This window comes from Suncus etruscus, chromosome 14, assembly GCF_024139225.1.
Source record: "Suncus etruscus isolate mSunEtr1 chromosome 14, mSunEtr1.pri.cur, whole genome shotgun sequence".
Taxonomy (NCBI): Eukaryota; Metazoa; Chordata; class Mammalia; order Eulipotyphla; family Soricidae; genus Suncus; species Suncus etruscus.
The window spans coordinates 27,686,411-27,974,768 of record NC_064861.1 but is presented as its reverse complement, the minus strand read 5'-3'; the positions used below and the strand labels follow the sequence as shown (position 1 = coordinate 27,974,768).

The window sequence follows — 288,358 nt, the reverse complement described above, 5'->3', positions numbered from 1 at the left end:
TCCACCTCCCACTGGAGCTGGTTTGGTGTGTCAGGAACCTGTTGTGCTTGGGAGAAGCAGCCATTGCTCAAGGAGCCATGACTAAGGATGCTCAGGGCTTTTGCCAATTCTGGAGAAGCTCCTCCCAGAGTGAGAGAAAGAGAGGGTCTTCTCAAATCAGCCCTGACAGAGCCTGCCTTCCATTCTAGGGCTGCACCCCTCTTCTCTCTAGACCCTAGAGATACCTACTAGCTCATCTGCCTTCCCAGGAGCTTGTTGAGGAAACTTCTCCCAAATCCTCCAAATGCAGCATGGGACTTTCTCCATCTGGCAGCCCCTACCCAAGACATGCTTATGAGAACGGGGACCCCTGCAGCCCGCCGCACCCCTCCACCTCTTGGATCTGGTGAAACATTCAGTAAACATCTTTGATAGATGGAACTCTAGGTGTGGGTGCTGCTGTCTGAGTTTACATGCCAATAACGAGAGGTTCAGGCAGGTCCGTGCATTCAGGGAGGCTCTTTCTTTTTTTTTGTTTTTGTTTTTGTTTTTGGGTCACACCCGGCTTCGCTCAGGGGTTACTCCTGGCTCTAGGCTCAGAAATTGCTCCCGGCAAGCTTGGGGAACCATATGGGATGCCGGGATTCGAACCATCGTTCTTCTGCATGCAAGGCAAACCCATTACCCAGGGAGGCTCTTTCTGCCTTATGTGTGAAGGGGGAAGTATTTTCTTTTTGTTCACATTAAAGAAGGCAGATTTGGGGCCAGAATGATAGTACAATGGGTAGAACACTTGCCTTGTACAATGCCACCTTGTTTAATTTCAAGCATCCCTCTATGATTCCCTGAGTACAGCCAGGAGTAATTCCTAAATACAGATCCAGGTGTAAACCCTGAGCATTGTTGGGTGTGGCTCCAAAACTAAACAAGGTAAATTTCAGGGGTACACAGAGTGATCACTTTTCTGGAAAGGGGGCAGTAGGCCATGTAATTTTGAGAACCTCTATCCTACTTCTGTGAGGTGCTGAAACCCAGGCCCATCTCTGGCCCTATTCTTAGGTTGTCATCATGACAGGCTGAGGGACACCCTGTAGGCACTTGGGGGCAAATAGTGGGAGTCAGGCCCCTGCATCTAAACCAGAACTCTGTCCCTATCCAGGGGTTCTCAAACTTTTTAAACAGGGGGCCAGTTCACTGTCCCTCAGGGTCTGACTATAGTAAAAACAAAACTTATGAACGAATTCTTTTTTTTTTTTTTTTGGTTTTTGGGCCACACCCGGTAACGCTCAGGGGTTACTCCTGGCTATGTGCTCAGAAGTTGCTCCTGGCTTGGGGGACCATATGGGACACCGGGGGATCGAACCACGGTCCGTCCAAGGCTAGCGCAGGCAAGGCAGGCACCTTACCTTTAGCGCCACCGCCCGACCCCCATGAACGAATTCTTATGCACTCTGCATATATCTTATTTTGCAATGAAGAAACAAAACAAATACAATATGTGGCCCTCGGGCCATAGTTTGAGGACCACTGCAAGACTGTCCCTTCAAGTTTGTGATCCCTCCCAAATAAGAGACATGTGAACATTTTTGTACCTTTTATCCTGACTATGGATGTCATCCTTCTTGCCTAACTACGTGTGATTTTCCATGTTGAAATGAAGGGACCAAGGTCCATGAGTGGGAGTGAGGTGAGTGGCTCAAAGGCCCCCAGACAGAAGATGTCTGGATGAACAAGGATAATACAGCGCCTGAAAGGCTGAACCCCTCCTCCCTGCCAGTCAAGGGGCCCCATTAAAACCCTCCCATCAAGAAGAGGCCAGCTGGACCATAGCAATAGCACAGCAGATAGGGTGTATGCCTGGCAAGTTGTGGACCCAGGTTTGATCCCAGGTATCCTATATGGTCCCCAGAGCCTGCCAGGAGTAACAGGATCCAGGAGTAATCCCTGAGCACTGCTGAGTGTGGCCCAAAAACAAAACAGCAAAGAACAAAACAAAAAGAAAAGGCTAGCTGCTGAGCTACACAAGGCAGGAGGCTAGAGGAAGACCTCTTCAATTGAGGTCACCCCAGCATTTGCTCGGCTCAGAGAACCTCACACAGTGGACAGGGAGCTTCTGACTCCATGGATTCCAGTGGCTCTACCACAGGCTGCATTTGGGGAGACTACCAAAGGCAAACCAAGCAACTGCACTTACACATCTAGATTTTATTTTCCTGGATCACCTGGGCCCACATACCTGAAGACCCAGAGGGTAACCATCACTGTCCCTTCAACCAGACTCCAGTTCACCACAGGTATCCCCATCCCACTTCACTCAATGACTTACTGGCTGTGTCCTTATGGCTAGTGTTCATTTTGACCCTGCCCTGGGGGTGCTGGAGTGCTTGTTTTTGAGACCTCCAGATTGAGGGGGGAGGGAACAAGGTGGAGGGAGAGACTTGCTGAGGAAAGGAAAAAGCCCAAGAAGAGTGTCTTTGGGAGCCTGAGTGACACATGCCAACAAAAATAAAAGCAAGTTTCTGCTACGAAGTGCAAACACAAAATCCCTTTAACCAGCAGCCAAAATGTTTTCTTATTCATGCCTAGGCTTTCACGGGCCATTTTAAAACACATTAGTGCTTTTTCAACAGTAAAACATAAGGATTACAGAGGTGTCAAATATAGAAAATACTCCAAAATACCATCATTTTAATGGATTTGACTCTGAAAACGTTATGCCCAGCAATGCTGTTGCCATAAGAGGTTTGCTGTGAGTTCCTGCGCTGCATAGAAGCCACCGAAAGCCATGAAAGCAGCTGCTGTTGCTGTGGGCACCATGGTCATCAACTCTGAGGAACATTGCTGGGGGCACGAGCTAAAAAAGCTGCTCAGACCCATGACAAGTGTGAGCTCTATATCATTCATCTCATAGCTCTACACCTCTCTAAAGGCTAGTCCAGTCAGCAGCAGCACTATTCACACACTTACTCCACCCCAGCTCACCAGCCAACCCCTTCAGCCCCCACCCAGCCAGACACCACCAAGAGCAAACTCCTTCCAAAGTCAAAGGTTCAAGCTGGAGAGGCCCAAGTAATAGTTCAGTGGGTAGGTTGTTTGCCCTGAAAGCGGTCAATCCGGGTTCAATCCCCATCATCCCACATGATCCCCTGAGACCACCAGGAGGCCTGGTGTGATTCCTGAGTGCAGAGCCAAGAGTAACTCCTAAGGTGACCCAAAAACAAAAGAGAGGTCCAAACTGATTATCCCAGCAAACTCCACTCTGGGCTATAACATGGTCAGCTAGGCCTCTGTAAGACGCTGTCTCCCAGAGTTAAATCACAAATCCAGCAGCTTCACGACCCCCCAACATCTCCCACTCTGGCAGCCACCCCCACCTTTCTATATCTCCCTACTCTCACTTTCCTCCCCATGCAGATTCCTGTATTATTTGAACGTTTGGTCCATGGGTATAAGTTATTACTTCTCCTTTTCCCCTTACAGGTGGACCCAAGGACCAGGCTGGCCTTGGCAGTGGGGTGAATGGGGTTCTCTAGGGTTTTCTATTTCTCTGTAAACTCACACATGGTGGGTGTGGGTGTGTGGGAAGGTCACCAAGTGCAGAGGCCTCTGGACATGAGGCAACAGGGGCTACAGTGAGCAGAGATGCCTGTTCCTGGAGGACAGGCAGCTCTGTACTTGGATAAGATCTGGAGGAGAGGCAGGACCAGGAGTGTTTCAGCCAGCCTAATAAAGTGGCATGCTAAACTCACAGAAAGTGAGATAGGTTGTACCCACACCCCCACATTTGTGCCTGGAAAGCTCTATGGTCCTTAGCTCTTACATGAATGGCAGCAGGAGCATGAAAGGACCTGGAGGTTCATGGTATCCATGCAGACAAGGGAGAAATCGGAAGTATGTGGAAGGAGGCTGAGAGCCAAACTCTGATCATGTTGGGAAGCAGTGCCCCAGCTCAGGAGTCAAGGGAACATGCTTCAAACTTGATTTGAAGGTCATTTCCCTAGTGGTCTCCTTAAACAGCTGGACTTCCCATTCTCAGGCCCCCTACGACAAACCACTGAAGACCACTGGGAAGCCTGCAAGGAAGCAAGGTGTGCCACACCTTGCCATATTGCTCTATGAGTGACCACCATCCCAACAAGTTCCCCATTTTCTATCACCCAGTTTCCCCAGCAAAGCCCCAAAACTGTTCCACAGAACAGGAAGACCAAGCAATGAGCCAGTCCTCAGTGCCCTAAAGAGGCTTGCTACAATCACCTGGTGTGGGGAGAGACAGACATAGCCTCCACACTCACAAAACCCTACTGAGGGAGAAAACTCCCCCTAGTGTGGGGAGACTTCCACCCGGTCCCCAAACTGGTGTAGTGACCCCTTCAGGGAAGATGCAGCATCGCTGAGAGAAGTAAAATAAGCAGAGAGCACTGAACAGGGCAAAAGGCAGCACTGGCCCTGGCCAGCAGCAGCAGGAGACACTGGGGCCAGCAGAGGTGAAGGTGTAGGAGAAGGGGGTACAGCCCTAAGGTGGAAGGAAGTGTGCCCTTGAACTCAAGTCAGAGGCCATTGTGTGGAGTGAGAGACAGGGAGAGCAGAGCCCTTGGCAGGCAGCAAGCTTACTCAAGGCTCAATTTTCACCCCAGTGTCACCCAGAAGGAAATGTGAGAGGAAATTTCAATGGCCGCCATCTCAAACCTGAGCATCTGACATCACTGAGAAGGACACTGTCCCTGAGAAAGCTTGTGGGGTGTTTTCCAATCCCCTGCAGGCCCAACATTTACGTTTGATGCCAGCTCAAAGAAAATTTTCTCTCAAAGCCTCTTACATCTGTTCTGCTATTTTTGCATCTAAGAGCACAAGAAGCACAAACAGTGCCTCAGTATAAAGGCAGCTTGGGAGGCCCCCAAGCTCCCCTAGTTTAGTCGCTGAGGCAGAGTTGAGCTTCCCAGATGACAACATCATTGGGGTGGAGAGATGAGAGAAAACTGCTTCAGGTCCCGCACCAAGGTCCCGGGGCCAGTCCTGAGGGGACAGTTTGAATCTTGGCTAGAGATGTAAGGACCAGCTCACAAAAGCCAGATAAACAAAAGGCAGCCAAAGGCCAAGCAGCACAGGAGGTCCCTTCTTTCTTCCCAGGCTGTGGGTTGCAGATAGTAAGTCAACAGCATGGCACAGTCTCACTGTAGCACCTGCCCAGCTGCCCCCTCTGTCCCCACTGTCCTTCTCTGTCCCTGCTGGCCCCACAACACCCTATCCCCCACAAAGAGCAAAGAAACAAGAACTGCTCCCCCACTCCCAGAGGGGCTGTGAAACAGGTTTTGGAATCAGCTCTTAGAACCAGTTATGACACACTGAATTTGTTTCATGACCAGCTCATGAATCAAGAGTTTCGTTGTGTGGCACCTCATATTGCCAGCCCCTCTGGCCTGTATCTGTGACTCCTGCCTGTTGTCTGGGTCATTTACTTTCTCTTCCTTGCTCTTGCTAATTCAATTCTTCTCCCCATAGTGGCAGCACAGGAGAACCACACAGAATGTCACATGCCAGTGCGTAAGCTCCACCTTCTCCTAGATCCCACAATCTATTTAATCCATGGTGGGAGTCCACTACTTCACTCATGCCTGCTGTGTCTTCAAGGACATCTGTAAAATCCTGTTCAGGAGAAGATATCACTGTCCTCCCAATGGGAATGCATGCACACATGCCATCACACACACATACACACACACACACACACAAACATACACATACACACAGAACGTAAGGAGCTCTCTCATGATATCCTGAGCTTTTGAGGGTCAGTCTATGCAGTACATATCATTCAATCCTAGTTTGTCCTGTCTATCTTTTTTGCAAACTGTGCTCAGGAAACACTCCTACCAAGTCTGGGGAATCATATGCAGTGTTGGGGATTAACCTGACTGGCCAGTGCTTTATATCTTGTACTATCTCCCACACTGAGAAAGTCCTTTTCTTTGTATAGGTGAGGTAAGGCCTTACCCAATCATGGGGATTTCATCCTTCCTTAAAGACAAGGATGTCTGGGACTACAGTTAGCAAGTATTATACAATGAGAAGGAAAAGATTTCAGGTTAGTGAACACATCTGCCCAGCTCTAGGGGACTTGGGGAAGGGACTCCTAGACTGGGCTTTAATATCCTCTCATAATCCGATGAACAAAAGCCACAATGAGTCCAGATCTCATTCACAGTGGCTGCTGGTTCTTCAGGATGAAGTTCCAGAAAAGTTGTATGGGAAAGTTCCAGAAATCCAAATATCCAGAAAAAGTTCTAGGTCCACTGGATCATTAGTCTGGCTTTGGATTTACAGGGTATCCTGGACCTCATGTTGAACCCTCCGCTATTTCCACTCCACTCCTCACCAAGAATGTCCCAAATCAGTTCTCACACACCTCAGGCCAGCAGGCATTTCCAAACTGACACTCTCTCAAACATGACCTCTCAAACTCTTTCTCTCCCTCTCCATGACTAGCCTTCTCCCATCCCTAAATGTTTCTAATGACCTAAATTCAAATTATCCCAGACCTGAAATGTGGCTCAAGGGCAGAGCCCAGGGCTTACAAGGTGTGAGGCTCCATGCTCAATCTTCACCACCACCTTCCAAGCACTGCCAAGTGTGACCGTGTTTAAGAGACATCCTATCCCCACCCTGTACACTGCGGGCTCCATCCCAGTGGTCTGCTTCATCTTATTTCCTCTCAGGCATGCCCAACCTGCTCCAGGCCATTTGCCCTGGGACCACTGGAGAGTTCCCAGGTGTTCTGTTTTTCCATCAGGGTTTTCCCTACCCACCAAGCCCCACAATCAGGAAGCCTGATAACTCTTCTAAAGCCCAACCCAGCCTAGTGTCTGCCTCACCCAGATTGCCCATGAACACATGCCAGCCCCAGAGATCCCATGTCCTAGTCCCTTGCTGGAAACAGACAAACTGGGAGCCTTCCAGTTCCATGTTACAGGACTGTCCAACAGCTGCCTGTACCCGCAACTAACAGATCTGTCACACTCTCCCCTCCTCCTGTCTCAGACTAGGTGCCACCAGCAACCAATCACAGAAAGGGGTGATGATCGAGACCTCTGCTCTCCTCTTGGGCATACCAGGATCACAGCGCAGATGGGGTCCATGTATGAGCTAACAGTCAGCCAGAGCTAAGGAATCCCTGTTCTGAGCACCGTGAAAAGAGATGTTAGGAAGCTCCGTGTTTCCAAAGGAAAGTGAAGATATGGCAGTTTAGAAATAATGTCAGGTTCCGGGTTTCTGGGGCTCCTAGAGTGCCCCTAGAGTGCTCTGACAAGCACTTTCTCCATGAGTAGAAGGATTTTCCTGGAGGGTGTGTCTGCAGGTCAGATTCTAGATAGAGGCTTTGTGGTGACATTCTTCAGAAGTATCTTTCCCTGAACTGAGTTTTCTTTGTTCCCAGGGTTTAGGAAGGTAGAACAGAAATGATCCTGTTCCACATGAGGAACTGTTCCTGAGGTGCTCCCAAGAACTTCTCCACTCAGGGTCCCCAAGCCTGGCCCTCCCTCCTGGACCATGTCTCTGCCACAGGGCCAAGTTTACCTTTCTGGGTTCGTTGATTGAGGCTCCTACGTTAGCATTCCAAACACCTAATTGGAATAATTGCAACTCTTAATTATACTTCCAGCATTACATATCAATATCACAGCTGCTTTTAAGTTTTAGTTTTCATTAAAGCAGTGTTTTCAGAAGTCTGCTCATAAAGGAGGGGTAAAAAAAAAACCCTGCTGAATACTCATTTATAATTTAAGAGTAAATAAGAACAAATTATGATCATGTTTGTGAAACAAAATGCTCTGCTCAATCCAGTTAGTTATTAACTTTAAAATCTCTTCGGGTCCCCTGGAGCTTCAGCTTCGTGCACCCAGCTCAGTGACACTGACTCCAAGATTCCGGGGTTGGTTGCCAGGAAACACAGACCTCCCCTCATTTGAAGAACCCCCAAGAGCCAAAAGCAAAGCACTTGCCCACAGGATAGCAGTAGAAAGTGTGGCCCTGCCTAAATATTTCAGAGCAGGTGGCCCTAAGGGTGAAAAGACTCATTTATTGTGTCAATCTAATACTTTCCATCTCAGAATGTTTGTTCACACATGTTTGTGTAGAGATATGAGCCTCTTTGTTGATTCTTAACCTTCTAAAGATAAGTCTATAAAGTCTGGGGAGACAACTCAAGTGACAGCTTCACATGGCACCCTGAATATCGTGGAATAGAGCCTGGTGACACCATCACCACTCCACTTAGCCAGGCCTGTATCACTGGAAGTGACCCTGATGGAAAAATGAAAAATAATACTTAGGTATAGTTATGGGACTCCCACTGTCCAGAAAAATTTCCCCACACACCAAGTACTCAAAGACAAGATTTTGAATTCACTTTCACTGAGATCATCATCCATGAATTATCTTCAATTTATGATTTGCAAATGTCTCGATATTCATTAGTTTGTTCCTAGCACAAGACTAAAGAGTGGAGGCTCTTATAAATGATATACCCTATGAAATTTCCAGGCATGATTATTTACCACTCCAAAAATACTGATTAAACATCTATTATGTTTCAGGCATTGAGCCAGTTGCCAGGAAAAAATAAGGATGTTAAGATTAATCAGTGTCCCTCGAGAATGCACAGCATGGTGGGAGGGTTTGAGGTTGGCCCGTACAAAGCTGTAATACTTTAACTTTTTTTTAATTTTTTATTTAAATAACTTTATTACATACATGATTGTGTATTGGGTAACTTTTAACCTATGGAAGCTCAGCTAGGGTAAGACCTCAAAGCCACAGAACTCTGGGATTGTGAAGCCCTAAGTTCCACACTCAAACATTGACTCCGTGAAAGTCAACACTCAAGCCTAACCCTGCAGCCAGTAGTAGCAGATGATCCATTAATCCCCAAGGATATAGTTTCTCCTGAGGACATGCAGCCTGGCATAGAAAGTTTTAACAATCATTTCTGCAACAAAGACAAAAGCTGAGGAGAAGAGACATATCTCAGTCCACTGAGGGCTGATTTAGAGGCCTTAGGGACTCCTAGATGATACATTCAGAGCTCAGTGATGGGTATCTCCACCCTATCATTTACCACATAAACCTCTGATACAGTTCATGATCATTTTATAAAAGAAAGAATATTTCGGGCCAGAGAGATAGCACAGCAGTAGGGCATTTACCTTGCAAGCGGCTGACCCAGGACTGATGTTGGTTCGAATCCCAGCATTCCATATGGTCCCTGTGCTTGCCAGGGGCGATTTCTGAGCACAGAGCCAGGAGTAACCCCTGAGCTCTGCCACCGGGTGTGACAGCCCCCCCCAAAAAAAAAGAAAGGATATTTCACAACTATTTGAGCATGAGCATAAGAGGTAGCTTCAGATTGGAGGACATTTCTTGCTGACTATGAATAACTGGAAATGCACACCATCTGTATGCCTGGTAACACACACACACACACACACATACACACTCATACACAAAGTTTACATTGTTTTGATTTTTCAAATTTCCTAAAGATGATAGCTCACTGCCAGTTCAAGGAAGAGCATTTGGAAACCTCCACCAAAGGTGCTGACAAAGAAAGCCTCAGTGAAGTATGTAGTGATCCATTAGCCCCATTCAGGACAGAGGAGGCTTTCCCACAAAGGTTGGTGCTGAAGAGGGAAAGTGGTGGCTAGTGGGATTGTTAGAATCATGCAGTCGTGCTGGAGGGGAAGGCAGTGATAGAACAACAATATCACTTTCACTCAGATCTGCTCACAGTTCTCAATTTTAACAGCTGTGATTCCCACACTGTGTGCTTTGTCACTTCTAGCCTGACTTTTGAACTATGAAGTTGGAACACCTTAATCAACAAATGCTTCGAGCCAATGCTCAGTAGCTTTCAAGTTGGTTAGCTGTACTACCTTTGTATGCTGTTCCTTATTTTCACAAATACTTGAATATTATGTATATCACTATAAAATCCTATTACTTGAGAAAAAAGCCTATAAACTTTGAACAGATCAGGGGGGTGGAAAGAGAGAGAAATAGAGAGAGAGAAGAGGGAGAGAGACACACAGAGATAGAGACAGAGTAGTTGTTAAGTTAGCCCAAAGGACAGCTTTAGTACCAATATTACTCACTGGACTTAAGTCAACCAGTATGCAAATTTAATAAAAAGACACACAAAGCTGGGGAGAGCATCATGAGCTGGGAAACACTCAGGAGCCTGGGTTCCTTCCCTGCACTGCTTGTTTTTTTGTGTTGCTGGGAGAAACCCAACAGTACAGAATAGCCCCCATGGTTGCATGACAGAGCAGATTGCATTTTTTTGGTTAATGTGAAATTATTTTATTGGAAGAGAATACTAATTCTAAGATGAATGTGTGTTTGTGTGTGCATAAGAAAGATTGAGTGAACAAAGGTCAGAAAGGAAGAGAAATTACATGCACCCCAAAGAGGTGACTCCAAGACCGAATGTTCCAGAATAAATCTTATGGGGAAATAATTAGTGATATTGGGGCTAGAGATCTTATAAAAGAAGCTATTACAGCAGAGAAAAACAAAACTTCTTAAAACTCTGAAGACTATCTGCATTTCAAAAGAAAATATAAAGAGTCCCAGTTGTGAACGAAAGAGGAAGGTGGCAGAAAGGTTGTCAGTATCACACTAGCACCTACCCCTCTTCTCATACACACACCAGGGCAGACCAAGGAAGGTGACAAAACAGGTTTGCATGCACAGGTGCAGGAGGCCAAGGATTGGGACCACAGCTGAGAGAAAACTACAATCAAAAAGTTGGGGATGGGGCCGGGTAGGTGGCGCTGGAGGTAAGGTGTCTGCCTTGCAAGCGCTAGCCAAGGAAGGACCGTGGTTCGATCCCCCGGCGTCCCATATGGTCCCCCCAAGCCAGGGGCGATTTCTGAGCACATAGCCAGGAGTAACCCCTGAGCGTCAAACGGGTGTGGCCCAAAAACCAAAAAAAAAAAAAAAGTTGGGGATGAGAAGAGACACTAGGGGAAATACTAGGAAAACTTCTCCCACAGAAAACACAAAACTGCCACTGGCTTATCCCCAATGCCCCAATGTAACCCCCAATGCCATGATCCTAATAACATTTCTACTGATTTCTGTCAACCAAGAGAATTGATGTATTTATAAAACAGGGTGCATGTGAAATTCTGAGCCTCTCCTGCCCACAAAATAATTCAGTGATATCCAAAATGAATTTATCTATAAATAACAGAATTAGACTATTACTTATAAGTATAGAGATAAATTTCCAAAGAAATAATAAAAAATGTTGAAAGCAATATCACTCCAGGAAAAAAGAATTAAATAGGATAAGGGTGGAGATAATTGTCTGCTGCCTTCCTGAAGAATCTTTTCGATGAGTGATCAGACATGATTTCATTAACAGTAAATACATTTTAAATTCTACACAGGGAAATTTAATATATTATTCATGCTGAAGCAGTAAGAGGCTTTAAGGATCCAGTTGGGTTTTCAACTACAAACAGAGACATGTGTGAAATGCCTTAGTTCAGCATGAACTTTGAGGACATGATCTTAGATTTTCTCCTGCACTTGCAGGCAAGTGTTTGGTATAAAAGTCAGAATTTCTCTGCTCACGTTTTCTACCACTTAGTAGCCACTGGCTTCCAGACCTCTGCCATCTTTAGTCCAGACTTACACTAACAATTCAGAGTTGAATCTCTTTATCGCATGCTAATGACCCCCATCATTCCTTCCTAAGGTAGTGAAGGGTTGGCCATACTTCCCCATTGGAGCCCTGCCAGCCCATGGGCCCTGATCCATGTTATGCTTATCCATTACCTAACCTTGGCAAGAGTTGGGAAACCACCAATGCCAATTTCCTCTCCAGGCTCAGAACCAAGTCCTAAGTCCTTACCCAGTTTGTCCTCACTGGGAAGGTAATTAAAGTGGTCTTTTTCACAGTCATCATTCCAGGATCAAGATGACTTATGATCTCCCTATAATAAAAGTCTGATCTGCCAGAGGCCACTGCAGTCTGGGAGGCTGCCAGAAGAGGTTAAATATTCATGGCCCGGGTCCCTCCTGGGGAATCTTCTGTTCCCTCTGAGGATGCCACCAGCCTGAATGATTCAAGGCTACTATTGAACCATGGGTCAGCCTCAACTGGGACAATCGCAGCTCAAATCCAATCATGTCTAATCAGGTCTAGTTGAGATTAATAACCTTGCATGTGGCTCTAGGCATTGCATCACCCTACATCCCATTGAAGATCAGCTCTGCAAACCTCCAGTCTGGACCAATGATCTGCTGTCCCTCCTCCTCATGCTGTCTCCAGCCCATCAGCTCACAGACTGCTGCAGAGACAGAAGCAAACACCAAGGGCACTTTCAGGATGCAAAGAGAATGAGAAAGACCAAAGCCAAAAACTCCACTCATGTCAGAATCTTCTAAGTCCTGGCATGAGCCTCTTTGTCTCACTCTCTTAGCTCTTTCAGGGTAGAGGCAAGAAAGCCCCAGAAGCATTGTGAGGAGCAACATTCCAGGGAAGGTCCTAGAACTGTGGTGAGCACATTCTGCCTCTTCTGCCCTGACTGACACATGGATCTGTCCACATCAGTCACCCATTTCCTCAAAGAAAATACTCATTAAGCAGTGACCATGCACCAGAACCCAGGCAAAGCACTAGAATTTAGAAAAAAAATGACAGGCAGTTCTGACAGAGTGGCTGTCCTTGAGCTTTAGACCCAGAGGCCAACCAAGGCAGCCATATTGTAGGTTGACATGGCCTGGGACATTTAAACAAGGGCTATGACATTAGACCCTTTACAATGATAGTTGGAACTGATCACTCTGGACAAGAAATGGATGCTAAGAGGAGATAAAGTGATAGGCATGGTGACCCTTCATTAGCAATAGTGCAAACCACAGTGTCAAAAAAGGAGAGAGTGTGTGAGAGAGAGAGAGGGAGAGAGAAAGAGAGAGAGAGAGAGAGAAGAGAGAGAGAGAAGGAACCCAAAGGCAGGCAGGAGAGGGTGGGTGGAAAGGAAACTAGGACATTGGTGGAGGGAAATGAGCACTGGGTGAAGGGTGGTAACATTCTATAACTTAGTATGAGGTTAGCCTGTAGAGTCTAGAACACCAAGGATGCAACAAAGCCTTCCTAGGCCAACTACAGGAGTTAAGATTTGCTGGGAGTAACAGAAAAGAACTTCCCAATGAGAGGACCAGCCTGATATGAGGCCTTCAGAGGTATGATCAATGCTTAGTAAAGGTGACAAAAGAAAAGAAAAAAAGAAAGGAAAAAAGAAAGGAAATAAAAGAAAAAGAAAAAGGAAAAGAAAGAAGAAAAAAAAGGCTGTTAGGCCAGGCCAGCTATAACAATGGAATGGAGTTTATCTTAAAGACAATGGGAAGTTACTTACCTAAAGAAACTTTAAAAAGGTCTTTTGGGCCAGAGAGATAGTAGAAAAGGTTGGGCATTTGCCTTGCAAACAGCCAGTCCAGGTTTGAGCACCACATAAAGTCCCTTGAACTCACCAGGAATTACACTGGATTAAAAGTCTGGAGTTAACCCTGAGCACTCTGTGAGTGCCCTCCCCAAAAACAAAACAAAACAAAACAAAACAAAATAAAAGGGCATATTTTAGAAATAAAATGATAGATAACACAGCAAGTCAAGTGATTTCCTCCAAGTGATCAAGCTAGGTTCAATCCCCAGCACCCTGAGTCCACCAGGAGTAAGATCTGAGCATTGCCAAGTATGGCCCAAAACAAAGGACATTTCTTTCTAGAGTTTGACATGTTTAAGAATAAACTTTATAGCAAAGTATCAACTTTGCCCTTTGGAAAACACTTTCTTAGGGTAAATTAAGATCATTCATTCATGAAAGACAGACCTCATTAAGCTAGCATGTATGAGGGTACAGTCTGATGTGATCTGTGACCAAGCTTGGGCTAAAGTTGATGTGGTCCATAACCAATCTGGGCTTTCTTCCACCCAGGGACATGAAGGCCACAAACTTTTCTCTCAAGAGGTGAGAGAAAAAAAAAAGTCAACTTTGGGTTCTCCAAACAGGAAAATGTCCTTTCAGATTCCTGTTCTCATGAAGTTCTTTGAACTCTGGATTGCAGAGGGAAACAAAATAAGTCATAAAAAATTGAATGCTGATTTGCAATGAGAAATTGTGAAAAAAAAAATGACTTCTTCTCACATACCTTTTCCATTGAAGATATCCTGCACAGGAATAGCCCAGGAAATCAGTGTTCTAAGAGAATGGAACTGGAGAAATAGTATACAATGCAGACAAAGCACTTACTGGTCCCCACAACAATTGCATTACAGGGGTCTGACCCCAGTTCTATCCCAGAACTATATATGGTTTCCTGAGCTCTGCTAGTTGCCAGGGCAAAGGGCCTGGAGGAGCCCTATGTGCCATTAAATGGCCCATCCTGATTCTAGGGCTGGAACGCCAAGGAACTGCTCCATAACGTGAAAACCGGCTATAAGAAGTACTTTGTAGAAGCCAGGTCCCCTGTTTGTGACGTCAGGCTGGGAAAATCTACAAAACTATGCCTGCCCAGTGGGGCCCCACTGAAAAATTGTGAGTGCTGCCTGTGTGTGTCTGTCTACTGTCCTGCCTTGTGAACCTCTTGGGAGTGGGCCAAAAAGAGGCTCCAGAAGAGCATGGCAGCTGTGGTTCACTACACGGCCATGCACTCTTTCTAAGGAAAGAACACCATCGCAACAAGAAGAAAAAAAATCACACTAAGAACTGTGCTGGATCACTGAAGCCCAGCATTTCTCTCCGGACTGTCTTCTCTGCTGCGTGCTCGGGCCTAAGATTTGATCCTGTGTGAGGCTTCATTCACAGAGGACTCCCCTCCCTTGGAGGCAAGTTGACCCATCCAGAAAGGGTGGAGCCAGAGGAGTGTGGCTGCCTACATCATTTAGCCAATAAATACCACCACAACACGTAGAAAAACACACAATACAAGTGTGACAATAGGGAAACAATGCAGGCCAGCATCAGGCATAGAGGATGAAGATGACAATTCTGATGACCAGATAATGACCAACCAACTATTCAACCTCTCAGATAAGGACTTAGACTAGCAATATGGAAGATGCTCAACGAATTCAAAGAAACCATGGATCGAGTTCAACAGAACACTAATAAGAACCAAGAAAATATGAAGGCAGAAATCACAAAACTCCAAACTGAAATAACATGTCAACTAACAGGCCTGAAAAACTCAGTAAATGAAGTGAATGACAAAATGAATAAGCTCTGGGACAGGGTATCAGAAGTGGAGAATAGACTTGGTGCTGTGGAAGATGAGATAAATAACAATTCCATACAGCGGGAGAGATTGGAAAAAAAACTTAAAGCAAATGAACAGACAGTGGAAAAATTAGTCAAAGAATGGGAACAGATGAAAATAGGTCTATGATAAGATGAACAGAAACAACTGGAGAATCATTGGAGTCCCAGAGACCCAGGAAGAAAATTTCCAGGAAGAATCAACGGTCAAGAACATCATTAAAGAGAAACTTCCAGAGCTAAATAATATATGTGATCAAATCCTGCATGTGCGAAGAGTACCAATCAAAAGAGACACCAGAAGAAATACCCCAAGACACATCCTAGTCACAATGACGAATCCCACAGATAGAGACAGAATTCTGAAAACAGCAAGATCAAAAAGGAAGCATCCTTGAGATTTACAGCAGACCTGTCACCAGAAACACTCAAGGCCAGAAAGCAGTGGTGGGATATTGTGACAAGACTGAATGAGGGCCCAGAAAGATAGAACAGCGGTGTTTGCCTTGCAAGCAGCCGATCCAGGACCAAAGGTGATTGGTTCGAATCCCGGTGTCCCACATGGTCCCTCGTGCCTGCCAGGAGCTATTTCTGAGCAGACAGCCAGGAGTAACCCTGAGCACCGCCAGGTGTGACTCAAAAACAACAACAACAAAAAAAGACTAAATGACATGAATGCTTCACCTAGAATACTGTACCCAGCAAAACTCACTTTCTGGTTTGACGGAAGAATACATGGTTTCACAGCAAAAAAAAAACAGCTCAAAAACTTTACAGACTCAAAACCAGTCTTAAGAGAAAAACTGAAAGACTTCATTTAAGACAAAACTAACCAAAAGACACACCAAATTTTGATATAAAGATGGCATTAAATCCCAGGACAATTCTTTCTCTCAACGTCAATGGAGTAAATGCACTAGTTAAGAGACACAGAGTGGCTAAATGGATCAAAAAAACTCAATCCAACCTTCTGCTGCCTACAAGAAACGCACCTGAATAGTCAGAACAAATATAGACTCAAAATAAAAGGCTGGAGGAAAATTATCCAAGCAAACAACACCCATAAAAAAAGCTGAAGCAGCCATACTAATATCAGATAATGCAAACTTTATACTCAGGAAAGTTGTAAGGGACAAAGATGGACATTTTATATTAATCAAGGGGTATATAGAACAGAAAGAAATAACTCTCCTAAATATATATGCACCAAATGAGGGGCCAGCAAAATATTTAATACAATTGTTGACAAATATGAAAAATAATACCAATAACAACACAATAATTGTGGGGGACCTCAACATGGCTTTGTCAACACTGGATAGGTCAACCAGACTGAAACCCAACCAGAATATACTAGACCTGAGGAGAGAAATGGAAGAAGGAGGCCTAGTGGATATATATAGGACACTCCATCCCCAGAAACCTGGATACACATTCTTCTCAAATGTACATGGGACATTCTCCAGGATTTTATGCTGGCACATAAAACATACCTCCATTATATCAAGAGGATAGAAATTTTGCAGGCTACCTTCACTGATCACAAGGCTCTGAAATTATTTGTGAATTCCAAAGGGACACAGAAGAAAACCTTTAACACCTGGAAGTTAAACAGCCTCATACTCAATAACCAGTGGGTCTGAGATGAAATCAAGGAGGAAATCAAAAGGTTCCTGGAAACAAATGACAATAAAGACACAAACTATCAGAACTTATGGGACACAGCAAAAGCAGTACTAAGAGGAAATTTTATAGCTTTGCAAGCACACATCAGGAAGGAAGAAGGGGCTTACCTGAGTAGCTTAATGACACAGCTAATAGAACTAGAAAGTGCTCAACAGAAGGACCCAAAAATAAGGAGACAGAAGGAAATAACAAAGCTGAGAGCAGAAATCAACAAAGTGGAAACCAAAAAAACAATCTAAAAGATCAATGAAAGCAGAAGTTGGTTCCTTGAAAAAATAAACAAGATTGATAGACCACTGGCAAACTTAACAAAGAGAGAGAGAGAGAGAGAGAGAGAGAGAGAGAGAGAGAGAGAGAGAGAAACTTGATAACTCTTATTAGGAATGAAAAAGGAGAGATCATTACTGATATGACAGAGATTCACAGGGTAATCAGAAACTACGCCACTAAAAATGAGAACCTGGAAGAAATGGATAAATTCTTGGACTCTTATAATCTTCCACGATAGAAGGAAGAGGATGTAGCATATCTAAACACCCCCATCAGCATTGATGAAATTAAAACGGTAATCAAAAGTCTGCCGAAAAACAAAAGCCCAGGCCCAGATGGATTCACTAATGAATTCTTTCAAACTTTCCAAGAGGAACTACTACCAATCCTGGCAAGACTCTTTCAGGAAATTGAACAAACGGAAACACTTCCAAATAGCTTTTATGAAGCCAACATCACCCTGATATCTAAACCAGAGATTCTATGAAAAAAGAAAATTACAGACCAATATCGCTGATGAATGCAGATGCAAAGATCCTCAACAAAATCCGGGAAAAGAGGATTCAATGCCTCATTAAGAAGATCATCCACTATGATCAAGTAGGTTTCATCCCAGGAATGCAAGAATGGTTTAACATCCATAAATCTATCAACATAATACACAACATCAACAACAAGAAAAATAAAAATCACATGATCATATCAATAGATGCAGAGAAAGCATTTGAAGGTCCGACACCCATTCTTGATCAAAACTCTCAGCAAGATAGGAATAAAAGGAACCTTTCTCAATATAGTTAAGGCCATCTACCACAAGCCAGTGGCAAATATTATTCTCAATGGAGAAAAATTAAAAGCCTTCCCTTTAAATTCTGGCACAACACAAGGCTGTCCTCTCTCATCACTCCTATTTAACATAGCACTGGAAGTACTTGCTTTGGCAATTAGGCAAGAAAAAGATATCAAAGAAATCCAGATAGGAAAGGAAGAAGTCAAGCTCTCACTGTTTGCAGATGACATGATACTCTACTTAGAAAATCCTAAAGACTCTACCAAAAAGCTTCTAGAAACAATAGACTCATATAGCAAGGTGGCAGGTTACAATATTAACACACAAAAATCAACAGCTTTTCTATACACCAATAGTAATAAGGATGAAATGGACATTAAGAAAACAACCCCATTCACAATAGTGCCACACAAACTCAAATATTTTGGAATCAACTTGACTAAAAATGTGAAGGACCTATACAAAAAAAACTATAAAACTCTGCTCCAAGAAATAAAAGAGGACATGCAGAAATGGAAACACATACCCTGCTCATGGATTGGCAAGATTAAAATCATCAAAATGGCAATACTCCCGAAGGCATTATACAGATTTAATGCTATCCCTCTAAAGATACCCATGACATTCTTCAAAGAAGTGGATCAGGCACTTTTGAAATTCATTTGGAACAATAAACACCCTCGAATAGCTAAAACAATCATTGGGAAAAAGAATATGGGAGGAATTACTTTCCCCAACTTTAAACTGTACTACAAAGCAATAGTTATTAAAACAGCATGGTATTGGAATAAGGACAGGCCCTCAGATAAGTGGAATAGGCTTGAATACTCAGAAAATGTTCCCCAGACATACAATCACCTAATTTTTGATAAAGGAGCAGGAAATCTTAAATGGAGCAGGGAAAGCCTCTTCAACAAGTGGTGTTGGCACAACTGGATAGCCACTTGCAAAAAATTGAACTTAGACCCCCAGCTAACCTCATGTACGAAGGTAAAATCCAAATGGATTAAAGACCTCAATATCAGCCCCAAAACCATAAGATATATAGAACAGCACATAGGCAAAACACTCCAGGACATTACAGGCATCTTCAAGGAGGAAACTGCACTCTCCAAGCAAGTGAAAGCAGAGATTAACAGATGGGAATATATTAAGCTGAGAAGCTTCTGCACCTCAAAGGAAATAGTGCCCAGGATACAAGAGCCACCCACTGAGTGGGAGAAACTATTCACCCAATACCCATCAGATAAGGGGCTAATCTCCAAAATATACAAGGCACTGACAGAAATTTACAAGAAAAAAAAATCTAATTACATCAAAAAATGGGGAGAAGAAATGAACAGACACTTTGACAAAGAAGAAATACAAATGGCCAAAAGACACATGAAAAAGTGCTCCACATCACTAATCATCAGGGAGATGCAAATCAAAACAACGATGAGATACCACCTCACACCACAGAGAATGGCACACATCACAAAGAATGAGAATAAACAGTGTTGGCGAGGATGTGGAGAGAAAGGAACTCTTATCCACTGCTGGTGGGAATGCCGTCTAGTTCAACCTTTGTGGAAAGCGATATGGAGATTCCTCCAAAAACTGGAAATCGAGCTCCCATACGATCCAGCTATACCACTCCTAGGAATATACCCTAGGAACACAAAAATACAATACAAAAACCCCTTCCTTACACCTATATTCATTGCAGCACTATTTACCATAGCAAGACTCTGGAAACAACCAAGATGCCCTTCAACAGACGAATGGCTAAAGAAACTGTGGTACATATACACAATGGAATATTATGCAGCTGTCAGGAGAGATGAAGTCATGAAATTTTCCTATACATGGATGTACACGGAATCTATTATTCTGAGTGAAATAAGTCAGAGAGAGAGAGAGAAAAACACAGAATGGTCTCACTCATCTATGGGTTTTAAGAAAAATGAGGGCCCGGAGAGATAGCACAGCAGTGTTTGCCTTGCAAGCAGCTGATCCAGGACCAAAGGTGGTTGGTTCAAATCCCGGTGTCCCATATGGTCCCCCGTGCCTGCCAGGAGCTATTTCTGAGCAGACAGCCAGGAGTAACCCCTGAGCATCGCCGGGTGTGGCCCAAAAACCAAAAAAAGAAAAAAAAAAGAAAAATGAAAGACATTCTTGCAATAATAATTTTCAGACACAAAAGAGAAAAGAGCTGGAAGTTCCAGCTCACCTCAGGAAGCTCACCACAAATAGGGATGAGTATAGTTAGAGAAATAACTACATTTTAAACTGTCCTATTAATGAGAATGTATGAGGGAAATGGAGAGCCTGTTTAAAGTATAGGCGGGGGTCGGGTGGGGAGGAGGGAGACTTGGGACATTGGTGATGGGAATGTTGCACTGGTGATGGGTGGTGTTCTTTACATGACTGAAACCCAAACACAATCATGTATGTAATCAAGGTGTTTAAATAAAATATATAAAATGATAAACCAAAAACAAAAATAAATAAATAAAAATGGCCCATCCCCATACCCTACCCCTAAAAATAAAAGTTAAAGCAGGAACGATAGATCTGAACTTTTTCAAAGGAAAAACAAGCTAATTCCCTATCAAGCCTAGCCCCTTCCCATATCCTATGCCTTGCACTATTCCTAGTCACAGAAGCACTTGCCAGAAACCCAGCTCAATGCTTAAAAAACAAACAAACAAAAACCCAACTTTGGCCCTAAAACTGCTTTTAGATGAGGCAGAGGACCTAGCAGTTTTAGTCTCTAGAGTCCACAGTGACTCAGCAGCTGGGACCAAGTTTATAGGATGCCCTGACCTTGGGCAATAGCTTTTCAAAAAAAAAAAAATCAGAAATAGGCTTTGAGCTTATCCATGAATTCTGCACCTATTACCCAAACTACCAGGCTTGAATAGAGAATATCTGAGATGATGGTCTCAGTGAAAGCCGCAATTATCCACAGCTCCAGCTCACCTCTGTGTCCCTGGCTTTTCAATCAGGTGTGTTCTTCAAAGCTCATTGAAACTCAAGCTCTGAGCTGCATTTCTGCCTACTGCCAGAGCACCTGGGGAACAGAGGGCCCCATTCTTAACTTTCTTGATCCTCTTTCTTGCCTGAGGAATTGAGTGGGGAGTCGACCCAGACAGTTTCCTTTGGAAAACCAGGTTACAGGGAGTATCTCTGCTGAGCAAGGGGTGTCCAGGTATGAACACAGAGACAGGAATTCAGCTCACATGGTACATCACAGGCCTTGTATATGGGAGGCCCTAGATTCATCCCTTGTACTATAGGCCCCTCCTCTAGTATTACAGGGTGTGATCCCCACCATAATTTTTTTTAAATACAACAAAAAGTGTGCACAAGTGCTCTTAACTGAAAAGAGAACCAGTGTATATGATGAGTCCCCGGAATTCCCAGAGCCCTCAGATGCTTAACAAACAACATCAGCAAATAAAGCAATCCTGATATAAACTCACCACTTTCCACTACTTTTACCTGGATTTGGGGACTCATCACTTGTCTTTGGACCTACCAGAGCTGTCTCTCTGTCTGCAGATTTCCCCTGAAATCCCATTTCAGATTGAGACCACACTTCTGTCAAAATGACATTCGTAAACACAGTGACTCTCCCACACCAAACACCTTTGGACACCATCCCAGTCTCTTGCAGAAAGCCAAAGCAAATTCCCAGGACTAACAAGCATACCTTTGTGACCTGTCTTTCTGTGACAGCCATTTATTGCCCCTTGTCTCCAGCAGGCCCTCCCTCCTTTTCCTCTCTAAATTCAACCTTCCCAGCCTCCAGAGGGAGCTCCAAACTATGTTTTCTCTCAGAGCACTTCAGCATTTCCTTTATCAGAGATTAGCTGCGTCTAATCTCTGATAAAGGCCCTAGATCTTGGGGCCCAGTAACTCCTGTGATGACAGAAGCAAGTGTTGATTTACAGGTTTGTCTGTTCTAGTACCTTAGACTATATATTTAAAATGTGTCTTTCTTCAGTTCTTCAGCACTAGTGAAAAAGAGGGTCTTCATATCATTTGTATTCACTAAGATCATTCCCATTTTGCAGTTGAGAAACCAGAAGCTTAAAAGAGGTGAGGGTCTTAATTCCTGTTGACAGTAGACTTGGATCTAAAAATCCTTTTATCCAATTCCTGACCCAGAGTAAAGCCCAGCTTGATCCCTTTCCTGCTCATCTTTGCAAAGATGATAATACTCAACCTTAGGTCTCATTCAGTCAGTGCCACTGAACATAAAACCTCTGGACTCCAGTGATCAAGAACAAAATAAGGTACCTCCTGATCATGACCATGGAATCTCTTTGCTTTTTTAAAAAAAAATGTTTAAAGAAAATATATCACATAGTTGACATAGTTAATCATAATATATTTGTTTCCATAAAAGTGAAAGCAAAGATACTGGAAAATATGAAAATAAAAAAATAAAATAACCTAACAATGAGAATGTATGAGGGAAATAGAAAGCCTGTCTAGAGTACAGGTGGGGGCAGGGAGGGGAGGAGGGATATTTGGGACATTGGTGATGGGAATGTTGCACTGGTGATGGGGGAGGGTGTCATCTTATCTGACTGAAACCTAACCACTATCATGTTTGTAACCAAGGTGTTTAAATAAAAAATATTTAAAAAAATAAAAATATAAAGCATGAAAATATAAAAATAAAAATAAGATAAAATGGAAAAGGAAAAAAGAAGAAAGAAAGAAAGAAAGAAAGAAAGAAAGAAAGAAAGAAAGAAAGAAAGAAAGAAAGAAAGAAAGAAAGAAAGAAAGAAAGAAAGAAAGAAAGAAAGAAAGAAGAAAGAAAGAGAAAGAAAGAAAGAGAGAAAGAAAGAAAGAGAGAGAAAGAAGGAAAGAGAAAAAGAAAAGAAAAAAGAGAAAGAAAAAGAAAGAAAGAAGGAAGGAAGAAAAGAGAAAAGAAGGAAAGAAGAAAGAAAGAAAGAAGAAAGAAAGAAAGAAAGAAAGAAAGAAAGAAAAGAAAGAAAGAAAGAAAGAAAGAAAGAAAGAAAGAAAGAAAGAAAGAAAGAAAGAAAGAAAGAAAGGAAAGAAAGAAAGAAAGAAAGAAAGAAGAAAGAAAGAGAAAGAAAGAAAGAGAGAAAGAAAGAAAGAGAGAGAAAGAAGGAAAGAGAAAAAGAAAAGAAAAAAGAGAAAGAAAGAGAAAGAAAGAAGGAAGGAAGAAAAGAGAAAAAAGGAAAGAAAGAAAGAAAAGAAAGAAAGAAAGAAAGAAAGAAAGAAAGAAAGAAAGAAAGAAAGAAAGAAAGAAAGAAAGAAAGAAAGAAAAGAAAGAAAGAAAGGAAAGAAAGAAAGAAAGAAAGAAAGAAAGAAAGAAAGAAAGAAAAGAAAGAAAGAAAGAAGAAAGAAAGAAAGAAAGAAAGAAAGAAAGAAAGAAAGAGAGAAAGAAAGAGAAAGAGAGAAAGAAGGAAAGAGAAAAAGAAAAGAAAGAAAGAAGAGAAAGAAAAAGAAAGAAGGAAGGAAGGAAAAAAGAAAGATGAGAGAGAAAGAAGAAAGAAAAAAGAAAGAGAACGAGAGCAAGAAAGAAGAATGAAAGAAAGAAAGATAGAAAGAAAAGAAAGAAAGAAAGAAAGAAAGAGAGAGAGAGAGAGAGAGAGAGAGAGAAAGAGAAGAAGAAAGAAAGAAAGAAAGAAAGAAAGAAAGAAAGAAAGAAAAAAGAAAGAAAGAAAGAAAGAAAGAAAGAAAGAAAGAAAGAAAGAAAGAAAGAAAGAAAGAAAGAAAGAAAGAAAGAAAGAAAGAAAGAAAGAAAGAAGAAAGAAAGAAAGAAAGAAAGAAAGAAAGAAGAAGAAAGAAAGAGAAAGAAGAAAGAAGAAAGAAAGAAAAAGAAAGAAAGAAAGAAAGAAAGAAAGAAAGAAAGAAAGAAAAGAAAGAAAGAAAGAAAGAAAGAAAAAAGAAAGAAAGAAAGAAAGAAAGAAAGAAAGAAAGAAAGAAAGAAAGAAAGAAAGAAAGAAAGAGAAAGAAAAGGAGAAAAAGAAAGATACAGTAGTAAGCCATTTGTGATAATTATTATATCACCAATGAAGTCATTAACACAATGGCAGAAGGTTTAGTAAGTTCTTGTTATATGTCCTGTTTGTTAAATTGGATGTTCCTTTAGAGATGAGTGTATTAAACAAATGAAATTGTCCAGAAATTCAAAGTTATACCAAGAACTTTAGAGGCATATTCTCAGCTGAAATGAATTCTGGAAGAAGGCCCAGTTCAAACATGGTGACTGCATTTGTGAGCATGGTTACAGCTGCCAGGCTTTCCCAGAAGAAGGGAGATACAGGGGGAGAATGATCACACTCACTCCAAAATAGCCCTGATAATAGAAGCCCAACAACCGGTGTACCTGAAGTGCAGTCAGATTGGTGTCCCTGCAGGGAATTGTAGAGGTTCAGTGATGAAGTAGGCCATCAGAAAAAGATAATTCTGGGTGATGGAGGCAGCATGTGGGGCCTAAGCAGAGCAGAGGCTTAATCCACCCTCTCCTCCTGAGATAGCCAGATCTATGCTGTGTGTTCTAGCGTAGCCATAATCTCTCATGGCTCAGTTTACATCTCATTTAAGAAAAGTGAGTTTATAGAACTGGCCTAGTTTGAACATGGTGGCTCTGTTTGTGGGTATGGTTACCGCTGCCCCTCTTGCTTTTTTCTCCCCTTTCCAAGTAATTCCCTAAACTCTGCCAAAAGTTTAATTTCAGGGACCCATAGAAGCCCCCACTTGAAGCATATTCCCAAGTGGTAGACCAGACCAGTTGGGTGGCCATGGTCAGGGATTCAAGAAGAATATGAAGTCATGGACCTAAGCATATCTCCATCTCCCACACTATTGTACCCTCCAAATCAGAAGCACCAAGAAGGCCATTGGGAGGAGCCTTTAATTACCTGCAGGTGTCCCAATTAAGCAGCATTGCCTCCCCAATTAGCAGTCCCTTCCATTGGAAATCATTAGACTTAATTCCATTTCCCAGGAAACATCTTAATCAAGCCAGCTTTGTTCCAATTCCTGAGGCAGCCAGACTAATGCTGACGTCAGCCTGGCCCTCTCCAGTCTAGATGATGCTAAATTGGGCTCTGGGTCAATTTCTCAATTAAATACACCGCTTTAATTACACTGTTTCCTAACAGCTAGCAAGACCCAGGGTCTGCATTTTGTTTTATTTTGGTTTAGGGTTTTTTGGGGGGAGTTTTTTTTTTTTTTTTTTTTGGTTTTTAGGCCACACCTGGCAGCACTCAGGTGCTACTCAGGCTCTGTACTCAGAAATAGCTCTTGGCAGGCTCAGTGGACCAACACCAGGGATTGAACCCTGGTCAACCAGGTGCAAAGAAAATGCCCTACCCGCTGTGCTATTGTTCAGACCCTGGGTCCGCATTTCTTAAATTACTCAACGAAGCGGCCGAAGAGGTGGTGCAAGCGGTAGGGCTTTTGCCTTTCATGTGCTAACCTAGGACAAACTGTGGTTCAATCCCCCAGCGTTCCATATGATGCCCCAAGTCAGGAGCAATTTCTGAGTGCATAGCCAGGAATAACCCCTGAGTGTCACCAGGTGTGGCCCAAAAACAAACAAACAAAAAATTACTCAATAAAGGTAGAGAAAATTCAAAGAAGGCCTTTCTTGAAAGGAAAAACTTGTGAAATTACACACTGAAAGCATCGCTGTTGTGAGAAATAAATTTGACTCACTATAGGCAAGAGCCATAGGAGCCTTCACTGCCAATGACAGAGGCGCCCAATTACTCTCTCCTCTTACCCTTTTAACTATTGCCCAAAACTGTGACACTGGGAAGAGCAGTTGAGGCAAGAAGAGGCCTTTCCAGGTGATGGTTTTTCAAGCCAAATGGCTTTGAATCCAAAATATCTGACTGAACAGGTAAGAAAGAGGGACTGGGAGGAAGAGGGAGTTCAGCAGTGACCCCACCATCACCACCCAGGGTCATCACCTTTTTCCATTATTGTTATTGTTTAATATTGCCTTTCAGGGAGCTTGATGACAGCAGTGTTAGCTTTTATGACATTCATGTACAAGGTTATCGCACCTACCACCTCCAAGATTCCCAAAACCTTCCACCATTGTTCCTGTGTCACCCAGTTTTATCAGTTCTTTAGAGAGACTCCTTTCTTCTGTTTCTGTCCAATGCCCCTATTCCAAATTCAGAGAACCCAGTCTTTTTATGGGGGGGAGCCATACCTGAGTTATTCCTGGCTTTGCATTCAGAAATCTCTGATAGAAGGCTCGGGGGACCATATGGGATGCTGGAGACTGAGGCCAGGTTGGCTGTGTGCTATCTCTCTAGTCCAAGCCCCTGTCTTGTGCTGACAAAGAGTTGGTGCCAACTGTAGGGCTCATTCCACCCTTCCCCAGCTTCTTCACAGGGTACTGCTGCCAAAGCAGCTTCCCCTACCTTGCCCAGTCCCTCCAATGCAGCCCTGCACAGTATTCTCTGGACACACTGGCTTGGCATGTCTCTCTACTCTCTTTCTCTTCTCTTTCCTACCTTTCCTCTCTCTTCTCTCTGCCCTCTCCTTTCTTTCTCTCTCTCCTCTTCTCTCTCATTTCTTTCTCTTTCTCTCTTTCTCTTCATACTAAAATCTCCAGGAAAGGGAGGGGGGAACAATGTGAGGAAAATAATGCACAAGATGGAACTGGCTTATGCATAAGTAAGGGTCCTTGGAAATTAACCTACAAACCCTATAAATATAGTTTCATTTCACTCTGAAATAGACTTTGTGGTTCTAATAAAATTGTTTACTTTTGTTTCATATCAGTGTTAATCACATTCCTATGAAATTGAACAGAGAAAAATATGCCCCTCTGTAATGCTAACTTTACTATAGAGCTAATTAGAATTTTTGTCACCATTGCTGAGAGAGCTCCATGCATTAGACTTCCAAACTGAGATCAATACCTAACTACTCTTGCCTCTCCCCCATGTCTTCACTCTAATACTAGCCATTTTAATAATCACCCTCCATTAATTTTTCCCAATTAACTTTTTTAGTTTGGGGGCCATAACCAGCAGCAATCAGAGGTTACACCTAGCTCTGCATTCAGCAATCACTCTTAGCAGGCTAAGGAGACAATATGGGATACTGGGGATCAAACCCAGGTCAGCCACATGCAAGGCAAACACCCTACCTGCTGTTCAATTACTCTGCCCCCCCCATTTATTTTTTAAACTTCATAGTCAGCTTACCTTCATTAATTACTATTCAACTCTTAGAGACAAACTCAAATTCTAGATGATTTTGATTCTATCTCCCAATAGACTGTGTGTATGTGTGTAATTTGTCAGAATTCAATTGTTTTCTATTGACTGTTACCATTTCTTCTTTCTCTTCTCCAAACACAGAACTATTTATATCTGATAAGGCATCTGGGCCTGTTAGATGAGCAGGCCTTTATCCCTTCAGAAATCCTGATTGAAAATGTCGCTACTCTGATAGTGGTTTAGAGACATTTCCTAGGAGCAAATCACAATTTGTCACTGGGTTGTGTTTCAAAGCCTCTGGCAGGGGAAAACGAACCCTTCAATTTTTCCTTAACAAAGTCTCAAGTCACTCCTGGGAGTTAGATTACCTGTACCCCTAGCTTTCATTCAGCCCATACTCAGGGCTCTTGTGCTAGTTCTGGGGAAGAAGCCACATAAAAGCTACGTGATAACAGAAGAGACGAAAATCACTACTAACAGCTATCACATTTGAGTCCTACTGCTGTAGAAATGACTGATAAGTTGGCTTTTTGTATTATCTCACTTCTGTGAAACTACCATTGCTACCCACATTTCACAGAAGGAGAAACTAAAGTTTAGAAAAGTCAAGTAATTTCCTCAAGAGCACATTGCTATCAAATGGCCATGCCTACTACCTAACAAGCCTTGCCACTGATGAGTTGCTGACATCCCAGGAAGGAACAAAGGAGGAAATTAAATGAACTGGTGTGAGCATTTCCACTCTTGTATGGTCAGCCTTGAATTCCACACTGCTTAGATGAGTGCAGATTAATGCATTGTATTAGCACTGACCCTGGCCAAAGGTTATGACTTTAAGTGAATCACTCTCCCTCTGAGTCATAATTTTTCTCATTTATGCAATAAGAATATTGAACTGAGTGATCCCATGGGAAACTTTTGAGCTCTTACTGTGTAAAATTCTACACTGATATAGAATACTATGGATACACATTTAAAGCCAGAGAAGCCCTGGAGGTGATTTAATCTGGTTATGTTACATGCAGAGCATGCAAACTGCCTTTTAACTACCCTTGCCTAAGCAGGCATCACTAATGGATCACAAGCCTCTTTCTTGCTAATCCCAGTATCTCTTCAGAATATTTTTCAGTGTTGTGCTAAAGAAGCCACTGAGTTAGATAACAGTATGTTAACTAAGCCCACATTAACCAATATTCTCAATTTATAAATTGAGAATAAGCCCAGAGTAAAGGATTCTACAGACATCTGTTGAACAAAGTAATGTGTACAAATCTTGTTTTATATCCCAAAGACAAAAAAAGACGAACAAGAGGGCATCCAGACAGGAAAGGAAGAAGTCAAGCTCTCACTGTTTGCAGATGACATGATACTCTATGTAGGAAACCCTAAAGACTCTACCAAAAAGCTTCTAGAAACAATAAATGCATATAGCAAGGTGGCAGGCTACAAAATTAACACACAGAAATCAATGGCCTTGTTATACACCAATAATGATAAAAAAGAGATGGACATTCAGAAGGCAATCACATTCACATTAGTGTCACACAAACTCAAATATCTTGGAGTCAACTTGACCAAAGACATGAAGGACCTATACAAAGAAAACTATAAAACCTGCTCCAAGAAATAAGAGACGACACATGAAAATGGAAACACATACCCTGCTCATGGATTAGCATGATTAACATCATTAAAATGCCAATACTCCCCAAATCATTATACAGATTTAATGCAATTCCTCTAAAGACACCCATGACATTCTTCAAAGAAGTGGATCAAACACGAAGTTCATCTGGAACAATAAACACCCTCAAATAGCTAAAGCACTCCTAGGGAAAGGAGTATGGGAGCCATTACTTTCCCCAACTTTAAACTGTACTACAAAGCAATAGTTATCAAAACAGCATGGTATTGGAATAAAGACAGACCCTCAGATCAGTGGAATAAGCTTGAGTTCTCAGAGAACATTCACCTAACATACAAACACCTAATTTTTGACATAGGAGCAAGAAATCCTAAGTGGAGCAGGCAAAACCTCTTCAACAAGTAGTATTGGCACAACTGGCTAGCCACTTGCAAAAAAAGTGAACATAGACCCCCAGTTAACACCATGTACAAAGGTAAAATCCAAATGGATTAAAGACCTTGATATCAGACCTGATACCATAAGGTATATAGAACAACACGTAGGTAAAACACTCCATGACATTGAGACTAAAGGCATCTTCAAGATGGAAACTGCACTTTCCAAACAAGTGTAAGCAGAGATAAACAGATGGGAATACATTAAGCTGAGAAGCTTCTGCACCTCAAAAGAAATAGTGCCCAGGATACAAGAACCACCCACTGAGTGGGAGAAACTATTCACCCAATACCCATCAGATAACGGGCTAATATTCAAAATATACAGGGCAGTGACAGAATTTTACAAGAAAAAAAAAACATCTAATCCCATCAAAAAAAATGGGGAGAAGAAATGAACAGACACTTTGATAAAAAAAAATACAAATGGCCAAAAGGCACATGAAAAAATGCTCCTCATCACTAATCATCAGGGAGATGCAAATCAAAACAACTATGAGGTACCACATATCACACCACAGAGATTGGCACACATCACAAAGAATGAGAAAAAGCAGTGTTGGTGGGGATGCGGTGAGAAAGGAACTCTTATCCACTGCTGGTGGGAATGCTGTCTAGTCTAACCTCTATGGAAAGTGATATGGAGATTCCTCCAAAAACTGGAAATTGAGCTCCCGTTCGACCCAGCTATTCCACTCCTGGGAACACAAGAATACAATACAAAAACCACTTCATCACACCTATATTTATTGCAGCACTATTCACAATAGCCAGGCTCTGGAAACAACAGATGAATGGCTAAAGAAACTGTGGTACATATACACAATGGAATATTATGCAGCCGTCAGGAGAGATGAAGTCATGAAATTTTCCTATACATGAATGTACATGGAATCTATCATGCTGAGTGAAATAAGTCAGAGGGAGAGAGAGACGCAGAATAGTCTCACTCATCTATGGGTTTTAAGAAAAATAAAAGTCATTTTTGCAACAATCCTGAGACAATGAGAGGAGGGCTGGAACTTCCAGCTCCCTTCATGAAGCTCACCACAAAGAGTGGTGAGTGTAGTTATAGAAATAACTACACTGAGAACTACCATAACTATGTGAATGAATGAGGGAACTGGAAAGCCTGTCTAGAGTACAGGTAGGGGTGGGGTGGGATGGAGGGAGATTGGTGGTGGAAATGTTGCACTGGTGAAGGGGGGGGGTGTTCTTTACATGACTGAAACATAATCACAATCATGTTTGTAATCAAGATGATTAAAGATATTATAAATAAAAAATAATGAAGTGCAAAAATTTGGCCTTCAAAAAAAAGATGAACAAGACATAGGTTTGTGCTTCAGTGACTTTTCAAGTAGTGAGATGTGTGATATTTTTAATTTTCTTTATATATTTTTTTGAATTACAAGTCTTTCAGAGTTATATTTAAGGTACATAGTGACAATGAATTAGGACAATTCCCACCACCAGCGTTGACCTCCTTCCACCACTGTTTCTACTATGTAGCCCATACTTCTACCCTTAGCCCCTAGACTGCTAGTATAACAGGTCTCTTTTGTGTATAGTTTGTTGTAATTGGGTCTCTTGATTCTATTGTCATTGACTTTGGGTTGGGTATTTAGGTCTGATCATTTTTTATTTCCACTCAATGCTTATGAGACTGCTTTGCCCCTGGTACCACCCACTTTTTCCCCCCTCCATTTATAGGCACTCATAGAAATATGATGCAGAACAAGATGATTAATTTTCTATGATTCTTTTTTTTTGGGGGGGTCACATCCGGCAGTGCTCAGGGGTTACTCCTGGATATATGCTCATAAATCACTCCTGGCAGGCTCGGGGGACCATATGGGATGTCAGGATTCCAACTACTGTCCTTCTACATGGAAGGCAAACACCCTACTTCCATGCTATCTCTCCAGCCCCTCCAATGATTCTTATGTTGTTTCTGTTGAATTTATTGAACATTTCTATTTTTATCTGTTCAAAATCTTTGAGTATTTGTTCTATTGTCTGATCATTTACTTTGAGGTTCTTTTCCAATCTCTTCTGCTGTATGTAGTTATTATGCATCTCATCTTCCAGCTCACTAACTCTGTCTTCAGTTGCTGTTACTCTATTGGAGAAGTTTTCCATAGAGTTTTTCATTTCCTCTACTGCATTTTCCAGCCCTGTTATTTCGGTTTGGAGTTTTCTAATTTCTATATTTGTGGTCTGTTCAAATCGATCTATGCTTTCTTTGAGTTCTACGAACATCCTCCATATTTCTATTCTAAACTCCTTATCTGAGAGGTTAATTAAGTGGTTGGCCTTTTTTGGGTCATCAGAGCTGCCATCTTCATTCTCTATGCATGCTGTTGCCCTACGTTGTTTCCACACTTGAATTGTGATTCTTACTCCATGTTACAATGGGGTTCATGGCCATGATCTTTTTTTTTTTTACTGTGTTCTCATTGGTTCTTTTCCCTAGAAGATAAGAACTTGTTTTTATACATAAGATTTCTCCATTTTATTTATTTTATTTTATATTTTTATTTTTACCCACCCCAAGATTTCTCCATTTTAGTGTACTATGCAAAAAGGAACGACACCATATTTTATTGTTGGTGCATTTGGGGGTAAAAATGACAAGCTATACAATCCTGTGCCCTGGTTTTGACCTGAGCTTTTATCCTAAGCAAGACTTTTCTACTAGAATTTCATACTAATCAGAACCAAAACAAGCAAAAATAAAAATTAAAACAATGGGGAGAGGGAGGTGCTACCTTTACATTTGGAAATAAACATACTAAGATGTATAACTATTAAGGAATTAAACATAGAAAGAAAATATAGGTATCCCCATTAAGTCTTTTGAGATAATCTTGAGGGAGGATGAGATTGGGGCACATCTTTGTCCCACACCATGGTGTTACTGGGTCTGAGAAATGGTTTGAAGCAATAAGAGATCAGGTAGTATCTTCGAGCTGGAGGATCTCTCTGAAGTTGAGTCCAGTAGCATGCAACAGTCCGCATTGAGGGAAATAAAGGGCATAGAGTGAGTCAGCAGGTGTGGTGGTTGTAGCTTCTTGCCAGGGTGAGAGATTTGGGGCTGAGAGGGTATCCTTTCACTTTGGGAGCCAAGTGGCAAGTAACCTTGGTTTTGTTTGTTTGTTCTTGGTTTTTGTTTTTTAAAAAGACAATTGCAGGATGCTTGTCATGCATGTAGCAACTGACCAAGTTTCCAAATGCCCTCTGAGCACTGACAGAAGTAATTTCTGAGCATAAAGCCAGATATAAGCCCTAAATACTGCTGGTAACTTTCCCTGCCATAACTCCCCCTCAGAAAAAAATCAACAACAAAGATTAGGTAGGGTATGTTGTAAGTGACACAGCACACAGCACATGACTAGGATTTTTGAGGTCCTGAGTTTAATCTCCAGAACAGCTTGCTCTTTGCACTTCCACATGTGATCTTTGTGCCTCCCCAAGCAACACCAAGGATAGCTCTAGGCCCCCAAGAACTAGTAGACCCAGGCTTTAATTTTAGAAAGCAAGAGCAATGTTATGTAATGAGTATTATTTGGACTCCATTGGAAGCAACTAGTCTAGTCCAAGAAATCTTCCTGCAAGAAGTAGAATTTAAACTGTGACTTACAGGCTAACAAGGGCTATTAAATAAGGAGAATATAGGAAGAGGGAGGAATTTAAGAGCAAGAGAGCTCAAATTGTTCAAAGGACTCTAAGTTTCTAAGGATGGTTAGTTAGTCAAAGCTTTGGGTCACAAAATGTAATGAATTAGTCAGCAGGGGCTAGCTGAGGAAGAGGCCCCAGGCCATGATACAGAGGGTTTCCTTACTCTGGCAGCAGATATGCACTTCTCCATTGGAACTGAGGTCTGGTATGGGAATACTGGTGATAAGAGTTGCCACTGATGGCAGTATTGCTGTTGAAATATTATCTTACATCTCAACTATCAATAACATTGTAAAATGTGTTTTGTTTGTTTGTTTTGTTTTATTTTTTGGGCCACACCCAGCGGTGCTCAGGGGTTACTCCTGGCTGTCTGCTCAGAAATAGCTCCTGGCAGGCACAGGGGACCATATGGGACACCGGGATTCGAACCAATCACCTTTGGTCCTGGATCGGCTGCTTGCAAGGCAAACGCCACTGTGCTATCTCTCCGGGCCCAATGTGTTTTTTTTTAATTAAATAAAAAGTATGAAAGAAAACAGGTCTTTGGCTCCTATCCTGGAAATGTGGCAGAGTTACAACAGCTTTAACCAATAAAATGCTACTGTAGAAATAATACCATCTAAATTCTGTAGCTCAGTTATGCACTATTTACAATAGCTAAAATCTGGAAACAACTCAGATGCCCAACAATTGATAAGAGGATAAAGAAATTGTTGGTACATTTACACAATGGAATATTATGCAGCTGTTAGGAAAAATGAATTCATAAAATTTGTCTATACATGATGGACATGGTGACTATTATGTTGACTGAAATGAGCCATAGGGAGAGGGATAGATATAAAATAGTATCACTCATCTGTGGGCTATAAGAAAAATAAAACACAGTATGGCAATAATATCTACAGAGATAACTTCTCACCTTTTGGCTAAGATCAAGTGTAGTATCTGTTCTTATCAGTTTAATAATATCTACAGATAATAGAGCTGAATGCCAGAAGGACCAGCTCATGCTGGTCTTGAAGCTTGTCTCAAAAAGCGGTGACTGCAGTTTAGAGCACTAACCACAATGACAACTAACATGATAATATTAGTGAGGGAGAGAGGCAGAATGCCTATCTGAGAAACAGGCAGGGAACTGGGGTGGAGGAGAGTTATGGAGACACACTGGTAGCAGGAGATCACACTGGTGAAGGATGCTGTCTGTACATTCTATGACTGAAATACAAATACGAAATTTTTTTAAAGTAGGGTGAATAGATAAAGAAATTAAAGAAAAAACCTTCTACTCTCTTCATGACAACTCTTACCCTTGGAACCTAGAGTCACTATGGAAGACGACCAACTGCCATAAAACCTGCTATTGGAGGCAGTACATGTCTCCAATGGACAGTTTCAGCTAAGCATGCCTTCTTCTCCAACTGTCACACTAGAGTGCCCTGTACAGGAAGGATGCCATCTGAATTTTAGGCCAAAGCATTACCATTTAAATATTCCCAATTCACCTCTGTTGATACTTCCATGGAACAAATGAACTGTCTCCTGCCTGAATTCCTGTCCTACAATTTGTGATATAATGAAATGATTATTTTAAGCTACTACATTTTGAAGTAGAACTTTTCTGTACACGACCAGAAGAACAAAGAAGAACTGAAGGATTTTAGGAAGGAGAGAAGTGACATGATTAGATTTGTTCTAGAAGGATCACCTAGGCTGCAGTGTCCAGACTAGAATTGGAGAATGGCACAGAATAACTCTTGGACTAACTGTAATTGTCCAGGAAAGTGATGTTGTTGGAGATAGTGACCATGCCACGAAGTGAAGAAAAATGCTGAGCTTAGCTGAGATCCATGTAGAAGTCAGATTCCACAGGTGCAGTGAAAGGCTGATGGGTACATGAGGGGGAAAGGAGCAAAGGGAAGATCCCAATTTTCCTTGTCACTTACCAAGCAGCTCAACCACTCTGCTGGGATGAAGTGCATCAGAGTCCCTTTGGTAGGCTAAAAAAACAGTATTTTCAACTTAAGGAGGGAAAAAGAATTTCCATATGTCTGCCTTAGGAGTTAATGTGGAGGACAGCTGAATGGGGACAGTCCAAGAAATGCAGACACAGGGCAGAGAAGCCCACTTAGATGGGTTGGGTTCTGGGTGAGTCTGTGTGAGATGGATCGGGGAAGCTCAGGTAGGCAGTGAGACAGAACGTGGAAATCCCTCTGGGCCGGAGATGCAGGCAAGAAATTCAACCTAAACAGCTGACATGGAAGTGCTGAAGAGTTAAGGATTCTTACTGTGAGCGCTCAAGAGAGGCCCAGGGACAGCCTAGAAGGATCACAGAGCTCAGCCTGAGCAGGACTAAGCACAGATTAACCACTTGAAGTAGCTCCTGAATGACACCCCTCCACAAAAGCTGTTTCCCACCTCCCTTTCCTGTTGCCCTCTCCTGGGGAACTTGGGGATTTGGAGGTCACACATGTGGAAATCCAGAAAACCAGTATGAGGCCTCTCCTTTGGTTCATCTGACTTCCATCTGACAGCCATTCCATGCTGACCTTTTTCATTTTTTGTTTTGTTTTGTTCCTTTTTTTGTTTTGGGGCAACACCAGCAGTGCTCAGAGGGTACTTCTGGCTCTGCATTCAGGAATCACTCCTGGCAGGCTTGGGGAGACTATATGGGATACTAGGGATCAAATCTGGTTCAGCCCCATGCAAGTCAAACACCTTGCTTACTGTATTCCCTCTCTGGCTCCAGGTTTGTTTTTGTTTCTTTTTTTTTTTTTAAGCTCTGCTTTATCCTCCTCTCTTCATTCCCTCCAGCCTGATTGTTTTCTTTTAAATGCTCCTCATTTCTTTCCCATTTCATTTTCTTTCATCTGCAACCTGCTATTAAGGTTGTTTTCCCCACAGCTATTTTGACACCAAAGCAGCTTAATCTGCTCTCCTAATGAGCTTGTGATCCACACACGGAATCCAACCCCTCCTGCACAATAACAGGCTCTCCAGCCGACCCCACAGTGGCCCGACATAACAGAGCGGGCCTCCTCCCAAGCCCTTTAGCCCCCTGCTGTACCCAGTTAGGAGAGTCTAGGCCTGCACACTGGCCTGTTGGCCACAGCTCTGCCGCTCTAGCTTTATTCCACGAAACAGGCCCCTCTCCATAAAGCCCCTGCTAATGTGCAATGAGCTGAAAGCAGCCTTGAAGCAGGATTAATGGTGTGTCAGATAAGCTTTCTTTGAGAGTTAAATTCAGACAGAACAAGGAACCTCACTCACAGGGGGAACTCAATTAAGACATTAAATAGAGAAACCAAACTCAAGTCCAAATAAAGGGGAAGATAAAGATGAATCTGGAGAGTAGGCAGCTGGGCCTGGAATGGAAGAAAGGGGCTCAGAATGAAGCCAGAGCCCCCAGGTTTGGGGGTAACTATGCCATGTTGAGGCAGTGTGGTGACTTTACAACCCCATAGACTCCTTGCCTCTGACTCTCTCTCTCTCTCTTTCTCTCTCTCTCTGTCTCTGTCTCTGTCTCTCTGTGTCTCTGTGTCTCTGTGTCTCTGTCTCTCTCTCTGTCTCTCTGTCTCTCTCTCTGTCTCTCTCTCTCTCTCTCTCTCTGTCTCTCTCTCTCTGTATATCTCCCCAAATAAAAGATTGCCTTATAGACCTAAAGCCATGCTCCCCCTGGAATCAGCATTGAGTAAAGAGGCAAGGCCCCAGCAGCAGAGAAGAGAATAAGAATTCAAAACAAATTCAAGTGTCAGACTTTGCTGGCCTTGCTGATGCTGACTTTACAGGCAACAGAGACTCAGTTTTGCCTCATGAACATCCTGAGAAGCTTAGAAGCAACTTCGTGAGTGCTGGGCAAGTTCTTAGCTTTCCAGATATTCTGGGGTTCCTCTCAATTCCATCTGAAGCCCTGAGGATAACTCCATGAAGTGGAGGCTATGGCAGAATAATAAATTTAGTAGCCTGTGCACCAGACCCATCCCTCAGGCCGGGTTTCTCTAACTTTCAATGACAGCTGGGTCAGGAACCACCAGGTCTCCTAGCACCTCCTTCAGGTTATCTGTGCCCCTGATATCATCTTTAGATGCCAGGATATAACCCAGAGGCTACACTAATGCTTCTTGGGAAAGCACCTGGTTCCATCACCTCAAAAATATTCTTCATGGGCTGAGTCTCAATTCCAGCTGATTGTTTAAGGAGCCGACAGCCATCAAGAAAAAGACTAGCATTATTGTTTCAAGAGCTGACAACGTTGGTAAACCAGCTGAAAACCTTGCCACCACTGGAATGTCTTTTTTCAAAGCTCATGGGCTCCTATTCAGCCCCTTTGATTCTCTACAAGTAAACTTGGGCAATTCCAAACTCACTCATTAACATATATCAGACTCCTTTCATTAAAGTTGAGGGAAACTGGATTTTTCCAATGTGTTATAGAAAATGCATATCTTTGCCAGAAATGTATTTATTATAAGTTAAGAGTTCTTAAAATGCTCCATCCTTGGGATTCCTAACTTCTGATACTTCCTAAATTGAGTTTTGACAGTTTAGTAAGAGCAGTTCAAGCCTACAAAATTATTATGCCCTTGTCTTCTCAAAGTTGTGGGTGAGCACACCTGCAGCATCAAGAACATTCCAAGTCTCATTTCCAAAACAAAAATGTAGAGAAATTGGGGGGAAGCATTCTTGCTCTCAGAGATAAAATATTTGATATAGGTGGTTCATCTGGGGATACACAATGTGGGAAGAAACTAGTGGTTTGGAATTGAAATATACTGCCTTCTCTACGTATGAGCCATACTGCTCTTGAAAAATTATGAGCTTTGTGAGTACCTTTTCTTTAATCTATAAAATGGAAATCATGACAGTCCATACCTTAATGCTTTTAACAAAGACATCCTAAAGCTCCCAGCACTGACAGTTCATTGTGCTGAGAATGCACTTTACTAACTATGAATTTGAAATTTGGTGCAGGAACTAGTTTAAGCAAGAGAAACCCAGGTTCCTGAAAACAGGAAAAGGAGGTCAGAGAGCTATAGCAGAAGATCAGATCAAGGTGGAGCTTGTGGACCAAGGTGATGATGTGGGTTTTATCACTAGAAAAATTTGCATTCAGTGTGGCTGCGAGTGAATAGTCTGATGTGGATGAACCACAGGGGTAGCATGTAGAAGAAAATAATTAGGGGTCCCCTATGTAATTCTTAGAGAGAGAGGTAATAGCAATTTGGACTAGGACAGGGCAGTAGAGGTGGAGGAAAGGTTATATCTCACCTGCTACAGGAAGCTTCATTTTACCAGGGAACACATCATTGATCAGTATTTTGACTGTACCTCTACTGACTCTGTTCTTTCTAATGTAAGGACCATGTAAAATGCACTTTTATTTTTTATATTTTGAAGGCTTGTGTTTTATTACTCAGACCACTGGGGCAGAGCTGAGCTGGAAAGGGGCAGGACAGAGGGGCTAGGGCTAGGATGAGGTGGAGTGCATCTGGCCTTTATAGACATACTCCAGTGCGGTGGCGATGGTGCACATGTCCAGCTCAATGCTCTGAGCCCAGTTCTCTACATCCTCGATTTCCTTGAGTGCCTGGTTGAAGTTTTCCACCATCCTAATCCACTAGCCTGTCTGCTTGGCAAATTGAGCCGCCTGGACTTGCAGGGTCTTCACTTCATGGTCCAACTTCCTCTGGTTCATGTAGGCCTGGCAACACCCACATTGAGATGATGCACCAAAGCTTCTGTCAGGCAGGTCGCTGCATTGATGCCCTCTCGACATCCTTCTCCTGCAGCTCCTTGTGCTCGTTCTGCTTGGCCTGGTGTTCCTTCAGCAGGCGGGACAGCATGGTCACACGCGTGGGGCTGGGGGATGGTTGCTCCCGGGGGCCCCCCCACAGACTCCGCGCAGACTGGAATGCTTGGAGCGCTCGCTTCCCATAAAATGCACTTTTATAGCCTCAGCATTTAATCCAATCTACCACAAAATATGTCATTCTCAGAATAAACAACTACATATCAGATACTATGTGGACTAATCCCCACAGTCTTATAGACTAGCGTTTTCACTGCATTGATGTTATCCAAGAATAATCCTGATGTCTGTGGTTTGTTGTGTTGCTGAGGCTCATATTCTAACTACTTGCTTGAAAGCTGGTATACAAGAAAATGATATTGCCCTGGTGGTTGTCTCTTAATGACAATGCGGAAACCACACCTCAACATTTGATTTTTCGAGCTGGAGACATAGCACAGCATTAGGGCGTTTGCCTTGAATACAGCCAACTCTGGACAGATTCCAGTTCGATTCCCAGCAACCTATATGGTCCCCTGAGCCTACCAGGAGCTATTTCTGAGTGTAGAACCAGGAGTAACCCCTGAGCATCTATTTTTCTATCCTTTTTTCTCAGTGCAACTTTTGCAGAAAGGGATTAATATACTTCAGGATCCACAGAGATCCTCACTCTGAAAATCAAGTATCTATTGTCAGACACAACCTTTATCTATAACAGATTCATATTCTAGTGTGAGAGACACAGGCTACAATAAAACATTAAATGCTATTATAAGATGCAAAAATGTGTAAGAGAGATAATAAGAATATTTATTTTTTCCAATTTTTCAGTTGCTTTATTAGATGTGAGCATGCATAAGTATATCACATATTTTATACATATAGATATACACAAATCCATACAAGTGGGGAGAATATTAGAACATTAACACAAGATTATGTAGGATCAAACATAGGCATTAACGCCTATCTGTCATCTGCTCTACAAATTGAACCACATCTCTAGCCTCCTCCTACTCCTCTTTTATTTTTTTCTTCTTTTTTCTTCTCTTCTTCCTCGTTCTCCTCTTCTTTTCTTCTTCCTCTTCTTCCTCCTCATCTTCTTCCTCTTCTTCCCCTTCTTTTTTCTCTTCTTTTTCTTCTTCCCCTTCTTCTTACTCTTCTTCTTTACCTTCTTTTTTTCCTCTTCTTCTTTACCTTCTTTTTCTTCCCTTCTTCCTCCTTTTCCTCTTCTCACTCTCCAATTCCTCTTATTATTCTCTTCCTGAGTCTCTGGAATTCCAATGATTCCTATGTTGTTTCTGCTGAGTTTATCAAAGACTTCTATTTTCATTTGTTCACATTCTTTGAATAGTTTGTTCATTGTCTGATCATTTGCTTTATGGTTCTTTTCCAATCTTCTGCTGTATGGAATTGTTCTGCATTTCATATTCCAACTCACTGATTCTGTCCTCAGCTGCTGTTACTCTGTTGGAGAGGCTTTCCATTGAGGTTTTTATTTTATCTGCTGAGTTTTTTAGATCTGTTATTTCAGATTGAAGTTTTCTGATTTTTATCTTCATATCCTCTTGACTCTTATTTGTGGTCCATTCAATTCAATCTATGCTTTCTTGAGCTCTATGAACATCCTCCATATTACTTCTCTAAATACCTTATCTGAGAGGATACCTAGCTGGTTGGTTCTTTTTGGGTCATCAGAGCTGCCATCTTCATTCTCTATACATGAGAATACATGTCCTGCATTGTTTCCCCATTGCCACACTTGTAGTGTGGTTTTTACTATGTGCTGTGGTGAGATTCATGGGTTAGAAGATGCATGCAGCTGCAGAGCAAAGCAAAGTGATTGTGCTCCTCTGCTCCACCCTTATTGGGCAGGGACAGTTTACCAGGTGTTCGGCCCTGAAGAGATTATGTTTGCTGTCATCTTCTTGGCTGCCTCATGCAGAAGAACAGGCAAAGAGCAAGGAGCAGTTCTTTATAATGGCTCTTTTGTGCCCATAAATGAGAATATTTAATATTTGAAAATCAATTAGTATAATGTACCAATGAACTTTTAAAAACTCATAAGATTATATATAAAAAGTATTTTATAAAGGCCAACAGACTTTCATGAGGAAAACCCCAGCAAAGTAGAAATAGTTTACAATTTTCTCAATCTGATAAAGGTTACCTACCAAAAACTCACAATTAACATTTAAAAAACACTGGATCTGGGCCCGGAGAGATAGCACAGTGGCGTTTGCCTTGCAAGCAGCTGATCCAGGACCAAAGGTGGTTGGTTCGAATCCCAGTGTCCTATATGGTCCCCCATGCCTGCCAGGAGCTATTTCTGAGCAGACAGCCAGGAGTAACCCCTGAGCACCACCGGGTGTGGCCCAAAAACCAAAAACAAAACAAAACAAAACAAAACAAACAAAAAAATACTGGATCTATTTCCTCAAAGATTAAGAACAACCAAAGTACATCTACTCTTTGATCATTGTTATTAAAAATTATACCAGATATTCTAGAATCAGAAATTTTAGGTAAAACAATGAAATAGGTAAAAGTAATCCAGGTTGAAAAGATAACAGTGGGACTATATCTAATACTGACATGCTCTTGTCTGTAAAAAATATTTTTAATCCTCTTTTAGGAAACATTAAAACTAATAAATGAAGTCAGCAAAATTATAGACTACAAAATTAATATCCAGAAAGCCTTATTATAGCCTTATATTAGCAGCAAATTATCTGAAACTGAAATAAATAACACAATTCCATTTATAACAACATCAAAAAGAAGAAATACTTAAGAATACATCTAACTTACTACAAAGCAACCATTAACCAGCATGTATAATACTGGCATAAAATGGATATATTGAAAAACTAAAACTGAGAGTTTGAAATAAATCCATACATTTATGGTCCAGTGATTTTCAACAAGAATCTAAGATCCTTTGAGAGAAAAGAATAATCTTTTTAAGCAGTTTTGCTAGAACAGTTGGATATCCAATGCAGAAGAAGGTTAGACTCATCTCACAGTAAATATAAAAATCAACTCAAAATAATTTTTAAAAGACTAATTGTGGGGGCCCGGAGAGATAGCACAGAGGTGTTTGCCTTGCAAGCAGCCGATCCAGGACCAAAGGTGGTTGGTTTGAATCCCGTTGTCCCATATGGTCCCCCGAGCCTGCCAGGAGCTATTTCTGAGCAGACAGCCAGGAGTAACCCCTGAGCAACGCCAGGTGTGGCCAAAAAAAAAAAAAAAAGACTAATTGTGGGGCCAGAGTGGTGGCGCAAGTGGAAAGGCGTCTGCCTTGTCTGCACTAGCCTAAGACAGAGAGCAGTTCAATTTCCCAGCATCCCATATGGTTCCCCCAAGCAAGGAGCAATTTCTGAGCACATAGCCAGGAGTAACCCGAGTGTCACCAGGTGTGCCCCCCCAAAAAAAGACTAATTGTAAGAACTAAGACCATAAGAATCTTAGAAAAATACAGGCTTGGATTCTTTATAACCATTATGCAGACCAAAAATTTTTAGATATGATACTAAAAGCACCAGAAGCAAAAATAAATAAGTAAATACAAATAAAAATAAATTGAACTTCATCAAAATTAAAAGCATTTTACTTCAAAGGATACTTTTAGGAAAGTAAAGAAAACTCAGCAAGTGTTAGAAAAGGTTTCCAACCCACATTTAATAAAGGTCTTATATCTAAAATACAAAAATGCACTTGATAACAAAAACAAGATAATTCAGTTTTAGAATGAATGTATTCAAGAATGAATATTCATTCAATCAATATTCAATTCAATTCATTCAATTCAAGAATGAATTGTATTCAAAGAATACAAATAGACATTTCTTCAAGATAAATATAAAAACACCAAGTAAGTAAATTTAAAGAAGTTCGGTAACAGGAGCAGTATTTTTAGCCGGCACGGGCGGACCCCTGGCAGACCTCCGCATGTGCCAGGGGCCTCTTGGCCCGGCCTAGGGTAGGGGGGCCCGGACCTGGGTCACCCGACCCCCCTCTCCCTCTTTCCTCCGGATCTCCAGGTGGGTTCCTGGGAGGAGCTGATGGGCACCCTGGGTTTTCCCCACTCCCAGGCCGGCTCCAGAGGTTGGCTTAGGGGGTGTGGAGTTTGATCTGGGGGGTGGCAGATAGCTGCTCAGCTATACTCAGGCTGTCACTGGCAATTTCATACCAGTCTACATTTTGTGAACATATACTCCTCCCAACCATCAGTACCCCAGATTTACCCTTCTTAACTTCAATAACACACAGTTCTATTCTCTGACCAAAGACATACAGTGGATCTAACAATTTCAGAACTATTTAGGACATAAATTGAACACATATTGAACACATATATCTTTTGAATATTTTATGGGTATTTTCTTTAACTGCTGTAACTCTCTCTATATATTCTTCTACCATGATGTTTCTATCCACTTTTCATCTTGTCTTTTCTTTGTAAGCTGTTCAGTAAGGATTGTTAGTGGAACTGTCCCTCAGTTTGATTCCTATGATTGAACTATGTCATGGAAATTGCTGGTCTTGTTCCTATTGCCTCCAGATGCGCCAATAACGCTTCATGGCATTGATCCTTGTTTGCAAAGACACATTACTATGGGAAAACACTATACATACAGATAAGTTCTTATCTAATAAATCTCAGTACAAGGTACCTTACACCCTGAACATTGATATAATGACCTGGCACAGGCCTCAGAAGAATGGGCATCCTCCATTCACGCCGGAACCAGGCAAGCTATCTACGAAACATCCAAGGTCTTTTATAGCAACAGCTGGAAGCAGTCCTCTACCAGGAAAGACACTACCAAGGGTCTGACATCGACCTCCTAAAAAGAGTCTTCCGTGTACACTGAGAAGATTTGACAACAACAATGACCTGCTCTACAGGACATGGTTCTCTCTATTGCCCCTTAAGTGTGAGGTGAAACGAGAGGATGCTCTGCACCATCCTAACTGCAATATGGGATATGCAGACTCCAGGATCTTTAATACAGAAGCATGATACCAACAACAGAGACTATGTGAGGAATGGAGGTGTATTGCCACTACAGACGATGACTTGGATTGGACAAACTAGTTTGCCTGGAGCCTAGAGTCAGTCCTGTGCCAGGAAACTTCAGGGGTAGGGTCTCCTTGTATTTAGACCATAATTTTTCTTTCCATGTCCCTTATATTTTGGTGGGCCTATGCAAACAAATGCCACTCTAACACCGTTTTTTACTATGTTCCCTTGACTCCAATCCTTAAGAAAAACAACCCACTAAAACTTTTGAGGTTAATTTAAACTAGTAATCATGTGCATGGAACTAGATAAATACTTTGCCCTCAATGTTTAAGGAGTTACATAAGTCTAATGTCTTTATATTATATTGTGTGCTGCTAAGAAATAGTATGTACTACAACTGGGGATTTGAGGGACAAAGTAATTGTATTGTACATGGGTTCAGTTTTGTTTTTCTTAATGTTCTTTGGCTGAAAGTTCAAGGCTGGGATATCATCGATGGGACTACCAAGAATTCTGTTTATGGGTGATTGTGCTTCCACTGTAACTTTATCCTGTCCTCTTTCTTTGCATCTTTGTTGTCATAATTAAAATAATAAAAAAAAAAACGGAGCCGGGCGGTGGCGCTGGAGGTAAGGTGCCTGCCTTGCCTGCGCTAGCCTAGGACGGACCGAGGTTCGATCCCCCGGCGTCCCATATGGTCCCCCAAGAAGCCAGGAGCAACTTCTGAGCGCATAGCCAGGAGTAACCCCTGAGCGTCACAGGGTGTGGCCCAAAAAACCAATATATATATATATATATATAAAGAAAAAAGAAGTTCGGTAACATTAATGCCAAGGAAATGAAAATTTAAGCCATAATAAAATACTGCTTTATACCAGTGAAAGGACTAGCATAAAATATTACATAATAGTAAGTGGTAGTGAAGAAGCAGAGAAATTGGAATTCTTGTACATTACTGATAGGAATATAAAATGATGCAATCACTTAAATTTAGAATTTCCAAAAAAAGTTAGACATATATGTGAAGAAATTAAACTGGAGCTTTTCCTTACACCATTACAGAAGTTAACTCAAAGTGGACTTAAGACCTAAAGATTAGAACAGAACCCATAAAATAAATTGGAGAAGACAGACAGCACTCTCCAAGATATAGACTTTTGAGGTACTGTCAGTGATTAGACTCCACTGGCAAATAATAAAAAAACAAAAATAAACAAATATGACTGCATACCTCAAACTAAAAAGGTTTGTCAAGACAAAACAAAGCTTTATCTAAAAATAATAGGACACCTGTGGGAGAAACAATATATCAGATATAAAGGCTAGCATCTGATATACATAAAAGCACTCACAAGATTCAACAGCAGAAAAAATTAATAATCTCATGTAAAATGGAAATAGTAAATGAATGAATAGACATTTTCCTGACATGTCTATTCATAGAAGGCTCTAGGGAGTACAGTTCAGAGGACACATGACTTGTATGCAGCTGATCTGGCTTAGATGCCCTGGCCTACCAAGTATATTATAAACAACTGTAAACCATAGTGTTTAAATAAAATTAGAAAAAATATACATTTGAATTCTCAAAGTAAAATAACAAAATATAGTCAATCAGTTTGATAGACAGCTAGCTTAGTAACAGCAACCAAGATTTCTGAATTTATGTATAATGCACTAAAAATGATTACCAGTCTGGATCATGATAAAATAAAGACAAAAACTGAAAGAATTCAACTCAAACAAAATAAGATGTCAGAGAGCTTTCTGGGGAATGCTAGTATAATTTGAGTATATAATGGAAGATTTTTAGTGCAACAACAGTACCTGAATTTAAATTCTTATCCTGTTACTCTTAAGGAAAATACATGTTGAACACGTCACAGAACTTCTTGACAAAATTCAGTTTTCTGGTGTATATCACAGAAATGCCTGTCTACTTATCTGGGAGAGCTGATACAAAGGTTATGTCATATATTCTAAATATCTATTTCTATAATCTGTCAAGATGAGGCATTGATGTGCTAATAAAACTATTTCCAGGGCATTTCATTCATTTTAGAAAGAGAAAAATATCACCAATTATATATATATTCTATATTATATATGCAGAGAGTATCTCTAGGAAGACTCACAAGAAACTGCTCAAAATTGTTGTCTTTCTGTTGCAGCAGAACTGAGAGACCTACTTGAAAATGTTCATAATAATATTGGTTAAATCCAGACCATGAAAGCAAGTTACAATATGACAAGAATATTGACAAATATCACTGGTAATATATTTTTGCTGAAATGTTAAAATGTTCAAATGTGGCATAAAACTCAGATTGATAACTTAGAATATCCAATAGTAAACAATTTTGTACAGTGTCAATAGAAGCAGAATATATCCTGCGTAAACTACCAACTAAATGTTTTAATTAAGTTTTATTTATTTATTTTGGTGAACTAAGATAATTATTTTGGGGGTTTTGGGCCATACCCGTTGACACTCAGGGGTTACTCCTGGCTATGCACTCAGAAATTGCTCCTGGCTTGGGGAACCATATGGGATGCCGGGGGATTGAAGAAGAGTCCGTCCTAGCCTAGCACGGGCAAGGCAGATGCCTTACCACTTGTGCCACCGCTCTGACCCCAGGCAAGATCATTTTTATTAAAACTTATTTAGAACGAGAGAATTAGAGAAGGGTGTGTTCAAGAGAAAGCATGAGCTTGTCCCAAGTGCAAATAGACAAGCAAAGAAAAAGAGACAAACAAGTGAGATAAGTGTTCAAGGAAGAACATGGGATTGAAGAGTGAGTCCAAAATTAACTTTATTTATTTGCCTTTTGCTCAAGTCAAAGTTAGACACATTGGCCTATCTTCTTTTTTAAAATAAAGTCTTTATTTAAGCACCTTGATGACAGACATGATTGTAGTTTAGGTTTCAGTCATATAAAGAACACCCCCTTCACCATTGCAACATTCCCATCACTAAAGCCCCAATCTTTGAACCTCTGATGTTTCATGATGCTTATAGCATCCCTGTCCCTGACTCTGCCTTACCATTTATTCTATGAACAGTTCCCCTGGACATCGACCTCTCTAATTTTGGTGATCTATAAAAAGGTTTCTACCCCCATTATATTTGTCTTACTTTTGTGGGATGTTTTTAACACTTACATTATTACTCTTGTAGCTTTATTATGTAAATTATGAGAACTAGCAGCAAATAGTGGCAGTCAATTGGTCTATCATTTGCATATTATTTGATTATCCACTCCTCTGGGAGCAAAGTTGGTGTGCCAGTTTTCTATTTACAACACCCCTAATTTCCCATGTATCCTCCTCTCAGGCAGGAAAATATGGCCTCAATTAGTGCTACTCTCTCTGGTAAGGTTAACTAACGCTGGCATTTTCTTCTGTCTCCTCAGAGTCACAATTTTCTGTTCTGAACCAAACTTTATGTGGGTCTTTCATTCTTCTAGGAATAAAAGAAAGAAGAACAGGAACTATAGTAATCCACTTTCAGCTCCATAACTTCTAACATATTTTATAATTTCCGCCTTCATGTTGCACTCTTGTCTTTAAGTGACATTTAACTGCATTACTGCATTTCAATCGGTATGCACTGTGGCTATGGCATGGAGAAACAAGTGTTGGTGGTGCTGTCCTTGGTTCTGATTCTGCTGGCTGGCCAAGGCACTGTCATCCTAAATTTGGGACAATGATAATCATTGGGCAACATCTTGCAGGAGTTCTTCAAAAATTGAGGGGAAAAGTAAGTGATGATAGAGTAGAGAGGGGAGTGTATGGAGAAAAGGAGGTAAAAAAAAAACAAGAGCAAGAACAGAGACCTTCTGAGAAGGAAAAATGAACCAAATGGAAAACAAAACTATTTTTGTTTTATACTTCAAACAATTGCTGTTATCCAGAAGCCACTACCAACCACCACCATGAAATATGAGCAACAAGGTTATTGAAGGAAAATGGGAAATGTATCAAGGGCACTGAGTGATGCTGATATTTACTGGTGTGAATGAAAGTACATCATTTCTTAAGGCTGGATAAAACAGCAGATAGGTAGGGATGGTATGATTGAGTTGTGCTATTCTAAAGTTTTCATGGCCTTCTTTGTTTTTATTTTACATCTTGATGTGAACGAGGACCTATGTGTCATAATTTACATAGCTTCTTCCAGGTTCTTGTGAAAATCCAATCACGTTCCCAACAGCAAAATTACTTTTTTCTCAGAAAGGCTCAGAGACATTAACCCCTTTCTCCCCACCCCAGCTCACTCCTTCCTGAGACCAGCACTGACAGCATAACCCCCAGAGAATACACCCTGCAACATATCTGCAGAAAGTTTAAAAATTGCCTGTTCCTTCAGTAGATAACAATTCTTCATAGTTTATTTTCAAAACACTTGAACTCTATAATGTATGCTCACTCCGCTACAAGGAATTACAGAAAATTGATACACTCTTCAATACCAAGAAGCAGAATTATTGTTCTTGGTCTAGTTGTTTACATGTTGCCTGGGCTTCGGGGCACACAAAGAGAAAATGAAAAATTGAGGGCAATGTTCAAGGGGTTTGGAGTGTGAGCTGGCTGAGAACCATTTGGAGCCTGGAAGGACTCCTCAGCAAAGTAATCACGGGCACAGGCACTAAGGGGTCACGGCGTGAAATCAGGGCCAGCCTGAGTGATCCGCCTGGGAGATCATTTCACTCAGCACACTTTGGTGGCCATTTTTATTCTCAATATCATTTCTTGGTACTCCAGAAAGTCAAAGACAGAAAAAGCTTAGCTAAAGTTCATGTTTCTCAATGTTCTCATTTACATGCAAACAATAAAACTCTGAAAGAGCTTGTGTGACTTCCAAGGTCACAGGATTAGTGAGCTAATCAAGGCTGGAATCCAAGGCTCTAATCCCAGTTCAGTGTCAATTTCATGACACTCTAGGATGAATCCCAGTCCAGCACTCACTGTCTACATGTCTATCAGCTAGTTAATTGCCTTCTCTGGGCCCCAATTTTCTCATCTGATGAATGGAGGCGGAATAGGACTGCTCTCTAGGCTCACAAGAAAACTAAGTGAGAAATTCATGTGAAGTGCTTTGCACAGCATCAGGCACATAAAAACAGTCAGTTTATAACCTCTTTGATTTTTGTTATTAACCTTTCCATCTAAAATATGAAGAAACTATCACTTTGATAAGAGAACATGATTGTGAAATGCTTGCTTTTGCACTCTCAACTCTGATGGTTGTTTATGGACCCTAAAATTATGACTCTTAGGATTGTGCTTTTGAGGCCAAACATGTTTTGAAACCAGTAAGATTGTGCCTTGTAAAACTTCAGGGATCCAGGGGGTGGGCTGAGAATACTAAACTCAAACTGTCCTCCACTTTGTGCTTCCTCATCTTCAAAATCCAGGCTGGCAACAAAACCATCAGCAAATTAAAATTTGGTATTTTATGATTCTGACCTGCCAATTTGAATTACTCAAAAGCCCAATTCCTGTTAAGCCTCTAACCTGATTAATGAAGCAAAATAAGTGTTTGACGATTAATGAACATGTTAATAGAAAGAAGAGATGAATTTATGAAGGATGCCTGGGAGATAAAAGAATGAAAGTCATTAAAGGAAAAATATTATAAGACGTGATTAACTCTACACGAGAAGGATGCAATTACTATTGCTGTTTTCAGAAAGAACGTTGTCACATGCATCTGATTAAATTGCCCCTTTTTTGTGCAAATAAACCAGAGACTTGTCTCCTGTGAAATGGAATTCAACCCTTGATTCATCTGAATCAGGATCATATTGTTATGCTTTCAGCCAGCACATAGAGAATTTTTCTCAGTCAATTCAGAAATGGTTCATTCTTGGTTACATAGACCATTACCACAGTTAAAGTATAGGCAAGAAGGTTTGACTTTCACACAAAGCAGGGGAATGGGAATAAAAAGAGGAAGAAAACCTACAAGTGGGAATTAATTAGCCCAGTTCAAGCCCTTCACTATGCTAACACTCACTCAAAGAACAAGATTGAACCCCAAATCATACTCCCATAAATCACTCCTTCCTTAAGATTACATTCCTTAGCAGAAAAATCAACATAGACAGGAGGGAAAGCTGGAACCCCATTCTTGTCAAGTTTTCTGTACATTTTGAAGCCTGTGGGTATACATTATTTTACTTAAGCTTTGTGACAGCCCCTTAGGAGGTCAGAGGTCAGGTGTGCTCAAGTTATGGATGAGTAAGTTGTGTGACTCGTACAAAATTCTGTGACTCGTACAAGTGTGGGGTTGTGATTGTCATGTTCTAGTAGTTTCCAATAGGCAGGGATTCAAATTGAAGGTTTGTAGTTCCTGCATTAAAGCTCTGCATTTCACACAGACACTGACTGCTCTTCATTACACACAGAGATTCCATCCTGAAATGGCACCCATAAAAAGTTCCTCTCCCCTCAACCCTATAAGAGAAATATAGTATGCCCTGGGTGAAGAATTGATCTTGGTAAGCACCTATAAGCTGAGCAGCTTTGTGCCTGTTGTTATCAGAGGGGGGTTACCAACCCTGTGTTACAGAGGAAGACACATCACAAAGTGAAACAACTTATCTGGGCTTTAGCTTCCTTGTCTATGAAATGGTCAGGTTGAATATGATGGTCTCCAAGGTCTCTTCCATCTCTAGTAGTCTATGATCCCAAGAAAAAGACCTAACCACCCCACCCCTCCACACACCTTGAAATAGTAGGGCAGCCTTGGACCTGTCTCCCCTGCTCCCTTCTCCAATCCACCATCAGCCTTTTTCTTGATATGCAGGGGCCAAACCCCATCATCCAAAGCCCCCAGAGCTTAGAGAGGAATGGTACCCACTAAACAGTGAAAATGCAAGCCAAAGTTCTTGGAACTTCTTATGCAAAATGGCCCCATGTTCATCTCCAGAGTCTAGAGTCCCAAGGTTCTGCTCTGGGTTCCCAAGGCAGTGTAGAGGCTCCCAGCCAGGAACCTGCACAGGACTGAGAGAGAAATTTCCCATGTATACACCAGAACATACTTCCTAAGAGTCCCCCAGAGCTTCCACATAACCAACCACTGGAACCCTCCACTTCTCACAGCAAGTTCCTGCAGCACCGGAGACCACACCGCACTATGGAGGGCCTCTAAAGAACTTATGTCTATTCTGATAGGAGACCTTTCCCAGTGCCTAAACAAATTCTGCTCCTTAGGCCTTCCCAGCTATCCTGGAGGCACTGCTATCAGCCCTGCCTTTTAGATGCATAAACCAGGCTCTGAGGCTTCAATAAGAGAACATGAAATTCTATAACATTTTTTTGACCTAACAGCTTGCACTCTTAGCAGTAGCTCCTGGACCTGGCATGGGGCCTGGTGCTCATCCAGCATATGATGAAAAGTAAGTGCGCCCATATGGAAAAAGGGCAGGGAGTCCTTCCAGGAAAGAGTGCTGAGCCCCAGAGGAGAAGCATACTTCCTCCTGCCCCCTGAATAGCAGGAGGCCTGCACACACCTTCGCAGACACAGGGAAGGAGAGAAGAACTGAAGTCTGAGTGGGACAGAGCTTGTGATTTCACACTGCTCCTGTTTCTTTTTGCCTGAGTATCAGTTCACTGGTCCATCAATTTTCATGAGCTTCAAAAGATTCACCACATATCTGCTCAGCAGCGCTATTCCAGTGACACAAATGCCCAATCTGAGAAGAGCAAGGGGAAAATGCCTGTAAGTGAGAGCTATGAAGCACACACCAGCCTTTTGGGCCTCAGTGCTGCTCAGCCATCTTGCTTGGCCATCCTGGGAGGTGCTTTTGCATTAGTTAGCCAGGGCCCTGGGGCCTGAAGGAAGGGCTGCCGGCAACCTTTTCTGTGCGGAGAACAGTAATGACAGTCCTTCCTTTCCCTTACCTGACAGAAAGTCCCCTGCTGCCTGCTGGGTTGAAGGAAACCAAATGCTATAGGTCTGGTAATAGGCCTGTGGAGGGTTGAGACCAGCAGCTCTTCTTGTTCCTTCTCTACCTACCTTGAGCAGAAAGAATATAACCTGCTTGGCCCACACCCTCGGGCTCCTCTAAGCAGAAAGAAACAGTGAAGCATGGTAGCTGGGAACAGGCACTGAAACCCAGCCCTGGAAAGTCTAACTTTGGAAATCATTTTTCCCTTCTGAGCCAGAGTTTCACCCAACTGCAAACCACAGTGCAGTTGGAGTGGAAAGGGGGAACTGCCAGAGCTGGGTAAAGAAAGGCAGGTTGGGGCCGGGCGGTGGCGCTAGAGGTAAGGTGCCTGCCTTGCCTGCGCTAGCCTAGGACGGACCGCGGTTCGATCCCCCGGTGTCCCATATGGTCCCCCAAGCCAGGAGCGACTTCTGAGCGCATAGCCAGGAGTAACCCCTGAGCGTCACAGGGTGTGGCCCAAAAAACAAAAAAAAAAAAAGAAAAGAAAAAAAAAAGAAAGGCAGGTTGTCACCCTGGGTTTCAGCTCACCGATAAGGGGAGAAGGGCCCTCCCCACACCTTCCTGCCAAGAATGAACAAATCCTGCCCAGATGGGCATATTGTGGCCCCATGCAGGAGAATAAGATGAGTGCCATCACTCCACCTGACTCACAGTACATGAGTTTTTTGGGGGTGTTGCAGAGCCTGCGGTGACCACATCTTTCCAGCCAATGTGGTCGTGGAGACATGGAGGCTGAGTGGCTTTCCCCATTTCCTGGTCACTGTGGAGCCTGCTCCAGGCAAGATAGAACCTAGAGCCAGTGAGTGCCCACTGCTCTACACCCTCCCTCTACGGCCTCCTGGACATGCCTTTGCTGGCCAGTCACCAAGACTACAGGTAGAACAGAACCTGGAAGGGTGACCCTAAATGCTGAGCACACCAAGCTACAGAGACAAGAGAGCACCTGAGGGACTGCCATCAACTTTGGGGGGGGGGCAGAAACTGTTAGAATAGGAGGAGCCAGGGAGTCCTGAGCCAGGCACTATAGAGCCCTCTACAGGACTATAAGTCCTCTCATCCTTTGTTGCTGTGTCATATCTATGAGAGACTTTGACCCTGACTTCTTGGATTCATCTAACAAGTCTCCAGAGTGGCCCCAGTTCTTTCCTGGGCCCCTGGTGAATGGAGATTCCACATACTTCTCCCTTCACCCACCAATGGCCCGGATGCTGGGGTGCTCCTGTCATTCCCCCTCAGACAGCCTGTAACCAGGTCCTTTGCCTTGTCCTTTCTTCCATAGTGGCTCTAGGCCAAACTCCAGAGGTTTTGGGGTTTCCCATTTTGAAAAGTCCAGCTGTGACTCCACTTAGCCCCAGGAGACTCTGTTCCCAGTTGCAGAGGGTTTCCTCAGAACCACACTGAACCAGCCCATCCTGAATCTTCATATCAACAACTTCTGTATCTCCTTCCAACTGTCCGCAGACCATATCTTTAATGATAGTAAATATGCCTCCTGGAGGCTGCATGCAGCATGGACACATGTGAAGCCCAGAAGAGCTGTGTGGGTGCCCAGAGCACCATCAGCTACTTTCATCAGGAGGGGGTGGGTGACCCGCAGGCCCCAGCAAGCACAAGAGTGTTACAGACACTCTGTGGCAGCAGGAGTGTGGCTACACCCCCACAAATGGGCCTGGGCTCATGACAGAAATGCAAGACGGGTCTGCTGCTTCCAAGCAATCTGTAAAGACTGTAGCAATATCCCCTCGAGGATTCCCAGAGATAAAGGAGTAAGATTAAATAATTTGAAGATAATTTCCACCATGAAAAGAATAATGTTGCCATCAAAATGAAAACCCTTGTAATAAAACCAAATTACGCTGAGACCTCAGGAGCACTCTGCCTCTTTCCTGCCATCTCAAGATAGCACTTCTGTAAAAAAAAACAGCACTGGGACTGGCAGCATGAGTGAAACTTTGGGGTTGGGGGTGCAGATGCGCCTGTCACCCCATCCTGCAGTCAACTGTCAACACAGGCTAACATGAGGATCCGGTGGCAAATGAGATCACAGAAAACAGAGCATCTGACCCACAATAAAGAAGCTAGAAGCAAGTTGTGTCAGCATAGGAGACTTGGAACAGCTAGGGTGACAAGGAGACCCCACCACGAGCTGAAAATCCCACTCAGGCCGGTATATGGAGCTCAATTTCTCTTCTCTGGTTGAAGATCTCTAGGGTGGTAACCTTTGCATTACTGGATCCTAAAAAATTGAGGGCAGAGGAAGGCCAGATATGGAAGCCTAGGATGAAGGCTAGTCTTAGGATGAGGAAGTCCACTGGGGGCCCCCCAGAATTGAAATCCTGCCGACTAACATGTGAGCAAAGAAATTCCAGACTTCTCCAAGGGTAAAGGGAAAAATTACAGCTGATGAGCGTCCTTAAGTCATGAAGAAAATTTTGTTCCAGTCTTAGCACCCCTCCTGAAACTAGTTTACCCCATAAGTCAAAGCTGGACACTCGCTAGCTCCTTTGCCAGAAGAAACAATACTTGTTCCTTCAAAGCAGCAGGCATCAGCAAGGTATTTCCAGACATGTTCACACCCACCGGACAGAGAAAACAAGGAGGAGTGTCCACACAAATGCAGCTCCTTGGCTGCCCAGTGAAGGAGCAGCTTCTCGACAGGCCATGAACAGCAAGCACTAGGCCAGGGCTGACTTTGTGATGTTTGATGAATTCTCTGCAACTCTAAAGGAAGGTAACTCCACCTGCTGGCTTTGTCTCAGCACCATTCAGGCAAAGAGCAGATAATGGAGATGCTATGAGCAATGGTATGGCCTGGGTCTGACCCCAAAGCGAGGCTCTTTCCTCTGTGTCCTCTGCCTGTCCTCTCCCTACCCGAAGCATCTGTCAGCAGCATGAGCTCTGGGCTTTATTCTGACTTCGGATGAGACATCTTAGGGCAGGGCTTAGTTATTTGGGCATGTCCAGGGCCCAATGCTAAGGAAAGATATGAAAACTGAGTACACAATTCATCCATCTCTTGGTCTAAGGCAGTGCTTCTCAAATAGTGGGGTGTGCCCCTGGGGAGGGGGGGTCTCGAGGCTCCATAAAGGGGGCGCGTTTGACCTTGGCAAACACTGTCATAACAACCTAAACCCCGTGTTTATGTCTCTGTATGTCTCTAGAGCTGAGAGTTGCTGTGTCCTGCTTCAAACTTTGCTTTGAAAAGCTATGCGTTGCAAAACGTGCTCATTGTAGCCATGAATTCAGACATCACCTCTGATTAAAAAATCAGCTCAAGTTATTTTATTTATTTTTGTTTTTCAGATTAAAGTTTGGTTTTTTTTATTGGTCACACCCATTTGATGCTCAGGAGTTACTCCTGGCTAAGCACTCAGAAATTGCCCCTGGCTTGGGGGGACCATATGGGACACCGGGGGATAGAACCTTGGTCCTTCCTTGGCTAGCACTTGCAACGCAGATACCTTATCTCTAGTGCCACCTCACCGGCCCCAAGTTTTTGGGTTTTTTTAATATATATAAAAATACTATTTACAGTCACATGGGGGAGGGGCGCAAAAAATGTTTTCTTTTCCTAGGGGGCATGACAGAAAATAATTGGGAGTGAGTGAGTGAGAAATGGCTGCATGTGGGGGTTTCCAGGCAGAGTGCTGATTGCTCTACCTGCAGAGTCTCCACCCGGCTGTGCTTCTTCTGAGGAACTGAGCACCGGAAGGGAGCCCTGTCCTACCCTTCTCTGTCTTTCCTGAACTCTGGAAGCTCTCCTCAGAGCCCTGGGAAGCGAACCCCAAAGAAACTACATTCGGGAGCTACCCAGCGAGCCAGTGAGTGAGTGAGAAATGGCTGCATGTGGGGGTTTCCAGGCAGAGTGCTGATTGCTCTACCTGCAAAGTCTCCACCGGGCTGTGCTTCTTCTGAGGAACTGAGCACCGGAAGGGAGCCCTGTCCTACCCTTCTCTGTCTTTCCTGAACTCTGGAAGCTCTCCTCAGAGCCCTGGGAAGCGAACCCCAAAGAAACTACATTTGGAAGCTACCCAGCAAACCAGAAACTGAGCACCTGAAGGGAGCCCTGTCCTACTCTTCTCTGTCTTTCCTGAACTCTGGAAGCTCTCCTCAGAGCCCTGGGAAGCGAACCCCAAAGAAACTACATTCGGGAGCTACCCAGCGAGCCAGTGAGTGAGTAAGAAATGGCTGGATGTGGGGGTTTCCAGGCAGAGTGCTGATTGCTCTACCTGCAGAGTCTCCACCCGGCTGTGCTTCTTCTGAGGAAACTGAGCACCGGAAGGGAGCCCTGTCCTACCCTTCTCTGTCTTTCCTGAACTCTGGAAGCTCTCCTCAGAGCCCTGGGAAGCGAACCCCAAAGAAACTACATTCGGAAGCTACCCAGCGAGCCAGTGACTCTCCTCAGAGTCCTGGGAAGTGAACCCCAAAAATACAGCATTCTGAAGCTGCCCAGCAAGCGAGTGAAAACTACGCCTGACCAGTGGGGCCCGACTGTGAAAAACTGTGAGTGCTACCTGTGTGTGTCTCTCTGCTATCCTGTTGCGTGAACCTCCTGAGAATGGGCTGAAAAGAGGCTCCAGAAGGCACTTAGCTCCACTTCGCTACACAGCCGTGCGCTCTTTCTAAAAAAAGAACACCATCACAAGAAGAAAAAAAACCACACTAAGAACTGTGCTGGATCACAGAAGCAAGAATTTCTCTCCAGACTGTCTTCTCTGCTGTGTGCTTGGGCCTAAGATTTGATCCTGTGTGAGGCTTCATCCATGGAGGACTCCCCTACCTTGGAGGCAAGTCGGCCCACCCAGAAAGGGCTGAGCCAGAGAAGTGCGTTGCCTGCATCATATAACCAATGAATACCACCACAACACGTAGAAAAACCCACAATACAAGTGTGACAATGGGGAAACAATGCAGGCCAGCATCAGACATAGAGAATGAAGATGACAATTCTGATGACCAGTTAACGACCAACCAACTAATCAATCTCTCAGATAAGGACTTTAGAGTAGCAATATGGAATATACTCAAAGAATTCAAAGAAACCATAAATAGAATAGAACAGAACACTAATAAGAATCAAGAAAATATGAAGACAGAAATCACAAAACTCCAAACTGAAATAACATGTCAAATAACAGGCCTGAAAAAATCAGTAAACGAAGTGAATGACAAAATGGATAAGCTCTGGGACAGGGTATCAGAAGCTGAGAATAGACCTGGTGCTGTGGAAGATGAGATACATAACAATTCCATACAACAGGAGAGATTGGGAAAAAAACTTAAAACAAATGAACAGACAATGGAAAAATTAGTCAAAGAATGGGAACAGATGAAAATAGAGGTCTATGATAAGATCAACAGAAACAACTTAAGAATCATTGGAGTCCCAGAGACCCAGGAAGAAAATTTCCAGGAAGAATCAACGGTCAAGAACATCATTAAAGAGAAACTCCCAGAGCTAAAGAATATATGTGATCAAATCCTGCATGCTCGAAGAGTACCAACCAAAAGAGACCCAAGAAAAACCACCCCAAGACACATCCTAGTCACAATGACAAATCCCACAGATAGAGACAGAATTCTGAAAACAGCAAGATCAAAAGGGGAAATTACATTCAAGCAAGCATCCTTGAGATTTACAGCAGACCTGTCACCAGAAACACTAAATGCCAGAAAGCAGTGGTGGGACATTGTAACAAGACTGAATGAAATGAATGCTTCACCTAGAATACTGTACCCAGCAAAACTCACTTTCCGGTTTGACGGAAGAATACATGGTTTCACAGACAAAAAACAGCTCAGAAACTTTACAGACTCAAAACCAGTCTTAAGAGAAAAACTGAAAGACCTAATCTAAGACAAGACTGACCAAAAGACACACCAAATTTCGATATAAAGATGGCATTAAATCCCAGGACAATTCTTTCTCTCAACGTCAATGGACTAAATGCACCAGTTAAGAGACACAGAGTGGCTAAATGGATCAAAAAACTCAATCCAACCTTCTGCTGCCTACAAGAAACGCACCTGAATAGTCAGAACAAACATAGACTCAAAATAAAAGGCTGGAGAAAAGTTATCCAAGCAAACAACACCCATAAAAAAGCTGGAGTGGCCATACTAATATCAGATAATGCAAACTTTATACTCAGGAAGGTTGTAAGGGACAAAGATGGATATTTTATATTAATCAAGGGGTATGTAGAGCAGGAAGAAATAACTCTCCTAAACATATATGCACCAAATGAGGGGCCAGCAAAATATTTAAAACAACTGATGACAAATCTGAAAAACAATATCAATAACAACACAATAATTGTGGGGGACCTCAACACTGCTTTGTCAACACTGGATAGGTCAACCAGACTGAAACCCAACAAGAATATACTAGACCTGAGGAGAGAAATGAAAGAAAGAGGCCTAGTGGATATATATAGGACACTCCATCCCCAGAAACCTGGATACACATTCTTCTCCAATGTACATGGGACATTCTCCAGGATAGACTACATGCTGGCACATAAAACATACCTCCATAAGATCAAGAGGATAGAAATTTTGCAGACTACCTTCGCTGACCACAAGGCTCTGAAATTATTTGTAAATTCCAAAGGGACTCAGAAGAAAAACTTTAACACCTGGAAGTTAAACAGCCTCATACTCAATAACCAGTGGGTCCGAGATGAAATCAAGAAGGAAATCAAAAGGTTCCTGGAAACAAATGACAATAAAGACACAAACTATCAGAACTTATGGGACACAGCAAAAGCAGTACTGAGAGGAAAATTTATAGCTTTGCAAGCACACACAGGAAGGAAGAAGGAGCTTACCTGAGTAGCTTAATGACACAGCTAATAGAACTAGAAAGTACTCAACAAAAGGACCCAAAAATAGGAAGACAGAAGGAAATAACAAAGCTGAGAGCAGAAATCAATGAAGTGGAAACTCAAAAAACAATCCGAAAGATCAACGAAAGCAGAAGTTGGTTCTTCGAAAAAATAAACAAGATTGATAGACCACTGGCAAACCTAACAAAGAAAGAGAGAGAGAGAAACTTGATAACTCGTATTAGGAATGAAAAAGGAGAGATCACACTGATATGACAGAGATTCAAAGGGTAATCAGAAACTACTTTGAAAAACTCTATGCCACTAAAAATGAGAACCTGGAAGAAATGGATAAATTCTTGGACTCTTATAATCTTCCACGGTTGAAAGAAGAGGATGTAGCATATCTAAACACCCCCATCACCATTGATGAAATAAAAATGGTAATCAAAAGTCTGCCCAAAAACAAAAGCCCAGGCCCAGATGGATTCACTAATGAATTCTATCAAACTTTCCAAGAGGAACTACTACCAATCCTGGCAAGACTCTTTCATGAAATTGAACAAGTGGAAACACTCCCAAATAGCTTTTATGAAGCCAACATCACCTTGATACCTAAACCTAAACCAGACAGAGATGCTACGAAAAAAGAAAATTACAGACCAATATCGCTGATGAATGCAGATGCAAAGATCCTCAACAAAATCCTGGCAAATAGGATTCAATACCTCATTAAGAAGATCATCCACTACGATCTAGTAGGTTTCATCCCAGGAATGCAAGGATGGTTTAACATCCGTAAGTCTATCAACACAATACACAACATCAACAACAAGAAAAATAAAAACCACATGATTATATCAATAGATGCAGAGAAAGCATTTGACAAGGTCCAACACCCATTCTTGATCAAAACTCTCAGCAAGATGGGAATGGAAGGAACCTTTCTCAATATAGTTAAAGCCATCTACCACAAGCCAGTGGCAAATATTATCCTCAATGGAGAAAAACTAAAAGCCTTCCCTCTAAATTCTGGCACAAGACAAGGCTGTCCTCTCTCACCACTCCTATTCAACATAGCACTGGAAGTACTTGCTATAGCGATTAGGCAAGAAAAAGATATCAAGGGAATCCAGATAGGAAAGGAAGAAGTCAAGCTCTCACTGTTTGCAGATGACATGATGCTCTACTTAGAAAACCCTAAAGACTCTACCAAAAAGCTTCTAGAAACAATAGACTCATATAGTAAGGTGGCAGGCTACAAAATTAACACACAAAAATCAATGGCCTTTCTATACACCAATAGTAATAAGGAAGAAATAGACATTAAGAAAACAACCCCATTCACAATAGTGCCACACAAACTCAAATATCTTGGAATCAACTTGACTAAAAATGTGAAAGACCTATACAAAGAAAACTATAAAACTCTGCTCCAAGAAATAAGAGAGGACACGTGGAAATGGAAACACATACCCTGCTCATGGATTGGCAGGATTAACATCATCAAAATGGCAATACTCCCCAAGGCGTTATACAGATTCAACGCTATCCCTCTAAAGATACCTATGACATTCTTCAAAGAGGTAGATCAGGCACTTTTGAAATTTGTTTGGAACAATAAACACCCTAGAATAGCTAAAGCAATCATTGGGAAAAAGAATATGGGAGGAATTACTTTCCCCAACTTTAAACTTTACTACAAAGCAATAGTTATCAAAACAGCATGGTATTGGAATAAGGACAGACCCTCAGATCAGTGGAATAGGCTTGAATACTCAGAAAATGTTCCCCAGACATACAATCACCTAATTTTTGATAAAGGAGCAGGAAATCCTAAATGGAGCAAGGAAAGCCTCTTCAACAAGTGGTGTTGGCACAACTGGCTAGCCACTTGCAAAAAATTGAACTTAGACCCCCAGCTAACATCATGTACGAAGGTAAAATCCAAATGGATTAAAGACCTCAATATCCGACCCCAAACCATAAGATATATAGAACAACACATAGGCAAAACTCTCCAGGACATTGAGACTTCAGGCATCTTCAAGGAGGAAACTGCACTCTCCAAGCAAGTGAAAACAGAGATTAACAGATGGGAATATATTAAGTTGAGAAGCTTCTGCACCTCAAAGGAAATAGTGCCCAGGATACAAGAGCCACCCACTGAGTGGGAGAATCTATTCACCCAATACCCATCAGACAAAGGGCTAATCTCCAAAATATACAAGGCACTGACAGAAATTTACAAGAAAAAAACATCTAATCCCATCAAAAAATGGGGAGAAGAAATGAACAGACACTTTGACAAAGAAGAAATACAAATGGCCAAAAGACACATGAAGAAATGCTCCACATCACTAATCATCAGAGAGATGCAAATCAAAACAACAATGAGATACCACCTCACACCACAGAGAATGGCACACATCACAAAGAATGAGAACAAACAGTGCTGGCGGGGATGTGGAGAGAAAGGAACCCTTATCCACTGCTGGTGGGAATGCCGTCTAGTTCAACCTTGGAAAGCAATATGGAGATTCCTCCAAAAACTGGAAATCGAGCTCCCATACGATCCAGCTATACCACTCCTAGGAATATACCCTAAGAACACAAAAATACAATACAAAAATCCCTTCCTTACACCTATATTCATTGCAGCACTATTTACCATAGCAAGACTCTGGAAACAACCAAGATGCCCTTCAACAGACGAATGGCTAAAGAAACTGTGGTACATATACACAATGGAATATTATGCAGCTGTCAGGAGGGATGAAGTCATGAAATTTTCCTATACATGGATGTACACAGAATCTATTATGCTGAGTGAAATAAGTCAGAGAGAGAGAGAAAAACGCAGAATGGTCTCACTCATCTATGGGTTTTAAGAAAAATGAAAAACATTCTTGCAATAATAAATTTCAGACACAAAAGAGAAAAGAGCTGGAAGTTCCAGCTCACCTCAGGAAGCTCACCACAAAGAGTGATGAGTTTAGGTAGAGAAATAACTACATTTTGAACTGTCCTAATATTGAGAATGTATGAGGGAAATGTAGAGCCTGTTTAGGGTACAGGCGGGGGTTGGGTGGGGAGGAGGGAGATTTGGGACTTGGGTGATGGGAATGTTGCACTGGTGATGGGTGGTGTTCCTTTTATGACTGAAACCCAAACACAATCATGTATGTAATCAAGGTGTTTAAATAAAAAAAAAAGAAAAAAAAAAGAAAATAATTGGGAAGCACTGGTCTAAGGCTTGAAGTCTGGGGCTAGGGCGGCTGGGGAGAGGTGGTTCCTACAACATGACCTTGCCTCACTCCACTTCTCCACTCTCATCCTTCCCTCCCTGATGAGCTTCCTCCAGTCTCTCTCTCTGTCTCTCTCTGTCTCTCTCTGTCTCTCTCTCTGTCTCTCTCTCTGTCTCTTTCTCTCTCTCTCTCTCTTTCAGATTCTGCTCTTGAGAAGCTAAATGAAAGAAGAGGGAAAACAGAGGGATCTTGGATTCCCAACTCCGGGGTCCCTAAGAGAGAAGCCAGGAAGAATACTTGTTAAGGCTTTGATGTCACATGGATCTGGACTGCAGTCTCACCTCACCATTTCTTAGCCGTGCAATTCTGGACAAGAGGCTTGTCAGTTCAGTCATTTTCTGACTGGCTGCATGGGGAATGCTAATACCAGGTTCTCGGGAATGTCGCAAAGAGCCCATGCAGTGACACAGACAAATGACTCAGAGCAGTGTCTGGCACACAGGAAACTTAAGAGCTGATCACAGTTAACTATTGGTATTTCTAAATCAAAGAGGGGCCTCTGGTGTGCAAGTAAGGTATTTCCTTGATCTCTAAAAAAAACTGACTTTAAAAATATTTGAGAGTCTCTTTTATATGCCGAAGAGTTGCTCTTGAGGGTTTGAGGATAAGGAAAGCAAACAAGTTTTGTGAGAAAATGTTTAATGGAGGGAAAGGATCGCTTGGTCATTAAGCCTCCCACCACCAACTCTGATTCTGTCACCTTTCAGTTTTTATCCCACTTTGAGGCATATTGCAAGTTTTGAAGAATTATGGGTGAGGGAGTGATTTTTTGGGGGGTCACACCCAGCAGGGGTTACCCCTGGCTCTACGCTCAGAAATCACTCCTGGCAGGCTCAGGGAACCATATGGGATCCTGGGATTCGAACCACTGCCCTATGCCCTATGCCCTACCTCCGTGCTATCTCTCCAGCCCACTGCATTAAGACCTGCCCTGGCAAAGACACACACAAGAGCAAGTACAGAAACAGATGATGGCCGAATTCCATTGTTAAGGCCAATCTCAACCAGCAGAGGCTGTTTGGTGCCTTGTCTTGCAGGAATCATGAGTGACTGGTGAAGCCTATCCAAAGCTCAGATTCAAGTATCAAGGGCTCTAGTAAGCTTTGAGATGTCATGAGATGCTCCACTAACTTTAGAAATGCTCAGGAAAATCAATCCTAATAAATGGATTCTGAATGACTACTGTGAGAGCAGGGAGAGGGGAGCTGGAGAGGCCTTGCTGCAAGAAGGTCAATGTGTAGCAGTTGTACTTGGGGAGAATGCACCACTTGTGACTAGCTTGGACAATTGGTACTTGATGAGAAGCCTTTGTGAGTTAACTTTTCCTACCTACATGATTGAGCTAACAGGTGTCCAGATTATGTCAACCATTATTTCTGGGTGTATCTGTGAGGGTGTCTCTGAAAGAAATTAATATCTGGATTAGTAGAAGGGGTAAATGTGTGGCCACCATCTCATTTATTGAGGACAAAAAGACTAGAATAAAAATGAAAAGAAAATTCACTCTGGGCCTAATGTGGGCCACCAATTTCTGTCCATAGACTCGGATGCTCCTGACCTTTGAAATCAGGACTTAAAAAGTCCCAAAATTGACACCTTTGCTTCTTCCCAATTCTCAAAGTTGGTCTGAATTCTACCCCGTCTTCCTTGGTTCTCTAGCTTGAAGACAGAAAATTTGGGGGTGTTTTTTACACCTTTCATAACCACATGAGTTAATTCCTATGACAACTCTCCCATAAATAAGACCAAGTGGACATATACACATATGTATACTCTTCTCTCTTTAGTCTTATGTTTCTAATACAATACTAACACTAGTGTGTACAATAAATGCCCAATATGATTACAACAGTTTTTACAAAAGTTGAAAAAAAATCAGCAAATGTAGTAAGAGTTTGTGTCCAAGAGCATCAAGAACCATTATCTGACAAATTCCCCCAAATCACTGACATTCTTATGGCAAAGTTAAGACTATATTGGCATGAAAAAATTAAGAGGGGTCAGAGAGATAATATAGGAGTTAAAGTGCTTGTCTTATTTGCAGGTGATCCAGATTCAATTCCTGGCATTGCATATCATCCCCCAATGCGTAGATCCAGAAGTAGCCCCTGATCATTACTGTATATGAACACACACACACACAAGTGAGAAAGTGAAGGTAGTCTCCTATTAATCTTTTTCAAGCCTGTAAAGAACTTTGCTTTAATTTTCACATAGTTGGGTTTTTCCCTTCAGATTTCCTGTGACTGGGCTGTTTCTCTATCTGTGGGGTCAGGATTGTCTGTCTGGTTTGCTTTGATCTAAGGAGCATCAGCAGATTTGACATAAAGTTTCCAGAAGTATTTTCCCCATTGAAGTTTGCCCTCTTGTAGTGCCTAAAATTCTGGGGCTACCATATGAACAAGCCTGAGAGATCCTTCTGGACAATCAGATTTCATACTCCCTGAAACCCCCCACTAATCCACTACCCACCAAATACTTGAGCAAGGCCACTGAAATTATCTGACCACAAATGGATGAGCAATATCAAGCCTGCCACATCACATCAGAATGGCAGGAAATAATTTATGATTATGGTTTCACAACACTGTTTTGAAGTGCTTTATTATGCTACAAAAACCAATAGGTATGTATCCATCAGCATCATATAATCTATGTGCATATATGTATAATGCAAGCACAGATACCTCAATTATTCCTGTTTTCTTCTTGTTCTACTTTATGTAGATATTAAGAAAAGGAATAACATCTAAAATTGCAGTGCATGGCATTTGAAGGCTATCTCTTTTGGGGAAAGACAAGTAAATAGATTTTCTTTTTTGCAGAGGATCTATTTCATAGGTCAGAAGTGATCGAACTGCTGGTATGGTTAGGCCTCTGAGAAGAAGGGCATGTGGAGATACTGAAGAGCCAAATGGAAAGAAGGTAGTAGAGTCTTGGGTTGGACAATGCAATGGGTTTTCCCATCCTTTTAAATAGGGTAAAGGGTCAACTACCTTTTTCAGATCCATTTACCAGGATGGATCTAGATACAATTTCAGTCTTACTACTGAAAGATGATTAGGCAGTACATGGACCAACTCTTGGGCTACAGGGTGAGATGTGGTTATTGTGTGGCCACCATCTATGTCTAAGTTTTGGAAATAGACAATGAAAGACTGCACATCTGGCTCTAAGCTATGAAGGCAGTTTCTGCTCTCACATGTTCATGCCTGACCAGAGCCAACACCTTCCAGCAGCCTTGCTCTATGGCACAGCTTCGAAAGTCAGAGCAGGGGGCCAGAGAGACAGCATGGAGGTAAGGCGTTTGCCTTTCATGCAGGAGGTCATCAGTTCGAATCCCGGCGTCCCATATGGTCCCCTGTGCCTGCCAGGAGCAATTTCTGAGCGTGAAGCCAGGAATAACCCCTGAGCACTGCCGGGTGTGACCCAAAAACCAAAAAAAAAAAAAAAAAGAAAGTCAGAGCAGGCCCAGTCAGTGCCTTTGATTCTCAGGACCATGTCTTATATCCCTGATCCTCAGTCCTCTCTACCACTGAAGAAGGAGAAGGAGGAGGAGGAGGAGGAGGAGGAGGAGGAGGAGGAGGAGGAGGAGGAGAATGAGAAGAAGAAGAACAACAAGAACAAGAACAAGAAGAAGAAGAAGAACAAGAACAAGAAGAACAAGAACAAGAACAAGAAGAAGAACAAGAACAAGAACAAGAAGAACAAGAACAAGAAGAAGAAGGAGGAGGCGGTGGAGGGGTGGTGGAGGAGGAGAAAAACATAAAAAAAGATAACAAGCACCTAGCAACAAAAAAATCACTGAAAAAGAAAAGAAGACAAAAGAAAAAAGAAAAAAAAAGGAGTGCTGGCATTGCAAGGTTTCGTGTCTACTCCCCCCCCCCCCCTTGCTCTATGGCACAGCTTCGAAAGTCAGAGCAGGCCCAGTCAGTGCCTTTGATTCTCAGGGCCATGTCTTATATCCCTGCTCCTCAGTCCTCTCTACCACTGAAGAAGGAGAATGAGAAGGAGGAGGAGAAGAAGAAGAAGGAGGAGGAGGAGGAGGAGGAGGAGGAAGAAGAAGAAGAAGAAGAAGAAGAAGAAGAAGAAGAAGAAGAAGAAGAAGAAGAAGAAGAAGAAGAAGAAGAAGAAGAAGAAGAAGAAGAAGAAGCACAGTAAGTATTGGGGAAGTAAGAAAAGGAATTCCTTTGCCCTAAGAGATTCAGGGTTTCTCCACCCTTGAAGCATACTGCCATGGGAACAACTACTGGCTCCATACATGCTCATTACCACACCCTAAGGTCTTTTTTATGGTGCCAAGAAACTTTCTGCTAAGTTGTGGATGATAAAATCAGACCTCTGTAGCTAGAGATCTTGGTATTTGCACAGGTCATAGGATAAAGTCTAGGATAGAGTCTTTATAGTTATAGAAGTTCTGTTCTATCATTGTTGTTGTAATCAGTCTTTTGTAATAAGTGATCTTGGTTTTAGCTCAGATCCTAGGCCAAAGCCTAGGATAGAATCTTCGTTATGGTTTCTGAAGTTCTGCTCAGTCTCAGTTGTCAAAGTTGGGCCTTTGTAATTAGAGATCTTGATTTTTGTATAAGTGCTAGGCTAAAGCCTAGGGCAGGGTTTTTCTTATTGATCCCAGGATAAGTTCTGCCCAGTCATGATTGTCAAAGTCAGTCTTCTGTAGTTAGTGATTTTGGTTTTTGCATAAATCAAAGGATGACATGTCTTCTGATTTCACCTTACTGTTAGGTGATATGATAGGACAATCTGCTCTTAGATCAAGTTGTTGTCCTTTCCTTGTTGTTGGGATGTCATATCAAAACTGGCACAAGTTGGTGCCAGAGCAGTGTTAGAAATTTCCCAGGGGAGTTTGGTTGCTGGTGTTTTTGCAGGGAACTAAATCAGTTCTACATCTGTGATCTGTGTTTCGGGGTTGGATGACCACTGTCCAATCTCATGGAGACTGAGTTGTGTCCGCATGACACACATTCAGGATGGGAGGCACCTCTGCCTTATAAAAATTATGAGTTCTTATCCCTAGGAGATAAGATCTTGTTTCTGTGCATATGGCTTCCCCTTTTTTACTGTACCTATACAAAAGTGTATGGTGTCATATTATATTGCTGGTGCAGTTGGGGGTAAGAATTACAGACTACACAATCTATGTATTCTGGTTTGACCTGAGCTTTTATCTCAGGCAAGACTTTTTCTTCTCAGTTTTCATACCTAACAGAACCAAAACAGGTAAAGTTAAAGAAAAAAATATATATATAATAGAAGAAATAAATAAAAATTAACCCTAAAAATAGTAATTAAAGAAAATTTTCTGGAGGAGGCTACCTTTATGCTTGGGAATAAACACCCTATTATGCATTATTATAGAGATATTAAACATACAAAGGCAATATAGGCATCCCAATTAAGTCTTTTGAGATATTCTTGTAGGGGGTGAAATCCAAGGCACTTTTTTATCACACACATGGTCTTGTTGAGTTTGAGACATGATTTGCAGCATTAACAGATCAGGTAGTCACCTTGAGCTGAGGGTCCTTCTGAAGCTGAATCCAGTACCATGCAACAGTACACATTTTGAGGGGGTGAGAAGAGCCACATAGCATGAGTCAGAGGGTGTATTGGTTTTAATTTCTTGCCGGGGCATGAAATGTGGGACTGAGAGGGTGTCTTTTCATTTTGGAAGCTGGGTGGTTGTTTGTTGGGGCAGGAGGTCGGTCTCAGTGCCTAATGAGTTAAGAACTAAGGGTAAAGAGGGTAAATAAGGAGGGATAATGGATGGATCAGGATCAGGGCATGAGAGGATAGAAGGGTTTCTGAAGCGGGGGGGATAATATATAAGAGGATCTATATACACTATGGACATAGATTGTTTGCAGTTTAGGTTTGGCAATCAGAGAGAAGACCACTGTATACAAAGTCATGCCCACATATGGACAGACTTTAGAGATCTATTCAAGTATTATCCTCCAGGTCTTGGACATACCATTTACTTTTCTAGGAACAATGTAAAATTATGAGAATTGTGGAATCATGGTTAACAAACTGCAGAGCGCCCAAGGGTATTTTGGAAATGAGGACTAATGAGAAAGGACCACTGCAAGGAAGTTCCCCCCACCCCCACACAGCCTGTTTATGACTATAGAAGGGGCTGGTTTCCCTTCCCCCACACCCCAGGAGACCCAGCTGCTGGGCCTTGCTTGGCTTGGGTGAAATTGTGGTATCTGGGGTCTGCAGAGCCAGTCACCAGCCTAACCCAAGTTTTATACCTTAGGGAGGGGTTGGCTTCCCTTTCCCCCATACCCGCAGAGACCCAGCTGCTGGCCTTGCCCTGAAGGCCTGGCTTGGCTTGGGGGTCCCATCTCCCTGCACTAGGGTTCAGTACAGGGGTCCTGTTGGCCAGCTCCCCAGCTGGCCAGAATTCCTTCCTTCCTCCCCTTTGGAAATGTGCTTGTGCATTTACACTCAAGCACAAACAACTGTGGAGGCTGTTAACTTTGACAGACAGGGGTGTTACTGCCTTAATAGCATCAAGATCTTCTTTGAGCTGAAGATGAAAGGATGACATTTCAAACTGAAGCAAGTAAATAGAATGACATGTGTGGGTCCTCCCTGGGTCCTAGAAAATCAGCCACAATCACCTTGTCTGAAAAAATGCCTTCTGGATATTCATTCTGTTCCCCAGCTGACTCTCAAAAATGTACCTTTCCCAATCCCCCCACAAGGGGGACAATTCTTCCAGTAGTCACATCCATCCATTCAGCCATCCCACCTCACTTATGGCTAGACAAGTGTGTAGCCAGGAGGAAGCATCTTAGGGTCTTGGAAAAAAATAGGCTTGAATGATGGAGGAGAGGGTGAATATATATTGAGAAAAAAATGTACCTTGGAAGGAATGAAGCAGCTCTCTAGGGAAGCTATGGTGGGAAAATAGCAGACCCATTCCAGATTCTATCTTGATCAGCCCCTGACTTTCAGTTACTGAAATCCATCACTCCCAACTCTTCAGGGGAACACGTTTGGGTATGGGAGCATCTGACAGCTAACTGAAATACTGATGGAGATAAGTCTATTTTTTTGATAAATAAGATGCCTTTTGATACCAGCATTTAGTCCAAACAATCTGTCAAAATACAAGCAAACCCAAAACCAAAAGATTGAAAGTGAGGAAATTCTGTTCATTTCAATCATCATTGCTGTTGCTTAGAATAAAGTCTCCCTGTGAGACATGAACAGAGACACAGCAGCTTGGTGGGAAGGGAGCACTTGCTTCTGCTCAGGGACCTTTTCCAGAACTTTCTTTATTCACACTATTAGGTGCAGATGACATATGTGACATGGTCCCAACCTTCAAATCATAAGTTGTCAAGGCAAATGAACCTATTCTGTGGGCACTGAACAGCAGGGGCTCACAGCAAAGAGCATGGCCTTCAACCTCTGCTCTTAAAAGACACGAGCTTATTGGAAGATAAGCTATTCTGGTTTTTTTTTCCAGATGTAAAATTATTTGGGGGGGAGTTGGACCACACCTGGTGACAGTCAGGGGTTACTCCTGGTTACGCACTCAGAAATAGCTCCTGGCTTGGGGGACCAGATGGGATTCCAGATGATCTGACTGCGGTTCATCCTAGGTCAGCCACGTGCAAGGCAAACGCCCCACTGCTGTGCCACCACTCCAGCCCCTCCAAAGGTAAAATTATTTATATTAAACATGGTAGCATTTTTGTTTGTTTTGGGGACACATACAGTGGTGCTCAGGGGTTACTTCTAGCTCTGTACTTAGGAATCACTCCTGGCAGGCACAGAGGGTCATATGGGGTGCTGGGGAGTCAAACCCAGGTCAGTTGTGTGCAAAGCAAATGCCCAACCGATGTATTACAGCTACTGCTCCACACGGTAGCATTTTACAGAAGCAGATTCTGACATCCACATCATGTTGGAACTGCAACTTATGATTTTTCATCATAACCCCAAATATTTACTTTTGGGATAAAATCCATATATACTGTGATGGAGATTCAGAGAAATTTCCACTCAGTATATTATGGAAGTTCTATTCAGGTTTGCCCATTGCTTCTTCCAAGCATGAATCAAAGTCTTTTATGAAATGCCTTTTGTACACATTTTCTTTTTCTATGCAGTTACAAAGTTGTTCATGATTGAGTTTCAGTCATACAATGACCAATATCCATCCCTTCACTAGTGTATATCTGTCCCCAGTTTACCTCCCTCCTCCCCCTGTGCTCTCCTCACTGCCTGCCTCCTTGCACTGGAGAACCCTGCATGAACTGCTAACATTCCCAGGCACTTCATCTGAAAGGCAGGTAACTGCCTCCCTCAAAGGGCTGCTGTGAAGGCTCCACAGAAGGAATGAGTCTATGCTTCTTCTACCCTCTTCAGTGGCAAATACAGGGATTGGTTGCCCTGATTTCTCTGATGGTTCACAACTACTGGGTCCCTTCCCAGAAACTGGCCTCTGAATATGGAGCTGCTCCATCCTGTGGGCCTGTGGGTAGAGGCAAATACACATGACAATGATCTGTGCTTAAATCATCACTCAGCTACCATATCAGCAGGGTAGTGTATCTTCTCAACTCTCCACTCATCATGAACTCAAGACCCCAGAAGGATGGTCCTCTACTTTACAAGTTTTCAGTGGTGAATGCTAAGTGAGTCTCCCAAACCCCCCACTATGTTATTAGATACTAGATACTTTATGCCCATAAGCAGCTATCCCTTATTCCTGTCTCCTCCCCAGTTCCCTGAAACTACTGATCTCTTCTAAGACTCTATGGAGTTGCCTATTTGGTTTGTACAACAGGTGTGTGACCTTTCTTGACTAGCTTCCTTCACTGAGCATAGAGTCATCAAGGTTCATCCAAACCACTCTTCAGCCTTTTTATTCATCTCCATCATCAGCTGGACCTGAGGCTCCATCTTCAGGCTGTATGAATGAAGCCCTACACAAGGTTTGGAAGGGCAATGCTTTCGGTTCTCTTGGGTGTACACCCAAAAGTGGAATTTAGATCTAATTTTTTTCAGAAAAATGTTATACTATTTTCATAAAAGCCTGCAGCCTTTCTACATTCCTTATATTCTCCCCTGGCCAATCCTTAGAGTGGAATCCTTTTAATTCTGGACATTCGTGTGTGCACGGGGCTCACTGCATTTCCCTGACATGCTTATGGGCCATCTGTTCTTATTCCTGAGGAATGAGCTCTTCAAATTCCTTCCCCACTTTCAAATTATTATTCAGCGTTGTTTTTGTTTTTGTTTTTGTTTTTTTATGGTTTTCAGGTCACACCGGACAGCGTTCAGGAGTTACTCCTGGCTCTGTGCTCAGAAATCATTCCTGGCAGACTCTGGGGACCAAATGGAATGCAGGGATTCAAACCACCATCTGTCCTGGATCAACTGCATGCAAGGCAAATGCCCTACCTCTGTGCTATCCCTCTGGTCTCCTATTCTCTGCCTTTTTTTTGGGGGGGGGGACCACACCCAGCAATGCTCAGGGATTACTCCTGGCTCTATGCTCAGAAATCGCTCCTGGCAGGCTGGGGGACCATATGGGATGCTGGGATTTGAACCACCATCCTTCTACATGCAAGGCAAATGCCTTACCACTGTGCTCTCTCTCTGTCCCCTATTACTCCGCTTTTAACTCTGCCCTTTCCTGCTTCCCTCTCTCCATTATTACTATCACTATCAAAAGCAGTTGCTAGAACATTCTATAGGACAATTTGCATCTCATCTCAGGTTATGTTTTCCTGAGAACCCCCACAGATGTCCATCTTCCCTCATGGTTTCTATTCCTTCTGTAACATGTCCCTCTTGTCTTCTCCAGTTTCCTCTTGCTACATGAGGCTCTTGTGCTCTGCACTCTGGCCACACAGAATCCCATACACACTTGCACATTGTCCAGAACCATTTCTCTAGCCGCTGGGGCAGCGCTGGCTCCCCATTCTTTCTTCCTCGACATCTCCCCCAACACTTCCCTGGTCAACAGTCATCAAAGCAAGACCTAGACTCTTTGTCCCAACAACCAGGACAATTTCTGTGATTCTGTGGTGCCTCTCCCAAGCCTTGGGCCCCTGAATTTCCTGACCTGATGCCTGCCATACTGTACTGGGTTCTTTATTGCTTTAATCATCTCAACAAAAAACCTACCAGGCCACATACCTGTCTTTCTTTCTCTCGCCAGCTGGGAGCCTGATGTCCAGGAGCAGCTTGATAAATATGAGCAAATCCTTATGTGTCAAATATATACAGAGAGTAGAAGCAGCCCAGAGAATGCTCCTCACAATGGACTACTTCAGGAAAGAGAGCCCCCAATGTAGGCCTTGAGAGCACAGATGGTGAAAGGTCCACAGAGCCCCGCCCCCCAGTCCTGGAATTCATCCACCCCCATGTGCAGTCTGCACCACAGCCATGCCAGCTCCCATCCAACCTGGCTGCCTCCCCTCAGGCCCTCCTGGGGCCCACCTGAAGTCCACCCTCTGGCCTTCACGGTGTCTCAAGCCCAGCCATTTCCAGATGTAGGCAGCACATTTTTTTCTAGAAGCTGCTAGAAATCAAAGCCATGATCTCCATGAAAGTGCCATTTGAAAGTCTAGGAGGGGTTTACAGGCTTCCTAGGGGGCTCGCAGGAGTCACAGACACAGGATAGAGTGTTACTTGTATAGTCACTGCAGTCAAGGTGGAGTGACATAAAAACCTATGACTAGAAAATATTCTGGGAATGCCTCGGTCATCTCAGCCTCCTGAAGCTCCGCTCAGTGCAGATCCAGGCTGCTGCTAGGAGTCAAAGGGAGGTGAAAGGCTAAAAAAGTGTATACTAGGAGAGTTGTGAGTGACTGAGATACGCTCCCTGCTGTGCTCACCTGTCCACCCCCTGTCTTCTGCACTGACACTAGGCAGCACTGCTGAGATCTGGCTGGCATATCCGCCCTCCTGCTGCTCAAGAGTAGGGGCTCTGGAAGGAGCACAGCATGCAGGGGATGAGCCCCTGGCACTGGGCAGATGCACTGATCTCCATTCTCCTGACCTCCATCGCCTCCACACAGCTCTGTGTCACGTGGTGGGTCACTGTTAAACGCAAGGGTGACCTTCAGGACAGAAGGACAAGGAGAAGGTCTCCAAGAAGCCAAAAATCACATGTCATCTGCCTCCATCTCCAAGGTGGTGATTCAGAAAGAATTTACAATGTAGCGTGTGAGCTGCTCATGAGATAAGGGTCGGGGATCCTGCAGCTCACAGGCCTCATCAATCAGGCTGTGAGAGCTTTTCTGGCTGGCCAGGAGTTGTCCTGAAAGCTTCCACCAGTCTCCTAAAGGCCTCAAGTTCTCAGATTTATCCATTTGCCATCTATCTTGCCTAGGGAATTCATCCTGGGTAAGAATTCAGATGGTGGGGCTGGAGAGAGAGCACAGCAGTAGGTTCAACTCTTACCAAGCTAATAATTACACGATTTGTCAAAGCACCAATTTAGTATGTGTTTACTGCAGAGCTTGGGCTCTAGGGGCTGTAAAACATGAGCAGGGCTGAGAGGATGGCACAGTGATTAGTGCACTTGCCCCAGGTTTGATCTCTGATACCACCAGGTACAGCACTGGAGGAGGCCTCTTCATGCCTGGGAGTGAGGATTTGGGTGACCCCCAGCATAAGAGAACCAACACCCTCAAAATGACCCACTAACCTAGTTTCTCAAATATCACTAGAAGTAGACACAGGGTCCCCTGAGCTCTACCTGGGAGGCCCAACACCGATGAAGAATAAACAATGTACAAATAAAAGTATGTGGATTATAGTCCCCAAAACCCCATTCCAGGAAATGGCAGGGTCAGACTCCAGTACCACTTGGCCTCCTCAGGCCTCCTTTCCTCACTGGTCCAGGGAAAGTCTTCAGCCACAGGTCAGTGGGAAACTCTGAGTCCCAAATTGAAGTCCAAGTCTTTGGCAAGCTGTCAGTGAAGAGCTTGCAGTAGGAGTGACCTCAGAGCAGGAACAGCGGGGACCAGGCCTTCCATAACAGCATCACCTTTTCTCTCTCCCCACACCCAATCCCTGAAAAGGCCACAACCCTTAGGCTGCCTCTCCTCAGTCTGAGTGATCCTTAGTGATAGCAGGCAGGTCTGGGCCTGGAGCTTCTGCTGGCTTCTGTGCTGTCCCTCTGATATCCTGAACGAGGCCAGTGTGGACCATCCTGGGAGCTTGGGCTTCTGAATCAGTGAAACCAGAAGCTATAAGCTGAGTCAACCCCACCTCCATCTCTAAAGGCTGGGGTCCCCCAGTCAGAGAAGCCCCATCCTAATGGTCATCTTTCTAAGCATACTGGAATACCAATGACCTCAGAGGAGCTGCTGAGATGGGGCAAAGGGCTAAGCATGTTTTGTATGTAGAAGTTCCACGTTCAATCCATGGCATTACAAGATTTCCCAACACCTTTAGAATCAGGCCTTGAATACCAGGAAAGGGGCAAGGCAGGGCAAGGATACAGCACCCTTCAAATGGACAATGACCCCCACATATACACACAACGAGGTGAACACTGCATGAAGGATTTGGTAGAGGTCATGGCCACCACTGTTGCCATCACAAGAATGCTCACAGACATTCTGAAATCTGGGCCCCAGCACTTTACTGAGCCATATATGTACTTCAGGTAGAGGCTGGGTGGGGTGGAATGGGGTGGAACTTCCTCTCCCTGTGGAGGCTCTCAGGTGGGAGGGCTCCTCTCCTTGGTGCTTCTAACTTCCCCTCCTCCTCTTCTTACCTCTTCAGGGATCAAGGGACAGAGGATTAAAAATATAAACCAGATTGTGACCTCCAATCGTGGCTCCAGCTCTCTACAGTTTTGCTACCTTACCTTAGGCCACTTGTTTAGCCTTTGCACACTCCCATCCTTTCATCTGTGAAACAAAGACAATCAAATCAAAGTAACCTGGGACACCTGACAAGGATTGCAGGTATCTAGGCACAAAGGTTCAGCCTCACAAAAGTGTTAATTATCATCATTTCATGTATGTTTACCATACTAAATAAGTGTGTATATTTGCTAAATGTCCTTACTGACATAAACATAGCAAAGTCTTACATCAGCTTTTCCAAATCAGTATTTGAGGTAGCCCAAACTCCTCTGCTCCAAGCCCTGTCCTGCCTCCTGGTGAACAGCAGCTAACACTGACCAGCAAGACTGACCCCTGGTCCCCCTCAATGAGATTTCTGGGGCTCTGGAGTCAAAGGACAGAGACCAAAGGTACCAACTCAAACACTCTTAAAAAATTATTCTTTTGCAGACTTGCAGGAATAAGTCTGTCCTTATGTTTGAGATATGGCAGAGGCCGGACTGAAGAAATGGAATACCAAGAAAGGATCACACAATTCAGCTTTTATTAAAGTATAGAGTATGGGAAAGTAGGACACAATTCCTGTTGAAATAATGAACTGAAGAAACTGTTTCTTCAGTTATCACTGTGACTGTCTGTGCATGTGATGAGTGTCCTTCTGCCAGCCACAGTCCCTGACCATCCCAGCAGGAAATAGCAGCTTCAGGACCTCTCTGCATAGCCCTTGAGGGGATCAATGATCAGGCCACCAGCTCTCCGCTGGACCCCCAGACAAAGTACCCACACAGATACATTCCGTGCCTGGGGTTTTCTTTCAAAGGAAGCATGTTACACATCATATACAAATAAAACAAGTCCAACAAGGGTCCTTTATTGCCATTGAAAGGTAAGGAAATAATTTTTAATCTCATAATCAAAGGCAATGACCCAATATTAGGGCTATTTTTTTCCAAATGCCACAGTCTAGAGCTTTCTTGGCTTTGAACTTGGCTTGACAGCACATTCACTCCTCAAGGAGTTCCAGCATGAAGCAGAGCAGGGCTCCAGGCTGTGACCATCCTAGGCGGAAGCAGCTTCTTCTACTCCCCAAATTTCAGGAGTGTGTGGACTCTCCCACCGACTGGCAGACCTGGCATGGCTGAGCCTGAACAGCATCAGTCTCTAAATAGTGCAAACTGAAAAGTAAAAATACATTCCAACCGCTTTGCTTCTCTGGAGCCAGCAGTATTAAAAACTCCAGCTCCTCAGATTATGAGTTTACTCAGTCTTCCAACTTGATCCAACAAAGTATAAATGGGGAGCATGGAAGTGAGTCAAATGGCACCTGTCCCAGCACAAATAAGAACTGTTCTTTTTTAACACGACTAGTGGCAGATATATATATACAACTATCGAGCCTGGAGTGTAGACACAGAAATAAATGAGCTAAGTGTAATCTGCAAAGCAAGGCTTAACACATTCTTAGGTCATGACCCCTCTTTGAAAAATTAAGAGATAATATGCTTCTGAAAGGGAGCATTATCTGGTTGCAAAGGGCAGAAGCAGTTGGAAGTTGCAAAGAACTGGGGGTTGGAAAGAGTAGAAAACTCCAAGGGACAACCCTGCCCTGGAGCTGGGCCTGAGAATCACCTGAAGGCCCAGAACTCCCAAGTTCCTGAACAGAAGGGGAATACTGATGAGTCAGGCCCAATGCTAGTCCCGAAGCAATTCAAGTGTCGTTGAATTAAGCAATTTCTCTTAAATGTGATGGAGAAGTCAGTCAATGGGAGAGACGCGCCTACCAAGAGATCTGAGAAATCAGTTCGGTGGTAGAAGTGGAAATTAAAGGAAGAGAGCTACAGGCATGATTTGCGTTGTCAAGTGAACCACACATAGAACATAATGCTTCGTTCTTGTGGACAATAAAAATCAATTCAAATATCCTAAAAAATTATCTTATAAAAATATCTACATTAAAATTGTTAGCCTGAAAGCTATAGATAGCTTCAATATTACTTCTTAAAAATAAAGGCAATCTTTGAAAGAATCTGGCTCAGGAATTTATAGACATCATAGTGTAACAGATATCAAAGTAAGACAGTTCAAAAAGCATCAAGGGAGATATTATAACTGGTTTGTCATGAAATAGAATGATATATTCTTATTGCATAGCAGTAAATGAGGTCACTTTCATTTGCATAATAATGCAACTTGTTAGATGGAGAGATGCCATTGGGTACTTTAGAAAAATAACTTTAAAATTCAGGGTCTGACTTGTACTATGTGTTCCTCAAATCAGTATCCAAGTGGCATCTAAGCTGATTCTCACCTTGGGCCACAATTCCATTTCACTGCTGTGAGTAGGCTGTACATAGACTGCAGGCAAAGCTGCAGTGACCACCTGGATCAGGAAATGGAGAGCAGCAGGGTTCACCTGCCATGTGACCAGCAGACATAAAAATAAGCTTGCTGTGTCTACCATGGGGAGAGAGAGAATTGTACCTGGCATAAAGCAGGTTCTGGATGGCATCTGGGGGCAGCAAGAGTAGATTGGCTTTTTGTTGATGATATACCAGTGTTTTTGTCCCATGAGAAAGGACACATGTGGATGAAATAGCACAACTTCAGCATCACTGGGGTAGGGGAGGCAGTGCTTCCTGGGAATGGAGAAGTGAAGAGGAACCAAGAGCAGCACTCACAGCTTTCAGAGTAGAGGAGGTACAAACTGCAACCATCCATGACACAAGGATGGAAGTACCACTTCTAGCTGTTGAGAGAGGCTGGAGGTCACCTTTTATCTAAAATCAAGAACTATGTGATCAGTACACATCAGACCTTAACCCCCAACTTTATCTTGCCAAGCCTACCCCAAAAAGAAGAGGAAAGGAGAACATACAGGACCCAAAGCCCATTCCACTAGCACTGACTCCAGTGCTAGGCAGAACTTTGAGGCCTTCATTGTCGTTGAGGAGGCCAATATCATCAGTGTTAATTTGGAGGCAGCCTGCCTGTATCAAATATCTGATATTGGGGCTCATAAAGCTCTTTGGCCCCCTATGTAAAGGCTGCCACCACAAAGACTCCAGCCTCAGGTGTAAGACCATATTCCAGAAACAAGAACTCCCACCCTCATTTGTTCATTAAGAACAGTACCATTTTATGGTGCTTGGTTTTTAATACAAATAACTCTACAGGCTCTCAAGAAGAGCCCCCACCCCTTTACCCCAGATGCCTCCAGTTCTGTCATTAACTGCGTTTATCCATGATTTAGCAAAGTCTTGTCAAGATCTTCTTTTAAAATACAAGTCTCCCTGAGAAAGATAAAATATCCAGAGCCTATCACTGTCTCCTCCTTCACATAGGAAGCAAAAAAGAAAGGTATTCTGGGGCTTGGGATGGGGGCACAGACCATGGTAAAGAGCAAGACTAGAAAGAAAGGAGGATGAGGATTTCAATAGACTCAACCTTCATCACAAAGTAAGTGCCACATCTAGGCCAGCTCCAGCCAGCTGTTCCTTTGATGCCATCCTGTCTGAACCACATTTGGCCCATCCAATTCTGGGGCAGACCAATCTTCAGGAGAGAATTCTACTTATTCTCCAAACAGAACCCTTGTGAGTGAAATGAGTTGCTGTGAAATAAATAAGCCTGAACAGAAAGTATCCAGTAGACCTCCTCTCTCCAGATCCTCTCTGAGGTCATTATGAGATCATTGTGGATCCCTCACACTCTGGTGTGTTGTTTTGTTTCTTGTGTCTATTGTCTCCAGTGTGCACTCGGGGATTTTCTGAAGTTTTCCCATCCGATGAGACAAAAAATTTCCCAGACCTAGAATCCATGACATCAAAGATTAGTGAGTACAATCTAATTGCTTCCTGGAGGAGAGCCTGGAGTGCCGAGAGGGACAGGGACCCAGTTGTTTCTTGTGCTAATATAGAGAATGCAAGATGGTGCCAGGACACCCAGCTCCTCTGCAGACAGCAGCAGTAGTCAATGCCAGGGTGTGGTGTAGTCAGAGCACTGGCCTTCTGGCTGGGTGTTTCTGGACACTTCTGTCCCACTGGACCACCAGAAGACAGCAGTGTCAGTAGTCCCAGAGGCCTCAGGCAGATGCTGAAGAGAGGTTTCTATGACTTGATTTTTTAGCATTATGTAAGGATCAGTAGTAAAGAAATCCAGTAGGTTATCACACACACACACACACACACACACACACACACACACACACAGAGTTCTGTTCATCTATTATTCCAATAGCCTCATAGACACACAAACACGCACACACACGTGCTGCCATGCTATCACAGCTACCCACTGTGCAGGGCAGAGGCTGAACCACCTTGGAGAGCAGGAGGTAGATCCCCACTCTTTGTGCTGGTCTGAGAAGAACAGTCTCCATTACAGGCTGGGCACATTGGCAGTGGGTGGCATCCAGTCTCACGGGCCTGCTGTTCCAAACCTCAAGTAGCACCTCCCTTCCTCCCCTGGCAGTGGGAGTCGGGGTCACAGGGGCTTGTGAATCACAGCAACACCTGAAATAAAAATGGGAAAAAGTTGTCCTCTTCACTTCTCCAAAGTTATTTGGTTTCAAGAAATATGTGAATCTCAGGCTAAGTCCACATCTATAGCTAAAGTAAAGGGGTGCAGTTAGCACCCAGATATCTGGGGCCAGATATCTAAGACTGCTGAACACTGCTTGTTCCTATGCCCTCAGCCAAATTCCTGCGAGATTCTGGTCACAGCACAGCCGCTGGAGACACATGAATTCTCCTCTAAAGCGTTACACTGCCTGTAGGACTCCTCTCACTCCAGCTCAGCACTCAGAGAAACCCTGAAGGAAGGGCTGCAGCAATAATTGTGTCACTCCAGAAAGTGGAAGAGGGAAGTAGTTCCTCTTTTAGAAACACTGCAGTGAATAGCAAGGAACACTGGGCTGACTTCATGGGGCTAAGAAAAGCTAAACTTGAGGTACCCTACAATATGGCGTCAGGCAAGTTCGTTTTCTCTTCAGTCTCAGACCCATATATATAATTCAATACTACCTTGTTGAAAGACCCCCTTCATGCTAAAACCCTGTTACCTATAGAGGTTATGCTCTTAGACCCCCAGTGGGTTCTTGCAATCATGGATAATAATAAATTCTATATTTAGTTACTCCTCAGTGTAGTTGACATGCTGATAGAAACTGACTTTACATGAAAAGCAAATGTAACAAATGCAGATGGTCCAGTACATCATTTCCTTCATCAGTTGGGATTTCTACTCATCAACATTATAATGAAATTATTCAAGGACTTGCTAGCATGTTCTTCATCCTATGCCTACATTACCTATGCAATGCCAAATTTACAAATTGGATACTAAGAGACAAATAACAGTAACCAACATTTAAAAAGGATAACTAAATACTATACATACTTACAGTAGTATACTACACAAGTAAGTACTATACTTGGTATTAAATTTGTGTGTGGGGACCAGAATGATAGCACAGTGGATAGGGCATTTGCCTTGCATGCAATTGATCTGGATTCAATCCTCAGCACCACCAGGAGTAATTCCTGAGCATAGAGCCAAGAGTAACCCTGGAGAACTACCAGGTGTAACCCCAAAACAAAAACCACAACCAAAAAAAATCCACCCCAAATGCATCTGTATGTTCCAGTGTTAGCCATGCTGAACCATACTCCACACCTAATTTCAAGTCTTCAGGAGTGACCCCAAAATCTTTCTGCAATGGACTAAGGTTATCTATTCAGACATTACAGGTTGACTGAGCCGACATTCCTCCTACTTGTCACTGCTAAGAAACCAGCAAGTCATGATCCCAACTTCCCAGAACATCTCACCACCAGGCATGCTTGGGAACCTACTCCAAAACAACATAAGGACCACAAAGTCTGGTTAATCTGGCCACTTGCAAAAAGAAGGAAGCTGCTTCTTCAATGACAGTGAGGACTGGGACTGGCTGGGACTCCTTGCCACCAGAAACAAATGTGTTCCTTCCATATTTAAGCAAGTATTTCTGGTTCCTACAACTGAACAAAAGCCTAAAACTTAGAGATAAGTTCTAGGTTATGGTCTAATGGAGTCTGATTTTAACAGAATTCAATAAGTAAAAGTTATGGCTGAAGATGAGATTGAAAGGGCACTGTGAAAAGAAATTGTGGGAATTTAATAGGTGAGATTTTGATAAAGCAACTTAGCAGATAAGCAAAGTTTAGAAATAGCAGATCCTGAGTCCTCAGATCTGAGGCTACCCTGTGTGCAACTTCAGGCTTCTCTGTTGCAACATGATACTCTTTTCCTTACAGAGGTCGCCCCAGTGTTGTTCATTTCTCCTGGTGGATCTCTCTTTTTAAAGACGGGCTGGGGCAATAGTACAGTGGGTAGGGTGCTTGATTTACATGTGGCCAGCTGGGACTCAATCCCCAGAACCCTGTATGGTCTCTTGAACTCTAAAAGGAGTGACCCCTAAGCACAGAGTCAAGAGTAAGACCTGAGCACTCTTGGGCATAGTCCCCAAGCAAACAAAAGTTCTGTATGGAAATGTGGTTTGTGAGCTGCCTATAAATTCTACCATGTGTCAGGCATTGAATATATTTTCACTGTCCTCAACCAATGAGCTATTAAAAAGAATGACCAAGGGGCAGCAGTGATAAGTAACATGGATAGAGAATTTATCTTGTGTGTGGCCAACCTGGGGTTTGATCCCCAGAATTCCATATGGTCCTCTGAGCACCACCAGGAGTAATTCCTAAGAGTAAAGCCTGAAGTAATTCCTATGCATTGCTGGCATGGCCCAAAATCAGACAGATGAAAAAGACTGACCAGTATAGGTGTGTGGCCTAATACACTGCAGAGGGAGGGGAGCCCAGCCATGATAACTCTCTATGAGATTATGACCAGTGCAGTTATACCCAGCCCTTCCTGACTAATCCTCTTGGGTCATGTTATGAAGCCTGCAGAGAATATTATGAAACCTGCAGTGTATTTAGGTGCTTATCAGCCATGACTTCCTGTTTTCCAATTAAGTTTCTAGAAAGAGGGAAGAGGGGCCTATTCTACTTAGAGAGATGGCACATGACAGACTAGGACTGGTGATGAAATCCTAAACCCTCACATGACAACACAGATTAAATAGAAGTGACTCCCCTGGAACAAAGAAATTCATACACTACAATACATTCAAGTTTGCTGCAGAGCCAAGTCTTAAACACAGGACTCTATCATAGGTACAGAAAGAAAGGATGCTGACATGCGACAGTTCCCTGTCACCCTAGAAGAGACACACAATATTGAGTTCTATAATTCTGCAAACATAACCCACCCACACCACCCACTTCCCAGCCTGGGTGCCCCAGCAACTGGATGAGTATACTGACCTGCATAGCTCCGCTCCATGCTCATGTTGGTTGGCAGCATGGTCCACTTATCTGTGGCAGGATTGTAGTATTCCACTGATGCCAGGGTGCAGATTCCATTATCCCCACCAACCACATACAGGAGCCCGTTCACTGCACAGACCCCTGGGATCAAACATAAGCCAGCATAGTGAGCACCAAGGCAGTGACATCAGTAAGACAAATCAGAAAACCAGGTCTGACTTCACTCGAGAGGGATATACTTAGGACAGCTAAAGGGCTCCTAGGAAACCCCATTCTAGGTCACTTCTATGATCAGGAAGTTCTCATGGGCAAGAAGATGCTCCTGGACCCCTGGACTTATACCTAGGTTAAACATTATTGGCAGGGCCACTCACTCAGACTTCCTGAACCCAGCTTCAACTGTTATAACAATTCAGGGGATCCATCCACACTGGCACTGCTCTTAATAAATTTTTTCCTGATAAATCCTTTATATTCATGTGTGGACTTGATGTCTACATCTACAACCCCTTTACATTACTGGGGGTCTCTGGATCAAATACCTAGAAACAATCCCTGAGAAAGCTGGATGGAGGGCAAGGTCTCATGTCATGAGTCGGAACTCTAATTTTGTTCAAAACTAAACTATAAGGTAGTATAAAATACTATGCATTTTTAAAAATCAGATTGAGAGCTTGATGACATATTTTTATTAGTGTTGGTGAAAAAATGCTCAAAATGTTTGTGAAAGTATTATGATGCTCTATCGTCCTGCCTAGTATTCCTTCTGACTCAAAAATTTCACACTGGGCAGGATAAGTAGTACAGAGGGTAGGGTGCCTGTCTTGCACAAGCCCACCTGGATTCAATCCCTACCATTCCATATGGTTCCCAGAGCCTGCCAAGAGCAATTTCTGAGCATAGAGCCAGAAGTAACCCCGAGTACTGCCAAGTGTGGCCCCAAAACAAAAAAAATTCACACTGGTTTTGCAGCTTAAAGAAGTAACTTTGTGAGCCAGAGACATAATTCAGAGAGCAAGGTACTTGTCTTACATGTAGCTGACCAGAGTTTTATCCCTGACATCCCATATGGTGCCCTGAGCACTGTCAGGAATGATCCCTAAGTGCAGAGCCAGGAGTGAGACTTACACACTGCAAAGTATGGTACAAAAGCAAAAAAATAATAATAATAACTTTGATCAAGTTAATCAAAGTGTACTGATTAAATATGAGGGCATCTGATAACCAAAGCATAAAAAGATGGAAACCTAAATGTTCAATATAAATTAGCTGGTTAAATGATGGTACAGTCATTTAAAGTTAACATCATGTAACTATTTAATGCTGTAATAAGAGATTCATGAAAGATTGTAAAGTAGATTAAATGGGCTAACTCTAAAACAGTGAACTATATTTCTCTTTCTATTTAAACACACAAAAGAAGTGAGACGTATCCTGTCTATATACGCGCATCTATTTCTATATGCAGTTCTCACACTCTGGCTAGACTCGATTAGGTTTCATGATTTCTCAATAATGTGGCTTAAGACCAAAGGCTTGTTAGATCACAGCAGCTGAGACAGGGAACACATTCTAGACCCCACTATTTACATGCCCACTCATCAGTTACATGAGGGTTTGGTAAGCAGCTTATATGAGCACAAGTTACCTGCAGATCTACTCAGCTGGAAAAGATGAGGTGAGCTAATGCTTACATAGAACAAGGAGGGATAAAGCATCCTGCCAACCCAGGTCAGAGCTAAATACTAAGAGGAGCCAGCTTCTAGGTGAGCCAGGTTCCCTGAAACAATCCCTTAAATCTTCCAGCAGGAAATGAAAGAGTCAGAGGACGTTCATAGGAGGGAACCAGCAGAGAATCTAGCAGGGGCCTAGCTAACAAAGGCAGATGTCAGGTTTCCTGGCCTACCTGGTAAAGGAAAGAGTGCACTGGGCCATATCCACACAGCCCTGTACTCAACTACACAAGGCAGCTCTGCACATGGATCAGGCACTATTCAGTGACCAGGCACTTTTCAGGCTGAGTACATGCCTGTGCAATAGAGCCACCCCCTCCAAGTGGAAGACGGGCCCTCCCTTGTGAGACTAAATATCTGCCCTGGGTCTCGGCCCTAGTCCAGCAAATGGGCACACCGTGCAGGGGCCAAGCTCAGACCCAAGTGCTAGAGTCTCTTCCTCTGCCTTTCAGCACTGGCCTTTGCAGGAACAAAGTCTCCAGGCCTGGCAAAGCCCTCACATTACCTGCATTGCGCCGACACATGTTCATGTCAGCCACCTGCTTCCAGGCGTTTTTTCCAGGATCGTAAACCTCAACGCTCTTCCTCACCAAGGGCCCGTCGTGCCCACCTGTGGCGTACAGCTGCCCACAGAGGACCCCGACCCCTGCAAGGCAGAGAACAGACCTGTTAGGTACCAAAGCTGCAAGACCTGCTAGCCCAAATGGGAGCACCACCGCAGGGCTGGGGTGAGGGGTACGGAGGGGGGTACTGCCTTAGTCTTCCTTAGTGAGACCAAATGCCTGCCCACCAAAGATGGCCAGTCTGGAAACTCCACAACAAAAAGCAAGTATGACCCTGCTTCTAGAGTCATATATATGTAATGTACACTAGTTTGTATATATACAATGATGGAAAATAGATGTGTAAGTGCATTTAGAAAGGCAGAGCAGAGCAGAGAAGGGCCAAATTAATAAAAACACCACCAAGGGGAGCAAAAGAACTACCTATAAATTGAACTGGGTGTTTATCCTGCATAAACGTGGCCAATCAGGATTCAATTCCCAGCTCCACATATAAGCCCTGTCAATAGAGATTTCTGAATATACAGCCAGATGTGACTAAAAGAAAAAATGAACAAAGCCAAAATCTTAAGAATAATGATTTTGGGGGTATACACCAAATCAGTGCTCAGGAGTTACTCCTGGATCTGCACTCAGGAATCTCTCCAGGTAGGTTTGGAAAAACGTAAGGGATGCCAGAGATTGAACCAAGGCATTCTATGCAAGACAAGTGCCTTACTGACTGTACTACCACTCCAACCCCAATCCATGCCTTACATAGTTATATACTGTCATTCTTTGACACTCTTGCATGACTTTTATTCTTCAGTCACATGCTGAGGGAGTGAAATGAGTTAAAAACTGAGCCATGCAGTGGGTATGGTGGGAGCAAGTCTGCAGATGTTCACTGCCCAGCTATCTAAGAAAGAATGCTCCAGGGCTTGTACTGCATCCTATGTGTAGTATACTATATACTATACTATACTATAAAATATATATACTATCCTATATATACTATAAAAGGCCATAACACAACTTTTTCAAGCCCTTTAATATATATAAGTCCTAAAATAGAAAGAAGGTGGCAACAAAGCCCCAGTGGGAGCCAGCCATCTGGGGCTGTGACACTGGGGATGCTTAGGGACTAGGCTTTCCAATCTACACAATGAGGACTTTTTAGAGGCTGGACTGTATAGGAGCTCCAGAGAACCTTGGATTGCTCAACTTTTTAGACAGTTGCATCTCAACCAACAAGACAACTGTTTGGTAGTTTGTTTGTTTGTTTGTTTGTTTGAAACCTGTTCCTCAGTCTTCCTCTCTGAGATGCTGATATAGAATTAGGATATGTACTTCTGGTGGCTGGAATCTGCAAACAGCACCAAGTATGGCAGCTCTCACTCAATGTTCTACAAACAGGACTCTGCTTGTCTGACGCTTATCTGTTTCCCTCTGTCTGAGGTTGAGAGTCTCTTTCAATAAAACCCCTTTGAATGGTAAAACATGTAAAATCCCATCCATTTCAATTACTGCCCTGCTAGAGGCTCATCGCAGTTGCCCAAAGTAAACAGCAGATGGTGGTGTTGCATCAACAACAGTGCATGGATTGGGCCAGTGTATTTCCAGTGCAGCAGAACCACTACCACAGCAGGCCTCTTCCCCTACACTGGCACTGTCCATGTCCACTCTCAAGGGAAGCAAGTAGCCTCCAGAAACTTTCACTGAGGCTTCTAGGACCCGGAGCCATCATTCGCTCTACATCACAGCTCCTACTGCATGCTGCTCCATGCCTGCCACGCTGTCCCCAGGTCCTCTTTCCCTGAACTCACGTTGATACCTCAGGTCACATATGATCTCTAGGAAGTACGAGAAAGACTCTACCCATACTCCATAAAGCCAAAATTACCTGAAAAACTTCAGAAAGGAGCAAAGCTGGGCATGGAGGGAGGGTATAACGGAAATGGACATTCATGTCACATCTGGGAAGTCAGGCTGGAAAGGGGCCAGGGACTTTTCCACAATTGCAGAGCAAGTGTAACCTAAAGTACAGGTCTCTAGGCATGTTGCATGTCCAGGATAACCAACTGTGCAGGGCCAGAAGGAATATAAATAGCCTCAAAGGAACAATCAAACACAAAGGTTTCTTCTTTTCTTTTTCTTGGTTTTGGGGCCACACTTAGGGGTTACTGCTGGTTCTGCATTTAGAATTACTCCTGGCAAGGTCATGGAACCATACAGAATGTGAAGGATCAAACCTGGGTAGGCCCTGTACAAGACAAATGCCTACACATCCCATATAAGTGTCTTATGGAATCAAGGACTTCTTTTCTTCTAACCAGTACATGTATAGCATTTCTAAACAGTATTAAAAATCAAATTAATTTTAAGTAATGTTAAGGAAGTAGTCATTTAATTCTACAGTCATGTGTCTGGTATTGTAAAATGATAGTATCAGCTCAATCTCCAAACACACACACACACACACACACACTAGGACGGGGTAGAGTAGAATAGGGGAACAACTCCTGATAGTGCATCTCTTCCCAGAAGCACCCCGTCCTTCCCACTGGCCCAACTGGCCATTACTTAATCCTATAGGAACATAACAAGGTCCAGTTCCCCTACCCAGAGCCTCTGCCTGCCCTGCTCCCCCAACCCAGGTCCTGTCCTTGGCCCTTATGATGATGGTAAAAAACAAAGGAGGGAAGAAGGAGCTGTTACTCCACTTCCTGGAAAATCCCAAGGACAGAGCACTACAGGTCTCCTCACAGGAAGCAGAAGAGGCTTGTGTTTGGGAAGGCATTCTGGTCTCATGTGGGAGAGAAGGCTGAAATGGAGGTGAGTGGGGGATGAAGGGACATAAGTCACTTCCAGATAGAACATTTCAGCCATCAAAATAGAAATTCCACACAAGGAAATTTGAGTGTGTCCACAGAGGGATCAATCATGTAGGGGTCTAGAAAATTAAGGGACAGATCTGAGTGAGAATCTTTACTCTGCTTGTAACTAGTAATAGGACTTTTAGCAAATTATTTAACCTAGTATCTACTGACTTTCTGAGTTTGATTAGTGGACCTACAATTATATTGTCTTTGGGGGATTTGGTTTGGGGGCAATGTGCTGCAGTGCTTAAGGGTGACTAGATTTTGTGTTCAGGTGTTGATCCTGGTAAGTCTGAGGAACCATGTGGTGCTGGATATCAAAGCCAGATACTTCACATGCAAAGCCCACGCTTCAGCCTCAAGTTACCTCTTTGGGCCTGGATCCACTTTTTAGGACTGTGATAAAGATTAAATATACCAAGACCTAAGAAATACGGAGTACTTTTTAGTAAAGCAAGGCTTTATGAGAAGAGATGCAGATGATTCCAAGGCAAAAGAGACAATGAGAATGAAGAGAATATGATCTCATCTATTCCTAGCAAAGTTATCGTCTCCTGTAAAAGATAAACTTTAAGTATCTATGCACAACTGGAAAAGTTCAGTAGGTCATATGCATCAGAAGGCAAGGAGGAGTAGTTCAGGAAGAGAAGGCAGAGTGGTAAGCAGTTAGTTCAGTGAAGCTCTCAGTTCCAGTCCGATTTACTATACCTGCACCACTGCGGCGGGTACTCATGTCTGCCACATACGTCCACTCATTGGTCTCTGGGTTATACTGCTCCACGGTGCTCAGGCACTGGCAGGCTGCCCCATCATAACCCCCAACAGCATACAGCTTCCCTGAAACAGAAAGAATGGCTGAGGCAATGCCAGGGACCCCAGCATGACATCTTGAACCCAGCAGGGCACCCACTTCATCAGCAGTCAGGGTTCCTTTCTTCTGAACATACTAACTCACTCCCAATCAGCCTACGTATCTCTCCCACTGCAGTCTTTTCCTTTATTTTAAGTTACAAGCCCCTCAGAAGAAGAATTAGATAAGCATCACAAATTTCTAGCACATTACTATGCCCTGCGCTGATGTGACTCTATATAAAATCTTGCTAGTAAACTGCAACAGCTCTCCTCCAGAATAAAGCACAGGAAGATAGAAAACTAGAGGGCTCCACCTAGCGGCAGACAGGCCCATTATCGAGTGAAAGGCTCACCACCACAAATAAGGAATAGAAAGAAAAGGGTTCCTCAATGAATGTCTGTCTTTCCCACTCTTATACTCCATTCACAACTCAGGCAGGTGGACTGTGAAAACAGATTTCCTGAGCACTGATGCTGGGTTAAATGGAATATATCTGCACTCTGAGTCATGACCAAGAACCAAGAAATATTGACACCTGTTTTAAAATTGAAATGCCCTGAACTACACCCAAATGCACTCTTTCTGACAGGGGTTGGGCATGAGGTTGGACCAATGGGAGGAAGTTGGTATCTGATCTCTCCCAGGCAGAGATTCAAATATTTGGAGTCCAACATGGTCTCATAACACAATAGGAGGGTTTCACTGTGTTGTTTGGGATTGGAGAATCCTACCTTACCCACAGGGATTTTAGACATATGGGAAACCATGAGGTTGTCATGGGCAGTAGACTAAATAACCACATACACATCCATTAACTAAACTTAGGTCATGTAAAGTTTTTTTTTTTAATCTTTCTATTGTCATGATGTACTTTCTTAACATATATCAAGAAATGCCAAGACTAAAACTTCTACTGGAAATCTGAAATTATTTTAATGTAGAAAGAGATTCTCATACTCAAAACATACTGACATATGTAAAATGTAAAATTTTTTCTTCTCTTATTATCAGTGAGCCTGGATTTGTTTTCTGCTTGTACCATACTTTCAATGGGTCCTTTTAAAAGAAAGGTCCCCCAATTCCTGGGTTTGCCTCACCCCAGACTGAGGAAGCACAGCTGGCTCAATAGGTGCCAGACCCAGACACTCCTATGGTATGTGGGGGTCCAGATGCCACACCCCCACTTCACCCCTCAGGAAATAAAAAGGCCTGAGGGAAGCATGTAAGGGTTTCTCAGTTATAAGGAACCTATGTTCTCCTAATACAAACTCCACTCTGTTGGGAGCTTCCTTGAGAAGGCCAATGTTTGCTGTTTTCTTTCCATTGAAGGGGCTCTTCAAGGCAGCCAGCAAGAAGTGATCCTGAGTATCATTCATTTCCTCAGCATCATTCAGACTACCATACAGTAAGGAGAAATAAGAGGGAGGCAAGTTTGTGAAGAACAGTGCATTTACAAGGTCATGGAGAAGCAGAAGCCATTTAAGATCTTCTCCTCAGATTCTCACAAAAGTTGTAAATTAGATTCTGTGGCCCTGGCATGACCTACAGCCAATGCGATTCAAATTCAGAACAGTGAAGGAGAAGCAAATGCCTCATCAGTCAAGCATGCTACAATCTGCTTGGTGTTTCTCCTAGAGTCTTTACGAAGGACAGCTATCTTTTAGGGCCCGCTCTGTTGGTTGACATTCCTGGCTAAAGAATCAGGGTGAAATGGGAAGGCAGAGTTAGACAACATACACTAGGCTGACAAATCGATTTCTATTCCACTAGGAGGATGAGATGACAGAAAAAAATCATTGTAAAATCCTTGCACTAAGATGACTTGTTCAGTGTTCAGTGTGTTCAGTGTTCAGTGTATTAGTGGGAAAGTACATTTCTAAATGAACTGATGTCCGTGGAGCTGAAGCTCAGAGAGTGGTTTCTGTGTTCCTGTCTGGATGGTGGTACTGAGCTGCACAAAAACACAATACAAAAATGCCCTCTGCACTTCTATGTTCATGACAGCACTATATACAATAGCCAGAATCTGGAAGTAACTCAGGTGCCCAAGAGCAGATACATGGCTAAAGAAACTGTGTTATAGCTACAAATGAAATACTATGCAGCTGTTAGGAAAAATGAATTCATAAACTTTGCTTGTACATGCATGGACATAGATTATTATGCTAAGTGAACTGAGTCATGTGTGGGGCATAAGGAAAGTAAAAGACAGTGTAAGCATGATATCCAGAAACAATAGAAAGGAGAATTAGGAGGACTTAAATGTGGTATAAAGCTTGCCACAAAAAGTGGAGAGTGCAGTTAGAGTAGAGAAGGATCTACTATAAAAGTGGCAGTTGGAACTGATCACTTTGAACAAAACCTGGGTGTTTAAAGGGGATAAAGTGACGTGCATGGCACCCCTTTATTAACAGTAGTACAAACCAGTGTCAAAAAAAGAAAAGGAGAGAGAGAGAGAGAGAAAGAGAGAGAGAGAGAGAAGTAAAATGTCTGTCCCATAAGTAGGCAGGGGAGGGTGAATGGGAGGGCAGAAGGGACATCAGGGAGGGTAAGAGGGGAACATTGGTGACAGGAAATGTGCACTGTTGAAGGTTGTTAGATTGTATGACTATAATTGTATGACAATTATGAACAACTTTATTATTAAACTATATTAAACTATTATTATTATTAAGCTATTATTAAACAACCTTGTAACCAGTGTTTAAATTTAAAAAATGAAGCTCCACCTCCTTGACTGAAACCACGCCTCACCAACAAAGGCCACACCCACCCAAAAAGGCCAAACCTCCCAGACAGAAGTCCCACCTCCCTGCCATTCCACTGTCCCCAGCAGCTAAGGATCCTTATGTCTGATTCAGAAACTGGATGGCTTTCAGGGTCCCATGTCTTCTTACCCTCTACCACACCAACACCCACACTGCTCCGCCTTGTGTTCATTGGGGCCACGAAGAACCACTCATTGGTCTTATAGCTGTAGGCTTCCACAGATGCTAGGCCTAAAAGACAAGAGACTCATGATGTTTGTTCCACAGGTCTCAACTGGCAATGCTGAGACACAGAGGGGTTAAGTGCAGATATGGGGAAAGGTCAGTAGTTAGGAATGTGCATGAATCCCTCTGTTTCACCACATGGTCATGGGCTGTGTCTACCTAAGGGCACCACAGTTGCAGAGGTTGGGCTCTTGAAGAGATGGATACTTATAAGTATCCCACAAATGTAAACAGTAACGCTCAGAGAATAAAGTCCTCAGACCACAGCACACCTGTTCTCACCCCCTTTCCCTCCTCTTCCTCATCCCTAAATGCTGGGAAGCTGTCAACTTGCCAGACATGCTGGAAGAGCCCTGATCATGATACCCAAACATAAGTCTGATGGGATTCCTGAGAAGTCTTTGCTTTGCTAATATGAGTCACCCTTCTTGCTTGCTGTCACCTGAGACACAAATGTGTCTACTGGAACTGTAATCAGTTATCTTGTGATCAGGAGGATAAAGCCAGGAGACTCCTAAAAAAAAGTGTTCCTTAATTCTTGATCAACTAGACCAAGTCAACTTATCAACTTATGGACTTTTTGTTTCATAACTGAATCAGTCTCTCTTTTATTTAAAGCATGGTTTCTGTTATTCCTAAAAACTCAATGTCTTGTTGGCTACCTATTTGTTCCCCTTAGTCCCATGTTCAGCTAACTAGTGGCAGCCTGTTGAAGTGGGGAGTAAAATCTTCAGAATTCGAGGAATGAGGTAGAGAAGAAGCTTGGAAAGGTCAGCAACTTGTAAAAATACAAATGAAAATTCTGGTTTAAAAAAAAAAAAAAACATTGTCGGGGCCAGAGAGATAGCATGAAGGTAGAGTGTTTGCCTTTCATGCAGAAGGTCACTGGTTAGATTCCCGGCATCCCATATGGTCTCCTGAGCCTGCCAGGAGTGATTTCCGAGCCTGGAATCAGGAGTAACCCCTGAGTGCTGCTGGGTGTGACACAAAACCAAAAACAAAAACAAAAAAACATTGTTTCTGACATTTCTGAGAGCCAAATAATATGATTCCTATTTAGCAGTCACTGCCTATGGATTTTACCTAAAGCTTTAGGGAGAGTTGAGCACATCCAAGTCCATGTTTACTACATGTCTGGTTTCAGCCTGGCACTAAGTTACAACCAGGGGTGAGGGGGCTCATTGGCAGGGCATGGCCTTCCAAAGGCAGGAAGAATAATGGGCAAAGCCATGAGCCTAAACCAGGTTTCTTCCTTTGACTGAAACTCATCTCCCTTATCATTCAGCCAATGATGCAAGCTGTAATCCTAGGACACACCCTGCAGCTAAGTCCTCTCCCTGGCTCTGAGTCTCCTTTATATGAGTTGCTAAACACTGGAAAGGAGTAAGAGGCCTCTTTGAAGATTGAGATCCTTCCTAGAGACTTAGAAACAATCCCATGTGCGCTAGGGCACACTGGGCATCCACACTAGGTTAGGAAGAATGAGTATGTCCTTGGGATGAAGGGATAGACTGTTGATCCAAGAATACATAGAAGGAGTCAGGGCTGCATGAGCACCAGGTACCAGGCTTCGAGAGGGTAGACTCCACCCCGGACCTACCAATTCTGCCATCATAGCCACCCACTGCATATAGAAGGTCGTTGAGCACTGCAACCCCCAGAGTGCTCCGGCGTTCCCGCATGCTGGCGATAGACGTCCACTGGTCCTTCACGCTGTCGTACACATCCACGGTGCCCACTCGCAGGGAACCATTAAACCCGCCCACGGCATATACGTGGCCTGCCATGAAGACCACACCTGTGCACAGAGAATTGAAGAAAAATGAAAGAAAATGAAAGGAAAGGGCACTGCCCTATGCAACTAAGTGACAAGATGGGACACAGGGCAGGATGGTTGACTCCCCACTGAAAGAAATCTCCACCTTCAGCTGCATGGCAATCACTGAGATTCACAGGGTTTCTTTCTGTATATGCATCTCTTGTTTTCTTTTCTCTTAATTGTTGCTAGGCCACAACTAGCAGTGCTCAGAGCTTACTCCTTGCTTTGCCCTCAGGAATCACTCCTATCAGTGCTCAGGAGACTATATGGGTTGCCAGGGATTGAACCCAGGTTGCCACATGCAAAGCAACTACCCTACAAGTTATCTTAGCTCACAGGCCTCATTTTGTTTGATTTAAGCAAATATCTGGACCTGTTTAAAGTCCTGGAGAACTTAAATACTGAGCTCAGATGGGAGAGGTGGGGGGTGGTGAGGAAAGGAAGGGAAGAGGTGCTACAAAGGTGCTGGAGGAGACTGGAGAAGCAGGTAGCTCCATGCTGTGCAAGAACAAGCAGTAGAGTGGCTGCTCTAGGAGGTGGTGCTGCTCACCTGCTCTGCATCTCCTGGAGGGAAGCTCAGCAATCTGGTTCCATCGTTCCTCCTCAAAATCATAGCATTCCACACTGCGGATTGCCTTGGGTGACTGGCCTCCGACCACAATCATGACCTCCAGAAAGACAAGTGTACATTAGCCAGATGTCCCCACCATCCAGATTCCTGAGTGACCCATCTGTGGAACTTCTAATTGCTTATTGTCACCCATAAGACATGAATTGACAGAAGGTGCCAGTTTATAGAGCCAGACAATGAACTGGCTTCTCCAAATCACCCACCAGTAGGAACACTCAAGTCTCGGGATCATCTTCCCACAAAAACACAAACATAGGGGCTTGCTTCCCAATTGGCCTTGCTCACAGTTTTGTGGGGACAGGATATTTTCTGTCATCTGTGTCCTCAAGAACGTGGGATGGAGACAGTGGGGATAGAGGGGTTTGGCAGAAGGAAAGGTTGGGAGCTAAATTTTTATATCCCAAAACACTTAAAACTTTTAGAGAATAGAGTACAGAAGAATTTAGATGCACTCTTAAAAGAGAAGGACTTCCCAAATATTGTTGAAAATACAGGATGTACGGGTGCACTGAAACACAAATGCACCAGAATATATGGGAGAATTTTCTGGAAAATAATGTCATCGATTCTACTTGCGCATGTCAAGTCAGAGCTAGCGTTGCCAGGCTGTGTATGTGTGCTATTACTCATTGTCACTGCAACTCTGTCAGGTAGATATTTTACCCCATGCTGAAAGAAAAGCTCCCAGAACAGAGGTGGACTGGCCAAGGTCACCTACTGAGACAGGCAGAACAGAAACTGTAGGCAAGGCTATCTGATGCAGAGCTGACAGCAGCCCCATGCCTGTCTGCCACTCCAGCTAACTGGCCTACCCACAGCCATGGTTTCAGAAGTGTATCATGAAATTAATATATTTTGAGATAGAAAGTGCCCACATCCATATAACTTTCATGACAGAACACTATCATTGTTTAATTTCACTATAAAGTATTGCTGTGCCTAATTTACACATCAAACTTTATCAAAGGTATGAGGAAGATATCAAAGGATGAGGAAAAAATTCATAGTGCTTATAGGGTTCAGTGTGCTCTACATTTTTAGGTCCCTTCCTGGGACCAGGTGCTGCTATAAGAATAGTAGTGGTACTCTCTTCACATCCCCAAAATTCACTATGGTAGAAAGAAGTGAGCATCAGAGTCTATGTGTTTCCGCAACAGTACATGCCCCAAGTGTTGAGCATCCTCTACGTATGGCAACAGACAACCTCTGCTCAATACAAATCACTTGTGCCCCCAAATTCTAGATTCAGGCTCACCCACTAGCAATGTGAGAAGGTGCTGGTGTCAGTCAGCCCAGGCTGTGTACAGCCAAATGCAGGTGACCAATGAGCAAAAGTTCAAAATTCAGTTTTGACTCCAAGAAGATCTCCAAGGAGCCCAAGACACATAGTCCAGGCTTGAGGCAGCAACTGCAGCTGGTCATGCTTGTTATTTCGAGTGAGAATTCTGCATGGAATGTTCCCTTCAGTTCTCAGCTCTGGGTCAACAGCAGCCCTTTCCAGAGAAGAGGAGGAGCCTACATATGTTCCACCTGTGACTGCTTAGATTAGCAGCCATGAACAATCCCAGAACAATGCTAAAGCACAGCCTCTTGGAAAATTGTCCAATCTTCCTGAGCAGGCTCAAGGTCTTGTATGGCCTTCAAAGGTATTCATAAGACTTGCCTTGTCCTTCTGGTGTTTTGAGTTGGGGAAGCTAAACAGAAGGCCAATTGCAGCCAGAATTTTCCCTGAAACATGTTTTTTGAGGATGAATGGGAGTAAAACCTATTTTAGGGTTTCATCATTGGTCTCCACACCTTCAAACCTGCCATTCTAGCTCCTTGACACATTTTGCCATCTCTAATCTCACATTCTGCTCTACTGCCTGCTTGCTTCTCTTTCTGCTCTGGGTTGACATGCTGCTTCCTCCAGGAAAACACTTAACGCCCAAATCTGAGGTGAGCTCAGGCCCTTCTCTGAGGTCACACAAGCCCTGTGATCTGCCATCAAGGCTGCCCTATACTGGCTTTAGCCATCTGGGGAACTGGCTTCCCTCTTGGACAGGGAGTCATGCTGAGGCAGAAGCTCACCAGCCTCATCAATGAGGTGATGCAGGGGCCTCCAGAGGCCAGGGAACCATGAGGACTCAAGTATTTATCTGTAGTAACAAATGAATAAGAAAAACATCACATAGCAAAGAATGGAACAGAAAAGATTCATAGTTCATGAAAAGAAGTACATGGGCCAGAATATCATTTCTGTAGTGAAGACACACTGAAACACCAGATTAACATTTGAGGAACACTGAAGAATAGTAAGAGAGAGAGAGAGGGAGAGAGAGAGAGAGGGAGAGAGAGAGAGAGAGAGAGAGCCTCTCCTATCTTTTATTCAATCATGAAAAGAAACACTGCTGATTTTTCATCAAGCTTTGAGGATCCCACTGGAAATTTTTAAAGGCAAAGCTTTCAGGGAAGGTCACCATGCCCCAGAAACTGTTTTCTGCCAGGGATAGAGAGGTACAGTCATAATGAAAAAAATTCAATGCTCATCTCTGACAATTTTCAGAGCAACACAGAAACAATATAAAAATGATGCCCAAAAAATGTCATGTCAAGTAAAACCCAAGTAAAAACACAGAAATAATCCAGGACAAGGTTTTTAAAATAAATTTGCCTTTGAGATAAAACCGCTGGTTAGAATTGGCATTTAATATGCAAAATCTGTTCAATGATCTGAAGGACCACCCATTTCTAAAAATGTGAAGGATGCGTAAGGGCGACTTCCTGCTCCTTCCATGGGAATCCAGTTCCTGTGACTCATCTTACAAGGAGTTGGCCAGCCAGAAGCAGCATGGACCTTGCCATGTGATGTTGGAGAGCAATACAAATGATGTTGTATTTTGAATAATAATGGGTGATGTTTTCCATCAATACCCAATCTTAGCAACCAATTAGACAAAAATGAGTATTCCCCAAACTACACACATTAAATCTCTGAAATTATAGGGTTGAGCTATTTAAGCAGACCACAGACTGTCAGGGCACAAAGACACATGATCTGTTCTCTCCCAGAGCCCTCATTTGAGATTTTCAGAAAAATCTCAGGTCCAAGGAATTCAGTAGGTATATTTCTTTTCACCCCAATGCTCCTCAAATACCAATTTACCAAATACTTTGATGCATTTAACAGAAATCACGTAAGTCCAAAAGCATATCCTGTAATTGTGGTATTTAATGTGTCCTTCATAGTAACCCTCGATAAAAACTACATATATGGCTCATGATAAAACTCTCATCTGAGAATGACAATAAGAAAACTTGTTCCAGGTTAACAAGGACAAATAGAGGCTAGATATAAATAATTTGTGCTAGACCAGACATGATTTCATTATCACTCAAGCACTGCTAAGTCCTTAAGTCTCGTTGGGGACATCAATGTCCTGGCTCAAGTATGCTGCCATTGTTTGAAGGCTGTGAGTACTGGTAAGGGAGAGTTCTGGTTGACAAAATACAGGTGACCCAGATTTAATGGTACTTTGGGAGAGGGGAGTGACTCCTCATAAAAGCCCACTGGTTTTAGAAAATTATATAGCCACTGGCTGTAGAGAGACCATGACACTGCCTAGTTCCACAGGAAAGACATGATGCACCCAGCTGACAAGACAAATTTCAGATATAGATCCCACCACCTCTTTCACATGGACAATGCTCGCCTTGCATGAAGGTACACTAGCACCATACTGAGGTACAGCCACTGAAAAGGCAGAAGTAGGTGAACAGAGCTGAGACCTTAATCCTCACATATCAGTCATTTGACTCTCCCCTATGGTGACAGGAACAACCTGGGGCCACACACACATTTTTCATCAGGCAAAATGAGAATCCTGTCCAAACTTTCTTCCATGGCCGGTGAGCCGGGCAGGAGGCAGGCCCAGCCAGTCGGTCCCTCGGGCCAGGGCAGGAAGCCAGAGTTTCTCTTACCCTGGTGCGTGGGGCCGCAGGGCTAACACCAACAATTCATCCGAAGGAGCATATCCAGGTCCAGTGAGGCAGAAGACGTGTCCCAGCGGGCTCCTGAGTAACAGGTGCTCCAGGCAAGGATGGACAGCCAAGATGCAGAGGCAGTGGGGGTGGGAGCCTCTGTGTGAGAGCAAGACCCAGCGGCCAAAGGAGTAGGAAAACTGGCCCTGTCACCCAGCAGATGTCACCCAGTGAGCTATGGCAGGTTCTGAACCCCACTTTTTATCCCTTCTATTAGGATGGTGCTCACAAAATGAGCCAGGAAACTCATAGGACAGATGCACATAGCATCATTCTTGGTAACTAGCACACACAAAATGTCAGCTTCAATTATTAGATTAGCACCAGCATGACTGTGAAAAACAGTTGCTAACTTGGTGTACATCAAAGTCAATCAATGTTAACATGTCTGTACCAGGTTAACTAAACAATAATAAATTTTTCATTAACAACAATCAAAACATGTTTCTGAAAAAGAAACTACCAATAAATGGTAGAAAAGACCACGGGTGATCTGTGAGTGGGGGAGATGAACATCACAGATTCTAGGCTGAGGAGAAAGATTTTCTGGGGCCCAGGGTGCTTGTCAGTGTTTGACCCTGGGCCAGAGGCCAGCTCAGCTGCTCACCTACCCAAAGCCACCATTTCCAACCCTGACTGACAGCAGGACAACTAGACTGGTTGGAAGACACTCCTTTCCAGCCCAAGTGGCATTTTGGTGTCATTTTTAAAGAGCTGACTAGAGATATTGACAGGACTGTACTAGAGATATTGACAGGACTGTACCACTGTGGGAAGTGACATGCTCAGTACATCTCCAAAGGCATCTTTCTGGTACCTCATTTCTTAGCTGCCATCTGTAGCACAGGGTGCCTTCCCACCCCATAGAAGGACTGAGTGAGGCTGAGAGATAGACTCGGGTGTCCATGACAACACATCCTCAGAGAAAGTTCTGAGTAAGGAATGTGGGGGAGCCAGACTGATGCTATTAGTGGTTCCTGTGAGAATAGGTCACTGTGATCCAAACAGCTCAGGAGAACAACACCTGTGGCTTTCACCAGGTGGAGCCCTATCTGTTTCCAAGAAGGAGCTCAGCTAGCAGACAGACTTGCTGCTGAGGCTGCTGCCAACACTGCAAACCTGACTCACCATGTGGCTTCTGGACTGAATTCATAAAAGCCCAATCTAGGCTTCCTAGGACTGGTCTTGAAAAGATCCTAATTATTTTCTAACATTCCTCTTCCACCATTAATTTAGCCAACTTATTTCTATCCTGCATTCTCTGAGGGACCTATTTGCATTAACCCTTCCCCCGCCCCCAGAAGGCTGGAAACCAAGTCTCCTTACACCCTATATGCAGCTTAAACACTTTTGTGAGTATTGGAGGCACCCGTATGGAACAGTTAAGAAAACAGGTGTAGGGCTCATGGACAGAGCAGTTGCCTTGCATGTGTGAAACCATAGTTTTCAGCCCCACTGCTTTGGAGGGGAGCTATAGGATGTGGGATCAATCATCTTGGGCTTAAATCTCAGTGTAGCTATTTCAGGCTCTACTTTCAAGATGTATAACAAATCCATTCATATTCCTCCACTCAATACATGGTAAGTCATCACCCATCCCTTGCAAGTGGGATAGACACTTGTTCCAAACAAACAGGAGACTAACAAAAGTGATGAATCATCACTACTGAATGAAAGTTTCAACCTAGAGTCAACCCAACAAACTTATTAATTTATTCTCAGTTAAAAGAAATTAAAACATTCCCACTAACCAAACCAATTCTCAATGAACTACTCAAAGATCAATTACATAAATCAAATACCCACTTGTAACAATAATAAACCTATACAACATTATGATCAACAGCCCTTTCTGTCAATAGTTTCCTTAAATATCAATAGACTAACCTCTCCCATCAAAAGGCACAGAGTGGCAGGTTGGATCAGGAAACAAAATCCAGTTGTCTGCTGCCTGCAGGAAGCACACTTAAAAGTTTAGGATAGACACAGTCTAAGAGTAAAAGGATGAAAACAATTATGTCAACCACTGGAAAACAAACAAAAAAGGCTCATATTTACATTAGACCAAATTGAATTCATCCCCAAGAAAGTACTGAGAGACAAAAATGGACATGACTTATTGATCAGGGGAACAATAAACCAAGAAGCACTATGATCAACATTTATGCACCAAATGTAGAGCCAGAAAAATATGTAAGACTTTTGCTCACAAACCTGGAGAAACATATGAATGAAATGTGATAGTAGTAGGAGAATTCAACACATCATTATCACCACCAGACAGATGTACTACAAAGAACACTGGCAAAGACATGAGAGCCCTAAATGAGAAATTAGAAAAACTAGGACTAATTGATCTATACAGAGCCTGTATAGATCTCTGTTGGCAGGGATGTGGTAAGAATGGAACTCTGCTCCACTGCAGGTGGGAATGGTTCCTGATCCAACCCATAAGGAAAACAGTATGGAGGGTTCTCACTCAACTCAAAATTGAGCTGCCACAGGACCCAGAAATTCCTCTTCGGTATATCTATCCCCAGGACAGAAAAAACATTCATCTAAAAGGAAGTATGCATACCACTATTTATTGCAGCACTCAGTACAATAGCTAAGACTTGGAATCAACCTCGATGTCCAACAATAGAAGAATGGATCATGAAGATGTACATACATACAATTGAATACTACATAGCTGTAATGAATGATGAATTCAGGTAATTTTCAGCAGCATGGATGGAACAGAAGATATGTTAAGTGAAGTAAGCCGAAGAATGTCAAATATAGAATTATATCACTTACATGTGGTATTTAGAATAGCTGCACAAAGAAACACATGGTCTAAATAGTAGTTATCTTGAATACTGTTGGCTCCAGAGTATAGTAAAGAGAAGGAAACAAACTTATTGGAAAAGGAGAAACAATAAAGCTTATATTATTTTATACTTCAAAGATACCTGCATCAATGGATACAGCTGTTTAGATTTAGTAGGTATTCAATTAACTGCTCTTTATAGAAGTTCATAATAATGTTAAAATGCTTTTATGCACATAAACAGGTGCAGAATGTGTTTGGAAGCCATGGACTTCCTCTACAGTGTTCACTATAAGAATAATTTAGTGTCTTAATTTGCATGTGTGTAATAACTCTGTAATCTTTTTATTCATAGTGGTCCTTGGAGATACAGGTTGGTTGCCCTAGTTTCGCATTATAGTGCTTTATAATATTAGACCAAATACAATGCTCATTATGATGTCTTGACAAATATTCTAATTTATTAATTTCCCATTTGACTATGCCTGCTAATATGATCTAATGTTTATTTAAATAACACTGGAATAGGCCACTGTATAACATAGACTCTTGCTATAGTGCTCATTCACTGAATATGTTTTTGCAATTTATTTCTAATTCAAGCTAGTTTGTTATTATATAATAACACCCATATTTTCCATTTGCCTTCAGGAAAGAAACCTGGATGCTCAGATCTGTTATATGATACTTCATGGTGTAGATTCCTTTTATAGTGCTCAATACTATATTACTTGGTATTATAGACTTGAAAATTATGATTGTTTTCAGTATGCTCTATGCACAACCTAATCCAGGAAGACTTTCTTCAGTAAAGTTTACCCTCACCAATGATGATTTGCCTAGAAATTAGAAAACCTTTCCATTTGACTTGCCAGCTTTATATTTTTAAGCACTCTGATCTGTTCTACCAAGGTCAGTTTTTCAACTGCAACCTATGAATCGATCTTCATTGTCTGTGTATGTGTGTGTGTGTGTGTGTGTGTGTGTGTCTGAGTATGTGTGTGAGGTAGACATCTCCATGTCTGTTTAATGTCTGTCTGTATTGTACATAATATCTGTCTATGTTGTATATAGTCCTTCCCCATTTTATATAAAACCCTTCCTTTTACCCTTCCCTTGTTTACCACTTTACAATTCCTTTTTTATCCTTTCACTATCTTACCCCTGATCTATTATTTCTCCCTATTTAACCTTTTTGCCCTCAGTTATTAACTCCTCAGGGAAACATTCCCACCCCAACCCACTGCCAGCTGGCTCCCAAAGTTAAAGAACAGCCTCCCAGCCCACCTTGCTTTGGCCCTGGAAGAAACTGCTCCCTCTGCTCCTGCTGATTTGCTCTCAGAGGTCCCTTTTCTCCCATCTCGTATATATTTCTTTTCTATATTTCTTTAGTTGTATTTACTTAATAGGTATAATTCTTATTATGTATCATCTTATATAAATGTATTTTCCCCATCCCTTTTGTGAATTTGTTTAGTAGAAAATTCAGAAACCTTTAAGAGCCACTTGGACTCCTTTCCAAAGAATTTAAAATCCTAGGGGCTGCAACCAGAGAGAAAAATAAACCTGGGAGCTTCAAAACCACCTTCACATTTAAAATAAATATAACACTGCATATATTGCTTCTTATCTTAATGCTATATACAGGATCGTGCAATTAGCTGTCAATTTGAAGAAAAAAAGAACCTTTTCACTTAACAATGTAAAACATATATTTGTGCAAATTAATAGCCAATTAAAATATATTTAAGTGATACCACTCCCTGCACCCCTGCTATCAGCCCTGCTGTCAGACACGAGGCAAAACTTCAAAAGAGCCACCTGTGGCTCTGGAGCCACAGGTTGCCAACCCCTGTTCTTGTAGATAAGTTTTTCTTGGTGTCTGCATTCATGTTAGAGCCAGGTTATAGGGATAGTTTAGCTTGTTATCCCCCCCATATGTACCAGTATGGTATTGTTTCTTTTTGCATAGGCACATTAAAGTGGGGAAATCTTACTTATAGAAAGAAGTTCTTATCTAATATGGATAGAAACTCCTAAATTTTATATTGTAGAGGTGCCTTTCACTTTGAACATTTGTCACAGTGTCTCCCTGAACCTAGGATCTCATCTTTGGAATTGGCATGCTTTTCTACACCAGCACCAGGAATAGAACTTCTACTAGGGAAGGACATAATGCTGTCCTTGCACCAATTTGCTCAAGGGTGGGTTCATATGATGTCCTGATGAGTTGGAAACAGCAACAATTTGCTTTCAGAGCACATGTTCCTGCCTTACCATCTAATCGTGAGATGAAACAGAAGACACTCCATGACACCCTGAATTTGACATAGGATCTATGCAAAAACCAAGATCTCTAATTACAAAAGCCTGATTGTGGCAACCATGCTTGAGGAAAACTTTTACTGGGACCATGAAGAAAGACCTTGGGTTTAGACAATTTAGTATGCCCAGAGTTTGTAGTTGGTATTATGGCAGAATGCTTCATGGGTTAGGGACATACTGTTTTTAGGCCAAAGGTTTTATTTACCTCAACTTTTACTGAAAATATGCAAAAAAAAAAAAACCTGCCACCTCCTTTTCTTTATCTTTTAAATAGGGGCTCCTGCCTTGTTCATAGAACATTGGGATATAAATTACTTTGTTTACTTCTGATTTCTGCATTTTTTATAAAACTAATAAGGGGAAAAAAGAAAAAGTAAAGAATGGTGACCACAGGTCAAGTGGTCTCAGGTACATTGGTAACGATAAAAAGGGACAGAATTAAATATCCAAGCCAAAGTCAACAACAATGGAATCAAGAGACCCAAACTTTAACAATATAAACTTAAAATGGGCCTGTTCTACTGGCAAGTCAGGGGCATAGGTGGTTATATAGGATGCACTCTGGGAACATTGGTGGATGGAGTTCAACACTGGTGTTTGGAATGGCCCTGATTCACTGTCTGATCATCACATGTCTGCTGTCCAACTATAAAGGACTTTGAAATCACATGCTTTATTTAAAATAAAATTAAAAAATATCTTGAGGCCACTGGCAGAGCACTTGCTCTGCAGTGTAAGGTCCTGAGTTCAACCTCAGGCACCACAAATAAGAATAATCTTAAAGAATATAAATATTACCTAATGACCAAAATGTCATTTTGAACTTTGCATTCCTAGAGGTAGGTATACACAGGAGAAAAACTTTGTGATCTTAGATTAAGCAAAGAGTTGTTAGACAGAACACAAAATACATAAACCACATTAGAAAGCAATAAAAGGTAAAGCTTCTATTCTTCCAAAGATACTGTTAAGAAAATGAAAATACAAAGCATAGAATGGAAAATATTTGCACAATATGTATTTCATTACAGACAAATATCCATAGTATATAATAAATTACTACACTTTAGTAAGAAAAAAATCCAAATTTTAACCAAGATAAAATATCTGAAGACACTTTATCAAAGAATAAATACAAGTGACAATAAGCACATAAAATGCTCAACATCCTTAGTCATTAGATAAATGAGACATCAAAATCATAGTAAGATACCAACAAATACTTATTTTTATAAAAATAATAATACAAGTAGTAGAAAGCCTGTATTAACTTGACTCATACACTGCTGGTGGGGAATGTAGGTACAACCATCTTGGAAAATGATTTGGTTTTTATTTTTTTTTTTTTTGGTTAGTGGGCCTTCCAAGTTATACTCAGGAAACTTACAAGCTGCTTATAGGTCTAGAGGGCTCAATGCTTAGTTCTGGTGGTGCTTAGGGGACCTTATGTTACTGGCTATCAAACCCAGGACTTCCATATACAAGGACTATTTCTATTTGAGCTATTTCCCCACCCTCTTCGGGGTTTCCCAAAAATAGGGCATCCAAAGTCCATAAAATGGTAACTAGATCAACAAATCTATACAATGGAATAATTATTACTAATAAAAATGACCTCCTAATACAAGCATAAATATGGATTAATCTCAAAAGCATTAGACTAAAAGAAAGAAGACATGAATTCATGTATCAAACATTCCAGAAAAGACAAAATGACATGAACAAAAATAAGATTAACAGTTGCAAGGTGATGGAAGTAAGGAAAAGAGCTTGACTACAAAGATAATTTTCTAAAATAATAGGTTTATTATGACTGTGATTATATTTACATGGCTATATGCATCTGTCAGAATCTGTCAACTTCATCTCTAAAGAGAGTGAGAGTCATTGTTACAACTCAGTATACCTGAAGTGAGTAGAAAACAATTGGGTCATAGCTAATTCAGGGTGAGGGGTATGTCTGTGGGATGTGGGGCAGAAGGTAAATGGGAAATCTCTATACTTACTAATTTTGCTATAAACCTAAAACTGCTCTAAGCATATAAAGCTTTCATCTTAAAAGGACAGCAAGTGTCTTGGTAATGCAACCAATGAATAGGATGTTATAATGTGTTGATTAAAATACATTTTTCTAATTAAAAAGAGAGAATCATATTTCTCATCTGATACAAAAATCTAAAGTCCATTACTTTGTAAAACAGTTTTATAGAAAAGAAAAAGGACACTATGAAGAAGGAAAGGCCTTGGCTCAAATCACAGCTCTGCACTTAGCAGCTGTTACTGAAGGACTGATTTAATCTTTCTGAGTAAACAAGTGAAGAAAGGAGAGACAGAACAGAACTGCCCTGTTACTGTGATGATTTCTGAAGTAACATATAATTTAATTGTCCTCAAAGTGATTTCCTCTGCACGCCCTATTACTCAAATACACAGTGGGAATTTCTTCATCAATTGAATCACCCAAACAAAGCCAAGTAGAGTATAAGAAGCACACTGACCATCAGAACCTGATATTAACCCAGTATTAGTTAGGGGCAAAGAGCTCTAGTGTCTCTCTATTCCTTCAATAAACTCAAATGAAGTTATGATTCCAGCTGCCTGTGGAAGGCTGCCCAGAAATTGGAATGTTTTCACTCTGAAAAGAGACCATTTTCTCTGGAGGCGAGGTGGCAGGGGGACAAACGTGATGCGCTCCCCTCAACTATACAGAACTCTTATCTCAAAAGTGGCACTCCCAGCAGATACAGGCCAGGCTCCACCACAGACTGGTCTCTGAGTTTTAAAATTATCACGTGGTTAAGTATAGATGTGGAGTCTAGAAAGGAGAATTCACTGGGCATGACCTCCACACAGAGATACCAGACCAGCTCTGCATCATTTCCTCAGCTCCAAGATATTCTCCTCAGGCAGAGGCATTACAAGTCTGATACCACATAGGAAGAGAACCTGTTTCCAATGGAAAAGTCACAAGAAAAGCAACAAGGTCAAGTGGAAACCTGAGATGTAGGGCCTGAGAGATGTTCAGAGGTCTGGAGCACATGCTTTGCATGCCGGAGTCTGGAGTTCCATCCCCAGCATCCACAGAGCAGTTCTGGAGATCCTTACCCTTGAGCACAAAGCTGAAAGTGGCTCATGAGTTGTACCACCAGGTGAAGAATGACACCCCACCTCCTCTACCACCATCCCCATCCTAGGATAGGAAAAGCCTCCTCCATGTCAAGTACTGGTGTACTTTAAAATCAGTATTCTCCAGACACATAGCCTGTAGAAATTCAGACCATAATGAAGGTTTTATTTTTTTTTAATCAATGGGGCAGAAGTTTATTTTATAAAATAGTATTGTGTCAGAACTAGCTCATTAACTGCAATATATGTAGAGGAGGAATTTCTACCCTCACTTCTTATACCAAAAGAAAATTTAAATGCATTAGTGATCTGAATGTAAAAGAGAGATCATGAGATTACTTGAATAAAACATAGGAGTAAATTCTTATAAATCTCTGAGTAGGGAAATAATTTAAAAAATGATGCAAAACATAGGTCACAAAGCATAAGAGAGATCAATTTGACTACTTAAATTTTGACTACTTAAAATTTTCTTGGGGGCCAGAGAGTCAGTCCAGAAGATAACTTGCCTTGAACACAACTGACCCAGGTTCAATTGCCCCCCAAACTGCTAGGAATGATCCCTGAACAAAAAGTCAGAATAAGCCCTGAGCACAGCAACATCGACATTTATTGGACCATAGAGATAATACAGGGCTTTTAGGCATCACCTTGCACATAACCAACCTAGATTTGAATGGTGGCACTGCATCTGGGAGTCAGGAGTGAATCCTAAGCACAGAGCCAGGAGTAAGCCCTAAAAATCACCAGATGTGGCCCCAAAACAAACAAAAGTGTTCCTTGGTATCTGGAAAACTGTTATTGACAAGTTCAGAAGCAAACTAAATACAAAGAAAAAAATAATACATACAAAAACCAACCTCTTTAGATTATGAAAACCACTGGTTTTACTACAAACATATAGTCTAACAGAAAAAGTGAAAAAAGAAAGAAAATTACCATAAAAGGAGTGAAAATGCCAATAATGACATGAAACCAACATGACTTTAACTCAATGAAAGAAAAGCAAAATTAAATATACATCCTCTTACATGGATATTTGACACAGAAATGGCTGTTGTAATAGCTTTTTAGAAAGGAAATTAGTAGCCAAATGCTAAAAGGGCTGGAGTATACCATTTCAGTCCCTGACACCACATGGTCCCCTGAGCACTGCCATAAGCAACCTCTCAGTACCATGTTAGGAGTAGTCCCCAAGCACAGCAGGTATGGCCCAAGTCCCACAAAAATGAAATTATCACAAAGTTTATCAACAAAGAACAGTTAAATAAATAATGGTACATAAATATAATTTTGAATCATGCACCGATTACAATTTAAATACTAACTTTATCCATACTAATAACATTGAAAATGTCAGATAACATTTGGTGGAGCAGAAAAATAAATATTTCAATCTGTGTAGCAAAACTTTCTTTACCTAGAAGTATAGATTGTTATCTATTTATGAATAAGTTCTTAAAGAAATGTCTTGGAAAAATTTACTACAATGATGACAGCAATTACAACTATGTTTCAAAACTTCAGAGTCCTTTTAAACAATCTACAATGAACACATATTTCTATGGTTAAAGAAAATCAAATTATTTTCACTTTGAAAACATAAAGAAATGCCCAAGTGACATCTTAGGAAAACAAAAGTTATCCATGTGTGTGAGGCAAATAAGCCATTTAGAAAAGGCCCTCACTCTGTCCCTGAGCCTCTGAAATCTACATTCAAGTGTACAAGGCTGAAGCCAAGTAAAGTTTGGTACCGATTCAGAAAACAGCTCTGAAGGTGAGAAAGTTTCTGTTCAAATGCTGGCTTGGCTGGAGTGAGATCTCAAATTCTATATCTACCTGATTAGCTGTGAGGATTGTGGGCTTGATATTTTATCTCTCTGAACCTCAGTGTTCTCTGTGTACGTTAACTGCCTCTACCTTAAGAGCTATTGAGACAGTTACATAAAGTATGCATGCAATGCCTTGAGCTCACTGCTTGGAACATAGTAAATACTAAATTTCAGCTCTGTGTATTGTTACCTGAATATTTATCATCTTCCTTCAAATTGTAAGCAATATATTCTCCAGGGCCCTAGAAAATCTAAACATCTTGAATCTCCTCCTACATGCTTCTCTAGCCCTGCAAAATACTTCTGGAAGCAGCAGGTGCAGGGCATGGGCAGGTAGTTAGAAAGAGGAGAAGAAGGAAGGGCCTTGGGCATCTCCTGGAGCTGTCCTGGCTGCAGCTGTGAGCCAACACCACTCCTCCCTGAAGACTTTCTTCTAGGCCAGCTGAGACTTTCCCCTATGTGTCACCTTTGCATCCTAGAAACTCTTGGAACATGAAGTCAGAAAGAACTTCAGAGATACTCCTGAGCTGTAGACTTTAAAATAATTTTTAAAAATTATCTTTATGCAATCTTTATTAATTTTTTTAATTTGAAATGGAGGCCAAAGGTGGAGCTCAGCAGTACAGCAGATGCCAAGCTTATATAAGGCTTTAAGTCCAATTCCTGCATATAAAAAAACCTGATGATCAGAGAGAAGGGAACTTCAGGGATGCCAAAGTAACCAATACCAAAAATCTTTGAGTCACACCTGACAGCTCTCAGGGGTTTCTCCTGGCTCTATGCTCAGAAATCGCTCCTGGCAGGCTCAGGGGACCATATGGGATGCCAGGATTCGAACCACCACCTTCTGTATGCAAGGCAAACACCTTACCTCCATTCTATCTCTCCAGCCCCCTACTCAGAAGTCTTAATTAGGGGGCTTCTCCTGTGCTCCTCACCAGAAGCTAACAGCCATTCTCTACTTTCAACAGAGCACAAGCACAATCCACAGAGCAAAGCAAGGAAAGGAAAGGGAAGGGCACTGAGTTGCTCTCAGATCTCCCTGACACTAGATGCTATCTTGACATTTTTAGGAAGAGAAGCCCCCAAAGAGTGGCAGTGCAAGATTCACAAGGAGCAGGCAGATTTAATTCTAGGTGGTAAAAGCAACCAAGAAAGGGGGCAGCCTTGGGGAGTGGAGTCACAAGGAGAGAAGGCCAGGTTGCAGGGCCAGGCCCACACTTGGCAAGAACTGGGCTTGGGCTTACCTTGGGCAGGCTGACTGGAGTCCGGGGCTTGGTCCTTGGATTTTTAATCAAGAGCCTCTGATCCAGAGGGAGGAGATGATATTTCATGGCTTCAATGAGAAAGTCCTTACAGGTATTGTTATTTTTTATCAGAGCGTCTTCTTCAACTGTCTGGGAATAACAACCAACAATAATCCTGAGGTCAAGGCACCCAGAGCTAACTCCCTAGAATGAATCATCCTATGCACGCTCCTTCTTATAGACTCACACCCCAGCATCTTGCCCCAAGTGCACTATAGGAAGTGGGCAGTGAGTGGTAATGCTCTATGAGAAAGGTCCATGGAGTTAGCACTCAATCTCTGCCTCTGGAGATTCAAAAGCACATCAGGATAAATGTTACATTTAGGCTAAAACAAACAAGAATAAAAATCTCAGCACAACCTCTGACTCCTCTGAGTCTCAGTTTCCCCTTCTATAAAATGAGCAAAGCAAGCTACAACCTCACTGTTGTGTGTGCTTGTTTGGGGGTTTAAATGAGATGAAATAGAAAATAACTAATGAATGGTTTTTGGAAGCCTCCCACATTTCTCCTGCTCTGAAAGCATTAACGGTGTTTGGACAAATTGAGAGAAGGAAGGGAAGGCAAAGAAAGAGGCAAAAAGCAGTGGGAAGCCTTTTGAGGCCCTGAGAGAAAAGTAAGGTACGGTCAAGAAGAAAAATGCATTTTCATTTTCTTACAGTAAATGCCTCAAGGAGAAAACCAGCCAGAAATGGTAGCAAAAGAGAATGTCCTGCACAAAAGACCTATTAATTGGCTTCACCTTAAACCCATTAAGCTGTGTCTCTGTGTGAATCATCTCCCACTCAAGAGCTCTGGACTTGATCAAGCACTCAGCAAATGTGTGCCTCAGGGTTTCAAGACCAAGACTACACTGACAGGCAAACCTCTGCCCTGGAACAGGGCCCACTGCTGTGCAGCCATCTGGAAGGGCCCAGGATCTTCAGAAGTCACTGCAGGGTTTGTTGTTGTTGTTGTTGTTGTTGTTTTTTGCTGGAGTGTCAGAGAGTTGTTGAGAATTCCTCAGAGTGTTGTTGAGTAATTCCAACTACCACCATTGAACAGTACCTGACTGGGCTTTCAGTATTGGATTCAGGGAAGAAAAGTGAACGAGGCAAGTATTCTAAGACTAAAACACTGAGTTCCAGCAGGAAGATGATAAGGGCCTCCACTTTCAATTATCCCAGTCCCCAAGCTGGCCAAGCATAATGCCTGGCCAAACCTCTCATGATTCTGAGATTCTGTTCCTGGGATGCACTGTAGGCATTAGGCAGGAAAGAAGGCCTAGATGTCTGGTGTTTGTTTCTTAGTCCCTTCCACCCTATCACTGAGCCAAAGAGGTACACATTATAAACTCTAAAGGTCTGTTAAAATAATAAACATTTAAAATGGGGCCAAGAGTAGAGCTCAAGGGTAGATAATAGATGTCTTGCCTTTATGAGGCCGAGTCCAATTCCGAGTACCCCTGATACCTCCAAGTACTGCCAGATGTGGTGGCCCTGGTAGCCCCTATCATAGCACTACTTGGAAATTAGCTCCCTGATATTGGGGAGGGAAAGGAGAGATTAAAGAAGGAAGAAAGGTAAGGGCTTTTTAATAAAATAGTGGAAGAGAATATTAAAAAGGCCAGAAAAAGGAGAAATGCATGTACATATACTTCTCTCAAGGAATTACTTTTGTTGAATGAAAATTCTCACACCCCCAAAGGGAGTAGAGGTCAATGACCTCAGCTACATCAGTAATGTGAGGTTATGATATAACTTAATATCCAAAACCATAGCATCAACAGCACTGAAAACATGAGATCCAAACTGCAACAGACTTAAAAATACGCTGGTCAGGGGCCAGCGTGGTGTTGCTACTAAAAGGGTGTGTACTAGGAATCCGTAGGTCCTCTTTGCATTTCTCTGAACCCAAGCTTCTATTTATAGAAGTAAGAGCCAAAGGCAGGAATATACAGATACCTTGAGTCTGTTACCCATAGGACTATGGGAGGTTTGACAAAGGGAGCCAGGCAGGTTAGGTCTCTCTGCTTAGGGGACCTTTTCTCCAGGCAGTACATGTTGCCACCAAGTGGCACTGATGAGGCCCAAGTGTAGAAGGCAGAGTTTGAGAAGAGAGCAGGCCAAGAAGAGTCCTGACTCCTTACGTCTGTGTCAGCAGTGAGGGCACTGATAATCTGGTAAGTGCTTATGAGATTTCAACATCATCTGCCAACTTAGAAGTAGCAATGGTCATAGACAACTAGCACCCATGCTAGACGCTTCCATGCACTATTTGATCTTCTCCAAACAATAGTAGACAGACAGTGCTATTTTACACTGAAGAATGAAGTCTAAGAAAGTATGGGTACTTTCTGTCACAGCATTCTATGACTAGGAAGTGACAGCATCAGAAGGCTGAGAACTTGATTTTAGCCACCTCATCCTTTCCGGGCTTTCTCAGAGAAGCAGAGGGCTGCTCTATTGCTTTGGTGTTTGATTTTGTGCATATATTTAAGTTTCTCCTTAAAATGTAACTTTGTAAGGAAATCATTATTTCTGCAAACTAAGCTATAATAGACAGGCAGGAAAGAGTGCAGAGAAGGGGGGCAACTGTTGAGTGGAAAGTGTGCTTTAGAGCCTAGCAGATTTAGATATGCAGCCTGAATTTGTCTCCTGCTAGCTAGTAACACAAGATAAATCACAACCTCCATAGGCCCTAGGCTCAAATGTGTCCAAAGGGAGTTAGACATCACCAAGTTATTATAAGAATTAGATTAGGAAACCTTTGGTATCACAGAGTACCCTGTACTTTCTCACTTTTCTTCTCTTCCTCAGAAAAAGTGGGAGCAATATGTCCTCCAGATATCTGTGGAGTTTTACAGTCTTGAATTAAGCTCCAAGTTAGCTAAAACTAAAGCAAATATGGAACACAAAAATGTTATGAAAGTGCTGCTTCTTGCTTTGGCCACCTAGAATAAAAGCAGTTCATTTTTATTGGGAATATATTAGGCCATACTTAATACCTCACAACAATCAGGTAGAACTCTAATGTAACATCCCTCCAATGGAGAGAAGAAAGAGAAACTGAAAAACTAAACAAAAAACTCAAGTAGTAGATCAAAGCCTGAACCATAAGTATCCTAATCTTAAACCTATGCTCTCTATCTTTACATACCTCAGACTGGGTTCTTATCCCCAACCATTAAAGCACTCCTCCACCCCTCCACATATCAGAGGCAGGTAAGTAGTTCACAGAGCCACTTACCTGGACTAGGTAATCCCTAGGTAAAAGAGGGAGCCGGACATGTTCCATCAGCTTTGCCAAGTGCTCTAAACGGGTTTCTTTCTCATAATTTATCCAGGAAATTACAGCTTCAAAGACCTTTCAAGAAAATTAACATAGACAAATTAAGTAAAGAAATGACAGCCTTCTAATAACTTACCCAACCTGAAAAATAAAATATATTTGTTGAATAAAACCTTTTGTAAGTTACAAGTATCTACAAAGGTGCTTAATCTAAGGTCTATTCAGAAAACAAAACCACAAAGACTTTGCTGACTGCCTTAGAGAATGACCACACACACACACACACACACACACACACACACACACACACACACACCTGCTATTCAAAACCATCATCAAAATTCATTGTAGAATAAAAGTCTGTTCCAATAGAATTTAAAGGTAAACACAGAGCAGTAACATGAAACAAGTTTTATAGAAGCCCAAAGGGTAATGTCAACACCCACCCCCACTCTCCCTTTTCTCATTCATCTGCTGTGTTCAACTAAAATAGAATAAAAACCAAATATCCTTTGCCAAAATCTAACTGTAATGGTGAATATGACATTGGATGACAGCACATGGCAAGAATTTCTTCTTGTACTTAATCTCTCCCTTGAGGAAAGATTTCATTTCCACAAATCAAAATTAGATTTGTAACAACAACAACAACAACAACAACAACAACAACAAAAAGATCTAGGATCAGGACATCTACCTTCCTCAAGGATTTGTTCAAATTCAAACTCCTCACCCCCATATGCAAATGATTCTGTGTTGAGGACACATTCTGAGCAGGGATAATTTTGAGAAAATTATCTTTTGAATAAGTTCTCTCTTAAAATAACTTTTTTAAGAGGCTCTCTAAGCCCATGTTCTTTCTTGAACACTCTGCTTGCTTGTCTCTATGTTTCTTTGCTTGCTTATTTATATCCACTCTGGAGAAGCCTGTGTTCTCTCCTGAACATGTACTTCTCTCTTTCTCTCCCCTCACACCTTTCTAAGTTTCTATAAAACTTATTATTCACTATTTAACCTCCCCTAGAATTCTGTTCTGCAAGGAAAAGCAATGAACCCAGAATGCCTGTGCCAAGGCTAGGACTTAGCTTTTATGCAAAGAGCAATTCCTCACTCTCACCTAAGTCCATAGTTCCCCCCAAGAAATCAGATGGCAGGGATCACCTCCCTTGCTGTACAGAACAAGTAGATTGAAGGCTGCCTCATAGGGCTGGTAGGATATATCAGTTCCATGTAGGTGTTTTCAGAGACTTTACCAGTCTGATCCAAGCCAGGCCATTTCCCTATGTTCTGGTGGTTGAGAATATGTGAAGTGAAGTGCAAAAACTGCAACTTAACCTATTACATAAATAGTATACTGAGACAGCCCAAATCCAGGAGACAGACAGACAGACAGACAGACAGAGGAAGTTTCACTAAAAACCAAAATGTAAAGGATGAGCCCAAATGGCTATGATGCTGGCTTTGTATGTATTTGACCTATGTCTGATCCCTGATATCCCATATGGATCCTTGGCATTCCATATGGGCCCTGTTGGACATTGTCAGGAGTTATATCCCTGAGTACAGAGCCAGAAGTAAGTCCTGAGCACTTCTGGGTAGTGCCCCCAAAACAAAACAAAAACAAAAAAATTAAAATGTAAATGTACAGATACTTTAACTTAGAAATTAGAGTACTACCTTTTTTTAAAATATACAAAATTAGGTGCAGTAAGATGTTTTCTGCAGCATTTTTGTGAAACAAGGAGTAAAAAGGGGACCTAAATTAGACCAATGCATACATTAATTAAGCAGTCTTGGCATATTTTCAGTTGTTGAGTAATACAGGAACTGTAGAGATGAATAAGGTGCTTGACTTACAAGCAGCTGACCTGGGTTTGATCCCTAGCACCACATAAAGTGTACTGAACCCCAGAAGGAGTAATTCCTGAGCACACAGACAAGAATAAGCACTGAGCACTGCTATGTGTGGTCCCAAACTCACAAAAAAGAGAGGAGAGGGAAGGGGAGAAAGGAGAAGAGAGGAAAGTTGTTAGAAACCAAGAAAATATTCAAAGATTAAGAAGAACATGTTAATGGGATATAGAGCCTCCTCCTCCTCCTCCTCTTCTTCTTCTTCCTCCTCCTCCTCCTCCTCCTCCTCCTTCTTTTGCATAGGCACAGTAAATATTGGGGAAATTAGAAAGGGAATTCCCTTGGCATAAGAGATACAGGGTTTCTCCGTTCTTGAAGCATACTGTCATGTAATAAATATAGGCTCTGTACACAATCATTTTCACACCCTAAGGTCTTTTTATGGTGCCAGGAGACTTTCCGCTCAGTTGTGGATGATAAAATCAGGCCTTTGTAACTAGATTGAGCATAACTTCTAGAAACATAATGAAAGACTTTATCCTAGGCTTCATCCTAGAATCTGTGCAAAATCCAAGACCACCAATTACAGAAGACTGATTACAACAACAGTGATGGAACAGAACCTCCAGAACCATAAAGACTTTATTTCTAGGCTTCATCCTATGACCTGTGACATGACAATTTATTTTTTAATATACTATATATATATCTTTATTTAAGAACCATAATTACAAACATGTTTGTAGTTGGGTTTCAGTCATAAAAAGTACACCCCACTCACCATTGCAACCTTCCCACCACCCAGTACCCTACATCTCTCTCCTCCTCCACCCTCTGCCTGTATTCAAGTCAGGCATTCTACTTCTCTCACACATTACCATTGTCATGATAGTTGTCAGTGTAGTTATTTCTCTAACTGCACTCACCACTTTTTGTGGTAAGCTTTATAACGTGGGCCAGTCCTTCCAGCCCTTATCGCTATTGTCTTTGGATATGATTACAATAATGTCTTTTATTTTTCTTAAATCTCATAGATGAGTGAAACTTTTCTGTGCCTATCTCTCTCCCTCTGGCTTGCTTCACTCAACTTAATAGTTTCCATATTCATCTATGTATAAGAAAGTTTCATGACTTCATCTCTCATGATGGCTGCATAGTATTCCATTATATATATGTGCCATAGTTTCTTTAGCCATTCATCTGTTGAAAGACAGAATCTGGTTGTTTCCAGATTCGGGCTATTGTAAATAATGCTGCAATGAATATAGGTGTGCCACTCCTATCCTAGGAACACAAAAACACAATACAAAAATGCTTTCTGCACAACTATATTTTTGACAATTTAAACACCGAAGAGATAAAGATATCTGACCAGTTCTCTTCAAAAATATGAGGAGTAATCAGTTCTCTTTGAAAATGTATATAGAAGCCTACAGAAATTTTTGTGGTATTAGATATGTACTGTATCTTAATAGGATGGAAGTCACCATTAGGTAAATGAATTTGTCAAACAAATGAAATTATACACTATTTTTTATGTTTTTGGGTCACACCTGGTGGCACTCAGGAGTTACTCTTAACTCTGTTCTCAGAGCCGCTCCTGGTGAACTCAGGGGACCATATGAGATGCCAGGATTCAAAACGAGATCCATTCTGTGTTGTCCACACGCAAAGCAAACACCTTCTGCTGTGCTATTGCTCCAGCCCCCGAAATTATACACTTAATGTCTATATATTTCACTATTCTTTGTATAACTTAGACCTAAATTTAGAAAATTCTTAGCTAGACTCCCCATCCCGGCATTCGCCCAGCCCTCTCTTCCTTTCTCCCTCCCTTCTTCACCTTCCCCACCCCTGCCCCACCCCCTCCTCCCATCCCCTCCTAACAAAGAAAAATAAAGAAAAAAAAGAAAAGAAAATTCTTAGCTAAAAGAAAAAGATAGTAATGGAATACAAAATGATGAACTTTTAAAATCTGTAATTTAGTATTCATAAGGATACAAAAATAGAATATAGAAGGTTTTCCTGCATGCATGCACACAAACACTGCCAGCTAATAAATGTAGAAGGAATTAAATTAGAAAAATAATATTTTATGACCACTAAGTTAATAACTGATTTGGAAACCACTATCAATGGATGACAAAATCATGGAATGAAATCTCCAGTTGCCAGAGAACAAGATATTGACATTTCTTATAGATCAGTTATCAGTTACATGGGTAGGGTATGGCAGAGATTCAAGAATCAAATGAGCAGACAACAACTTCAACAATGATCCAAGTTAGCATCTCCAACACCAGGACAAACTGACACTGTCCTGATAGTAGTGACTGAACATGAAGGACACACAGCACTGCCTCTGTAGTACTTGTCCTATAATGTTTAACCTGAATCTTATACAAGTAAACAATCAGACAGATACACAGTTGGAGCCTTAAGATGGTTGACCTGGATTCTTTAAAACTGAGTACCATTAAACACAAAAAACATTCTATTTTAAGAGAAATGAGCAAAAAGAGAACTAAAATACAATGTATAATTCTTAGACTGGATTATGGATTAAAGAAAAAGAATCAGAAAAGACTCTTTAGTAACTGTTAGAAAATTTATTTCATAGACTACATATTATTGTATCAGTGTCAAATTTCTTTGTCATGAAAAGAGTTTTGTACCTAGAAAATAGAACCTCTTGGTCTTAGGGGATGAATGCCAAAGTATTTTATTTAGAAGTGAAGTGTCATGATGGTTACAATTTATTATCTAATAGTTCAGTTACATTAAAGATTAAATCTGTAAGAAAGAGGGGTAGAGGGGGCCAGAGAGATAGCATGGAGGTAGGGTATTTGCCTTGCATGCAGAAGGATGGCATTAGAATCCCGGCATCCCATATGGTCCCCCAAGACTGCTAGGAGTGATTTCTGAGCATAGATCCAGGAGTAACCCCTAAGCATTGCCAGGTGTTACCCAAGAAAAAAGAACCCCCCAATATGAATGTTCATTCTGTCATACTTTACTATAGGTTTGACATTTTCTAAATAAAATGTAGAGAAGAAAAGAAAATTCTAAAGTAAATGAAAAGCTAACAAAACAAATTTATAATGTGCCATAAAGGTACAACAATAGCTTCATCTCCTAAAGGTTTTGTAAAAACCTCAGATTTTTCTTAATCTAGCTATTTGTTTTTGTTTTGGGGCCACACTCATTGACACTCAGGGGTTACTCCTGGCTATGCACTCAAAAATCGCTTCTGGTTCTGGAAGCACAAAGAAAGGTGCTATCCTAAGTGCCATCCTAGGTACAGTGCAAAGACCAAGACCACCAACCACAGAAGATGGATTAAAATGACACTGAGGGAACAGAACTCCTGAACCACAAAGACTGACGTCATCCTAAGTCCCAACCCTGAATCTGTGCAGATACTGAGATCTCTAGACACAGAGGTCTGATTGTACCACCCAGAACAGAACAGAAGTCTCCCAAATACGACAAAAGACCACCGGGAGAGTAAATGATCCTGAACAGAGTCTATAGTTGATCCCATGACAATATACTCCAAGGACGGAGAAACCCATAACTCTTAGGCCAAGTGAATTCCTTTTCGAATGACCCCAATATTTACTGTGCCAGGGTAGGAGGGAAAAAAAAAGCACAAAACATTGTTTACTTTTTATATATTATTTTGTACCTTCATTTATTATTATTATTATTTTTTTTTTACTTACCTAACTATTTTTGGTCAATTTCTCTGTTTGGGTGTGGTTATTGAAGCTGTTGTCCCCAGATATACCTATTTTTTTCTCCTCTTTTCTTTTCTTTCTTTATGGGCTATGTCATGTTTCTTATCTCAAGACCATGGCAGTTTTTTTGTTTTGTTTTGTTTTGTTTTTGTTTTTGTTTTTGTTTTGTGCGAGTGTGGTGCTTACCATTATTGTTGGAGTCTCACTGGATATTGGACACTTTTTTTTTTTGTACTGATGGAATGTTTCATTTTCTTTTTTCTCCTTCACCCCTCAAATCGATGATAAGAGCCTCTAGAAGGACTCTGCCCACTTTTGGAGTATTAGACTTTTACCCCAATTTACTACTTTTCTCTTCTTCAAACCAAACCACGCAAATTTAACTAGCTAGGCCTGCCTCCCAGTTAGAGGGGGAAATTAGGGAGGCACCTAGACCAATCAGATGCAAGACTACAATGTAGTAGGATAGGTACATAGGGGACCACATATTCTAGCAGCCCTGGGGGTGAGGGAAGAGGATACAGGAGATAGGACAAAAACGGAGGTGTAGGGAGGACAATTTGGTGATGGGAATCCCCCCTGATGTTATGTAAATATTTAACTAAAATATTATTGTCAATAACATGTAAACCACTATGATTAAAATAAAAATTATATTTAAAAAAATCACTTCTGGTTGGAAGGACCATGTGGGACACTGGGGGATTGAACTGCAGTGGGTCCTAGGTTAGCGCTTGCAAGGCAGCGCCTTACTTACTTCCTTACTTACTTCCAGCGCCATTGCTCCGGCCCCTAATCTAACTATATTTTGTGTATTGGCATGTCAGTGACCTAAACATAAACTAAGGCAATCAAAGCATACTTAAACTGAATAAGTAATCTAAAAGAAACCAATCAGAAAGGGAAGTGGAGAGTGATAGATGAATAGAATGGAACAGAGGGACAGGAGCAATATGTAGGTATAGTTTGCTCCCATTTCTGTATGGCCTACACACACACACACACACATACACACACACACACACACACACACACACACACACATTGAGTTGGGGACGAGAAAGAGAATGGGAGAGAGAGAGATACACAAGATATACACAAGGGAAATCTCCTGTCTAGTTCTCCTTTTTATAATGCTTATTTGCATCTATTTTATGACTTTTATCCCCTGGCCTTAAGTTTTTGATTCTTCAGATTTTTCTTTAATTCTCTTTTCTTCTGTGAAAATTCCTCTCTGGTTTCAGAACAGTCTGCTCTTTTACAGGAAGGATCATCTCCACATGATAAAGAGATGGTCATGTAGGGGTTAATGCAACTACGCCCTGAAAGTTCTGCAGCACATCTTAGGACTATGTTTGACTGTATATGTGTTTGACTAGAGAATCTATAACAACCCTTCAGCTCAGCATTACTCTGTATTTTTAAGCAGGTGCAATAACAATTCCCACTCTTTGAGGGCTACCACTATCCAGCCTTCATGGGTGTCCTGGGCATGGCTGTGATGAGTAAAACACACAATGTTTCTGAGAGCAACATCCTTCAGATACAAGTAGATATTCAGATATGTATGTCCTGGCCAGCCTGAGCAGTTTCATAAGTGAAACATGTTCTTAAAGTGAACATGGAGATTTGAACCTTTGGGTTTGGTTGATTTTGAAGGGTTTTCTGGGTCAACTAATTAGTGAAATATTTTGAGACCATCTAAGGCTGGAATAAGAGTAAAGCTGGCATGGGATTTGTCTTACATAAAACTGACCCTGGTTCTAACTCCAATGCACCATATGGTCCCTTAAGTACAATCGAGAGTGAACCCTGAGAGCAGTCAAGAGTAATCCAAGAGCAATGCCATGTGTTCCCCAAAACTAATATGAAATAAGATAATCAACTCATAAAGAGTTTATGATCCTCACACATGATTTAGTAAATAAATGTGTTTCCTCAACTAACCCTGAAGACCGATGAGAAAAAAGAATTGCTTTTATCCACAGACACATGTTACCCTCTCAAATACCTTCTTAATAAATGAATGAACAGATTAGATCAGAATAACATGGAAGGAGGCAGTGGAACCTGCCCAAGCCAGAACTGGAAGCAAGACTGAGGAGGAGCAGCCTGGAATTTTGGTGGGCAGAGCCAAGGCCCCAGATCAAAGAATGCTGCCAAAGTCTGCTTGGTTAGGTGTGAAGTGGCCATTGGCCTGTTCTGCCATGTAGCGGAATTATCCGCACTCCTTTCACATGCTGTGAATTTTTGCAAGTTAAGAAATGTAGCAGCCTGTCTTTGTACCTCTTCCTGCCTGTGATTCATATAATAATACCAGGCACAGAGAGATGGTCAGTTGAGAGCTTTGCTGACATCAAATGAACCACAAGTCCTTGCATAAGCAAATAGGGTTTTTATTGATCAGATCTTTCTTCATCAATCAGCAGAGTTTTTGTTATAAAGGCAACAAAACAAGTTGAGTCCTCCAAATTCAAATTTCAACTTTATCTTTACTTGACTTGTTTAACTGGTTCCACTTGGTCGTACTGTTTACCCACTCAGCTGTGAAAGCCACAGCACTCAGCAACAAGGCAACAATGGTGACCTTCTCAGAGACTATAGGAGACCACATTTTTTTTTTTCATTTTGACTTCATGCTTGAAAAATAAACAAGCAAACCAAGTTCCAAAGAGCTTTAGCTTGGGGCCAAAGAGATAGGGCAGTGGTAGGACATTTGCCTTAGATGCTGAAGGTTGGTGGTTCGAATCCCGGCATCCCATATGGTCCCCCAAGCCTGCGAGGAGCGATTTCTGAGCATAGAGCTCATTCCTGGGGGAATGAGCAGAGCCAAGGGAGCTACCTGGAGGAGCAGCAGTAGCTGGTGTGCCTCAGGTGTGTACTTCCCCCACACACACACAAGTCCACATATATGGAAAGAGTCTCAGAGAGGTCCCAAATCACACCACCAGAAACAGTGGGCCTTGGGTGTATACAGACCTCGAAACTCCAGAACCCAATCTCTCACTCTATACAAGACTACAATTCAGACTCACAGTGAACTGAAAAGGTTGGTCACATTCAAGCTATGAACCTCTGAAGCTTAGAGCCCTATATTGAATCTTCCAAACCCTTCAGGGAAACCCCAAACCCAACCTCAAAGACTCAAGGATGAATCTGTCATATTTTTGCTGTTCCTTAAGCCCAAGCTTAACAAGAGTTGTAAGAACTGTACTCCAAACTCAACTGTCACCCACAACTCTGCAACAGCTGAAGCAGTGGTGAACTGAGCTAAAGTACAATGAAACCATTACTTACTCCTTCAGTATTCAGTGGCATTACACTAGTAGTTTGAAATCAGCTTTGGTGGAAATAATTATACCATGGAAACCATAAAATGAATTAGCAAACAAATCAGAGCTGTCAAAAAATTTTGAATCAGTTTTTGTTAAGGGGATGGAGATCTCCTATTCTGAAGGTTCTAAGACTAAGAGTCAGTTACACTCATCTTTCCCATTACATCATCAGCTGAAGGTTTAATGTGACACCTTAAAGCTCTTTCTAGTAGTTACTTCATTTTAGACTCACAGCGGAACTAAATAGCCAGTCGTTCACACAAAGGAAGAGTGAGCAGCCTCCAGTTAACACCGCCCCAGGCCTACCCTGTTCCCTCTATAGTCCAGTCCAGCATACAGCCCAGTGTTTATCTGCTTTCAACTCTGGTGAGACCTGTCGACCTCAGGTGACTGGAAGTTCCAAACGGGCAGGAATCTTGATGATCAGGAAAGCATTCAGGAAATATTGTTCTGGAGAGAGTAAATAAATTAATCAAAGCAGCAATGATTAGGGACCTGGCTCTTCCTGCTCCTACAGCTTCACATAAACAAACCAACAAAAAAAGGACCACGTGGGCATGGCTCTTCATAATTTTACCACAGCATAGAGGCAGCCAAGCTTCTCACTAAGATGCTGCAAAGCAGGAGGCAAAAGATTGAGGAGAAATGATTTACAGAACTACCTGTGAGCTGAGAGACAATTTCTAGTGCACTAACCCCAGAAATGTCAAGTCTACACAGAGGGCAGAGCTAGCTTCCAGTCAACATGGTGGGCTAGGCTGACTCAAAAGGGGTTTTTCCTTATGGTTTCACACACATGAAAGTGACATATGGCCGGAGAGATAGCCTGGAGGTAAGGCATCTGCCTTCCAGTCAGAAGGACGGGGTTCGAATCCTGGCATCCCATATGGTCCCCCATGCCTGCCAGGGGCGATTTCTGAGCATAGATCCAGGAGTAACCCCCTGAGCGCTGCTGCCGGGTGTGACCCAAAAACCAAAAACCAAAAAAAAAAGTGACATATGAACCCCCAAATTATGTTTAAGTCAGACTCAAAAGCAAAAGTGTGCTTTAGATAAGAAGGAATTCAAGTCTGGAGGCTGAATAGAAGCTAAAGCCAAAAATAGTACTATCAGCTGGACCAGAATTCCTTTGGATGGAGTATTTGGGTCACAGATTCCTTCTGGTCACTGTATCATGGCTGCAAACTTGGCCTTGATGAACTCCCCATTGACCATGGGAAGTGGGAAGGAAACCTGTTATATACTGGGATGGGAATAAAAATTTCATCTTTAAGAACTTGAACCCGGGCCAGAGAGATAGCATGGAGGTAGGGCATTTGCCTTCATGCAGAAGGACAGTGGCTCAAATCTCGGCATCCCAGATGGTCTCCCAAGCCTGCCAGGAGTGATTTCTGAGCACATAGCTAGGAGTAACCCCTGAGCACTGCGGGGTGTGACCCAAACCCCTCACCAAAAAGAACTTGAACCCGCACCAGGTTCATACTATTTCAGATATGGAGTTTGAATGGCATTATCCATGTGGTATAAGGAACAGTCAAGGCAAAAAGTAATACCAAATTATTTTCCAAACCAATAAACATGCCCTGTCAGAGATCTGCCCAAACCCAAAGCATCTGTACACCCATGGATATAAACCTCTGAGAATGGACTCAAGATCAGTACTAATGAAACCAACTGCCCCAAGGAAAGTCACCAATACAATGACACTTGTATTGGTCCTCCTTGATATGTTCTTCAGAATACCAGCACTTGTGTGAATAAATCAACTGTAATACCAGGACTGGAAACATTATGTAGTAAAATGATCCTTGGGAACATCATATCCCTATATCCCCCTGAAAGAGCCACAAAGTTCTTTAACACATAAAGCACTGGCAACTATTTAACCTGGTCCCTTTGTTTACCCATTGTCTTCTAAATGCATTTGACCAGAAGGCCCTTTTGTTTAAACCTGGTCCATGATAGGAAGCTTGCCACAAAGAGCCAGCAGAAGTGCAAATAGGGCAGAGAAGGGACCACTATGACAATGACAGCTGAAAATGATCACTCTGAACAAGAACTGGGTGCCAAAAGGAGGTAAAGTGTTATGCATGATACCCCTTCAGTAATGATACTACAAACTACAGAGTCTAAAAGAAAAATAGGAGAGAGAGAAAAGAAAAATGCCTGCCCTAGAGACAAACTGGGGCAGAAGGGATGAAGAAAGGGCAACTGGGGACCTTGGTGGCCAGAAATATGCACTGGTCAAGGGATGGGTGTTAGACATCTATGACTAAAGCTCAATCATTAACAACTTTATAACTGAATCTCATGGTGATTCAATTAAAATTTCTATTAAATTAGAAAACTCAATACCGGGGCCCGGAGAGATAGCACAGCGGCGTAGCATAGCGGCGTTTGCCTTGCAAGCAGCCAATCCAGGACCAAAGGTGGTTGGTTCGAATCCCAGTGTCCCATATGGTCCCCCGTGCCTGCCAGGAGCTATTTCTGAGCAGATAGCTAGGAGTAACCCCTGAGCAACGCTGGGTGTGGCCCAAAAACCAAAAAAAGAAAAAAAGAAAACTCAATACCGGGCCGAAGAGATAGCACAGCGGCGTTTGCCTTGCAAGCAGCCGATCCAGGACCAAAGGTGGTTGGTTCGAATCCCGGTGTCCCATATGTTCCCCCGTGCCTACCAGGAGCTATTTCTGAGCAGACAGCCAGGAGTAACCCCTGAGTACCACTGGGTATGGCCCAAAATCCAAAACAAAACAAAACAAAAAAAAAAAAAAAAAAAGAAAACTCAATACCACTAGAACTGTCATTCTATAATATGCAGATAAATAGTGACCTGGAAAAGAAAGTCCTTAGTCTTGACTCCTTTCCACAAAACTGACCTCCATCCCCAGCTACAGCCCCGCGAGTTTCTGAAGGGTCTTGGACTCTAGTCACACAGGTTACTTCTCCCAGCACAGGGGATCTCCCAAGCTTCCATATCCTTATTCCTACAATTTCTTCAACTGAGTGGCTTTTCAAATCATATTCTCTTTCTCCTTTTTTCAGCTTAAATATGTATTCCCTCATTCACCTCAGCATGCTTTCCTTGAACTCTGACTGACTCTGAACTATTCAAAACTACTGCAGCTAACACGTTGACCACACAGTATGAGTACATGTTTTTCCTGTCTGTTCCTGAGAACTAATAGCTAAGTGTCACTCACCTCAGTCATCCAGGATAAGGCAGAGATGTGTTAATAAATAGCAGCAGCCTAGGAGGCAGGGACCCTAGTTTTCTCTAAAAACCTCTGCCTCCTAAAAAATGAGAATAGAAATGTTACTAAATGGGATGCTGGGTAGGAGAAGTCAGACACAAAAGCACGCACGCACATACACACACACACACACACACACACACACACACACACACACACACACACACATTCCATGAAGGTAAAGTTCAAAAACTAGCAAAACTGGGCCTTGTAGAAATGGTGCCATGGCTGAAAGTTCTGATGCCCAGTGTCTCCCCATGTATCAAATAAAGTCAGAGCAGCTCTGCTGTCTAAATCCCAGTAACACAGATGGTTTCTACTACACTATAGCCAAGTGTGTATGAGCTCCTTATAAAGGGGTGTAACCCATGCAAACACCACAACTAGTAGGATGTGCAAGTACCATTACCAGGAGTTATGACCTCTGGGGAGCATGTGTATGAGCATGTCAACAACCCCACAGAGGAACCTAACTGCAGAATATGCAGGTCTCAGTTAAGAGAGTGAGCAACTGTGAGTGCCACAGCCAAAGGAGAGCAGCCTTTGCTGAGCATCATAGCAAGAAGAGAGCATTCATGGGGAGCATTATAGTCAGAGGAAAGCAGCCCTCCGGGAATACTGCAATCAGAGGAGATCAACTCTCAGGAAGAACCAAAGCCAAAGGAGATCAATTCTTGGGGAGTACCAAAACCAATGGAAAACAGCCCTCTGGGAGTACCATAGTCAGAGGAGAGCAGCCCTGGGGAGCATCGTAGCCTGCTGCAAGGCCCTTGATGAGAACCATGAAAAGACAATGCTATGACCCTAGTTACAACAGTATAGATAATAACATCAAAGAGAAGGATAAATTTGGAAGAATTGTATATAATCTCTCCAAATGCCATTCAAAACTGTGTTTTCTCTTAAGCATGTTGTTCTTTCTCTCTCCTCATATCTCTATAAATTTCCTTCAATAAAAACTATTTTGCTTTACACATACACACAAAGAAAGGAATCAAAATAAAATATAAGCTAATAATACTGATCTATGTAAGAAATAATATCTGGATGAAATAGGGGCTAGGAGGAATTTGAGTGCTCTGTTACTTGATTTGGATGCTAATTATGTGGGTGTCTCACTTTATAATAAATTGAGCTGTGTAGAATTTACAAATGAGGCATGGAGGAGCTGGGTGGCAGGTACCATTGAGAAGTATTGGAGGGATACACACGGGTGGTAGGTGTGGTCTTAGAATGATGTGTGCATGAAACGATCATTAACAGCATTGTATATCATAGTACTTTAAAGGGGTGAGGGAATTAAGCTATGTATTTTTACTTTGTTTATGTCTCTGTGAACTTCTTTTGGCAAAAGAAAGGAGTTTGGGGCCACACTTGGTGGTGTTCAGGCTATTCTTGACTCTTTGCTCAGAAGTGGTCGCTGGTACATATGGCCAGAGGATCACATGAGGTGTTAGAATTGAACTGGGGTTTTGGCCACATGCAAGGTAAGTGCATTACCTCCTATACTCACTCTCTACCCATGATCTTTCTTTAATCCAAATGATATTTTGTGGGGGTTTGGCTTTTGTCGTTGTTATTATTTTGTAATGCTAAGATTCATACCCATCTCTAATTCATGTTAGGCACATGCTTTGCCACTAAGCCTCAGCCCCAGTTCTCAAGAATCATAATAACATGAGAAATGTACTTAAGGATTATAGGCAGTCAAGGAAGATTTTGAATCACAGTGCAGATTTTGAATCACAGTGGGAGTGTGTTCATAGGTCTCACTGAACTGCACTCTCCAAGGAGAGAAGAAAATGCTGAGGCAAGGGCCCAGTTGTATTCCAGTTCGCAGGCTAACAAGATGGTAAATAACTGCTGACTTCTGGGGTAAGGCAGTGCAGCCAAGTGCTCTGCCAAGGCACAAAGTGTACCTGCTCTATCATACAATCAGGAAGGGCAGCAAGAATTCATGATCAGCCTGTAGGCTCCAGACTCCTTCCCACATCTATGCCTGTGGCTGCAGTTAGGGGAGATCAATGCTCTGACAGGAGCAGTCACACCTCAAAAGATCCCAAGGACAAAGATCAATATCTCCAGAAATATTAGGGCCTTTCAGGAGATCGCAATATATTGGCTACATACATGAGCATATAGAAAGAAATAGCTTGTTCTCCTCGAACAAACCTGGCATTGATCTGACTTGTTAAGGAACTTTTACCCTAATGTGTACATAAAATATGGAGCACTTCTCCATTAGTTTTCACTTTGAGAACGCTCAACAGTGTTTCATAAGAAAATATGGGAGTTCTTCAAAAGTTAAAATATATTTTCCAGCTAAGAAAGAGAAATTCATTAAAATCAGATAACTATGTCAGATAACTAGAACTCAGGAGTCACCTTTTCTCCTGAGTGTGTTTGCCCCATAGGTTGTTCATGGGGTCATTACTTTGGTCCCAAAGGAAAAGACGGTATGGGGTCAGAGTGATAGCACAGCACTAGGGTATGTGCCTTGCATGCGACCGACCCAGGATGAACCCAGGTTCCATCTCCGGCATCCCATATGGTCCCCCGAGCCTGCCAGGAGCGATTTCTCAGTGCAGACAGGAGAAACCCCTGAGAACCGCTGAGTATGGCCCAAAAACAAAAATAAAAAAACGAAAAAGACAATAACCAGGCTCTATATTCACAAGTTTAACTCTGATACCACAATACACCCCCATTCCCAGGAAGATGATTTGAGGTAACCGGTGTGGCCTGCTCCTCTGGAATCCACCTCTGAAGGTAAGGTTCTACCCAAAACACTAGATGTGACTCAAGCAAGATCCAGTTATTTTCTCTAATGTAACAGGAATTTTTCAACAAAACGATGTGAAGGAATAATAAGAAAGAAAAGTGCCCAATGGGCCAGAGAGATAGCGCAGCAGTAGGGTGTTTGCCTTGTAAGCGGCAGACCCAGGACCAACTATGATTCGAATCCCAGCATCCTATATGGTCACCCCCGTGCCTGGCAGGAGCGATTTCTGAGCAGAGAGCCAGGAGTTACCCTTGAGTGCCGCCAGATGTGGCCCAAAAACAAAAACAAAGCAAACAACAACAAAATGCCAAGATCCATGACCTTCTCCAATTTCAGTTCCCACATCTGTCCTGGAGAACATCAAAATCTCTCCCACACAAACACATAACTTCAGCCTCTTCACACCCTAGGGAATAGCTGTTGATCCCCCATTCCAAAGCCCCCAGGCCCTGCACATGGCACATCAGTCCTGAGGAGATCCAAACAGTGAGGGACACCATGGACCAGCATAACAAATGAACTGGGAGAAGAGTATCTGGGCCCTAACAGAAACCCAGATGGAATGGAGGCCACTGACACTCATCGCCCTAGTAGGCACTGAATCTGAGATCACTTCAACCACCTGGCAATCAGAGGCTGTGGGTAGAGCTTCCCCTTGAGAAAACATTGGCAGCAGTAGTAAAAATAATAGTCAATAGTAGAAGGAGTATTACCAATAATAGTCATAATAATAATAAAATTGGTAGCAGTAATAGTAAAAACAATAGCAACAATAACAGAAATATCTCTAATAATATTAGTGATAGCAATGAAAATAATAGCAGTGACAGTGATAGTCATAGAGACAGAGGTAATAGTAGTGATAGTAATAGCAGCAAAGGTAGAAGTAGGACAGCTCATAATAGTAGTAAGACTAATGGCAATGGTGAAAGTACAATAAAAGTATTAGTGATAATAAGGATGACAGTAACCATATCTTATGACAATGAATATTATACACATATCATCTCATTCCATCCTCATACCATCTCTACCACAAGAAAACTAAGACTTTGTAAGGTTCTTTAAAGTAAATTGATTAAACATGCTTTTAGATTCATAAGTCCTCTATCACTCTAGCAGTGACCATAAGACATAAGACCATAAGACACCCAAATTTACATGGTGCATACATTATGAAAAGAAAGAAATAACTTGCCCAAAGTCATCTCATTGTTAAAATAGTAGAGCCAGGATTTGAGCTCTGAATGCAGAGCCTATACATTCAAACTCCCAACAAATACTCAAATACTAGTTACTGCCTCTTCTATTCATTGTTAACACTACAATTCCACATTTCCTCCATTTTAAGGTGTATTTTTTCACATTTCAAGTCTGAACATAACTACATTTTATAATACACATTAAGAGAACCGTGTGGGCTGCAAGCAGAGGAGTGAGTCGTAAGAGATCTGACTGATAGTGCTATTCATATGTGGATTTAAATGAAAAGCAAATACAAATGCTATTTGGTTATCAACTCAGCTAAGTTTTCTGCAAATGCTAACATTAAATGCAATTGAATTTTAGCTTAAATTAAGATCCCTGGTATTACTTGAAATGCACTCCAAAAATTTCACTTATATTATTGAAAGGAAAAGCTACTTTGAAGCAAAAAAAAATGCCTATCATATTCAATGTACATAATTAAAAGGAATAGAAAGCACCAATTTCCTGGAACAGGTCAATATTTTTAAATTCTAAAGGATTAGCATTCAAGACCAGAACATCTAATTGGCAAAAGCTCCCAGCCATTTAACTTCCAATAATATGTGATTGCTCGATTAAAAAGAAGTAAAATCCTAGATTTACCAAAGAGAAAATGCAGGCCAAACTCAAATATTCTTTAAGTCTCAAAATTATTCTACCCACACCTGTAAAGCACCAAAGAATCAAGAATAAGTAGTCTATTCTCTGAAGTATCAAAAAATTCTAATCACATAATGTAGAAAAAAATCATTCAATGTAAGTATTTTATACTCTGAAGCATCATATTCTTCAAAGTTACATATAACCAAATACATAGAAATTTACCAATATAAAAATACCTACACTCTGTTCTAAACATACAGAAAGACTATGTCATATGTAAGTAAGCCTGTGAATAGATGATAATTGCAGTAGAAAATTTTTTCACTGTGCCAGTGATCAAGCCCAGGGCCTAACACATGAAGGTAATTGCTCTACTGCTAAACCATATCTCCAATTTTAGAATTCAGACATACCGTGGAAAGATGCTATGTCTAGGAAGATGCTATTTGTTCAATGAAGTATTTTTGTTATCAACAACACTGGTACCATTGTCATAAACAATGTTGCCTATAAATAGAGGGTTATGGAAATTACATAATCCTCTATAGGCCCTTTTCAAACACATGTTTTTAATTTTCTGCCTGTTCTATTAAATCCTCATGACAGTTCCATATGGGAGATACACTTAGTAGTTACATTTTATATGAAAGAAAATTGTCGACTAAGGAGACCAGTGATTTCTCAAACACAGTAAGCATATCAAGCTAAACATGGAGCCTATTCTGTCCTAGTTCAATGCCCAAGTGATTTTCAGGACCCTAATAACACCCACCTCAAGCCCTGCCCTGTCACACAACATAATTAAACTTCCCACAAAGCTTGCTGTGATCTACAAGCAGGAGAGCCAACATGGGTTCAAGGTAATAAGATCCCCCTCAGTCCAAACATTCCACACTGACCCAATCCCACTGCTTGTACGACTGACACCAATTTCTCAAACGATGCCCCAAACCCACCAATAGTGCCAATACTCAAAAAACCAATCAAGTGACCAGTTCATTTCATCTGATATGTCAACCTGATAACACAATTCAGAGATCAGTGCACAGGCTTGACAAGAAAAAAAAGAGAACACTCCCTGCTACGGGGCAAGCCAGAGAGACTGAAGCCTTTTTCCCCTTTAGGTGCTGCTTCCTATCACCTAAGGAAGAGACTCCCTAAGACTAAGAAAGAGGTCATCTGTGCCAGTTATCTTCTGGGGAGCCCTCTGAGCTCCTGGAGACACAGCCTCTTTGATCAAAGTTTTGCATGATAATGGGCAGGGGATTGTGGGTTTCTCATTCTCTGGACATGTCTTTAGGAAAAAGCTTTACTCTGGTGTAAAATCCTTTTCATATTCCATGTAGAAAGAGTTTCAGACTTGGATAGTAAGAAGAGTCTAACACCTTTATTGAGCATGTGTGAGAGATCTCACAGTTGAGAACTACTACAATAACAAACAAAATAAGAAAAGTGTTACTTTGTAACACAGAGACAAACAGTAGTAATTCCAGAAATAAGGTGAATAATAAACTCAGCTTCCCTTGATTAAGCAGCTACTAAGTGCCAGGTACTATTTCAGGCATTTAGTATAATTCAATTTGACCCTCTTATTAACCACCTTGTCAAATAATCTGCTATTCTCTTCTATTTACTCAGAGGAAACCAATATAAAATTCACAAAAGGTCACACAATTAATTTCCAAATACTAGAGATGACATTTGGATACTCCTGACCCATATCAAAATTAATGTTCCTTTTACCACAATAGACTGCACCAACAGGAATAAAAAACTCTTCTTGAGAGAAGAGGAATTTGAACGAGTTTGGAATTGAATGGATGAAAATAGAAGGGAATAATAACCCAGGCAGAGAACCAGTGAGATGGAGACCAGAGGTAGAGCAGGGAGCACAGACTACCCACTGCATGTCAGACCTGGATCAACTGGTGTGGATCAATGACCACTGATGTGTAATTCAGCCTTTCCTAATCCACTCCATGTGTCTCAGTTTCCTCATCAGTCAGAATAACAATAACTTACTGGAAAAGATTTTCTGTCAAAAATAACCTCTGGCTTAAAAGTTCAATGACACTCACAGAAGTCATGCAGATTCATCGTTAAGAGGAGATGACAGGAAGATTCAAACTCTGCAGTGCCCAGCAGAGGGACTTCTAACAAAGTAATCCCTGAAACTCAGTTTTTCATGTCTGTAATGTGGGGTCAGCATCAATGAACACATCATCAGACTATGGTGAAGGATGAATGAGCCTAGAACATAATGTTCTAAGACAGTGCTGGGTGAACTATAAATGGTCAGTAAATGGAGACAGCATTTCAAACATCATCACCACCATCCCCATTGTCATACCATGTGCACCAGTATTTTGATCTTCCTCATACCATCACCAAATCATCACCATATTCATCATCACTTGTTTTTAAAGGGTCCAAAGAAGTAAATGTAATGGATATCAAACAGAAAAGTTTTTATCTTATTTGGTTAAAAAAGGATAAAGATAAGTTCTTATTATTCTTTGAAAAAGAAAATAACTTATTGAACCCAATTCCCTTCCATGAGCCCAAGTAAGGCTCCTATTTTACGAAAGTGCCAGACCATACCTTCTCTTCTGAAGAAACCGTCAGTGTATCACTGGATATCAAGCTGCACACCTGGTCCAGACTTAGGCTAAGAAATTCTTCCCCCAGCATCACCTTTGGAAAGTGCTGCTCTGTTGCAAAGAAAGCAGAAGTTCAGAAAACAAAGTTATAACATCTTCCTGCCCTGCCATGAAGTAAGATGGTGCCCAGGTATGATATTCTGATTTGAATACTTGGATGCTGCATGCAAGGTGCCAGGGAAAAAGTGGGGGTAGAGGCAGAGAGAAAAGGATAATAGGACAGCCTGGCTGGAGGGAAACTTGCCTTTCCACTCAGCAGGAAGGATCACTCTATATGAGTCTCTACCCTGAAGACCGACAAACACAGAAATGGGGCAGAGGACTGTGAGGTTACATTTTTTCCCCCTACTCCAGAAGATTAATAATGGTGTGGCAGAAAAAGCTCCATGGGACCTGCCTATTTAATTGAGCTCATTTCCCATCAAGATGCAAGCTGGCAGAATGGCAGAGACTGGTCCCCTGCAGCTCAGCCAAACCAAAGTGGGTCAGAACGACCATGTGAATGGAAGTCTCGAGGGATTTGGGGAGGGTGACAACATTAGAAAGTTGGTATGTCTATCAGCCTCTTCCTTTCTTACCCAAAATCAAGCTGCCAATGGAGAATCTCTAAAGCATTTCACCTGGTTTGGAACAACCTGGAAATAGTCCAAGCAGCCAGGTCTGTGACAACTGCAAGATGGAGGAAACTCTGTAGAAAATTAGAGCTGTGCAAACCCCACAGATCTCAGGCTCCCTTCAAAGTGAATGCCAAGAAAAATCCCTCCTTCCAAATATGGGCTCAGGTCACATTTCTGTCACTGCAAAACAGTAAAATGTCTATAAAATAGTGTGTGCTATCTGGACAAGAACTGGGTCCTTAAAGGAGGGAATAATATGCATGACACCCTTCAGTAACAGTATTGCAAACCACAGTGTCTAAAAGGAACAAAATGGTGAGAGAGACAGAGACAGAGAGAAAGTGTTTGCCACAAAGATAGGCAAGGGTGGAGAGTAGACAGAGGAAGGGAAACTGGGAACATTGGTGGTGGGAAATATCTATAGGGGAAGGGATGGGTATTGGATATTGTGTGCCTGACACTCAATCACAAACCACTTTGTAACTATATTTCACGGTGATTTAACTAAATAATTATTTTAAAATAATAAATAAATAAATAAATAAATAAATAAATAAATAAATAAATAAATAAATAAGAGTGTGGCTTCGGAACAAAGGTACATTGACTCAGAGCCAGGATTTGCCATCTGTGAGTTGCCATTGAGCCAATAAATCTTCTCCCTGGGCTTTACTTTCCACTTGTATTAAACAAAGATGACAGTTTGTCTCATCCTCTCCCATGCTCTAATGGTAATAGATCTGTCAGTGTGTTTTTGGCAATCTTTGCCAAGGTGAGCCAAAAACAAAAAGACAATTGTTGGTGCAGCAGACTGGAGGTCCGAAGACCCTTTGTCACTTGCCACAGGCTCTCCCCTTTCCCAGTTCTCTCAGCTCTGCACAGTTGTCCCAGAAGCATTGTTTCTCTGGTGGACCCTCTCTGGCCTGGTAGCCTCTATGGTCATTTTAAGGGAAATTCTCAAAGGATAATTCTCAAAGCCTTTAAAGATAGAGCCACACTTGGTCACTTGGCTCCGTCCATGAAATTTAAGGTCATTAAAACCAGCCTTAATAGAATAACCGAAGACCTACTTTAAGACAAGACTGACCAAAAGACACAATAAACTTTGATATAAAGATGGCACGATGGGCCCGGAGAGATAGCACAGCGGTGTTTGCCTTGCAAGCAGCCGATCCAGGACCAAAGGTGGTTGGTTCGAATCCCGGTGTCCCATATGGTCCCCCGTGCCTGCCAGGAGCTATTTCTGAGCAGACAGCCAGAAGTAACCCCTGAGCACCGCTGGGTGTGGCCCAAAACCCAAAAAAAAAAAAAAAAAAAAAAAAAGATGGCACGAAATCCCAGGACAATTCTTTCTCTCAATATCAATGAACTAAATGCACCAGTTAAGAGACACAGAGTGGCTAAATGGATCAAAAAACTCAAGCCAACCTTCTGCTGCCTACAAGAAACACACCTGAATAGTCAGAACAAACATAGACTCAAAATAAAAGGCTGGAGAAAAATTATCCAAGCAAACAACACCCATAAAAAAGCTGGAGTGGCCATACTAATATCAGATGATGCAAACTTTATACTCAGGAAGGTTGTAAGGGACAAAGATGGACATTTTGTATTAATCAAGGGATATGTACAGCAGGAAGAAATCACTCTCCTAAACATATATGCACCAACTGAGGGGCCAGCAAAATATTTAATACAATTGTTAACAAATCTGAAAACTAATATCAATAACAACACAATAATTGTGGGGGACCTCAACATGGCTTTCTCAACACTTGATAGGTCAACCAGACTGAAACCCAACAAGAATATACTAGACCTGAGAAGAGAAATGGAAGAAAGAGGCCTAGGACACTCCACCGCCAGAAACCTGTATACACATTTTTCTCCAATGTACATGGGAAATTCTCTAGAATAGACTACATGCTGGCACATAAAACATACCTCCATAATATCAAGAGGATAGAAATTTTTCAGGCTACCTTTGCTGACTACAAGGCTCTGAAATTATATGTGAATTCCAAAGGGGCACAGAGGAAAAAACTTTAACACCAGGAAGTTAAACAGCCTCAAACTAAATAACCAGTGGGTCCGAGATGAAATCAAAGAGGAAATCAAAAGGTTCCTGGAAACAAATGATAATAAAGACACAAACTATCAGAACTTATGGGACACAGCAAAAGCGGTCCTGAGAGGAAAATTTATAGCTTTGCAAGCACACATCAGGAAGGAAGAAGGGGCCTACCTGAATAGCTTAATGACGCAGCTCATAGAATTAGAAAATGCTCAACAAAAGGACCCAAAAATAGGGAGACAGGAAATAACAAAGCTAAGAGCAGAAATCAACGAAATGGAAACCCAAAAAACAATCCGAAAGATCAACGAAAGCAGAAGTTGGTTCTTCAAAAAAATAAACAAGATTGACAGACCATTAGCAAAACTAACAAAGAAAGAGAAAAAAACTTGATAACTCATATTAGAAATGAAAAAGGGGAGATCACTATCAATACTGCAGAGATTCAAAGGGTAATCAGAAACTACTTTGAGAAACTCTATGCCACTAAAAATGAGAACCTGGAAGAAATGGATAAATTCTTGGACTCTTATAACTTCCCATGGTTGAATAAAGAGGATATAGAATATCTAAACAACTCCATCACTATTGATGAAATTAAAACCGTAGTCAAATGTCTGCCCAAAAACAAAAGCCTAGACCCAGATGGATTCACTAATGAATTCTTTCAAACCTTCCAAGAAGAACTACTACCAATCCTGGCAAGACTTTCATGAAATCAAAAAAACAGGAACTCTTCCAAATAGCTTCTATGAAGCCAACATCACCTTGATACCTAAACCAGACAGAGATGCTACTAAAAAAGAAAATTACAGACCAATATCCCTGATGAACACAGATGCAAAGATCTTCAACAAAATCCTGGCAAATAGAATTCAATGCCTCATCAAGAAGATCATTCATTATGATCAAGTAGGTTTCATCCCAGGAATGCAAGGATGGTTTAACATCTGTAAATCTATCAACATAATACACATCAACAACAAGAAAAATAAAAATAACATGATCATATCAATAGACGCAGAGAAAGCATTTGATAAGGTCCAACACCCATTCTTGATCAAAACTCTCAGCAAGATGGGAATGAAAGGAACCTTTCTCAATATAGATAAGGCCATCTACCACAAGCCAGTGGCAAATATTGTCCTCAATGGAGAAAAACTAAAAGCCTTCCCTCTTAATTCTGGCACAAGGCAAGGCTGTCCTCTCTCACCACTCCTATTCAACATAGCAGTGGAAGTACTTGCTATAGCAATCAGGCAAGAAAAAGATATCAAGGGAATCCAGATAGGAAAGGAAGAAGTCAATCTCTCACTGTTTGCAGATGACATGATACTCTACTTAGAAAACTAAACTAACTAAAGACTACCAAAAAACTAACTAAAGACTACCAAAAAACTTCTAGAAACAATAGATTCATATAGCAATGTGGCAGGCTACAAAATTAACACACAAAAATCAATGGCCTTTCTATACACCAATAATAATAAGGAAGAAATGGACATTAAGAAAACAACCCTATTCACATTAGTGCCATACAAACTCAAATATCTTGGAGTGAACTTGACTAAAGATGTGAAGGCCCTACACAAAGAAAACTATAAAACTCTGCTCCAGGAAATAAGAGAGGACACACGGAAATGGAAACACATACCCTGCTCATTGACAGGATTGGCAGGATTAACATCATTAAAATGGCAATACTCCCCAAAGCATTGTACAGATTTAATGCGATCCCCCTAAAGATGCCCATGACATTCTTCAAAGAAGTGGGTCAGGCACTTTTAAAATTCATTTGGAACAATAAACATCCTCGAATAGCCAAAGCAATTATTGGGAAAAATAATATGGGAGGTATCACTTTTTTCAACTTTAAACTGTATTACAAAGCAATAGTTATCAAAACAGCATGGTATTGTAATAAAGACAGACCCTCAGATCAGTGGAATAGACTTGAGTACTCAGAGAATGTTCCCCAGACATACAATCATCTAATCTTTGATAAAGGAGCAAGAAGTCCTAAATGGAGCAAAGAAAGCCTCTTCAACAAGTGGTATTGGCACAACTGGCTAGTCACTTACAAAGAAGTGAACTTAGATCCCCAGCTAACATCATGTACAAAGGTAAAATCCAAATGGATCAAAGACCTCGATATCAGACCTGAAACCATAAGGTATATAGAACAACACGTAGGTAAAACACTCCATGACATTGAGACTAAAGGCATCTTCAAGGAGGAAACTGCACTCTCCAAGCAAGTGAAAGCAGAGATTAACAGGTGGGAATATATTAAGCTGAGAAGCTTCTGCACCTCTAAAGAAATAGTGCCCAGGATACAAGAGCCACCCACTGAGTGGGAGAAACTATTCACCTAATACCCATCAGATAAGGGGCTAATCTCCAAAATATACAGGGCACTCACAGAACTCTACAAGAAAAAACATCTAATCTCATCAAAAATGGGGAGAAAAAATAGACAGACACTTTGATAAAGAAGAAATACAAATGGCCAAAAGGCATATAAAAAATGCTCCACATCACTAATCATCAGGGAGATGCAAATCAAAACAACTATGAGGTACCACATATCACACCACAGAGATTGGCACACATCACAAAGAATGAGAACAAGCAGTGTTGGTGGGGATGCGGTGAGAAAGGAACTCTTATCCACTGCTGGTGGGAATGCCGACTAGTTCAACCTTTCTAGAGAGCGATATGGAGATTCCTCCAAAAACTGGAAATTGAGCTCCCATACGATCCAACTATACCACTCCTAGGAATATACCCTAGGAACACAAAAATACAATACAAAGACCCCTTCCTTACACCTATATTTATTGCAGCACTATTTACCATAACAAGACTCTGGAAACAACCAAGATGCCCTTCAACAGATGAATGGCTAAAGAAACTGTGGAACATATACACAATGGAATATTATGCAGCCATCAGAAGAGATGAAGTCATAAAATTTTCCTATACATGGATGTACATGGAATCTATTATGCTGAGTGAAATAAGTCAGAGAGTGAAAGATGGAGAATGGTCTCACTCATCTATGGGTTTTAAGAAAAATAAAAGACATTTCTCAACAATTTTCAGAGACAAAAAGAGAGGAGGGCTGGACGTTGCAGCCCACATTAAGGACCTCACCACAAAGAGTAATGAGTTTAGTAGAGAAATAACTACATTGAGAACTGTCCTAACAATGAGAATATATGAGGGAAATAGAAAGCCTGTCTAGAGTATAGGTGCGGGTGGGAAAGGGGAGGAGGGATATTTGGGACATTGGTGATGGTGATGTTACACTGGTGATGGGGGGTGTCATCTTATATGACTGAAACCCAACCACAATCATGTTGGTAACCAAGGTGTTTAAATTAAAAAATATTAATTAAAAAATTTAGGGGCCGGGCGGTGGCGCTCGAGGTAAGGTGCCTGCCTTACCTGCGCTAGCCTAGGAGACGGACTGCGGTTCGATCCCCCAGCGTCCCATATGGTCCCCCAAGCCAGGAGCGACTTCTGAGCGCATAGCCAGGAGTAACCCCTGAGCGTCACCGGGTGTGGCCCAAAAAAAAACAAAAAAAAAAAATTTAAGAGTCCCTCCATTCTTAGCAGAGCAATAGCACAGCAGGTAGGGCATTTGCCTTGCATGCAGCCAACCTGGGACCAAGCTGGGTTCAATCCCCAGCATCCCATATGGTCCCCCAAGCCTTCCAGGAGCACAGAGCCAGAGATAAACTCTAAGCACCACCAGGTATGGCCCCCAAACCAAAATTAATTAATTAATTAAAATAAAATAAATCCAGACCCAAAGAATTACAAAGACCCTTCACCCAGATTCCCTGTGTTAATATTTTATTCTCAAAGATAATGTTAAAAGGCCTGAAGAGGTAGCTCAAACAGTCCAGCACATGCTGGTATGGTATGAGGAGACCTGGAATCAATTCCTAGTGCTACATGGTCCCCCAGAGGTCTACAGAAAGCAAGTCATAGCACAGAATTGGAAGCAGCCCCTGCGCACTGCTGTGTTTGGCCCCAAAGCAAAAAATAAAGAGGTGATAAACTATCTTTTCTTTCACTAGACATAAAGGCGTCCATACTTAGTGCTCCCTATGAGCCTAATGAGACCACCAAGACTTGTGCATTGGAGGTTTATGCAATATTGTATTTGTATAAGACAAGGCAAATTTAAAAGTCAGATTCTTCAGGCAGGGAAACAACTGCAATAAAGTATGAAGTGGGTTTTACCTCTGTGTCAACAGAAAAAAAGCTTTGATCATAGGCAGAACATGTATGGAAGATAAGGTGCTTACCTTGCATGTGCTATCACTGGTTCAATCCCTGGCAGCACATATGGTTCCCTAAGCACTGTTAGGGGTCAACACAGAGCAGGAATAGCACCTTAACATGGGAGATACAGCCCCCAAACAAACAAAATATATTCCCTTAGCAATGAGAATATTTAAGACTAAATAGTATTATTTTTTAATGTGCTCATTCCTGTAACTTCCAAAATACAGACAAGAAAGCCATATTCTTAGGATGATTGGAATTCATTCTTTATCTAGATGCTAGAAAAGTAACCAGATTCTCCATGCATGCCCTTTCTAATTTAGGATCTAGTTTAAGATCTGCACCAAACCAGATCATCTGTTGGCGACAATAATTAAAAAAAAAAATACAGCTACCACACTGCAACAAAACACAGGCATGAGTGTCTGTGGACCACACAAATCAAAAGGCAATATCTCTGTTGCCCAGAATCCCACAAGTTTTCCCACCTTTTTCTCTGGTTAAACAAAAGCCTGAGATTAGGGTGGAATGAGTAGGAAGGATATGAAAGCAAAATAACCTGGGTTGTGAAAATACTTTCCCACAGTACAAAAAGCCCAAGTGTTGTATCTTGGAGGGAAAAAAAAATAAGGAAACAGAAATGCAGTGATGTTCATGGTTCGGTACATGAACCAAAAATTCTTAAAATAAATCAAGGCAGGCATGGACAGTAGTCCCCAGCCCCTCCACTGCTCATCCTCTAGAGTACAAGACTGAAATCTGATCCCTTGTTTCAGAAGTGAGTTGTTTCTTAAAAGCTTTCTAGAAGCCCTCAGGGATCCTCAGAGATGCAGCTATCTGGTGGGGCGCAGCTTTTCACCCAGGTTTGGCAAACATGGACCCAGAAGGTTTGTGGGGCATAAGCAGGAAAATACTAAAGAAAAGGCATTCTCTTGGTTCCCCTTCCTCCTTCAGGGATAAGCCCCACAGTGATGAGACCACAGTCACCTTTCAACTTAGTAACACTCCAGGAAAATGGAATTTTAAAAAAAGAAAAGGAACAGGAGGTTCCAGCTAACTCAGTTTCCTGGGAAACAAGAGTTGGCTTCCTAGAAGACTTTGTACCTGAGTCGGAGTTCTTTCCAGGTGCTTCCCAGAAAGACTCAGCTTCTACTCTGCTGACACTTTCTTGCCTACCTTGCTTTGCTTGTATTAATGGAGACAAAGTGAAGAGACTTGGTTAATACTCGAAAGGCCAGGTCAATCTTAACTCAAGCCATCACAGTTGCCTTTCATCTGGCTACGGCTGGTTCATCCATAGAACAGTATTGTGAAACCTGAACCAGATGCTAAAGTTGTATTCATGAGTTCATTTTGAGATCTTTAAGAAACCCTTTAGAAATAAAGAATGGGGGAGAGGGAGAGCAATAGTAAAGTGGTTAGGGCACTTGTCTTGCACATAGCCATGCTGGCTTTCATTCCTGGTGCCCCATATGGTCTTGAGTTTACCAGGAGTTATCCCTGAACACAGAGCCAGAAATAAACCCTGAGAACTGCTAGGCATTGCATGGCAAGGCAGAATATTAACAGTCATGTTCCTATTTCACTGAATCCAGTTCTGTTGGCAGCAGACAGGCACAAAAACTTCTTTACAACATCAGAGAAATCCTTTAAAGAAGCAGGTCCTGTCAGCAAGGTTGTAGAATTTAAAGGTCTTCAAGACCCATCTTATCATCAATACATTTTTCAGAGCTGAGAAGATGGTTCAGGGGGCTGGAGTACACACTGCATGCAGAAACCCACATTTCAATCCCAGCACCACATGGTTTCCCTAGCAATTATTCCCCAAAAGTAGACTGCATCCCTGCCAAGTCTGATGCCCCATAGAAAACTTCAGTGATGCTATTTAATTGCTTGAGGCTACAGTTTTCTCAGCTACTAGGAGGTTTCATACAGTGTTTATCTCAAAATGTAAGGGCACTCGATAAGAAAACATTCCCAACTCACTTTGGTTTTACCAAAACCAAAACACAAGGGTGTTACCAAAACCCTTACAAGTGTTCAATAACTATTATCACATAATGTGCCAAACACAGTATTCAAAAATTGAGCAAGCAGATGCCTACAAATAGTCAACTGGCTGATTAGAGATAAGACATCAGCAGCTCCAACCTGAAGATCGCATGGCCATGATTAAGAGATGTACCCCAAATACAAATAAAAGCAGGCAGACTGGAAAATGTGGAGCTTGTCTGTAGATGAGCAACAGTTCAGCACAGATAGATCCTAAGTTGTGTCTTCTCATTTACTGGATCAATGACCTCCAGAATGGGAGTAAGGTCAGGCTCCAGAAAATATAATCAAGAAACAGACAAGGTGAGGCAGATGTTGGGGGTAAACAGATACTGGGGGAGAAGAGGGGATCATCTTCTAGTCATGGGCTGCCCTTAAAATGGGAGCTCTCCAGTAATAAATTTACTTTTCTTGTCTTTGTTTTTTTTCCTCAAAGAATGAAAAATGGGAAGTTCATTTTAAAAAAGAAAATGTGAATCTAAAATCCTTTCCTTTCTTTATGTCTTTGAGTAGCAGAAGCCCAAACATTTTTGACATGAATCCTAATGTTCAACCCTCTGATCTTGCCCCTGAATAGATATGTGCCTAATGAGCTATATGAAATGCTACTCCTGTGCCCCCAAAGGCTGATAAAAAGGACAAAGAAAGTACTATCGCCCCAACCAACCATGTAGAGTCCAGGGAAGCAGGAGTGCCCTGTCTGATGCTGACTCTTTAGTGCCCTCTACAGTGTCCGTCTATCAAATTCTCAGTTATTATTGCACACTCCCTTACAATCAGACACACACACACACACACACACACAACCCCAACTAGTCCCAAGCCCACACTAGCCTCTTTAGAGGATGAAATACGTCTAGTCCTTTGATCAGGTTCTTGAACCTGAAGAGATTAAATGAGAGGCCCCATCCCAAGCAAAGAACAGGGAGGAGGATTTCTGCTGAAACCCCAGGTAAAACCTCTCAGAAAAGACCAGCTTACACAAATAAAGGCACAAATAGAAATAAAACATTTTAGCAGGGACAAAGTAAAACTGCTCTTTAAATTTCTCTCTCTTGGGCCCGGAGAGATAGCATAGCGGTGTTTGCCTTGCAAGCAGCGGATCCAGGACCAAAGGTGGTTGGTTCAAATCCTGGTGTCCCATATGGTCCCCCGTGCCTGCCAGGAGCTATTTCTGAGCAGACAGCCAGGAGTTACCCCTGAGCAACGCCGGGTGTGGCCCAAAAACCAAAAAAAAATTTTTTTTTCTCTCTCTTCAGCCCCCTATTATCCTCTTTACAGAGCACAAAGGCAAACTTTCTGAATCAATATTTAGCTTTGGGGGTCCCTGGTTTCCCTGCTGGAGAGAGAAAAATCAGCTTATACAATGAAGTAACAGAAACTACCTTGACCTCTTCACATGAAGGTCATGGCCACTAGCCCTCAGATCTAATATTACTACTTTATGTTGACTTAACCCCAGAAATATGAGTCTGCCTGCATATACCCTCAACAAATACACACACACACACACACACACACACACACACACACACACATAGAGCAAAGAGCTATATTAAACCTACCCAGTTATCAGCACTATTGATTCCATGCCAGAGTTCCCTGTTACATGGAGAATAGAAGCAATAAATGGTATTTTCCTAAAATTACAACATGGAGACCTGATAGTGAAAAAAACAAACAGATCTGCATTATACTGTTTCATTTTCCAGCTTTAGGTTAGAAGCAAAAAAAAAAAAAAAAAAAAACCAAGAGAACAAGAAGTGAGAGAACCAGAAAGAATCAGAAAGAACCAGAAAGAAATGCTATCTTGGCTTGGGCAGATATAACAAAGAATGGATTTGAGAGCAGAGGCTCTGCAGACAGTCTCACACAGTCTCAATCATGCCACTTACATCCTAAGTAACCTTTTCGTTAATGAAATTTTATTCATTTATTCTCTTTCCCTTCTCATCTTCTGGTGATGACTAGGCTCACACACTTAGTTGTGGCTCATAGTTTCTTGGTTGTAGCAAATCCAAAGTTACACACTATCATGTCACTGGGGATCTCTAATGGCAAGTGACCGCAGCATGTGGGGTGGTGCTAGGGAATCAGCCTCTTAGCCTCATATCTATATGGCTATAAGGCTTTACCACTGAGCCAACCCTGAGCTATAAAACATGTGATTGAACGAGTTACTAAGCCTTTCTGGAAATCCAATTTCCTCATCTAAAAATTGCAAAATTTTTATGTTTAAATGCCAAAATGAATAATGTCTATGAAATATATAGAACAAGTTTCACATCTAGCAAGTTTTCAGAAATGGTCAAATTCTTACCACACCATCACAATCATCAACATCATCATTTTTGCTGCTCTTAGTTTAATCACTTTGTTCTTTGATCTCAAATGACCAATCAAAGAAAATGAGAGGAGAGGCATTTCTTTCCACAAACACATGAAACCCAAAGGCCTTTCCATCCCATGACTAAAGGACTTCAGTTCATTTTTGGCAGACTGATGTAAACAACATGTCCAAAGAATTTTAATTGCCATTTCATTAATAGGGTCCCATTAACATCCTTCCCAAGCAGCTCTGCTGACAGCCCAGTGCATGACTGTCCAATTACCAAACAATAAAGTCCCCATAAACTTGGCACTGGCCCCTGAGGTTAAAGATTAAACCACAGTAATGAGGTCTAAGAAACAGGCTGCATAAAACCTCAGGATCCTGCTTCCAGGGGGACAGCTCTAAACCCTCAACTTCTAAACAGAGGACCCCACCCCCAGAATAACACATATCAGCATAAAAGTTTGAGAATAAGACCTTGAAAGAGAAACTAGGCCTTCAGGCAGCAGGAACTAACCACAGCAGGAGGAGTCAGGAGCAGTCCACAAGAAAACTGAATGGGCAGCTGGGCAGATTGAACTGGCACTCTGGCTCCAAATCACACCATGTTTGCCTGCACTTGAAAGCTGAAGACTCATTGTCAGAAGAAAGATAACCTTAAAATTGATTCCCCTCTTTGGAGAGCCATTTGGCAAAAACCTACCCATTTGGCAAAACCCTACCCATTTGTTTTAGTTTGGTTAGTTTTGGTTTTTTTGTTTGTTTTGGAGTCACACCCGGCATCACTCAGGGGTTACTCCTGGCTCTTCACTCAGAAATCACTTCTGGCAGGCTCAGGAGACCATATGGGATGCCAAGATTCGAACCACCATATGTTCTGGGTTGGCTATGTGCAAGGCAAACACACTACTGCTGTGCTCTCTCCAGCCCCTACCCCATTTGTTTTTAATGCACATACTTGGAGCTACTTTAAACCACTAAAATAAATCTTACATAAATTTTGTTATTGCTTAAATACTACCACATTTTTAAATTTTTTATTTAAAGAAATCGCATCACATATTTGACATAATACCACCACATTTTTATCCAAAACACTAAGTGTGATAATTCCAAAAATGTATTTTTTATTTTTAAAATTCTGATTACATTAATACTCATCAATAGAGAGCAGTTAAATAAGCTTTAGTTCATCCATATGAAGCAGAAAATAAAAATAAAATTACTATTTTACTTCAGACAATGGTCTGGAAAAAAAAAACCTCCAACACTGTGCTTAAATTTTTAAAAATAAAGGAAAATTAATGCTTCTATTTGGATAAGTTTAAAAAAACATTCTATAGGCCCAGGAAGATAGCTCCAAGGGCTAGTATGATGCTCTGCATGCAGGATAGTCAGGTTCTATCCCTGGCAATGCTATAAGCATGACCAGAGCAACTCCAAGCAAAATCCCTGAATAGTACCTTGGTACCACAGTGAGGACCACAAATTAAAAATAAAAATATGAGGTCATAGAGATAGTACAATAGGTAAAGCACTTCTTTTGCATACAGCCAATACAGGTTCAATTTCCAACCCTCCAAATGGTTCCCTGACCTCCCAGGAGTGATCCCTGAACACAGAAACAGGAGAAATCCCAGAGCACTACCAGGCATGCCCAAAAAACAAAACCAAAATATTGTGTACCTACAGAGTGACAAAGAACAAAACATTATTATGTGTGTATGTATACACTATAGGATTTCTAAGATAGTTTACCTGTGCCCTTTAAAGAGAGGACCTGAAAGATGTCTGACTTTGCATTTTCTATTTCTGTGTCCTGTGTGGGTTTTTACATCACAGGCATATGTTGCTTTTATTCAATATGTTCTCTGTGGTTTTTAAATCATGGTAGAGAAATGTATCTGCTAACATAGCAAAATGCTATGAATATACTGCAAAATTTTTGTGAGCTGGAAAGCATACATTTGTGATAAAAATGATCAGAAAATCTTGAATTAGAGTTTACACATCTATAAATTCTAAAAAAAAAATAGCAATACTTTTATAGTAAAATAGCCTAAATGAGATGCCAATGAAATGCACAGACTTGGCATGTGCCAGCACCTGGGTCTCCCTGAGAAATGGATCTCATGCCATGACAGCATCACCACCAGCAGCATTTTTGGTGCCAAATTAGAGGCAACAATTTCACAAAACAGTTCTCACAGTTGGGGGTGCAAGACAGGGCTATCTGAGCAGAACTGCAGTATTTCTCCTGCCTTTTCTTTAATAGTCAGATAATTCCTTATTAGGACTACAATAGTCCTATTATATTGCTGCTATAATTGCAGCAACAACCAAAATAATGACAGAAAAATAAAATTTGTGTTGGGCTTAGACCAACAACAGAATTCATAGGCATAGCAAATTTATGGGCCATGGGAAAGTAAAGGCAAGAATAGTTAATCAGGATGTGGGTAGTGGGGGTTTGAAAGGACGGGGTGGATAGGCCTGCCTGCATTTTCAGATAACCTAAACCAAAAGCTCTGAAACGGACTCACTGCTCCCAAAGTTCATGCAGTGGTGTGGTGGCAATAGCAGAGATAGCCAAGAAAGCCTATCCCTCTATCAGGCCCCAATACATACTGAGAAAGACAGGCCCCAGAGCACAGCTTTGCTGCTTCCACAAAATGCTCCCTAGATTTCTATCCACCCCATCCCCATGCCATCCAAGAAAGGCAAGATGTACCCAAACCAGAAAGAGAACAGACTAAGGGTTTCTCAGTTCCCAAATATTGACTGTTCTAAATCTTAGTTCTGATGTGGAAGCCTCTGTGTCACTTGTTGCCTTAAAACATCTCCTAATGTGGGACCAGCGTGACATTATAGTGGGTAGGGCATTTGCGTTGCATGCAACCAGTATAGAGCCAGGATTAACCTCTGAGCACCATTGGATGTGGCCCAAAACCCAAAAAAAATATCTCCTAATGAGAAGCTTGGATCCAAGGAAGCTGTGATCTCAGGGAGACACCTATATGGGTGCCCACATCTCCCACTAACAGTGGAACAAGGTTTTGTCTCAAACAGCAAGAGAAAAGTGTCAGGATCCATCTATCATCAGTAGTTAGGAGTCTAAGAAAACAAATCAGCTGCATGTGAGCAGGTGAAAAGGAGCCCAGGTCCTCATCTTTGACTTTATTCTCTAAGCATCACAGTCTTACCTTCACACACTTCCTCTACTGTCTTTCAACATGGTCTGTCTACCTCTGCATTACTGGGCCATATTTTCACCACACCTATGTCTTAAAAACACAACTTCCCTGCTGTACACAGCAGAGGAGGCAAAGAGAGCCGACCAGGAACTGGTCACAGGTTAGAAAAGGCCCACATACAGTAAGCAGTGCCCCACCTGAAGCCAGAGAAATGAGCCAGAGAAAGAGGCAGCTCATGGATGCAGACTGCTTGCTCTTGCAAGGCAGCCTCTGTGTAATGGGAGAGGGTCTCCACATCCACTTTCCACCCAGCCTCAGTCCCTGCTCCAGCTGACACCTGGCCATCTGGCTGTGCTCTCTGCCTGCTGTGATCCACTGATTAGATGATATGGTCTCTCAGACGCATGCCTCCCATGGACAAGGACAACATGCTCTGCTGCTGTCTCACAGGGATACCTGTGTGCAAGGAGGCCTAGAAGTAACAGTCATAAACCCAGCATGGAGCCCACTGCCTGGCTCTGAGTATTTGCCTGTAAGCTGCTTCACTGCTGAGTTCCTTTGTTTCCTCAGCTGCTGGGCATAGTTATAGAGATGATACACAGGAAATGTTATTAGCACAGGCGAGCTCAGTAAAAGCTGGCTGGGCGTGACCTATGCATATACACATGTATGCATACCCTCTATGTTGACAGAATCTGGCCACCAAGACCACATCAGACCAGGGAACACCAAGGTGACAGTTTTCTTCCCAGTGCCTCTTACTACAGTGGCTCAAAGTAAAGGGAGAAAAGGAGAAAACACAGACTATGAAGACTGAGGAAAGCCGACCAAGAGAACAGGGAGCCTTTACTAAAGATAAGGCTCAGGAGATGCACCAAACCTCAGACTACTGTATCAACAAACTATAGAAAATAAGATGCATGCTAAATAAATGCTGACCCAGGCATACACTGGGCCATTTAGCCATTCTCTGGGCTACCCAGAGAATCGGAGAAACTATTCACCCAATACCCATCAGATAAGGGGCTAATGTCTAAGATATAGAAGGTACTAACAAAACTTAACAAGAAAAAAAAATCTAACCATATCAAAAAATGGGGAGAAGAAATGAACAGACAATTTCTCAAAGAAGAAATACAAATGGCCAAAACACACATGAAAAAATTTGCATCAGGGAGATTCAAATCAAAACAAAAATAAAGTAACATCTCACACCACAGACTGGCACACATCACAAAGAACAAACAGTGTGGCAAGGATGTGGGGAGAAAGGAACTCTCATTCACTGCTAGGGAATGCCATCTAGCCCAGCCTTTTTGGAAAACAATATGGAGATTCCTCAAAAAACTCAAAATTGAGTTTTCATGTGATCCAGCTATACCACTCCAAGGGACATATCCTAGGAACACAAAAAGGTCTTCTACACACCTATACTTATTGCAATGCTATTTACAATAGCCAGAATCTGGAAACAACCCAGATGCCTGACAACAGATGAGTGACTGCTAAAGAAACTGTGGTACATATAGACAATGGAATACTATGCAGCCATCAGAAAAAATGAAGTCATAAAATTTTCCTGTATATGGTTGGACATGGAAATTATTATGCTGAGTGAAATAAGCCAGAGAGAGCAATAGACACATAATAGTCTCACTCATCTGTGGATTTTAAGGGAAAAAAAGACATTATTGTAATAATACCCAGAGACAATAGAGATGAAGGCTGGAAGGCTGGAAGGACAATAGAGATGAAGGCTAGTATAAAGTTTACCACAAAGAATTGTAAGCTCAGGTAGAAAAATAACTACACTGACAACTATCATAACAATGGTAGTGAGTAACTTATTCCATGGATATACATGGAATCTATTATGCTGAGTAAAATAAATCAGAGGGAGAGAGATAGACGCAGAATAGACTCATTCATCAATGGGTTTTAAGAAAAATAAAAGGCATTTTTACAATAATTCTCAGAAACAAAAGAGAGGAGGACTGGAAGATCAGCTCATGACATCAAGCTCACCACAGAGAATGATGAGTGCAGTTAGAGGAATAACTACATTGATAACTATCATAACAATATGAATGAATGAGGGAAGTAGAAAACCTGTCTAGAGTACAGGCGGGGGTGGGTGGGAAGGAGGGAGATTTTGGACATTGGTGATGGGAATGTTGCACTGGTGAAGGGAGGGTGTTCTTTACATGACTGAAACCCAACTACAATCATGTTTGTAATCAAGGTATTTAAATAAAAATAAATATTAATAAAAAACAATAGTAGTGAGTGAGAGAAGTAGAATGTCTGTCTTGAATAAAGTCCCCTCTCTCTCTCTCTGCCCCTGCACCAGCACATGTGAATGTCCTTAGTCTGAGACTAGCCCAAGCTCCACTGAAGCTTGGGCCCCACACTAAATGGAGAGCACCTCTCATATAGAAAGAGAAAGAAACCCTTGAGAAAAAAAATGGAAAGGAGGGGAGAAGTATGTAGGTGAGAGGGACTCAGGAGGGCAACAGAAAAGTAGAAAAGCCAAGGAAGTTAGCAGAATTCAGTCAGGCTGTACTTAACATTTTTCATGAACACCTCATGGTCAATGCCATGTCAACAACTGTTCCCAGTTGTGTCCTCAGAAACAGAAGGTATAGGGAGAGATTGTGCAGGCTCCTGGGGCCTGGGTCTTGATCTGAGGACAAAAGGATGCCAAGAAATAGACTGGGTACACCTAGCACAGGGAATAGCCAGGTAGGCAGCCAGCAGGTCCTCAGGTAATCTGCAGTCACTGAATTGCAAGAGACACAGAACAGTCAAGCTGTGCTAATATGATATTTGAACACTGGCATAAAAAAATGGAGGTGCTTTCTTGATCTGGAGGCTAGCTCTAGCCAGCATGGGGTCTGGGGAGACCCCAGTTCAAAGGCCTTGTCCCTTGCTTGGGGATGCTGGGAGCCTTGGTAGGGCCCCAGCCGTCCCCTCTCCTGCCCCCCGGCCTCCAGGCCTTCCCTGGGACCCAGCCCAGGCGGCCAGAAAAAGTGGGTATCAGGTAGTCCCTCCTGGAGGGGATCCCAAGCTTTCCTCGCCCTTCCCCCAGTGAAGAGGTGGGGAGGGCGCAGGGAGGAGGGCGGGTAGATCCTGGCTTCCAGTTCTTTACCAAATCCTTTCTTGATCTGGAGGCTAGCTCTAGCCGGCATGGGGTCTGGGGAGACCCCAGTTCGAAGGCCTTGTCCCTAGCTTGGGGGTGCTGGGAGCCTTGGTGGGCCCCCAATCGTCCCCTCTCCTGCCTCCCCTGGGACCCAGCCCAGGCGGTCAGAAAAGGTGGATCCAAATTGGGGGGTGCTGAGAGCTGCTCATTTTTATTAAGGCAGTCTCTGGCAATTTTTTACCAGTCTACATGTTCAAAACCATGCGGGGGCAATAGCCCCCACACACACAGTCAATATTAATAGTATATCCTATCCTTCAGTTATGTGATTTGTATGTAGAATGTCCATCTTGCATTCTGCCCTTTCGCACACCCCTGTAAAGCTCATTTTCACTCATTAACTCTATCACCCCCAAGCATCAATACCCCCCATATACCCTTTTTAACTTCAGTACTTCACAGTCCTAATCAGGTGGACTCTCCAGGCTTCCCCCCTACTCTAAGGAGGAGGAGCAGAGGGAGGGGCCGGGCAGATAGCTGGCTTCCAGTGCTTTGATCCTGGAGGCCGGCTCTTCCCAGGTATGGGGTTAGGGGACACCCCAGACCACAGGCATTTTCCCTAGCTTGGGGGGTGCTGGGAGGCATGGCAGGCCTCCAGCCGTTCCCCTATTTCCTCTCCTACTCCAAGTCTCCCCTGGTTGCCAGCCCAGGTGGACTCTATCATGGTCCTCAGGCTTTCCCCCTTTCTCTCCTGACACTAAGTGGGGGACACATGGGGTGGATGGTGGGCCGATGCAGCACTGGTGTATGTTGGGACATTACATTGTGACATTCACTGGTATTTTTTTTCTCATTGGTCTCCATTTCAAAAACTGTGCGGGGGCTCTGTACCATATATATTTAAAATAACATGGGAGGATGGACTTTTAGTTTGGGAAGAGACCATTTCGGGTGGGGGTACCATATATTTTCAAAATAAAAATGAGAGGATGGACTCTCAGGCTGGGAAGAGGCCAGTACTCTTTACCTACTTGTTTACTCTCAACAGCCTCTTGGCCTCTTCCTTCTTTTATTGTGTAACTGTTGCTGCTACCATACTAGGTTTCTGATTAGTTCCTATAAACAGTGACAATTGAGTCCATTGTCTTAAGCTAGGTTGTTTATTTTCCCCACTCTTTTTTTTTATAATTTTTTATTTTTCATTATGAGAACAAAGATGCAAAGAAAGACGACAAGGTAAAGTTACAGGGAAGGACAGTCACCCATAACATAATTCTCAGAAGTCCCCTTGCTGATATCTTAACTTTGAAATTTCAGCCAAAGAATATTAAGATAAATAAGACAGAATCCATGTACAATTACTTTGTCCCTCAAGTCCCCAGATTGTAACACATTATAATATTTCTTAACAGCACACAAGGTAATCTAAAGCCATAAAACTTATGTAACTCCTTAAAATTACAGGCATAGTATTTTTCTATATTTCCATGTACATGCATATTAGCTTAAGTTAACCTCAAATTTTAAGTGGGTTCTTTTTAAGGATTAGAGTCAAAGGAGCACAGTAAAAATGGTATTAGAGTGGCAATTGTTGTTTGCATAGGCCCACCAAAATATGAGGGACATGGAAAGGAATAACCTTGGCCTAAATACAAAGAGACCCTCCCCCTGAAGTTTCCTGGCACAAGACCAACTCTAGGCTCCAGGCAAGCTAGATCGTCCAATTCAAGACATTGCCTGTAGTCCCAACACACTTTTATTTTTCACACAGTCTCTGTTGTTGGTATCATGTTTCTGTATTAAAGATCCTGGAATCTGCATATCCTACATTGAAGTCAGGATGTGGAGCGTCCTCTCCTTTCACATCACAATCAAAGGGCAATGCAGGGAGCCCTGTCCTGTAAGCAGGTCGTTGTTGTTGTTGTTAGGTCTTCTCAGCGTTAAGGGAAGTCTCTTTTGAGCAGGTCGATGTCTGAGCTGTGTAGGGTCTTCTGTGGTAGAGGATTACTTCCAGGTGATGTTATAGACAAGCCTAGATGTTTCGTGGATGGCTTCCCTGGTTCAGGGATGAATGGAAAATACCCTTTCTTCTGAGGTCTGTGCCAGGTCGTTATGTCAATGTTCAGGGTGTAAGGTCCCTTTGCACTACAAGATTTGTGTGTTCCAATCTCTATTAGATAGGATCTTATTTGTATGTATAGTATTTTCCCATTTTAATGTGCCTATGCAAAAAAGGAGCAATGCCACGTGGTGTTACTGGCGCATATGGGAGCCATAAGAACAAGTCCAACTGATTCCCATGATATGGTTCAATCATAAGCATTAAACTGGGGGACTCTTTCACAAAAATTCCTTGTTAAACAGCTCATAAAGAGAAGATAAAAAGTGGTTAGAATCGTCACTGTATAAGACAACATTTAGTAAGAATTATAGCTGTCAGAAAAAACACAAAATATTCTAAAGAAATATGTGTCCATTTTATGTATCTTGAAACAGTTTGGGTTTGTTGCACATAATGCACGGCTTTGGTCTGTGATTAGGATTGTACAGTACTGAAGTTAAAAAGAGTAATGTAGGTTAGTGACGTTTGGGGGGGTTAGAGAGTTAAGGAGTAAAAAAGAGCTTTGTAGGGTTGTGGGATAGGGCAGAATACAAAATGAACATTCTGGATAGGCAAAACATAACATAAAGATAAGGAAAACTCTTAATGCTTAAAGTGCGCACAAGCCCCCGCGCGATTCTGTAGTTTTTGGATGCATAGGGAGGAATTTCTCACCCCCTCGCCCCAGGGCCCGATTAACCAGGCGTGGCCCTGAAGACCCGCCTGGTGTGGGGGGATCTCGGTCCACTGGACTTATTTTCCCCACTCATCTTTTCTCCTCTTTGTGAACTGTTCAATAAGGTATTTTGATGAAAGAGTCCCTCTCTATCTTTCCTTCCCTTTGTTATTTGTTAAATAAGGAAGTTTGTAGAAGTGTCCCTCCATTTAATGTTTATATAAGAACCAAGTCAAGTGGATTGTTGGTCTTGTTCTAGCATCCGCATAGGCACCAATCTTGCCATGTGATACTGTTCTTCCTTTGTATAGGCACATTAAAATGGGAAATTATTATACAAACACGTTCTTATAGAGATGGGAACACACAAATTTTCTTAAACGGTGACAATTGTGTCCACTGTCTTAAGTTAGATGGCTTCTTTTCCCCACTTTTTATCTTTTTTTTCTCTTTGCAAACTGTTCTATAAGGAATGTTGGTGAAAGAGTCCCTCAGTTTAATGCTTATGTTTGAACTAGGTCACGGGGATTGTTGGACTTGTTCCTGCGGCCCCCTTATGTGCTGATAACGCCAGGTGGCATTATTCCTTGTTTGCATGGGCGCATTAAAAAGGAAAATACTATACATATAAATAAGTTCTTATCTAATAGAGATAGCAATATACAAATATAGTGGTGCAATGGAACCTTACACCCTGAACACTGACATGATGACCTGGCACAGGCCTCAGAGATTTGGGCATTTTCCAGTCACCCCTGAACCAGGGAAGCTATCTATGAAACATCCAAAGTTGTCTATGTCATCACCTAGAAGCAATTCTCTACCAGGGAAGACCCTACTTCTGCTCTGACATCGATTTACTCAAGAGAGTCTTCCCTTAACACTGAGAAGATTTAAACAACAACGACAACCTGCGTAGTGAACAGGGCTTTTTGCATTGCCCTTTAATTCTGAGTTGAAAATATACGCCGCTCCGCACCATCCTGACTTCAATATAGGATATACAGATTCCAGGACCTTCAATACAGAAACAGGATACCAACAACAGAGACTGTGAAAAATGTAACTATATGGGCACTACAGACAATAACCAGGATTGGACAAACTAGTTTGCCTGGAGCCTAGAAATGGTCTTATGTCAAGAAACTTCAGGGGTAAGGTCTCCTTGTACTTAGGCCAAAAGTTTTCCTTTCCATGACCCCCATACTTTGGTGGGCCCATGCAAACGATAATTGCCACTCTAACATTGTTTATACAGTGCTCCTTTGACTCTAAGCCTTTAAGAAACCACTAGTAAAAATATCTGGAACTGCAAAAAAAATGGTTTACATTAGTGTTAACATATATGCTTTTAGTTAAACTAACATTCTGGGGGATAAAGGAGGAAGAAAGGGATATATGCTTGGGAACAGGGATGAAGGGAGGACAACACTGGGGGTGATGGATATTCCCCTGATTCAATGTTAATATGTACCTAAAATACTACTGTGAAAGATATGTAAGTCATTATGATAAAAAATATTGTGTTTTATTTAGAAAATGTTCTTTGACTTACATGTATTATTATATTATATTAATTATATGTTGTTATGTTACTATATTATGTTATGTCAGTTTACCTCAATATGTTAATCAATTTTGCGTCTTGAATAAATTCTTTCAATAAAAAAAAATGGAGGCAAAATACTGAAAGCAGAAGGGGCAGTTGTGACTGAATCTACCCATGAAAGTTTCCTAGGTCACTAGATTTCCTAGATCTTCGTCAGGTCTAGATAAACAGCAATGAAGATTTCTTCCCAGCTGCACACCGGAACTACACATTCACTTCACCTGTATGCCCCTCCAAACCTCATTAGCTAACAAGATGACAAGCTCTAGAAGGAAGAACATCTCCAAAAAAAGAGAAAAAAAAAATAAAGTAAAATCAACAGATAGTATAATGCCCTGAAGTGTTCAGCTGTATTTCTCTTGAAAGAACTGATAGAGGTAAAGAAAAGATACTTTTCACACATGCATCCATCCTCTGGTTCCATCCCTAACATTGTATAAAGTTTGCCCAAGCACTGCCAGGAGTGATCCCTGAGCCCAGAACCAGGAGTAATCCCTCTGCACCACTGGCTACCGAAAAACAAAGCAGTAACACTCACAATGCAAAAGGAAAAAGTGCTTAAATGTGGAAAGATGTGGAAAGGAAAAACAAATCTGTAAAGAACTTAATTGTAGAAATTACATTAGAGGACTTATGTGAAGAGACTATAAAGAGGGAAAACAGAGGCTAGAGTGATTGTACAGCAGGTAGTTTGTTTTGAACACAGTCAACCCAGATTTAATTCCCAGCACCCCATATGTACCCCATATGTTCCCCTGAGAAAAACCAGGAGTGAACCCTCAGCATAGCACTGCCAGGTATGGGCCAAAAACAAAACAAAAAAGAGAAAGTATATGTGTGTATGTATATATAGTATATATGTAGATATATGAGGAATGAGTTTATGAGAGCTCAATTCTTCTATGAGATGTCAACAAAGTATGCCTAAAGGTAAGAAACCCTAAATAATGGAATCATATATTATTGAGAAAATTGGAAATAAACTTACCTCCAGCAGCTTTTACCTGAATCAGAACTTGCAGTAAAATTTAAAGAGAATTGCACTAAAGAGCAAGTCTTGGTATAAAAAGCCAGAGTGAAGAACTCTGACTTATTATAAGCCAAGTAATAGACTCTGACCTTTGAAATCATGTTCATGAAGGAGTACTGTAAGAACACAATGCAATGAAAGAAGACAATGTTTTGGGCTAGAAAGATGACTCAGAAGATGTGGGCATTTTCCTGAAGCACTGTCAGGTGTGGCTCGAAATCAAAAAAGAGAAAAAAAAGATGCAACATTGCACCTGTTGTAATATGGAATAGGAGGGTGTCGCATTAAATGAAATAAGTCGGAGAGAGAGAAAGACAAATAATGGAATCATAGATGCCACTCATATGTAAGAAAACAAGCAAGTGAACAATGTTCAATGAATAAAACAAACCCTTAGACTCTGATAATAGAACTGAGGGTACCAAGAGGGGAGGGTCCTAAGAACAGTAAAGGAGGAATATGAGCACTTTGGTGGTGAGCCTGGCATGATATTACTGTACAGTTAAAACCTATGTAATCATTTATAATCAATCACCACCATAAAAAATGAAATAAATAAATAAATCATGTTCACAGAACACTTTGATCAAAACAGCAATTCTTAGACAACAGGAAAGATTTATTTCAAGATGCAGCTCAATTTACTCTTCACCACCAAGTCGTCTCAGATCTTGTCTAGTGAAAATTACTGTCTGGAAGACCCATCTGGCAATTAATCACCTTCCATTTGGCAACGAGCTGAACGTGTTTCTTGTTAATTATCTTTCCACATGTGTCTGTCTCCCTGCCTAAATTATAACTACTGCACAGCACAGAGCTATCCCCATCATCTTGGAGAAATCCATGTGGACCCGGTTATTAATCCCACTGGCAAGGAGAAGGCACCCCAGTGAAGCATGCCCTTACCTGCATAAGCATTGGCCTGCTGCAGGAGGTCAGTGCACGTGTGTAAGTCAGCAAAGGCACGGATGCCCAGGCAGTTGGTAGGATGCAACTGGGACTGCAGGAAGTCACAGCAGTTTTGCCGAACATCCATGAGCTGGAGCAAGCTGGCAGCAGGAAGCAGTACCTGGAGGAGGAGGTAAAAACATGGTATCTAAAACAGCACCTCACCTCCCCACAGTGCCCTTCTAATCTGTCCCATGTAGGGTCTCTGCTGTGCTCCCCAGTGCCTGTAAGCAGTCCCTGGCTGAACTAGTGGGGAGGTTCCAGCCTCACCTCCCACTCCTCTCCACTCTGTAACCCCAACACCGCCCCACATCAGCTGGTCTTCTAGATGCCCAGAGACCACAGAAAATTCCTCATGGACCACATGTGACATGGAGTTTGTCCACATGAAAGGTAAGCTCTTTGGCCTCTGAGCCTTCTATCCTAGGGAGCAGATGGGTCATTACCACAATCAGTTCATGAATCTGACTTTCAGAAACAAGGCCTTTCAAGGACTGTCTATATATGCAACCCCTTCCTCACCAAATTATATGCTGAAGCCCAAACCCCTAACATGAGTATATTTGAGACTGGCTGCATGTATGGTTCTTGGCCTCTAAACTCTCATATGATGAGAATATCCATTTCTGAGCTCTAAGCCCTGGCTTCCACATCTGGGTAACAACTCCAAACTAGGGATAAGGGAAGTAATTTTTAAAATTGTGTTAAAAATCCTTATGATTTATTATCTGTAGAGGTTTGATCTGTGTGCCTATTTTAAGTGTGTACAGAGTTGGGGTAAAAACCTGTAAAAACCTGCCTGGCAGAGAAGGAACAAGTGTGTGGTTGTTAGGGTGATAGGTTGGTTTCAGGTTTGGGTTCATACCCAGAGGTGCTTCCAAAGGGAAGCTAATCTCAGGGACAATTTCCATAAAGAAATGTAGGGGGCTGAAAACCAGAGCAGAACCACTTCATAATGGCTTATCCCCCAGCATCTATTTCATCCCCCAATGTCTGGGACCTCTATTCTCCTGAACACCTCCCTGGCTCTAACTCAGTGCTTCTTTATTTTCTGTCATGCTCCTCTAGGAAGAAGAAATCATTTTTGTGCCCCCCATGTGCGACTGTAAATAGTATCTTTATTAAAAAAAAACTTTAACCTGCAAAACAAAAATATATTAAATAATTTGAGCTGATTTTTTAATCAGAAGTGATGTCTGGATTAATGGCTACAACGAGCACGTTTTGCAATGCATAGCTTTCGAAGCAAGGTTGGAAGCAGGACACAGCAACTCTCAGCTCCAGAGATATACAGAGATATAAACACAGGGCTTAGCTTGTTATGACAGTGTTTGCCGAGGTGAAATGTGCCCCTCCCCTTTACGGAGCCTCATGCCCCTCCCCGGGGGGCAGGCCCCACTATTTGAAAAGCACTGCTCTAACTGTATATGGGCAGCTGGGATCCAGTTGTTCCCATCCACACAGCTTTCCCAGGAAGACATGGGCTAAATATGTACTGACTTTCTTGATTTGGGGAATTATTTAAAAAAAATTTTTTGAGTAATTTAAATTCTGAACACTGAGCTCCTGAAACAGTGCTGAGCCCTCAACCTTAGCTGCCATCACTTCCATGTGTTCAGGCTCCACATTCTTCCCACAGACCATTCTCAGGCCCGTTCTTCCACTTGAGGAAGCAGCTGTCCCTGTCAGCCCAAGAGAGCTTACCCAGAACATAAAATGTGATGGCAGTTTGATAACCCTCCTGGCACAGTCCCATACTGAGCTGTGTGCCCACCAAGCCCACATTCTCAGCAGTCAGGCTCTGGAGCTGGATATCTGTTCTCAACAAGGAATGTTCTCCCCTAATGCAAACATATCCTTTCCCTCACTGTGACTCAGTTCTAGAAAACATTTCTCAGGGCCAGAGCTATAGCACAGCAGTAGGGCATTTGCCTTGCACACAGCCAACCCAGGATGGATAGTGGTTCATATACCAGCATCCCATATGGTCCCCAGAGCCTACCAGGAGAGATTTCTGAGCGCAAAGCCCAGAGTAACCCCTGAGCAATTCCAGGTGTGACCCCCCCCCAATAGAAAACATTTCTCTCCCCTTCCTCCACAATCTCTCTCTTCTAGTGTCCTTATATCTTCAACAGGATAGCAGTAAATTAGCACCATGTCCTTGGTGTCCTTTGGAATCATTCCAGGGAAGGAAAAACAATAAAAATCACTGGCTTCTGAAGGTTTCAGACTGTAAGCAAACCCAGCCAGACTCCAACTTGAACCTGAGCTCCAGCCCCACCAGCAGCAGCCTCTGTCCCCAATGAAGTGGCCATAAAGAGCGAAACTCAATTAACCTGTGAGCTTGCTCAGACTAGCCAAACAGATGCCAGGATCAGATTAGTCTCTGCCTGCTAGTTAACTGGAGAACCATTAACCATTCTGCTGAAAATATACCAGGTATGAAAGGCTGTGTTCCAAACCCCTAAATGAACTCCATAACCCCATGCTCCTGACCAGTCTCAGCTACACACCCAAGAGGGACACAGCTAGCCAACCCTACTGCTTTGCTGACAATATCCATGTTAGCACTTCAAGTCTCTTGTGGGGACCAGGAACAACAACCAGGAAGGCCTGGAGAAGAGAAATAAGGAAAGGCTGTCCAATACACTCCGGCAAGTTCCCACAGAACCAGGTGGAAGGAGAGGCTATAGTGGGGGTGATGGCCAGGGGCCTCAGCAAATAAGATTTTTGCCTTCCTACCCAGACCAGGAGAACACACTCCTGCCCCCAACCCATCATGGCCATGGTGACATCCTTTAGTCATAGTTTCTCAAGCTCATAATAACCAGCCAGAGAAATAGAGTAATAAATAACTCAGAACATATACCTTATGCTCTCTCCATGGATATACCCACCCACCCTGGGTAGTTCTTTCAACTTCCCTACTTACTTCCCCACAAAGCCCACATTGTAAGAAAAAAAGTCCACCTTCCCATGTCCCCATTCTTTTTGGGTCTGTTCCTACCCCCAAAGAGTTCCAAACTCACTTCCTAAAATGAAAGGGACTTATGGTTTCTCAAATGGCTCCTTCCACACTTCTTTGATCTTCCACTGTGATCAGGAGTGAGCCAAAGCCTTTTTCTGCCCACTACCTGCTTCAGACAGGAAGGTGGGAAGTAAAGTAGTTAAATTCTGAGAAGAGAGTTGGGCTGGAAAACATCCCATTGAGTCTCAGGAACAAATCCTGCGAGATTCTGGGAGGCAGAAATGATGCAAACAAAAAGAAATCCCCAGAGACCAGGGAAAAAATGGACAAAACATCCCTTAGGTGGCTGTCTTGCTTCCCTCTCTGAATCAACAGTTTTTCTGGAAAGGATTTCCCCTTCTCTTATCTGGCCAGTAATGCAGCTCATTCCAGCACAACAGCAGAAACAAGGTTACTAATCAAAGGCCAATGTGCTGTCCTGGCCTTTGCAGCTGGACTGTACATGGCCCTGTAGAGAGAAGGCTGAGAATAGCGAGACAGGAACCTACATGGGGCAGGAAGGTTACCTTAAGTCACAAAGCTCTCTCCTCCTCTTGCCACCTTGGCATTATGATATTTGGAAAACACACCTGGGAATGAACCTCAGCAAAGTGTTCCCAGGTTCCCTCCAACTTAGGAAAAAAGCAGGGAAAGGTCTTGCTCCATTTTTCATGTGCAGGCCGAGTTTTATTTTTTTCTCTCCCTCAGATAGCATGAAAACACAGCAGAGGATATCCCGTCATAGCATTTGCTTCCTTTCACCAAAACAAAAGGAAGTGCCCTGCTTCAGAAAGCACCCACTCCTGGAATCTCAGGAAACACTGGCCAGAGACAGAGCTGCCTGTGGTCTCTGTACCAGTCACATATAGTGGACCTCGCTGCCAGTCAGAACCATGCCCAGAATGCTGTGCAAAAGGAAATGTATTGAGAGGAAGAAGGCAGGGAGAAGGTATGAGGAATGGGAGGAGAGATGAGCAGATGAAGATAAAGTAGCCTACAGCATGGTGATTAAAAGTGGCTCTGTCTTCTCCCAGCAGAACCACACAACTTGAATCATCTTGTTCTGCCTCATGAATTGAGGGGGGAAATAAAATGAATGGTACCAGGACCAAACAGCTGTATGAACACTGAGTGGAAATAAAAATTGATCAGACTTAAACACCAAACCCAAAGTCAACAACAGAATAAATACCCTATCTACCAGCTATGCATACAACAAACTACACACAGAGGGGAACAGTTACACCAGCACTTGAGGGAGCAAAGGAGGGAAATCTGGGGCACATGCTGGGAAAAGGGGTGGAGGGAGGACAACCTTGGTGGTGGGAATGGCCCTGATTCACTGTCACTATGTACCTAAAATATTACCGTGAAAGATTTGTTATTCACTTTTGGTCACAATAAAAATTATTTTTAAAAAAATTTAAATAAATAAATAAATAAAAGTGGCTCTTAGAATTTCTCCACTTAGCAGTCAAGAGTAAATTACTTAACTTCCCTTGTTTCTGACTCCTCCACAATAAAATGAGGATAAAATTGGTATTGTCTTAAAATGATTGTTGTGCAGATGAGGTACCATTTCACGCCACAGAGACTGGCACACATAACAAAGAACAAGAACAATCAGTGCTGACAGAGATGTGGGGAGAAAGGAGCTCTCATTTACTGCGGGTGGGAATGCCATCTAGTCCAGCCCTTATGGAAAACAATATGGAGATTCCTCAAAAAACTGGAAATTCAGCTCCCATATGATTCAGCTATACCACTCCTAGGGATATGCCCTAGGAAGACAAAAATGTAACACAAAAATCCCTTCCTCACACCAATATTCATCGCAGCACTATTTACAATAGCCAGACTCTGGAAACAACCAAGATGTCCTTCATCAAATGAATGGCTAAACTTGCAGGGGTCCTCAAACTTTTTAAACTGGGGGCCAGTTCACTGTCCCTCAAACCACTGGAGAGTCTGACTATAGTAAAAACAAAACTTATGAACGAATTCTTATGCACACTGCATATATCTTATTTTGTAATGAAGAAACAAAACAGATACAAATACAATACGTAGCCCATGGGCCATAGTTTGAGGACCACTGGGCTAAAGTAACTGAGGTACATATACACCATGGAATATTATGCAGCTGTCAGGAGAGATGAAGTCATGAAATTTTCCTATACATAGATGGACATGGAAACTTAGCTTAGTGAAATGTCAGAGGGAGAGAAAGAGACACAGAATAGTCTCACTTATCTATGAGTTTTAAGAAAAATAAAAGACATTATTGCAATAATACCCAGAGACAATAGAGATGAGGTCCAGAAGGACCAGCTCACGATATGAAGCTCACCTCAAAGAGGGGTGAGTGCAGTTAGAGAAATAATACACTAACAATTACCATGACAATGTTAATGAGTGAGAGAGTAGAATGCCTGTCTCGAAATCAGGCATGGGGTGTGGAAAGAGAAAAATGGGGGGCATTGGTGGTGGGAATATTGCACTGATGAAGGGGGTATTCTTTTTGTGACTGAAACCCAACTACAGTCATGTTTGTAATCATGGTGTTTAAATATATTATTAAAATATTATTTAGGGGGGCCGGAGAGATAGCATGGAGGTAAAGCGTTTGCCTTTCATGCAGGAGGTCATCGGTTCGAATCCCGGCGTCCCATATGGTCCCCCGTGCCTGCCAGGAGCAATTTCTGAGCCTGGAGCCAGGAATAACCCCTGAGCACTGCCTGGTGTGACCCAAAAACCAAAAAAAAAAAAAAAAATATTATTTAGGGGTGGGAACGGAGAGATAGCACAGCGGTGTTTGCCTTGCAAGCAGCCGATCCAGGACCAAAGATGGTTGGTTCGAATCACGGTGTCCCATATGGTCCCCCGTGCCTACCAGGAGCTATTTCTGAGCAGACAGCCAGGAGTAACCCCTAAGCAATGCCAGGTGTGGCCCAAAAACAAAAAAAAAAAAAAAAGATTATTTGGGGCTGGAGAGATAGCATGGAGGTAGGGTGTTTGTCTTGCATACAGAAGGTCGGTGGTTTGAATCCCGGCATCCCATATGGTCCCCCGAGCCTGCCAGGAGCGATTTCTGAGTGTAGATTCAAGAGTAACCCCTGAGCGCTGCCGGGTGTGACCCAAAAACCAAAAAAAAAAATGATTATTGTACAGAGGTTATGAAATAATACAGGTAAAGCAGTCAACATTAGTGTTTGTTACACTTAATTATTTTCTTCATTTTTTCACTGTGCTATTATATACCAGAAATTGAACACAAGAATTCCTCACACAGGTGAGGTCCAGCCCTCTCATTTTCATTATTATTAATTATTATGAGCTGAAGCCAAGACTTTGGTCACTCATTATCAAGAAACTTTAATTAAAAAAAAAAAAAAAGAAAGAAACTTGAATTCATCTTGGCGATGGAGAGAGAGACACTTTGGTGCCTAGCTCTATCAGGTGACTCAGGCCAGTGAGCCTCTCTGAGCATCAGCTTTTTATAAGTACAAACAGAGGGTCCTGAAAAGAACCTTCCCCTTGTGCTGATGAGAAGTGAATTTTTAATGCATGCCAAGTGGTCTAACAAGCTTTTGGCATGGGATGAGTTTAACAAGCATCCATTTTGTCAACTATTGCTGCCACCACCATGGAAAGGGGCATCTCTCCAAAAGCCTGTGATGGGGAAGTAATTCTCTTCCCTTCCTCTTAGCCAATCATCTATGGCCTATTCTAAGGCTCCTGGAAGGGCCCACGGCCTTGTGTTCACTACGTCTAGGCACCAAATGCTCCATGGACATATCAGTTCTAACCTCACCAAAAGGTTCTTAGAAACTGCAACTTAAAATCAAAGAATGTCTAAGGACTCCAGATCCTCAACACTAGCCCTTACTCCAGGGTTGGCCAGGATCTCTTTCCTCATCAGGATTACAATGAAATGACACTGTTGAAAATGTTACTTGGGGACCTGCTGCATTGTCTTCATAGGCACTTGAATGGGTTACATTTTCATTCAGATTCTCTTCCCTCCTTTATCCTGCTACGTTTTTTTCTCCCTAACAAATCTACAGTTTTAATGGAGAGAAAAAGGGGCCAGGCATTGCTAAGAGAACTTTTTGCTTCCTAGTTATACTCAGTCCCTCACAGCTCCACTATGCTTAGGAGAGCAATGCTTCTTTCTGTCTGCCCTTTGCCAGCATCACCCCCTTTCACAGATGTGAGATGTAGACGTTAAGAGTATGGGCACCCTGATCAAACAGTCATGAGATGGAAAGTCTTTTTGCACTTTCTGATTGGCCTTCCAGGGAAACATGCCCAGCCTCTTTAGAGTTTTCTTGGAGCTTAGCTGCCATGAGAGCTAAATGTAACAATGCTGGGAGACAGCACATAGCCAGAAGGTGTGAGACATGAATGATAGGCTGGGCCTGAGTTTACCTGCACATTCTCCTCCGTCACCTCGATCTCAGCCGTATAGATATAGTCGATGAGCTTACTCAGTGTCTTTCCGTCCACATCTTTGATTTCAATCTTCTTTGCTTTACTCTCAGACATGTCACCTGCAGTTCCAAATAAAAACAAAAGGACTATGAACTTGCCTATGACCTCCTGTCCTGCCCTGGCAGTGTCACAGCATTGACTATGCTCCAGGAGGTAGCAGGAAGGGATTTAGATGGAGGATCAGTTGACTGACACCAAGGTCATATAAACTCAGGTTGGTGATGACCCACAAGCCCAATTTGCAGCATTCCTTGTTTCTTCTGTGGCCCATTTCCATTTTGAATGCAAATCTGTGAACAATAAGTCTTCCATTCAATACTTATTATCAATTTCTACATGGTCCAAGGAAAATGTACAAGATATAGACCTTTCCTCAAGACAAACCTAGTCCAATAGGGCAGCTATTGAAAACCATTTGGAAACAGAGGTGATAAGAACTGAACAGAGATATACATACACACGTACCATAATAAAAAACAGTTAAAAGTAACACTTAGTGCAAAGTATAATTTAAAATATTACTTCTTAATTTTCACAACAATCTAAGAGGTTTCCTAACAGAATTACTATCTTAATAAATCAAGAAACAGAGGCCCAGAAGGATAAAAAAAGTAATTCTGTCCACAGTTTCACATCTACAGGAGAATCTGGCTGCAAAAGACTCCTGAGGTTCTGGTTTCTAGTGACTAAGCTATACCAAATCCCAAGGACCCAGAAGACCGAGTGACAAACTCCACTGGAGAAGAAAGGCTTTTGAGTTAGAGGTCACAACTGAAATGAGTATTAAAAGATAATGCCCCATGTTGTTCTACTAGCAGCAAATTTGAGGAAGGATGAGCTGTATGTAAGAGCCTATGTGATAAAGACAGGTAAGTGTAAAAGGAGAGCATTTGGGAATGAGCAGAAGCTGGCAAGGCTGGTACAGTGGAAGACAATGAGGAAAAATAAGCTAAGAGACAGGGACCAAGACTTGTTGAGTCCTGTGAGCTGATCAAGTGAGTTTGAAATTGATCCTAAGGGTAGCACCAGAAAAAAGGTTTGAAATGGGGAATAACATCAATAGATGAGCCCCTCCTTTTTTCTGAATAATATTTTAGGTGCAAGGTAAAAGTTGAATCAGAAGCACAGAGAAAAGATGGCCCTGATAATAAGCCAAGAAAGTAAGGATGAGGAATATTGGGGAGAGCAGCAGGAGGCCCCTTCCCTTAGCTTGCCCTCCACAGCCTACAGCATCACCAGGAACCAGGCCATTTCTAAAGGTTCTGGGGTAGTGACTCAAAGGGTATAGGCATGCAAAATTCTCAGGTTCATCCCAGGCATTGTATGTCCCTGAAAGCTACTAGATGTAGGCCTGGGCATGTCCCACTGAACTTGAGAAGCATTGCAGCATTGCTGGACCCAAGCAGTGAAATCAGCTAGGTCAGTTAACTGAGACTCACCAAGAAGGGTCCTTGGGACCTTAAAGTATTGCTTGAAAGCCCCTACACACACACACACACACACACACACACACACACACACACACACACACTCTCTCTCTCTCTCTCTCTCACACACTCTCTCTCTCTCTCTCTCTCTCTCTGCTGCTGCTATTTCTGAAGGTAAATCTACATGTATCTCTATAGATTGAAATAAAGAGCAATCTAACTGCAGGAACAAGAGACTCAGAATTCTTATGTGAGTGTTAAAACACAGCCTGAGTGGTAGTGTTCCCTGTAGAATTTGTGTTTTGAGCCAAGAAAATAAAGCCTAGTACAATTTGTGTGCCATGACACTCTTTCTCCAAGCTGTAGGGCCTATACAGGATTCCTCCAGGGCTATGCCATGCCTGTCCTCATGTGGGCTCTGAAGAGGGGAACCAAATCAAACTTGCAGGTAGCTTTAGTGTCACATCAGGCAGACCATAAAGTCCCCATGCTAGTCTCTCTAAAGAGCTGGAGGAGTTCTCACTAAAAAGCCCCAAGGAGGAGGAAAAAAGGGGTGAAGAAGATGAGGAAAATGAAGGAGATGAAAGAAATGAGGAGAGAGCTCTCTTTCTCTCCAACCCTCATTCTCTCTCTCTCTCATCTCTCTCATCCCTTTCTCTCTCCCTCTTCATCTCTCTCTCCCATTTATTCCAAGGAACACATATATAATAGGAAGTTGGAACATCTCACTAAATAGATATTTCAAAATGGTACTAACATACCAGTTGGCAAATACATTGCTAAAGATAATCTAAGATAACCAATTCTTAGTTTAAAAACTTGGACTATATGGGGCCTGAGCAACAGCACAGTGGGCAGGGCACTTGCCTTGCTAACAGTTGGCCAGGGTTCAATCCCTGATATCTCAGATGGTCCCTGTTCCCTGTCAGATGTGATTCTGGAGCACAGAGCCAAAAGTAATCCGTGAGCACAACATGGTGTGGTAGAAGATATTTATAATATATATTATATAATCAAGCTGGGACTATAGCATAAATAATGAAGCATATGGAATGTATGCTTGGCATGTCTGGGACATTGGATTAAATCCCTAACATCATCTAACCCCAAAGTACCACCATGTGTGGCTCTGGTGGCCTCTGAGGACTTCCAGGCCCAGAATCCACTCAGAAGTGGCACTGAGAGTTGCTGTGTAAGGCTCTCATAACAACTTTTTAAAAAGAAACAAACCAGGCCAGAGAAATCATACAGTGGGTAGGATGTTTGCCTTGCATGCAACTCACCCAGGTTCAATCCCTGGAACCACATATGGAACTACAAACCCCTCAGGAGTGATACCTGAGCGTAGAGCCCAGAGTAAGCCATGAGCATCAATGGGTGTGGCCAAAAAAAAAAAGTATCAGCCACCAGCTGTGTGCATGAACCCAGTTTCACAAGCTCTTATAAGCATAAAAACATATTCTAGCTTATTGCTTTCTCTTATGGAATTTGTGCTCAGAAAACATTTTGGAACCCTGTAGTCAATAAATTAAAATGTATGATAATATTTGTATATGTAGTCAAAAGTCTGATTTTTCTTTGGTGGATAATAGATCATTATTATCAACATTGTAGAGTCTTAAAACATTAAGACATAAATTTTCTAGAGGGTAGTACTTTAGGAGATTTCCCCTGTTCTTTTTTACATTTCTAAAATCCATTATTTTCTGTTTCAAAACTTAAAACTTCAATCAGCAAAGGGGGAAAATACTAAGTACTAGGTATGTGGTGAATCTTGTACACATATATCCATTAGGTTGTACCACCTATGTTTAACAAAATCCCAATCAACTCTTAAAAAATAACCAGGTCGAGAGAACTAGCTTCTCAAGCTGAGTGCTTTGCATGTCGTAGGCCTGTATTCAAGTTCAGGCACCTAAGGAATGACCCTCAAGTACAAAGCTAAAGTATCTCCTGAAGACTTCTAGGAGTGGCCCCCAAAACAAACAAACACAAGCATTAAGTTAAATGTGGGGGGGGGGGCAGAGAAGTAGTTCAGGGGGTAAGATACTTGTCTTGGGCCCGGAGAGATAGCACAGCGGCATTTGCCTTGCAAGCGGCCGATCCAGGACCAAAAGTGGTTGGTTCGAATCCCGGTGTCCCATATGGTCCCCCGTGCCTGCCAGGAGTTATTTCTGAGCAGACAGCCAGGAGTAACCCCTGAGCACCGCCGGGTGTGACCCAAAAACTAAAAAAAAAAAAAAAAAAAAAAAAAGATACTTGTCTTGCATATGAATGACCCTGATCTAATCCCAGAGTTACTTCTAAGTAGAGTCAGGAATAGCCCCTAAGCATTGTCAGTATGATCCAAGTACTCCCCTCCACACAAATAAATAATTTAAATAAATCATTCCTATATAAATAACAACATACACTCTATTCAGCTTCTACTTAAATCAGAAAAGGATTTTTTATGAGGTATGCCATAGGAAGGCAGAAAAAATCTTTTAAGTGCCTTAAGCCCAGAGGAGATGGACTCTAGCAGATAATTATGAACACAACGAGGACAGTTCTGCTTAACTTCTGCTGAACAGTTCTGCTTGAACTATTCTAATTAATTCCTAGCTTCTCAGAGAAAAACATGGCAGAAGTCAGATCCCATCTACATTTACTACTCTACAACCTCCCTCAAGACCATCTTGATCCAAAGAAGTAACTAAAGGTTCATTTCTCTTTATGATTCAGTTCACTAGTGCTCTCCCACCATCCTCATTGTATTGGATTAAGTCTTATTGAGCTTCGTGGTCAATAAAAGGGCATCATAATCACATTAAGTAACAACCCAGGGGGCTAGAGAGGTGGCGCTAGAGGTAAGGCATTTGCCTTTCAAGCAAGTGCTAGCCTAGGACGGACTGCAGTTTGATCCCCTGGCATCCCATATGGTCCCCCCAAACCCAGGGGCGATTTTTGAGCGCATAGCCAGGAGTAACCCCTGAGTATCAAATAGCCCAAAAGACAAACAGACAAAAAAAAAAAAGTAACTACCCAGACATAGATGTGGGCCAGAGTCTGGCAGAGTCAGACATAAAGAACAGGTGGAACAAATATTCAATGAAGTGATGTGAAGTGCATATTTGGGAGGGGAGCTCTCTTTGTTCTGCTTGGTGATGGTTGATGTACATTCCAATTCCAACCCCCTTGTCTCTTACCTCAGGTATATTCATGGCCTCTTATTACTATTCCCCCAAATTTCAAAGATTCCATTCGAACATATATCTAAATCCAATGAAAAACTGGATGATAAATCTTCAAAAAATAAAACCTGGGTCTTTGCATAGTACAAAAATCAGTACAGGGGCCCAAGTGATAGCATGGTGGTAGGGCATTTGCCTTGCACGTAGTCGACCTGAGATGGGCCTGGGCTTGATTCCTGGCATTCCATATGGTCCCCCAAGCCTGCCAGGAACAATTTCTGAATGCAGAGCTAGGAGTAACCCCTGAGCAACACCGGGTGTGGGCCAAAAACAAACAAACAAAAATCAGTACAACACTGTGCTCAGCATTATAAAACCAGCTAAATTTGGGACAGTAGCCCAATTGTCATGAGCAGGAACAAGAATGATAATTACTCAATGGGCTGAGCACATGTTCTGCATGAAGAAAGCATATATGACATACATAATACTAAAAAGAAAGTTTCAGGTTTTTTCTCTCTCTTTTGAGGAGCAAAGCTTAAATGTCCTGATAAAAATGGGTTTAGCAAGAGACAGTTCAATCTCTTCATTACCAGTTCTATGCACTTTGAAGCTGATAATAAGAAAGAAATTTTACAAGGTCACTTTCTTTTCTTGGTGCCTACTTGCTAAGTAAAAACCCAAGGACATATAACAATATTTGAATTGCCTTTGCTGCTGAAGGAAGGAAAAGCTGTTACACTGGTTCTGGGGATGGGAACTGTTGCACATGTGTCACAAGTCTTCAGAGTGTGTGTACCTTTTATTCACATGATTTTGACTCTGAGGACACATTCTAAGAAGATAATCAGGAATGTAAATAGAGATTCATCCACGAGCATGAGCAGGGGTGGATAGCTCAAGTGAACAACTATATACTAAGTTCTATGTTGAGTCTATAGCACTGCATGGCCCCCAACACTTGCTGAAGCAGTCCTGGTGGTACCTAGCATCATTGGGTCTAAGCAACACTGCATCAAAGCACCATGCAGCAGTGAAAGGCAAAGGATCCATACCAGTCTCTGTATCAACTCTGCTGCATGTGGTCCTTATAGAAAATATTTTTAGAAAATCATATCTGAAAACAAAAGAAATGAAGATTAGGAGGACCATTCCATGGTAAGATGCTTGCCACAAGAGTGGAGTGCAGTTAGAGTAAAGAAGAGTCTGCTATGAAAGTGATAGTTGGAACTGGTCACTCTGGACAAGAACTGAGTGCTGAAAAGGGATAAAGTGACATGCATGGCACTCCTTCATTAACAATAGTGCAAATCACAATATCCAGAAAAGAAAATAGAGAATGAAGTAAATTTCCTGCCCAGGATCAGGTGGGAGAAGGGTGAGTGGGAGGGAAGAGGGCATCAGGGAGGGTGCAAGAAAAATCGGGGACATTGGTGGCAGGAAATGTGCACTGGTGAAGGTTGTTGCACATTGTATGACTGTAATTCAATAATGAACAACTTAATCTGTAAAAAAATATATAACCTGTATTATGAACAACAACCAAAAAAAAAAAAAAAGAAAATATTTTTTTAGCTAGAGAAATAGTACAGCGAATTAAGGGCATGCCTTGTATGAGCCGAACCTCGGTTTGATCCCTGGCATCTCATATGGCCCCCTGAGCACAGACAAAAGTGATTCCTAAATGCAGAATCATGAGTGGCTCCTAAGAATTACCAAGTGTGGCCCAAAATCTATTTTAAAAAATTAAGTAAGGGCCGGGCGGTGGCGCTAAAGGTAAGGTGCCTGCCTTGCCTGCGCTAGCCTTGGACGGACCGCGGTTCGATCCCCCGGTGTCCCATATGATCCCCCGAGCCAGGAGCAACTTCTGAGCGCATAGCCAGGAGTAACCCCTGAGCGTTACCGGGTGTGGCCCAAAAAACCAAAAAAAAAAAAATTAAGTAAGAAAAATTTGGGATGTGGGGCCAAAGAGAGAGAGAGAGAGAGAGAGAACTCAATAGGCTAGAGAGCATACTTAGCATGCAAGAGGTCCTGGTTTGATTCCTACATAATATGATCCCCTGAGCACCACCAGGAGCTAAAATGCTCATTCTAGCATTATTTATAGTAGCAAAATAATAGATACATTCATTTTCAACCACTAAGAAAATGAATTTTAAGAATAAAACATAGGATAGGTCACAATATCTTATGAAGCTATTAAGATTATGAAGTGGACTAAAATTCAAGTATGAACAATTTTATAATCACAGTGTTTAAATAAAAATAAATCCTCTTATAGCCAAAATATTATGAAGTGGATATAATTTATTGAAATAAAATATATTTGTAATACACTTATAAGTTCAATTAAACAAATTCACATTGAATACGTACTACTCCAAAGACCACAGCAGTAAATTAAGAAGCAACAGTTCTTCAGACAATGCCCAATGAAAACAACCCCTAAACTCTGACTACAGAAATAAAATTACCAAGCAGGGCATGAGTATGACTTAACAGGGCCTGGTGGAGTGGGGTAGAGGGCTGTCGGCACTTTGGTGGAACTATGTCGGCACTATGTGGAAACAATATAAACATTTATAATATAATATATATAATTTATAATATAAATTTATATTTATATAAATATAAATAATAAAACAATATAAACAATATAAACCAGTGTCATCTCAATAAAATATAAATAACTATTTTATATTTAATATATATTTAGATATACAGATATATTTAAATAAAATATTTTATTAAGATAAAAATAAAGTTTCATTAAAATAAAAATATCAGAGGCCAGAGCCATGGTGCAAGCCATAAATCTGCCTTGTGCATGCTAGCCTAGGATGGACTACGGTTCAATCTCTCAGCATCCCATATGGTCTCCCAAGCCAGAAGCGATTTCTGAGCGCGTAGCCAGGAGTAACCCCTGAGCATCACCAGGTGTGGCCTCCCCCCAAATATATATATCCAGTTAGGGCTTCTACTTTTAAAATCACCTTGATTTTTGCATATATCCTTCTGTTACCACAAAGGCAAGTAGCTTCATTGCAAAGATTCCTTTCACAACTCTGAATTTTCTAAACCACACACATAGAGAGTAACTGAAATTACTATTTATTGAAAATAAAGAACTACTGCAGACCAGATAAATTCTTTTAAAACAGATGTGAAATGGGGTAGGGAGACTTCATTACTAGTGTCTGAGATTGCACCACAGAGATTGTGACTCAAAATACCCTGGTAGTGAAACTAGCTAGTTTTCCAAGATACTTGTGATATTTCTGGCCCAAGACTCAAAGTTAGATAAGAGTGGCTTATTCCTCTCAGCCAAGGCACAGCTCCAAGTTAAGACTGGCTCTTTTCCATGATGAGCCAAAGGAGGAACAAGTAAGAACTCCCAAAACACAAATTCCAATCTCCCTTAGAAAGATCCAGTCTTGCCTGGTGCAGGCTATGTACTTTATTAGGAAAAGAATAAGAACCTAATCTGTAAACATTCTGTAAACATATTCTACACTCACCGGTTTTAGCAAAACCACACTCATTCTTTCAACTTTTGCTTATTTGTCATGTCTCAAAGAACAAGCTCCAAGGTTGGGCACTGGGGATTCAACAAAATCAAGACATGTTTTCCAAGTGTTCAAATTTTCAAACTTCAAGTGTTCAAATCACAAATTTTGTGGGATACTTTATTCATTTATTTGCTTTAAAAGTATCTGAGGGCCTTGTTTGATCCCAACCATCCCATATGGTTCTCCAAACACTGTCAGGAGTATAGAGCCAGGTAACCACCAGATGTGACCCAAAACCTAAAAAATTTTAAAGTGGCTAAGACATCCCATGGCCACTGTATATCAGCTCATTGGGCAAACTCCGCGGACTCACTAATTTCATTAGAGATGGAAGTCAAGCCACAAAATCATTCACAGGAAAGCTGGTCTTCTGACAGAAAATTCTGGGCACTAACAGGAAGGGGACTGGTCAAGTCCATATCCTGTCAAAGCAGCAGTATCCACACCCCCACAGCAGCTACCATGCCAGATGAGCAACTTCACTGCTTTACAACTGATATCTACAGTCACCTAACTGACAAAATCTTCCAATATACTGATTTGGGGGAATGAAAACTCTGGGATCTTCTCAAAGTGGGAACAGGTAGGGTAGTCTCCTCCCACATTCCTGTACTTCCAGAAGCCCTAGCAGCCACACTTACATTCCCACAGCTGCTGTCATGTTAGCTTATGTAAGCTTATGAGCCAATTTCTACAGACGCTGGCGTTCCGGACACCTCCAAATTTCTCAACACTGACATCCCAGTAGGAGCATACCATAATATGATGGGAAAATAGCATAGAAGCCAACTAATCTCAGTAAACAAACACAACAACACAGAATGCTCAAATAGCAACAAATAGCTTAGTAAACCCTCTGGTGATGACTTAAAAGCCCTACTGTGTAACAATTTTCACAAACTTTCTTTTTAACTAAATTATCTTTTGATCATTCCATTAGTCATTTAGTTATAACAAGCAACATAAAATCAAATTATTTTGTGTTTGCTAAGAGGGCAGGACTCAGGAGAGGGTTGAAACTGAGTCAGTGGTGAAGGGAAGGATACACTGGTGGTAGAATTGGGTTGGAAAATAAATGTTAGAAACAATGGTACTATGAACAACTGTAAATCACAGTATTGAAATAAAGTAAAAAATAATAATAATGATAATTTTTATAAATCAAAGTATATGGAATTAATTAATCTAAAATAGCTTAGGATGGATCAGAGCAAGAACACAGAGGTAGGGCATTTGCTTTGCATGCAGACGATTCAGGATGAATGATGGTTTGAATCCTGGCATCCTATATGGTCCTCTGAGCCTTCCAAGAGTGATTTCTGAGCGCAGAGGCAGGAGTAACCCCTGAATGCCACCAGGTGTAATCCAAAAAAAAAAAAAAAAGCTTAGGAAGTTTTAGTCATAACAGTTAGGCCAGAGAAATAAATTCAAGGTATTCAAACTAGAAAAGATGTCATCAAAATACCACTACTTGCATGGCATGATAATATAGACAACCTAAATACTCCACCAAAAAAGCTTTTAGAAACAATAAACCAATATAGCAAGCTACAAAATCCACACACAAAAATTTGTTTCATTACTATATGCAAACAGTGAACTAGGAGAGAAAGAAGGGAGTAGGAAAAACATTTTAATTATGTCCAGAGAAATTTATATTGCCTCAACTTGTATACAACTGACTTGTTTCATAGATAGAATCTTGTCTGGAAGGAAAAAGTGATTAAAGGGTAAACTAAAGGCTACATTTTTCTACTTACCGTAACTCTGGTCTGAAGTTAGCGGTTTGAAAGGAATACAAAGTACCTAAAAAATAAAATCCTACCTTGGAGAACATCAAGGAATTCTGAAGTCACAGGCTAGCTAGCTCATCAATCTGACCTGCAATTATGTCATTCTTTTAAAATAAATTCTTTCTTAGACTTCAAAAATGTATACAAAAACATCAAGTACCTAAGAATCAATAGAAGGTGAAAGACTCATGTTCACTGAAAACTTTAAGTCACTATCAAAAAAAAAAAAAATAGAAGAGGACACAAGAGCTGACATCTCCAGGGACTCTTTGCAGCTAGTACAGGTTCCTCTCCCAACACCTCTGAAGTTCTGGCAACCATGCCCATGATCTAGAGCTGACTGCCATGTCTGCCAATTGACCAGCGCCATAGACTCATCTAACCCAAAAGAAAGGCGAACCGAACAGCGAAAACTCATGGAATAGGACCTCGCAGTTTATTACACGGGGTCCCCTAAGGAGTACCTGCCCCTGCTGCAGCCATTTGAAGAGTCGTCTCATTCAAAAAATAGCACGTCCAAATAATCCAACAATTCTATTTCTTAGTGTCTACTCCAAGAACATGAAAACATTCGTTAAAAACGATGTATTAATACCTATGTTAACTGCAGCACCATTACAATAACCAAGATCTGTAAAGAGCCCAAATGTCCAAGAAGAGATGAGTAGAAAAAGAAATTACAATATATATGCACAATGAACTATAAAAAAGATAAAACTACATTTTACTACAAGTTGGATGGAAATAAAGGAGTATTGTGTTAAGTGAAAAAAGTCAGAGAGAGAGGGACAGACACAGAATGATCTCATTCGCATGTGGTATATAAGGAAACATAGTAAGGGAGTAGGCAATAGCAAATAAAAACAAACACTTGGACTCTGACAAGAAAACTGAGGTCAAAGAAGTAAGAAAGAGGGTACAGGGAGCTGAAAGGGCCAGAAGTGATGGGCAGTGGTGAAGGGTCTTCGGCACAAAGTTCTAGATTGGTATAGAATTTTGAACACCATAAATGTTTACTAAACATTAACACTATTGCAAAAATAAATAAATAAATATAAAATATTTAAATCTTGGCTAGAGAGGTAGTACTGGAAGTAAGAATCTTTGTCTTGCATCTGCTAGGCCCTGGATCGATCCTAGCACCATAAGGAATCAAGCCTGAGTACAAAGTCCAGTACAACCTCTCTGAGTACTGCTAGGTAAAGCCCACCCCGAAGTCTCAACCTTCAAATCTGAGTTCTCTGATATGTCAGGTATCCAGTATATTAAAGAAACGAATTTAATTGGTTCAGAGAGCATTAATGTCAGTCAGGGAGAAAAAAAAAAGGTAAAATAACATGATTCCTATTTTATAAAAAACAAGTTATGGAACACAAAGAGACTTAGCAGGGACTGTTGCAGGATGGCTCCAGGGTTCTCTGTGAAGAAGAGATGTATAAACTTTAGCCTCTACGATGAAGACTAAAGCTATGAGTGGGAGAGATATGCGAGGACAGTCCCCTCACTTTGGGTGCTTGGCATATGAGTGAAAAGGACCCCTGACCCAGCCGGGGGTAGGGGGTACCCAGTCTAGAGTACTCCCTGCATCCAGCTAAGCCTGGTCAGTGAACATTTGCAGAACACCTGGGTACCTGGGTCTGTGAAGTGCTGTGAGGAAGTACATATAGGCAAATCAAAGCCAGAGCAGTCTGAAAATTCAGTCTCAGGGGTTAACATGAGAATAGTTGGTCAGGCCCACGTGTCATTCCCAGAATACAGCAACGCCCTCTCCGGAAAGGTGGCAACAACAATGAAACTATGGCAGATGGTAAACATTCCTGCCTTCCTCTCTCCAGTCTCCCCCACAATTCTGCAGAGGTTAGACTAGAGGAAGCCCACACCTCCTGGTGGGAGGAGATTAACAGGGACAAGTGTGAGCCAACAGCACAACCCTGGGCCACATGCCAGGAATCCAAGTCCTTCCCTGCTTCAAGCCTCACAGTTCCCCATATGCCAAACAGGAGGTCTAGAAGCTTGGGGATGAACCCAGCAACTACATTTTTAACACCTTCCCCTGCCCAATCTTAAGATGCATGTGGGTCTGACAAAGAATGAACCGTGTGATGCAGAAACCTCCTGCTTACCTAGTGGGACCCTGAGGAGACACAGCCTCATAAAAGCCTCCTTGGTGCAAACCCTAGTATCCAGTACATAGAAGTTCCTCATGATGGAGTCTACAGCCTTCTCTTCCCTTCCATCCCCACCTCATACCTCACCCTGGAGTCTGCCCATGAGGCTACACCCCAAAACTGTGGTACTGGGGCCGGAGAGATAGCACAGAGGTGTTTGCTTTGCAAGCAGCCGATCCAGGACCTAAGGTGGTTGGTTCAAATCCCGGTGTCCCATATGGTCCCCCGTGCCTGCCAGGAGCTATTTCTGAGCAGATAGCCAGGAGTAACCCCTGAGCGCCACTGGGTGTGACCCAAAAACAAAAAAACAAACAAAAATATAACTGTGATACTGTCCTCCTGACAACGTACCTGTAAACATCGCACAGAAGTAAGGGCTGCAGGCTGCCAGAACCACACGGTGGGCTTCAATCTCCACATCTTCTGCCACGATCATCACATCACACAACAGCTGCTTACTGGAAGAGACCATTGAGGGGTCAGAATGTGTCACAGCAGCAATACCCAACCACCACAAGTGTATAATTACCCCCACCCAGGTGCCACCCCATCACCATAAGAGTCTGAGAGGTTTTGTGGATCTTGAGGTAGACAACAGGATGAGTTCAAAGACTTTTCCAAGTGACTGTTCCATTAAGAGAAGAAATTTAGGATGGAGGAGCTTGGTTGCACTGCTTTGCTTCACAGCTGCGTGTATCTCCAAGCCCATGAGCCCCACCACAACACGCAGTAAAAGCCACACTACAAGGGTGTCAATGGGGAAACAATGCAGAACAACAGCATATATAGAGAATGAAGATGGCAGCTCTGATGACCCAAAAAGTATCAACCACATAATTAGCCTCTCAGATAAGGAGTTTAAGTAGAAATATTGAGGATGCTCATAGAACTCAAAGAAAGCACAGATCAAGCTGAATAGAACACAAAGATAGAAATCAGAAAACTCCAAACTGAAATGACAGGACTGAAAAACTCGGTAGATGAAATTGAAAAATCCATGGAAAGCCTTTCCAACAGAGTAACAGTGCTGAGTACAGAATCAGCAAACTGGAAGATGAGATGCAGAACAATTTCATACAGCAGAAGAAATTGGAAAAGAAACTTAAAGCAAACAATCAGACAATAGAAAAAAATACTCAAGGAATGTGAACAGATGAAAATAGAAATCCTTGACAAGTTCAACAGAAACAACAGAAGTATCATTGGAGTCCCAGAGACCCAGGAAGAAAATCCCCATAAAGAATCAATAGTCAAGGACATCATTACAGAGAAACTCCCAGAGCTAAAGACTGTATGTAACCAAATACTACATGCCTGAAGAGTACCAGCTATGAGACCCAAAGAAAAGCACCCCACAACACATCCTATTCACAATGGCAAATCCCATAAATAGGGATATAATACTGAAAGCAGCAAGATCAAAAAGGGAAATTACATTCAAAGGAGCATCCTTAAGATTTACAGCAGATCTGTCACAAGAAACTCTCAAGGCCAGAAGGCAGTGGTGGGATATAATGACAAAACTCAATGAAATAAAAGCTTCACCTAGAATACTGCACCCAGTCAGGTTTGAAGGAAGTATATATAGCTTCATGGATAAACAGCAGCTCAAAAACTTTACAGACTCAAAACTAGCCTTAAAGGAAAAACTGAAAGGTCTCCTTTAAGACAATACAGACCAACAGACACAACAAACTTCTACACAAAGATGATACTAAATCCTGTGACAATTATCTCTCTCAACGTTAATGGACTAAATCAGGGGTCTCAAACTCGTGGCCCGTGGGCCTTTTGCAGCCCTCCTTACAACATTTTGTGGCCCTGCCCTAGAGAAATCTTTTTTTGTTTTGTTTTGTTTTGTTTTGTTTTAGTTGTTTGGGTCACACACCCCCAATGTTCAAGGCTTACTACTGACTTTGCACTCAAGGATCACCCCGACTTTGCCTCCTGTGGCCCCCAGGTAAATTGAGTTTGAGACCCCTGGACTAAATGCACCAGTTAAAAGACACAGACTGGCAAAATGGATCAAAAAGCTGAATCCAACATACTGCTGCCTACAAGAAACACATCTAAATAGTCAGAACAAAAATAGACTCAAAATCAAAGGCTGGAGGAAAATCATCCAAGCAAAAGACACCCTTAAAAAAGCTGGAGTGGGGGCCGGAGAGATAACACAGCGGCATTTGCCTTGCAAGCAGCTGATCCAGGACCTAAGGTAGTTGCGAATCTTGGCATCCCATAGATCCCATGTGCCTGCCAGGAGCTATTTCTGAGCAGATAGCCAGGTGTAACCCCTGAGCACTGCCAGGTGTGGCCCAAAAACCAAAAAACCAAAACAAAACAAACAAAAAAAAAAGCTGGATGGGGGCTGGAGTAATAGCACAGTGGAAAGGAGTTTGCCTTATACACAGCCTACACAAGACAGACCCCGGTTCGAATCCCGGCATCCCATATGGTCCCGAGCCTGCCAGGGGCAATTTCTGAGCACATAGCCAGGAGTAACTCCTGAGCACCACTGGGTGTGACCCAAAAACCAAAAAATAAATAAATAAAAGCTGGAGTGGCCATATTAATATCAAATGACACAAACTTTAGAGTTCAGGGATCTCAAACTCGTGGCCCACGGGCCATTTGCAGCCCTCCTTCGTACAACATTTTGTGGCCCTGCCCTAGAGGAATCTTTTTTGTTGGTTTTTTTTTTGTCTTGTTTTGTTTTAGTTGTTTGGGTCACACACCCCAATGTTCAAGGCTTACTACTGACTTTGCACTCAAGAATCACCCCGACTTTGCCTCCTGAGGCCCCCAAGTAAATTGAGTTTGAGACCCCTGCTTTAGACTCAGAAAAGTTATAAGGAACAAAGATGGTCATTTCATACTAATCAAAGGATATGTACAGCAGGAAGAAATCACTCTCCTAAACATATATGCACCCAATGAGGGACCAGCAAAATATTTAATACAATTGTTGACAAACATGAAAGATATCAATAGCAGCACAATAATAGTGGGACACCTCAACACTGCCCTGTCAGCCCTTGATAGATCAATCAGGCTGAAACCCAACAAAAATATTCTAGCTCTGAAAAGAGAAATAGAAGAAAGTGGACTAGTAGATATATAGAGAGCACTCCATCCCCAGAAAACTGGATACACATTCTTCTCCAATAGGTCATTTTCCAGGATAGACCACATGCTTGCTCATAAAACATAACTCCGTAAAATCAAGAAGATAGAAATTGTACAGACTACCTTCTCAGGTCACAAGACACTAAAAATAGAAGTGAACGACAAAGGGTCACAGAAGAAAAACTTTAACATCTGAAAATTAAACAGCACACTGCTGAACAACCAGTGGGTCAGAGATGAAATCAAAGAGGAAATAAAATTATTTCTGAAAACAAATGACAATGAATACACAAACTATCAGAATTTATGGGACACAGCAAATGTGATAGGTACTAAGAGGAAAATTTATAGCTTTGCAAGCAGACATCAGAAAGGAAGAAGGGGCCTACATAAATAGCTTAATGACACAGCTTTTAAAATTAAAAACTGATCAACAAAAGGAGACAAAACTAGATAGGCAGAAGGAAATAATAAAGCTTAGAGCAGAAAGCAATTAAATGGAAATAAACAATTCAAAAGATCAACAAAAGCTAAAGTTGGTTCTTTGAAAAAATAAAAAAAAATATTGATAAATCAGTAACAAAATTTACAAAGAAACTGAGAGAAAGAAACAATAAACCGGATTAAAAATAAAAAGGATGAGATCACTACAGATACTGCAGAGATTTAAAAGGTAATCAGAGACTACTTTGAGAAACTCTATGCCACAAAACACGAGAACCTGGTAGAGATGGACAAATTCTTGGATTCCTACAATCTTCTAAGATTAAACCAGGATAATCTAGCATATCTAAACAGACCCATCACTACTGAGAAAATTAAAAAAGTAATTAAGTCTTCCCAAAAACAAAAGCCCAGGCCCAGATAGATTCACTAATGAATTATTTCAAATCTTTCTAGAGGAACTACTCCCAAACCTTTTTAGGCTCTTTCATGAAACTAAAAAACCAGGAATACTCCCAAATACTCCCAAGTTTTTATGAAGCTAACATCACCCTGATACCAAAACCAGACAGAGATGTTGCAAGAAAAGAAAACTACAGACCAATATCTCTGATTAACATAGATGCAAATATCCTCAACAAAATTCTGGGAAACAGGATCCAATGCCTCATCAAGAAAGTCATACACCACAACCACGTAGGATTCATTCCAGGAATGCAAAGATGGTTTAACATACATAAATCAATCAACATATTACACCATATCAACAAAAAGTAAAATAAAAACTGTATGGTCATATCAATAGAAGCAGAGAAAGCATTTGATAAGGTCCAACACCCATTCTTGATAAAAACTCTCATCAAGGGGCCGGAGAGATAGCATGGAGGTAAGGCGTTTGCCTTTCATGCAGGAGGTCATCGGTTCGAATCCCGGCGTCCCATATGGTCCCCTGTGCCTGCCAGGAACAATTTCTGAGCCTGGAGCCAGGAATAATCCCTGAGCACTGCCGGGTGTGACCCAAAAAACCAAAAAAAAAAAAAAAAAAAACCTCTCATCAAGATGGGAATGAAGGAACTTTTCCCAGTATAGTCAAGGCCATCTACCACAAGCCAATGGCAAATATTATTCTCAAATGTGATAAACTAAAGCCTTTCCTCTAAAATCTGGTACAGGAAAAAGCTGCCTTTTCTCACCACTCCTATTCAACATAATGCTGGAAGTTCTTGCCATAGTGATTAGGCAAAAAAAAAAAAAAAAAAAAAAAAAGATAGCAAGGGCATCCAGGTAGGAAAGGAAGAAGTCAAGCTTGCACTGTTTGCAGGTGACATGACAATATATTTATTGTCCTAAAGACTCTACCAAAAAGCTTCTAGAAATAATAGATTCATATAGCAAAGTGGCAGGCTACAAAATTAACACACAAAAATCAATGGCCTTCTTATACACCAATAATGATAGAAAAGAAAATGGACATTAAAAAAAACAACTCCATTCACATTAGTGTCACACAAACTCAAATATCTTGGAGTCAATTTAACTAAAGACGTGAAGAACCTATATAAAGAAAACTTCAAAACCCTGCTTTAAGAAATAAAAGAGGGTTTTTTGTTGTTTTTTTTTTCCGGGACGGTGTCTTAGAGGCCTTCAGAATGGTCCAGCGTTTGACATACCATCGTAGGTTCTCCTACAATACAGCCTCCAACAAAACTAGGCTGTCCCGAACCCCTGGGAATAGTTTACCTTTATACCAAAAAGGTTGGGAAGGCGCCCAAGTCTGCATGTGGTGTGTGCCCTGGCCGACTTCGAGGAGTTCACGCTGTGAGACCTAAAGTTCTGAAAAGACTATCTAAAACAAAGAAACATGTCAGCCAGGCCTATGGTGGCTCCATGTGCACTAAGTGCGTCCGCGTCCAAGACAGGATTAAGCGTGCTTTCCTTATTGAGGAACAGAAAATCGTTGTGAAAGTGTTGAAAGGCACAAGCACAGAGTCAGAAAGCAAAATAAAAAAATGGAACGTTTTTGAAGAATAAAATTAAAGGCTTTAAAAAAAAGAAATACAAGAGGACATAAAGAAATGGAGACACATACCCTGCTTATGGACTGGCAGGATTAACATCATTAAAATGGCAATACTCCCCAAAGCATTGTACAGATTTAATGCGATCCCTCTAAAGATACCCATGACATTCTTCAAAGAAGTGGATCAAACACTCCTGAAATTCATTTGGAACAATAGACACCAACGAATAGCTAGAGCAACCCTTGGGGAAAGGAGTATGGGAGGCATCACTTTTCCCAACTTTAAATTGTATTACAAAGCTATAGTCATTAAAACAGCATGATACTAAATAAAGACAGACCCTCAGATCAATGGAATAGACTTGAGTATTCAGAGAATATGCCCCAGATATAAAATCAATTAATCGTTGATAAAGGGGCAAGAAATCCAAAATGTGGGGCCGGGAAGGTGGCGCTAGAGGTAAGGTGTCTGCCTTGCAAGCACTAGTGTAGGATGGACCGCGGTTTGATCCCCCAATCCAGGAGCAACTTCTGAGCGCATAGCCAGGAGTAACCCCTGAGCATCAAACGGTGTGGCCCAAAAACCAAAAAAAAAAAAAAGAAAAAGAAAGAAAAAAAAAAGAAAAGAAAAGAAAGAAATCCAAAATGAAGCAAGAAAAGCCAACTGTGGTATTGGAGCAACTGGTCAGCTGCTTGCAAAGAAATGAACTCAGACCTCCATCTAACACCACGTACAAAGGTCAAATCCAAATGGATGAAAGACCTGGATATAAGACCTGAAACCATGAGGTATATTGAACAACACATAGGTAAAACACTCCTTGACATTGAGACTAAAGGCATCTTCAAGGCAAAAACAGCACTCTCCATACAAGTGGAAAGAGATAAATAGATGGCACTATATTAAACTATGAAACTTCTGCACCTCAAAGGAAATAGTGCCTAGAATACAAAAGCCACTCACAGATTGGGAGAAATTATTCACCCAATACCCATCAGACAAGGAGCTAATATATAAGTTATACAAGTTATTGACAGAATTTAACCAGGAAAAAAAAAAACATCTAACCCCATCATAAAATGGGGAGAAGAAATGAACAGTCAGGGGCCGGAGAGATAGCATGGAGATAGGGCATTTGCCTTGCATGCAGAAGAATGGTGGTTCAAATCCTGATATCCCATATGGTCTCCCGAACCTGCCAGGAGCGATTTCTATGCGTAGAGCCAGGAGTAACCCCTGAGCGCTGCGGGTGTGACCCATAAAAAAAGAAAAAGAAAAAGAAATGAACAGACAATTTCTCAAAGAAGAAATACAAATGGCCAGAAGGCACATGAAAAATGTTCCATATCACTAATTATCAGGGAGATGCAAATCAAAACAAAAATGAGGTATCATCTCACACCACAGAAACTGGCACACATCACAAAGAACAAGAACAATCAGTGCTGACAGAGATGTGGGGAGAAAGGAACTCTCATTCATTGCTGGTGGGAATGCCATCTAGGCCAGCCCTTATAAAAAAACAATAGGGAGATTCCTCAAAAAACTGAAAATTGAGCTCCCATATGATCTAACTATATTATATACCCTATGATATACCCTAGGAACACAAAACTACAATTCAAAAATCCCTTCCTCACACCTCTATTTATTACAGCACTGTTTACAATATCCAGACTCTGGAAACAACCAAGATGTCCTTCAACAGATGAGTGGCTAAAGAAACTGTGGTACATATACACAATGGAATATTATGCAGCCATCAGGAGAGATGAAGTCATGAATTTTTCCTATACATGGATGAACATGGAAACTATTACACTGAGTGAAATAAGTCAGAGGAAGACAGAAGCAAACAGAATAGTCTCACTTGTTTATGGGTTATAAGAAAAATAAAAGACATTATTGTAATCATGCCCAGAGATGAGGGCTGGAAAGATCAGTTCCCAATAACTCAAGAAGTGGTGAGTGCAGTTAGAGAAATAATCAACTACTATGACAATGTTAATGAGTGAAAGAAGTAGAATGCCTGTCTCGAATACAGGCAAGGGTTGTGGGTGGAGGGAGATAAGGTACACTGTTGGTGGGAATGTTGCACTGCTGAAGGAGGGGATGTTCTTTTTGTGACTGAAACCCAACTACAATCATGTTTGTAATCATGGTGTTTAAATAAAGATATAAAAAATAAAATAAAATTATAAATTCTATTCTAAAGTTCCAAAACTCTAAATTCTAAACTTTTAAATTCCATTCTAAAATTCTAAATTCCATTCTAAAATTCTAAATTTCATTCTAAAATTCTAAATTTTATTCTATGATTCTAAATTCTAAATTCCATTCTAAAATTATAAAATTATAAGATTCTAAATTTAAAATTTTTATAATTCTCAATTCTATTCTAAAATTCTAAATTATATTCTAAAATCTTAAGTTCTAAATTCTAAAGTTCTAAAATTGTAAATTCCATTTAAAATTCTAAAATTCTAAATTCCAAATTTTAAGATTCTAAGATTCTAAATTCTATTAAAAATATTTTTAAGGGGCCGGCGAGGTGGCACTAGAGGTAAGGTGTCTGCCTTGCAAGTGCTAGCCAAGGAAAGACCATAGTTCAATCCCCCAGCGTCCCATATGGTCCCCCAAGCCAGGGGCAATTTCTGAGTGCTGAGCTAGGAGTAACCCCTGAGCATCAAACAGGTGTGGCCCGAAACCCCCAAAAAAATTAAAAAAAAAAAAGAGAGAGAAGAGACTTAGCTTCTTCTCTTTGCTCTATCACTGAAAATTCCAATTCCTTCTTCTACCTTTTCCTCTCTAACCCCAACTACATCATCTTTTTCTGATGGAGGGGTCACGAGCTCAAAGAGCAGTGGGGAAAGCTTGGGATAATCAATGGAATGATTGAATAATTGCAAAGAATTTCGAGCATGTCAGTAGAGAAAACAAGTATTAACATTTCCCCAATGGATCCACTACCTGTAAAGTCCTGCTCAGAGACCAGCCAGATTTGGGAGAAGGGATGCTCTTTGGCATTCTCCTTCCACCCAGACTTAACACTATCACCTCAAAAACTCCATCACCAAAGTGTTTTCCAGAGACCCTCTGTGAACTCCAGTCCTGGCGATTATTAATACTAACGGCCTTTGGACTTATCACATATGTCTAGCACATAATAGGCCCTTATATTGTCTTTGAGTAAATGAATAAATTGGGAAATGGGTTCGATCCATACTCATGGCCAGAATGAATATTTAACCACCTTGGAGAAAAGGTACCACATAAAGGCATGTCGACCAAGAAATTTTTCTTCACCAGTCTTGTAAGATTATATCATGCCAATTACTAATGTAATGTTTAAGCTGCATTGATTTATATTGACCAGGCACCATTCTAAGCACTATTTACAAATACTATTTCATTTAACTCTCAGGATAATTCTCTGATGTCAGACTATTACAGTATGGAAACTGAGGCCCAATTAAATTAGCTAACTTTCTCAAGGTTACACAGGAAAAGTGGAAGCAAGTGGAGTTCTGGTAACTAAATATCAAAATTCTTACTTATGGAGCTGGAGAGATAAGACAGGAGATTTGCCTTGAATGCAACTGATCCTTAGTACCCATATGATCCCCTGAAAACCACCAGGGGTCATGCCTGAGTACAGTCAGAAATCACCTGAGTGACCAGGTATGGTCAAAAATAAACAAAAATTGATACAAGTAATCTTTGTAGTGTCCTGGTTATTTCCTTGGATTTTGGCAGCAGTCCCGCCTTTAAATTAAGCACTAGTGGTAGACAAGAAGAATGAGCCATGGCCATGTACATGTATATGAGAAGTAATGATTGTTCCATATGAGTGTTGAGATGAACAGACTATCTGCCACTACTGACAGATGGAAGGTAATTAGTGTCTTTGACATCTCTGGTGTAACATTAAGCCAGCACCAATTATTAAAACGGTGGTACAGCGGCTAGTGCAACAGCACAGGGGTGCATGCTTTTACATCAGGGTCCTCAAACTATGGCCCATGGGCCACATGTGCCTTCTAGGACATTTATTCGGCCTCTGGGTGTTTTTGTCACCACTGCCTGTCCTGCTTAACAGCCAACTCATCCCAAGCCTGAAGTGTGCATGTGTGGGATGTGCGCCATACTATCCAATTCCCCTCCTTCTCTCTGTCTCAAGGAAGGGTCCTCAGCTACAGCCCGACAAAAGTAGGCCTATTGTTCCCATTGAAATACTGGTAAGTCCCTCAGGAAGCTCACCACAAAGAGTGATGAGTTTAGTTAGAGAAATAACTACATTTTGGCTCTTCCTCTTCTTCTGCTCCTCCTTCCTCCTCCTCTTTCCTTCTCCTCCTCTTCTCCCTTCTCCTCTTCCTCTTCTTCTGCTTTCTTATTCTCCCTTCTCCTCCTCCTTCCTCCTCCTCTCTTCCTCTTCTTCTGCTTCTCCTTCCTCCTCCTCCTCTTCTCCCTTCTCCTCCTCTTCCTCTTCTTCTGTTTTCTTATTCTCCCTTCTCCTCCTTCCTCCTCCTCTCTTCCTCTTCTGCTCCTCCTTCCTCCTCCTTTTCCTTCTCCTCCTCTTCCTCTTCTTCTGTTTTCTTATTCTCCCTTCTCCTCCTTCCTCCTCCTCTCTTCCTCTTCTGCTCCTCCTTCCTCCTCCTCTTCCTTCTCCTCCTCTTCCTCTTCTGCTTTCTTATTCTCCCTTCTCCTCCTTCCTCCTCTCTTCCTCCTCTTCTGCTCGTCTTTCCTTCTCCTCTTCTTCTTCTCCCTTCTCCTCCTCTTCCTTCTCTTCTGCTTTCTTATTCTCCCTTCTCCTCCTCCTTCCTCCTCCTCTCTTCCTCTTCTGCTCCTCCTTCCTCCTCCTCTTCCTTCTCCTCTTCCTCTTCTGCTTTCTTATTCTCCCTTCTTCTCCTTCCTCCTCTCTTCCTCCTCTTTCCTTCTCCTCTTCTTCTCCCTTCTCCTCCTCTTCCTCTTCTGCTTTCTTATTCTCCCTTCTCCTCCTCCTTCCTCCTCCTCTCTTCCTCTTCTGCTCCTCCTTCCTCCTCCTCTTCCTTCTCCTCCTCTTCCTCTTCTGCTTTCTTATTCTCCCTTCTCCTCCTTCCTCCTCTCTTCCTCTTCTGCTCCTCCTTCCTTCTTCTCTTTCCTTCTCCTCCTCTTCTTCTTTTCCCTTCTCCTCCTCTTCCTCTTCTTCTGCTTTCTTCTTCTCCCTTCTTCTCCTTCCTCCTCCTCTTCCTCTTCTTCCTCTTCTCCTCCTTTTCTCCTCCTCCTCTTCTTCCTCTTCTTCTCCCTTCTTTTCCCTTTTTCATCTCCCTTCTCCTCCTTCCTCCTCCCCCCACTTCTTCTTCCTCCTCTAAGGTCCCTCAGCAGCATCCTCTACCGGGAAGCCCAAAACTTCCCTCCAGGCCCTCCGGGAGCCTCTGGACCGCCCTTGGGCGCGGTCGCCTAGGCGACGGCACCACTTCCGGGAGGGCGGGGCGCCCGAGAAAAAAAAAGAAAAGAAAAAAAAAAAGAGAAATAACTACATTTTGAACTGTCCTAATATTGAGAATGTATGAGGGAAATGTAGAGCCTGTTTAGAGTACAGGCGGGGGTTGGTTGGGGAGGAGGGAGATTTGGGACTTGGGTGATGGGAATGTTGCACTGGTGATGGGTGGTGTTCCTTTTATGACTGAAACCCAAACACAATCATGTATGTAATCAAGGTGTTTAAATAAAAAAAAATAATAAAAAAAAGAATTAAAATGGTCAATTTTGACAATAAAAAAAAAAAAGAAATACTGGTAAGTGGGGCCGAAGAGTTAACATGGTGGTGAGTCGTTTGCCTTGCATGCAGAAAGATAGTGGTTCAAATCCCGGCATCCCATATGGTCCCCCATGCCTGCCAGGAGCGATTTCTGAGTGTAGAGCCAGGAGTAACTCCTGAGAGCTGCCGGGTGTGACCCAAAAACCAAAAATAATAAAAAATAAAAAAATGTAAAAATTTTGGGTCTATGGCCATACCACCCTGAATGCTCCAATCTCGTCTGATCTCGGAAGTTAAGCAGGGTCGGGCCTGGTTAGTACTTGGATGGGAGACCGCCTGGGAATACCTGGTGCTGTAGGCTTGAAAAAAAAATTTTTTTTTGGTTGATTTAACTTTAATTGTTCTTCGTTTCAAATATTGTATTTGTTCCCATTTTGGTTTTTTTTTTTTTGAGGGGGGGTCACACTCGGCAGCACTCAGGGGTTACTTCTGGCTCTATACTCAGAAATCGCTCCTGGCAGGCTCAGGGGACCATATGGGATGCCGGGATTTGAACCACCATCCTTCTGCATGGAAGGCAAATGCCCTACCTCCCTACTATCTCTCCGATCCTGTCATTTTGATTTTTTACTCAAAATAAGATATGTGCAGTGTGCATAGGAATTTGTTGATAGTTTTTTTATGGTCTGAGGGATAGTGAACTGGCCCATTTTAAAAGTTTGAGGACCCCTCTTTACATTCTCTTGATACTGGGTGGATTGCAGCACTGCATGCCCCTGCATCAGCAACACCAGTTGTAGCCCTGAAGTTTTAAGCACTACTTGGCAGGAATAGGCTCCAAGAATAACTCAGGTAGCCCTGATAGTTTCCTGCATCACAGGGCCCAAGCAGCTCTACATCTCTGGGTCCTAGCCCAGTTAGCCACGTTATTATGGGAGTGATTATCAAGCCTTCTAGGCATTACCTCGGAGACCCCCAAAATATAGTCATTAATTAAATTAATAAACTTAAATATTAATTATGTTCACTTCTCAGAGAAATAGAACCAAAGTCTAAGAAGGCCATAGCTGTTAATACCCATTGGAGATCATCTGGCCTCTGAGCACAGGCGGAATCAAAGTCACAGAAGCCAGAATCTTTACCAAGTAGCCTGGTGTGTTAAAATGGGAAAAGACATAAATAAGGGCTAGTAATATTCTTCAGATTTGTGAAAATTAAAGGATATTAGATAGTTTTGGATATAACATATGCATATGCACATATGTGTATGTATGCAAATATTTATTTCTTAATGATGAATGTGGCTTCAGGAAAGAGAATTTATTAGGTCATGGTCTTGCAGACAAGAGATTTTAAAGTGAAAATTCAAATCCAAATTTCCTGTATGCAAAACCACACTCCTATATCAACTGCTAGAAGTTTCAGAATTTGATCCATGAGTTAGTATGCTGATTATGAAACCAGTACACAGACTGTTTATTTAAAAAATAAAAAGGGAAAAGACAGAGGACAAGGTACAGTAGAGAAAGGAATCAGAAAAGGTTCAGCAAGAAGAATGAGATACCAGTAAGTGGGGTTCTAGGAAGTGAAACCTCTGGGCATCAAGATGCCAAACCTGGGAATGGGATCTCACCCTGCAGTGGACAATAGACCTGGCTCACAAACTTAATCAGAACATAGCAGTCTCTGGACTTTCTAGCATATTCACCTTTTTCCTTAGCTATCTGGGGATACAAATGATATTGCGATTGGTACCTGAGGACAGGTGAGCACTTACTATCTAAACAAAATTTATAATAAAAATGTATTGCCAGGGGCCAGAAAGATAGTATATTTGATAGGGCATTTATCTTGTACACAGCCAACCTGGGTTTGATCCCTGGCATCTCCCCAAGCCCACAAGAAATAATTCCTGAGTACAAAGCCAGGACTAATTCTGAGCAGCACCAAGTGTGCCCCCAAAACAAAATAACAAGATCAAAAGAGGACTGCCAATATGAAAAGACTCATCTTGTCCTATTTTTCCCCCACCCCCATCTTGTCCTATTTTTATTCTCAGTAAAGATTATAGGGAGAAGGGGTTGGGCATAGAGCTTAACAGTAGAGCATTTATACTTGCCTGGCAAGTATATGAGGTGCTGGGTTCAACCACTAGTACCACACATAAAATTTTAAAGAGAAAGTAAATTTATAGCTATTATTTGATAGTAGAAGTGATTTTTTGGCAACCAGTATTTTAATAATAAAAGTATTGACAGAGATAGGTCAGAAATGCTAAGCAAATGTCAGTGCTAGAGGATGAATAAATACATGTCATTTCAGAGTGAGAGATTGTATAAAGACTCAGAGGTTAATAACTCACAAATGGGAAAGAGACAAAGAGGAATGAAGATGAAAGAATCAGTTAGGAAAAACCTAAGAGAGTTCTGATGATCAGGAAGTATAACTTGCTGCCTGGCAAAATGACCAAGAAAACACTACCAAGAAAACTTACTTGTAGTTTTCCCTGGGCGAAAATGTAGGTCTGTACATGGAAAAAAATGCCAAGGATCCACTGCACAAAAAAGAGCAAAGACAGCTCCCAACATGGCCTGGTTCACACAAAGAAAATTTTGGGCCAGGAATAGCTTAGCAATAAAGTACTTGCAATACTTGCAGTACTTAGAAATAAAGTACTTGCCTTGCACATGTGAAGCCCTAAGTTTGATCCCAGGCATTGCATGAGGAAGAAGAACAACAAAGAAGAAGGAAGAAGGAAGGAGGAAGAGAGGAGGAGGAGGAGATGGAAAATGATCAATTCACTTTATCAAATACCACTGATAAGATTAGTCAGGACAACATGGCAAGAAAATTATATCTAGAGAATATACCTTGAAAGAAATTACTATTTATAAATGGCATGAAGTTGTATAAAGAAAATCCTAAGAAACTCACTAAAAAATATTAGAATAAATAAGTTCAAGAAATTCTGGGGCCGGGCGGTGGCGCTGGAGGTAAGGTGCCTGCCTTACCTGCGCTAGCCTAGGAGACGGACCGCGGTTCGATCCCCCAGCGTCCCATATGGTCCCCCAAGCCAGGAGCGACTTCTGAGCGCATAGCCAGGAGTAACCCCTGAGCGTCACCGGGTGTGGCCCAAAAAACCAAAAAAAAAAAAAAAAAAGAAATTCACTAGAGGGACTGAATCGATAGACTAGTAGGCTGTTTGCCTTGGCATGAAGTCAACCCAGGATGAGAACAGGGAGGGAACAGGGAGGCTCCAGTCCTGATCCCTTCTACCAAGCTCAAACAGGGCCTCCTCTCCAGCCTCCCCTCCGTCTCTTTGTGAATGCCAGTGCCATCATTTTTCATCTGCCCATTGAGGCCAGCCAGGTTTGTGTCGAGGAGCGAATAAGAAATCTCACACCTTAATCCCTTTCACCAAATGCAAACGGGGCTGTCTTTTGGGGTCTTTTCCAGCATCCCAGTGCCATTGCTGAATCTTTGTTCCCTGGGGACAGTGAGGTCTGTGTTTGGGTGGGAACAGGGAGGCTTCAGTCCTAATCCCCTCTACCAAGCTCAAATGGGGCCTCCTCTCCAGCCTTCCCTCAGTCTCCTTCTGGGTTCCAGTACCATTACTGAAATTCCCTTCCTTCCCATCAGTCCTCCTTTTCCCAAACTGTGCAATTGCTAGTGTGTATGCACAAAGTCATTTCAATATATATCATAAACTTTCTGGCAGATTGGATCTAGCACTTCTTTCAATAACCTGGTACTCCAGCACTCCAAACCACTAAATAAAAAGATCAATGGGGAAGCTAAAGAAGACATCTACTGTGGGGGGATATGGAGAGAAATCCTGGCAAATCTCCAAGTCCACCCAATGCATGAATTTAACCTCTAACTACAGAAACCTGACAGCAACAACCGTGATTATGAAGAGCTTTTACTGGAACCACAGAAAAAGATTTTTGGGGTTAGACAACATGGTATGCCTGAAGCCTGAGGTTGGTCTTATGCAAGGATACTTCATGGGTAAGGCAAGGTAAGGTCTCCCTATTTTTCAGGTCAAATTTTTTTTGCCTTTCTATTTTCCCCAAATTTTGCTGTGCCTTTGCAAACAACAACTGCCATACACACACCTTTAAAAAAATAATTTCTTTATTTAAACACCATGTTTATTTAAACACTACAAACATAATTGTAGTTGGGTTTCAGTCACAACAAGAACACCCCCTTTCACTGTGCAACCGTTCCATCTCCAAAACCCCCATCTCTTTCCTCCCCAACCCCCACCTGTATTCGAGACAGGTTTTCTACATCCCTCACTCACTGACATTGTTATGATAGTTCTCAGTTTAGTTATTTCTCTAACTGCACTCACCACTCTGTGGTGAGCTTCATAACTTAAGCCAGTCCTTCTGGCTCTTATCTTTGGAAATTATTTTAATGTCTTTAATTTTTCTTAAAACCCAAAGATGTGTGAGACTATTCTGTGTCTCTCTCTCCCTCTGACTAATTTCACTCAGCATAAAAGATTCCATGTACATCCATGTATAGGAAAATTTCATGACTTCATCTTTCCTGACAGCTGCATAATATTCCATTGTGTATATGTACCACAGTTTCTTTAGCCGTTCATCTGTTGAAGGGCATCTTGGTTGTTTCCAGAGTCCAGCTATTATAAATATTGCTGTGATGAATATAGGTGTGAGGAAGAGATTTTTGTACATACACCTTTTTCATTGTATTTTTATCTTTTATCTTTAAAAAAAGAGAGCTTACGAAACCTTCTGCTATTTTATTAATGATACAATTATTAGAGATACAATAAAAAAAAGTTATGCCGGTGAGGTAGCGCTAAAAGTCTGCCTTGCAAGCGCTAGCCAAGGAAGGACCACGGTTCGATCCCCCAGTGTCTCATATGGTGCCCCCAAGCCAGGGGCGATTTCTGAGCACTTAGCCAGGAGCAACCCCTGAGCATCAAATGGGTGTGGCCCGAAAAAACAAAAAAAAAAAAACAAAAAAAAAACAAAAAAAAGAGATACAATAATTTTTACAAATACACTTGCCACTGAGCTTTCTCTTCTTTCTTTCTGCTTCTCTTCCATTTTATTTTTTAGTTTTTCTTTCTACTTTTCTCATAACTTTGCTTTCCCTTATCCTGAAATAAATGTATTACGATCAGTCATGTCAACTATTGGTGCATTTTCTTTAAATAAAAAAAGAAAGAAATGTACTTGTGATGGACAATCCAAAAACTATCATAAAGAACATATTCACTTTTAATAACATTATTTATAATTCCATCATAAAACAAAAAATTTGAAAGCTAGAGAAAAAGTACAGGAGGTAGGTAAGGCACTTGACTTGCATGCATTGAACCCAAGTACAATCGTCAGCACTACAGCATCCTGAGCACCACTAGGAATCTCACTCCTTAACATAGACTCAAAAGTATCCCCTGAGAACTTTCAGATGTGGTCCAAAAGCCAAAATAAAACAAAATGCTTGGGAAAAATTGGACAAGAGCATCACAAAACATATATTCTAAAATAATAAACACTGGACCAGCAGGCAAGGCATTTCCCTTGCATGAAGCCAACCCAGATTCAATCCCTGGTACTCCATATGGATCCCAGAGCTTGCTAGAAGTGATAAATAAGCAGAACCAGGAGTAAATCCTGAGCACCACCTTGTATGGCCCAAAATTTTAAAAAAATTATAAACACAGTTGGAAGAAATGAAAGAAAACCTAAATAAATGAAAAAGTTTCAATTTTTATGAATTAGAATATTTAACATCATTAAATGACAATACCCTCTCAAATTTTTCTGCAGATTTTATACAACTTCCATCAAATTCCCCATTGGCTTATTTGCTAGAAATTGACAAGCTATGAGACTTTTATGAACATAAGGAAGTGTATTAAACATGTTTACTCTCAGAAACATAGGGAAAATTGACAAGCTAAATTTGTTCATATAGAGGGGTAGGAAGATGACCCAAAGGACTGGAGCCCTGGGTTTAATCCTTGGCACCACACAGTCCCCTGAACTCCACTATGAATAAATATCTCAAAAATTTTTTAAAAAATAATTAAAATAAAATTTGTATGAAGCAAGCTGCTTCCATATTCCATCGCCGGTCCTGAACTCCCTGCTGTCTCTCACTTCATCTCAGGTGCGTCTGCCAAGAGAGGAACTCTCTGGTCCCTCCTAACAAATGCAGTGAGTAAGGCCTCCAAAGTATTCCCCAAAGCTGCTTCTGCATTTCATCGCTGGTCCTTACCTCCCTGCTGTTTCTCACCTCATCTCAGTTGCATCTGCTGAGAAGGGACTCTCTGGTCCTTCATATCAACACCCCCCTTCCCAAACCTAAATTGAAGACATTTCCATTTATATAAGATATTTCCAGGCAGACTGGACCTAGCACTTCTTTCTCTAGTAAATGTACAACTCTGGGGGCAGAGCTAAAGCACAGAGGTAGTAGGGTATTTGCCTTGCATGCGGCCAGCTTGGGATGAACTCGGGTTTGATTCCTGGCATCCCTTGTGGGCCACTGAACCTGCAGGGAGTGCTTTCTGAGCAAAAAGCCAAGCGTAACCCCTGATTGCCACTGAGTGTGGCCCAAAAAAACAAAAAACGAAAAAAAGAAAAGGAAAAGAAAAGAAAAGAAAATATACAACTCAAAATTCAATTGAACAAACCAATGAATTAGTTCAGAAATATTTTTATCATACTTAGCTAAACTTGCTTGTTTAGGAAAATAACCTCTAAAGCAATATACCTCTAGCTAACTTTTATTAAAATCGATTTAATAGATCACTTTCTTAAACACCCTGAAACTCCAGTATTTCAAACCACTAAATGCAAAGAACTATGGGGAAACTAAGAAAGACAACTGCAATTGTGGATATGGAGAGAAACCCTGGTAAATTGCCATGTCCACCAAAATGCCTGAGCCTTATAGATGAGGACTTAAAATCAATGCTAAAGTTTAAGCAACAGAAATCAAGGAGCCACTAGCCTGCAAAATTAAGAAATCTATAAATGAACAATAGCAGAGAGCGTTCCTACTCACTGGAAAGAGCTGCTGTACAAAGGCAAAAGAGAAAAAGAGTGCCAAACAAAATAAATACTAACAGATCAACACCAAGACATACAGTAAAAAAAAAAGGGAAAAAATCAAAGAGAGATGGACTCTTTAAAGCAGTAAGGGAGAAGAAAAACCTCAAGTATAAAGGAGAGAATCTAAGAATCAAAGAGATCTCCCTTTGTCCTTTCATATGACTAAAACCCAACCACAATCATGTTTGTAACCACGGTGTTTAAATAAAAAATATTATTTAAAAAAAAAGAGAACTCCCATTTTAAATAATCCAGGCAAGGAAAGAGTGGAATGATATATTCAAACTACTGAATGAAAGAAACTTTCAGGCCCGGAGAGATAGCACAGCGGCGTTTGCCTTGCAAGCAGCCGATCCAGGACCAAAGGCAGTTGGTTTGAATCCCGGTGTCCCATATGGTCCCCCGTGCCTGCCAGGAGCTATTTCTGAGCAGACAGCCAGGAATAACCCCTGAGCACTGCCAAGTGCTTTCAACGTAGGGTCCATTATTCAGCAAACCTCTCAATTATATAGGAGGTAAGGATAAAATCATTCTCATACAAAAAAAGAACTCACAACAATTGCATGAATGAAACTGATTCAAAATGAACTATTCAAAGATCAATTTTATAAACCAAATACCCAAGTGTAACAAGCACTACTGCATCATTGGACACTAGCCCTGAATCAACTGGCTCAGATGGACAAGTATCACTGTAAAAGGCACCCAGACTCCTTGAGAACCTCTTGGGAGCTGACCTCTCAAAAAAAAAATTTATTTTAATCAACTCAGTAAGGAGAGCAGTGGAGTGTCTTCAGCACTTTGATGGTAATGGCGGTATCATAACTTGGTACACTGAAAACATTAATATCAACACTATTGGCACCATTAAAAAATTATTTTAAATAATGTTATCAACTCAAGGTGCCAGAATATGGCTCAATGGTACAGCACATTCTGTCTAAAGCCCTGGGTTTAATTTCTAGTATCAAATAAAATTAAATAACTCAAAATCAATAAAAGACTTAAGCACTAATACCAAGGAAACTTAAAAGAAAACAGCAGAGGCTGGAGCAGTGGCACAAGCAGTCTGCCTTGCTCACGCTAGCCTAGGATGAACCATAGTTTGATCCCCTAGTGTCCCATATGGTCCACCAAATCAGAGCTATTTCTGAGTGCATAACCAGGAGTAACCCCTGAGTGTCACCAAAAAAATAAATAAATAAAAATAAGTAAATAAAAGAAAAATAAATAAAAGAAAACAGCAATAAATATTCCTAGATTTAGATCAGACAATGGTTTATTAAGTACAATGTGCAAAGTAAAGCAATAAGCAAACCAGATACATTATATGAAAGTGCATATCCTTTGTTCTTTGAGAGAAAAAAAGGCAAAAGGCAATGCACAGGATAAAAAAAAAATTATAAAGTAAGATGCTGTGTCTAGAATATACAAGAAGTATAAGTCCTTAGTACTCAAAAGAAATATAGGACTATCAAGACGGTCTATACTGGATAATAGTCAGTCTGGGAGCAGCTGTTGTCTGGACAGAGCACATCAATAAAGTGCAAGAGGAGAAAAGCTGGGTGGTAACTATGCCAACAGCTCTTATCTTTCATAGAAGTAAAAAGAATAGGAAACTCATGAATTGTGATTCATAAATTGCAAAGAACATGTGTGCTCGATTAAAATAGCTTAAATTGAAGGAGGGAAATGTGAAAACAATGCAAGAAATAACCCCAGGTTCTTTGAATATCATGTAACATTTCATTATCTTAATTCATGGATGTCAGATTTTACCAAGGCAAAATATGCCTCTAACCAACTCCTTTAAACTTATCCCAATCAATGAAGTGCTTTTCATGCCCCCTTTCCATCCTCACCCATTCTCCTCTAGCTTTTAAAAACGTTTCATTTAAATACTTTTGAACTTGATATAGTCTTTAAATACCACTCCTCAGTGCAAGGGCAAGGTTGCAATTCGTTAACCTACTTCTTTTTTTTTTTGGGGGGGGGGGGTTGGCTCACACTTGGCAGCACTCAGGGGTTACTCCTGGCTCTATGCTCAGAAATCGCACCTGGCAAGCACGGGGGACCATATGGGATGCCGGGATTTGAACCACCAACCTTGTGCATGAAAGGCAAATGCCTTTCCATGCTATCTCTCCGGCATCGTTAACCTTCTTTACTGTGGCCCATGCACAGGGCTGGAGAGGTAGTATAACAGCTAGGGCACTTGCCTTGCATGCAAAAGACCTGGGTTCAATCTCCAGCACCATATATGGTGTCCAGAGCACTGCCAGGAGTGACCCCTGAGAACAGAGCCAGAAGTAAGCACTGAGTTCAGCCAGGTATGGCTAAAAACAAAAATAAACTGTGTCCAAACACAATACTTAGCATCACATCATTATCATCCTAACAGTACCACTTAGAACGCATTTACTATGTAATAGGAGCCCTAAGAAGATAAAAGAAATGGATAATACTGTTACTAGGCTGCATGCTGTTGAAATTCTAGAAATTAATTCTATAGAGACAATAGATTGTACACAACGTTTAAAAAAAAACAGCTATATCTGTACTGCCACTGTTAGAAGTAAACCATTTAATGAGTCAAAAAGTCAAGAACTATTATTAGCCTCATATTATGGTTAATAAAAGTGAGTTTAGAAAGACTTATCAAGGGTCACAGCCAGAGTGTGTGGGGGTCAAGATCTTAAAACCGGCTGCCTAGCTCCAGAGTCTCCATGAGAGCCACTCTGCCACAATACTACTAACAACCACTGTAGGTGTGGTTTATCTGAGGAACTGAGAACCCAGATATCCAAGAACAGGAAATCCTTGGAAAAATAAACAGGTGAAAAATACCATTCATCCACTTAAAATAATGTGGAAGATTTAGTAGATAGAAAAACTTGCTCAGTGTAACATGCAGAGAAAAATCAGTTTTTAAAAGAAGATAAGTCTTTAATAGTAGCACTGTTCTTTGAAACTGTGGTAACTTTTTAAAAATAATTACTTTATTTAAGCATCATAGTTTCTAAATTGTAATACTATTCATTTTGCATTTTTCAAATGCTCTAAAATAAAGCACATCCCTTTTGAGAAAAGAATTAAATAAAAATGCAAAAGAAAACATGAACTAGGGGCCGGAGAGATGACACAGAGGTAGGGCATTTGCCTTGCACACAGTGGGTCCAGGACAGACCTTGGTCTGATCCCAGTGCCCCATATGGTCCCACAAGCCAGGAGCAATTTCTAAGCACAGTGCCAAGAATAACCCTTAAGAATCACCAGGTGTGGCCCAAAAACCAAAATAAAAACAAAAAGAAAAGAAAACGTGAACTAAAATTTCTCCAGGGCCCGGAGAGATAGCACAGCGGTGTTTGCCTTGCAAGCAACTCATCCAGGACCAAAGGTGGTTGATTCGAATCCCGGTGTCCCATATGGTCCCCCGTGCCTGCCAGGAGCTATTTCTGAGCAGACAGCCAGGAGTAACCCCTGAGCACTGCCAGGTGCGGCCCAAAAACCAAAAAAAAAAAAAAAAAATTTCTCCAGCTAATACAAATACAAGAGTATGGTCTATCGTGGTTGGGGGGGAGGCTATGAAGACAAAAAAAATGAGATAATTAATTAATTTTGTATGTGGATTGGACTGGGCCCAGATAGCTGGTATAAAGCACTGTTTCTGAGTATATCTGAAAATTTCTCCAGAAAAGTTTAGCATGTGAATTAGTGTACTGTAAAAAGAAGGTTTTCTTCAATATGGGTGAGGGAGTCAATGGGCCAAGAACATGAATAGATCCAAAAGAGGTAGTAAAGGTGAATTCATTCTCTCTTCTTAAGCTGAAATATCATCTTCTCTTACAGTGATACACAATAATCCTTCTACTTCTCCAATCCTTCAATTTACAGGCAATCATCATCTCAAGTGTTTGCATCAAGGCATCATTAGCTTTCCTTGTTCTCCAGTTTGCAAGAAGCAGGTTGTGGGAATTCTAAGCTTCCATTTCCAATCGTTTCATCTGAAACAATTCCTAAAATAAAACTCCCATTTATATATATATGAAAATTTAAACATATATGTGTATATATAGACAATCTCTTCATGTATCTGAACAATTATGCACTATGCATGTAATCATTTCTATTTCTCTAGAAAACACTAATACAAAAATTATTCACTTTTCTTCAAAGGATTAGTTTTTCAAAACAAGACTTTCCAAAACAAGTTTCACAAAATATTCAGGATGTCATAACAATAAGCAAAGTGAGTTATATAGCAAAATACATGTGGAAAGCACTCAATTAAATATGTTTATAGCAGAATTTCTTGAGCTACTCATATATGCATTATGAATCTAAATAGCATTTTTAATGTTTGTTTTTGGGTAACACCCAGCAGTGCTCAGGGGTTACTCCTGGCTCAGTAATCACTCCTGACAGGTACGGAGGACCATATGGGATGCCAGGATTCGAACCACCATCCATCCTGAATTGACTGCTTGTAATGCATATGCCCGACTATTCCAGCCCCTAAATAGCATTTTTATCAAGCATGTTTTGCTCATGTGGATACAAAGCTTCTTTTTCACACAGAATGTTTTGAGGAAACTCATGTTGCTCAGAACTGACTTAGGCAAATACTGATTTATATAGAGAGGAGAAAAAAAGAAGGAAAGGGGGGAAAAGGAGGAAGAAGAGGGGGAGGAAAAAGAGAAACTACTGAAATAGGTTGCATCCAAGTTGAACCTTTTGGTACAAGATACAAAGCCTGGTAATTTCCCAAAGAAGCAGTAGGGACATTACAGGCTATAAGTTCTAAGTTACTTACGAAAAGATGGACTGGGGACCGAAGAGATAGCACAGCGGTAAGACATTTGCCTTGCATGCAGGAGGACGGTGGTTAGAATCCCGGCATCCCATATGGTCCCCCGTGCCTGCCAATAGTGATTTCTGAGCAGAGAGCCAGGAGTAACCCCTGGGCGCCGCTGGGTGTGGCCCAACCCCACCCCTAAAATTATGTGCTGGGGCCAGAGTGGTGGTGCAGAGCGATGAGGCGTCTGCCTTGCCAGTGCTAGCATCGGATGGACCGCAGTTTGATCCCCCTTGCCGTCCCATATGCTCCCCCAAGCCAGGAGCGATTTCTGAGCACATAGCCAGGAGTAACCCCTGAACATCACCATAGCCAAGAGTAACCTCTGAGCATCACTGGGTGTGGCCCAAAAAACAATCAATCAATCAATCAATAAAAATATGTATGTGAGCTTGGATCAGAGAGATAGTACAGCAGGAAGAGTATTTGCCTTATACCCAGCCAACCTGGGTTCTATACCCAGCACCTTGTATGATCTCCCAAACTTGCATCCTTCATTTGGCCACATGTAAGGCAGATTTGGTATTAATTCTTCCTTATGTATTTAGTAGAATTCACCAAACTTTCTGGTGTTGATCTTCAATTTGATGAGAGAATTTAAACTACTGTTTCAATCTCCTTAACCATTACTGTTCTGTTTAGAGCATCTGTTTCTTCATGATTCAGTCTTAGTAGTTAATAAATTTCAAGGAATATATCCATTTCTTCTACTTGTAAGCATATAATTTTTCACAGTAGCCTCATATAATGCATTTTCATTTCATGTTATCAATTATAATGTCTTTTGTTTACAATTTTGAGTTATTTCTCCTCTTAGTTCTTTTTTTTTTTTTTTTTTTTTTGGTTTTTGGGTCACACCCGGCGGTGCTCAGGGGTCACTCCTGGCTGTCTGCTCAGAAATAGCTCCTGGCAGGCACGGGGGACCATATGGGACACCGGGATTCGAACCAACCACCTTTGGTCCTGCATCGGCTGCTTGCAAGGCAAATGCCGGTGTGCTATCTCTCCGGGCCCCTCTTAGTTCTTTTTATGCCTTTTTCAAAAATATCCTCATTTGCACTGATTTTTTTCTATTATCATTTTAGTCTATCCCATTTATCTTTAATATTTGTTATTTTTTCTTCTACTAATTTTGGTTTTGGTTTGGTATTCTTTTTCTGATTTCTTGAGATATGAAGTTATTCTGTTTATTTAGATTCCTGGAGTCTTAAATCTCCCCAGAACTCACAAATACATTGGTCTCCAGATTGCAAACTCTGGGACCCTGTTGAGAGGGAGTAGGCTGAGTTCCGGCCCTATTGAAGCTCTGGTAGCTGTGCCCACACTCCACAGCCACCACCATACAAACAGTGCAGTTTCACTTCTTCATGACAAAATCTTTGAAGAGACGCCAAACTGACAAAACTCCTAGGTATACTGGTCTTTGTGTTGAAAATTGGAGTCTTCTAGGAGTATGAACAAACAGCCTCCCCCTTACAAGCACCCCAGTACTGCTGGAAGTCCAGCTGCCAGACCGACATCCCACAGACTCCACCATGTAAATGGTCCAGCTTTACAGTTTCATGACTATTACTGGAAGAGAAGCCAAGCTAACAGAAATCACAGGTCTATTGGTCTTCAAGCATAAAACTCTGGAGCTTCCTCAAGAGGTGGCAAGCAGAGAATCGTCTCAGCTCAACATAATCTGAAGCTCCTGAAACATGCAGCCATTTTATACTTCAAATTCCACAAAACTGATAGCCCAGTAGGAGCATAGCAAATTACATAGGAAAGTAATATAGAAGCAAACTTAAATTCAATTAAGAAAAACAGTAACACAAGAGACTCTACTAGCAACCAACAGCTTAGACTTTAAGAACCCCATTGTGAGATATAACAATTTTCAAATTTTTCTTTTACTGAACTAATTTTTGATAATTCCACTTATAAATGTTTTAACAAATAATATAAAATATTTTATATTTGTTTTAACAAATAATATAAAATTTTATTTCTGCCAATGGAGAAATCTTGGGGGAGGAGGAAAACTGAAGTTAATGGTAGAGGAATAGTCACACTGGTGGTGAGATTAGTATTGGAACACTGAATGTCTGAAACATGGTATTATGAACAACTCTGTAAACCATGGTGTTTAAATTAAATTAAATTAAATTTAAAAAAAAAGAAAAAGAAAAAGAAACCTTGGGGCCAAAGCAGTGGCACAGGGCGTAAGGTGTCTGCCTTGTGCGCACTAGCCTAGGATGGATAGCGGTTCGATCCCCCAGCATCCCGTATGTTCCCCCCAACCCATGAGCAATTTCTGAGCACATAGCCAAGAGTAACCCATGAGCATCACCAGGTGTGGCCCCAAAACAAAATGAAACAAACAAACAAAAAAAGAAACCTGGAATCTTGAATCAGCAAATCACACTCAAGGGAATTAAATAAAGAACTGCTGGTTCTAGGGAACATAACACAAATTATTTAGTGACAAGAGAAACATGAACATCAACAATGCCCACTGCCTAAGTCAACTATAGGTAGAGATTCCAAGAAATCTAGTAGAGACCTATTAAAAATTGAAGAGAATAAAATTAATTTAACTTGATTTTGTTTTGTTTGTTTGTTTGTTTGGGGGCCACACCTGGAAGTGCTCCTTGCTCTGTGCTCAGGAATCAAGCCTGACAGGCTTGGGGAACTATATAGGATAATGAGGATAGATCCTGGGTCAGTGACATCCATACTCTATTGGCTGTACTATCACACCAGTCCCTTGATTTGGTTTGTTTTGGGGGGACTGGGAGTTGTTTTTTTTTGTTTTGTTTTTTGTTTTGGGTCACACCTGATGAATCTCAGGGGTTACTCTGAGCTCTACGCTCAGAAATCGCTACTGGCATGCATGGAAGACCATATGGGATGCTGAGGATTGAACCAGCGTCCGTCCTGTACCAGCTGCATGCAAGGCAAATGCCCTACTGCTGTGCTATCTCTCCGCCCCCTTAATTTGGCTTTTAATGACAAAGACTAGGCCTAGCTGAAAGTAGTACTAAGAAAACAAACAGGATGAAACAGAAAAATTCTTGAGTACTAGTTCAAACAGGTCATTAGAGAGATCACTCAATAGGATAAGCAGAGCAGAAGGAGGCCTGGTTCACTCCTCACTACCATATACTGCCCTGAGCACAGCTAGAAATTACACATACATACATACATACACACACACACACAGCTAAGTGTAAATGTAGCCCCTTATCATCACTGGGTATGGCTCAAAAACAAAACAAAAGTTCTGTCCACCCGAACCAAAATATACTTCTTCATGTACTTTTTATGCCATTTTTTCTGGCTGCAAGATTTTTCCCTAATCTCATTATTATTCTTATGTCTTTCTTTTATTTTCTTTTTATTTTGTTTTGTTATTTTGGGGGGGGTCACACCCAACACACCCATTGCTGCTCACTACTCCCAGCTCTGTTCTCAGGGATTCCTCCCAGTGGTGCTCAGGGGGCCATATTTGTTGTTTGATAATCAAAGTAGGGGTGGTGTAAGACAGCTGCCTCACCCACAATGCTATCTTTCCGACTGTCATTCTTTAACACTTATCCTTTAAAATTCAGCTTAAAGATCATCCCATATAAGTAGTGTTCTCCCAAGTTATGGTATGACATACTAACTTCCATAATTCCATAATTCTAGAGGGTTATTTTTGGTGACACTCAGTGATACTCAGGGATTACTCTCAATTTGGTGCTTGGGGATTGCTCCTGGCAGTGCTTCTGGGAGCAAGTGATGCTAGTAATCCAATCACTCGCACAGCTCCAGCCCTCTGAGCTCTCTCCAGCCTTTCCATAATTCCTTTAAAAAACTATTTCTGCAGACCTACTATCTAGCAGACACCGTATGTATTCCTCCTTTTTAAAATATTTTTGTAGCATAGAAAGATAACTTTAACTGGCCTAATTATGTGTTTTATTTTGTACCCCCACCAACCCAGAGCCTAATCAGTACCTCTGGTATAACTTTGGTAAGTAGACTCAAAAAGTATGATTCATCAGGAACTAGAGATCAAAATGACTCAAAAGTTTCCCCTAAAGTCAGACAGCTCATGAAATATAAGGCAAAGAGAAAATAACAATTACAACTCACAACAGCATAACATATGTAACCAAAAGACTGGCTAGAAAAAGAAGCATCTGAGTACTTTTGTAAAGAAGCTATTATAAACACAGTCTTTGTAAAGGGAAATATGTTCAGTGTCCCAACCTGTCTTAGAAGCTCATCAGACATTCACACTAGCCTGTCACACCCTCACCATTAGTTCAGGGAGGATGATATGTTTCATATCATTTTTTCCTTTACAAGGTAAAACTGCATTCCAAGAGCAAAAACAAAAAAAGTAGAACTGCATTCAAAAAGCTAGGTATTCTTCTACTCATATGGCTGTCCTAACATGCTAAACTCAAACCAAGGAATGAGAGAGGCAGACCAAAAGAAAATACATGGCATCCTTAATTATTAATCTGTGGCAGTGTGTGGGTGTTACAATCATTCTACAACTGGTCCTCAAGCAGCTGGTTCAGATAAAACTCAAGTTGAAGAGAAAGACTGTAAGTAACTCTAAAGAATTTTCCCCTATGATGAAGATCTAAAATAATAGATGTTAAAAATAATAATGATGAAAGTTTTCTCTCTGTTTTTAAAGGGAAAGTTCAGAGACCAGAGAGATAGTACACTTAAAGGCACTTGACTTGCATATAGTAGACCAGACTTAAAACCCTAACACTACTTATGGTCCCCTGTGCAGCACCAAAATTGATTCTTGAGCACAGAATCAGGAGTAAGCCCTAAGTACCAAATTCAAAATAAAAGAGAAAACCAAGTGACTCTGAGAGTAAAGAGAAAAAAGCCAAATTAGGCAGTAGAGTTCTGACTTCTGATCTCAGCTTCTGATGACATTCACTGAACAAGTTTCTTCCAAAAGGACACAGGCAAAATAAGAAAAGTACCTTCGCAATTCATTCATAGCCTTGAACGCCTTCCCCATGTGGGCAGAGTTGACGGTGATAGTCCTCTGGTTCTTATCATCATCCCCAGCCTGAATTGGGGGCTGGGAGCTGGGCTTGATGCTGTAAACAGGAGGGAGTGGGAGGAGAAAGAGAGGATTACATGTTGATTAACCATTCATCCAAATGCCATATGCCCATGCATTTCCTACCCACCACTGGCAACTGTCAGCCAGTTCTCTTTACCACAGACTCAGCAGGGAAAATACACAAAGTACTTTCCTCTGGTAGAAGTCAGTTCCAAGCTCATCTCTCAGCAACATTTGTGTGACTTTATGGGAAACCTTTGGCGTCCAGCTCCCATCTCTTAAGAGGTGGGAAAGGAAAAAAGAGAGAGAGAGATGGCAAAGTAATGTGGAGAGGCTTAGCACTATACCAGTTAATTTGAGGGCTATTTGTGATGTTCTGTTGTTGTTGGGTTTTTTTTTTCCACTTTATATTAGGCACCATGGTTTACAATGCTGTTAGTGATAGCTTGCTTAAATCATTCCAGAACCACATGTTCTACCAGTGTCTACATTCTTCCACCAATTTCCCAGTATCTCCTCAGACACCCCCATGGTAACATGGTAAGTTTCCTATTTAAGATCAGTTCTCAGTATCTGTTGCCTTTGGATATTTGTTATTCCTTTACTATATTTCTTTATATCCCACATATGCGAGAGATCATTCTCTGTGTGTTCCTCTCTTTCTGACTAACTTCACTCCAGATTCATTTATGTAGCAGCAAATTACAGGCTGTCATCTTTTCTTAAAGCCATGTAGTATTCCACTGTGTATCTTACCGTAGTTTCTTTACCCAGTTCTTGGACACTTGGGTTGTTTTTAGATTTTGGCTATCCTTAATAGTGCTTCAATAAACATAAGGCACAAACGTCTTCTGAATACAGTTTTTGGGTTCTTAGAAGGGAAAATGCTGGGTCATATGGATGTTGAATTTCTGGGGTTTTTTTGAGAAGTGTCCATATTGTTTTCCAAAAAGATTGAACCAGCAGTGAATGAGGGTCCCTTTTTTCTACATCCACACCCACACTGGGCTATTTGTTCTCTGTGTAAACATCTAATGGAATCTATTAAGTGAATGCCCAGCACTTTATTTAAATTTAAGGCAAATGTAACGATAAAAAAGGCACAATTGCTGCTCTCAAAAACTTTACAGTTCAAGCGGCGTTTGCCTTGCAAACAGCCGATCCAGGACCAAAGGTGGTTGGTTCGAATCCCCGTGTCCCATATGGCCCCCTGTGCCTGCCAGGAGCTATTTCTGAGCATAGATCCAGGAGTAACCCCTGAATGCTGCCAGGTGTGGCCCAAAAAAAAAAACAAAAAAAAAAAAAAACCAAACAAAAAAAAAACCTTTACAGTTCAGTGTCAAATAAACATTTACAATACATATCTTAAGTAATTAAGTATCTTAAGATTTACTTATTATTTTAGGGCTTATTACCGAGAATGGGAAACTCTCCAAATGCTGTCAGACTGAAAACAAACTTTCCAGGAGTTTAAAAAAAGAAAAACACACAAATAGTAAGGAAGCGCAGATATTAGCCAGGTGAAAAGAAAGATGGAGAGCAATACAGCAGAGGAAACATCAGGCAGGAAGTCCTAGAAAAAGAGGGTGAAGGCTTCCAAAAGTATAAACTAGAATAATGATTAGTCCTAAGTGTGTACATATATGTATGTAGATACATATATGAAAAACTAAGCAGTTTGGATTTCATTTTGAAACAATGAGAAGCCATCAAAAGGTTTTAAGCAGAGAACAGAGATAAGCAGCAGGTGACCACAGTTAAACACAGGAGGATCACAATGGCAGAGAACAGTGGAAACACCTGGTGGGGAGGAGAAAGTCATAACCCATATAAAGACAAAAATTTGCAATTGTTATTAAAAGAAAGGCTGCTGACATGGGCTAACTAAGCAAAAGCTGGGGTAGGAATGTGGGACAATGCCCCTTACGCATGAGATATAAGTTCTATCCCTGGCACCAGTCATCCCATAATTGCCCCCTGAGAACAAACCATAGCAATCCTCAAGCAAAGTGCTGGGAATAGGTCCTAAGAACCACTGTGACCCAAAACTAAAAGAAGAAATGAGGGTCCAGAGAGATAGTACAGTGGGTAGGGTGGTTGTTTACCTTGCATGCAGTCAATTCAATTTGATCCCTGCACCCCAAATAGTCATGAAAGCCTGCTAAATGTGATCCCTGAGCACCACCAAGTATGGCCCAAAAGACAAACAGAAATGAACAATAGTCACTTATAATCTCAATGCTTCTAGACTTGAGGACAAAGCACTCAAAATGCAATAGGATGACAGCTACACGCCCAACTAAAACAGAGCAATATGTCTCATTTTTATGGGGAAGGTTCACAAGAATGAATAGGGCAGCATTTCCAAACTATTAAACTATTCAGCTCCAAAACAAGTCAGAAACCTTGATCTTACCTCTATTTGGACATGGCTAAGATTTACTTTGCAAGTAGAAAAGCAGAACCTTCTCTACTTTCTACAGATTTGAGAACCTATAGATCATTTCAATTCTAAGACACTGAGTCTTAGAATAAAGACCTTAGCCTTTTTCTAGAGAACCTCGGTCAACACTACTAGTCAGCCTCACAAACTGGATCTTATGGTTAAGAGAACATATCAGGAACTTGAGAGTTGCTATAGATCTTCTAATGGGATTTGTAACTACTAGAACACTGAAAATTAATCAGCATGCCAAACACACAGCTTGTTGACAATAAAAGACTCCTTTTGCCTCCTTTCTCATCTTCAGCTCAACATGCAAACATACACCAAGGACATCTGGATTTTGGAAGTGCTTCCTGACAGCTCTGCCACTTGCACTATCAGTTATTTCCAGCTACACCACAACCAGATGTGGTGTGAACAATGTACCTAAAAAGATTTTGAGCACCACCGTCAGAAAATGCAGTCCTGGCAAAAGACCCCTGACAGATGCCATAACCATACTGTGTGCCTCAACTCAGAGTGTGAACCCCAAGAAGCATGTATGCAAGCACAACTACAAAGTGCAAACCTTACTAATGTGACCTAGAGCAAGTACCACCAAGCACAAACCTCAACAAGTAACACGATGAAACACTATGAGTACCAGAGCCAGGCATGTGCATGGTGTGTGTTTGTGTGTGTGTGTGTGTGTGTGTGTGTGTGTGTGTGTGTGTGTGTGTGTGTGTGTAAAACCCTCCACATTATTGCAACAACAAGGACAGGGAGAGGGAAGAAGGATAAAAGGCAAATGAAACTCTTCTAGTATAACTATGTTAGTGACCTTCTCAACTCAAAGAATAAAAAGTTACCAGGTCATAATTTTCTACTGCAAGCATAATATTTTTGAGCTATACTCTTTCCAGTGCTGTTATGGCACAATATAAAAAGAGTTCTAATTTTTCCTCACAACTTTTAACTTATTTTCTCCACTCCCTACCATAGCATTTGAGATCACATATCAACCAAAGTTCCAAATACTTAAAGATCTATTGTTGAATTTTTAACCTATCCCACCAGCATGTTTATTATTAGCTCTCTTACTATTATGTTTCAGAAGCATTAGACTACTTTGGTTTCTTTACTCTTTTAAACAAGTTTAGTATTGGTTTGCCACATTCCATAAAGGATTCTGCGGGCTCGGGAAGACAGCTCACTGGGGTGGAATGCAGGCTTTGCTGCTGCAACCAGCAATCTCTGGTTGTTCTATCACTAGCCCTGCATGGTCCCGAACTCCAGAAGTAGCACCTAAACACCACTGGTTGTGGAACCAAAGAAAGGGGGGGGGGGCGCGCAGGGGAGAAAGATTCCAATGAGACATTGCATTGGATTTATGGATCAATTTGGATAAACTTGATTTCTTTCTGATATTTCATCTTCCAATCCATGAACATTGAGAATCTCTCCATTTATTTAGGTGATCTTTTTTGTTTGTTTGTTTTTTGTTTCTTGGGGAGGGTTTTGGGGCCATACCCGGTGACGATCAGGGGTTACTCCTGGCTATGAGCTCAGAAATCGCGCCTGGCTTGGGGGACTATATGGGATGCCAGGGAATTGAACCTAGGTCCGTCCTAGGCTAGCGCAGGCAAGGCTGGCACCTTACCTCTAGTGCCACCACACCGGCGCCATATTTAGGTGTCTTTTATGTGATTCAACTTTTTATATTTTCTAGTACAAAAGATTTGCACATATTGGAATCAGAGTGATAGTACAGTGGTCAGGGTGTTTGTATTGCATGTGATCCGCCCAGGTTTGACCCTAGCAAACATATAGTCTCTAAGCTATGCCAGAAATGATCCCTGAACATGGAACCAGGAGTAAGCCCTAAACATTGTTGAGTGTGGCCCAAAAAAACTTTACACATGTTGCCTAAGTTTATCCTTATGTATCTTATAGCTTTGTTGCTACACTGTAATAATGATGGTATCTTTGTTATATATCTTATTTTTCTGATTTATATGGTTTATAAAGTACAATTCATCTTAGAAAACTGATTTCATATCCAAATATTACCAGATTTATAACTATCTGTCTTAAAATTTAGGTAGGTACATTACCTAAACAATAATACTACCTACACAAATTTCAAGTGTCTTTTCTTCCATTCCATTTTGAAAACTTATAATTTTCTTTTTGTTTTCTTATTTTGGGGTAGGTGGGAATTGGACCAAATCCAATTGTCCAGGATTTACTCTTGGCTCTGTACTCAGTAGACACTCCTGGAGGTGTTTGGGGTAGGAAAAAAAAAAGATATGCAGTGTCAAGGATTTGAACCTGGGTCAACAATATACAAGGCAAACACCGTATCCCTCTACTAATCTCTTTGGTCCCCTAAGTTATTTTTTGAAGGAAAATTTGCACTGTATAGGATGATCACATCATTGACCAGAAAATGTACTAATGGATAGTTTTGCCAGATCCTTTTCTAAAAATGTCCCTACTGTGCCCCCCATTGTGTATCTAGTAGGATTTTTATAAATGATATAATCAGGCTAAGAATGTGGCATGCAGCAAAGCAAATGCCTGACTAGTGCGAGGCTCTGGGTTCAATTCCAGGTGCTACTCTCCATCCCCAAAATATGGATTCTAACTGCCACTAATCAAATTAAAAAAATTCTCTTGAAGGGCCAGAAAGATAGTGTAGTGAGTCAAGCACTGCCTTCTATGTGACAAACCCAAGTTTGAACATCAGCTTTCCCCCTGATGTGGGGGAAACGTAGCTGGGAAATAAGGGGATTTCTGAAAGTTGACCTTGAATATAAAAGAATATCTCTGTTCAGAGACTTGTGTTCCTTGTTGTTATGAGTGCAGGATGAGCTGAGGAGAAAGTGATCCAGGTCAAACAACCTGTCCTTACAAACTAATCAGGGGTCTCAAACTCAATTTAGCTGGGGGCCACAGGAGGCAAAGTCGGGGTGATCTTTGAGTGCAAAGTCAGTAGTAAGCCCTGAACATTGGGGGGTGTGACCCAAACAACTAAAACAAAACAAAACAAAAAAAATTCCTCTAGGGCAGGGCCACAAAATGTTGTACGGAGGGCCGTTTGCAGCCCGCAGGCCTCGAGTTTGAGACCTCTGAATAGTGCCATAAACATCACAACCACTATCTTTACATACTTTCTGATTTAATGATGCCATGAGCATTGTAACCACTACCTTTGCTTACTACCTGATTTAATGATGCTATGTGCCTTATGACCACTGTCTCCACATACATTCTGGTTGCTGTAATGCCTAAGGCAAGCAATGTAAAGCTATATTACTCACATTCTGTTTCCTGCCTAAAGTTCTCCTTTAAAAGCCCTGTCCCTATTTTCAATAAATGAAGTCTATTGCTCTGACAAGGCTTCCCTAAAAGTGGTCTTCCCTCCTTTTCCCGAGTCCAGCCTCAAAGGTTGCAGGCTGGAAAAGACCCTTACTCACCCTTGCATCGGCCTCGTTGCCCCCAGCTCCCACCAGAGCCGACACCCTGACTACCATCAGGAGTAATCCCTTACTAAGACTAGTGCCAGGAGTAACTCCTAGGCAAACATTAGGAGTAACTCCAAACATTACTTCCACCACCCTAAAACTGGTGGGGTTTGCAACAACTGGGCCCCCACACACTATCAGAAATGACTCCAAGCAGATCTAGAATAGTCTTTAAGCATCACCAAGTAGAGCCCAAACATATTATTTATATACAGCTAGAGCCCTGAAATATTCATTCATGGACTAGGGATGTAGAACAATAGTAGTGCACTTGCTTAATTTAGCAAATAAAAGAATAAAAAACCTGTTCCACAGCCAGTGGTAGTACAGAAGATACAGTGTTTGCCTTGCACACTGCTGACCTGGGTTTTTTATTTGTTTGTGTTGTTGTTGTTGTTGTTGTTGTAGTTGTTTTTGGGTGTTAGGGCCATACTCGGCGACTCTCAAAGGTTATTCCTGGCTCTGAGCTCAGAAATCACCACTGGCAGGAACCATATAGGATGCCAGGAATCAATCCAGGTCCATTCCTGGTCAGCAGCGTGCAAGGCAAATGCCATACCGCTGTGCTATTGCTTCTGGATTTAATCCTCTGCATCCCTTATGGTCCCCTGAGCTTCCCAGGATTGATCCCTGGGTTCAAAGCCAGAAGTAACCCCTAAGCAATGCTGGATGTGGCCCAAAAACAAAAAAACAAGACCCTGAATTCAATCTCTAGTGTCACCAAAAAAAGAAAATTACCTTATATTTTATCTTTTTTTTATTATAAAGTTACATTGAATTTTGTCAAATGTTTTTCTGAATTGAATTTTCAAAGAATTTTCTGAATAAACTTTTCGATGTATTTTTTTATGAAGCCACACCCAACAGTGATGAGTAGTTACTCCTGGCTCTGCACGCAGGATCAATACTGGCAGGATTTGAGGGACCAAATGTGGTGCTAGAGATTAAACCCGCATCAATGTGTGAAGGACAAGCACCTTACGCATTATACTATCTCTCTGGCCCTCTCTTTAGTCTTTAAATATGATAAATAACCCTATCTATTCTCTAGTCCTAAATGACATATAGCTGCATTCATAGGATAAAGATAAATCCAGAACCATAAAGTATGTGAATATTCCTTATTATTATTATTCCTTATTATTATTATTCCTTATTATTCCTTATTATTATAGTGGAGAGACTTAAAAGGTAGAAAGATAAAATATAACTTGGTCTTCAATCAAGTAACCACTAAATGCTTTGACTGGGAACTAATAAGATTAGCAGTCTTGAAGGCCCTGTGGACAACAGTATTATTTCCATTATACACATAAAGAACAGATGGAGAACAAATAGAGCCATTTGAGAAGCAATGAGAACCTCCACTGAGACCAGTGAACAGAAAGCCTTGTTCTTCCTTGCTGTGTTGATTTTTGTGCTTTACAGCCTTCCAGAATGGTCCAATAAGTGATGTCTCTCTTAATATAATACTTTGTTTAACAAGATTTCAAAAGTAGATTTTGTGCTATCAGAGGATCACAGCTCAACATAATGCAATTCATACAAAATCTCCCTGAAAGAAAAAGTGACTTGAAAACCGTGAGCTGCTAGGGAAAGGACATCTAATTTGCCCACTCTATGTTCACCCTTGATGCAAGGGCAAAACTTGACAAGGTCTCTTTCTGTCTTGTCAGTTCTCTGTGAAGGCCCAAGAGATGTGGAAACAATTCTGGGTCCCTGGTTTCTAAAAGGCACAAACTTCTGGCAACTTATTGAGTTGTATCCTGTTTCCAAAGGGCCAAAAAGTTCAGAGACATTATGAATCTTGGACAAGGTCACCCAGATAGTTTATGGCAGATAAAAAATCTGAGCTCAGGTGTCCTTGGCAGAAAACGCAAGCTACTTCTATACAACTTGCCCTCTCAGCAGTATAGCATGCCTATGCGTGAGCACCCATGTGTACACACATGCATATGAAATGTAGAATCACATGTTCACAAAAAGTTACTAGATCCCACCATTCTCTCACCTATAACTTCTTCCCTTCATTCATATAAGATCTTAATTAGTTAATTAATTAGGGTTAATTAGAGTTAATTAACCTTACTAGCTTTACACCATCTCACACATACATACACACATACACACACACACACACACACACACACACACACATACATATATCTAAGCAGAGTGAGCCACAAGCTATTTTTCCACTGGAAAGTATCAGTAAATGCCCTTACTCTAAGCATACAATATTTAAGTTCCCTAATAACAAAGACATTCCAGCTATAATTCATCCTTAAACCTCAGTCTCCTTTAAAACCACAACAAAAACAATAATAACCAAAGTAAAACAAAAGGCAATAAATAAATAAATAAATAAAGCCACAAGCTTCAAGAATTCCCACCCAGCCCAACTGAGGAGTTTATACAGTCTCCAGGGGTTAAGGATCTGGCAAAGCCTGAATCTAATTCTCTGCGCTTGTAACACTGATTTACACAAGCCCCTCCCACCAATCCTAAAGCTACTGAACAAAGGAGCTTTCATCTGCCCCACTGTTCCGAGTTTCAGTATCATTTTACTGAGTCATACTGAACATTCAAATGGGTCGTGCACATTTCATGCTGTGAAAAAGGTATGGGTCATGCAGAATCCATGTTCTTTCCTCTAGAATGATACAGAAATAGTCATCAAAGTCATTTTCCACCCTTTCTTCTGATTTACTGCAGCAAAATCAGAACACATTAAACTAGTCATCTTTGTCAAACTACCACATAATAATTTTACTCAATAATCTAAATAATTTCACACTGACCTGTTATTACAAAACAAAACATAAACTGCCATGGGTGCTGTGATGATGTCACCATAATAATTCTAGCTAGCTGCTGAAAAGGTCAACAATTACCTCAATAACCCAAAGAAAGAGAAAACCGGAAATTGTCTCCAACATAATTTATATGCTCAGAAGTTCACTGATGCCATTCAAGAAGTTCTATTTGTGAAATAGTTGATATTCAGTCAGAAGAGATGAACACAGCTATCCTACCAAAGTGCTCTATTTTCCCTTGTGGCCTCTGTTACACCTACTGGTTCTCATTCTAGATGCTTCCTCCACAGGCTTCCACCCCATCACTATCAATCAGTAGGTTCCATTTGAAAGGTCACTCCACTAGATTCTCAAAGCCCACGAGTCTCTCCAGGGGCTATCTGGAGCATGTGTAAGTCAATGGCTGATTAGTCTTCTGCTCCCTTTTGTTCTATGTAGTGAGTGTCCAAATTAGATGTCATTTCAAAGAACTCTATTGCTAAAAAGTTGAAAAATTATCAACCTATAGAATAGTCGTGGTATTTGCTCAGTATCAAGGCACCCCTTGAACTAAATGAACCTAAATAATAACCTTATTTCTTTCTTACCCCTCCAAATTCACTGGGTACCTAGAAGAGACCAAATGGATGAACCATCTACTACAAAAAAGATTTCCCTTTCTGTTACATATTTCATAATCTGATGTCTGTTATTTCATTATCAGCATTCTATAAAGAGGTAGGATCATTTTCTGTAAGAAGTCCTTTAAGTATATCTTTTTTTTTTTTTTTTTGGTTTTTGGGCCACACCCGGTAATGCTCAGGGGTTACTCCTGGCTATGTGCTCAGAAGTTGCTCCTGGCTTGGGGGACCATATAGGACACCGGGGGATCGAACCGCGGTCCGTCCTAGGCTAGTGCAGGCAAGGCAGGCACCTTACCTTTAGCGCCACCACCCGGCCCCCTTTAAGTATATCTTTAAAGAGCATTGGTGGCATTAAAGAAAGACAGAAATAAATATCCAAAGCATGGAGTCAACAAAATCTTCATGAGCCCCAAACTTTTTTTTTTTTTTGGCTTTTGGGCCACACCCAGTGTTGCTCAGGGCTTACTCCTGGCTGTCTGCTCAGAAATAGTTCCTGGCAGGCACGGGGGACCATATGGACACCGGGAATCGAACCAACCACCTTTGGTCCTGGATCGGCTGCTTGCAAGGCAAACACCGCTGTGCTATCTCTCCGGGCCCATGAGCCCCAAACTTTAAACAAACTTAAAAAGGTGCCTGTTAGGATGGCAGGCTAAGGGGAGTGGAGAGAAGAGGTCTGGGGAAGAGGTGAGAGAAAAATGGACTTAAGGAATGGAATGTTGGTGGAGAGAGGTTGACACTGGTGGTAGGATTAGTGCTGAAACATTTTATGTCTAAAACTCAACTATAAAAGACTTTATAAATCACAATGCTTGGGACTGAGCAATAGTACATCAGTAGGCTGTTTGCCTTGCACGCTGCCAATCCAGGATGGACTTGGTTCATTCCCCAGCATCCCATATGGTCCCCCTAGCCTGGAGCTATTTCTGAGTGCATAGCCAGGAGTAAACCCTGAGTATGACAGGGTGTGGCCCAAAACCTAAATAAATAAATAAATAAATAAATAATAAGTAACAATGCTTAAATTAAAAATTGGGATGGGGGAGAAGTCCTTTAAGTGTATCAGTCCTGAGGGAATTCTTCCTTTCCTAAGCTCCAATAAAATTTGGGGAAAGCAGAGGAGGGGCAAGAGAGGAGCCTCCCAAGAAGCTCTCAGGAGGCCCAGGAGGCCTTTCTGCAAGTTCTCAGCCAACTGGCAAGTAGTTCAATTCCAGGGCCCAAAAATGTGGTGCTATTCAGACCCTGCAGTGCCAGAATTTACCTGGCTGTTCCAGTGGTATACAAGGGCTTCCAAGACTGTACTTTGGCAATGCTCAGAGGATATTATAGAGCTAAAGATTAAATTCAGGTTAGCTGCATGCAAAACATGTACTGAAACTCCTGTACTCTGGGTCTCCTATACTTTTTAAAAAATTAATGTTTAGATAACATATTTACAGTGGTATTATTAGTTTTTATATATAGTTGCCATACTACACTACCACCAAATCACCCAATACCCTCCCCACAAATGTCTTATGTTGTTTATCATGTAAAATGCTGGCCTATGGTTTATCATGTTGCTCTATATTGTTTGCTTTAGGGAACTTAGGGACTACCCCAGCTCAGAGCCTAGAGGACATTCCTGCAGATACTTGGGAGCACCATGTAATATCAGGGATCAAATAATGGGCCTTCTGCACTCTAGTCTTTTGAGTTATCTCTCTGGCCCCTGATTATATTTCTATAAAACAATCTGTTCCACCCTTCTCATACTAGATCTAGCAACCACGGTGGGCAAGAAGCATCTATCTAAGGAATCCTGCCCACTGTCAGGCCATATCTACCAGAGACCCTCATTATGTGTTTATCAATTAACTCTGAAAGCTATCTGCTTGTCCTTCCAAGCAGGTACTAACTATATGTTAGTAAAGTGGGTGGTCTGTTAAACTACTGGCAACAATTTTGACAGAACTAAGTATCTAAATATCTAAAAATGAAGAATAGGGGCCCGGAGAGATAGTACAGCGGTGTTTGCCTTGCAAGCAGCCGATCCAGGACCAAAGGTGGTTGGTTCGAATCCCGGTGTCCCATATGGTCCCCCGTGCCTGCCAGGAGCTATTTCTGAGCAGACAGCCAGGAGTAACCCCTGAGCATCGCTGGGTGTGACCCAAAAAAAAAAAAAAAAAAGAATAGGCTGGTCTTCAAGAGTTAAGCTATAAGAGCCAGTACATGTTTACAACCTCAGAGAACATGCATGTGCAACCTCACAGAACTAGCACAGGTGTACCTCCCATACATACCAGCAATAATACTGACCGTAAAGGGAATTATAAACACAAGAGTAATTTATATTTTAGTGTGTTTTATAACAAGCAATATAAAGTATTTTGTCCCCTAACTTAAGGTATAAATTAGGGTGGGTGAAAACTGGGTACATTGATAGAGCGAAGGTCACACTGGTGATAGAATTGGTGTTAGAACATTGAATGCCTGAAGCAACTGTATTAGAAACATCTTTGTAAATCATGGTGGTTAAATAATGTTACAAAAGTAGTTAAGTATTGCCTTCCCTCAGCCTCCTTTCAGGTTAAGCCACCAATCCTCCATCTGCCACCATCTTCCTCCTGCTTCCATTTCAGGTCTGTGTCTGGATAGAAACAAGGACCCTCCAGTCCCTTCCATTAACCTTCCTCTTCCCAAACCATGTGGACACCCTAGCACATTTCAACTTATAACATATGGTTCTGGACAGACTGGATCTAGCACTTCTTCCTCTTAGAAAATATACAGCTCAAAACCAAGCTGAACAAACCAATGAACTAGTTTGCAATTTTTTAAATAATTTTATTGAGACCAATATGAATTATAAGTCTTTCACAATTATATTTAAGGTACATAGTAACAATGAATTAGGGCCATTTCCACCACTCCTGTTGACCTCCCTCCGCCCTAGTTCCCAGCATGCATTCCATACCTCCACCTTTAGCCCCCTAGACTGCTAGTAAGTTTACAATATTTTTCATCATACTTAGATAGCCTTACTTCTTTAGGAAAATAACCTCTAAAGCAGATATGCCTCTAGATGCCTTTGTACAATAGATCACTTCCTTAAACATCCTGAAACTCTAAGCATTCCAACCCAAATACAAAGAACAATGGGGAAAATAAGAAAGACACCTGCAGTTGGGGATATGAAGAGAAACTCTGGCAAATTTCCAAGTCCACCAAAGTGCCTGAGCCTTATAGATGAGGACCTAAAATCAACACTTAATGTTTTAGCAATAGAAATAAAAGGAGTCACTAGTCTGCGAAATTAAGAAATCTATAGATGAACAATTCAACCAACTCAAAGAACTCTTGCAGAAAATGAGAAAATTCATTCAAATGGAATTGAAGGAACTAGAAAACATGTTAACACAACATAGTAGAATTATACAGGTTAATATGAATCTCACTACAAAGTGGGGTGAGTGCAGTTAGAGAAATAATACACTAACAGGGCCAGAGAGATAGCATGGAGGTAAGGTGTTTGCCTTTCATGCAGAAGGTCAATGGTTCAAATCCTGGCATCCCATATGGTCCCCTGAGCCTGCCAGCAATTGATTTCTGAGCATAGAGCCAGAAGTAACCCCTGAGCGCTGCCAGGTGTGACCCAAGAAAACAAACAAACAAAAAAAATACACTAACAACTACCATTACAATGTTAATGAGTGAGAGAAGTAAAATGCCTGTCTGGAATACAGGCAGAGGATGGGAGAGGAGGCTACTTGCAATGCAAACGCCCTACCGTTGTGCTATCTCTCTGGCACCCCAATCAGTCATTTTAAGGCTTTGTTTCAAGTGTAAGAGTTTAAAAAAAAAAAACCAACCACACCAACATAAAACTTTTCACCTATTAAAATTGAGTCTGCAGGATTCCTGCTACTCTCCTACGGGTATGGCTGGGAATCTGGGCAGACAGCTCGCCAATGGCCTTCTGGGCTGACCACTTAGTCCAGGAGACCGAGATCCCCCCCCCATGCCAAACTGGTCTTCAGGGCCAGGTTTGGCAACTGGGCTCTGAGGGGAGGGAGGAGGAGGGAAACTCCAATCCCATGCTTTTTCTTTTTTTTTTTTTGGGGGGGGGCCACACCCGTTTGACGCTCAGGGGTTACTCCTGGCTATGTGCTCAGAAATCGCCCCTGGCTTGGGGGGACCATATGGGACGCCGGGGGATCGAACCGCAGTCCTTCCTTGGCTAGCGCTTGCAAGGCAGACACCTTACCTCCAGCACCACCTACCCGGCCCAATCCCATGCTTTTTCAAACTGGAGAGGAAGGTTGCAGCTGGACCCAGAAGATCCCATATGCCAGGATTACTGCTCCTCTTCTACTGGCATGGCTAGGAATCTGGACAGACAGCTGGCCAAAGGCCTCCAGGACTGACCAATTAGTCCTGGAGACCGAGAGCCCCCCACGCCAAGCTGGCTTTCAAGGCCAGGTCTGGCATCTGAGCTCTGGGGGGATGGGGAAGAGGCAAACTTCTCCCCCATGCTTTTTCATACTGGAGAGGGAGGCGGCAGCTGGACCCGGACGATCCCACATGCCTGGATTCCTGCTCCTCTCCTACGGGTATGGCTGGGAATCTGGGCAGACAGCTGGCCAATGGTGTGTGCAGCCTGTCATCCTTACCCAGAATAGCACCAGCAACACAGTATTACACCATACGTTTTTGTATGGACACAGTAAAAAAGGGGGGAAACTATAGACACAGAAACAAGATCTTATCTTCTAGGGATAAGAACTCACTTTTTATAGCAGAAGGGTGCCTCCCATCCTGAACATGTGTCATGTGGATACAATCAGTCTCCAGAAGATTGGACAGTGTTAGTCCAATCCGAAACCCCACATCCCCGACGTAGAAATGATACAGCTCCGGGCAACACCACCAGGAACTAAGCTCCATTTATAACACTACTCTGGCACCAACTTGTGCCAGTTTTGATATGACAATGAGGAAAGGAAAACTTGACCTAAGACCAGGCTGTCCTATCACATCATCTAACACTAAATGGAAATCAGAAGAGATATTTTCCTTTGAACTGTAAAAAATAAGAGCACCAACAACAGAAAACTGACTTTGACAACCGTGACTGAACAGAGCCTATCTTGGGACTAATAAGGAAAACCCTACCCTAGGCTGTAGTCCAGGACACATAAACAACAAAAACAACAGCAACAAGATGTCTTATTGCAGAGGACCAACTTGGACAACAGAGACTGAGCAGAACCTTTGGATCCATAAAATCCTAGGCTTCGGCTTAGGTACTGAACGAAAACAGGGAGCAAGTGTTACAGAAGACTGAACACCACAACAACGATGGATAGGAACCTTTAGAACCTATAGACTCTATCCTAGACCCTGACCTATAACCTGCGCAAATACCAAGATTGCTAGCTATAGTGGCTTGATTTTCTCACACACAACTGAGAGGAAACTTTCCTGGCATCACAAAAAAAGCCTTTGGGATGGGGGTAATGATATATATGGAGCCAGGGATTGATCCCATGATGGTATGCTTCAAGAATGGAGAAACCCTGAATCTCTTAGGCCACAGGAATTCCCTTTCTTCTCCAATGCTTACTGTGCCTACGCAAAAAAAAAAAAAAAAAAAAAAAAGTGGGGGGAACGCCAAACCCTACCACTCCAGCACCCATACTTTTTCTTGTTTTGTTTTGATTTGTTAGTTTTTACTTTATTTTCCTTCTCTTTTTTCTTCCACTTTTCTCATTCTTTTTCACTCTTGTGGTTATTATTTAGAGATTTATTTTTATTTGCTGGGTCCACTTTTTTTCTTTTTTCTTCCATTTTTCTTTTCTTTTTTCCTCTCTCTCTTCTTTCTTTTGGTAGTTGTCACCAAATTTTTTTCTCCCCTTTTACTTATCCTTTTTATCTCCAATGACAGTGGAATAGATGCTCAATCTACAATAAGCTGTAAAGTGGAGACCAGTTGCACTAGCATACTGGGGGGTAGAGGAGGGAGATATGGGATGCATACTGGGAACAGGGGTGGAGGGAGGACAGCACTGGTGGTGGGAATGCCCCTCATTCGTTGTCACTATGTACCATAAATGATGCAGTGAAAGATTTGTAATGCACTTTGGTCACAATAAAACTTTTAAAAAATATAAAATTGAGTCTGAAAACGACGTTATTTTTCCTAACATCTTATTTCTCAAAAGCCCTGTTCTTGCTCAGATGATAGTTGCCAAACCCCTTGTGACGGAGGCCTCAGCACTGTGCTGAGACTCCCCAACTCAGCAGCAGGCAGGTGGCCTGTACCTGTAGCTTCTGCTGTTAGGAGAGGTGGACACCAGGGAACCTGTGCCCCCCAATGATGACACCACAGGCTAGGATCCCCCACCCTGAATCCCAACCCCCCCAATCTTGTACTATATGGTGGTTGCAGGCCCCTGGAGCACTGATTCCCAAGTGGATGTTTGAGTCAGTGCTGGGCCTGTGCAGAACTGGACCAGAACCTTCCTTCTAGCCTCCAGGCAGTACTCTGCTCTGGCCAGGGGACAAGGGGTATTGGGGTAAGGGGATGCGAACACTTGTGATTCGAGGTGAAGACAGTATTTTGACAAATTCTAACGGAGATGAATTTATACTACAATGTACAGGGAATGGTTCAACTGAATAAAAAGTCACGGGTAATGTTTTTGAATGTTGATTTCTGCCCAGTGCTGATGAAACGAGCGCTTTCTTCAGCTGTTTCTGTTCTCTAGACCTTCCCCTGCCCAGGGTTTTTAACTCCTCTTTGAACTAGTTGGTTCCCGCACTAGTTCACCCCAGCTTTCTCAGAGAACCTCCTTTACCAGCAATTGGCCTCCTTGTTTTATAAAACTTTCCTGATGCATTACTTTTTGGGATAGCTTAGAGGAAAAAATGTATTCCTGTTTTTTCCTGACCCTTGACTCAAGAGCTAATCAATGCTTTCTTAGTTTTCTAGTTACTGGGTGTAAAAATTATGTGTTGCAGCTTTATGCTTTTTAAACTATTTTAAATATGTCGCCCCTCATCCTCCCCCCCCCCCCACCCTGGCTTCCCCAACACCTTGACTAATGCCACCCTCTTATCCCTGCAGCCTTGCTCCCTCCTTGAACTAACACTGCTCAGGGGGGCTGAAATTCTGTGAAGACTGTGCTCGTGTTAACGGAGTTTTGTACAGCCTTACCCCCTGACGAGAATGCAAGGTTGGAACTTTCAACCACTAGAACAAAATAAAAAAAATTTTAACTGACAATTGCAGACTTGTGGAATGTTTTTATATTGAACTTTTGCTAATGCAATTAGCAGTATGTTTTGTATGTACAATTTAAATAAATCCTTGACTCAGTTTAAGTAAAATAAAAAAGAAAATTTCAACCTAGAGTTTATTACTTAGAAAGCCTCTCAAGGAGGGGTAAAATCCTTCTCAAGACAAAAAAGTAATCGCAACACTTGTGCAAACAAACCCAACTCTAAATGATCTACTTAAAGATCAATTATATAAACCAAACACCCAATTATAATAACCCTACACAATAAAATGGCAAAACAGCTCTCTCTGTCATAGTTTACTTAAATTTCAATGAAATAAACTCTCCCATCAAAAGGCACAATGTAACAGATTGTATCATGAAACAAAACACAGGCATCTGATGCCTTCAGAAAACACAATAAAAAGTTTAGGATAGACACAAGTTAAGAGTAAAAAGGATGGAAAACAATTTTACAAGCTACTGGGAAAAAAAGAGGCTGGTACAGCCATACTTACATCAGACTAAATTGCATTCAATTTCAAGAAAGGACTTAAAGACAGATGGAAACTATTCATTAATCAGGTAGCAATAGACAAGATGCATCTACTCAACATTTAGGTACCAAATGTAGAATCAACAAAGTATGTAAGACTTTTACTCACAAACCTAAAGAAACATATAGGTGGAAACGTGATAGTAGTGGGAGATTTCAACATGTCATTATTGCCACTGAACAGATCCACTAGGCAGAACATTAACAAAGACATAAGATCTCTAAATAAGAAACTAAAAGAACTATGATTAATTGATCTATACAGGTCCTTTCATCTGTAAAAAGCTGAGTACACATTCTTCTCAAGTGCACATGGAACCTTCTCTAAGATATACCACATTTTAGAACACAAGTCTAACTTGCATAAAGTCACATATACAAGAATTATCCCAAGCACACCATCAGACCACAATGCAACAGAGATCAAGATTAACTGTAAAAAGATGTAAAGAAAATCTAACATCTGGAGATTAACAACATGTTGCTCAATAACATCTAAATCAAAAAGCAACACAAGGAAGAAAGAGATTCCTTGAGATGAATGATAATGAAGAAACAAATTGCCAAAACCTATGGGACAGAGCAAAAGCAGTAATTAGGAGGGTATTTATAGCAATACAGGCCTACATTAGGAAGGAAAAGAAAGACAAAATTAACCACTAAAAGGGATACCTTAAATATCTGGGATACCAAAAGCAAAGGAACCCAAACACAAGCAGAAGAAAAGAAATAATAAAATCCAGAGCAGAGGGGCCAGAGCTGTGGCACAAGCAGTAAGGCATCTATCTGCCTTGCACATGCTAGCCTAGGACAGACTGAGGTTGATCCCCTGGCATCCCATATGGTCCCCAAGCTAGGAAACATTTTGAGCGCATAGCCAGGAGTAAACCCTGAGCATCACCAAGTGTAGCCCCCCCCAAAAAAAAGGCAGAAATCAATAAGATAAAAACAAAGAAAATAGGGGCCGGTGAGGTGGCGCTAGAGGTAAGGTGTCTGCCTTGCAAGCACTAGCCAAGGAAGGACCGTGGTTCAATCCCCCGGCGTCCCATATGGTCCCCCCAAGCCAGGGGCAATTTCTGAGCACTTAGCCAGGAGTAACCCCTGAACATCAAACGGGTGTAGCCAAAAAAAAAAAAAAACAAAAACAAAGAAAATAATACAAAGAATTAATGAGACCAGGAGCTGGTTTTTTGAAAGAATAAATAAAATAGATAAACTGCTAGTAAGACTCACAAGAAAAAAAATGGGAAAATACTCAAGTAAATCAGATCAGAAATAAAAGGCGAGAGATTATAACAGAACACCCAGAAATCCAAGACATCGAGAAAGCTTATTATGAACAACTGTACTCATTTAAGCTAGAGAGCCTAGAAGAAATGGACAGGTTTCTGGAAAAGAATAATCTCCCCATACTTAATGAGGAGGAAGTGGCCGAAAGAGGCCAATCACAAGTAAGGAAATTGAAACAATAATTTTTTGGGGGGAGGGTACACCCAGCAGTGCTCAGGAGTTACTCCTAGCTATCTGCTCAGAAATAGCTCCTGGCAGGCACAGGAGGGGAACATATGGAACACCGGGATTCGAATCAACCACCTCAGGTCCTGGATCGGCTGCTTGCAAGGCAAACACCGCTGTGCTATCTCTCCGGGCCCGGGAACATTCTTAATTATTGTTGGGGCCGGAGAGATAGCACAGGGGTGTTTGCCTTGCAAGCAGCCGATCCAGGACCAAAGGTGGTTGGTTCGAATCCTGGTGTCCCATATGGTCCCCCGTGCCTGCCAGGAGCTATTTCTGAGCAGACAGCCAGGAGTAACCCCTGAGCACCACCAGGTGTTACCCAAAAAAACAAAACAAAACAAAAAAAAAGAATGTTCCCAAAAGTGGAAAAGCCTGTCTCAAGTACAGGTGGGGGTGGGGTGGGAAGGAGGGAGATTTGGGACATTGGTAGTGGGAATGTTGTACCAGTAAAGGGGGGTGTTCTTTACATGACTAAAACCCAACTACAATCATATTTGTAATCAAGGTGTTTAAATAAAGATATTAATAGGGGAAAAAAGAATTTTCCCAAGGTGCTAAAGAGATAATACAGTGGTGGAGCATTTGCCTTGCACACACTGACCTGAGATGGACCCAGGTGTGATCCCTGGCATCCCATATGGTCCCCAGAGCCTGCCAGGAGCGATTTCTGAGCACAGAGCCAAGAGTAACCCCTGAGCGCCGCCAGGTGTGTCCTAACCCTCCCCCCAAATCTTCCCAAGAATAAGTGTAGGAGCAGATGGGTTTATGGGGCTGGCGAGGTGGCACTAGAGGTAAGGTGTCTGCTAGCGCTAGCCAAGGAAGGACTGCGGTTCGATCCCCCAGCGTCCCATATGGTCCCCCCAAGCCAGGGGCAATTTCTGAGCACTTAGCCAGGAGTAAACCCTGAGCATCAAACGGGTGTGGCCCGAAAAACCAAAAAAAAAAAAAAGTGTAGGGCCAGGTGGGTTTACAAGTGATTTTTATTAAACATACAGAGAAGAGTTATAATCGTTGATCCTTAGCCTCTCCAGAACATCAAAAAGACAGGAACCCTCCCTAATACCTTCTATGAAGCTTATATTGTGCTCATTTCAAAAGCTGACAAAGGAGCCCAGATAGATAGCACAGTGGTAGGGCATTGGTCTTGCAAGCGGCCGATCCAGGACCAAAGGTGGTTCAAATCCTGGCATCCCATATGGTCCCCCATGCCTACCAGGAGCAATTTCTGAGCAGAGAGGCAGGAGTAACCCCTGAGCATTGCCCAAAAAACAAACTAACAAAAAAAAAAAAAAAGCTGACTTGGGGCCGGGAAGGTGGTGCTAGAGGTAAGGCAAGCTAACCTTGCAAGCACTAGCGTAGGATGGACCGCGGTTCGATCCCCTAGCGTCCCATATGGTCCCCCCAAGCCAGGGGCGATTTCTGAGCTCATAGCCAGGAGTAACCCCTGAGCGTCAAACGGGTGTGGCCCAAAAAAAACAAAAAAAAAAAAAAAAAAGCTGACAAAAATACCACCAAGAAAGAAAACTACATACCAATCTCACTAATTAACAATGATGCAAAAATCCTTGTTTAACAGCTTGTTGTTGTTTTTACCCCATATGCACCAGTAGTATCATGTGGTATTGTTTCTTTTTGCGTAGGCACAATAAAATGGAAAATCTTATATATATATAAAGAAGTTCTTATCTAATATGGATAGGAACTCCTAAGTTTTATATGCAAGGGGCATTTCACCCTGAACATTTGTCACATGACTTGACTTAAGCTTTAGTCGATCGACATTGGCCATTCACTCCGATCCTTGGATCCCATCTTTGGAACCAGCATGATTTTCTGCACCAACAGCAGGAATTAAATGTTTACTAGGGAAAGCTCTAATGCTGCCCTAGCACCAACTTGTTGCAAGTTGGAAACAGCAACAACTTGCTTTCAGAACCTCACCATCTAACAGTGAGATGAAGCCAGAAGATGCTCCATGACATCTTGATTTTGACCTAAGATCTGTGCAAAAACCAAGATCTCTAATAACAGAATCTTGATTGCAATTTTCTGGGCCTATAAAAAAAAACACTTTGGGATTAGACAATTTAATATGCCAGGAACCTGTAATTGGTTTATGGCAGAATGCTTCATGGGTCTGGACATCCTGTTTTTTGGTCAAAGGTTTTTCCTTTTATTTATCTTTTAGATAGGGCCTCCTTCCTTTTTCATAGAATCTTGGAACACAAATTATTTTGTTTTACCTCATATTTCTGCATTTTTCTATAAAACTAGTAAGAAAAGAAAAAAGAAAAGATAGGGGCCAGTAACCAAGTGGTCTCAGGTGCATTGGTGGAGATAAAAAAAGGACAAAACTAAATATCTAAACCGAAGTCAACAGCAATAGAATCAAGACTGCCACACTTAGAGCAACTCAAACTTAAAATAGGTCTATTATACTGACAGGCCAAGAGGCTAAAGGTGGTTGTATAGAATGCTCTCTGAGAGAGAGACTAACTTTGGATTTATAAAAGACCTGACACTGGAAGATATCCAGAACAGCAGAGTTCACATGGCATAAATATATCACTGAGATACACCACCTGAGCCAGGGAGAGTTGGATTACTCTCAGGTTAGGGAGGGAGGAAGGGAGGGAGGAAGGGAGGGAGGGAGGAAGGAAGGAAGGGAGGAAGGAAGGAAGGGAGGGAGGGAGGGAGGAAGGAAGGAAGGAAGGAAGGAAGGAAGGAAGGAAGGAAGGAAGGAAGGAAGGAAGGAAGGAAGGAAGGAAGGAAGGAAGGAAGGAAGGGAGGGAGGGAGGGAGGGGAGGGAGGGAGGGAGGGAAGAAGGGAGGGAGGGAGGAAGGGAAGGAAGGGAAGGAAGGGAGGAAGGGAAGGAAGGAAGAGAGGAAGGGAGGAAGGGAAGGAAGGAGGAAGGAAGGAAGAGAAGGAGGGAAGAAGGAAGGAAGAGAAGGAGGGAGGAAGGAAGGAAGGAAGGAAGGAAGGAAGGAAGGAAGGAAGGAAGGAAGGAAGGAAGGAAGGAAGGAGGGAGGGAGGGAGGGAGGGAGGGTGGGAGGGAGGGAGGGAGAGAGGGAGGGAGCAATGGAAGGAAGGGAGGGAGGGAAGGTATGGAAGACAGGGAGGGAGGGAGGGAGGGAAGAAATGGAAGGAAAGAAGGGAGAGAGAAAGGGAGGAGGGAGGGAAGGAGGTAAGGAAGGAGGTAAAGAAGGAGGAAGGGAGGGAGGGAAGAAAAGGAGGGAGGGAGAAAGGGACGGAGAGAGGGAAGTAAGAAAGGGAGAGAGGGAGGAAAGGAAGGGTCAAAGGGAGGGAGGAGGGGCAGGAGAGATAGCATGGAAGTAGAACATTTGCCTTGCATGCAGAAGGGCAGGGTTCGAATCCCAAAATGATTTCTGAGCGTAGAGCCAGGAGTAACCCTGAGCGCTGCCAGGTGTGACCCAAAAAAACAAGAAAAAAGGGGGGAGGAAAGGAAGAATGGAAGGAAGGGAGAGAAGGGGAACTACTACATACAGGCTGTTAGCATCTTGGTGACTCTTCATAACTGCCCTCCACATGGAAGATATGCACCAGTACCAGAATCCTGGGTAACATTTAACAATTACCAGTTACAGAGAGCTGATAAATGCTGACACAGTTTACCTCCATCATCTTATCCTGACATCAAAACAGATCCAACAGGGTTAGGTACCACTATCACCTGAGGCACTGAGATAAAATCTGTCCATGAAACTACTAAGTGAAGAATTGACATTCAAACCCATGTGACTCAGCCCCTGTGCTCTTAGAAGTAATGACCTGCTCTTAGGGTCATACCTATAGTCCATTATGTCATGGAGAGTACATCCCACTCTCTAATGTTCTTCCATGTGGCCAAACAAGATGAAATGAAAAAAAAAAAAGTTGAAGCCTCTGGGACACATGACACAGCAGTAATTTAGCCTTGGTATTGTGGGAAATTGCAGTGCATACTGAAGTCAATATTATTAATCACACAGAATGTGGAGTTTTCACACAGGACCATCATGATTCATCAAGGCTGACTAGCAGCTGCTGCCATGTCCATAATGTATCCCTTCACAAACAAGCTCAGAAATTAGGATACTACCAAATCACATTCCTAAGATCCCTATTCAAAAATTATTTCCTTCAAAATCCAAAGAAACATTTTCTAAGTGAAGTTTCCGATGTATGAATATAAAACCTAATAGAAGCATTTAAATGCAGTCACACAGACTCCAACAAGGAAAGAAAAAAAATTCAAGATTCTGTCTGAGTTGAATAGGAGAACTGAGCATTTCTTTGTGTATGTGTTTGAAGCTACAATGAACTTGTATAAGTTCAAAAAGAAAATACAGGAGAGTTGTGTTGAGAGTCAGAAAATGCTTACAATTTATAAGATGCTAGAGATTTCTGGATTGAGAACCACTGAATGTATTTAATAGAAAAAAACTCAGAATAAAGGAAGTTCCATTAATTTTTAAAAAACGGTTTGCTTTTCATCATTCTAACAGTTTTAGGATTCATCCAGAATTGTTAAAAAAAAATGTCAATTTTATATCAAAGTACTTGCTTTATAAAACGTATTTCAAACTATTATTGTTCAGATTTGCATTTCCTGCCCAGAATGTCTTTTCTTATTTTCTTTTTTTGTTTTCATTTTTGGATTTTGGGCCACACCCAGAGTCACTCAGGGGTCACTCCTGGCTCTGCACTCAAAAATTGCTCCTTGCAGGTTCAGGGGACCATATGGGATGCAGAGGATCAAACCCAGGTCCATCCCTGGTGGGCCGCATGCAAGTGAAACACCCTACCACTGTGCTATCACTCAGCCCATGCCAAGAAATTTCTTAAAAGCCTTTACCCCATAGATACAAGGGACAAGAAAGGACCCCAGGACATGCCAAAAGACTCACCACTTGCCCTTGCCTGGGTCTTGCCAGCATTTTGCCTCACACTCAGCATTCAGAAAGCTTCTGTTTTCTAAGGCTTCAGAAAATAGGATCAATTTGTTTCTGGATCAAGGGTAGAAATATTTGCACCTTCTGGCTCTGAAGCTCCCAGGTCCAGGCACAGGCATGCCTTCGTAGGACGATCCATTTCTCTTGGAACAGAGCTGACAACAGCACAAGCCCATAGCACCATGCTTGGCATATGGTACTCCTGGCAAGCAAGGGCACCACTATGCTTCTGATTTTAAAAAATCATAATTCCAAGAAAACTGAACTACCATTTCACCTTTTTTATAAAGTTTCTTCCAAAGGCAAGTTGTTTGGGTCCACAAGCTACTGGGCCAAATGTACCCGAATTTTGTCACTATACTGTCAGTTTAATTATCACTAAAAGTCAGAGATGTGGCTCAAGAACACATATCTTTTTTTATTTTTATTTTTAACTTGATTGATTGGCTGTTGGGCCACATCCAGTGGTGCTCAGGGGCCACTCCTGAATCTGCACTCAGAAATAGCACTTGGCACACTGGAGAACCATATGGGATGCCAGGAATTGAACCGGGTCCCTCCTGGCTCAGTTGCATGCAAGGCAAATGCCCCATCGCTGTGCTATCTCTCCAGCCCAAGAACACATGTCTTGTATGTACAATTTCTGAGACCTTATGGTCCCTTGAGCTTGGCCGGATATATCCCTAGTGGCCCCAGACTGAGTGTGGCCCTCCAACAATGCATTATGACTAAAACATAAGTAACATAAAGTTAATTATTTCACTAAATTTGCAAAACTCAGTGGCACTAAGTACATTCATGAATGTAGCAATCACCATCTGTCTTCGGGCTGTCTTCATTTTCCCAAACTGAATCTCCACTCCCATTAAACATTCCCATTACACAGTAATTCGGCCCAACCTTTGGCAACTACTCTTCCACTTTCTGTCTTTATTAATTTGGCTATTTTAGGTGCCTTATGTAAGTTGGGCATTTATTTTACTTTATCCAGAAAGATGATTTCCAGAACTTAAATAAAATTCCAGTAGCAAGAATAAGAGCTATTCTTAATGGCTATCTGTTATATTCAGGCACATGCCTACACTTGTAATTTAATTACTGTGAAAGCTGAATGCCAGAGACCATTTTCTTTCACAAAACTAAATCAGAACCATAGAGGATGAAATGCAGCACTACAGCATTTGCTTTATATGCATGAGAACCTAGGTTCCATATCATACCACAAAAGAACTGTTTCAATTCTTTTCAATTCCTGAGTTCCTTCTGAGAGGAAGAATTGCCTTCTTCTCACCAATCAAGCCAAAAAAAAAAAAAATGGGAAACAAAACTAAGTCAGGACCACAGAAGATGAAATGCAGCAATACAGCACTTGCCTTGTATACATGAGGACCGTGTTTCATCTCAGTACCACAAAAAAAAAAAAAGAACTATCAGTAAGAATTGTCTTTCGGTGATGGAGAGATAGCATGGAGGTAAGGCATTTGCCTTGCATGCGAAGGATAGTGGTTCAAATCCCGGCATCCCACATGGTCCTCCGAGCCTGCCAGGAGCAATTTCTGAGAGTAGAGCCAGGAGTAACTCCTGAGAGCTGCTGGGTGTGACCCAAAAACCAAAAAAAAAAAAAAAAAAAAAAAAACCAAAAAAAAAGAATTGTCTTCCTCTTACCAATCAAGCCACAGAGAAAAAATAGGAAACTCAGCATCTGGTGGGTAGTAGAGAGCGGGAGAACTTGGGCGACAGAGCAAATATGAGTGCTAGTTCATAAATTCTTTTAATCTTATGGCCTGAGTAAAAGCATACTCAGTTCATAGTTCAAAGTCCTAATGTCTATAAAAATGATTAGGAACAAAAAACCAATAAGGTCCTGAGTTTAATCCCCAACACTATGGAGTCTACTGACCACACTAAATACAGGCTGGTGATTCCTTTTACTTTTTCGCTTTTCTTTGGATAGTAAAAGGGAGTTCAGCCATACCCAGATGTGCTCAGGACTTACAACTGCCTCTATGTTCAGGGATCACTCCTAGTGCTCAGGGAACCATATGCAATGCCAGAAATAAAACTATAGCTAGTTATATGCAAGATAAGTACCTTAACCACTGATTATACACAAGATAAGTACTTTAACCCCTGTACTAACTCTCCAACCTCTGTAGTGTTTATAATTTTTAAAGGAGGGAGTAAAGTAGGGCTTAGTGAAGCTCAGAAAAAATAGTGCTAAACCCTATATGGAAATAGTTTAGGAAGAATCAAAATGTTAGCCTATTGAGTTATCTCTCCAGTTTCTATTTGGAAATGATCCCACATCTTTTATAAAAAAAAATATAAAGGAGATCATAAAATAAATGACTTTATCTCCCAATCATGGAGTACAAGATAATAGACAAGCACTAGAAACAAAAAACAACCATCTATTGAGCACGTCCTCTGTGCCAGAGGAAGTCTACTACGTGCTTTATATATATATTACCTCATTCAATTTTCACCAAAACTCTATGAGTTCTAACCAGAATAATAATTATTTTTTATTATTATTATTATTATTATTATTATTATTATTATTTACACATTCATTTTTGCCCTACACAGAAAAATACACAGCAATACAGATTCAAGGCAACTCAAGGTCACACAGCAATACAGATTCAGGGCAAGGTCTCTGTTACTCCAAACTCCATGCTTTTAATAAACAACCTTTCAAGGTGCCGGTTCTTTTCATACTCTCATGACAAAGAAAGAAATGTGTTCATTATAAATGTCTTGGTTGAAATTTTTTTAATGCTTAAAAACAGCCCCAATTAAACTTCAGCAAGTTTAGTGTGGAACAAGCAACAGATTCAGGATTCCTCCAGTCTCTGGAGATTTGACATGTGATTCTAGCCCAGTGAGTTGGCTTTGCAGGCCCTGGGCTCCCCAGGGCACTTGTAAAACAAGACTGCAGCCCCTGGTGCTCTCCTATCTCAAAGCATTCCAGGGAGTCAATTATCCATACTGAGATAATAAGGGAGATATCCAAGAATGAATCTATTTGGCCAAAGGTTTAAATCTCCTTTCTCACTTTCTTTGCAACTATCACAGCTTCCCACAAACTTATCAGTTAATCAACAAATAACCACCCAGCACCTATTATATGTACAACCTCAGAGTAATCAATGAGTAGTAAACACATACACAAGTCTCCATTCTTCTTGCCCTTGAGGACCTGCCTCTGGTGTGAGGACCTGAGATATATTAAAAAAAAAATGCAAAAAAAAAAAAAATGCAGGGTATAGGAGTGGCTCTGTGGCAGAGCTGAGCATGATTGAACTTTGGGGTGAGGTGAGGGGGAAAGGTCATGAAATCTTGTCAAAATAAATTTATGATTTATTATCAGTAAATGTCTGAATGTTTGCTTTGTATACTTGGGGAGAGCGGTATTTGGCCCAGCAATGCTCAGGTTTATTCCTAGTGCTGTGCTAGGGAAGCCTTATGGGATGCTAGGTATCAAAGCTGGGTCAGCTGCTTTACCCACTGTACTAACCTCTCCAGGCTGCGGTACACTATTTTATACATTTGGGACCACATAAAGGATCAGGGTGATAACTCAAAGATCTAAAGAATATGCTTATATAAGGAAGCCCAGGTTGTATTCCTGGTATCACAGGGTCTCCTGAGCACTGCTGTGAGCATCTCAAACATAAAGCCAGGAGCCCCTGAACACTACCAAGCATAATCCAAAATCAAAGAAAAAAATTTCTCAGAGGCTGGAGAGGTAGTACCACAGAAAGGGCACTTGCCCTGCACACAGTAACCCATATTCAATCCCTGGACCCCCCACATAATTTCAGAAGTCCTACCAGGAGTTAACCTTAAGTTTAGAGCCATGAGTTAAGCCCAGAGCATCTGCAGGGGTGACTTTAAAATTAAAAAAAAAAATTCTCAGTTTAAAAGGTATCTAAAGTGGGACAAAGTATGTTGTGGGTTTGGTTGTTTTTGTTTTTTTTTACATAATTAGCAGGGTTGGTTTTTTTTTGGTTTGTTTGTTTTTATTTTTGGGGGGCCACACCCATTTGATGCTCAGGGGTTACTCCTGGCTAAGTGCTCAGAAATTGTGCCTGGCTTGGGGGGACCATATGGGACGCCGGGGGATCGAATCGTGGTCCTTCCTTGGCTAGCGCTTGCAAGGCAGACACCTTACCTCTAGCGCCACCTCACCAGCCCCAATTAGCAGGTTTTTTAAATGTTCACTTTATTAAAGCACCATGATTTACATATTCACAATTGAGTTCTAGACATGCAATGGTCCAGCACTGATACCACCATCAGTGTCACTTCCCTCTATCAGTGTCCCCATGTTCCCTCTCCCAGCCCACCTTGATAGGCACCTTTTTTAAGTTTGGCTGTTAAAGTTTGGGTCTCAATATTTCAATGTTGTTTACTCTGTAGTTTAGATAATTATGTCTAACATTCCTTAATACCACCGATGTATCTGTGTCTCATTGACCCCTAATTCCTATAATTTCTCATCAGTCTTTCTTTACCTCCCTTCCACTATTGTTTTTTCTCCTCCCTATACTGTGGGCCATAGGTGATCTACTCATCTCCTCCTTTAATCCATTGCATTCCTTCCGTTATTCTAAAAACCTATATAAGTAGTATCATCTGACATTTATCCTTCTTCTTCTGGCTTACTTCACTTAATAAACCTTCCAGTTCCATCCATAATTGTATTATTTCATCATTCCTTACAGCTGTGTAGTATTCGATTGTGTATATGTACCACATCTTCATAACTTGATTGAAACAGTTGAAGAAGCCCTGGATAGCATGCTTGCCTTCTTTTTTTTTGGGGGGGGGGGGTTTTAGGTCACACCTGGTGGCGCTCAGGGGTTACTCCTGGCTCTGTGCTCAGAAATCATCCCTGGCAGGCTCAGGAGACCATATAGGATGCCAGGATTCAAACCACCATCCATCCTCTGTTGGTTGTGTGCAAGGCAAATGCCTTACCGATGTGCTATCGCTCCACCCCCCACCTTTATTTTGCATGCTTGCCTTCTAAACATGAGCCATGAGTTTGCTCTTCAGGGCTGCTCACATGTGCAGGGAACTCCTAACAGCTATACCACTTGGGAACCCTAGAACACAATCAAATTCAGCCAACTCTATAGAGCCAAGCGCAGAACTAGAGAGTACCAATGAGCACCCCTACTAGATGTGTAGGGCCCTGTGCCCTCATTGTGCACATGTGTGAACTCTGCAGCAACCCTGATGAACACACAACCAGTAAAAGACTGTTAACCCTGATGAATGGCACACTCAAATGTGGCAGGGACCACTGTATGCAGTAGTGAGACAACCAGAAATTAAAACAATAAAGTGGAGGGAAGGAGAGAAGTGAAAAATATCTTCTAGGGTTGGGGCTAAGCCTCTGAAGTAAAGCACAGGCCTTGCAGGTGTAAGGACCTGAACGCATGCACGCACACACATGCATGCATGCACGCACACACACACACACACACACACACACACACCTGGCAGATAGCTTTACTATACAGTGCCCAACAAGGACATATAACTATCAGTACTGGGATTTGACAGATTAGCAAGGACTAGGAAGGAGAGCTGAGGTTTCTGAAACAAAGTAGAATTTTGAAAGCCCTGAATTGCAGGCAAAAAAACTTAAGTATCTGGGGTTAAATGGAGTAGAAAAACAGAAGGGAAGACATTAAAGAAACCAACAGGTGTGTGGGTGTTTGGTCCGTCCTGGGCAGAGATCAGAGCTAGAAGGCTTGAATGCCTGGAATGATCAGCTGGAATTTAAATGGAATGCACAGCAGCGAGCTGGGTAGTCTAGTGAATATTGTTAGTTGCTCAGTTTTGATTTCTTGCCGAGTCTCTGACTTCAGAAGAGAAAAAGTCAAAGAACATGTACCTAAAAAGGGGGTGGGGGAGTGTTGGACCAGGGAAAGGGGTCAAAGAGCTGAAACACACAGACTGGAGTCCTAGATTCAATATTTGACACTGTGTGGTCCCCCAATCATCACCAGGAGCAAACACTAATATAAGTCCAAAGACAAAATGAAATAATGGGACCAGAGAGATAACACAGTGGTGGGGCGTTTGCCTTGTATGCTGCTGACCTAGGAGGAACCCACTTTGATTCCTGGCATCCTATACGGTCCCTCAGCCTGTCAGGGTGATTTCTGAGTGCAAAGCCAAGTGTAACCCCTGAGCACCCCCGGGTGTGGCCCCAAAACCAATAAATAAAGTTTTAAAAATTGGGGCCTGAGCAGTGGCACAGGCAGTAGAGAATTTTCCTTGCACACACTAACCCAGATGGACTGTGATTCGATCCCCCAGCATCCCATATGGTCCCCCAAGCCAGGAGCAATTTCTGAGTGCATAGCCAAGAGTAATCCCTGAGTGTCACTGGGTGTGGCCCAAAAAGAAAAAGAAAGGAAAGAAAGGAAGGGAGGGAGGGAGGGAAGGAAAGAAGGAAGGAAGGAAGGAAGGAAAGGAAGGAAGGAAGGAAGGAAGGAAGGAAGGAAGGAAGGGAAGGAAGGAAGGAAGGAAGGAAGGAAGGAAGGAAGGAAGGAAGGAAGGAAGGAAGGGAGGGAGGGAGGGAGGAAGGAAGGAAGGAAGGAAGGAAGGAAGGAAGGAAGGAGAGAGGAGAGAGAGAGAGAAAGAAAGAAAGAAAGAAAGAAAGAAAGAAAGAAAGAAAGGAAGAAAGAAAGAAAGAAAGAAAGAAGAAGAGAGAGAGAGAGAGAGAGAGAGAGGGAGGGAGGGAGGGAGGGAGGGAGGGGAGGGAGGGGAGGGAGGGAGGGAGAGGAGAGAGAGAGAGAGAGAAGAGAGAGAGAAAGAAGAAAGAAAGAAAGAAAGAAAGAAAGAAAGAAAGAAAGAAAGAAAGAAAGAAAGAAAGAAGAAGAGAGAGAGAGAGAGAGAGAGAGAGAGAGAGAGAGGGAGGGAGGGAGGGAGGGAGGGAGGGAGGGAGGGAGGGAGGGAGGAGAGAGAGAGAGAGAGGAGAGAGAGAGAGAGAAAGAAAGAAAGAAAGAAAGAAAGAAAGAAGAAAGAAAGAAAGAAAGAAAGAAAGAAAGAAAGAAAGAAAGAAAGAAAGAAAGAAAGAAAGAAAGAAAGAAAGAAAGAAAGAAAGAAAGAAAGAAAGAAAGAAAGAAAGAAAATAAAACTAAGGGTCAGAGAAATAGTACAACAGGAAAAGCACTTGCCTCGCACACAACTAATACAGGTTCAAACCCCAATACCCAAGCAATGCTAGGAAAGATCCCTAGTACAGAGCCAGAAATAGGCCTTGGCCACCACAAAAAAAAAAAAAAAATTAAAACAAAGACCAAATATTATGAAGTCCAGGAAATCAGAAATCCCATCTGAGAGGCACCAGAGTGTTGAAAAACAAATGTCTCACTGGGACAAAGTCCCAGTTTGTTTGTTTTTGTTTTTGTTTTTTGGGTCACACCAACAGCGCCCAGGGGTTACTCCTGGCTATGTGCTCAGAAATTGCTCCTGGCAGGCTCAGGGGACCATATGGGATGCCAGGATTCAAACCACCAACCTTCTGCATACAAGGCAAACACCTTACCTCCACGCTTTCTCTCCAGCCTCAAAGTTTTTTTGTTTTTGGGTTTGTTTTTTTTTTGTTTTGTTTTTGATTTTTGGGTCACACCTGGCAGTGCTCAGGGGCTACTCCTGGCTCTACGCTCAGAAATCGGCCCCAGCTGGCTCGGGACCATATGAGATGCCGGGATTCGAACCTTACCGCTGTGCTATCTCTCCGGCAGGACAAAGTCTCATAACATTCCTTGCACAGTCCTGTGAGGACTACAGTGTCCAACGTGCTTAGCAAACCCTCCTGGGATCAGTTGCTGTTGGTCTTACACACACTTTACAGACCCTATGTGCCATAGGCCCAGCAAATAGGCTGGGTTCAAATCTCTCAACCTGTCTTCCTGGTTATAGCTCTGACCCTTCTGCTAATGAACAAGAGAGAGGTGCCCCCTGCCTCCTGCAGCTTGGTAGCCCTGAAGGCCACAGGAGTCTACCACTATAATCATATTGAAAGGAGTTCTGAGGGCCCGGAGATATAGCAAAGTGGTGTTTGCCTTGCAAGCAGCCGATCCAGGACCAAAGGTGGTTGGTTCGAATCCCAGTGTCCCATATGGTCCCCCGTGCCTGCCAGGAGCTATTTCTGAGCAGACAGCCAGGAGTAACCCCTGAGCACCACTGGGTATGGCCCAAAAACCAAAAAAAAAAAGAAAGAAAGAAAGAAAGAAGATCTGAGGGGGCCAGAGATATAGCATGGAGGTAACGTGTTTGCCTTGCATGCAGAAGGACAGTGGTTTGAATCCCGGCAACCCATATGTTCCCCCAAGCCTGCCAGGAGCAATTTCTGGGAGTAGAGCCAGGAGTAACCCCTGAGCGCTGCCGGGTGTGACCCAAAAAACAAAAAAAAACAAACAAAAAAAAAGGAGATCTAAGGAGCGCACACTCAGTCTAAAAACTTCTCAACTCTTCCAATGGGAGTCGTTAGATCAGAAAACATGGTGCCCAGGATATCTTTAACCTAAAGACCCCAACAGTCATGTCCAGTTATTGTAATAAGGTCTAAAGAAATCAATAGTGCTCTGCAAGATCCAGGAGTGGGGACAATTCATGTCAAAGCAAGTACATCAGGCCATCACCTTAGTTTTGCCCCTTAGCATTTAACCAGTCTCTAACTTTCAGCATCAAAGCAGGTTGAGCCCTGCCCTTGGTAACTGTCACAGTCCCTCTCCTCCCTGCCATCTTCTGCCCTTGAGGAAAATAGTCTTGTTCTCTATCACCTGCAGACCAAAGACTCGAGAGATTGGCACAACATGAAGAAATGTTTTACCCAAAGACCAAGGAATGGTCCACCCCACAGCCCTTTCCCAAGGAAAGAATGAGATATTCAGAGAACTGGTTAAAATGGATATGCATGTGCCTGGCAGGAAGTAAACCTCCCTTGTTAAGAGCACTTGTAAGAACCTCTTGATGGAAAGAACAAGCATACATCTCCCTAGCACACGCCTTGAAGCGCCATTCATAAACTTTTTCGAAGCAAATGAAAGTCAATGCAAGCAAGTGCCATCTGAATGGGTTTCTCTGCGGCTTATTTGAATGTGCATATGTGTAATACAGCACGCATGCGTGCGAGCATAGAAACACAGTTTTAGAAACATATTAGCATGGCATGCTTGCTAAAGATTTGAACCCTTCATTGTGAAAATGCAGGCTCTCTATGTCAGGCCAGTCACACTGACATTAAAAAAAAAAAAAGTCAGGAAAGTAGCCAGGAAAGGGAAACTCCTCTTTGAAGCTGCCTGATTCAGCTGAAGAAGCCCAAAGTGTTCCCGATCACCAGCCAGGAAGTTCCCTTTTTCTGGGTGCTCCACCACTCAAGGCTGCTCTGACTGCGGAAACCCAGCACCTCTGGAGAAAGGGATTTCCTGGCTCTGAATGCCGCCCTGGGATCCATCAGTGGCCAGGTCTGCGGACTCTTGCCTAGTCAATGCAAAACGCCGGCACACACACACACACACACACACACACACACACACACACACACACACACACACACACACACATATGACACACTTACACATACATACCTTTCTCCTTCCATTATGCGAGGCCCAGCCAGGGTGACTGACTAGTCGTGAGCTGTGCAAGCACCCTGGGCTCTAGCTCCGTTCTCCTGCCAGCCGGCGGGAGATGTGATCAGCAACAGTGATTCAGCATGGCTGCAACTGAAGCTTCCTCCCTCTCAGTCTCCTTCCTCTGCCTTACTCGCGGCAGCTTCTACTGCAGAAGCAGCAGCAGCAGAAAATGTCTTACCCAGAGCTCCCTGCAGCCCTTTCAGCTGCTAAAAGCAGCAACCCACTTGCTCCCCCTCCCCCGCAGGCTTGCTGCTCTCTCCGTCGCCTAGGAACAGCGGCAGATCGAGCGACCCGCGGGCAATGCCACCTTTCCAGCCGCCTCCACATCTGCCCAGGCATCCCCAGCCGAGGCAACCTGCCCGCCCCAGGGGCTCCCGTCTCTGCCTAGATCGCAAAGGCACCAGCGGCTCCTCATCAGCCCAAGAAATACTGGCTCCCTCCCAGCCCTACCCCCATAGGCTGTCTGTCAGGGCGGCCAGATTGCTGGAATGAGGCCCCTCTGTGGTTTGCAGTGGAGTTTATCCACCTGGGAAAATTGATTTTACAGGTCAAAGCTTATATCCCATTTCCTCTTCAGTCCATCTATAGTAGTTCTGGGAGTCTGACCGACGGAGAGAAATGGAAGAAGGGAGATTGAGGAAGAGCCTGAAAGAACTGAAGAAAAAAAAAAAAACTGAGAAATAGGAAAGGGAACCCTGCAGAAACATATGAAACTGAAACAAACCCCACCTAACTGCAAAAGGCCAAAATCAATTAGTCTAGCCCTTACAGAGAACACGCATACTTTTGTTTCCCTCAGCCATACTGAAAGACCACAGGTTTCAAAGCACAACCCTAAAATATCTTTCCAAAATCTGCCATCTTAAAATTTGACTTAAGGTGTGGCTCCAACTAGTAAGTCTCTCACTGATCCCCCTGCTCCAAGCCAAAGATTTCTCACACCCTGTAATCTCCAGCTGCTGAGTCCCAATTTAGACTAACTTAACTCTAAAACGTGACCTTGGGGCATCTGAGCCTTCCAGCATAGCAAGGAGATGACTGGGGCTCACTGACTATGAGTAAAATGAATGCAGAAGATTCCTTGAGGTCTCAAAAAAAAAAATCATGAGGGCAGAGAATCAATACAAAGGTTAAGGTTTATACTTTACATGCAGCTAACCTCAGTTCAATCCCTAACACCACATGGTCCCTTGAGCATTTCCCTACAGCCTGAAGGTCACATCACTAACAAGGTAGCCTGGGTGATCCCCGACATCACAGGACCTAGTAGCAACCAACCCAGATCCTTGCACTGAACTTCTGAAAATCACCAAGAGGGGACCCGGAGGGGTCATAAGCACTATTTGGGAAACCCAAAAGAAAACTCATCCATGTGGGGCCAGAGTGGTGGCGCAGAGTGGTAAGGCATCTGCCTTGCCGGCACTAGCCTATGATGGACCACTATTCGATCCCCGTCCATCCCCGGCGTCCCATATGGTCCCCCAAGCCAGGAGTGCATTTCTGAGTGCATAGCCAGGAGTAACCCCTGAGCATCACCGGGTATGGCAAAAAAAAAAAAAAAATCATCCATGAGCATCATTGCTCATGAGATGTGGGCTTTAGGTTCCAAACCTGCACTAGCAATCTAAGTGATTTCATCAAGTCTTTCCTTTACTTGGCACCTCATCCAGAGGAGAGGGTCAGGACAGGCAATCTCCAAGTTCCTCTTCTACTCTAAAATTACATGATTCTAAAAATGTTCTGAAATCTCCATTTTACTTCTCGATGATCTTTTAGAAGATTACAGGATTAGATTGCTCTAAAAGAAATGCTTACAGCAATCTAGTGTTCTAGTAAAGGGCTTTTGGAAGGGTAACACGAGGTAACAAAAGTACAAGAGATGTCCAGAACATCTATTTCTATTATCATTGTGACTTGTCAAATTCCTTCACTTAGTAGTCCTGCAACCCCATGGAGGGAGAAAGTTTTTAGGAGGTCCTAAAAACTATGAGCAAGTTAAATGTTATATGATCTAAGCTTAAACCAACTAGGTTTTGTATTCAAAGATCATTCCATCCCCTCACACATACACCCCAAAACTCACATCCTCGTGGCTGAGACCCTGCCTGGGCACACACTCCTGTGAGAGAGGTCTGTGTGATTCTATTTAATCGCTCTGCTGGGGACTGGTCCTGGGTGAAATGGCCTAACATAGGAATGGTGCAAGCATTAAGAGCAAGAAATAGGGGCCAGAGAGATAGCACAGCAGCATTTGCCTTGCAAGCAGCCAAACCAGGACCTAAGGTGGTTGGTTTGAATCCTGGTGTCCCCTGTGGTTCCCCGTGCCTGCCAGGAGCTATTTCTGAGCAGATAGACAGGAGTAACCCCTGAGCACCACCGGGTATGGCCAAAAAAAAAAAAAAAGAGCAAGAAATAAAGGAGAAAAAGCATGGGGTCAGAGGGCTCACAGCTGCACAGACTAAGCTTCAATTGTTTTCCACAGTATTTATGTCCAAGATTCATTGCTTAGAATGAGTAATCATCAAAAAGCAAACAACATTCTCTGATCAAAAGCTGATTAATCTATTCAGGATAGTCTTTTATACTTCTGAAGGTCTCAGTATACTGGGACAAACACTTTTGTAATGAACCTTTTCAAGGGGAGATTCATTCAAAACAGGGAACAGAGAGCAATTACAAGATCCCTGCCAGGGCAGCATTCTGCCTCCTAGCGCCAGCATTCTGGATTTAAAGATACTACAAACTACCCATCCTGTCTAGCTCTGTTATCTCTCTCACTCTTCGTTTCCAACATTCCTCAGCTCTGGAGCACCCACTCTTCCTTTCAAACAGTGCCTCTCCTATCTCTGCTCTGTCCCTTCCTGCTCTAATCAGTCCAGGGCTCTGTGCCAGATACTTCCTCTGGAGGTGATCAAGGGACTAGGAGAAGCGGAACATCACAAATAAGGAAACTAAACCCCATAATCTATGAAAAAGCACAGGCGTCTACCAGGAAGACAACTGGGTGATTCATCAACGGGATGTCAAAATGAGGATCTCCTGACTTTTTCCACTTGCTCATGCCTTCACTACACAGGAAGGAAATGTCACATCTAACAAAAAAAAAAAAAAAAAAAAAAAGGTGGGGAGGGGTAAGTAGGGGAGAGAATGGACCAGAAAAGGAAATCTTTACAGTTGATATTGAAAGTCAATATACAAATTTCACAGCACTTCCTCTGCTACTGTGTTGAAGCCATACAGCAAACACCTGCAAACTTTATTCCCCACATGCTTTATCAAGAGGCATATTGCAGACATGGTGGTCAGAGAGCTGAGCCAAGTAGCAACCCATCTCCAGACTCCAAGGCAGTTTTGTCCCCCTTCTTTTTGAGCTCCAAAACAACCATTTATATTCTCTACCTTATTAGCCAAACAGTTTCTATACTTTCTTAATCTATTTGCTCAAAGGGCCAGAGAGATAACAGCGGTAGAGCATTTGCCTTGCATGTAGAAGGACAGTGGTTCAAATCCCGGCATCCCATATGGTTCCCCAAGCCTGCCAGGGGCTATTTCTGAGTGTAAAGCCAGGAGTAACCCCTGAGCGCTGCTGGGTGTAACCCAAACCCCCCAACCCAAAAAAAAGAAGCTCCTGAGTGCTGCCGGGTGTGACCCAAAATAAAATAAAATAAAATAAAACTATCTGCTCAAGACTAATTTCCTATCTGGACTCAAGATTAAGAAGAGCAGTAATGTTGGGCCGGGAAGGTGGCGCTAGAGGTAAGGTGTCTGCCTTACAAGCGCTAGCCAAGGAACGGACCGCGGTTCGATCCCCCGGCGTCCCATATGGTCCTCCCAAGCCAGGGGCGATTTCTGAGCACATAGCCAGGAGTAACCCCTGAGCGTCAAACGGGTGTGGCCCAAAAACAAACAAAAAAAAAAAGAGCAGTAATGGAGCTGGAGAGATAGCATGGAGACAGGGTGTTTGCCTTGCATGCAGCAGGATGGTGGTTCAAATCCCAGCATCCCATATGGTCCCCCGAGCCTGCCAGGAGCGATTTCTGAGCGTAAAGCCAGCAGTAACCCCTGAGCGCTGCTGGGTGTAACCCAAACCCCCCCCCAAAAAAAAGAAGAGCAGTAATGAGATTGTTTAAAAAATAAAAAGGAAAATCAGGCACCAAAGTGGTGTGCCAGCTGGAAGAGGGATGGTCCCTCCTGACTACCCAGACCCCCCTTCTCCCTGCTCCCCAGCCTCCTGCCCTACAAGGCACAGTGGACCAGCTGCACCCCAATTTATCCAACCAAATACACCAGCTTCCTCCAGAATCCTCAGCTCTATGTGGTTAAAGAACACACTGTGAAAATAAACTTTTGGGGCCCGGAGAGATAGCACAGCAGTGTTTGCCTTGCAAGCAGATGATCCAGGACCTAAGGTGGTTGGTTCGAATCCCGGTGTCCCATATGGTCCCCCGTGCCTGCCAGGAGCTATTTTTTTTTGTTTGTTTTTTTTTGGGGTCACACCTGGCAGCGCTCAGGGGTTACTCCTGGCTTCATGCTCAGAAATCGCTCCTGGCAGGCTCAGGGGACCATATGGGACGCCGGGATTCGAACCGATGACCTTCTGCATGAAAGGCAAACACCTTACCCTCCATGTTATCTCTCCGGCCCCGTCAGGAGCTATTTCTGAGCAGACAGCCAGGAGTAACCCCTGAGCGCCACCGGGTGTGGCCCAAAAACAAAAAACAAAAAAAAAAAAAAAAAAAAAAGAAAATAAACTTTTGAATTTTCTTTCTTTAAAAATTAAAAAATTGAGTTTGAGACTGAAATAATAGCCTAGTAGGGTTTTTGCCTTGCATATGGCCAACCTGGGTTTGATCCCTGGCATTCCATATGGTCTTCTGAGCTTGCCAGGAGTGGTTTCTGAGCACAAGAACCAGGAGTAAGCCCAAGCACTTCCAGGTGTGCCCCCCCCCCAAAAAAAACCCTGAGTTTGGTCTAAAAAGTTCTCTTCATACACTCTCTCTACAAGGACCTATGATGGCATGGTTTGGGCAGAAGAGATAGTACAAGAATTGGGCACCAGCTCAATCCCTGGCACTATATATGATCCCCCAGATGCACCAGGAATGACCCCTGAGCAGAGCTAGGAGTAAGTCCTAAGCACAGCTGGGTCTGCCCCAAGGTGAAGGGGGGGGGGGGGGTTTGCTTTGCATGCAACTGGCCCGGGTTTGATCTCCAGCATCTCCCGAGAACCACCAGGAGTAATTCCTGAGTGCAGAGCCAGGAATAAACCTTGAACATTGCTGGGTGTAGCCCCGAAACAAAAAAGCTAACAGCATATTAGGTCAAGCATTCTTCTTTTTTGTTTGTTTTTTGTTTTTTGTTTTGGGGTCACACCTGGCAGTGCTCAGGGGTTACTCCTGGCTGTCTGCTCAGAAATAGCTTCTGACAGGCACGGGGGACCATGTGGGACACCGGGATTCGAACCAATCACCTTTGGTCCTGGATCGGCTGCTTGCAAGGCAAACGCCGCTGTGCTGTCTCTTCGGGCCCAAGCATTCTTCTTTTCTTGCCTGCATCCCCTTCTAAGACTTCAGTTCCTCACATATGCAGGTCTGCCACAATGCAAGAAAGCATCAAGAGTTGGTATGCATGATGTGCAGGCAGGAGTCTTGAATTCAATTCTCTATCCCCCATGATCTCCTGAGCCCCACCAGGAGTAACCTTCAAGCACTGGGCCAGGAGTAGGCCTGAGCACTGCTGACTGGGACCCTCTCCTCCACAAAGTGAACACGAGTTTGATCTCCAACATCCCATATGGTTTCTGGAGCCCATTAAGAATGATCCTTAGGGGCTGGAGCAGTGGCGCAAGCGGTAAGGCATCTGCCTTTCCCACTCTAGCCTAGGATGAACCATGGTTCCATCCCCCAGCGTCCCATATGGTCCCCCAAGCCAGGAGCGATTTCTGAATGCATAGCCAGGAGTAACCCCTGAGCGTCACTGGGTGTGGCCCAAAAACAACCAACAAAAAGAGTAATTCTTAATACCCCTTCAGTAACAACACTGCAAACCACAGTGTCTGAGAGAGAGAGAGAGAGAGAGAGAGAGAGAGAGAGAGAGAGAGAGAGAGAGAGAGAACATCTGCCACAGAGGCAGAGGCAGACAGGGAAGAGAGCAGAGGGGAGTGCAGAGGGAAACTGAGGACATTGATGGTGGAGACAATGTGCACTGATGTGCACTGATGAGGGGTGTTGTACACTGTATAACTGAAACTCAGTCATGAATAATTTTGTAACTCTGTATCTCACAGTAATCCAATTAAAGAATTTATTATAAACAAATATCATTTTTAATTAAAAATAATTATCCCTGAGCACAAAGCCAGAAGTAAGCCTTGAGCACTGCTAGGCGTAGCCAACAAAAAGGGGGAAAAGTCCATCTTCCCAACTAGTTAAATTTGTAGGCATCAGGCGATCAAAAAGCACAATGAGAACTCTGTGCATGTGTGTGTGTGTGTGTGTGTGTGTGTGTGTGTGTGTGTGTGTGTGTGTTGCGAGGGATCAAAACCAGGGCCTCATATATGCAAGACAAATGTTTCACAACTGAGTTAACTCCCTAGCCTCTGTGAAGAGACTGTTTTAGCGCTACAAAAATGTTCCATATCTTTTTTGTCAGTTTATGTTTTGGGGAGGGTTGGGGTGGGGAGAGGGAGTCCTCTGAGCAGTGGTCAGAGAATCAAATCTGGAAATCTGGAGCCGGAGTGATAGTAGTGATAAGAGTATTTTCCTTGCATGCAGCCAACTCGGATTCGATCCTCAGCATTTCATATGGTCCCTCGAGACTGCCAGGAGGAGCATTTCTGAACATAGAACCAGGAGTAACCCCTGCCAGATGTGACCCAAAAACAAAATAATCTAGAGATCCAATGTTGCAGCCCTTGACCTCATATCTCCCCAGGCTAGAGGTTCCATATCATGACTGTGATACTTCTCCATATTCAACTACTGTTTTTCATCAAACTTTTCATAAAATGGGTGGATGTTATATGAATATATTTCAACAAAAAGCACTTGTGGACTAGGCTCCACTTTACAACTATAAAACTATGGCCAGAAGAATAAAAATTTTAAACTTCAGATATGACTCTAATGAGAGCTAAGTATAAAAACCATTTAGAATATAAAGAGCTCAGATATTTAAAATCAGTAAGAACAATGTCCAAATATACTTAATAGAAACATTATTCTAGGGAAATGATGTCTTAATCTTCTAGTGAATAGGGGTCAGAGAGATAGCATGGAGGTAAGGCATTTGCCTTGCATGCAGAAGGACGGTAGTTCAAATCCCAGCATTCCCTATGGTCCCCGAGGCTGCCAGGGGCAATTTCTGAGTGAAGAGCCAAGAGTAAGCCCTGAGTACTGCCGGGTGTGACTCAAAAACAAAAAAAACAAAAAAAATCTTCTAGTGAATAAAACACAAAGTAATCAGAGTCTCTTTCATGCATGTCTCTCCAGCCCCACCTCACATGGCCTGGAGAAATCCTCAAGCAATAGTACCTGGCTTTTATTTGTGTGGCACAAATAAAAAGGGGGGGGGGGGGAACAGGGCTAGAGAGATAGCATGGAGGTAAGGCGTTTGCCTTTCATGCAGAAGGTCATCAGTTCAAATCCCGGCATCCCATATGGTCCCCCGAGCCTGCCAGGAGTAACCCCTGAGCATGCCGGGTGTAACCCCCCCCAAAAAAAAACAAAAAAATGGGGCTGGAGAGGTGGCACTAGAGGTAAGGTGTCTGCCTTGCAAGCGCTAGCGTAGGACAGACCGCAGTTCTATCCCCGGTGTCCCATATGGTCCCCCCAAGCCAGGAGCGATTTCTGAGCGTATAGCCAGGAGTAACCCCTGAACGTCAAAACCGGTGTGGCCCAAAAACCAAAAAAAAAAGGGGGGGTGATAACTTATAGAAAACAGAGGTTGGCCTGTAGTTAGCACTCAATCAACTTTAGCAGCTGTTCTTTCACTCCCTCTTCCAGTGTTGCCAAGTGAATGCATCATTCTGGGACCAAGTAGTCAAGAAACTGGCCCTTTACTGAAGCATCTAGCAAACATCCAGGGATCACACATTTTTCACAGGTTATCATGGATTAGCTAGGAGCTAAATGAAAGCCCACCCGCACCTGGTCCACCAAACCTTCACACACACACACACACACACACACACACACACACACACGGCTATGCTGGTAGCAAAAACGTAACTTCAGGAATCCTCTGCTATCAGGAGGCAAAAAACAAACACAGCGCTAGGTTCAGAGACGTGACTGGCTCCACTCAGGACCACTGTGAGCATGGAAGAAAGTCAGACCCTATGTGCATACCAGGGAACAGTCACTTCAGCACATGTGTGAAGTTGAAGGTAACAAAGTGCTTCTCACCTAAGGTAACAACAATTCTACAGAGAAGCAACAGCTGCAGTCTTTGACCCTTTCCTAAGAATCTTCCTCTGCAGAATCTGCAACCTACAACTAGTGCCCTCTGCTGGTGAATATATTTATCTCTTCATAACAAAAGCGAAACCGCACTATATCAATGGTTAGGGAGAACATCTGTTTCCTTCACAGAATATTCAAGAATACAGATTCATTCCTTTTTTATTTTTCAGATTCTTAATTTATCATATTTTTCCTCTTCCCTTCTTTTTGTTTCTATGGCTGTTACAATGACAATAGCATTGCATAAAGGTCACACACACTCATGAGTTGCACATCTGCTTCTGGTAATTGTATATAAGCTTGCCAGGGATCACAGTTTGGATGAGCTGACTCCTAGTCACAGTACTTGTACATCTTTTTATTTAATCTATAGTACTTGTCAAGAGCCCCATGTTTCAGTTGTGGTGATCATACATTCTCATCATAGTGTTCCAGTGATCATATTTTGTTGCAAAACTGGAAATCTCAGACAGCAGATAATCTAAGACCATATATGGCTCGTACCAAGCAAGTAGGCATCACCAGGGATCAAACTCTTGGCTTTGTATTTGTTGTGCAAGCACTTGTCAAATAGCTCTTCTCTAGAGCCCAATTTTTGCTACTTGAAAATGACTGCATTGACCCTCCCTTGACTGCCTCACTTCTTTGTATCCTTTCTGGATAGAAAAAAATGGGGGGAAGGTTTTGGGGCTAAGAAGATGGCTCAAATTTTATGTATATGCTTTACATGAGAGAACTCCAAATTCTATCTACCGTTATATTTGGTCCCGAGCACAGGAATGAAAATAAATACATAAAACTGAAATGTTTATATGAAAAGATAAATGAGCTATTGCCCCATATTCAAGAATACAGTGATATGTGTATAAGTGAGATCATTTCTGCAGATCTATCAAGTACAAAGAAATAAAGCTAGGTTATACTTAAAATTACATTAAAAACTCAATTATGGGGCCGAAGAGATGGCATGGGGGAAAGGCATTTGCCTTGCATGCACAAGGACGGAGGTCCAAATCCTGGCATTCCATATGGTCTCCTGAGCCTGCCAGGAGCAATTTCAGAGCGTAGAGCCAGGAGTAACCCCTGAGTGCTGCCAGGTGTGACCCAAAACAAAACAAAAACTTGATTAATGACATTCTGGTCACTCCTCCTGCATCTTATAATTCACTTCACTGGGCCCGGAGAGATAGCACAGCGGTGTTTGCCTTGCAAGCAGCCGATCCAGGACCAAAGCTGGTTGGTTCAAATCCTGGTGTCCCATATGGTCCCCCTTGCCTGCCAGGAGCTATTTCTGAGCAGACAGCCAGGAGTAACCCCTGAGCACTGCCGGGTGTGGCCCAAAAACCAAAAAAAAAATAATAATAATAATAATAATAATAATAATAATTCACTTCACTATTTGTTCTATATAAACATGCCTGCAAAAAGTATTCTGTATTAGTGAGCTATCTAACACATAAATGCCACGTGAACAGAAAGTCAACAAGCTTACAAAAACTGACTTGGAAATCACATAGGTATATATACACAGGTGAAGGAAAAAGAAGAGACTCAAAGAAGTACAGAAAAGATTCTATAAAGTTATAGAACAGATTCTATAAAGCATCAGCCTTAACCATGATTGATCTGGGTTTGAGCCCCAGTGTCCCACATGGTACCTCAACCCTGCCAAGAGTGATTTTTGAACACAGAGCCAGGAACAATCCCTGAGCACAGCTGGGTGTGACCCAAAAAAACAAAAACAAAACACCTACATATTATAGTACATTAATACCTACTAGGTTTTTTTAGAATATAAAATTTACCATACAAATGAATGTTCACAATGTTCTGTAACTATCTCGATTATCAACTCCAGGATTTTCATGTATTGCAAAAGAAACCTCACCTATTATGTAGTGAACTTCCCTTATCCTCCTCACCTCAGTTCCTAATAGCCTCTATTCTACTTTGTTTCCATGAATTTGCCCATTCTTGGTACCTTATAAAAGTGCAATCTCACAGTATTTCTCCCTTGGTATCTTTATTTTTTTCTTTTAGTTAAGATTATTTGTCACAGTTCATCTAAGTAGTAGTATTATTCGTATTTATCAGAATTTCATCTCTTCTTTTGGCTGAATAACACTGCATTATAATTATAGTTTACATTTGGCTCATCCACTATTTTATGGATACCAAGTTTTCTTTTCCCTTTTAAAAATTTTTGGATAGGGCCCGGAGAGATAGCACAGCGGCGGCGTTTGCCTTGCAAGCAGCCGATCCGGGGCCAAAGGTGGTTGGTTGGAATCCCGGTGTCCCATATGGTCCCCCGTGCCTGCCAGGAGCTATTTCTGAGCAGACAGCCAGGAGTAACCCCTGAGCACCGCCGGGTGCGGCCCAGAAAAAAAAAAATTTTTTTTTGGATGGTGGCACATTGGTGGTGTCAGTGGTCAGTCTCTCCTGGTAAATTTTGGGGGATGGGACACTGCCAGAAGTTCTCAGGGACCACATAAAGGTAGGGACTGAACCCAGGTCCCACACTCACAAAGAAGCACTCAAGTCCTTAAAATATCTCTCATGGGGCCGGAGAGATAGCACAGCGGTAGCGTGTTTGCCTTGCAAGCGCTGACCCAAGACCAATGGTGGTTCAAATCCCGGCATCCCATATGGTCCCCTGTGCCTGCCAGGAGTGATTTCTGAGCAAAGAGCCAGGAGTAACCCCTGAGCATCGCCAGGTGTGGCCCAAAAACCAAAAAAAAAAAAAATCTCTCAATGAGTTTTTAATATTTCACAATCTGATACAGTATAATTTAGCAAACATTTTCCTGGGCAGTTTTAATATTTCACCCTTTGACTTAGTGTCTTTTTTTTTTTTTTTTGGTTTTTTTTTTGGGGGGGGCCACACCCAGTGACGCTCAGGGGTTACTCCTGGCTATGCATTCAGAAGTCACTCCTGGCTTGGGGGATCATATGGGACACCGGGGATTGAACCGCGGTCCATCCTAGGCTAGCGCAGGCAAGGCAGGCACCTTACCTCTAGCGCCACCGCCCGGCCCCTGACTTAGTGTCTTAGTAAACATTTCTCTCAAGTTTTATTTTGGGGGAGATGCTTTGGGTTTTTTAATTTTTGGTTGTGGTTTGGGGGCCACAACTGGCAGCACAGGAGGTTATTCCTGGATCTGTGCTCAGCAATTACTCCTATACAATGGAATACTATGCAGTCATCAGGAAAAATGAAGTTATGAAATTTTCCTATACATGATGGACATGGAAACTATTATGCTGAGTGAAATAAATCAGAGGGAGAGAGTTAGACACAGAATAGTATCATTCATCAATGGGTTTTTAAGAAAAATAAAAGACACAACAAAAAAAAAAAAGAAAAATAAAAGACATTATTGTAATAATACAGAGAAACAACAGAGATGAGAGCTGAAAAGACCGGCTTGCCACAATGAGTGGTGAGTTCAGTTAGAGAAATAACTACACTGACAATTATCATGACATTGGTAGTGAGTGAGAGAAATAGAATGCCTGTCTCAAATATAGGCTGAGGTTGGGGGAGAAGGGAGATAGAGAACATTGGTGGTGGGAATGTTGCACTGGTGAAGGGGGGTATTCTTTTTTATAACTAAAACCTAAATATAAAAATGTTTGCAATCATGATGCTTAAATATATTTTTAAAAAATTTTTAAAAAGAAAGAAATTACTCCTGGCAGGCTAAGGTGACCATGTGGGATGCCATGGATCAAACCCAGCTTGGTCACATGCAAGGCAAACACCCTACCTGTGCTATCCACTCTGATCCCTCATTTCTCTCATGTTTGACATATAGTTTCCCAGTTTTTCTTTATATAAGCATATATTAGTCATCTTTGTGTGAAGAGCATTTTCTGAACTTTTACTGTTTCTTTAAAGTCCTAGCAATAGAGTCCAAGACAAATGATATACTTTAATAATACTTTCTAAGACTGTCCTTACTGTTAATCCTCCCCATATAGCATTTTCCCAGAATTATGGAAATTTTTTTGTCTAAAGTTTGTTATAAAAGTGACTAGGCTGGGCCTGGAGAGATAGCACAGTGGCGTTTGCCTTGCAAGCAGCCGATCCAGGACCAAAGGTGGTTGGTTCGAATGCCAGTGTCCCATATGGTCCCCTGTGCCTGCCAGGAGCTATTTCTGAGCAGACAGCCAGGAGTAATCCCTGAGCACCGCCGGGTGTGCCCCCCCCTCAAAAAAAAAAAAGTGACTAGACTGATTTAAATAGGGGATCCCGCCTTTTTCATAGAACCTTGGAACACACAAAACTTTGTTTTACCTCTTATTTCTTAATTTTCTATAAAATAGCAGAGCTATAACAATAGCCAAAATCTGGAAACAACCCAGCTGCCTGACAACAGATGAGTGGTACATCTATACAATGAAATAATATGCCGCTGTTAAAAAAAATGAAGTCACGAAATTTGCCTATACAGTCATACAGATGGATATGGAGACTATTATGTTGAGTGAAATAAATCAAAGAGAGGGAGATAAACACAGAATAATCTCACTCATCTGTGGGCTTTAAGAAAAATAAAAGACAGAATAGTAATATTCAGAGACAATGAGATGAGGGCCAGAAGGACCAGCCCATGATATGAAGCTTACCTCAAAGACTGGTAAATGCAGTTAGAGAAATAACTACACTAACAATGATCATGACAATGATAGAGAAATACAATGCCTATCTTGAAGACAGGAAAGGGGAAGAGGGAAATGGGGGACATTAGTGACTGGAAAGCTGTACTAGTGGAGTGGGGTATGCATTTTATAACTGATACCCAATTATGAACTTGCTTGTAACCATGGTGCTTAAATTAAAAAAATATTTTTAAAAAATTAAAAAAGGGGCCCGGAGAGATAGCACAGCAGTGTTTGCCTTGCAAGCAGCTGATCCAGGACCAAAAGTGGTTGGTTCGAATCCCGGTGTCCCATATGGTCCCCCGTGCCTGCCAGGAGCTATTTCTGAGCAGACAGCCAGGAGTAACCCCTGAGCACCGCCGGGTGTGGCCCAAAAACCAAAAATGAATAAATAAATATATAAATAAATATATAAATAAATAAATAAATAAATAAATAAATAAATAAATAAATAAAGGGGGCCAGCACGGTGGTGTTAGAGGCAAGGTGTCTGCCTTGCAAGCACTAGCCAAGAAAGAACCATGGTTCGATCCCCCGACGTCCCATATGGTCCCCCCAAGCCAGAGGCAATTTCTGAGCGCTTAGCCAGGAGTAACCCCTGAGCATCAAATGGGTGTGGCCTGAAAAACCAAAAAAAAAAAAATTTAAAAAGGAGGGCTGTAGAACTGAATTTTCGTGGTTCTATTCTAGAAAAAAAGGATGGGGGCCAGGGGCCTAGTGGTCTCAGGAGCATTGGTGATATAAAAAAAGACAACTAAATATCCAAGACAAAATCAACAACAGTAAAATCAGGGTCGGAGAGATAGAATGGAGGTAAGGCATTTGCCTTGCCTGCAGAAAGTCGGTGGTTCAAATCCCAGCATCCCATATGGTCCCCCGAGCCTGCCAGGAGCAATTCCTGAGCATAGAGCCATGAATAACTCCTGAGTGCTGCCAGGTGTGACCCAAAAAAACAAAAAAACAGAAACAAAAAACAGTAAAATCAAGAGATCTAAGCTTTAACAATCTAAACTTAAATGCACCTGTTATACTGGCAGGTCAAGGGGCAAAAGTGGTGCTATAGGATGCACTCTGGGAACATTGGTGGAGAGAGGTTACACTGATGGTGGGAATGGCCTTGGTCTACTGCAGGGGTGGCAAATATGTGGCTCTGAGCCGCATTAAGCTCCCGGCCAAAATGAATGCAGCTCTTTGCCTCTTATCATTATTTTGTATACTGTGGCTCTTTGCCACGTTTGGATTTTGTTCTGCTGCTTCTGAGGAGGGACCTCTGAGGAGAGATCTCCGAGCGCATAGTCCCACCCCCCAGGCTGCGTCATCCTGTCTCCCATCCCTAGGAAACAACTGCATGGGCCAGCAAGCGGGGTGGGGGGGATCCGTATGTCACATGTTGTGTCACATCTGGCCATTAGTTCTTAGTGTAGAGGACGCAGCACACCCTCACCATCACTGCAGGATTTTTACCCTCACTCAAAATTAAATACATTGCAAAATGCAATGTATTTAATATATTACTGTTAAAATTATATGCTTTTGTGTGTTTCTCTGTTTCGGCAGGTCACTGTGTGGTATGGCTCTCTGACTCTCACAGTTTAAAATTTTGGCTCTTTGTGTCGAACTTGTTCGCCACCCCTGGTTTACTGTATGTCTGAAATTCAACTATGAAGGACTTTGTAGATCACAATGGTTTCAATAAAGTAAATTTTTTTTCAAAAAGTGACAGGGTTTGGGGCTGGAAAGATAGCATGGAGGTAAGGCATTTGCCTTGCATGCAGAAGGACAGTGGTTTGAACCCCGGCATCCCATATAGTCCTCTGAGCCTGCCAGGAGCGATTTCTGAGCTTAGAGCCAGGTGTGACCCCCCCCCAAAAAAAAAAGTGACAGGGCTGGGAGATAGCTCAAAGGGTTAGTACACAGATACTTTGCATGTGGGAACCCTGGATTCAGTCCCAAGTACTGCATGGTCTCTAAAACCATAGAGAATGACCTTTCCCCAGCAATGTAGAAGAAGCCCAAAGAACTGTCAGGTGGCCTTAAAATAAAAACAACATATAGGTATATTGAGTGTGGGCTTCAGGGAAAGCCTTAAAGGGCTATATAGCACTTGTTTTGCATGTAAGATTCCTGGGTTAGATCCCTTATACCACATAATCCCCTGAGATCAGCTGGGAGCAACTCCCCAGAGTACTGCCAGGGAAAAAGCCCTGCCTAAAGAACAATGTGGTATTTCTCCCCCTCAAAAAGTACAAAAACTGTGACTGAAAACAATTGAGGCATTTGACTGGGATATAGCACAGTGGGTAGGGTACTTGTTCCTGATCATTAGCACCACATGATTTACACACACATACACACAATAGCACTGGACCATTTTAGTGGTCCCCCATACCACAAGACCTGAGAAGCTCCACATTGACTATTTACTTCCTGCAGTGGCCTTCAGAACTACTGAGCACTGCTAGAGACCCCTCTAAAATATAAAAAACAAAATCAATTGAAGGAAATCACATAGTCCAAAACGTGAACATAAAATCTTTCAACATCATGACTATATGAAACCAGAAATTTGACAGAAGTTACCTTAGTCTTCTAAGGGAACAAAACTTGAAATCCTAAAATATATCTGGTATAAGAACAATTTTGAGCTTTTTATTTTTGGTGTTTGGGGGGGGGGTGGTTTTGGGTCACACCCAGCAGCGCGCAGGGGTTACTTCTGGCTCCACGCTCAGAAATTGCTCCTGGCAGGCTAAGGTGACCATATGAGATGCCAGAATTCGAACCAATGACCTTCTGCATAAAAGGCAAACACCTTACCTCCATGCTATCTCTCTGGCCCAATGTGAGTTTTTGTTTAGAGGTCACACTCGTGAGTGCTCAGGGCTTTGTCCTGGCTCTCCCCTCAGGGATCATTCCTGGCTGGCTTGGAAACCATACAGGTGCCAGAAATCAAATCCATATCAGTAGTATGCAAGACCAATGCCCTGTCCACTCCAGCCTGAGGTGGTTTCTGATTTTTGGCTTTTTGAGCCACACTTAGGGTCATTCAGGGATTACTTTTGACTCTGCACTATGAAATTCCTCCTGGCAGGCTCGGGGGACTATATGAGATGCTGGGGATCAAACCTGGTAGGTCATGAGCAAAGCAAATGTCCTCCTATCTGCTGTGCTACTGCTCTGGCCATAAAGTGATTTTTTGTTTGTTTGTTTTGTTTTTAGGCCACACCCGGCGGTGCTCAGGGGTTACTCCTGGCTGTCTGCTCAGAAATAGCTCCTGGCAGGCACGGGGGACCATATGGGGAGCCGGGATTCGAACCGATGACCTCCTGCATGAAAGGCAAATGCCTTATCTCCATGCTATCTCTCCGGCCCCCAAAGTGATTATTTTTAAGAAACGCTTGAAGTTCTGAAAATACGAGCAAACTGTATACCTATCTTTTACACCTTAAATTATTTCACTTATTTTCTTCATAATCCCCAATTGTAAACATGTCTACCAAATAGGTACACTCGATTCAGCTCTAGACTTTTGCTGCTCCTTAGATTCTACCAGAAACGTGCAATCTATACTCTGTCTATAATGCTCACTTTCTTTGCTTCAACTCTGCTCAAATACCTCTTTTGTGATGTGTACTGGAAGAATAAAAAACTAAATAAAAGGGCCCGAAGAGATAGCACAGCGGCGTTTGCCTTGCAAGCAGCCGATCCAGGACCAAAGGTGCTTGGTTCGAATCCTGGTGTCCCATATGGTCCCCCGTGCCTGCCAGGAGTTATTTTTGAGCAGACAGCCAGGAGTAACCCCTGAGCACCGCTGGGTGTGGCCCAAAAACCAAAAAAAAAAAAAAAAAAAAAAAAAAAGATAGTACAGGAGTAAAGCACTTGCCTTGCATGTAGTCCACCCTGTTCTTATCCCTGGAACCACATGATCCTGATCCTCCAAGCACTGCATGGAGTGATCCTTAGAGCACAGAGCCAAAAATAATCCTGAATACTGCCGGTGTGGTCTGACCTGCATCCACAAAATAAAAATAAACTGTACCTACCATCTTCACAAAACTCCTACTTTACAAGCACTTCTCATTCCTTATCCTAGTAAGTTTTTCCATACTATTCATCTACCATATAATTGTATTTCATTATCTGTCTCTTCTACTAAAAGGCAGTTTCTCCAGCTAAGAGCATAGGAATTTTGGTCTGTCATGATCATGTCTGTATTTATCCAGCTGAATAATCAAACAGAATTATAAATTTATAAATTATGAATTTTAATTTGACATAGTAAAAGCCTTAATATGCCAAATTTTAAACAGTAATGGAAACATGTTGGTTGAGGCAAGGAACTTAGAGCAAATAGCTAAGTCTGCTTTATATAAGCTCAATCAAATTAGCTATTTTGGGGGCCGGCACAGTGGCACTAGAGGTAAGGTATCTGCCTTGCCAGCGCTAGCCTAGGACGGACAGCAGTTCGATCCCCGGCATCCCATATGGTCCCCCAAGCCAGGAGCGACTTCTGAGCGCATAGCCAGGAGTAACCCCTGAGCGTTACTGGGTATGGCCTAAAAAAAATTAGCTATTTTGAGAATTAATAAAATTTAGAGAATGGAATAGAGCCACTGGAGTTGGTCAGACAAGTCCCTTGCATGGGACTTGTGTTCAGTCCTCATCACCACATAACCCACCACAGCACTTCCCAAAGTTATTCCCAAGCACAGAGTCATGAGTAACAGCTCCTGAGCACTCTAGGCTATTACTCAAATAAAACATAAGTCTTGTTTATATGTATATAGTATATGCACTGTCATATGCACACTCATCCAATGTTCACTACAGGACTATTTACAAGAGACAAGATCTGGAAACCACCAAAGTGCCAAACAACAGATGATAAATTGTCATTTATAAACACAAATACTACTACTCAGCTATAACATGAAATCCTGCAGTTTGCTTAATCTGGATAGAACTATATCCACTAAGCAAAGTCAGAGAATAACAAATATCAAGTAAATTACTCCTAAATAGAGTTTAAAGTAAAAAATAGTGGCCAACAGACAATATCTCTATGTGGTTGAAGAATACTGACACTCTGGTAGAAGATGTGTTGTTTAATAAAACATTGATATTAACATTTTAAATCATATCTAAAATGTTACTAACAGTGCTCTACAGGTTCTTATATCTTTCAATATTGTATAGAGAGAGCTCTACATGCCTTCTCTATATGCATTTGCAACTATTTTTTCAATTAATTTCTTTTTTTTTGGGGGGGTCACATCCAGCAGCGCTCAGGGATTACTCCTGGCTCTATGCTCAGAAATGGCACCCGGCAGGCTCGGGAGACCATATGGGATGCCTGGATTCGAACCACCGTCCTTCTACATGCAAGGCAAACGCACTACCTCCATCTATCTCTCTGGCCCCATCAATTAATTTCCTTAACTGGGAGAAGAGTGAAAAAAAGGATATACCTGATCAAATCAATGACACCTGTTTTTTATTTGGCAAATGTTTAAACTCAAACTGAACTTCACATGCAAGGCATGCATTCTACCACTGGGTCACAACTCAAGCCCCTTAGTAACATTAATACCTATAACTAGAAGTCATAATATTAACATTACTATATACCAGAGATAATACAAATGTTTTACATGTAATTTTTATTGAATCTGCCCAGTAATTCCGATAATTACTTTTTCCTTTTAAAAGTATTTTTTTTTCATTTTTATTGTTGATAATTATTTCTAATGGACTCTCATTTCTCACATATAAAGTTCAGGCCAATTCAATTTGATCCTAGAGCTAGTGGGTGCCAAAGTAAGTAACAGAGCCTATTCTATGATATGCTAAAATTTAAGTCCTTAATAACAATTAAATGTTAAATCAGATGCCTCCTCTGAAACAAATAACATTTGCAACATGTTTCAAGGGTAAAAATGCAGTGGTCCAGAAAGATAGCATAGGTGTTACATGTACACATATGTACACACTGTATACATATGACCCAGGTTTGATACCTGGCACTACAGGCTGTGCACTGAGAACCACTAAGAGTGATCCTTGAGCACAGACCCAGACATAGCCCAAAGTACCACCAGGTGTGGTCCAAAACAAGCAAAGCAGGAAAAAACACCTTGCATGTAGTACCCGAACAAATGGGCAATACCTTAATTCTAGTACCTAAATGACTATGAAAACAACTCAATGTGTTTTTTTTTTTGTTTTGTTTTGTTTTTTTGGTTTTTGGGCCACACCCGGTAATGCTCAGGGATTACTCCTGGCTATGTGCTCAGAAGTTGCCCCTGACTTGGGGGACCATATGGGACACCGGGGGATCGAACCTCGGTCCATCCAAGGCTAGCGCAGGCAAGGCAGGCACCTTACCTTTAGCGCCACCGCCCGGCCCCTCAATGTGTTTTTAAGTATAAACTATGACTGATAATTGCTCTAAAGAATAATTATATCTGGGCCAGAGAGATAGCACAGCGGTAGGGCATTTGCCTTTCATGCGCCTGACCCAGCAGGAACCCGGTTCAATTTTTGGCATCCCATATGGTCCCCCAGGCTGCCAGGGGTGATTCCTGAGTGCAGAGGCAGGAGTGGCCCCTGAGCACCGCTAGGTGGGCCCAAGAACCAACCAATAAATAAATAGTTTTAAAAATATCTAAAAAAAAATGAATTCCAACCAGTTTGCAAGTTATCTGAAAACAAGAACTACACTGCTGTTCTATTTCCATGTTTTACAACTAAAACATGTTTTGCCCTAAAAAGAAAAACAACTGAAGAAACTGATAGATGGTCTGGAGAAATAAAGGGGCTGAATTGTATAGCAAGTAGGGCACTTGCCTTAAATGTGCCAGACCCAGTTTCAATCCCCCAACATCCCATGTTGTCCCTTAGGAGTACCAGGAATTCCCAAGTGAAGAGCCTTCCTGGGGGAGGTTCAAAAACACAACAAAAAGCCATCAAAAATAAGCAAATAAGCATACTATTTAAATAGTACACGTCTATATTATAGAACTTTAGCATAAAAAGTAACACAACATAATTTCAGGTAATGTGTATAAAAAAAATAAACCAAAGATGGTAAAAGAATTAAAGAAACCAAAGAAAATCTGCCTGAGATGGGAGCATACCACTATGCAAGGATTCCTAACATAGTATCCTGTTGAACTGCTTTCTTCTCTAAGAAACTGCACTATCAAACTGAAAATATTAAAAAGCAAATGGGGGGGGAGGGCGGAGAGATAGCATGGAGGTAAGGCATTTGCCTTGTGTGCAGAGGTTGGTGGTTCGAATCCCGGCAACCCATATGGTCCCCCGAGCCTGCCAGGAGCGATTTCTGAGCATGTAGCCAGGTGTGACCCCTGAGCACTGCCGGGTGTGACCCAAAAACAAACAGAAAAAGCAAATGGAAGATGGAGAGATAGTACAGTGCTTGCATGTAGCCAACCCCAAATCAATTTCTGGCACTGTAAGCGATCTTTCAAGCAAGAGTCAGGAGTAAGCCCTGGATACATCCAGGTGTGACCCCAAACCAAGAAAATTAGATGGGGAAAAAATAAGACTCATTTGCCCTTTCTAGCCTTACAAACTTTGGAGTATCTTTCTCAAAATACTTACCTTCCTTTTAGGGTAAATGCTGTTGTGTTTTGTTTTGGGGCCATACCTTTATGGTGCTCCTAGAAGTGTTTGAAGGTCCATATGCGATGCCAGAAACTTAACCAGGGTTAACTGCATGCAATGCAAGCACCTTATTTTTTTCTGGTCCAATACAGGACAAGAAATTTTGTTTCTTTCTTGATTTGGGGACCACACTCTGAGGTGCTCAAGACTCATTCCTGGTTCTACACTCAGGGATCATTCCCAACAGACTCAGGGAACCATACGAGATGCCAGAGATCTAATTCCACCATTCATCTATAAGGCAAATGTTCTACTTACCATACTATCTATCACTCCAGCATAAAACAAGTGTTTTATGTTAACTTTTTTGTTTAGATTTGGGTCACACCTGGTAATGTTCAAATATTACTCCTGGATCTGCACTCAAGTTACTTTCAGTGCTCAAGGGACTATATGGGATGTGAGGGGTCAAACCTAGGTCAACCATATTCAAGGCAAGCATCCTACCTGCTGTTCCATCTCTCCATTTGAAATCTCATTTAGGGAGATATTAAACTCACCAAAAATTAGATTCCATTATCAAAGACTAATGTTCTCAAATCAGTTGTGCTTTTAAAAAAAAAATAAAGCAATAAATTCTCTTCCTTAAGTAAGATATTTTCACACATTGTATTTAGTAAGAAATTAAACTTAAGCATCAAACATAATCTTGATGTACTAAATTAAAATTCAATTTCAGGCTAATAATTCACACCTACTCATTTTTCAAATCTGCACCCCACTCCTAGTTAGTTATGTAACTGTTAGCTTTTGTTGGAGAGGGTGGGCATACCTAGCAATGCTCAGAGGTTGTTACTTAGAGTTCTGGGGTTATGGGGGCTGCCTTGCCAGCTCATCTAGGACAGACCGTGGCTCGATCCCCATGTCCCAGATGGCACTCCAAGCCAGGAGCGATTTCTGAGCACATAGCCAGGAGTAACCCTTGAGCGTCACTGGGTGTGACCCAAAAACCAAAAACCAAAAAAAAAAAAGGAGTGGGGTTCTGGTGTTAGGAGGTGCTGGAAAACTACATAGTGCTGGGTATCAAATTCAGAGCTCCCCATATGAAAAACATGCATGCACTCAAGACCTTTGACACAAATTATTTTCTTAAAAAGTACATTTTAGGGGCCGGGAAGGTGGCGCTAGAGGTAAGGTGTCTGCCTTACAAGCCCTAGCCAAGGAACGGACCACAGTTCAATCCCCCGGCGTCCCATATGGTCTCCCCAAGCCAGGGGCAATTTCTGAGCGCATAGCCAGGAGTAACCCCTGAGCGTCAAATGGGTGTGGCCCAAAAACAAAAACAAACAAAAAAAAGTACATTTTATCTTTATTAAAAAATATTTTAGTTCTCTTCCTCTCCCTTTCTCCCTCTCCCCCTCTCCCTAAAAAAAATATATATATATATCTTAGTGAAAAACAATTTAAAAAATATTTTAGTGAAGCAAAATAGTTTTTATTGAAGAAAACTTACTTAGAAAGATGTGAGAGTGAAAGAAAGAAGTCCTGTTTCAAAGATAACATGGGCTTGAGAAAGCAAGCCTACATTAAAAAATGTAAGTGGGGGGCCAGAGCAATAGCACAGCGGTAGGACATTTGCCTTGCACATGGTTGACCTCAGACGGACCCGGGTTCAATCCCTGGCATCCCATATAGTTCCCTGAACCTGCCAGGAATAATTTCTGAGCACAGAACCAGGAGTAATCCCAAGTGTGCCAGGTGTGGCCCAAAAACCAAATAAATTTCAGTCAATTCCCAGCATTGACTACTGACTACAGAGCCCAGAAGAAATGCTGATTGTGTTCTCAAAACCAAAAGAATACAGCACAAGATAGACAAAATATATAGAGAAAACATATTAGAGAAAGAAAATGCAAGAATGACATACAACTTGTGACTTGACAAGGGGAGTCTCCAAAATATTAGTAATACTCCTATGGAGCTTGGCTTTTTGTTTTTGGCCATTGAGTAGTACTCTGGGGTTGTTCCTGGTGGTATTCATACCATATGGTATCATGGACCAAACCAGGACTACCTGGCAAAGCAAGTGTTGTAGTCCTATGAGCTACCTCTCAGTGCTCCTTATGGTATCTATAGTGATTGCCACTTCAGAGTTCAAGTGTGGGGTTGGAGAGATAGCTTGGAGGTAATGCATTTGCCTTGCATGCAGGTGGTCAGTGGTTCAAATCCTGGCATTCAAGTGTCTGTACTCTCCTTGAATATTTCTGCCTCTCAATCTGATTTTTGCTACTAGATCAGTTCATGAATCATAAAATACAAAGTAACAATGAAATAAAAATTTTTGGTTTTTGGAGCCACACCTATCTGTGCACAGGATTTATTCCTTGCTCTATTCTCAGGGATCGTACCTGGTTAGGCTTAGGGGAATATATGGGGTACTGAAGATCAAGCATCAATAGGCCATGTGCAAAACAAGTGCCCAGCCTACTTGCTATCACTTTTATCCCAATGACATGTCTTGGGTCCTCTGCATTTTGGCATAAGGTCCTTTACTTAATGGGCCTAATCCAAATGTGAAAATTAATTCAAATCTCCTAATAAATTTCCATTAGCCAATACAGAAAATCACCACCCCTGTTCGTATTTATTCCTAAAATAGCTAAAATTCCTTAATCCCTAAATTAGCAATACTTACCTCTAAAATTTCATAAAGTAGGGCCGGAGAGATAGCACAGCACCGTTTGCCTTGCAAGCAGCCTATCCAGGACCTAAGGTGGTTGGTTCAAATCCCGGCATCCCATGCCTGCCAGGAGCTATTTCTGAGCAGATAGCCAGGAGTAAGCCTTGAGTGCCGCAGGGTGTGGCCCCTCCCCCCAAAACAATTCCATAAATTAGCACCATCCAAGCTGTACATTATCTATACTGTACATTATCTATAAGCAAGTATCCTTTCCTTAGTCACACTCAAATTTTGATTGAGGGGCTGGAGAGATAATACAGCAAGTAGGGTGTTTGCCTTGCAAGTAGCCAATCCAGGTGGTGGTTCAAACCCCAGCATCTCAAAAGGTCCCTGTGCCTGCCAGGAGCGATTTCTGAGTGTAGAGCCAAGAGTAACCCCTGAGCACCACTAGGTGTGACCCCCCAAAAAAATTAAATTTTGATTGAATGAACTGAAAGAACAATCTTTCAGTTCGTTCGACTTATAAAAGTTCCTTTAAGGCCTTTACTGAATACCCACAATGACTAACACTAACAGTCTAACAGTATTAAACTGGAAGAACTGAAATATTATTTTTATCACAGAAAAATGATATCCAAAACCTACAATGGATTAAACAATACTTTTTGAATCCATATTGCATCTAAAGCACATGTTCTAGATCTGAGAGTTGTTTTTGATTGGGACAGAATTGGGGATCATACCCAGTAGTGCTTAGAGAACCATTATGTGGTCTGAGGGATAGAAAGAGCTGACTGCATACAAAGCAAGATCCTTAACATCTATACTATCTTTCCAACCATGTTTTAATTTCTAAGAAAAACTGGAAACATGCTAATCATGGAACAAGTACCAAATATAAAGTTAAACAAAACTTGATATCTTTAATTTAAAATAATCTACGTCTAGGGCTGAAGTGTTGGCACAAGTGCTAGGGCATTTGCCTTGCACGCACTGACCTAGGACGGACTGCAGTTCGATCCCCTCGTGTCCCAGATGGTCCCCCCAAGCCAACGTCGATTTCTGGGCGCATAGCCAGGAGTAACCCGAGTGTCAGTGGGTGTGGTCCCCTCAAAAAACAAATAAACAAAATCTATGTCTAAATATATAAATGATCCAATTCTGGACCTTCAAAAGAAAGTACATCCATGCATATTAGTATATCTACGGAGAGGGGATGGAAAGATAGCTCAACAGGATGAGTGCATGTTAGAGCCCCAGATACAACCCCCAGTACCACATTGCCAGCAGAAACTCCTGAGCATACTCAAAAGTGGCCACACTGTCAGGTGTATAAAACAAAAACCTAGAACACAATTTTCTGGCCACTGGGACAAAAAGAAAGGGATTTCCTTAGCTTTTTGGGTTTTGGGGTCACACCCAGCAGCACCCAGAGATTTCATGGTTCTGTGTTCAGAAATCACTCCTGGCTCGGGGACCATAACGGATGCCAGGGATCAAACCCACATCCATCCAGGGTCAGCCACATGCAAGGCAAAGGCCCTCCCACTGTGCTACCAATCCGGACCCTTATTTTAATAGGGGGCTTCCACCAGTGATGCTCAGGAGCATAGGACAATTCCCTTCAATATCTATGGGTGTTAAGAGTGTTGAGTGAGGGGTGTGGGCACTGAGCTGGGATCAAACATGGCAGGAATGTGTTCCATCACTGATCTCCCGGACAAAACCTTTTTTTTTTTTTTTTGCTTTACAATGACTTTGTTGTTTTAGGATCACATCTGCCAATGCTGAGGTGTGAGAAACAATGCCAGTTTCTCACTCAGGAATCGTTCCTGACAGAGCTTCTGGGATCAATAAGGATATGGGGGAACCTAACCAAGGTGGGCTATAAGGCAAATTCCTTGCTCACTGTATTATTACTCTGGCCCTGACGGAGCCAGGCTCAAGCATGAACTCTATAGCTAGGTCACATACCTGATCTACTTTTAAAATATAAGTGTGCTTAGATAAAAAATACTTTAAAACAAAAAGACCCCTATAATCTTATTCACAAATTGCAATACCTTAGGTAATATGTAAAAGATAATAAATGAAAATACATATATAAAGTATCAAAAATAGGCCGGAATCATAGTACACAGCCAAGCCAGGTTCAATCCCTAGCATCCCATATGGTCCATGTGCACCTCCTGAAGAAATTCCTGAGTGGAGAACCAGGAGAGTAACCTCGCCACTAGGTGAGGCCCTGTTCTCCCCTAAAAGTAAAAACAAAACAATGTAACAGCACAAGTGCAAAGTAATCTTTCTTATTTCTTCAGTTATTGAATTTAAGTGACAAATATGTAGAAAAAAATGCAATTGCAAAAAAGGTAAAATAACAATAGTCTATATATATAATAGCAGGAGGAATCAGCTGTTAAAATTTGGAAACTTTTCATAAACTGACTTAGCTGTATTTAACCATAAGATTTTTTTTTTTTTTTTTTTTTTTTGGTTTTTGGTTTTTGGGTCACACCCGGCTGTGCTCAGGGGCTCCTCCTGGCTGTCTGCTCAAAAATAGCTCCTGGCAGGCACGGGGGACCATATGGGACACCGGGATTCGAACCAACCACCTTTGGTCCTGGATCGGCTGCTTGCAAAGCAAACACCGCTGTGCTATCTCTCCGGGCCCATAAGATTGATTTTAAAAAGCTATCGATGAGTAATATGTATCGTTCTATGTACAAAGAATTCAAAATAAGATGACTTTCGCACATTTAATTCTAAAGTAGCCATCTCAAAATATTTTTAATAATAAATACAAGGATAATTTTCTTAAGACAGTAAGAAACTTCTGGCCCACCAACAGTATTTTAAGTTATCACATAGACCAAATAGGTAAAATCTGTTTCATTTTTTTGAGGGCACCACTAGTAGGGCTTAAAGGTCATGTGTTATGCTGAGGGCCAAAACCACACCAACTCTTTTTTTGTTTTTGTTTTGGGGTCACACCCAGCAGAGCTCAGGAGTTTACTCCTGGCTCTATGCTCAGAAATTACTCCTGGCAGGCTCCGGGGATTATATGGGATGCTGGGATTTGAACCACCGTCCTTCTGCGTCTAAGGCAAATGCCCTACCGCTGTGCTATCTCACCAGCCCCCAGACCAACTCTTAACTCTTCCAAGTGCCTTAGCAGCCGCTGGGTAAAATCTGTCATTGTCTAGGTACAATTCTTTCTAAATTAATCTAACGCCCACTTTCAATCACCGAACAAACAGGCACACAATTTATCATAGAATGCAAATTCCCAATATGACACAACTTACACACACTTAAAAGGTAAAGCTTATACATCCACATCTTGAGAGATATCTTCAAAAACAAAAGCATCCACAGTCCTTTTAAGTTTCTTTAAAAACAAAATCATTAAGCCAGGCTCAAAGTTCAGTTAGAGCCCCAATCTAAGAGCTCTTGAGTACCACCAATGTAGCCCAAGTCAAGTTACACATTCTTGGACGTTTTAAGACTACAAATAACTATTCACTATCAAAGCTGTATTTAATATATGTATAATTCAAAAGCTCTTCACACTAAGACAAAAATAAGGCTTTTTCTTTTGCTAATCTTTCAAATTAGAATAAAGCATAGCACAAAAATTGTATGCAATACTATTATCACTATTATCACTTCCATGAATTCTCAAATCTAAAACAATTCCTATAGGTCAAATTAACCAAAACACAAAACTAGTTGTCCAAAAATTTTAAGTCAAAAATGCCTAGGTATTAAGTTGCCCAGAGAAATTCAGTTGTCTAAATACCACTATGCTTTTTCTTCACTAAGTTATTGATCCAGATTACACAAATTTACAAGGCATATATACATGACAAGTATACTATAATCAGACTAAGTTGGTTTTCTAAGTAACACGAAATGCCTTTACATAATTGTTCTAAATATATTGAGAACCTTACTAGACTTTGAAGACCCTCTAAAAGTGGACTGCTCCTACTGACCCATAGAAATAGATCTTCCCATAAAACGTAGAGACAGAGTATGAAGTATAATATCCAAATATATTATCTTCTGTATCCTAGAAGTCCAAACATTGAAATAAATAGCAAATAAGCAAGCCCACGGGTAGTGTTTCATTATGTAAAAAATAAAAGTGTAAGGACAAATATATAATCATCTAAACACACAAAATTGGACAGTTTATTCAAAGTGCAAAAACATCTATCCCATTTGTGGTAAGAGATATTTACTTAAGGACTTGTAACAAGCATCAGCTATCATTTGTGAAGGTGACTGAACATCTGTAATTTAGCCTAGAACCGCTGACCTTCGTTCATACATCTTGCGAAGTAAATCACTGGAAATTAGGGGAAAAAATCTAGCCAGAATTACCAAAGAATTAGTGACAAAAGGAGAGAAAAATATGTAACTTCTAAATCCTAATAAATCTTCCCTTCAGAAAGCTCTACCATACAGCTCTGGGCTTTCAACTGCAAAATTAAATAACTTCATATTAAATGCTTCTAGAATAAAGTACTCTGAACCACCCACCACGTTATACATACTCTCACTCACTCAATCATGTAAAGAATTGAATTCTTTATTTGATATCCATAAACGTTGCTATTCTATATTTCTATCCAGGAAGGCAATTTTCTCCTAATTTTTTTATAAACAACAACTTGAATTCTATTGCATGAAAGAGCTACAAATATACATTTGTTAACCAAGCAGAATACACAGATATTTTGCTTTACAACTTGCACCTAAGATACCAGTACACGTAGCTGGTTCAAGAGTTGTCATAGCATTTTGGGGCCATTGCCCAAGCTATGCATATAGCAGTTTACATTTTCAAAACTTATGTAGAAAGGGCAATTGTGATATGAATTATTCACTACATTCCTGAAAAGCCCATCTTAGTTACAAGTAAATATGTAACGGAGTCTGCACATACTTCTCATGGCAGAACTTCTACATCTGATGCAACTGTCCTAAACAAGTATTTTAACAAATTGGTCTGCAGATATTCTGCCATTCTGCCAGTAGATGGTGCTACAAAGGTTTCAGGGAAGGAGTTCCATGAGGACAACAGTTCAGCTATAGGGGGAAAAGGTTTTAGACCTGCTCTGAAAATACAAAAATGCATTTAGTTTAAGGGTAAAATAGAACCCTTACTTTTTTAACCATTCATTACAGACAGACCGGTAAGAGGATGAAACTAGGCATCTGAAAATTTTAAACAGCTTATATGAATGAGAACACATGCTTAACACAAAACTATTTTAGAACTACACAGTACATCCTTTGAAGTAAATTCTCATAGAAATAAGTGACTAACCATGTCAAGATGATAAACAAATCGTTTAGTACAAGAGATGGATGCACAGAAAACTTTTAAAGATTTAAAATGCCACATCCACCACTTTCAAAAGTTTTGCTTGTAAGGAAAAGGTCAACACGTCACTAGCAGGGGAACAGGAAAAAAAAATTCCCACGGGACCCTTTAAAATTTACTAAGTACACATTTAGAATTATGAATAACACGAAAATTCCAACTAATCCCTCAAAAAACGGTACGAAATGGATCCTAGGAAAAAAAAAAGGTTAGACATATACGGTCAAACACAATGATTTATTAAAAAATAAAACGTAAAAATGATTTTTGTACATATGCTTCCAAATCTCAGGCATGGGATCCGAGTAGATTTCATAGAAAAAACGCTGTAGCCGGGTTATCAAGTCCTTACAACAAAATGAACTAAACCCCCCACCCCAAACCCCACCCAGGTTTTTTTTGTTTTTTTTGCTACAGAATCAGCAAGTTCACTCCCCTCCCTAACCCAACCCCACCCAAAAAAAAAAAAACACAAAGTAAAACGAGACATTGTTTTTTTTGTTTTTGTTTTTGTTTTTTTTGCTAGTATAAAAACGACCAAGGTCCAAGTAATAATAAAAAAATAGAGTCCATCAATGACTGGAACACAAAAAATGTGTATGTGGGGCCGAGTCCATCTTGAGAGGGGGGGTGGGTGGGTGGCAGGCAAAGAACAGGGCCAAACCAGCACCCCCAAGCAAGCGGCCTTGGGGGGGCGAAGGGAAGGAGGGAGGGGCGGGCCTTAGAGGAGGGAGTGAGTGAGTGGAGTTGGGGCGCCCTAAGCTGGGCTTGTTTCCCAGCGCTACCCGGAGAGAGGAGCCACTCCCTCCCGGGCTTGGCGATCTCTCTCTCTCGCTCGCTCGCTCGCTCTTTCTCTCTCTAGAAGGAGCTGCCCCCGTAGCCGCCGCCGCCTCCGTAGCCGCCTCGGTAGGGTCCACTGTTACTGCGGCCGCCCCAGCTGCTGCCGCCGCCTCCGCCTCCGCCGCCGCCGCCGCCGCTCTTCATGGGCCCGTACGAAGACTGGTGCTGGCTGTAGCTGCCGAAGCCGCCGAAGCCGTTGCCGTAGTCGCTGCCGCCGTACGACGAGCCGCCGCCGCCGCCCCCGTAGGCGTTGTAGCCGCCGCCGTAGCCGCCGTAGCTGTTGTAGCCGCCGCCGCCGCCGCCGCCCTTGGCCAGGCCGTTCTGATCGCGGCCCCCGCCGCGGCCGCCCCGGCCCCCGCCGCGGCCTCCGCGCGAGGCCCGCGAGCCGCCGCCGCCGCCTCCGCCGCCGCCGGCGTGGATGTCTTCCTTGGGCACGGCCTTCTTCACCTCCACGCGGTGGCCCTGGATCGGGTGGAACTTGACCACGGCCGCCTTGTCGGCCGCGTCGTGGCTCTGGAAGTACACGAAGCCGAAGCCGCGTTTCTTGCCCGACTGCTTGTCGGCGATGATCTCCGCCTTCTCCACGGCGCCGAACTGCGAGAAGTGCTCCACCAGGTCGCCCTCGGCCACGTCGCCCTTGAGGCCGCCCACGAAGAGCTTCTTCACCTTGGCGTGCGCGCCGGGCCGCGCCGAGTCCTCGCGCGACACGGCCCGCTTCAGCTCCACCGTGTTGCCGTCCACGGCGTGCGGCGACGCGGCCATGGCGGCGTCCGCCTCCTCCACGTTCGAGTAGGTCACGAAGCCGAAGCAGCGCGAGCGCTTCGTCTGCGGGTTCACCACCACCACGCAGTCCGTCAGCGTGCCGAACGCCTCGAAGTGGCCGCGCAGGCCCGACTCGCTCGTCTGCACGTTCAGGCCGCCGATGAACAGCTTGCACAGCTGCGAGTTCTCCATCTCCACCGCCCGGGCCTTGCCCCCGCCCTGCGCGCCGCGCGCTTTGGCCGCCGCCGCCGTGGTCGCGGGCTCAGGGAGGCCGCCGCCGCCTCGCCGCCGCCGCCGCCTTCACTCCGCCTCCTCGGGCCCGGCCGCCGACGGGACGAGGGACGACAGAAGGGAAGGAGGGAAGGGGAGGGAAGGAGGTGACAAGGAAGGAAGGAAGGAAGGAAGGAAGGAAGGAAGGGGGAGGGAAGGGGAGAAGCGCGCCCGGCTCCAAGGGCGAGCCGACGACGCTGCGAGAACGAGCCGCCGCCGCCGTCCGCTCCCCGGTCTGGGCACCACACAAAGAGGCCGCTGAGCGCGCGCGCACCCGCCCCGAGGCGTGCGTCACGGCCGACGTACGGCGGCGTAACCCCGCCCGCCAATCCGCGCCCCGCTCGCCTGAGCCCCGCCCCCGACGCCGCAGCCCCGCCGGCCAATCCGCGCCGCGCTCGCCTTAACGCCCGCCCCCGGCGCCGCCGCGCCGCTCTCGCTCCCGGCCTCCCCGCCCTCCGCGCTCCATTCAAGCTGCGGCCCCTCGCGGCGCGCCGCACGCCGCCTCGGCGGCCCCGCGCGCACGTCACGGCGACCCCGCGCGCCCCTGCGGAGCGTCGAGGGCGGCGCGCGCTTCATCGCAGCCGCTCCTCGCCTCCCTCCCTGCCGGCCGGCTGTTCCCAACGGCTCTTCCCCCCACCCCCGGGCGCGAGCCCCCCCCCCGCCCTCGCCCCACTCCGCAGGGCGTTCGCGCCAGCCCCTTGAAGGACGTGTCGCCGCAGCCAATCAGCGCGCTCCGCTCGCACCCACTTCCGGTTCTCGGCGGCCGCCTCCGGGCGAGGCGCGCTCCCCCTCCCGGTGCAGCGCGCCGGCCTGGGCTTTCCCGTCAGTGCGGAGCCGGCCTGGCCAGCCAGTCGCCTCAGCTGGCTGGCTGCGGAGGGGGGCTCGCGGGGCGCGCTGGGCGGCCGTTCCCAACGGATGCAAGGCCGGAGGCGCCACGCGCGGGAGTTTTGAAAACTTGACTGTTGGGGCTAAGGGAGGGTGGGGGCCCGGCCTCTCGCCGCTCCAACACACCTGGCGCCTGCTCCGCCCGACCCTCCCCACCGCCAAGATGGAGGGTGCCGGCCTCTCGCGTTAGGCCGTTAGGAACCGTTTGCTTGGCCGCGGGCCCTGGGCGCGATTCCACTAAAAGGCTGGCACGTGGGCGCAATTGAGCCCGCGGGGCTGTGGGGTGTTTGGGTGTGGCCAGACCCTTCACCTGCGGCCCCAGGGCGCCCCTTCAGCTCGGCCTCCTGCATTCAGACTCTCCCCTGTTGTCTTTGGACCTCATTTTGCCCAACTCTAAAAACTATTGCATCAAGCGGCGGGCCGGATCCCCCCAGTGATTTTAGGAATTGGAATGCAAACAATGGCAGCTGGACCACCACTATCTAGCTTCCTGCAGTTAACAATCTAGTCAGGGGTTCAGACGTTATCAGGGCAGATAGTGAGAGATGCCTTTAGGGCCAAAGGGGGGCGAGAGCAGAGAAGTCACTCAAAGCAATGGGGTTCCTGGCATAGGGATGGCCCAGAGTAATTCCCCCTCCCCAGGCTACTAAACACCACTCTGAAATCCCCTCCAAGTATTTTAAACGCAACACAGCTTTTGGCTGACGGAAGTTAAGTCTGGTTGCTAACTAATGATAAGAAGGAAAAGAAAATTCCAGTATTTGAACTCCGCAAACCTGAAAGTGAAGCATAACAGACCTAGATTCCTAGAAAATCTCTTGAGGAAGAACATCAGTACACATCCCAGTGTTGTTAACGTTTGAAAGTACTAGTCAAGTATGAAAGTATTCCTCAAGAGGGCCCAGGCAACTTGTTTGAGCAGCACAAGTGCAGATGAATTTTATTTAAAACCAAGGGGCTGAAGAGAGAGTACAACAGGTTAGTGCTTGCCTTCTACTCAGCTGACCTTGGTTCTAACCCCGGAATCCCTATGGATCCCTGAGCCTACCAGGACTGATTCATTAGTAGAGAGTCAGTAGTAACCCAGAGCACTGCCCTGCTGAGTGTGGCTACAAAACAATACCAAAAAGGCAAAAGGTTAAAGCCCATATTGGGCTAAGTGGTAAAACACTTGCATGGTAAGTGTGAATCCCTAAATTCAATCACCTGCACTACAAAAAAAAAAAAATTAAATCTGAAAATGAGCTATCCTGCCCTTCCCAGCCCTAGCCCTTTCAAGACACAGCCCAGAGGCCAGAGATATAGCATGGAGGTAAGGCATTTGCCTTGCATGCAGAAGGTTGGTGGTTCGAATCCCGGCATCCCATATGGTCCTCTGAGCCTGCCAGGAGCTATTTCTGAGCGGTGGTTCGAATCCCAGCATCCCATCTGGTTCCCCGAGCCTGCCAGGAGCGATTTCTGAGTGTAGAACCAGGAGTAACTCCTGAGCGCTGCTGGGTTTGACCCAAAAACTAAAAAAAAAATAAAAGTGCCTAAGTTCACACCAGGATACAGTTGACTATGAACAGGGATCTGACAAGATCTGGAGAGATAGTACAGCAGGTAATTTTTTTTTTTTTGTACTGCATATGGGTACCTGAACTCGGCCAGGAGTGATCCTGAGAGCAGAGCTAAGAGACCCTGAGACTGCTGGGTTGGCCCAAAAAACAAAACAAAAATAGAAGATAGTACTAGCTGAGGTGATAGTACAGTGGCTAGAGTTCTTGGCTTGCACAAGGCTGACCAGAGTTTATTTCTTATTGTATGATATGGACCCCTGAGTACCACCAGGAGTGATTCCTGAGTGTAGAGACAAAAATAACCCCTGAACACCACCGGGTGTGACTCCAAAACAAGTAAAAACAAAAATAAAGACCCTGAATGAAGAATAACAATGGCTTTCTTTTCAAAGGTGGGGACCACACCCAGCAGTGCTCAGGGATAATCCTAGCTCTGCACTAGTGCTCACTCCTGGGGAAGTCAAGAAACTACATGGGATACTTGGGATTGAATCCAGTTAATTTCATACAAGGCAAGTTCCCAACCTGTTGTACTATCGTTGTGGCCCCTATAACATTACTTTATTTAGATAAAACACCCAAATGGCACTCTGAAAGCTTGGGGCCCCTTTTCTGCAGTTTTCAACCAACCAGATGAGGGGTTGTGTGGTGCTAGAAAATACTTGGGTCTGGGGCCTAAAGTGCTGGGGTCAGAGTTCCAAGGCTATTCTGTAGAAAGAAATACAGAACCACGAATGCTAGGGATATTGCTGCAATGCATACCTAGGTGTCTTACTACATGCAAGACCTGCACTTTTAACCCCAGCTCTAGCTCTCCTGTCCCCAATAATTTTAAATAAAAACCAATCAATTGACTAACTATGATCTCTTCTGCACAGAGTGCCCCCCGGTTAAAGCAGCCTGAAAACTGCCTATACTATAATCAGCTGCATGCCTGCTTTCCAGATTCAATTCTGGAGCTTTTTCCTCACAGCTCTAGATATGCTGTGTGTGCATGCACATACATGCACTTTCTTTCCTCTCCCCTCTTTCCTCCCTGCCTTCTTTACCACTCCCCAAATAAAACCATTTTATGACTATTTCTCTTCTTCAAAAATTGTTTGCAGTAAAAGCCAAGTTTAGTGAAGATTGTTGCCTGCTTCTTTTCCTTCAAAGAGCAGGATCTTACCTCATTTCTAGGAGATAAGAAGCAGGGATCCTGGAAATTCAGGAGGAAAGATCTATCGCACAGGACACAAAAATCAAGTGGGTCTCAAGTGCAACTAGGTGACTGCTGTAGTGAAGCTGGAAAGATATTAATGTCTGAGACGTTCAGGAGATTGGCAGGAGCTCAAGCAGATTTTTGCCAGTAGTCCCCACTCCTCAGGGGGCACTCCACAGACAAACACAAGAAAAGAAACCTTCTACCTGGAACCTCAGCCTCAAAGAATTCTCAGACTTGCTGGGACCCTAATCTTGAATCTTTAGTGTCCAGAACTTACAGAAAATTAGTTTCTATTGTTTCAGACACCTGTTCTGTAGTATTTTGTTGTCCCAGTCATAGCAAAACAATAAATGTATCATCGTTTAATTTACCTAAGTTAGCTTTGTAAAAGAGACTGTCATTGTGATGAGGTGTATTTTTAGTGAACTTTTTAACAATTCCTATAAAAACCTTTAAAGATCACAATACCTAATTTTTCCAATAAAAATTCAGTTTGATTTTTAACTGAACTCCATATTTGACAGCACAGGAAAAAAAGTAAACTAGTATTCGGAGCTCTTCTTAGCTTTTTTTTTTTTTTTTTTTTTTTTTTGGTTTTTGGGCCACACCCGGTGGTGCTCAGGGGTTACTCCTGGCTGTCTGCTCAGAAATAGCTCCTGGCAGGCACGGGGGACCATATGGGACACCGGGATTCGAACCAACCACCTTCGAACCAACCACCTTTGGTCCTGGACCGGCTGCTTGCAAGGCAAAAGCTGCTGTGCTATCTCTCTGGGGCCCTTTTCTCACCATTTTTATTCAAAGGTACTATCCTCTCTCTCCCTTTCCCTTTATAAGAGAATATCTATGGTAAAATGCTTTTGTCAAATATCTTAAAAATTAAGACCCCATAAAGGTTTGCTTTACAAGGGACATTCCTGTGAATTTCAAAAAATGCATACTTAAGGGCCCCTGAGTGATAGCACAGCAGGAAGGCATTTGTGGTTCCCGGCATCCCATAGGATCCCAGGAGCCTGCCTGGAGCGATTTTTTTTTTGGGGGGGGGGCCCACACCCGGCGTTGCTCAGGGGTTACTCCTGGCTGTCTGCTCAGAAATGACTCCTGGCAGGCAGGGGGGGCGGGAACCATATGGGACACCGGGATTCCAACCAACCACCTTTGGTCCTGGATCGGCTGCTTGCAAGGCAAACACCGCTGTGCTATTTCTCCGGGCCCTTTTTTTTTTTTTTTTTTTTTTTTTTTTGCCTGGAGCGATTTTTAAGTGCAGAGCCAGAAACACTGCCTGAGCAGTACTGGGTGTGACTCAAAAAAAAAAAAAAAAAAAGGAAATATTTCTTTAATACATAGAACCACTAATTGCATTGCTGCTTTTATATTCCTTTGCTTATGGTACAACTGCTGGGCTTTTCAAAGGGAATTAACAGATAAAGGGGATGTCAGAAAAGGATTTGGTATGAAAAGAAATTTTCACACCAAAGATACGTCTAGACAAAGATTTTTCCTACAAGGGAAAATGATACAAACTTCCATTTATATGATAAGTAAGCCCTGAAGGTGTGATATACAAGAGTGACTAGTTAACAGAAGTCTATTATTTGAAAGCTGCTGAAATAGTAGATTTGAGCATTTCTCATCAAAAAACAAAGTGCCTTGATTTTTAACTGTGGTGGTGAATATTTTATATATATATATATATTTATATATATATTTATATATATATATATATATATATATATATATATATATATATATATATACATATGTACTGGAGAGAAAAGAGGCAAGGCTGGCAGTGCTCAGGGATTACGGTACTTTCAGCTCAGCTCTCAGGGGTGCTCTTTGAAGTGTTTGAGGGACCATGCATGTTGGGTTACTGATCCTACCCTAATCAATAATTGTGCCCTACCCTAGGGTGTGACCTGATAATAGTATATTGGATTATTTCTTACTTGGTATTCTGCTCCCACCCTAGGGTTGTACCTGATTCTTGTGTATAAAAGCAAGGGTCTGTGGAAGGCGAGGACTTTTACTAGAGCCCATCCAAGGACTGTTACTCTACACATGCAGTTCCTGAGATGCAAACCCCATGCCTCAGCTATGTATTTGCACTGGTCTCTACTACTGAGCTATATTCCACACTTCCTGACACTTCATTTTACAAAATTTACCAGGGAGCCTAGAAGATTACCTTGTGGCTGACAAGCATGAGGCCTTAGTTCAAAATATCAAAAGTACCCCAGTTTTGATTTCTTTCTAGAAAATGAGAAAATAATGATAAATGACATTAGTTGTAATTCCCAAGGTGAAGGCCCCTGAAGATGGCTTAGTGGTTTAAAAGTAACTAGGGGACTGGAGAGATAGTGTGGAGGTAAGGCATTTGCCTTTCCTGCAGAAGATCATTGGTTCCAATCCTGGTATCCCATATGGTCCCCTGAGACTGCCAGGAGTGATTTCTGAGCATAGAGCCAGGAGGAACCCTTGAGCACTGCCGGATGTGACCCAAAAACCAAAAAATAAATAAATAAAAGTAACTAGACCAAACTTGGGGCCAGAATAATAGCACAGCAGTAGGTCATTTACCATGCATGTGGCAGACCTGGGACTTGCATGAACCCAGGACATGCCATGTTCAATCCCCAGCATATGGTCTCCTGAGCCTGCCAGCAGAGATTTCTGAGTGCAGAGCCAGGAGTAACCCCTGAGTGCCGCTTCAAACACCCCAAATGTAACTAGACCAAATTAAAAAAAAAAAAAAAAAAAAGACCAAGCTTGAGAGGCCTTAAACTTAATTCCTGTGAACATGCCTAAGGCAATACTGATAGGTAGCCAACAGTCTGGAATATCCTGGAGGAAGGTTTCTATGTATTTGTTGGAGGAAACAGTGGCCCAGCCTAATGGACAATTCTACTAATCCACAGCCCCTTACAGATAACAAGCAACTGTATACTAATTATCTTGAAAATAAAATGTATCTCCTATCATGACACCAAATCCATATTCCTTTCCCCAAAATCACTGTGGAATCCTAAATAAAAAATTTTAGTAACAGCAGTAAATTTCAAAAAATAAAATAAATAAAAAAAACCAACAGTGAATTTTTGAACAGATGTGTGGGATTTGGGGCAGATTTTAGATGTCAGAAACTAGGGGCCGAAGCAGTGGCGCAGGCTGTAAGGAGTCTGCCTTGCTCATGCTAGCCTAGGACAGACCACCGTTCTATCCCCCCGCATCCCATATAGTCCCCCAAGCCAGGAGCAATTTCTGAGTCCATAGCCAGGAGTAACCCCTGAATGTCACTGGGTGTGCCCCCCCCCAAAAAAAAAATGTCAGGAATTGAACATAATCTCTATGAATTCATTAGCTGAAGTTTAATCCCCAATGTGCTGCTATTTAGAGGTGAAAAACTTGGGAGATGATTGGATCATGAAAGTAAGCTGTCATAAATGAGATTAGTGCCCTGTAAGAATCCTAGAAAGCTCTTGAGCCTTCCTTTTATCCTATAAAGATTTGGTGAGAAAATGCCTATCTATGAACAAGAAAGGGGCACACAACAGACATCATATTTCCAAACGTGCCAATCTTAGTCTCCAGAACTATGAGAAAGAAATTTATTTATACATCATCCCATCCATAATATTTTTCTTATTTTTCTCTTTCCTTTTCTTGTGGCTACACATTGCAGTATTTAGGGGTTACTAATGCTCAGGGGACCACAATCAGTGCCAGGGATTTAACCAGGGTCAGCTCCTACAAAGCAAGTGCATTACACACAATATTATCTCTTCAATCCCACAATTTATTTTATCATACTCTGGTTATAAATCAGATACAGATCTTACTGAGCAAAGGGGGGGGTCTTTCTAGAAGCCCTAAAAGTAAATCTGATTCTTTACCTTTTCTAGCATCTCAATCATTGCTTGACATATGGCCCCTTTTCATACTCAAATTCAAAAATAGTCCATTGATGATGGTAAGTCTTGCATTTACATTCCCGCTGAGTTGAGGCTGCACCTAAACCTGCCCCTCACCTTATTCCCGTACAGGAGCACCCACTAGAAAAAAAAAATAGTCCATTGAGTTCCTCAGTCTTTTCTGGCATTGATTCGTCAGCCTTTTACATAAAATAAATGAAAAACATTACTTCTTTTTAGAGCCAGATCATTAACACCAGTAATTCCATTTGCAATCTTAATCCCCCCCCCCACTTGTCATGTGAACTGAAAAGTTTATAGGGATATAGTACTTGCCTTGCATGCAGTCAACCCAGATTTGGTCCCTGGTACCACATTTTATCCCCTGAACACTGCTAGTAGTAACCTCTGAACATGGAACTAGGAGTATGCATTAAGTACAGCAAGGTTGTTTGTAATCACAGTGTTTAAATAAAGATAATTAAAAAAAAGTACAGCAAGGTTTGGCTCCCCCAAATAAGGTGTACTATTTTTCTGCCTACCTCAGGTAGAAACAAGGTAATACAGCTGGATTAAAAATTATGCATGTTGGGGCCGGAGAGATAGCATGGAGGTAAGGCATTTGTCTTTCATGCAAAAGGATGATGGTTCAAATCCTGGTATCCCATATGGTCCCCCATGCCTGCCAGGGGTGATTTCTGAGCATAGAGCCAGGAGTAACCCCTGTAGGGTGTGACCCAAGAACTAAAAAAAAAAAAATTATGCATGTCAATACTTACTTGGCAGGGGAGATACCATGATCACAAAGGACCACGATTCGATCCCCCAGCGTCCCATATGATCCCCCCAAGTCAGGGGTGATTTCTGAGTGCATAGCCAGGAGTAACCCTGAGTGTCAAACGGGTGTGGCTCAAAACAAACACACAAAAAAATTCTGGGATTGTAGCCCTAGCTAAAATAAATATGATTCTGCTGGCGCGGTGGCACTAGAGGTAAGGTGTCTGTTTTGCCAGTGCTAGCCTAGGATGGACCTCCGTTCGATCCTCCGGCATCCCATATGGTCCCCCAAGCCAGGAGCGACTTCTGAGCGCATAGCCAGGAGTAACCCCTGAGCGTCACCGGGTGTGGCCCAAAAACCAAGAAAAAAATAGGATTCTGATGTCAAGGATTCAAGGATTTTAACAGCTGTTATAGAAAATAATGGGGAAGGACAATAACAAAAAATGATGATAAATAATAGGTACTGAAAAATGAATTACCAAAAGTCTGCTATATGAAGTCTCAAGGGAAAAATATTTTAGATTAGCAAAAAGTAATATAACGGTTCCAAGTAATAAAGAAGACCAATGAGCTGGAAATTACAGATAGAGAGGAGTAGAAAGAATAATGCAGGGCCTGGAGAGATAGCACAGCGGTGTTTGCCTTGCAAGCAGCGGATCCAGGACCTAAGGTGGTTGGTTAGAATCCCGGTGTCCCATACGGTCCCCCGTGCCTGCCAGGAGCTATTTCTGAGTAGACAGCCAGGAGTAACCCCTGAGCAATGCCGGGTATGGGCCAAAAACAAACAAAAAACAAAAAAAAAACAAGCAAAAAAAATAAGTCAGGGATCTGGCTTAACACATACAGTGTAGAGCCTCATAGCCAGACAAATTTAGATTTTAAGGTTAGTAAGAGAGATCAAAAAGATAATTCAGGAATCATGTCACACGCATTGCACACCAAGGTCTCAATTTGAACCTTGGCACTGTGTGACCCCCTCAAATACCACTGTAGATAACCCTGGAGATTCCCAAGTACTGTGATATTAGGACCTGATGGCCCCTGGCATTGCTGTTACCAAGCACTAGCATTGAGTCATCTAACCTAGCTCAACAAAGGAGGGCCCTGAGACCCTGAGCACTGCTTTAGAGTCCTCCCCATGGAGTGGAATGGAGACAACAGAAACCACAGACAGATTTTTAAACAAGAAAATAGCATGAGAGCCGGAGAGATAGCATGGAGGTAAGGTGTTTGCCTTTCATGCAGAAGGTCATCGGTTCGAATCCCGGCGTCCCATATGGTCCCCCTTGCCTGCCAGGAACAATTTCTGAGCATGGAGCCAGGAGTAACCCCTGAGCACTTGCCGGGTGTGACCCAAAAACCACACACACACACACACACACACACACACACACACACACACACACACACACACACACACACACACAAAATAGCATGATATCTCTTGGAAGGGGGGACTCAAGGGAATTAAGACCACACCCAGAGGGCCCAGAGAGATAGCACAGTGGTGTTTGCCTTGCAAGCAGCCGATCCAGGACCAAAGGTGGTTGGTTCGAATCCCGGTGTCCCATATGGTCAGGATAATAGCCAGGAGCTATTTCTGAGCAGACAGCCAGGAGTAACCCCTGAGCACCGCCGGGTGTGGCCCAAAAACCAAAAAAAAAAAAAAAAAAAAAAAAAAGACCACACCCAGAGTCGCTATGTAATGCCAGGACTTAAGATCAACTAAATAGGGGCCCGAGAGGTGGCACAAGAGGTAAAGTGTCTGCCTTGCAAGCGCTAGCCAAGGAAGGACCGTGGTTAGATCCCCCGGGGTCCCATATGGTCCCCCCATGCCAGGGGCAATTTCTGAGCACTTAGCCAGGAGTAACCCCTGAGCATCAAATGGGTGTGGTCCGAAAAACCAAAAAAAAAAAAAAAAAAAAGATCAACTAAATAGAAGTCAACTACAGACATGTCAAGCATCTTGCATCCTATACTATCTCTCCTGAGCCTGGTATAATATGTTGGTTTTTTTTTGTTTTTTTGTTTGTTTGTTTGTTTCTTTGGGCCACACCTGGCTTTGCTCAGAGGTTACTCCTGGCTGTCTGCTCAGAAATAGCTCCTGGCAGGCATGGGGGACCACATGGGACACCGGGATTCGAACCAACCACCTCTGGTCCTGGATCCGCTGCTTGCAAGGCAAACGCCGCTGTGCTATCTCTCCGGGCCCGAGCCTGGTATAATATGTTGACAATTATTAATAAATGTTAATAAAATATGACTAGTTTCTATACAAATTAGTCTGCTAATTATGTACTGTAGAATAGAAACAGGGAAATTAATGGGGTGTACTATAGTTGTCTAGGTAATGAAACCTGGAACAAAGTTGGTAATAGAAGATATGAAAGTGGGGCAGGGCGGTGGCGCTAGAGGTAAGGTGCCTGCCTTGCCTGCACTAGCCTTGGACGGACCGTGGTTTGATCCCCCGGTGTCCCATATGGTCCCCCAAGCCAGGAGCGACTTCTGAGCGCATAGCCAGGAGTAACCCCTGAGCATCACCGGGTGTGGCCCAAAAACCAAAAAAAAAAAAAAAAAAAAAAAAAGAAGATATGAAAGTAAAAGATAATATTGTGCCTTGGGCCCAGTGGATGAATCTTTTTTTTATTTTTAATTTAAGAGCACGAATGCAAACCCCCACTACCACAAATTATACAGTCGAATTTCCCACATTTGGGGAAATTGCAGGGGTCAGCAAATCCGGAGTGCATTGGATAAGCCTGGGGAAACCACCTTCTTGATCATGCTATCTCCCCTGTCAGATAAGTATGGATGAAACTTGATTGTGCTAAGTGAAATAAGAAGTGAAAGATAGGGGCCGGGCGGTGGCGCTGGAGGTAAGGTGCCTGCCTTACCTGCGCTAGCCTTGGACGGACCGAGGTTCGATCCCCCGGCGTCCCATATGGTCCCCCAAGCCAGGAGCGACTTCTGAGCGCATAGCCAGGAGTAACCCCTGAGCGTCACCGGGTGTGGCCCAAAAACCAAAAAAAAAAAAAAAAAAAAAAGAAGTGAAAGATAGGGGCTAGAGCCGCGCAAATCAGCTTTTCCCAAGTTAGCCTAGGTCAGACCACGTTTTGATCCCCCTTCGTCCCATATGGTCCCCCAAGCCAGGAACCATTTCTGAGCACATAGCCTGGAGTAAACCCTGAGTGTCACCGGGTGTGGCCCAAAAACAAACAAAAACAAACAGAAAGAAGTGAAAGATAATTATTAGATGTTTCCACTCATTCATAGAATATGGATAACTATAGCAAACAAATGGGCCTGTCACAACCAAACTAACTTCCAACTCAATGAAAATGAAAAACTAGAGGGGAAGGGGAAAAAAGATGGGATGAATAAGCAGAGGACACTGGAACCTTGACAGTTGGCAGTGGTGACAATTGCACACCTACAAGTCCCCCTCAACTTCCATAATGCTATATGTAAGATCAGTAAATCGATGAATGAATAAGTTTTTAAAAGCCAATTTGCTGGACCACTATGAAAATGATAATTGGAACTGATCACTTGGGACAATATTGGCTACTGGATGGAGATAAAGTGATATACACATTATCTCTTCATTAACAATAGTGCAAACCAAAGCCTATAAAAAGGGGAAAAAAGGGGACCGGAGAGATAGCACAGCAACGTTTGCGTTGCAAACAGCCTATCGAGGACCTAAGGTGGTTGGTTCAAATCCCTGCATCCCATATGGGCCCACCCCCACCCCCCCCACCCCCCCCCACCCCCGTGCCTGCCAGGAGCTATTTCTGAGCAGATAGCCAAGAGTAACCCCTGAGCACTGCCGGGCGTGGCCCAAAAAACAAAAAAAAAAAGGGGGGGGGGGAAGAGACAAAGAGTGAGCATGACTAGCAGAGTGCCTATCTCAGAGGCAGGCAGGTGGGAGAGTGGGAAGGAAAATGGAGACATTGGTGGTGGGAAATGTTCATGGGTAAATAAGGGGCATACACTGTAAGACTGAAAATGAATTTTGAACAACTTTTTGATTACAGTATTTAAATAAAAATGTATTAAACAAAGAAAAGGAAGTGAATGAAAAGGAGAGGGGAAGAGAAGGAGGAAGGACAAGAGAAAAGAAAGAAAGGGGCCGGCGAGGTGGCGCTAGAGGTAAGGTGTCTGCCTTGCAAGCGCTAGCCAAGGAAGGACCGCTGATCCCCCCAGCGTCCCATATGGTCCCCCCAGCCAGGGGCAATTTCTGAGCGCTTAGCCAGGAGTAACCCTGAGCATCAAACGGGTGTGGCCCAGATAAAAAAAAAAAAGAGAGAAGGAAGGAAGGAAGGAAGGCAGGCAGGTAGGAAGGAAGGAAGGAAGGAAGGAAGGAAGGAAGGAAGGAAGGAAGGAAGGAAGGAAGCAAGGAAGGAAGGAAGGAAGGAAGGAAGGAAAGAGGAGAAAAGGGAGGAAAGAGGGCTAGGAGATATTAAAGGGGTAAGTCACTTGCCTTGCATGAAGGCAAAGTTCAGTGCCCAACATCATTTAATGGCTCCCTAAGCACTAGTAGGGTCACTCCTGAGCATAGACAGAAATAGCCCCTGCTGAAATAGCACTGCTGAATTTGACCCTAAAACTTAAAGGAAAAGAAGGAAAAAAAAAAAAAGAAAAGGAAGGAAAGGGGGGGGGGAGCCAATTTAGCAGAGTATCATACACTGAATATCTTAAGTAATATAAATTTATCATACTTCTAGAAACTAGAATTTAAGATTAGGGTGCAAGTATGGCTGGATTGATGAGGGTATTCTTCCTGTGTGTATTGCCTTTTCTCTGTATAATCCTGTGTGTGTTGGGGGTGGAGTGAAAGGTGATGAGAGAGGAGAGAGAGAGAGAGAGAGAGAGAGAGAGAGAGAGAGAGAGAGAGAGAGAGAGAGAGAGAGAGAGAGAGAGAGAGAGAGAGAGAGAGAGAGAGCATTGATTTCTTCACCAATACCGTACTGAGAGTCACAACCTCATGAACTAATAAATAATTTTCTAGCAAATGCAATGTGTTGTATATGAAGGCATCCAATAAATAAGTAAATTTTGGGAGAGAGCTGATAATCCGAGGAGAGTGGTGGAAAGAGATGATATAAAGACTCTTGATTGAATAACCTACAGTCAGGCATCAGCAAACAATGCTTTGCTGCTGAGGGTCCAGTATTCACTCTTTTGTCTGCCATCTCTCCTGGAAGAAGACAATCCAGATGCTTTCCCCTAGCTTCAACTTCCCTTCACCCACCTCTTTTGCAATGCAAACACCCACTTAGGCTTCGTTAGCATTAGATAGGTACTTTTGTCTGTTAACTTCGTCTGCCCTTCCTTCCATGCTGATTGATACTGAAAAATAAAAATAGAAAGTGAAGGACAGGCTGGGAGCCTCCTGAATCCATGCTTTTCTATATTATGTCTGGCTTTTTTTTTTGTTTTTGTTTTTTTTGGTTTTGGGTCACACCCGGCAATGCTCAGGGATTACTCCTGGTTCCAGGCTCAGAAATCGCTCCTGGCAGGCTCGGGGGACAATATGGGACCCTGGGATTCAAACCAATGACCTCTGCAAGAAAGGCAAACGCCTTACCTCCATGCTATCTCTCCGGCCCCTGCCTTGTTATCTTTTTTTTTTGGTTTTTGGGCCACACCCGGTAACGCTCAGGGGTTACTCCTGGCTATGCGCTCAGAAGTTGCTCCTGGCTTGGGGGACCATATGGGACACCGGGGGATCGAACCGCGGTCCGTCCAAGGCTAGCGCAGGCAAGGCAGGCACCTTACCTTTAGCGCCACCACCCGGCCCCTGCCTTGTTATCTTAATCCTCGAGGCTCCCCTGCTTTAGGCACATTCAGTAGGGGCTGGACTCTGACAGCCATCATAGTGAGAATTTGAGTTTCAATCCTTGAATGGAAGAGCAAGAGAGAAGATGTAAACATCCCAAAAACTAAAAAAAAAAAAAAAAAAAAAGAAGACAAAAAGGGCCCGGAGAGATAGCACAGCGGTGTTTGCCTTGCAAGCAGCCGATCCAGGACCAAAGGTGGTTGGTTCGAATCCCGGTGTCCCATATGGTCCCCCGTGCCTGCCAGGAGCTATTTCTGAGCAGACAGCCAGGAGTAACCCCTGAGCACTGCCGGGGGTGACCCAAAAACTAAAAAAAAAAAAAAAAAAAAAAGAAGATGTAAACATGCTATTTATAGTACATCTTCAATCAAAAAACAGACAAAAAAAAAAGAAACAGACAATAATAATATTGGTAAATATGTGGAGAAACTGGAGCCTTCATACATTGCTAGTTTACCTATTTTGGAAAACTCTCTAGTAGTTATACAAAAGATTAAACAGAGAGAGCATAAGACCCAGAAATTTCATTCACAAGTATAAATCCAACAGAAATAAAAACATGTGCCTACATAAATATCAATATACAAATGTTGAGAATAGCATTATTCATGCTAACAAAAGAATCGAAAACAACCCAAATGTCAAACCACTGATGAATAGATAAATGCAATGCGACATATCCTACAAAGGAATATTATCTGGCAATGAAAACAAGTGTTTGTTTTGTTTTGGTTTGGTTTTTCGGGATGCTCAGTGGTTACTCCTGGCTAAGCGCTCAGAAATTGCCCCTGGCTAGGGGGGACCATATGCGACACCGGGGATCAACCGCAGTCGAGATCTTTCCTTGATAGTGCTTGCAAGGCAGACACCTTACCTCTAGCGCCACCTTGCCGGCCCCCGAAAACAAATGTTTTTTTTTTGGTTTTGGTTTTTGGTTTTTGGGCCACACCCGGCAGTGCTCAGGGGTTACTCCTGGCTGTCTGCTCAGAAATAGCTCCTGGCAGGCACAGGGGACCATATGGGACACCGGGATTCGAACCAACCACCTTTGGTCCTGGATATTGATGAACCTTAAAAATATTATGCTAGGAATTGGAGTGATAGCATAGAGGGTAGGGTGTTTGCCTTGCATGCAGCCAACTTTGATCCCTGGCATCCCATATGGTCCCGAGCCTGCCAGGAGTGATTTCTGTGTGCAAAGCCAGGAGTAACCTCTGAGCCTTACCAGGTGTGGCCCAAAAACCAAAAATATATAAACCAAATATATATATACACATACATATATATACATATATATGTATATATAATACTAAATAAAAATATGCCAGACACAAAGACCATGTATTATGTGATTCTACCCATATTAAATATCCAGAACAGACTATCTTACAGAAACAAATCAGGTCAGTTGTTACCTATGGTTACCTATGATTACCTAACAAATTACTCTCAGCTGGGACAGTAACAGCAGAAAATGAGGAGTTTCTTTGAGGGAACTGAACTACAATGCTTTGGTTTTTTGTTTGTTTATTTTATTTTGTTTTTTGGGCCACAGCATGTGACGCTCAAGGGTTACATCTGGCTCTGAGCTCAGAAATCGTTCCTGGCTTGGCGGACCCTATTGGATGCTGAGGATTCGAATTGCAGTCCGTCCTAGGTTAGCTGCGTGCAGGGCAAATGCCCTATCGCTATGCCACCACTCTGGCCCCTGATCTACAATGTTTTAACATGTGATTGAGGAGATTGTTGCAGAATCCTGTGACTAAATTAAAAATATCAAAATGAACCATTTTTTAAATTAATTTCTGCAATACCATATTGTTGTTTTGTATATATAGTTCTGCCACACCTACCAAGACTTCCAGGAACTTTCCACCATTTTTATCAATTTTCCCTTCCCAATCCCACCTCCATAACCTCAGATCTAATAGAACCTCAGATTCTATTGACTGTATTTAAATGTTCCTGAGTGAACAATTTAAATAGGTAATTTGGGGGCTAGAGTGCTTGCCTTGCTTTTAGCTGACCTGAATTCAATCCCCAGTGTCTCATAGGGTCACCTGAGCCCTGCAGGGATGATTCCTGAGTGCAAAGTACCAAGGATAAAACCGAGACTGGCCACATGAAAGGCAAATGCTGGATCCACTGTACTATCTCTTATCTCTTCAGCCTTTATAAGATTTCTTTATCCTTATTTTATGTTATTGAAACCATTGTGATCTACAAAGTTCTTCATAGTTGAATTTCAGATATACAGTGAGTCAGGGCCATTCCCACCACCAGTATTGACCTCCTGCCACAAGCGTTCCCAGAGTGCATCCTATAACAACATCCTTTGCTCCCCCAACCCCCGCCTGCCAGTATAACAGGACCTTTTAAATTTAGATAGTTCAAGTTTAGGTCTCTTGATTCTATTATGTTATGTTGACTTTGGCTTGGATATTTAATTCTTTGTTTGTTTGTTTGTTTGTTTGGGGCCACACCCGTTTGATGCTCAGGGGTTTCTCCTGGCTAAGCGCTCAGAAATTGCTCCTGGCTTGGGGAGACCATATGGGATGCCAGGGGATCGAACTTCAGTCCTTCCTAGGCTAGCGCTTGCAAGGCAGACGCCTTACCTCCAGCGTCACCACTCAGGCCCCAGATATTTAGTTCTGTCCTTATTTTTTCCCCACCAATGCATCTAAGACCACTTGGCCCCTAGCCCCCAGCCTTTATTTTTTTTTCTTTCTTCTTAGTTTTATAGAAAAATGCAGAAATGCGTGGTAAAACAAAGTAATGTGTGTCCCAAGGTTCAATGAAAAAGGAGGGAGCCCCTATTTAAAAGATAAGAAACTTGAGAGAGAGAGAAAGAGAGAGAGAATGTGTGTGTGTGTGTGTGTGTGTGTGTGTGTGTGTTTTTTTTTTTTTTTTTTTTTTTTTTGTATAGGAGCAGCAAAAGTTGAGGAAATAGAAAGAAAAAACTTTTGGCCTAAAAACAGAAAGACCTTACCATAAAGCATCCTGCCATAAGGTCAACTACAGGCTCAGGGCATAACAAGTTGTCTAACCCCAAAGTCTTTCTTGTGGTCTCAGTAAAAGTTTTTCTCAATCACGGTTATCACAATCAAGTTTCAGTAATTAGAGATCCTGGTTTTTGCACAGATCCTATGTTGAACTCAAAGTGTCATAAAGTGTCTTCTGGTTTCATCTCACTGTAAGGTGGCAATGCAGGGAACCCTGCCCTGAAAGCAAGTTGTTGCTGTTTCCAAGTCATCAGGATGAACCCACTCTAAAGCAAGATTGTGCCAGGACAGCATTAGGGCCTTTCCTGGTAGAAGTCTGATTCCTGGTGCTGGTGCAGAAAAACGCACTGGTTCCATAGATAGGATCCAAAGTTCAGGGGTGAATGGCCAATGTCCAATCGTCTGAAGCCTAAGCCAAGTCACTATGACAAATGTTCAGGGTGAAAGCCCCACTAAATATAAAATTTATGTGTTCCTATCCCTATTAGATAAGAACTTGTTTTCACAAGTAAGATTTCCCCCATTTTAATGTGTCTGTGAAAAAAGGAACAATCCCACATGATACTACTAGTACATATGGGTGTAAAAATAACATGCTAAACAATCCTTATAACCTGGTTCTAACATGAATTCAGAAACCTTTATGTTCTTAGATTTTTAAAAATTACTTTATTAGGGGCCTGTCCTAGGCTCTTCTCTTGCAGTCTCCTGGTCCCTAGCACCATTACAGAACCTTCATGCACTTGGGGACAGGGAAACTTGGGCGGGCTGGATGGCAAGGAGACTATAGACCAAATGCCCTCAGTGGAATTTAATGAGCGCCATGAGGCTTCCTCCCCCTCCAACCTGCCCTCCGCACTCTCCTGGGTATAGGGCCATGAGAGAGGTGTGTGAAGTGGGGAGGGGAGAGAATAGCAGTCCTTAATCTCTCCCACTAAATGGAAGGGGGGCTGTTCTTGGCTTTCTCTCATCCTGAAATCAATGTATTATGACTAGTTATGTCAACTATGTGATACATTTTCTTTAAATAAAAAAATTAAAAATTGCTTATTTAGGGGGGCCGGGCGGTGGCGCTGGAGGTAAGGTGCCTGCCTTGCCTGCGCTAGCCTAGGACGGACCGCGGTTCGATCCCCCGGCGTCCCATATGGTCCCCCAAGAAGCCAGGAGCAACTTCTGAGCACATAGCCAGGAGTAACCCCTGAGCGTCACAGGGTGTGGCCCAAAAAACCAAAAAAAAAAAAAAATTGCTTATTTAGGGGCCAAAGAGATAGAACAGTGGTACGGTGTTTGCCTTGCATGCGGCAGATCCGGAACAGACCGGGTTCGATTCCTGGCATCCCATATGGTTCCCTTAACATACCAGGTGTGGCCAAAATAAAAATTACTTTATTTAAACACCACGGTTTACAAGTTTTTCATAATACAATTTTTTTTACAGTTACAAAGTTGTTCATGACTAAGTTTCAGTCATACAGTGCAAAACACCCTTCACTATTGTGCATTTCCCATCATCAGTGCCTCCAGTTTCCCACCCGCCATCTCCCCTGCCTGCCTCTATGATTTTTTTCCTTTTTTCTCTTCTTTCTTCCTTGTTTCCCTTTTAGACATTGTCGTTTGCAATATTGTTACTGAAGATGTATCATGCATATAACTTTATTTTCTTTCAGCACCCAGTTTCTGTCCTGAGTGAGCATTTCTTTCTTTTTGTTTTTTTTTTTTGTTTTTTTTTTTGGTTTTTGGGCCACACCCGGTAACGCTCAGGGGTTACTCCTGGCTATGTGCTCAGAAGTTGCTCCTGGCTTGGGGGACCATATGGGACACCGGGGGATCGAACCGAGGTCCGTCCAAGGCTAGCACAGTCAAGGCAGGCACCTTACCTTTAGCGCCACCGCCCGGCCCCCTGAGTGAGCATTTCTAACTATTCTCAAAGAATACTTCGCACATGAAAAATGCACATATAAAATGCACATAAAAAAATGCTCCACATCGTTAATCATCAGGGAACTGCAAATCAAAACAATAATGATATATCACCTCACACCAGAGAGACTGGCACACATCAAAAAGAACAAGAACGGGGCCGGAGAGATAGCATGGAGGTAAGGTGTTTGCCTTTCATGCAGAAGGTCATCGGTTCAAATCCCGGCATCCCATATGGTCCCCCATGCCTGCCAGGAGCAATTTCTGAGCCTGGAGCCAGGAGTAACCCCTGAGCACTGCCGGGTGTGACCCAAAAACCACACACACACACACACACACACACACACACACACACACACACACACAAAGAACAAGAACAATTTGGAGTGGATGCAGGGAGAAAGGGACTCTTACTCACTGCTGATAGAATGTCAACTAGTTCAGCCTTTCTGGGAAATAATGTAGATATTCCTTAAAAAAAAAAAAAAAAAAAAAAACACCTAGAAATTGAGCTTCCATATGATCCAGCAATGCCACTCCTAGAGATATACCTTAGGAATCCCAAAATACCATGCAGAAAAGCCCTCTGCATTCCTATTTTCATTGCAGCATACTATTCACAATAGCCAGAATCTGCAAACAACCTAAGTGGCTGAGAACAGATGAGTATATAAATGTTGCAAAACAGTCCTTAGGATGGCCTTGGATGGTGGATGGAGGGCTGGCCAGGTGGCTCCATCCCCCATTAACCAGCGGGTCTGGGTCCAGGAAAGCGAGGGGTATTGAACTCACTCACAGGCAGGCTTCCAGAGAGATAACATCTTTATTGCCCTGGCCAATAGATGTGGCTGCTAACCATTTACGCATGCCATTCTTAGCTAGCCCTGCATCTTACTTCTTTCATCCATGTCACATCCAACCTCCATTCTGGCCAAAGACCAAAAAGACCTTTTCCCTCCACCCAAAGGCCTTATCTCACCTTCCCAAGACCCCTCCCAGAAATGGGCGGGTCTCAGGTAGAATCACCTAAATCCAGGGTGGCATCACATATAAACTGTGGTACATCTACATAATAGAATACTCTGAAAGTGTCAGAAAAAGATGAAGTAATGATATTTCCTTAGACATGAATGAATATGGAGAGTACTATGCTGAACAAAATGCATCAGGGGAGAGGAATAGACATAGAATGACTGCACTCATTTGTGAAATAGTAAAAAAAAATTATGGTTTTAACACACAGAGACAACAGAGATGAGAACCAGGAGAACCAGTCCATGGAAGGAAGTTTGCCACAAATAGCATAGAAGTACAGTTAGGGTACAGAAAGAATCGTTATGCTAGTGATAGCCTTTTCTTTTTTAATTAAAAAATTTTGCTTATAAGATTTGGTAATG

General features: G+C 42.3%; 2 protein-coding genes, 1 non-coding gene and 4 pseudogenes across 3 annotated transcripts; 3 read left to right on the top strand and 4 right to left on the bottom strand.

Annotated features, from left to right (window-relative positions):
- The first annotated feature begins 33,930 nt into the window (after positions 1-33,930).
- Positions 33,931-34,032, top strand: LOC126028918 (uncharacterized; annotated as a pseudogene).
- Positions 34,033-38,395: 4,363 nt separating this feature from the next.
- On the bottom strand, positions 38,396-38,884 carry LOC126027066 (biogenesis of lysosome-related organelles complex 1 subunit 1-like; annotated as a pseudogene).
- A 40,139-nt stretch (positions 38,885-79,023) lies between these two features.
- On the bottom strand, positions 79,024-237,412 carry KLHL3 (kelch like family member 3). The gene is made up of 15 exons (XM_049786046.1): positions 237,120-237,412; positions 203,735-203,854; positions 175,809-175,915; positions 163,265-163,386; positions 155,785-155,947; positions 131,697-131,806; positions 112,244-112,360; positions 108,958-109,107; positions 93,515-93,632; positions 92,746-92,943; positions 91,050-91,151; positions 88,008-88,136; positions 84,384-84,524; positions 82,143-82,286; positions 79,024-79,289 (listed from the first exon to the last, which is right to left on the bottom strand). Exons 1-15 carry the CDS (start codon positions 237,131-237,133, stop codon positions 79,261-79,263), a joined length of 1,764 nt encoding a protein of 587 aa, XP_049642003.1. The 5' UTR covers positions 237,134-237,412; the 3' UTR covers positions 79,024-79,260.
- Positions 180,674-181,088, top strand: LOC126027060 (60S ribosomal protein L34-like; annotated as a pseudogene).
- On the top strand, positions 187,032-187,149 carry LOC126029329 (5S ribosomal RNA). The gene has a single exon (XR_007502944.1). It is a non-coding gene; the product is annotated as a 5S ribosomal RNA (ribosomal RNA).
- A 29,432-nt stretch (positions 237,413-266,844) lies between the features above and the next one.
- On the bottom strand, positions 266,845-267,843 carry HNRNPA0 (heterogeneous nuclear ribonucleoprotein A0). The gene has a single exon (XM_049786030.1). The coding sequence runs from the start codon at positions 267,778-267,780 to the stop codon at positions 266,845-266,847; it is 936 nt and encodes a 311-aa protein (XP_049641987.1). The 5' UTR covers positions 267,781-267,843.
- An 11,009-nt stretch (positions 267,844-278,852) lies between these two features.
- On the bottom strand, positions 278,853-279,006 carry LOC126028883 (uncharacterized; annotated as a pseudogene).
- Between the last annotated feature and the right edge of the window lie 9,352 nt (positions 279,007-288,358).

Coding starts and splice junctions, on each gene's coding strand:
- KLHL3 (XM_049786046.1), bottom strand. Junction 155,948..163,264: donor TGACGGAGGAGAATGTGCAG/GTAAACTCAGGC, acceptor CTCCTCCTCCAG/GTACTGCTTCCTGCTGCCAG. Junction 131,807..155,784: donor GCAGGCCAATGCTTATGCAG/GTAAGGGCATGC, acceptor TCTTTGCAACAG/AGCAGCACTTTCCAAAGGTG.
- HNRNPA0 (XM_049786030.1), bottom strand. CDS start 267,780: ATGGAGAACTCGCAGCTGTGCAAGCTGTTCATCGGCGGCCTGAACGTG.